The sequence below is a fragment of the Halichoerus grypus genome, chromosome 2, assembly GCF_964656455.1.
Source record: "Halichoerus grypus chromosome 2, mHalGry1.hap1.1, whole genome shotgun sequence".
In the NCBI taxonomy this organism is placed as follows: domain Eukaryota; kingdom Metazoa; phylum Chordata; class Mammalia; order Carnivora; family Phocidae; genus Halichoerus; species Halichoerus grypus.
In genome coordinates, this window is record NC_135713.1 from 202,792,549 (window position 1) to 203,018,912 (window position 226,364).

General features: G+C 49.8%; 8 protein-coding genes, 2 long non-coding RNA genes and 1 pseudogene across 38 annotated transcripts; 4 read left to right on the plus strand and 7 right to left on the minus strand.

Moving 5' to 3' along the window:
- The first annotated feature begins 34,145 nt into the window (after positions 1 to 34,145).
- Positions 34,146 to 50,053, plus strand: GPRC5C (G protein-coupled receptor class C group 5 member C). Of its 4 annotated transcripts, none has more exons than XM_036079025.2 (5): positions 34,146 to 35,272; positions 41,094 to 42,176; positions 44,728 to 44,822; positions 46,798 to 46,947; positions 48,620 to 50,053. In XM_036079025.2, exons 2-5 carry the CDS (start codon positions 41,126 to 41,128, stop codon positions 48,650 to 48,652), a joined length of 1,329 nt encoding a protein of 442 aa, XP_035934918.1. In that variant the 5' UTR covers positions 34,146 to 35,272; positions 41,094 to 41,125; the 3' UTR covers positions 48,653 to 50,053. The 4 variants fall into 4 exon arrangements, with proteins under 4 accessions (XP_035934918.1, XP_035934919.1, XP_077922154.1 ...); XM_036079024.2 differs by lacking the exon at positions 34,146 to 35,272 and adding an exon at positions 35,384 to 35,660; XM_036079026.1 differs by lacking the exon at positions 48,620 to 50,053 and having other exon boundaries at positions 35,148 to 35,272; positions 46,798 to 47,357.
- Positions 35,914 to 51,310, minus strand: LOC144380888 (uncharacterized). Its single transcript, XR_013445192.1, has 4 exons — positions 51,210 to 51,310; positions 39,318 to 39,474; positions 37,795 to 38,634; positions 35,914 to 35,994 (listed from the first exon to the last, which is right to left on the minus strand). It is a non-coding gene; the product is annotated as an uncharacterized LOC144380888 (long non-coding RNA).
- A 16,743-nt stretch (positions 51,311 to 68,053) lies between these two features.
- Positions 68,054 to 79,556, plus strand: CD300A (CD300a molecule). 4 transcript variants are annotated; one of them, XM_078066030.1, is made up of 9 exons: positions 68,054 to 68,089; positions 68,279 to 68,484; positions 70,540 to 70,875; positions 71,585 to 71,750; positions 73,987 to 74,081; positions 77,139 to 77,176; positions 77,634 to 77,732; positions 78,567 to 78,730; positions 78,953 to 79,084. In XM_078066030.1, exons 2-8 carry the CDS (start codon positions 68,424 to 68,426, stop codon positions 78,699 to 78,701), a joined length of 930 nt encoding a protein of 309 aa, XP_077922156.1. In that variant the 5' UTR covers positions 68,054 to 68,089; positions 68,279 to 68,423; the 3' UTR covers positions 78,702 to 78,730; positions 78,953 to 79,084. The 4 variants fall into 4 exon arrangements, with proteins under 4 accessions (XP_077922156.1, XP_077922158.1, XP_077922157.1 ...); XM_078066031.1 differs by lacking the exon at positions 68,054 to 68,089 and having other exon boundaries at positions 68,129 to 68,484; positions 77,637 to 77,732; XM_078066029.1 differs by lacking the exon at positions 68,054 to 68,089 and having other exon boundaries at positions 68,130 to 68,484.
- Positions 79,557 to 98,603: 19,047 nt separating this feature from the next.
- CD300LB (CD300 molecule like family member b) lies at positions 98,604 to 111,643 on the minus strand. Of its 2 annotated transcripts, XM_036079019.2 has the most exons (4): positions 111,276 to 111,454; positions 105,421 to 105,750; positions 103,858 to 103,945; positions 102,195 to 103,203 (listed from the first exon to the last, which is right to left on the minus strand). In XM_036079019.2, the coding sequence occupies exons 1-4, from the start codon at positions 111,313 to 111,315 to the stop codon at positions 103,059 to 103,061; spliced, it is 603 nt and encodes a 200-aa protein (XP_035934912.1). In that variant the 5' UTR covers positions 111,316 to 111,454; the 3' UTR covers positions 102,195 to 103,058. The 2 variants fall into 2 exon arrangements, with proteins under 2 accessions (XP_077922159.1, XP_035934912.1); XM_078066033.1 differs by lacking the exons at positions 102,195 to 103,203; positions 103,858 to 103,945 and adding an exon at positions 98,604 to 100,795 and having other exon boundaries at positions 111,276 to 111,643.
- A 3,285-nt stretch (positions 111,644 to 114,928) lies between these two features.
- On the minus strand, positions 114,929 to 119,456 carry LOC118527276 (CMRF35-like molecule 6). 3 transcript variants are annotated; one of them, XM_078066034.1, is made up of 5 exons: positions 119,128 to 119,456; positions 118,271 to 118,390; positions 116,459 to 116,570; positions 115,829 to 115,882; positions 114,929 to 115,317 (listed from the first exon to the last, which is right to left on the minus strand). In XM_078066034.1, the coding sequence occupies exons 1-5, from the start codon at positions 119,186 to 119,188 to the stop codon at positions 115,248 to 115,250; spliced, it is 417 nt and encodes a 138-aa protein (XP_077922160.1). In that variant the 5' UTR covers positions 119,189 to 119,456; the 3' UTR covers positions 114,929 to 115,247. The 3 variants fall into 3 exon arrangements, with proteins under 3 accessions (XP_077922160.1, XP_035934908.1, XP_035934910.1); XM_036079015.2 differs by having other exon boundaries at positions 118,271 to 118,606; XM_036079017.2 differs by lacking the exon at positions 115,829 to 115,882 and having other exon boundaries at positions 118,271 to 118,606.
- A 7,081-nt stretch (positions 119,457 to 126,537) lies between these two features.
- LOC118527273 (CMRF35-like molecule 6) lies at positions 126,538 to 132,726 on the minus strand. Of its 9 annotated transcripts, none has more exons than XM_036079004.2 (5): positions 132,276 to 132,724; positions 131,308 to 131,643; positions 129,489 to 129,600; positions 128,864 to 128,932; positions 126,538 to 126,871 (listed from the first exon to the last, which is right to left on the minus strand). In XM_036079004.2, exons 1-5 carry the CDS (start codon positions 132,334 to 132,336, stop codon positions 126,604 to 126,606), a joined length of 846 nt encoding a protein of 281 aa, XP_035934897.1. In that variant the 5' UTR covers positions 132,337 to 132,724; the 3' UTR covers positions 126,538 to 126,603. The 9 variants fall into 9 exon arrangements, 6 of the variants coding, with proteins under 6 accessions (XP_035934897.1, XP_035934898.1, XP_035934904.1 ...); XR_013445195.1 differs by lacking the exon at positions 128,864 to 128,932 and adding an exon at positions 129,235 to 129,395 and having other exon boundaries at positions 126,731 to 127,679; positions 132,276 to 132,726; XM_036079011.2 differs by having other exon boundaries at positions 126,765 to 126,871; positions 128,864 to 128,916; positions 132,276 to 132,725.
- A 7,164-nt stretch (positions 132,727 to 139,890) lies between these two features.
- On the minus strand, positions 139,891 to 146,118 carry LOC118527272 (protein CD300H-like). Of its 7 annotated transcripts, none has more exons than XM_078066037.1 (6): positions 145,684 to 146,118; positions 144,868 to 144,987; positions 142,834 to 142,945; positions 142,208 to 142,260; positions 141,652 to 141,697; positions 139,891 to 140,216 (listed from the first exon to the last, which is right to left on the minus strand). In XM_078066037.1, the coding sequence occupies exons 1-6, from the start codon at positions 145,742 to 145,744 to the stop codon at positions 139,949 to 139,951; spliced, it is 660 nt and encodes a 219-aa protein (XP_077922163.1). In that variant the 5' UTR covers positions 145,745 to 146,118; the 3' UTR covers positions 139,891 to 139,948. The 7 variants fall into 7 exon arrangements, with proteins under 7 accessions (XP_077922163.1, XP_035934895.2, XP_077922161.1 ...); XM_036079002.2 differs by having other exon boundaries at positions 144,868 to 145,203; XM_078066038.1 differs by lacking the exon at positions 139,891 to 140,216 and adding an exon at positions 141,006 to 141,024 and having other exon boundaries at positions 144,868 to 145,203.
- An 11,689-nt stretch (positions 146,119 to 157,807) lies between these two features.
- Positions 157,808 to 158,499, plus strand: LOC118527277 (divergent paired-related homeobox pseudogene; annotated as a pseudogene).
- Positions 158,500 to 160,400: 1,901 nt separating this feature from the next.
- On the minus strand, positions 160,401 to 167,577 carry LOC118527275 (protein CD300H-like). Of its 3 annotated transcripts, none has more exons than XM_036079013.2 (4): positions 167,342 to 167,577; positions 163,534 to 163,891; positions 162,240 to 162,425; positions 160,401 to 161,579 (listed from the first exon to the last, which is right to left on the minus strand). In XM_036079013.2, the coding sequence occupies exons 1-4, from the start codon at positions 167,379 to 167,381 to the stop codon at positions 161,402 to 161,404; spliced, it is 762 nt and encodes a 253-aa protein (XP_035934906.1). In that variant the 5' UTR covers positions 167,382 to 167,577; the 3' UTR covers positions 160,401 to 161,401. The 3 variants fall into 3 exon arrangements, with proteins under 3 accessions (XP_035934906.1, XP_035934907.1, XP_035934905.1); XM_036079014.2 differs by having other exon boundaries at positions 162,240 to 162,404; positions 167,342 to 167,576; XM_036079012.2 differs by having other exon boundaries at positions 162,240 to 162,497; positions 167,342 to 167,564.
- Positions 167,578 to 175,290: 7,713 nt separating this feature from the next.
- On the minus strand, positions 175,291 to 210,589 carry LOC118527269 (CMRF35-like molecule 2). Of its 4 annotated transcripts, none has more exons than XM_078066042.1 (4): positions 210,328 to 210,589; positions 207,644 to 207,976; positions 177,310 to 177,642; positions 175,291 to 175,819 (listed from the first exon to the last, which is right to left on the minus strand). In XM_078066042.1, the coding sequence occupies exons 1-4, from the start codon at positions 210,365 to 210,367 to the stop codon at positions 175,641 to 175,643; spliced, it is 885 nt and encodes a 294-aa protein (XP_077922168.1). In that variant the 5' UTR covers positions 210,368 to 210,589; the 3' UTR covers positions 175,291 to 175,640. The 4 variants fall into 4 exon arrangements, with proteins under 4 accessions (XP_077922168.1, XP_077922169.1, XP_035934891.1 ...); XM_078066043.1 differs by having other exon boundaries at positions 175,291 to 175,808; positions 210,328 to 210,583; XM_036078998.2 differs by lacking the exons at positions 175,291 to 175,819; positions 177,310 to 177,642 and adding exons at positions 199,725 to 200,390; positions 204,679 to 204,790 and having other exon boundaries at positions 210,328 to 210,537.
- On the plus strand, positions 193,782 to 198,118 carry LOC118527270 (uncharacterized). The gene is made up of 3 exons (XR_013445196.1): positions 193,782 to 193,910; positions 195,414 to 195,540; positions 198,011 to 198,118. It is a non-coding gene; the product is annotated as an uncharacterized LOC118527270 (long non-coding RNA).
- Positions 210,590 to 226,364: the final 15,775 nt, after the last annotated feature.

Below are 226,364 nucleotides of genomic sequence, written 5' to 3' on the forward strand. Positions count from 1 at the left end.
CCCAGATGTGGCACCTTGTAGAAAAGGTAGCATCTTCTCAGCCTTTCCCACATCCCAGGCACCGGGCCGAGTGTTTTGTATGCACCATCTCATAGAATCCTTACACTAACACCACCAGGCAGGAATTGCTATGTCCATTTTACAGATGGACATACTGAGAGTCAAAGAGGTTAAGTAATTTGCCCAAAGAACACACAACTGGGTGGGGAGAGGCAGGGCTCGGATCCAGGCCTATTTATCTCTGGGCTCTGTACATCTAACCATTGTGCAAGGCTTGGGGAGATGCTGGCGTTGGCAGAGAGCCCAGCCAGAAGGGGTGTGCAAAGAGAAGTCTCATGTCCAAGTACACGTGAGCACATGCCCCTTTATTCTAACTCTCGGAGTCAGGTGAAAACAGTGACTAGTTTGTAAAGTAGGTGTAAAGTTGGAAAGATGGGCTGGTCCCGGCGTGAAAGGCCTCTCTGTGTGGCAGGCTGAGCTTCTGAAGGTTCTTAGGATTGTGTTCTAGAAAGATCCCACTGGCGGCACTATGGAGGATGGATCAAGGCTGGAAACTGGAGACCCTTGAGACCGGTGGCTAGTCCAGGCGAGAGAGGGTGAGGCCAGGATGGAGGGGCCCAGATGCTCCTGCAGGGTCTGCTGAGTTTGGAGGAGACCTGGGGACAGAAGGAGGAAATGCTCTCCCCGCCATGGCCCCTGGAGCACTGCTGGGGAGGGAGAAGTTTCCACCACTACCTGAACTGACCTACTGACCATGCTGTGCCTGTGGGAACTTAGCCCAGGTCCAGGCATTCAGAAATGCTCCTCCAGACGCTGGACATGTACCCAGAGGGAGTCTGAAGGCAAGGGGTAGTTGGGGATGGGCCCAGAAAGCCACCTGCCCCGGGGGGTCCTTGGTAGCCGGGCCTCACTCCCCGCATCTCCTACTTGCTCATTTTGCCAACACGGCACTTCTAGTGCCAAGGACACTGGGGACTGTCCTTATGGTGCTTACGTGGCTGCATGTGAGGAGAATGGGCCTGGAGGAGGCTGCCCCAAATACCACCCCATCAGAGCTCAGAGCAGTGGCCTGGAGCAAGTTCAGATGGTGAGGTCAAGAGGCTTGAGCTGCTTCCCTTCTCGGAACACCTACCTCTGGTCCTCGCCGGGAGCCTTCCTACCTGCAATCTTTCCACCTTACATTTCTAGAAGTCCTGGGCTCTTAACCAACTCCCATGTCCCCTAACTTCTTTGATTCCAGTATAGGAATAAATGAGAGCCACCCAAAGGAGAACCAGCAAAGGCTAGCGCTTCGGAGCTTGCTCCAAGGAGTCTGCCACATCACCCGTGTTTGACAGGGACTCGAGGGGGATGGGGAGCAGGAAAGCTTATAGTGGAACAAATGGAAGAGCTCGGTTGTGCCCTGACAGGAGGCTAGGGACCAGGGCCAGCCAGCTGCAGGGGGGCGGCTAACTAGGCAAGGGGCATCCTACATGATTGAGTGGTTGGGTGCAGATTTGGTTTCCTCTGGTTGGTCCTAAGCAGGAACAAGAATTAGGGAAGCTGTCACTCATTAATCGCGTCCGGTCCACTTGGGGCCGATTGTTACAGGGTTATTGTTTGGCTACTGGGGGACCAGTTGCTAGAGATAGCGGTCTGATGCCCTGCATGTCTGAATCACAGCTAGCAGGCCGGCTTCCTGGGCTGCTTCCTACAAACCATGATTGGATTCCTGAGCTGGTTGCTGTAGGATTGTGGGTCACGGTTCTATTTTTATAGATGGTCTGGCCATTGTCCATCTGTAGATTCAGTCTGTCACCAACAACCTGTGTGTATCAGCCCAGTTTTTCAGGCACGCACACCAGAAATTGGAAAGGTTAGTTGACAGCTCGGTTGCAGAGCCAGTAAGTTTCAGAACTTGGACAAGAACCCACTGGTTTTGTGCACAACCTTTTCCTTCCCGTCTTCTGCAGGCAAGTTTCCTGCCACCAGCTCCAGCCCCAATACTTTGCGCACGCTCTCCATAAATATTTATTAAATGAATGAATACTCATTTTTATGATGTCAGTGAGGAGATCAGCTAGAAATGCAAAAACTGAGATTGGGGGTGTCCTGGCTGATGAGGCACCTGCACTTAGAACTGCTGAGTTCCAGGCTCTCTCCCCTCTGATATCCTGCGAGCATCGCGCACTCCGGAGTTGAAAGTTGAAACCACAGTCTGAGACCTGTGGGTTCCTGCCAGTTGGGCCGGAAGGGAACCGGCCTCCAGGATGCAAGAGCAGTCTGCCTCCGGGTCTGTCTACCCCACCGCTCGTTCCGCTGTTAATAATCAAAGTATTGGGGATTCTGGTCCATCTCACTGATTGACAGGAGCAGCCAATGGTGGAGGAGGCTATTTCCTCCCAGAAGCTGGCCTGGGAGTGAGGCCAGGTAGGGGGACCGGAGCCTCAGGCCCTGTGGATGGCAGAATTCTAAGGTGACCCCACGATCTCCATCCCTGTCCTCAAGAGTTACTCCTTGATTATTGTAGAGGCCACTTTTAGGCAACAAGCTTGAGTCCTGGAAAGTTGAACAAGGCAATAAGGGCCCACAGTGACCACTGAGCTGATGCAAACAGGCTCATTAAAGCCATAGGCCCTAACTGACCCATGGGCTACTTACAACCAGGCACAGTTCCTAAGTTACCAAAAAAGGGAAAATTCCATCTATGCCCATACTCCCTCATTCCACCCTGTAACTATAGCCCCCCACCACCGCCTCGTGGCAGACAGTCTCTCCTTTGCTGTCTTGCCCTCTGTGCCCTTGCCGTGTATTCAATAAAATTCTCTTTTGTTCTGCTTTGGGGGGATTCTTTCACCACCCATGCCACTGGCCCCCACCCCATTGGGACGCCCCACAATTATTTTAAGTAGCACAGTGAAAGGGATTTTCCACACAGGGAAAACCACATGGCCGGGGAAGGGCAGCGGTCTGAGAGGTCAGGTGACCTGGAGGGTGGGGGTCAGACATCCTGAGAGGTCAGGAGACTGGTGTGTATCCTGTAGTGGCCCCAGAGCCCCGGGCCTCTGCAAGCCCCAGTTTCTATATCTGCGAAGTGAGTTGCTGGCCCAAGTAATCTAACCCTACCTATTGTGATCTGGATTCTTTTAAACCCAAGAGAGGCCAGGATTAAGGCTGACTCCTCTGGGTTATGCTGGTGGGGTGGGTCGAGGTGGCTCCTTGGTCCCTTGGAAGGAAGCAGAAGAAATCACTTCTGAATGTGGCCACTGTGTCTGTGGGCCCCCTCCTCCCCTCCAGCCTCAGGTCCTCTCTCACCTCGAGTAGATGGGCCACACCTATGAAGGAAAGAGATTTTGGGTGAGCAACAGGTGTGGTTGCTGATTTTTCCAAGGGCTTGGTTCTGCCTTTCGAGATCTGTGCGTGCACGCACACACACACACACACACACACACACACACACACACGAGGGGTGTGGTCACAACCTGACAGAGACTTCTCAGTCCCTCAATAGACCTGCTCACTTCACACAGGCCCCGCATCGGGAGGCTGAGCCCGGGCCAGGGGCGGGGACTGACCCCTCGCTGCCCCCCACCACGGCCCTGGCGCCCCGACTCTGGCTCACTAGCTGCGGGAGGGGGCAGCGGGCAGAGGCCCTCCACACAGCCTGTAGACATTTCAGGGGCTCTGCATCTGGCCTCTGCCTTCTCTCTCCTTTTTTTCTTTCTGAAGGGTGTCCAGCAGAGGGCTTGGTCCCTGAAAAGCTAAGGAAAGAGGCAGGCATCGTGTGGGTTGGGCAGGAGGAGAGAGAGAAAACAAGCAGAGGTTTGAGGATGCAAAGGGGAGGGAGTCTGGGAGAAAAGGGAGAAGCATCCCATGCAGAAGCCACAGGGGACCGGAGGGGACAAGAGGAGAAAACGTGAAGAGAGACGGGGCTTGAAGACAAAAGTCCCTTCGGCACAGCTGCCGGGTGCCAGATCAGACCGGACATCATTCTGACAGACTCCACTGTGGAGTGTTGGTGCTCATGGGGAGGAGGGGCCTGGTCCACCCGCCTGTCCCCTCTCCAGAGGGTCCCCTGGCCTCCCTCTTCCAGGCTCAGGTTCGAGCCTCCTCCCTTGTAGCCAGAGCCTTCTTTCTGGGGACAGTCCTGACCCTGTCACTGCACAAAGCCCTCCAGTGGCTTCCCAGGGCCCCAGGATGACCTCCGGACTCCTCCATCGGCCAGCCCTCCGGTCTTGGCTCCTAGCCTCTCACCCCTTCCCCTCCCCACCCCCACCCCCACCCAGGGGCCCCAGCCAAGCAGTTGGCCTGCTCTAGTTGACTGCGGGACTCCCAGCAGTTACCCAGTGTGGGACACATGGGCGTCATGATCCATGCTTCTGTGAATGCACGCTGGGTGCGTGAACGATAACCATCTGGCCAATCGGATACTTTCAGCTTTGAAGTTCCGCACAGGGCAAACGTCACATCCGGGCACACCAGTGAGCATCCTGGGGAGCTAATCCTGTCCAGCGGGCTGTGCAGTCCATCCCAGCCCCATGGAATCGGGAGGGCTCCCAGGGCCCTCTACCACCCACACCCCTTGTTGCCCGCAGAGAACCCTGCCGCCATGCTTCCTGCTGCCTTCCATGGGGCTCCAGGAGAAAGGAAAGGCTGCAAGGCCCGGCAGCTGGCCTCACACGGAGCTTTGGGTTAAGTCATTGGACTGGACTACCCAAAAGAGGGGCTTTCGTCAAGTCCTCCAGGCCCCAACACTTGCCAACAAGGGGGGAGACCAGGGTCCAGTCAGGTGGGGCCAAGACACCAGCTCCTAGGTGGAAAGGAAAGGGGGCCAAACAAAGGGTCTTTCTGCTCCTGGCCCCAGGAGACAGGCCTTCAGCTAAGAAAATATTTTTAGTGGTTTTTGCTGCAGAGCCCTACATTCCTGAATAGCTGGAAAGGAGCAGGCCCCAGGTGGGGGGAGAGGCGGCTCCCCACCTGTCTTTGCTACAAGGAAAAGGCATCAAAAGGACCTAGACACGTGTCACAGAAAGTGCTGGGAGCATGATAAGGGCAGAGCCTCAGGGAAGCTGGGAGCCAACAGACAGGCCAGAGGCAGGGCAAGGAGGTGAGGCGGTGGTGCTAGGCTGGGAGGCAGCAGGAAGAGGCCCAGGGGGCAGGACCTCCCAATTCCAATCCCCCCTGCCCTCCCCGGTGGCAGGCCATCTGTGGGGGACAAACCGGGAGCTGCTTCTCCAGGCCAGACACCATCTGGGTGGCCAGGAAGTGGGCCAGGGAATGCCAGGGAGCTGCCAAGTCCTGAAGTCACTGTGCCCAGGCCTGCCCTTCCCTGAGGGGGTATGAGTGAGGGTTGAGGCAAGAGGGTGGGGAGGCTGGAGAACTACGGGGCTCTCTTCAGGGCATGAGACCTGAGTGCGGGGGGGCAGGGGTGTGGGGGAGGCAAGTCAGGGCCATTAGCTGCGAGCTCCCTGATAACAGGGCCTGCCTTTATTTCTCTCAGTGCAGAGTGCTCTGTGTAGCATTGAGCTTCTCCTTAGGAGGGCCCAGTCTCCATGAGGCTTTGAGGAAAATGAACTGGTAGGGGCGGTGGGGGGGCGGGCAGCATTCCTCTGTTCTTAGACCTCCCTTGTATAGGTTAAGGGCGGTGCCAGGCCTGTTGGTCAACCTGCAGTGGCTGGGTGGAACCAGGTGGGGCAGCTTTTTGACCAGAAGACAAAGTCTCTTTAGCTCCAAAGGATACCACTCTAGGTCCTAGATGCAAAGTCTCAGGTCCTGTGGAAGGCAGAATTCTAAGATGTCCCCATGACCTCCTTCCCTGGGTTTTGCTCCCATGGTTATATCACATTATATGGCAAAAAGGGATTTGCAGTGGAATTAAGGTTACTAATCAGTTGACCTTCAAATAGGGGCCTGACTTAATCACATGAACCCTTTAAAAGCAAAGTCTCCAGTGGCAAAAGAAAAGTCAGGATTCCAAGCATGGGAAGGATTTGATGCACCGTCACTGGTTTTGAAGATGGGGGCTCTGCATGGAAGGGATTTCAGAACCACCTCTAGGAACTGAGAAAGACAGCCCCCCCCCCCCCAGCCAAGAGCCAGCAAGACAACAGGGACCTCAGTCCTGCAACCCCAGGAAACTGGTTCTGCTCAGAACCTAAATGACCCTGGGAGCAGATTATTCCCCAGAGCCTCCAGTGAGAGCTCAACTTGGCCAATACCTTGATTTTGGCTTTGAGACCCTAAGCAGAGACCCAGTCGAGCCCACCCCAGACTTCTGACCTACAAAACTATGAGCTAATAAATGGGTGTTGTTAAGCCTCTAAGTTTGTGGTGATTTGTTACTGAGCAATAGAGAGCAAATACAGGGCCCGGCACAGTGACGGCTCCAGGTTGTATAGGCTGACCCCAGGTGAGAAGGCAAGGGCAGCATTCTGATTTCACCCCAAATGCTGGGGTTCAGCCTCATCCTGCACTCTGGCTGTGCCCCTCCTCCACACACAAGCATCCAAATCTTTGTCCACGTAGCCTCTGCCAGAGGCCCTAGTTCCAATCGGTGGACTAGGAAGTTTGGACACAAACTATTTATAGATAGACCAATTGCAGGGGAATAGCACAACTTCTTAGGCCTAATCATCCAGGTTTCTTAGAAGTTTGCTTCTCTGCTAACTCTCTCCTGTATTTCCACCCCATTCTGATGCTGTTGGATCTTCTAGTCCTTGGCAAAAGCAAAATCTCTTCTAGCAAGTTATTGAAGCAGGATTCCCTAATTTAAGACCCAGACTATCCTTCTAGATAGTTCCTTAAATAAGTTCCAGAATGAATTGCTCTCTCTCAGTCACATGATCTAACTGCATTGATTTCGTCCCCTGGCAGAGATGGTTATAGGCCCCTGAAATCCCTGCTCCCCTTGTAGTTGTCATTAAAGGGCAGAAACTACATTTCCCAGGGGCTCTTGCAACTAGGTGTGGTCATGTGAGTCATTCCCACCAATAGGATGTGAGCAGAAGAGCTGTGTGTCACTTCTGAGCCAAGGCCGCGAGAAGCAGAAACAGATGTGCCTCTGCCATACTTCCCTTCCTCCTCTGTCTGCTGGATGTAGACACCAGTGAGCCCCTGGGGAATGCAGAGCACCCAGATGGAAAGAGCCTGGGTTCCTGGATCACTACATGGAGGAAAGTCCCTGGCCTATCTAGAATACCTGCCTTGAGGGGCGCCTGGGTGGCTCAGTTGATTAAGTGTCTGCCTTCGGCTCACGTCGTGATCTTTGAGTCCTGGGATTGAGCCCTGCGTGGGGCTCCCTGTGCAGCGGGGAGTCTGCTTCTCCCTCTCCCTCTGCCCCTCCCCCCTACTCGTGTGTGCTCTCTCTCTCTCTCTCTCAGATAAATAAATAAAATCTTAAAAAAAAAAGAATACCTGCCTTGGTGTGTTATATGAATAAGAAATATATTTTTAAGGTATTTGAGTCATTATACCATTATACATAATTTGAACCATTATATATAACTTGAATGATTGTTACATATTTTGGGGTCAGTTACCGATTCTTAGCCTACACTTTACAAAGCACATACATCCCTCTGTTTGGCCCTCGACCCGAATCAAGTAGCACAAGGTGCTGACTAACCTGGATGAAAGCCTCTAAATATCTCAGTATTTCACTTTCCTTGGCTGGCGCCCACCCCTGCCTTGGTTCACAGTCGGCTTGCTCCTGAGGCTGGCTGACTCAGCTGGCCTGGGCCACCATCCATCTGCTGTCAGTGAGGGCCTGGCTCACAGAAAAATGCACATTTATTCCCCCAAACATAGGGTTCGTATTTTTCAGCAAAGGAGGTGCAGCAATAAATTTGGAGAAGCAAAGCTGCCATTGAGCACATGGCTGCTGGTTACTTTGGGACACCGCCAGGGAGCACACGTCCTCAGTCCCCAGGTTCTGAGCAAGAGCCTCTAGTGGTGGGGGAAGAGGCAGAGGGAGGTACTGGAGAGGGGAGGTGACAACTCTCTCAGAAAGCAATTAAGCATTTCTTGGCACCCTTGGGGACAACCTCAACTTTTGTGCATTTCCCCCTGGGAGGCTGGGGAGGGGGTGGGGATGGGGAGGAGAGCACCTGTAGCTACAAATCTTGAAAGTTCTGCTTTGTGCAGTGGTTCAGACTCGGAGAAGCTCACTGCAGGAAGGCAGCCGCCCCAGACCCGGCCCCCCTCCCCGCCCCCTGCCCAGGGATGCTCCCTCCCGCACCAGCAGCTCCAGGGGGATCCGGGAATGGACCAGGAGTGGGGTCCAAGATACAAGGGGGCCCCCTTTCTTGGTCCACTGCTGAAGAGCAGCTCTGGATCATCAGCCCCAGCAGAGCAGACAGGCCGGGCTGCGGACAGGGGTGCGGCTTAGGACGGGCCCCGGGCTCTACTGCAGTTCACAGATGCCACAGTCCAGCTCTCCTGTGGGCTCGGAGGACCTGGAGGTCATAGACTCTCACAGCAGCCCCGTGCTTCGCAGGGCTCCAGAATGACTCTGCCTCAGCAATTTCCAGTGCAAATTTGCATTTTGTTTGAGTCTGGAAATAACGGCGGCAGACTCCCCAGGGCCCAGGAACCTGCTTTGCTCCTCTTGGCATCTTATGTCCAGGAGCAAGACGCAACCAGATGCATAGGGTGGCACTGAGGTTAAGTTACAACAAGTTGACCTGGCCTGCCCCACGGATGCCGAGCCACCTCGAAGAGACGGTCAGGGAGGGTCCAGGGCCTCTCCACGCCCCTTGCTGGTCACATGAGTGGCCTGAATCCTCCATGAGCACCAAGAGGGTGTCTCTACTTCAGACTCTGGGCAGGGATCAGCACGAGCCCTGACGTGGTGGTGAACTGAGCGGCCAGGGCTGGGTGCATCTCATGCAAGATGCCTTTGGAGATTTCTGGTGAGAATATCTTCCCAATTTTCCTGACCCTTCACTGGCTCACCACACGCCCTGCCCGGAGCCTTTTCCAACAACTAAATCCTCCCTCCCCTGCACCCGGCCTGGCTCCTCTCACTCTGTCACTTACAGCTTAGGACTTTGTTCCTTCCAAATGTCCCCTCTCCAGATCTAGCTGAGACCTTTCCATGCCTAGTTAGTGAACACACTTGCCCTGATCCCCACCTGCACACCCCATCTCTCCCAGGGGGACCAGGGAGCCCGGATTTGACAGGCGCAACGATCCGGTGTGCACAGGCGCTGGATGCCCACAGAGGATTCCAGAGACCAAGGTCTTCCCAGGACTGGCAGCTCGGATGGCTCCCGGGGCAGAAATAACCCGAGCCTGCTGCCCTTTCCTTCTTGAGTGACTCAGCAAGAAGCTGGGGGACAAGGGGGTTAGGGGGAGGGGTTAGCCTGGTGATGGGTATTAAAGAGGGCACGTATTGAATGGAGCACTGGGTGTTATACGCAAACAATGAATCATGGAACACTACATCAAAAACTAATGATGTAATGTATGGTGATTAACATAACATAATAAAATAAAATAAAATAAAGAAGCTGGGGGACAGAAATACAAACCTAGTCCTGGATCTTGCAGAGGGGATAGCGGGCAAGGCGACAGCCTTTGGCTGTGTGTGGAAAGGAACCAGTCCAGGGCCGGGCACTAAAAAGATGCTCAACCTCACTTCGAATAAAAGAATCAAACGAAAACAACGCCCAAGCCCCATTTTCTACTGAGCAGATTGGCAAAGATCAAAGGTTCGACAATGCACTGAGCTGGCAAGGGTGGAGAAAGGCACTCTTGGGCTTTGCCAGCAGGACTGTAGACGCACACATCCTCCACGGAGGGCAATTTGGCAGAATCTACTGAATGCACAAATTCTGTGACCCAGCAATTCCGCTTCCCGAAACGTAACGCCCAGCGGTGCACATTTGTGGAATGACCTAGGGCCATTGTTTATAAGAATGACAAGGGATGGGAGGCGCCCTCCATAGGTGACGGATTCCACACTTACGGTATGCCCAGGTGATGGAACACAGCACCAGGACAAGGAATTGGAGCCACTGATGCATGGATCTGGAGACAGGTCCCAGTTATGTTGTAAAGTGGGAAAACTAAAGAAGAGCAAAGCAAGAGCAGAACAGGCTGCAGGCGTGGCTGGTTTCGAGTCTCAGTGAATGAATGAATGAATGAATGAATGAACGAACGAACGAATGAACTGGCATGCTCCCATTTGGGTAAAAATCATAAAAGAAAAATAGTGCATATGCTCATCTGGTTGTGTGTCCTGAGCAACAACTCTGGATGGATACCCAAGAAACGGGTTCCGTCGGTTCCATGGGAGCAAGCATTTTCATGATATACCTTTTTTGTAACTTTAAATGGCTACATGACCTATTGAAAAAGAAAATACAGTTTCAACTACGTGGACCCCCCCCCGCCTCTGGAATGGAGTGGAATGGAATGGAATGATCCCAGAACTTGAGGGGCCACCAGCAAGTTCCAGGACAGAATGCGGCTATCATTCCATCTTACACTCCCACGGCATGTGACATCTTACAGACTCCTTCATTTGTGCTGCGCCTTCAATCCTCAGGACAGCCCCTTTCTTTCAGATGAAGAAATGGAGGCCCAGAGAGGGTAAGTGATTTCTCTGAAGTCACACAGCAAGTGGTTGAGCCCAGACTTGCATCCAGGTTTGCTGGCTCCCTCTCTCCTTTTCCTCCTCACTTGAGAGTCCTGGGGACTCAGGTCGCTGCTGTGATGTCTGCCTAGAACGTTTCTACCTAGAACATGAGCCAGGCCGCAGCGCAGATGGGTGCAGGCCCCAGCTGTGATGTCAGGGCCTGGCCTCGAACTCTGGGTCGGCGGCATCCTACCGGGGTGACTTTGGGGAAGTTGCTTATTGGGCCGACTCTCAGTTACTTCATCTGTGAAGCAGGAACCAGACCACCACCCACTTCAGAGGGTTGTCCTGAGTCTGACATGAGCTCAGTGCCAAGGACATAGCAGCCTCAAAGTAAGACCGAGCCAGGCTGCCCGGAGCCCGGAGCTGCCCTCTGAGACAGCCCCACTGTGAGCTGCCTACTTCTTAGGAATCTTGCACAAACCAGAAAGAAAAGCGTTTTGCATGCATTGCAGGGTTGGTTCTGCACCGCAGGCCGGTGGACCTTCCTTCTGATGTTCTTTTCTCCTTCCCTTTCATTCCCACCCTCTCTCGTCCTCCCTGCTCCTGCCTGGCTCTCAGCAACCTGGAGGGATGGCCCCGAGATTCTGCACAGAGACCCAGGGCTGCCCTCAGCAGAGAAGGGAGGCCACCTGTGGCTCACCCCTGCCCCTCACCTCCACGGAAATACCCCAGACCTGTTTTCTTTGGAAATTATCATCAACCAGAAAAAGGTGAACAGGAGGGAAGAAGGCAAACAGAAGCAAGTTTTTCCTCTCCCTTTCTCCACTAAATAGGCTGGAACACTAAGCCTTTAGCTACATATCCGCCCCCCCCCCACCGTTTTCTAAAATAAAATAAAAGTTTCTCTCTCTCATCTCAGGGTCTGGAGGTGGGAAGTCTTGTCTACCAGGGCTGTTCTGCTCCACAAAGTCTCTCAGAGAACCAGGCACTTCCCACCTTGCTGTGAGTAACAACATGATACACCCCTGCGGGTGGAGGCCGCCTCAAAGCCGGGGCGGGGGGTCTCTGGGCCAAGTTCACGGTTTCACAGCCTGAAGTGCGGGTTTGCAGGCGTTAGAGGGAATCTCCTTCAGACAAGCACAAGTATTGGTCAAGGGGAAGGTAGCTCCACACACAAGAAAGGCAGACACAGAGGTGGCAGCCCCACAGAAGAGGGGTTAGGGGAACACGGAATTTGTGTAAAGAGAAAGCTGTCCTTTCTTCTGGACGGACAGAACCATGGACTGAGGAATTCACCACAGTGTGTGGACTCCAGTCCTTCTGGAGGCCGGGAAGTCCAGGAGCAGGGCGCTGGTGAAGCCCTGTGCCTGGCACCTCGCGGGTGGGATCATTCTTTAAAAGACGGCAATATTAAAAATAATAAAAATAAAAACTAAATAAAGGAAGAAGATTTTTTTTTAAGATTTTATTTATTTATTTATTTTTTAAAAGATTTTATTTATTTTTTTGACAGATAGAGACACAGCGAGAGAAGGAACATAGCAGGGGGAGTGGGAGAGGGAGAAGCAGGCTTCCCGCTGAGCAGGGAGCCCGATGTGGGGCTCGATCCCAGGACCCTGGGATCATGACCTGGGCCGAAGGCAGATGCTTAACCGACTGAGCCACCTAGGCGTTCCTAAAGGAAGAAGATATTGACAAGAAGAGCCCATTTCCCTCTTAATTCAGTCTCCCCTTCTTTGCTCTTGCTTTATTTTTAAAATTAACATAGAATAAAAATGACTTTTATCTGCTTTTAGTGTTTAGATTTGTGTCACCGCCCACCATGATCAGGGCAGGACATTTCGACCTCCCTAACGCCCCCTTCAAGCTTCCCCTTGGGGAGCCGCACCCTCTCCCCACTCCTGGCCCCTGCCTGGGGACCCCCGATATGCCCTCCGTCCCTGGAGGTTGTCTTTTTGAGAATAGGTCATAGAAATGGAAGTCTACGGCGCGTAACCTTTTGACTTTTTTTGTTTTTTTTTTCACTCAGAATAATGCCTTTGGGATCCCCCTCATTGCACGTGCCAGTAGCTCTCTCCCTTTATAGCTGAGTCGTATCCTATCGTCCGGGGTGCCACACTTTGTTCATCCATTCATGTGTGGAAGGACATTTGGGCTGTTTCCAGCGTTAAGTGATTATGAACAGAATGCCGCAAACATTTGTGCACAGGCTCTTGTGTGAACAAAAGTTCTCCTTTTTGCAGGGCAGTGGGCCTCAACTGGAGGCAATTTTGCCCCGGAGGGGACATCTGGCAATGTCTGGAGACATTTTTGATTGTCGTGTGCTCGGCATCTAGCGGTTAGAGGTCAGGGACGCTGCTAAACATCCCGCAGTGCCCAGGCCGGTCTCATAATACAGAATGATCTGGCTCCCAATGTCGGTAGCGCTGTGGTCCACAAAACTTGCCCTGGGGTAAATGTACAGACATTGAGATTGCTGGGTCACAGGGAGTGTTCACGTTTAACTTCATAAGAAATTGCCAAACTGTTTTCCAGAGTGACTTTCCCATTTTGCATTCCCACCAGCAACATATGAGAGCTCTAGGCAGGTCACATCTCTCTGCCAGTGCTTGATATCATCAGTGTTTAAAATTTTAGCCATTATGGGCGCCTGGGTGGCTCAGTTGGTTAAGCGACTGCCTTCGGCTCAGGTCATGATCCTGGAGTCCTGGGATCGAGTCCCGCATCGGGGTCCCTGCTCAGCAGGGAGTCTGCTTCTCCCTCTCCCGCTCCCCCTTCTTGTGTTCTCTCTCTCTTTCACTCTCTCTCTCAAATAAATAAATAAAATCTTAAAAAAAAATAAAATAAAATTTTAGCCATTATGATAGGTGTATAGAGGTATCTCGTTATGCTTTATATTTGCATTTGCCTGATGGCTAGTGATGCGGAATATCTTTTCACATGCTTATCTGCTATCTGTGTGTCCTCTTTGCTGAAGCGTCTGTTCAAGTCTTTTGTCCCCATGGACCTGGGGTGCACCATCCTCCCAGCACTTGGAGGCACTAGTCCAGAAGCTTGTCAAATCTTGTTGTTCTTTTATATAGCTTAATCTCTTATATCTAATCTCTTATATATAATCTCTTATATCTCTCTTTTATATAGCTTAATCTCCAGCACTGCCTCCGATCGGTGGAAGGGGCCGAAAGCTCTTAGGTTCTAATGACTTTGCTCTTCCTTATTTCCAGCCCCATCCAGAGGCTATGTAGGGAGCCCACACAAAGTCTCTTCTTCAGCATAAACTCAGGTGTGAGCCAAAGGGCTTGTCATAAAACCAAAAGCTGGGCGCCTGGGTGGCTCAGTAGGTTGGGCATCTGCCTTTGGCTCAGGTCATGATCCCGGAGTCCAGAGATCGAGCCCCACATCCGGCTCCTTGCTCAGCAGGGAGTCTGCTTCGCCCTCTGCCCCTCACCCCACTCATGTGGTCTCTCACTCTCTTGGTCTCTCTCTCAAATAAGTAAAATCTTAAAAATGAATGAATCAATCAATCAATAAAATAACAAAAGCCCCTCCTCTTACTTAGGAGAGGACAGGGCTTTAGGAGCTCTGTGCCTGAAACAGAGGACAAAGACCAAATACATTTCTTTTTTATATATATATATATATTTTTTTAAAGATTTTATTTATTTGAGAGACTGAGCAAGAGAGAGAGAGAGCACAAGTCGGGGAGAGGCAAGAGAAGCAGACTCCCCCACTGAACAGGGAGCCTCACGCAGGGCTCCATCCCAGGACCCCGGGATCATGACCTGAGCCAAAGGCAGACGCTTAACTGACTGAGCCTCCCAGGCGCCCCCAAACATATATCTTATTACACCACTGGTATAGACTTACGATGATGCCCCAACTTTCTTTGTCCTAGCTAGAACTTTCACACTCAGATCAGACTTTGTGTCGGTTCTAAGGGAGGGGAGAAATGTTGATTTTTTAGAAAACTCAAAAACAGCCATTCCCTTGCTTCCTGGGAGAACAGATTGTATTTTGCCTGAGGAATATGACAAATGCAAATTTGCTTTCTTTTACTCACTATGGAGTTGGTAAGTGTTTATAAATGGATTCACAGACAGATGAATGCTCTCCACTCACTCCCAAGACCAAGTTGTGTTTACTCTGACAGCGAAACAGTTGTAACACTTCTGACTTACCCTGCAAGATATTACTTATCCTTGCGAAACATGTTTTTCATTAGGCCAAAAAACTTGCCAGAAAGTGCATACATAATTTCTTCTAAAGTGGAGTGGGAGTTCATCTTGTCTTGTTCTGTGATCGTTGGGTCTGAATACTCTCCTTCCAAATCTCTGGATTCTCAGACAGGCGAGGCTGTGAGTCTCCACCAAAGCTAAGAGCAGGGTAGAAGGTGAAAGTGGGTTTCCTGGGTGCCTGGGTGGCTCTCAGTTGGTTAAGCGACTGCCTTCGGCTCGGGTCATGATCCCAGGGTCCTGGGATCGAGCCCCGCGTCGGGATCCCCCTGCTTCTCCCTATCCCTCTGCTTGTACTCTAGCTCTCTCTCTATCTGTCAAATAAATAAATAAAATCTTTTATTTATTTATTTGACAGAGAGAGACACAGCAAGAGAGGGAACACAAGCAGGGGTCGTGGGAGAGGGAGAAGCAGGCTTCCCGCTGAGCAGGGAGCCCAATGTGGGGCTCGATCCCAGGACCCTGGGATCATGACCTGGGCCGAAGGCAGACGCTTAACGACTGAGCCACCCAGGCGCCCCTAAATAAATAAAATCTTAAAAACAAAAAAAAAGTGGGTTTCCTGGTCGCACTGATCTGACCAGAGCCGGGAGGTGGGACACCCGCTCCCCACTGGCCTCCTTCCTGGGACTGGAGACCTCACTGTCCTTCGGCCCCTCCACTCCCAGAGTCTCTAGCCTTGCCACGGCCCCATTTTACTGCCTGTAAACTGGCAACTTCACTATCTGACCTGCTCATCTCATGGAATTGTTTCCAGAGACAAACGATCAAGCACAGAGAATGTCTGGAAAGCTATTACCCAAACTGGCTTCTCTAGGGAATGGAATGGGGTTAAGTGGAGAAGGGGGGGCAGGGCATCAGGATGTCTTTCAAGTTCAAACAACTCTGATCTTGTTTCAAAATTTTTAAAAGTATGAATTCCTTTTGTGATTAAAAAAAAAGTTTGTAAACGTTCAGAGTGATTAAATATATCAATTTTCCAGCCCTGCTAAGCAGCTGGCTAGCTACTCTTCAACACCTGTGTGTGGGTCGCTGGGCCCGGCGTGGCCACTTTCCATCTGAGGGTGTCACTGAGATTGACCAGGATGGGGATCTGGGTTCCGGGGCAGGTGGCCGAAAGAGAAGGCGTGGCTCCATGTTGGCTGTGAGTTGGCTCCTCCCTCCTTCCTCTGAACCCCAGGTATGGGACATATGTTCCTCCCTGGGTGTCTGGCCAGACCAGCCTGCAGGCAGGAGCCATGGTGCCAGAGGGAGGGATGCTGCAGGACAAAATGGAGTCAGCACAGAGCACATTAAAAAAAATCAATTGCTGGGGCCACAGCCCACCAGAATGGGGGTGGGGCTGGGTGCTGAGGCCATCCTCCCAAGGAGCCAGCTTGCAGCTGGGGTCCTGGGCATGCTGACGGCTCAGCCGGCACTGAGGCCAGCCTGGGCCAACTGTATTCAGTGGCCAAGGGCACAGCCAGGGGCTGGCACACCTTCACCGGACAGCAAGGAGGAATGGGGCCGTGTGCATTTGTACTTGTTTATTTGTGTTTGAAGCTCCTCGCCGGTGCGTGTGGGTGCCGACTTCCCCAGGTGCCTAGAACCCACCCAGGATAAGCCCTCCCTTGCTCACAGCCCCTTCCAGGTCTGGGAAAGTGGCTGGGGGCATAATCCTTGGGGAACCCAGGATATCCCAGGAAGAAGGGACCCCATAAAGAGACCACCATTGTTTCTAAGAGGAGCAGTCTCCACCGACTGTCACTCTGCCCGTAACAGGAGGACCGGTCCCCAGGATGTCTCCCTGGAAGGGGGAGAGAGGGAGAGGGAGGAATGGTGGGGAGCCCAGGTCCTTCCAGCAAGCTGCATAAACCAGGTCACTTTAACAGCTAAGCTCAAGTTACAGAGGCTCTCAGCCCCTCCACCTGGGACATGGGGGCGCAAGGGGACAGAAGCGAGCAATGGTTCTCTCCTTGAGGCTGTAGCTGCTCAGTAGCCAACGGTGTGACTCGGGGTGGGGGTGAAGAATGACCTGGGTCTTGAGTCAGCACTGCCTCAGACCCCGACCCGATCTTGTCCTGAACAAGCGCACCTGTTAAGTTGGGAGAGACACCAACACATCCATGCCTCCAACAGAACAGAACTGCTACTCAGAACAGAGGAAGCTCTTCCCTCCTCTATCAGCCCAGACAGAAGCCCAGACAGAAACCATCTCAGAGAGGGGCGCCTGGGTGGCTCAGTCGTTGGGCGTCTGCCTTCGGCTCAGGTCATGATCCCAGGGTCCTGGGATCGAGCCCCGCATCGAGCTCCCTGCTCTGCGGGAAGCCTGCTTCTCCCTCTCCCACTCCCCCTGCTGTGCTCCTGCTCTCGCTGTGTCTCTCTGTCAAATAAATAAATAAAATCTTTAAAAAAAAAAAAAGAAACCATCTCAGAGAGAGAACAGCCTGGGGACTTCCCTAATTCAGGGGTCGGCAGGTTTCTGTAAAAGGCCAGATGGCAAAGATTTTCCACTTCGGGGCCAGGGTCTCCATCAAAACTACTCAGTTCTGCCATCATAGCATGAAAGCAAACAGATTTGTCAACAAATGGGCCTGGCTGTGCTCCAATAAAGCTTTATTTATAAAAACAGGCAGCGGGCCAGATTTGGCCTGTGGAATGTCATTTGCCCTTAGCCGATCCCTGCTGTAATTCACCAGACCCCTGCTAGGGCAGGTCTGAGCAGCCTTCAGGATTAGCCATCTTTTCCTAAACTCCTCTGGACCTGCAGCGGGTCTCAGGTTCCCTGAGAGCCTGGCTGTCCACCACTGCACAGGGGAGAAGAGTTTGTGTGGAGGGAGGGAAGCAGATGTTGGCTGAACTGACCCCCACCCCCAGCCCCGTAAATCACTTCACCTTTGCCCAATTTTTTAATCACACCTGAACAGAGATCTCCCCAGTGAGCATAGCTGTGGTTCTATAAATCACCAAGATAGGCCACTTACGGAGATAACAGGGAATGATCCTTTTCCGGAGGTATGTGTGTCTAGGGAACCTGCTGGATGCCGAGGGAGGGGCCACAGGGGGCCCCTCCATGGGGGCCCAGGACCCAGGAGATGTGTTTATTCTTATGCACAGCGCCTCGGGGCTCAGGGTCAGGCTACAGTGGGAAAAACAGGGTTTCTGCTCAAAGCTGCGGCCACTTACTCACCCAACGACCTTGGGCAAGTTACTTAATCTCTCTAAACTTCAGTTTCCTTGTTTTATAAAACAGAGATAAAAATAGTACCTGGTTCCTGGAGCCCTGAGGTTTAGCTCAGATAACACACGGAAAGCCCTGAACACAACACTTAACGTGTTAGGGCACGGCCAGGTCCGCGGCTGTGACTGCCGGGTGACTCACTAGCATCTTCCAGGGCCCTGGCCTGTGTCCGGAACTGCTAAGTTAAACCTGATTCCTACTCGGTACAACCCTATGAGGTGGCTCTTAGTAGCCCCGTGTTACGGGTAAGGAAACTGAGGCTCCGAGGAGTGATCCCCTGCCCCAGGGCACACAGACGTAGCCTCGGTCACAAGGGGAGATGGTGAGAGCGCAGATCCAAGAAGAGAAGGGTGGGAGTGGGCAGGAAGCTTGGGAACCCCCTCACGTGTGTTGGAATCACTGGGTTTCCACTTTCTAGAGGAAGGGGGCAGTGAGCTCGGAGTCACCATCTCCGTGGAGGGCCTGTCTCTCGTGCACCCTCCAGCCTCGGCCGGGAGAGCCGAGCGTCCTGGCTTGAATGGTGTCTTGCAAAAATTCATGGTCACCTAGGGCCTCAGAATGTGATCTTATTTGGAAATAGGGTCTTGGCAGATATAATTAAGGTCAGAGATGAGATCGTGCTTCATCGAAGGTCATGGGAGCGCCCCTGTAAGGACCAGAAAAGGAGACTCGGGGACTTAGCGAGGAGGCCACACGAGATGGAAGCAGAGACTGGAGTGATGTGTCCGCAAGCCACGGGTTGCCCACAGCCACCGGAAGCGGGGACAGGGGCATGGAATGGACTCTCCCTCAGAAGGATCTGACCCTGCCCACACCTTGATCTTGGACTTCCGGGCTCCTGACCTGGGAGAGAATCTGTTTCTGTTCTTTGAAGCCACCCAGTGTGTGGTGGTTAGTTACGGCGGCCTCAGGAAATGAACACACCCCAGGCGAGCATTTGCGGGTGGTTCCCCGTGACCCTGGTGCCCAGCACCCTGAGGTCCCAGAGGACGCTAGTAGGATGGGACAAGGGGCAGGGAAAGGACGCAGGAAGGGAGAAGTCAGCTGGTGGCCCGCTCTTGGTTTGGAAGGCCAGGGCGTGTGCTAGAAGTTTCAGGCGAGCGGCTGCCCCAGCTGGGGAGAGGGGCCAGGTCAGAAAACAAGCAGGAGGGGCAAGGCTGGCAGAACAAGGCTCCTTCTCCCCCCACCCCAGATCAAGAACAGCAGACAGACGGCTCTGGTGACAAGGTTTCTGCTAACGAGATACAGCCGCAGGGCGGGGGCCACGAGACGACGGTTCGGTCGGCTCGTTGTGCCACTTCAAACTGCCCTTCGGACCCCACTTTGGGGCCTGCACAGCGGTCCAGCCAATGATCCCAAACCGCCCCTGTGAAGCCAACCAACTGCTTGGTCAGAGCTGTGTCAGGATGTGGGAGGGAGGCCAGGCTGGATGCTGGCCACGTCTGGGCCTCTGTATCACAGCCTTGACCTTGGTGCCCAGGGCCTGTGCTGGCCCACATTCCCATGGCCCAGGGCAACCAGCAGCACCTGGGGGCTGGGGGGAGGGGACGAAGGCTGCCCAGTGGCTTTTCAGTTGAAGGGCTTTCTGTGTCCCCACGCTCCAGCCAAAGCCAGGCCCTCTGTGTTGTCACAGCAAGAGCCCATCTAAGCTGGGCAGCTCAGGAGCCTGAGGAACAGGGACTGTCCCTGGTTCTGGGTAGCTTGCCTCTAGGGGAGCAGGCATCCATTCCTGACGAGCCCCCCATCGAGAGGTAGAGTCCATTCCTCCCTGCCTTGCATCCGGGCTGCCTTATAACTGCTCTGACCAGAGGAATATGGCAGAAGAGATGCTGAGCCGGATCCGTATTCAGCTCTTGAGAGGACTGGTATTCCTACCTGCTCTTGAAATCACGAGTGGCCACTTGAGAGGCGGGGGCCATACTGCTGGAGAGAGAAGCCACACGGAGGAGCCCTGAACTGCCATCTGGGACTCCAGCCCCGTCGGGACCCAGCTGCTGTGTGAGGGAAGACCACCTCCACCACCAGGGGGACGACCGGCCAGTTGAACCCTGTGGACCCACAAAACCATGCGAGATAAAAATAAATTGTTTGAAGCCGCTACATTTAGGGAGGGCTTGCTGATACAGCCCTTAATGATAGGAATACTCGGAAAGATTCATCCCTTCATCCCCGTCCCCAGGCTTATTCACGTGTTACTCGGGGGCAGCAAGAACTCTCAAGCTCCCAAGTCCGCAGTCCCTCATTGACGACCTGCCCCCACAGTCTCCCCGGTCATGAGCCCTGGTCATGGGGCCGACTTGCCAGGGGGCGCCGCTCTTTCTGGGGTTGGTAGGAAACCTTTACGTGAAAATCAATGAATATCTGTAAAGCTGCGAGGATGTTTGTGGCACTCGGGGGAACTGAAAGAGACATCCGGTGCCTTTTACCTACTGAACCTCATTTCACCCATGAAAACCATGAAAGTAGCAGGCAGGCATTATTCCTTTTGTTCTAGAACAGGAAACCACCGAAGACGACACACACAAGAGTGGGAGAGCCAGGGCTGCCAGCCACGTCCCCTGGCTGCCCACCCACAGGTTCGCCTTGCACTGCATCCCTATCGTGCCCAAACCATCCTGGACAGCAGCGGTGGCCTCCGTCAGGCAGGGGACAGGGACTTGGGGAAGAGAAACCAGCTACAGACGGTAAGCCCTGGTCGTTGTTACGGCCCCGCAGCCACATTCTTGGGGGCAGGTGTGGCTCTTGGCAGTAAGAACTCGGCAGTGACTCACCTGGCCACGCCTTAGCATCTGCATCTGGAAAGGGAGATGCACTCCAGCAGAGAGCTGGTGTGAACCGAGGTGGGCTTTTGTGACCGCCTCCAAGGACGGAGCACCGTGGAGGTGACCCTCAGTGATGCCGGAAGCCGGATCACAAAATGCAAGCTCTCCGCCTTGCTCTCCACAAAGCTGTCAGACCTCCCAAGGCTGCCGCGCGGTGAGGAAGCCCATCGCAGCCCACCTAAGGAGGCCACATGGAGAGACCTTGAGGCTGCAGGATGGAAGATGCCTGTTGAGGCCCCGGCTGCCTCAGCTCCATGCTGTTCTAGCTCCATCCACTGTTCAAGCCAGAACTGCCCAGCCAAGCCCTTCCTGAATTCCTAACCCAAAGAAATCATGACAGGTAAGAAAATGGCTCTTGCTGTTTGAAGTCACTAAATGCTGGGACGTTTTGTTGAACGGCAGTAGATAACTACAGCAGAGTTGGTTGGGAGCTGGTGGGTTGGATGGTGTCTCCCCCTTTCCCCTAAGAAAACCCCTCAGAATATGACCCTATTTGGGATAAGGGTTTGCAGGTGTCATTAAGATAAGGATCCTGAGATGAGATCCTGAGATGATCTTGGATTACGGGGAGCCCTACACCCAGGATGAGTGTCCTTATAAGAGATGAGAAAGAAGACACAGAGAAACAGAGGAAAAGGCCACATGAAGTCAGAGGCAGAGAGGGAGGGATGTGGCCACAAGCCAAGGGATGCCTGGAGCCACCTGAAGCTGGAAGAGGCAAGGAAGGATTCTCCCCCTCGAGCCTTCAGTGGGAGCGTGACCCTGCTGACACCTTGATTTTGAACTTCTACCCTCCTGAACTATGAGAAAGTTCATTTCGGTCGTTTGTAGCCACCAAGTTTGTGGTAGTTGGTTAGGGTAGCCCCAGGAGACTGATACAGGGGCTAGACGGGCAGTTCCAGGTGTGCTGCTTTCATGGCCCTAACTGTACTTTATGGCTCTTAAGTCAGATGCAGAACTGAGAAACAGAAGTGCTCCAGGGTGGGGGCGGGGTGGGGGCGCAAGAAGAACAGGAATTTTCTGATCAGGACTCCTGGAGGACGCCCAGCGCCCATGTGCCACAGCTCAAGTGAGGCCAGAGCGGACAACAGGATGGGAGCAGGGGACCAAGGAGCGGCCTGCAAGGGGGCGGGCTGCCTCCCCACCCAGGTTCCTCTGGTTCACATAAAGTAAACCTAAACCAAAGTTAGGAATGACTTGTCGGGTCTCCAGGTTTTGGTCCGAGTTCGGGTTACCTCCCTGCCATCCTCAGAATTCCACTTTTTGGCTGAGTGTGCTCCAGCACCTTTCCCCCAAAATCTTGTGTGGATTTGGGACTAAATCACCAGCCAGCCGGAGTTGGCATACGATGCCCCACAAAAGCAGGGACACGGCAGTGGCAGCGGGTCTTGAAAAGGGACACAAGCTTCAGGCAGACAGCATCAGTGAGAGAAGGCTGAGTAGGAGAGGCAGGAGGGAATGGTGGGGAGTGGGGCAAACTGAGGGCTCCAGCTGATGGTCGTTGTGTAGGAACATGGGCCCAGAGCTGCCACATCTTCCAGTTTTCTAAGAGAACCTGGAAATCCAGATTTTCATGTAAAATCTGATTTTTAAATTGTAGCAGTCAATTCCAATTTAAAACATCAGGTAGATAAAACAGAATATTTCTATAGGCCAAATCGGAGCTTTGAATTGCTGGTTGTGACATCTGCATTCATGACCATCTATTCGTGCCTGGCACTGAGCTGAAATCCTATCTCTGCTGAAATCCTGGACGATCTTCCACGCTGATTCCAGCTAACATGGAGTCCCTCCGTCCTTGTCCTTGTTCCCATGGCACCTCGAGTACTTCCATACCTGCTATCACCCTGTATCTCAGCAACTGGTTGACATGACTCTTGCTGATTAGATCAGAACTGCTTCAGGGCAGGGACTGTGATTCAGTTGCCTTTGAACCCCGTGCCTGGCACGTTGGGAATATTCAGTAAGTAGTCATTGGAATGCACCTGAAAATTCAGAGGCTCTGGTAGGAAGAAGTGAAGAAACTTGCTGGAGATCACCCAGCCTCACTGGAGGCAAAGCTGGGTGCCTGGCTGGGCTGAGGAGCCAGTGAGCGCCAGGAACAAGGAGCTGAGTGGTGTTTCTTGGGAGGGTGCCAGGACTCCACCAAGAAGCAACTTTTAGAGAAACAGGGAGGGAGACATGGGCTGCGGAGATGCTTGGGGCAGTCAGGTGAAAAAGTCGTGGAGCAGAATCAGCCTCGGGCAAATGGAGGGTCCAAGGAAGAATCTGATAGAGACAAATTTGGTGGCTAGAATCCAGAATCCACTGGGAAGTATGAGGAAGTTCCAGTGAGAGACAGCAGCCTGGGCTTGGGGGAAATGGCCAAGACATTAGGACTTTCAAAGTGACCTAACGGCTGCCACCCCCATGGTAATGGCCTCCAGCAGGCTGGCCAATCAAACCATCAGCTCCCATCAGCAATCTCTACCAGCTGTGCTGCAATTAAAGACAATACATGGGACACCTGGGTGGCTCGGTCTGTTGAGGGTCTGACTCTTGATTTTGGCTCAGGTCATGATCTCAGGGTCATGAGATCGAGCCCCACATGGGGCTCCCTATTCAGCGGGGCATCTGCTTAGGATTCTCTCTCTCCCTCTGCCTCTGCCCCTCCCCCTGCTTGCACTTGCTCAATAAAGAAATAAAATCTTAAAAAAAACTAAAGACAATACAGACTCACAGGTCTACGGGGTTTTACACACCACACAGTGTGTGTTGTGGGAGGAGTTGTGTCCTCTTACCCACTTGAAGAGATACGTTCAAGTTCCAATCCCCGGACCTGTGAATGTGACCTTCTTTGGAAGTAGGGTCTTTGTAGATGTAATCAAGTTAAGATAAGGTCATACTGGAGTAGGGTGGACCCTAAATCCTGTATGACTACTATCCTTATAAGGAGGCCATGTAAAGACCCATGGGAGAGGCCATGTGACAACAAAGCAGAGATTGGAGTGAAGAAGCTGTGAGCCCAAAATGCCAAGGATTACCAGCAACCACCAGGAACTGGAAGATTCTTCCCTGGAGCCTTCAGAGGGAACATGGCCCTGCAGACCCCTTGATTTGGGGCCTCTTGCCTCCAGACCAGTGAGAGGATATATTTCTCTTGTTTATTTTTTTTTTTTTAAAGGTTTTATTTATTTATTTGAGAGAGAGAGAATGAGAGAGAGCACATGAGAGGGGGGAGGGTCAGAGGGAGAAGCACACTCCCTGCAGAGCAGGGAGCCCGATGTGGGACTCGATCCAGGGACTCCAGGATCATGACCTGAGCCGAAGGCAGTCGCTTAACCAACTGAGCCACCCAGGCGCCCGAGGATATATTTCTCTTGTTTAAACTACCCAGTCTGTGCTACAACAGCCCTAGCAAACTTCTATAGCATGTTTACATCTATTCTCTGACTGGATCCTCCCAACCACCCTGTTAGCTGCTCTCTGTTACTGTCTGTGACAGCCAGCCTCCTAGATGGCCCCACTGGCCCCACCTCCCGATATTTACCTCTCTGTGTAGTTCCCTTCCACACTGAATAGGGCAGACTTGTGTAACCAATCGGATATTGTGGAAAAGACATGTGTGCCTTCCGTGGCTAAATTTCCGTTTCTGCTCTGCCTTCTCTTAGAATAATTGCACTGGGTAAAGCCTACAACCATGTCCCGAGGCCATATAAACAGCCTGTGGAGAGAGGTCTACATGGAAAGGAACTAAGGCGTCCAGCCAACAAACAGCTCCATGTAAGGGCGCCATCTTGGAAATGGACTCTGCAGTCCAGTCCACCCTCCTGATGAGTGCAGCCCTGACCAACACCTTGGCTGAAGCCTCATGAGAGACTCTGAGCCAGACACTCCCGGTTAATCTGCTCCTTGATTCCTGACCCACAGAAACTGTGTGTCAAGATAGACGTCTGTTGCTCTATGCCATTAAATTTCATGGTAATTTGTGATACAGCACAAGATAGCCAATACATTTTTTCCTATCCCAACAGAGGCAGTATGTGTACGAATTAAGAGGCCAGGGTCTGGAGTCAACTATCTTTGACTAGCTCTTGGTCTTAAACAGATAACTTTAGCCTCTCTGAGCTTCCTCATTTATAAGCAGGTAGAGTCATTATAACTCATATTATAGAATGTTGGAGGATCAAAGGAGTTAATACATAACTTATAACAGTCCCTTGCACGTAGTAAATATTATTGTTATTATATGGGTGAGAAACAGCCCAAGAGAGGTGAACAGATGTCTCCATGGCTACACAGCCAGGTACTCAGGAGTTAGGCTGAGTCCTGAACCCAGTCTCTTAACTCCTTGGGCAGTGCTCATGCTTTAACTGAGTGACTGAATGTGTACCCTGGGTGAGTCTATAACTTTTCCCATTTCCTCCCCTGCAGCAGGCTGTTTCAGCCATGAAGCACTGTCCATAGCTGGCCATGCATGTTGTGCTGGGGATAGGGGGCAGCCAGTCAGGTCAAACTGTGGGTCTGGCCCCGGCCCTGGGAGAACCCCTGAGTCCCTGCAGGAGAGAGGCTGGAAAGGCATGCGAGACCAGGCAGCAGTGGGCGGGCACCCTCTGAGGGAGCTTTTCTGGACCACACTTCATTGACAGAGTGGGTCCTAGGACAGCCCGGGGTTAGGAAATGGCCGGGAGAGCAGGACAACTGTCTTGAAATGCAATAAGGTATTAGAGCAAAAGGGTTGTCGGGAATCAGTCTCTACTTCTCAGCCTGCTTTCATTTGAACTGATCAAAGTGACCTTGGACAAGCAAAGGCCCAGGTGCTACCAGCCCCCATGGGACAAGCACCCACTCCTCTTTTTCCTCTAAGTCTGTGGCTCACCTCCCACATCTGATAGCAGGAAACAGTCGCGGTGAATAAGGCAATGGGAAAAAGGGGCAGAAATTTTAAAAAGGCAGCGGCATTTGAAACGTACCTTTGAATGAGCAAGATCACCTATGGAAATTGGATGCAAAGAATCTCCAGGTGGGCGTGTAGCTAGGGACCAGGTGTGCAGCTCTTTGGAAAACATCAAAGAAGCTTACTGGGTATGGTTTTTCCTAAATTGTCACTGAGGAGTGGCAGAGTATGTCTCCTCAAAATACGCCTCTTTGGCATAAGGATTATTTTGAGCCGATTATTTTGAGAAACAGCAGACTCCCGGAGAAGCTCTGGAAATTCTCAGTTACCCTTTTGTAAGGGAAAATTTACATTTATAAAGGAGATCTCCAGTTTGTAAGGGTGTCTCCCTCTCTGTACCAGGAAGAGATGGACAAGGCTCTAAATCATGAGAATCTTATTAACCCAGAGGCACCCACATCAATCTGCGTAACAAACCTTATTCTTGTTTGCCTTACTTTTCCTGGTCACCTCCCCATTACTGGTCTTCCCCACGCCTTTCTTTCTTTTGTCTTTAGCTGAAGATAGTATTTAGGACTGAATTCTAAGTCACCTCTTGAAGTTACTCATTTCCCCTGTATACACATGCTCTTGTAAACTTGTTTGTTTTCCTCTTGTTAACGTGTCTTTTGTTACAGCGTTCCCAGCAGAGAACCTAGAAGGGTAGAGGGAAAATCATCTTCCCTCTCCTACTTCACCATGACCCCAAATCCCCCATACCAACAGCCAAGGCTCCCATGTCACTTCAGCTGACTTGCTTTTTCTCTGGAGCCTTACCATTTCTAGAAAGATGAGGTTGGATATGAAGAGGGAAGACCAGACACCAGCAGAAAATAATTCAATGATGGCTGCCTCTGACCTCCAGGAAGAGGAAACCTACAAGGGGTCAGCTCCAGAAAAATGTGTATGAGGGCTTGTCGTTGGGACTGGCTCACATTTTTTTTCTTGAGTTCTGCCCCCTTCCCGCCTTCGGGATCCTCACTTTCCAACAGACAAGGGTCCGGCCAACGCTTCTCACTGCAATGCTGCCCCCACTGGGGACACCACACCCTGCACTCTCACTGCTTGTCTCCCCAACAAGACCCCGTTCCCAGGAGTGTGTCCATCTAACCAGACTGCTCTGTGACCACACACCCTCGTCAGCAACAGCCCCTCAGCCCCCAGTCCTGCCCATCGCTTTACCCTCCAGTGAAGTCTTCAAGGTAGATTTGTATTTTGGCGGCTCTTACACTTTATCAGCATCACCATCATCTAGAGCACTTGTTGAAAGAGAGTCTGAGTGAGCCTTGAGCTCTGAGGAACCGTTCCCTCATTAGGATGACTTCAGACAGGGCTGGAAAATATTAGGGGAAGGAGCAGGAGGGCAAGACAAAGGAGGAAAAGCCTCATAGCAACTTCCTGACCCTTAATCATGCCTTTAACATAGGAGGGGCCGAGGGTAGGTGTGGGGAGGAATAGAGAAAACTGCAAGGCTCTCATTTCCTGGTTCCACTTCCGCTGGGCATCCGTTCTGTGCTTCCGTGACCGTGGCGCCACGCTTGCACTCACATCCCCAAGTCCCTCATTCCGGAGAAGCAGGGAATCTGATCCTTCACGGAGCCTGCATGCCTTTTGCATTGTGCCTGCATTTCCCCTTCCTTTCCTCATAGCTGACTGGAACAATTCTCGGTTTAACCTTGCCTCCCTGGTTCTTAAGGTCGGTGTTGCATCACTAATCACACTTGGGGGGTGTGCACCTTGTAGAACAGGCTCTTAGGCTTCTTGGCTAGAGATTTGGTTGGGGTTCCATATCCGGAATGGGACCCCAGAAATTTGCTTTTTATTTTTTAAAGATTTTATTTATTTATTTATTTATTTATTTATTTATTTATTTATTAAGGGGGTGGAGTATGCTTGCGAGGGAGGGGTAAAGGGAGAGGGAGAGAGAGCATCCCATGCAGACTCACCCGGAGCCGGGAGCCCTCGATCTCACATCTCACGACCCTGAGATCATGACCTGGGCCGAAATCCAGAGTTGGTGGCTCCACCACTGAGCCACCCAGGCGTCCCGAAATCTGCTTTTTACACGAACAATGCAACTGGTTCTGAAGCTGTACACTGAGGTTGGAAAAAACCTAAGAACCAGCCTCACCACTGTTTCTGTGAGATGCTCTCTCCCTACACAGACCGGGCCGTGGAGATGAGCCTGGGGGGCAGAAGGTCCCAAATCATGGGCATTCTGGCCAAGGGCTCCCGGATCTGTGGTTTGGCATAATCTTCACAGCAATCACACGGGACAGGGATTATTACCCCATTTCACAGACAAGCAAGTTCTGTGCTCTCTGGACAACTCTGCTGCTCCTTCTAGTTCTAAAAGTACAGTTTCATGACAGGAGGTCAAATGCCACCCCTAAGCCTTATGTCCATCACCATGTGACCTTGGGTGGGCTCTCTTCCCATCCGGGCCTCCAGTTCCCACACGAGGATAATAAAGCCGGCCGCATCATCTCTAGGGCCTTCTATACAAGCTATCCAGAAATAGGTTAATCAACGGGGGCTTAGCTTTGTCGTCACTGGGTTTGATTAAGACTCTAATCTTCTGTCACCCAAACTCAGTCTTCATACTTTATTGCTTACATTGTAGAATCAAGTCATACAGTCTCAATTAAAGAAAAAAAAAAAAAAAGAAGAAGAAGAAGAAGGAAGAAAACAGGGTCTCAGAGGAATTCCACCACTGGCTTTATCTGGGAGGGACTGTGCCAGAAAGCCTGAGAGCGGGTTAATGCGGCAGGGTGGGTACGGGGCCAGACTGTAAAAGTAAAGAAGCACAGCTCTGGTCTGGATGACTGGCAGCGGGAACGCAGGCCTTTGCATCAGCGGGCTCAAGTGTATGTGGTTTATGGCCAGGTCCCACTTTAGCGTAACCACAGCTGCTATTAAGACCCTCAAATACACCATCCGTGGTTCTGAACTTTGCATAATGACTGAACTCTGCCTTATCATCAGAGGGGAGGAGAAGAACAGCGTGGAAACCAAAGGGGCTGAAATTTCAGCTGCTGCCAGGCAGCCCGGAGCTCCAGCACACTCCCAGAATAGCGCGGCTAGGTTCCCGGCAGCGTCCGGCTGCACGGCAGCTGGCCTTCCGGCAAGGGAGCCCCAAGCTGCGCGGGGGGATCAGCTGGGACTGGACACCTCCCAGAAGCCAGCTGGCTGGGCCTGCCCCGCTGGAGCGCCGTCTCTGGTGAGTGCCGTGACTCTGGCTCTCTTGTGACACCCTGGCTTTCTCCATCACCTCGGGGTCCTGGCTGAGTTCGAGAGTCAGGGTGCCCTCCGATCCCAGGCGAGCGGGTGGGGGCAGCGACTGGGTCTTTTGAATGCTGTTGAGAGAATTGTGTTGGTGGCTGGCGGGGCCGGTGAGCAGGCCCGAAGGCAGGGCGGGCTGCAGTGTGCGCAGAGGGGACGTGAGTGGCCGTAGAGGCCAGCGGCCACCCGGAGAACAGGGCTGGAGAAGGAAGAAGGGGTTAGAGAGGGAGACAGGTGGCCCTGCCATAGGCCAGGCAACTGTCTAGCACAGCAGTGGCGGGAGGCTGGCTTTGGAGGGTGAAGGGACTGTCGGGAGAAGGGACAGTGTCAGCTCGATGCCAGGGGCTCTGTTGCCAATGTCTTTCTCCCGTGCAGGCCTGTCCAGATCCTTCCTCTATTTCCTCCCTCACAAATATTTATTGAGGCCCTACTATGGGCAGGGCACCAAGGGAACCAAGATGGATCAGGTGCACATCTTTCCCTCAAAGAGCTTGCACCCTGGTTGGGGACATAAGACACGTACATTAATAAGGCAGAAAAGGTAAGAGCTACAGGAGAGATGAGAAAAAGCACTTTGCGGGCACCCCACAGAGAAATGCAAGTCCAGCGGAGTTCAGACAAATGGGTTTTAATCCACGGCACATTGCTTGGCCTTTATGAACCTCAGTTTTTACATCTATAAAATGGAGAGCATATCTGCTTTATTGAACTCATAAGGTTATAAGGATCGAATATATATAAAAGACACTTGAAAATCATACAGCACTACACAGAGGCAAGCTATGATGAGGATTGCATTATCAGACCAGCTAGCATTTCTCTGAACTTCCTGGCCTGGAATTCTGGGGGCCAGAGGGAGCCAGGGATCTGAGTAGGGGGTTCATGACCGCCGCAAGGCCAAGGCTAGACCCTGAGCCTACCCTTCCCCTTCAAGAAGGCAGCCTCGCTCAGCTCCCAGCCGGTCTGTCCACTATTCTGCTGATATTTATTGCCTTTTTTTTATTGTGGGTATAAAGCACTATCCTAGGGGCTGCAAGGAAGGACAGACATGAAATCTGAATCCAATCCCCACCAAGCGTATCAGCAATTAGAGAGGCAAGATATTTATGCATAAGATACAATTAACGATGCAGAGCAGTGCTAGGCTAGCAAATTCGCCTTAGAACGGGAGCTCTAGGAGAGCAGAGGGAGGAGGACTATGGGGTGGGGTCACCAGCCAAAAATTCTGGGAGGAGCACAGGACTTTAAAAGGGGACTGGAGCAGAGAGATCCAGAGGGGGCTTCCCGGACTGAGAGTTGGTGGGGGTGGGGTGTGAGTAAAACCACAGGAAGGCAAGTCCAGTGGCCAGACTGGGAGCTGACCTCTCAGGCTGGAGTGGGGAAGAGGAGGGGGATGAGGCTGGCGCCCAGGGTTGAGTGCAGGTTGCAGAGGTCTTGAATGCTGAGCGAGCAAGCTTAGTCTTTCACTTCAAGGCAGTGGGAGCCAGCGAAGATTTCAGCAGAGCGACGGGGTGAAGTCAGGGAATGTCCCCTGATGGACGGCGGTTTGCAGGGTGACTGGAGGTGTTGACGAGTGGGAGGAAGACTGTAAGCGAGGTAATCAGCTTGGGGCCAGGTAGCCGCTGGAGTGAGGTAAAAGGGTACCCCATCCCTGGAATGTTCTCAGATGGGGGTGAGACCCTCCCTCCCCTGAAGGTAAGGGGGAACTAGATGCAGCACTGTGTGCACATTTCTTTTTCGTTTTTGGAAGGGGCTCATGGGCAGAGGGGCCTGACTCCTTGGACCCTCTGCTTTGACCCTGGTTCCTAGATCCACTGTGTGTTGATGGACGCTCTCCAGACCGGGGCAGCTCAGAAAATCCAGTTCTCTCCTCCACAGGGAGGTGGTTAGTGGCCACTGAGCCATGGACAGGGAGGGGGATAAGGAGAAGCAGATTTGTGGCCACTGAGGATGGGCTTGGCAGCAGGTGACATTCCAGCAGGCTCTGCCCAAGGCCCACTTCCGGGTACATTTCCACAGGGATCATCCATGGGTAGCGAGTTGTGCGGAATTAGTGTTTAACTTGCCCGCTCCCAGACCCCTGGCTTCCTGTTTCTTAAGGTGCCACCTTGGGACCTGGGTCCTTTAAAAAAAAACGGGGGTACCGACTAGTGCAAGCGTCAGTTCTATAAACCTAAGAGAAAAGGAGACTTAGCCAGACACCATAGGCTGGGCAGTAACCAGTTAATATGGAGCCTGGGAGCAAGGAAAAGTCAAATGCAAAATCTGTTTACCAGCCAGTTGTGGGGCACCCAGCCGCCTGGTACAGGATTCCAGGCACCTACCTGTCAGGGAGCCAAGAGCTTCCACCCTCCGCTCAGGGAGGAACTGTTCTCGCTTCACTGGGGCCAGGCCACAAGACCAAGGGCACTCAACCCCGGTGGGGGTGAGGGGGCAGCCCTTCCCCTCCCCAGAGAAGGAAATGGCTCCTGAGAGCGATTCCACCAGCTGAAGCTGCAATATGGACTCCTGCTCCCCATGCAAAAGGAAGTCCCTCTAGGGAGCAAAACTGACCTCTAGCCTCCTCACCCCTTGTGCCCCAAGCCAGGTGGTCAAGTTCCTCTACCTGGACTCTGAATGGAGGGCATTGTTGGCTCAGGGGCAGTGGACTTCGCCAAAAGGCACTGGGGCTTGCCTGCTTCCCAGGAAGGCCTCGTGCCATGGGCAGGGCAGGTGTGGTGGGCAGGGCAGGTGCATACGGCTTGCTCGAGGCCTGTGGTTCGAGGGGAAGGTCGGCGGCGGACTACTCTCCAGGGGCTGGATCGCTACTCTTACCACTATGGTCCTGACCATAAGACAATGGAGCTACCCTACGTGACCGGCTCTGTGCCAGATGCCAGGGACCACAAGATGCGTGAAACATGTCCCCCTCTTGAGAAGGGCACAGTCTAATTGCGGAGACAACAGCTGATAGGCCTGATAAAGATACACTGGGCTAATGATAAATAAACAAATGCATCAAAAGCTGTAGGTAAAGCAACTCCCACGGTTATTTCTGGGGAAGGTGAGGAAAACTTCACAGAGGGACACTGGGGCTGAGCTTTGAGGCAGAGCTGATTTTTGTAAGAATTTTGGTCAGAGAAGGAGGGGTGGGAGGGAGAGGATGTTGGAGGAAAAAGAAACAGCTGCGGCGAAGGCCCAGAGCATGGCATGATAAGGCTATTCCGATAACCGTAAAACAGAATTGAAAGGTCAGAGAAGACAGGACTTTAACTTGACAGGACTAAGATTAGAGGGGATGCACCAGGAAAGGAGAGGCTGACCGCTGGGCACCTGGGGCACCTGTGAGCGGCAGGTTTGTGTGAGGAACATTCTAGACTCGGAGTCATCTGGATGTTACAACAAGATGGAAGGGTGGGGTTATTGTGCCCATTGTACAGGAGAGGAAAGTAGGGCCCAGGGCGATGCAGTGACCCATCCAGATCACAGATGGCAGGTGGCAGAACTGCTTCCGACCCTGGGGCCTTGTCAGTCCCTAAGCCTCTAGCAGCTCAGAGAAGGAAGGCTGGGATGGATGAAAGGAGTTTCCATGGCCCAAAAGGAACTCAAGCACCATATATAAGGGGAGGGAGGGAGCCAGACACTCCCCGACAATCCATTACTCCAGGATCTCTCTGCACAGTGGGTGGGCAGTATCCACAGGGGATGACTTCACAAAGTGTTATTTTCTGGTGAAAACGGGAGTTCATAAAGGCTTATATGCCTACGGATCATTAAACTGGGTGAATGGCATTTGGGGACACAGATGACCCTGTACCCGGAATTTTGGAAAACAACACACCTCTCACAGAACATCCCTTCTAACCAAGGAAGGCTGCCAGTGTCCAGAAGCACCCCCCACCCTCACAGTGGGACTCAGGGGGGCTGGAGTGGGGTGGCGCTCTCAAGATCTGGACCTCCAGTCCCACCACCCCACAGCCAGCCAGGCCCTGCCCCAGGGACTAAAGCAGAGGGCACCTGGGATCCTGGAGGCTCAAAGGGCTGGGTCATCTGCCCCGAGGGCCTTGCTTTGTTTTGAAGGCAGATCTTGTTCCAGAGTGAGACGGGGTGAAAAGGGACCCAGCAAACCTTTCTCAGAAAGCTGTCCTACATTTCCAGTGGTGCCTACTGCTCAGGGCTGGCAGGCCTCTTGGCCCACTCCCAGTGGGTGGCCAGGCACCCCATACCCCAACCTTACCCCTGCCTGGGCAGGGACTGATGGGGGAAAACTTGCCTCTTGGGAGAGTCTTCTGTACCTGAAGGAGTTCCAGAAGCTTGAGAGCAAACTGAGAAGACGGGTTGGATCCACAACTCATCTGCCCCCAGTCCACTTCCCCTACACCCATCCCCAGCTCTCGGAATTGGCTTTTCACGTATGCTAAGGAGCAACCCTCAGTGGACAATACCTGCCTTGTTAATGAAAGCTCCAGTCAGAGGCCAGAGGGACTTACCCGCTCACTTAGGGCTTGCCTTCCCAGCGCGGGCACCTGCCTGCACACCCTCACAGGAGGGTCCGGGAGACGTGGGGCGGGGGTGGAGTTAGGGGAGGGAGACCGAAAGTAACGCACAACTTTGCACCAGAAACGCGCTCTTAATCTTAATATTTAAAAAGAAAGGAAACAATTCAGTGATCACCGCACTTCCCAGACTTGCAAGCGAGGGCAAGGCACAGGGAGGGAGGCAGGTTCTAGAAAACGCAGGGCCCCACGGCCGGCCCCGGCCGCTAAGCAAACATTCCCTCCTGGACTCCGAAAAGCCGGTGCGCGAGGGGAGGGGCAGGCCTGACGTTTATCGCTCCGGCAGCTCCTGGTGATTCATTGAGTTTGACTTCTGCCTGTCGTAGATTGAGGCACACAAACAGCCCCGGAGGTACCCCTCCCCTTTCCCCGCGCCCTCCCCCCAACCTTGCCACCCCCGAGCCCGGGACCAGCCGCTTCCCCCGCCTCCCGCGCGCCTCGGGCTGTGCAAACACGCCCCGCCGCCCGCCCCGCCGCCGGCTGGCTCCAACCGCGCGCTGCTGGCGATCCCCCAGGCGACTCGGCGTCACGAGAACCAGCACCCCGGAGACCCGTCGCCCTGCCCTCCCTCCGCGTCCCCTGGGCCCCGGCCAGGCCCAACAACCTCTCCCTTCCCGGGGCGCCGCGGCCCCTCCGGGCCTCCCGTGCAGGCTGACTAGGCCCCGCTGGGCGCCCCCGGACCGCGCAGCCCACCTCCCGCGGGGCGCGCCAGCCCCAGGGGAAGGCGGCCGGAAAAAATCTCTTGTTTACTGGGCCGGGGACGTCCCCGACTGGATTCGCTATCCCAGTTCTGCGGTCCCCTTTCTGCTGATTCCTGGGGCTGGAGGGGAAAGGGTGGCAACGGGCTGATCCACCCCGGGCAGGGAGTGGGGGTGGGGCGCGGAGTGGGGCGGAGGGTACCCGAACTCGTGGAAAAGTCCGCGGGCGGCCGGAGGGCTGGACTCGGAGTCAGGGCCCTTGCGTCCCTGAGCGCAGGGACCGCGGGGGCCGGGTTAAACACTGTACCCCGGGGAACATGACCGTGAAGGCTAATTAGGACAAGTCGGAACAGGGAACGGGGACGCGGGGAGGGGAGCGCGCGCTCAGAGTTGGACCGTGTCTGGCGCGGTCGCAGGAAATCCAGGCGTAGGGGAGTCGGGCCCAGGGCGACGTTTGCTCACGGTTCCGAGGGGTTCCGGGCCCGGCCCACGGCGGTAGGGGCGCTCGCGGGGTCCCCCCGTCCATGCATGTTTGGTGACCCAGGTGCCGGGAAAAGGCCGCGCGTGTTAGAGGCGGACAGTCGGCGTGTGGTGTGTCCACGTGTGCAAGCTCGGGGAGGGGAGGGGGCGCAGAAGGCGTGACAAAGACGGACTTTGTGTCTTGAGTGTGCGCCTCGCTCTAGCCCAGAGCAGCGAACTGTGCCCGGCGTGTGTCCCTCACGGGAGAGCCAGGACGAAGGTGACGAAGGCTCGGTGAGACGCACCAAGGCGGCCCCCGCGCGTGTTCGTGTGTGCGCGCTGGGACATGCGGGGTGGGAGAGCCTGCCCCCCAAACCGCTTTCCGGAGGGAGAGCCAAATCCTGAAAGTGAGTGCGCGTGAGTGCGCGTGAGTGCGCGCGCCCGCGTGCGGGGGCGTGGCAGTAAACAGCAACAACACTCGGACCAGCTCCGCCAGAAACTCCGAGCTCCCTCCCCGGCCGGAAAGTGCGCCTCGCCGGAGCCTGGAGGTGAGTCGGCGGGGGGGAGGGCCTGGCGGGCTTTGTTGCCGTGCAAACGGGTTGCACCTACCTGGTGCGCCGCGGCCGCGCGATCAGCTCCTGAATGGAGGTGATGTCACGGTGATGCAGGCGCCGGCCCACCCTCGCCCGGAGAAAGGAGCCGAGTGCGGGGAGAGGCCAGCGCCAGAAGGAGGGACCGAGTGCGGCCAGCCCAGCCCAGGCTCCCGGGAGAGGCAGGCCCTGCGCCCCGAGCCCCCGCCCGGGCCCCGCCACCCCAGGCCCGGGCTTCGCCTGGCTCCGCGCCCTCCGCCGAGCCCCTCTCACCCCGCCCGCGCTCCGCTTGGAGCTGGAGGTGGCCCCAAACGCCGCGCCGAGTGGGGCGGGCGGCGCGTCCCAGGTAAGGGCTGCTGCCTTCCCGCTCCGCCCTCCCCTCCGCCGCCCGGAAGAGCCGGGTCGGGCCGGCGGGCCGTGGGCGAGGGCAGAAGCCCGAGGGTGGAGGACCGGGGGAGGGGGAGCGCGGAGGACGCCGCGCCAACTCGGCTCCGCTCGGTCGCAGAAACTTTACAAACCGGCGCGAGCTGGGGACCGGGGGTGGGGGAAGCCCGGCGCTGTCCCGAACTCCACAGTCGGTGCCCCTTCCACTCCCGCTGCCTCTCTGCGTGAGTCCACGGTCAGCAGCGACTGGTGGGCCAGCCTCCTCTCCGGTGCCCGAGGATGGGGAGAGCAGGTTTCTGTGGCCAGAGGGAATGCGGGAGACAGGCTGGGGTCCCTACTCATTCTGCATCCAAGGCCTGGGGAGCGCCGGTGTAGACCCCAGGGGTGAGGAGGGAAATTCTCAGAATCTTCCTGTAGGAAGTTTGGCATCAGACCATCAAAGAGCCCCTACTTCAGGCAGCTTGGCTTCTAGATCCCTCCGACCCCCCAGGGCTTTTCCAGGGCCCTTTGCAGCCACAGGGGTTGGGTAGCGCCCCTCCGTCCTGAAGCCCGCAGTTTTACACCCTGGAAAAGCCAATCATTTAAAAGCTCCATGATCTTGATCCTAAAGCACAGGAACCAGAATGTGTCAAAATAGGGTTTTTTGCACTTGGTGGTCCCCACCTTGTGTCTTATTACATGTGTGTGGGGGGGTGGGGAGGGGTGTGGGGCGCATTCCAGAGTGGCATTCCAGAGCAGACCCTTGGATTGAAGACTTCCACGTTTCAGAATGCTCAGGAAATTTTGGCCCAAAGGTCCACTTAATGCGGAGGTCTAGGCTGAGGTTCCTGGAAGCCCCTCCCTTCCCAACCTGATCTCTGATCCCTCTTATTGGTGGGTTTAGTTGCCAGAGCCCCTGGACAGGAGTAAGATGATAAGGCATAAGGACAGAACTCCAGAAAGGGGGGTGGGATGGGGGAGAAGGGGAGGAGGTGGGAGGGCTGTTGGTGGGTCCATCCATCTCTCCTGATAGGCTGCCGAGTGCTGGCAGTTGAGGAATGAGGATGCTCTGTGGTATCCCTGGGTGAGCCTAGGTGCCTTTGAGAGGGGGCTGTCAGGGGTCAAGGCACCACAGGCTGTGTGTCTCTCTCTTACTCTATCCTTGAGCCTGGGAGGTGCAGACCAGGGCGGCACTGTCCTCTTCAGGTTGGTCTCCTATGCCCTAGGGGTTCTTGGGTTCTGGTGTGAATGGTGGGAGGTTAGGAGGGGGTTGTTCTGGAAAGATGAGAGGGCCTGACCGCCTCTGATCAAGCCAGTCAGGGCCAGCTCGCCTCTGAACCCACCCCACTGCTGAGGCCTCTCTGCTCCTCCTGGAGAGGGAAACTGGGAGGAAGGGGATTCTGGAACTGGATTGGGCTGACTCAGACCAGAGCTGGGGTGCTGAGTGGCTGAGTGGGGGAGAGGCCGATTTCAGAGGTGATTAAAAATATCTGTATGACTGATTCCAGGGAGGTGAAGCAAAAGGGCCCCTTTGTCCAGGAAATAATCCGAGACCGGGCTGTGCCGCAGTGTTGGTGTTGGAGAAATTCATGGGGCGGGAGGCGGTCCCCCTCCCACTCCCCTCGGTCCCACTGAGAACCTCGAAGCAGAAGATGTGACTCCACACTGAAGAAGGCAGGGGAGAAGGGGGCACTGAGTCTGTTCAGCGAAGGCTTTTTTAAATGCCTGCTCTGATGTCTACTCTGTTCAAGGCACAGCACTAGGTGTTTGCAGGGATGCTAAGTTAATACGTCTTGTTCACTACCCTCACACACCTTCCAGCCTGGTAGGGGAGACTCATGCACAGAAGAGCCATCAAGGCTCAGAAGACAGCCAGGAAGTGCAGGCTTTAGGGACCCGCGGGAGGGAGAGCCTCTTAGGCAGAGCTAGGTCCCTCTCTTTGCAGTGCTCTTCCCCTTCTCCGCCATGTAAAAAGTGGCATGGGTTGCCTGGCTGAATCTGCACTCGGGGAGGTCAAAGGACACATGCAGAGCTCTGCTGAGCTTCCTTTAAATCTGCTGGCCTCCACGGATCACTGCCCTAGGCCTGAGTAGGTGTATTCCTGTCTCCATACTCACCCTTGCATTTTTCCGGGGAACAGAGAAATGGATTGTGTCCGGTGGGAATGGTTTGTTTCTTCTGGGGCTGGTAAGTATCAGGGCCCCGGAGCAGCCAGGTACCTGGGCGGGGAGGAGCAACAGCAAGAACAGGTAGGTTCCTCTTTCTTTCTTGGGAGTTCTCCCCACATTGGTGGGGCGGGCAGAGAGCTGCAAGGTTGCTGGATGCCAGCAGGGTAAAGGCGTGTACTTCTAAGAGCAAGATGGCTCAAGAAGAGTAAGTGACCAGAAGGGTTGCAGAGCTAAATGGGACCTGGCTTGGTTTTGTTTTGTTTTTGTCATGACATGGCTGTTACCAGATTTAAACTTGTAGTGTGGGCTTTGGTATCCTTTCCCCCTACCTCCAGTCAGTCCTTAGATTTTATTTGGGAAAGGATCTCTCAGATCTGGCCATTATGGCTTTACCTTTGGCCTCGATCTTTAAACGGGTGAATGTATCCTCAACAAATCGATTGCCTGTGCTTTTGGCCAGATTCAGATCTGAAAGCACAATCCTAGTTACGCCACGTTTGTGCAAAACACAGCTTTAGTTCAGTGGCTCCCCATTGCCTTTAGAATGATGCCCCAACCTCCTTCCCTGTAGCACTTCTAGTCTGTGTCTCCCCTTACAAACTCGGATCATACTTGAAGGTGATAAAATACTGAATAAAATGCTGTTGAAAGGTCTTCTCCGTTCTTTTCTGACCCCTCAGCGGGAAGAGCTTCCTCCTCTGTGTTCTTGGAGCACCTTTCCCTCTCCCAGAGGCAAATTCTGTTGTGTGGCACTTACCATTTTCTCACAGACCTACCTTCTCTCTCGTACTGGATTTTAAAAACCATCAAGTCAGGGAGAAAAACAAAAACAAAAAACAAACCGTCAAGTCAGGGGCTGTATTTGTTCATCTTTGTATTTCCCAGAGCTCTGAGAACGACTGGCTTTGTCGTCCCCCCCCCCCCCCACCAAAATGCACAGTAAATATTTTCTGATTGGGAATAATTGCCTATATCTAATCTGGGACCCAGAGCGGGGAGGGGGTGAAGTGCTGGAAGATGTGCAGATACCTGGGGGCTAACTCAGGGTGGCCTTTCTCAGGGCTCACTTCCACATCTCCAACTTTACCACAAGTTCTGGCTACTTTGCTATGAGCCCCAAACACCCAAGATGGGGTTGAAGGCTTAGGAACCCACAGCATGTAATCTGCAAATTACCTCTTCCCTGGGGTGGTTCAGTGTTTCTCCTTACCCATCAATCCTCCACCCTTCGTTTTTCTTTCCAGCAGTTGTAAATACAGTTTATGCTTTATTGATTTACGATTGCACAAAGTCCCCTACGAAAGCTTATTTAAATCTCAACGCAGGGGAAACGTGCTTTTGCATTAGAAGTCAAGAGAAACTGAGTTCTGACCATGCAGTTATTTAGGAAAACAATAAAGATGTTAGCTTATTAAGAGTTAATGATAGGTAGTATTTGGAGGAAAAGCAAGCTTAACTGAAAAATGAAGTACCTGAGGGCGCCTGGATGACTCAGTGGGTTAGGCCTCTGCCTTCGGCTCAGGTTATGATCCCAGGGTCCTGGGATTGAGCCCCACATCAGGCTCTTTGCTCCACGGGGGGCCTGCTTCTCCCTCTCCCTCTGCCTGCAACTCTGCCTGCTTGTGCTCTCTGTCAAATAAATAAATAAAATCTTTAAAAAAATTTTTTAAAAATGAAGTAGCTGAGAAGGTCGAGATACCGGCAGTATTTTCAAGGGGCACCTTGGGTCTGTAGGATATGTTAAAGGACTTTGAAAATTGACGATCTTTATTATGTCGGTTTCACTTAATTTATGGGTTTTATTTTCCCTGATCCAATAGCCCGTACTCTTCCACTTATCAATTACAGAGAGACAGTTTCTATTGACTGAGATTTAGGACTTTTGTTCGCCTGTTAGAAATTAGGTAACTAGGAATGGTGAAAACTTAAGGGGGTGGACTATGCATCACTATCCCCAAAGGAGGAAGAAAGGAGGTGGGAGGAGTTGGATCATGCCATTCCCCTGAGAGCCACTAGTGGTCACGATCATCCTGGAAAGCTTGGTTGCCATCTTTCCGGAGAGTTCCGAGGACCCAAGAAGTGAGAGAGGAAGAAGCAGGGTTATAACTAGTTACTTGAACGTAAGGGGTAATTTAATGTGCATATCTGTATTCTGCAGTATTTTTGAACTTGGCTGTTTAGAACATTGAGATTCTCTGTTCTCCAAGTAAATTTAAAGTCTTTCATTGATTGGATATTTAATTTCTCTTAAGCTGCCACATTCTTTATCTCCACACCACACAGGGATAGTCCAGCTGGTGTTGAGAGCAGGGGTTCCGTTTTCTTTGCTGCTCATCTACAGGCCTTGGTAGAGCCGCCGCCGTCGGGACTGGTCGAATGAGTAGTACGTAGAGTAATAGGGTACCTTCCTGGTGTGAATGAAAGACCCTTTTTTGCCTTCTGGCTACAATGCCTTAACGTCTTCCGTGACAGATGAGTTCCTTTGGGCGTTGCATTGCCCTTCCCCATTCTTGCTTTTAAAAATGTTAATGCCTCATAGGAGGATTTTTGCATGAAGTCATTAACTCCCTAGCTGAGAAATTATTTTATCCTTCACTCCAGCAACCGAGCTAGACAAAGAAGTTTGGATTCTGAAGAGGAGAGCTGGCGTGAAAAGTGGGCAAATGAAGGGCAGGAAAGGGAGGTGGTAGGGAGGAATCCAAGAGAACTGTCTCTTCGTTTTCTCTGGCTGCAGGTCATGCCTTTCGGGTGCTCGTGAAGTACCTACTGCGTGAATGAGCGCATGGCAGGTTGGCCATGGACGTGGGCATCACAGGGGCAGAGTTGAAGGGCACAGTGTCAAGGCCTCTTGAACTCTGAGAGGGTCAGGGCAGAGAGAAAGTGCAGAGTGGCTTGGTTTTGACTTGGTCCCAAACCCTATCACCCTCAACCCAAACTGCAAGAGCTCAGGGAAGGTTCGGATGCTGGTTATGATAGGGGAGGGGGAAATCTGAAAATTCAGTGACAGATTCCTCCTTTTCCGTGAGTAGGACCGGAGATGACAAATGGGCTCCATCTCATTTGCCTCTCTGGTCAGTTGATATGCCTCCCAGGAGTGCTGTGTCAAGAAGGAATCTGAAGCCCGTGGGGACAGTCTCGTGATCAGCTCGCACTGTCTGCCCCGGTTCAGGACAGGGGCAAGCAAGGGACTTGGGTGTCAGAGTCTGGCCTTGGAGGACTGATTTTGCCTTTTCCCTCTCTGTCTCTAGGGACCCAGCCGGAGCCTGGCCTGGGAGCCAGCATGGCCATCCCCAAAGCCTTGCTGACGTGCCTGGGGCTGCCCGTCCTCCTAATCGCAGGCGCCCAGGCCCAGAACCATGTGCCACCTGGCTGCAGCCCGGACCTCAACCCGCTGTACTACAACCTGTGTGACCGTTCCGGGGCCTGGGGCATCATTTTGGAGGCAGTGGCTGGGGCGGGAGTTGTCACTACTTTTGTCCTCACCATCATCCTTGTGGCCAGCCTCCCCTTTGTGCAGGACACCAAGAAGCGGAGCCTCCTGGGGACCCAGGTCTTCTTCCTGCTGGGGACCCTGGGCCTCTTCTGCCTCGTCTTTGCCTGCGTGGTGAAGCCTGACTTCTCCACCTGTGCCTCTCGGCGCTTCCTCTTTGGAGTCCTGTTCGCCATCTGCTTCTCCTGCCTGGTGGCACATGTCTTTGCCCTCAACTTTCTGGCACGGAAGAACCACGGGCCGCGGGGCTGGGTGATCTTCACTGTGGCGCTGCTGCTGACCCTCGTGGAGGTGATCATCAACACCGAGTGGCTGATCATCACGCTGGTCCGCGGCGGCGGCGAGGGCGGCCCTCTGGGCAATGGCAGTGCCCCCGGGGCCTCGGCCTCCCCCTGCGCCATTGCCAACATGGACTTCGTCATGGCGCTCATCTACGTCATGCTTCTGCTGCTGTGTGCCTTCACGGGGGCCTGGCCTGCCCTGTGTGGCCACTTCAAGCGCTGGCGGAAGCACGGGGTCTTCGTGCTGCTCACCACGGCCACCTCCATTGCCATATGGGTGGTGTGGATTGTCATGTACACGTACGGCAACAAGCAGCGCAACAACCCCACCTGGGATGACCCCACGCTGGCCATCGCCCTCGCCGCCAACGCCTGGGCCTTTGTCCTCTTCTACGTCATCCCGGAGGTCTCCCAGGTGACCAAGGCCAGCCCAGAGCAGAGCTACCAGGGGGACATGTACCCCACCCGTGGCGTCGGCTACGAGACCATCCTGAAAGAGCAGAAGGGCCAGAGCATGTTTGTGGAGAACAAGGCGTTTTCCATGGACGAGCCAGCCTCAGGTAGGCGGAGGGATACCCTCCCCGCGTACCCCGTCTGTCATTCTGCATCCTGGACGGTAGAATGGGGCGGGGGGGCGGGGGGCTGGTCTCCTGAGCGAGATGGAAGGCTCTCGAATGATCGCTAGCGTTCTGCCTTCAAGCCCCTAAATTCCATTTTTAAGTTTTTGTTTTGTTTTGTTTTTAGTACTCCTGTAGTTCATGAATATATTTCCACTGTAAAATTTAAAACACCCACAGATAAAATTCCCTCCGGCTGGCTCCTCCCAGTTCTACCCTGTTCTTTCCTGTTCTGGGCCACCTCTGACTGGTATTTTACCTCCACATGCCTCTGTTTCCTCATCTGTAAAATGGGGATGATAATGGTTCCTGTTAAATAGGGTTCTTGTGAAGATTAAGTTAATGCACGTGCCCGGCACTTGGAAATTACTCTGCAAGTATTAGCTATTAGCTGTATTCCTATCCTTTTACTGTGATTACAACCACCCTTCCCGGACTTGTTTTTCCATTATGTACATATTCATAATTTTAGTTCCCTTTAAAAGTCTTCTCAGTTAAGATTTTGTTCTTTTTTTTTTTTTTAAGATTTATTTATGTGTTTTAGAGAGAGTGCGCCAGAGCACGTGCAAGCTAGGGGAGGGGCAGAGAGAGGGAGAGAGAGAGAAGCAGACTCCCTGCTGAGTGCAGAGCCCCACACAGGGCTCGATCTCACGACCCTGAGATCATGACCTGAGCCCAAATCAAGAGTTAGTTGGATGCTTAACCAACTGAGCCACCCAGGTGCCCTGATTCTGTTCTTTTTAATAAAAGCACTGTGCCACATCCTGATCTCAGCAGCACCCACTCTCCAGCTGGCTTGTCCCCAAGCTCCTGTCCCGGCTCATTTGTTAATGGGATGGGGCTTTCCTGTTGGAGCCCAGCACTAGGGGCACCAGCCAGCCGTACAGCCTCGGAGGGGTCAGGCTGAGGGTGTCTGGAATTGGAAGAGGCAGGAATGGGTGCAGCTTCTGCAGCCTGTGCCAAGCCCCCCTCCTCCCCCTTGGAAGCAGCTTGAGAAGCAGGCGGGCTGGGGGGCGGGGTGAGGAGAGATGCTTCTCTGGGACACTTGGCCAGTTGAGCTCCTGGCTTCCAAAGGGAAGAGTATTTCCCTGGCATTTGTTAACTGTAAGGACCGCTAGCATTCATTGAGCACCTACTGTGTGCTCAGTGTGCACGCATTTCCTGATGTGTCCTGTGGCGTGCTGTCCTTAGTCAGCTGCCTACAGCCCCTTTATCTGACGTGACTGGGAACTGGAGGGCAGAAGGACCAGGACAGACCCCTGACCCCAACCCCAGACTGGGCTGAGCAGGATGTTTGGGGGCTTAAGACTTCAACTGCTTGACTGTCGGTCACCAGCTCTGGGGTCCCTGCCAGAGGGCTGAGTCAGAGACGGGAAGTTCCAGAAGCAGAACTCCCTGCCTCTTCTCTACAAACTGGGACCCCCCCCATCATCTCTGTTTTGGGGAAAGGAGTGACCTTTGTCCTGTCTGGCACCTGATCTGTGATCTGCCCACGGGGGTGGCCCCTGATCCACATAACAGAGTGGGACTAGTTGAGTGGGGGTGGGGCTTGTGCACCCACATCTGCTCCCACCCGGTGTCTGGCCATGAGGCCCATGTAATACTACTCAGCCTTTGTCCTCGCAAGGCAAACATTTCTGGGGCTGTGAGGGTTTTTTTCTTTTCTTTTTTTTTTTCTAAATGGAAAAATCAATCGAGTGGGCCCAGCACTTAGGAAGCCAGCCCTGTATAGTTGTGGTCCCTCGGAGCTGCGGGCCAGCAGCCTGCAGGACACAGACAGCCTTCCGCCTGCCCTCGGGCCCCAGGGGTTGGTCGTGAGCTTTCCTCGGACACCCTGGGAACCCCCGCAGGGTAGAGCAGATGGGGACAGCATCACACCCGAGGGCACCGGGAGGTATTCTTGGAGCTGCAAACAGTCCTGGAATCTTGCCAGGCTGCCCCAGGACAAGATGTATGTACATTCAGTCCTCCTGGTGGGGCTCTGGGTTGTGGGGTCCTGGAGGATCAGCTGTGCCCCGGGACGACTGGCAGTGTCAGGCTGTGGGGTCTTTGCTCTGCTTACCCTAGCGCCTTGCAGCTGTGGCCTACAGTGGTAGAGGCCAGAGCTGGAGCCTGGCCGTCTTGGAAGGCCGCCGAAGGCCCATGTGCCCCTCTTGGCCTCTGGCCCCGGAGGGCGGATGGGGATATGAAGGCTGCTGACAGGAGCATTTTTCTTGGCTGAAGGGGGGGGAGGGGTCCTCACACTGCAGGAAAGCCCGAGCAGAAGGCAGGCAGCATCATGCTCTTCTTGACTCCTGACAAAGGCATGCTGGACTCTGGAGGGGCCCCCATACCTGCAACCCCGCCCCGCAAGTGGGCCACCCCTGGCCAGGCTTCCTCCCTGGGTTAGATGTTATCCCAGGGCAGGTGAGCCTCCTCTTCCCTGCCCTTCCCTCCCCACTGGGGAGCCCTGCCTGAGAACCCAGCCCCCAAACGGCTCTATGTTTCTTTGCAGCTAAGAGACCAGTGTCACCATATAGTGGGTACAATGGGCAGCTGCTGACCAGTGTGTACCAGCCCACCGAGATGGCCCTGATGCACAAAGGCCCGGTGAGTGGGGTCCCAGGGTCTCTGTGACCCCGCTGGGGGCCGTGGAGCTCAGCCCGAGCCGGCTGGTGCAGAGGCCCTGTGGCCGGTGCAGGCTGGGGCGGAGGTGGTAAGGAGAAGGCAGGCTTCTCCGTCTGATGCATCAGCGTCAGGGAACAGAGCCCCTCGGCTCCTAATGCCCTTTTCCTGGAGTTGATGTCTGCTGCACTGCAGTGAGACCCGCCCTGTGTCATGGGGCATCACACAGGACTGGGGCCCCGGGCTGCGGAGAATGCAGAACAGGTCCTCTTTGAGTGATAGGAGAGTCCAGCTTTACCCTAAGGAGCTTAGGGAGGGACAAAGGAAGGTCTCAGCCAGGTAGGGAGGTGGCAATCTTTGGTGCCCCCATAAAGGCACAGAGGACCAAAAAGCAGGTCTGGGTATGTACTTACTCCTCAACCACAGCTGTCCCAAGAGGGCCTTGGCTCCCTTCCCCCCACAAGCAGGCTCTAGCTCTCAACCTCATACCTCCCCTGGGTTCTGGAAACCAGATGCTCCATTAGCCAGTGGGGGGTGGGAACAGGAAGACCGTGGGTTAGATTCTCACTCACTCCGTATATGTTCCTCCCCCTGGGCTGGCAGTCACTGTGGGGAGATGTCAGTGACCTGCCTTGGCAGGACGCTGGGAACAGGAAGCCAGGGAGGTCAGCGGGGTGGTGTTCTCACCCCCCTCCGTGCCACGAGCCCCCGGGGCACGGTGCAGTAAATATCAGAAACTTCCAGCTCCAGCCCCTTCCTCTCCCTAAGCTGAACCTGCTCCCAGGCGCAGGGAGGGGCAAGGAGTCTCTGGAGGACAGGAGCAGAGTCTGCTGGTCCCAGCCACTCAGACTGTGGAACCCCCCCAGGGTCCTTCCTCCAGCAGCTGTCTCACCCTGGCCACCCCTCACTTGCCTGGCCACACCCAGTCCTGCTGCCCCAGGGGGTCGAGGATCTGGGTGAACAGGGAGTACCCACCCACGGAGATGAGTGGAGACTACGGATGGGGGCTCCCTCCCTCCCCGCCCCAGTTAAACTTTGACCAGGCCACCACTGGGTAGAGCCTGACTGGGTGTGGCTGTGGCTGAACCAACTGCCCAGGTGATTCTGAGGCACACCCAGGTTTGAGCCCCACCCGCCTGGATGTTCCAGGAGCTTCCAGGGGCCTGCGAGCTGGGGATTGCAAACCAGTGGGAGGACCACCCGGGTCTGATTCCAACTGAAGGTGGTGGGTGGCTTGGGGCCCTAGGGTTAAGGATAAGGCAGGTGGGGCCAGGAGTTCACCTTGCCTTCAGGCCAGGAGCTGGGATGGGGGCCTCTGGACCCTCCCCACCCCACAGCCATCTCTCCCCCACACAGGAGTAGGGCACTGTAGCTCTAGCCAGGTTCCAGGCAGAGAATTTGGGTTTTAAGTCTCCACATCTGATTAACCCGCCCAGGCTTCAAGATAAGAGGTGTGGGTGTGCCCGAGGCCTGCCAGCTGTCCTCAGCCACACAGACCTGCCACTCTGATTGCCACTGGGTATCCTATTGCCATTTGAGGGCTCGGGGAAGGGTCTGGGGAAGAGGGAGCCTGGGACCATTACAGGCACGTAGTAGCAGCTCAGTGTGGTTCACTCTGCCCTGGGCCCCAGGATTTCCCCCAGGAGTTGGGAGCAGGAGGGGGGAGGCTTGAGAAGAGGATCCTTCTGAAAATAGTGATGCCCCGGGGCCATCCGAGGTGACCAGAGGCCCCTTCCCATGCCTAGAGGCCTGGCGCTCTGCAGGGTGAGGGAAGGGGCTTGAGGTCAGAGGCCAGCCCCTCCGTTTCGAGAGGTGGAGTCACCCATCCCAGGCGGCCGCTGGGGCCCTGCTGGGGGGGGGTGGGGGTTACTGCTGGCAGGCACAGCCCTGCAGGAAGCAGAGTGTTTGTGCGTCCGCCCTGGCAGAACCTGGCTGTGAGACCTCCTGTCCTTCCTTCCAGTCCGAAGGAGCTTACGACGTCATCCTCCCACGAGCCACCGCCAACAGCCAGGTGATGGGCAGTGCCAACTCCACCCTGAGGGCCGAAGACATGTATGCGGCCCAGAGCCACCGGGCCACCACACCTCCGAGAGACAGCAAGAACTCCCAGGTCTTTAGAAACCCCTACGTGTGGGATTGAGTCGGCGGTCAGGAGGAGGCAGGCAGATTTGGGGAAGGCCCTTGGGACGTGGCCTGGGTGAGGAGCCCACGGTTCTCCTACTGCCCCTGCCCCCTCCGTGGCTCAGGGCAACTGTGCCTCGGAGCCGGGAAGGCCATCCCTGTCTGCCAATGTCTGGGTGGGTGTCCCAGGGGCCCCCCACCCACGCCTCAGTGTTTGTGGAGCTTCGTGCTCCAGCCAGATAGTGTTCTTTTTGGGGTGGTGGCCGGTCAGTGCCAACATTTTCTGGAGTCTTCAGAGAGATTCCTGCCACCTCGAGAGATTTCTCAGGCGCGTCTGTCCTGGGTCTTGCTCCTCTATGAGGAGCAAGGGTGCCTAATAAACACGTTTTTGCTTTATGAGCCCTTCCTCTGGGAATGTCGTTTCTGACCCCAGGCTCTTGGTCACTGATGAGCCTCCTCCTCTGTGGGCTGGGGGTGGCTCCTCTTTCTCCTTCCGAATCCGGCTCACGGGAACGCTGCTGCTGATTTTTCCTTCCGTGCAATTAAGTAGCTGACACCTGCCCGCAGGGAAGGAGTCTTCAGCTGAGCTTGTGTATCGTGTCATGTCGCGGGCGGTCAGAATGAACTTCTGGGCCCAGCGCCTGTCCAGGGTCTAGTCCAGCATCTGGGCTTATCTGAGATCAGGCAGCTTTTCCTCCGGGACGCCTCCCCCCCCCCGCCCGCCCCTGCCATGCACGAGGCCAGAGTGGGGAGGGCAGGCCCACCATCGGGCAGCTCTGCGGAGGGTGTGTGTAAGGGAAGGCGGACCAGCTTCAGACCCTCTTAGGGGGGATGGCCATTCAAGTGCTCTAAGGGACGCGGTGGAGAGTCACCGGCCTGTGCTGTTAGATGGTGCTGTGCCGAGCACGGGTGGAAGCGGACGGCTCGGAGAACACTGGCACTTCTTTACAAAGTGGGTTTCCAAAGGTGGGAAAGGGTCAGCTGGTTCCGGTTGGTTCCATTCCTGGACAGTTATTAACGTGTCCACTGGCTCAGCCCTTTATGGTAAACAAAGCCTTCCCACATCAGCTCCTTTTAAACCTCGTGGCTGCCAAGAAAGGTGGACAGCACAGCATTCTGTCCTCTTTCCCGAGTCAGAATCCCAGAATCGTGCCATTTTTGGGTCAGACGTGGCCTTGGAGGCAAAAGGTGGGGCTGTCCCTCTCCTGGCCCCTGACAGGGGTAAGCAAACCGACCCACCGAGGCCACAGCAGCCTCCAGAGGGGCCCCACCGGTCAGGTTGTGTTGAGCTCTGTCTTCGAGGCCCACCCTGGGGCCGAGCCAGTGGCCTGGGCTTGGATGAACAGTAGTGCCGTGACCCTCGGACACTGGCTCCGGGCTTTGCAAAGGGGCTGCCAAGCCTGCCCCTCCCGAGCTTGGGAATGTTTCTACCCAACGAGTCAGAAGCTATTTTCTGACACCGGTCGTAGGGGGGAAAAAAAGTCTCTGTTGGAAGAGAGAGAAAGTTGCCGGAAGAAAAACAAACTTCTCCCAGAGTTTCCCTTCTATGTCAGATTGCACCAGCCCCGCTGGGACTCAGACACTGTTTTTAGTAGAAGCCAGAGTTTGGGCCCCCGAGTGGTAGGGTCCCCTTTGACTCTTGTTCTTTCTGGTTACTTTAGGCTCAGTCCCCGCAAAATAAAACGAGATGGTAGAAGCCCTCTTCCCTGAACCACACGTCCGTCCTGATGTCCTCATACCTCTGTCTGGGCTGGGCAGGGCCCAGCACCTTTCCCGCCCTTGTCATTGGAGCTGGGAGGGACCGGAGGCCACCAGCCAGAAGCAGAGGACTGAGTGGGGGGCCTGTGACGCCCTGAGGCGCGTGGCTGGGGCCCTGGGGCCATTCCCTTTGCCTCTCCTGACCCCCACGTGACTGAGGCCACAAGGATCTACAGAACTGCCCAGCCTGCCTCCGTCCCCCCTCGACACCCTTCCCCTAGTCACAGCCCGTGTGTCCCATGCTGTGGTTCTCCAGATGGCCATCCTCAGATGCCCTGTCTTCACACCACGGGCCTTCCTGGCTGTCTTGGTGTCCAGCTTGTCCTGCCTGCGCCTGGGTGTTTGGAGCCAAGCCCTGGCGGAAGTGGGCTTTCTCATCAGGGCTTCCTGTCACCACCTGGACCGTGGAAGGCCCCTAAGCTGGGACAGAGCTCGGCCCGAGGCCTGGGCAGACACCGCTCCTCTTCGTGGCCTGTGGGTGCTGGATCTGAGCCCCTTTGGTGCTTCCCTCTTGTGCCCCCTTACACCATAGCCCCATGCCTTCCCCACCTGCAGTGAACTGGGGCCCATCGAGACACAAGGTGGGGGTTGGGGCTGCATCCTCAGGGGCCAGCAGAGAGTCCTGGATCACATGGGCTGGGGTCTCAGCTGCTCACAGAACTGGGACTCATGCCATGTCCTGCTGGGCAGATGTACAGATTTCTGCCTCACCTTGGGCACCCCAAACGTGCTGGCACTGTTCTCTCCCACGACATGCTCCAGAGGGTCCTGACGGCCACCCAGGGAAGTGGGGGGCATCCTTTAGGACCTGATGATGGTGGAGCAAGGGCGGAGATGTGCACAGCTCCAGACTCACAGGAACGAGATCTCTGTAGCATCGTCTCCTGGTTTTGTCCTGCGCTTGGCTACCAGGCAGAGCTGGCTGGCCCAAGGGGGCCTCCCCAGGCGTGTCCCTGGAGCTCTGTGCTCAGCGCAGAGTCACCTCTGGGTGCCCAGGGTGGGGGGGAGAGAACAAGAGCAGGGCCCGACCTCACCCTGTGGGCAGCCCACAGCTCTCCAGCACCACCCTCCTGCCCCCAGCAGCCTGTGCCTTTGTTACTGGAATATTTCTCAGGCCCTACAGAGAGAGTAGGGCCATACAACTGCCTGTGACAGCCCCCTACCCCCAGCGCCACCATTGACCAATCATGTGCTGGGTTGCTTAGCTCCACAAACAGAGTATTACTTCTCTCTGATGGAGGGAAGAGGGAGCTCTCTGCACCTCAGACTTTTCTTGATCTAGGTTAGTGGCCCCAAGATCCCTTACAGTGAATAAAGGCACTGTCTTGCTTTTCGAAGTGATAGTCTCATGTGAGTCTTGGCCTCACCAGGCGGCCACGAAGAGCAGCCTGCAGTGAATGTGGGTTTGAATGTCCGAGTTCTCCGGGGATCTGGGTGTTAGCTTGGGAAGGATGGGATCCTGAAAGCTGCAGGCCACCCTGGCTCAGGGTCACCCAGTGGCCCTGCTCCTTCCAGGCCTTGGCCAAGTGGAGAAGACAGAAGACAGGTGTGTTTTTAGGAGAGAGGTGCCTTCCCCCAAGTGGTCCAGCCGCATCACAAATGAGCCTGGGATGGAAGAAAACTAGAAGAGGCCAGAACCTATTACAGGTAACATCAGACCAATACCTTGGTAAATTTCATACCCACTCTGTCAAGCCGTTCAGCTCGAAGCGGAGTAGTTTGGACCCTAACTGCTCAGAATTAAAGGACCTTCTCCTCTGTTTCCGAGGAATTCCTATCACAGAGTCCCCATGTGCTCACTGAGATTTTTTTCTGGGATTTAATACATATTTTTAACCTAGTCTCTTCCCTTATAGACCAACAAAGGCAGTTTGATTCCAACTAACTTTTTCTCGGTTGGGGATTTATTCTAAGGGAGGAAACCAAGCCTCCAAAAATAGCCAAGATTTGTGCCTGTGCCCCACCCCCCTGTCCCCCCAAGGTCTGGGAATGTAGGGATGGGGCAAGAGAGGGGGACAACCCCTATCATAGTTCTGCTGCTGCCTGGCATGCTGGAGGGGCACCATTGAGTGACATACTGGGCTCGTGGGAAGGCAGACGGGGCCAGGGAGATGATCAGTACCTCCCCTGAGGACCTGCCAAGGGCCACATCCACTATTCCGGTTTACACTGGTTTCCTGCACTTGATCACACCTCGGATAAGAGCTAGAAACGAGAGAGCAGCAAGAAATAGGTGAAGTGACTTGCCTGGGGTCGTGCCCTCCAACCCTTTGTTACCAAACGAGGCACTTTCTCCAGCCCCATGCGGTTTGCGGAGATCAGACTCAGGTGCAAGTGACCAGATTTTGTTTCCTGTCTGCTGTGTGCCTTCTGGACCCTCCCGGAAGCTGCAGCCCCCGCTTCACAGCAGACCCATGAATTATTTAGCATCTGCTCCAGCTGGGTAATGCTCTGACCTCATCCTCATCCTTGGGCTGAGGGTGCGGCTCTGACCTTCGTCTCCTTGAAGAAGGGATATTGATGGATGGAGGCTGGGGTGGTGGGTCCCTCTGTGGGCTGTGGGTGACTGAAAGGTACAGGGAAGGAAGTGAGGACCAGAAACCAAATGCCCTTTTAGCAGGAGGCAGTTCTGCAGAGAGAACATGACCTAGGAATCCAACAGTTATGGGTTTGGATCCCGACTCTTGCTTACTAGCTTTGTAACTTTGGGCAGCTCAGTTTCCTCGTCTGTAAAATGGAAGTACTAACACCCTGAGTTCATATTTAGTGTCTAGTTCCTCAGGGTCACTCCGTGAAAGTCACAGTCAAGGTGGAGCGTCCAGGAGCTAGCTGTCCAGTGTTTTCTGCCCAGACACACTGCTTTCAGGGCCAGATTTCACTGTGTTCTGCCCTCCGGAGATGCCTCTTTCCCTTTTCTCTGCTGTCCTTCATGCATGAGGTCCCCAGAGTGGGTGGGATAACAGGTTGCTAGGATTGGAGGGGGATGCTATGGAGAGGGACAGACCCCGACTGGCAGGGGTTGACCATCAAGGTGTTAAGAGGGTCACTTGGGGCACAGGGAAGTCAAGAAACCAGGTTGAAGATGGGGGATTGGACTGCTTTCAGTTGACAGCAAATGTTAATAAATATTGAGTTCCTACTCTGGGGACAGAGAGAAGCAAGATCTGGTCCCTGCCCTCTGGGGGCTCGCAGCCTAACTCCTTTGGCAGGTCAGACCCAAGGGCTGAAGTGGATGGGGTGTTAGTGGGCTCCCTCCCGGATCCATACGGGTTGGCATCCCGCTTTCACCAGCACCACTCACCCCGCTCCTCTCCTCTCCTGGGACCTAGTTCTTACTAGCTCCCCTGACTCGCTTTCCTCATCTATAAATTGGACCCTGAGCTTCCAGCTCCGCGTAAGCCTTGGAATTGGGACCCCCCCAGTAGTTGAAGGGGGACCCCAAAGCACAGGCTGTGCCGAGGGTGAGACCTCCCGGCCTGGATTCAAGGGCTGGCGCAGAACTGGGGGGACGCAAAGACGCTTGGGGGGCCAAATCCCAGCGGCTCTCCGCTCGCACCCGGGGCCTCTCCAAGGGCCCCGGGGCGCCCCGTTCTGACTTGGCCGCCCCGAGAGCACGAAGAGGTCGGCTTCAGCGTTCGACGGCGCCGGCGGGGGCCCGGGGGACAGCGAAGGTTTTATGGCGTCCCTAACCGAGCCCTCCAGCCGCCGCCCTGCCCTCCCGGGCTTGGGGCAGACAGCGCGGGTTCCCGACTCCCTCCCGCGGCCTCCGCACCCAACCCACCTTCCCCCACGCACCTGGGGGGCTGGGACGTGGGGGTGGGGACCGACTCAGGGCTCCGACGTCACTCCAGCGGGGGCCCGCCCCCAGCCCCCAGCCAACCCGAGGTCCCTCCTGCGCCCCGCCCCGCCATCCCTGCAACCTGATCCCCGCCACCCCGAGGAGCCGGCCCCGACCGGCTGGCTCCGCTTCCGCGGCCGGCTGGGGGTTGGTGGTAATGCAGGTCCCTCCCCAGCCTGGGGCCTAGCCGAGACCCTCTGCTTCCGCTCAACCTCCCCTCTGGGGATCTCGGTCGCCTGTGACCTTTTTCCTGTTCCCTCCCAGGCTGTGTGAGCCCCAGACCCAGGCCAATAGCTATAGCATTCATCCCTGTGTCTCTGGGCCCAGCACCAAGCCAGGGGGCCCAGGTAAGTGGGTCTTTGTTCCCAAAGGGAGGAGGCCCGCTGGGCTCATGCTTGCATGGATGGGTGCAATGGGGACCAGCGCACAGGGAGCCCCTGTGCTGCCTTGGGTCTGCCTCTAGGACAGGGTCCCTCAGCCTTGAACCACTGACATTGGGCCCGGATCATTCTTTGTGCTGGGTGTCATCCTGTGCATTGCAGGACGCTGAGCAGCATCCCTGGCCTCCCATCTACTAGATCCTCAGTAGCAACACCATCCCCCTAGTTGAGACAACCACAAATATGCCCAGATATTGCCCAGTGTCACCTGGGGGCAAACTGTCTTGGGTTGAGAAAACACTGCTCTGGGGTATTCCAGGGAACTCGCCTGCTGCACACGGGGCACTGGGTCCGAAGCCGGAGGCTTCTGCTAGCCGGGACTCTGTGATGCTGTTCCCAGATCCACTTCTCCACGCGGGTTTACAGACGCCTCCGGCCAGCCTAGGCACTGTGACCTTTAGCCTGACAACATTTGGGCATCATGTGACCAACCAGCTTCTCTCACTGTGCAAACAGCTTCCGGGCTCCTGCCCTGATGTGGGTGCTGAGCGGAGCCCTGGGACAGAGAAACTTTTTCTGTCACTGGCAGTCAGTGTCGTTGTGTTAGAGGTTAATTGGACACTTAGGTAGTCAGGGTCAGGGTCCCCAACAAGAAAGCAAAAAAGCCAGGACAGCTAAGCCAAAACCGCACTAGCATCCTGTTTTACAGCTTAGATAGGACCACAATGGCATCCTGTCTAGCAGCCTCTGCACAAGTGACTTTTGCAAAACATCCTGAAACAAAACAATGAACCATAAAACATGGGTCACTATCACAAGCTGAGGCAGTTAGTCTCCAGATGTCAGCCCCAAAGACCAGCAACATGTGAACAATAACCCGTTAGGTAGACAGGTGCAAGATCAAAGCCCTGATTGGCACACCTTAGCGGCCAATCCACAGGGGCCCACACTCAGGATGCTCAAGATAGTTCCTCAAAAGAGCTTATAAATTTGAACACCAAGGGCGCCTGGGTGGCTCAGTCGTTAAGCGTCTGCCTTCGGCTCAGGTCATGATCCCGGGGTCCCGGGATCGAGTCCCACATCGGGCTCCCTGCTCAGCGGGAAGCCTGCTTCTCCCTCTCCCACTCCCCTTGCTTGTGTTCCTGCTCTCGCTGTGTCTCTCTCTGTCAAATAAATAAAATCTTTAAAAAAAAAAAAAAAAAAATTTGAACACCAAAACGGCAACCCTCTCGGGTCCCCTCCCTCTCCGGGAGCTTTGTACTCTTGCTCAATAAACTTTGCTTTGCTGCCCACCACTCTTCCTCTGGTCTACCTCTTCATTCTTCGAAGCAGCATGACCAAGAACCTCGGGCACTAAGGGAACAAAAATCCTGTTAACAGTCAGTACCAGAAAGAGACAGGATGTGTCCAATCCCATATTTAGGATCCAATCCCATACTTAACGGGGAACGTTTTAACAGTGCCCCCTCCCCTTGGATATTCATATTTACCTGTATTTGCACAAAGAGTCAAAAGACACCATAACAGGTTAAAGTGGAGGTGTGTGTGGGGGGGGGTGTCCCTGGGGCCAGGCAGATGAGGGTCAGGAAGACTTTTTACTGTGTTCTTTCTCCCTCTCTCCTTCCTCTTACTCTTTCCTTCTCCATGAAAATCAATTATATATATATATTTTAAAAATTCATCTGAAAAAAGAAAAGGAACCCCAAGGTGAGCTCACCGTGTAGCAGCTCCCCCCTCAGCCCATCAGTGTTATCGCTGCCCACCCTTCACGAAGGCCAGCCCCCAGCAGTGCTTGGCCACACCTCTCACTCCACACCCTCCAAGAAAAATAGGCAGCTTTCACCCTGCCAAGTTTTTTCCAGTGCATTCTGCCCTTGGGAGGACTTCGGAGGAGGCTGAAGATGGAGGGCCGGGGGAAGACAGAGTGTGTTCATTGCAGGCAGGTACATGGGACCCCCAAAGTCCATTGCCCACCCCAACTTAGCTAAATAACTGCAATTTTAGAAGACTGAGTTAAATTTGTGTTCACGGAACATGCGGGGGCGTCAACACCGCTTGCAGGGTTTATGTGTGTGTGGCTCATCATTAGAAATCATGGTGTGTCCCTCAGGGCAGAGAATACAGCCGGGAATGACGTCTGACCCATTCATTCATTCGCTCATCAGTTCTTCATCAATATTCATTAGAAGCTGTTCCTTGCCACCATGTCATCAACATCAGTCCCCACCCTGAACTCTGGCACATAATTCTCCCTCCCCCATCATCCGTGGACCCCACCTCCCATGTGTGGTCAGCCCCGTGCCTCTGTGCATGCATGCACATGCATATGCACCAGTGTACTTGTGTTGGGGGGTGAGGGCTTACCTGGGAGAGGTTGTATCTCAGATTGCAAAGTGGAGCCACGGGGGCAGCCTGATCCGGGTGAGAGTTTCTCCCTTGCTCATAGTCATGGAAGTCAAGAGGCGAGTGTCTGAGTCATCAGGAGGTCCCTTCCTCTTGGGGACCAGTGAGCAGGGAACCTGGTGTATTAGTTTGGGAGAGCCATCTGACAAAGCCGCACAGATGGAGTGGATTCAACAACAGATGTTTGTCATCTCAGTTCTGGAGGCTGGGAGTCTGAAATCAAGGTGTGGGCAGGGTCGGCTCCTTCTGAGGGCCCCGAAGGAAGGATCCGTCCAGGCCTCGCTCCTCAGCTTGCTGGTGGCCGTCTTGTCCCTGTGGCTCTTCACGTTGTCTTTCCTCTATGTGTGTCCCTGTGTCCAAATGTTCCCTTTTTATAAGGACACCAGACATACTGGATGAAGGCCCACCCTAATGACCTCCTGGTAACTTGCTTATTCCTGTAAAGACCCCCATTTCCAAATCGTGTCCCATTCCGAGGTACTAGGACTTCACCATATGAGTGGGGTAGAGACGGAATTCAGCCTCTGACACCTGGGCTGGTCCTGGGTGAGGTGAAAGGGGAGTGGGCCTGTCCGCGCAGGCCATAACCAAAGCAGCTTGAGGAATGCAGCGGGCGCTAGGGAGAGGTTCCGTGCTCGGAGTGTGTCCTTCACAAGTGTGGTCTTGCAAATGTGGGGGCTTGGTTCTCTTAGGTGGGCCATGGGATACCCCTACATGGGGAGCTGAATCTCCCTGGCACCGTGTTGAGATTATTTTTCTCCTCCAGGGAAGCAGATGGCATTAGTAAATGGAGAGAATTATCTATTGTCCATACGCCAAGAACACTGAGATCTGTGTACCCCTTCCCAGATATGGGCGACAGATCTGGGTCAAGGGAGGGCTGGTGGTGAGCAAACGTGAAGAGTGAAGTCCCTCTGTTGAGAAAGTGTGCTTCCTCATCTTTCATGTTTCAATAAAAGGATAGAGAAGAAACTGCCCCCTCAGGATCCCAAATAAGGCAAGAGAGCTGTGATTGGATGTCATGATGGGCCCACAGTCGCCCCCCAGGAAAGCCATAAAAGCCAGGGGCATCTGCCCACCTTGGGTCAGAGAGGCGCCACTGTGTCAGCCACCCCCAGGAGTGAGCCGCGCCAGCCAGCTCTGGGCCCAAGACCACCTGGCAGGAGGTTGGAGAACCCCGTCTTCCAAGGAGACAGGAACCTGAGGTATAATACCTGGATGTAGTGTTGTGCTCCCACTGGAGGGCACAGGGACAGCTGGTCTTCCTGACCGGTTTCTGGCTCATTGTGATCATAAAGGAAGTTCAGCCTTGCAGGGCAGGAGGGAGGTCCCCCAGCCCGGCATTCCCAGGTACAAGGCACTGACTAAATGCCTTTTAAAATGGCCATCCTGGGGCGCCTGGGTGGCTTAGTCGGTTAAGGGTCCAACTCTTGATTTCGACTCAAGTCATGATCTCAGGGTCATGAGATTGAGCCCCCAGTCAGGCTCCATGCTCAGTGCTGAGTCTGCTTAAGGATTCTCTCTCCCTCTGCCCCTCCCCCTGCTTGCTCTCACTCTCTCTCTAAATAAATAAATAAATAAAGTCTAAAAAAAAAAAAAAAAAATGGCCATCCTGCCTCAGCTGTCCTAACTATGACCGGGGAAAGTTTTCTGGCCACCCTTGGGCCAGTTAGGAGGAGGGACCTGGGGACAGGGTCAGGACTTCTTGGAGGAATCTTTTTTTTTTTTTTTTAAAGATTTTATTTATTTATTTGACAGAGAGAGAGAGACAGCTAGAGAGCGAACACAAGCAGGGGGAGTGGGAGAGGGAGAAGCAGGCTCCTGGCTGAGCAGGGAGCCCGATGCGGGGCTTGATCCCAGGACTCCAGGATCATGACCTGAGCCGAAGGCAGACGCTTAACGACTGAGGCACCCAGGCGCCCGTCTTGGAGGAATCTTGACAAGAACCTGGGAAGTTCTGGGTTTTATCTTTTGGAGGGCCATAGTTTCTTTAGGAATTCCCTCCGTGTGCAAATTTCAAATCTTAAAATCCTTAAAGAGGCCATAACCTCTTTACCTCCAGCTGCCCTTCTGGGGCTTACTTCCCTTTCACTGGGGTCTCCCAGCTCCTCCTCGCTCCCAATCCACAGTCTGCCAGGACACTGCCTGGACACAGTCCGCCAAGCATCCCTGAGCAAGCTGCATGCCCAGGCTTACGGTCTGTAAACAAGGATGTTCCAGCCACAACCTCACCCATGACCCAAAGGTGGTCCTAGCCATCCTACCCTGTTCCCTATTTTTTTTTAGAAAATATTTTATTTTTATTTTTTTAAAAAAGATTTTATTTATTTATTTGAGAGAGAGAGAGAGAAACAGCATGGCGGGGAGGAGGGTCAGAGGGAGAAGCAGACTTCCCGCTGAGTCGGGAGCCCGATGTGGGACTCTATCCCAGGACTCTGGGATCATGACCTGAGCCAAAGGCAGTTGCTTAACCAACTGAGCCACCCAGGCACCCAAATATTTTATTTATTTTAGAGACAGATAGAGAGCACAAGCAGGGGGAGGGGCAGAGGGGGAGGGAGAGGGAAAGAGAGAATCTCAAGCAGGATGTGGGGCTCCATCTCATGACCCTAAGATCATGACCTGAGCCGAAATCAAGAGTTGGAGTCTTAACTGACTGAGCCCCCCGGGTGCCCCCTGTTCCCTATTTTTAACACAGCTTTGAAAGGATGTGGACTGCCACAACCACAACCATTGGATAGCTTTCCATTGCTCGCATAACGCTTTAACAAATACTTCTGATGCTTGAGGACGCAGAGGCACAGTGAGTGCAGCATTTAGCTCCTCACTAAGACTCCAAGGTCCTCCTTCTGGATGGGACTCTCACCCTAATGCCCCCAAGCTCAAGGGAAATCCAGAGAGACTGTCTGGGGGAAGCTGCAGAGCTGCCCATCTCCATCCCCCTGCACGGGTACCAGAGAGCTCTTCTCACTGGTTCGTGTCATTCAACAAATAATTGTTGAGTTGGCCGTCAAGTGCAAGGCACGGTCCTGTCCTGTCCTGTCCTATTCTTTTTTTTTTTTTAGCAAAGATTTTATTTATTTACTTAGAGAGGGAGGGAGAGAGAAAGAGAGAGAGAAAGAGAGAGAGGGAGAGTGCACCAGGGGGTGGGGGGCGGGGAGAGGGGCAGAGAGAGAGGAGAGAGAGACTTTCAAGGAGACTGAGCATGCTGCGCTGAGCATGGACCCCAACCTCACAACCCTGAGCTGAAACCAAGAGTCGGATGCCCAAGTGACTGAGCCACCCAGGCGCCCCTGTCCTATCCTATCCTAGTCTATCCTAACCTATCTAGCACCTCTGAGTACAAGTAGAGTCCCAGGCATTCCAAATTCTGCACAGTAGAGTTTCCTAAATGTGTTTGATTATAGGCATCATCTTGGGGAGCTTGTTGAAATGACAGATTCCCAGTCCCAGCCCTGGAGAATCCTGATGCTGGAGGTCTGAGGTGGGCCTGGGCATCTGTATTCCTAACCAGGACCCCAGTGACTGTTACAGTTAGCCAAGCCTGGGGCCCTGTGGTGGGGACCCAGATGAGCTGTCTACCGTCCCCACCCCTGACTTCCTTGACGGTCCTATGGAGGTTGCTCGGGAGCGTGGGGGCTGCTGGGGGACTGGCCCACAGGGAAACTTTCAACCACTTTGTCACCCTTTGGGGACTGCTGTGGGGTAGAAAGGGGAAGAGTCAAACGACCTTAGGCCTGTCATCCCCTCACACCTCCCAAGAACTGAGGCTCTGTTTGGGGTCAGGCTGAATATCCTTCTGGAATTTTCAAGGGCTCTGTTCATCCTCCTCCCAGAATTCCTGGAGAACAGAAATCAGATGGGACTGACGGGGTATGGTCGCGGGACTGGGATCCAGGACCCCGGGGCCACTTGTCTGCACCATTTCCTGTGTCCGATAGAAGGGAGAAGCCCTTTCCCACCCAGGCCACTGGGACTTTTGCCTTGACCTTACCTTGTAAGGTAATCCTTTGTTTTCCTGTCTATGTGCTTCCTACCAAACTGTGAACTCCCAGAAAGGAGAATTGTCATAATTTTATCTTCATGTCCCCAGCGCTGGGCACAATGTAGGTGGTCATTAAATATTTGTCAGTTAAGCCAATACACCGTGCCTGGGCATAGAGTGCCCCCTGGTGGACTCAGGAATATGGCGGTGTCTTGGGTTTTGGCCGGAGCAGTGACCCTGGAGGGACGCGTCCTGACCCTCTGGTTCTGGGCAGCCCATCCAAGTGTGAGGTCATGTGGGGCTGGGGTCGGCATAGTGGTCCCTGGAAAGGCATGGCTATCCTAGGATAATGAGGGACAGATGAGAAAGGGACACTCAAGGCAATGGGGAAAAAAGAGTGGGGAAAAGACGGGTTGACAGGAGTCTGAACTGTGGTGCAGAAGAGCGAGGACCAGGAGGGCTGCTCTGTTGGCCTTGGATATTAAGGAAGTGGCACAAGCTGTGGCCATTTCACTTTCCCCTCGAGCACCGCAGGATGGTGGTGATGTGATAAAGCCAGTAGAGATAACAACCCCAAAGCTTTATGGAGCACAGACACTGGGGAGTTGTGTGATCATTAGCCTCATTTTACAGGGGGAGAAGCTGAGGCTCAGAGAAGTTAATAAGTCAGCCAAGATCACACAGCTTGTCAGTGACAGGACTGGAATTCAAAGCCAGGCCATGAGTCCAAGTCCCCGCTCCTTATCATCATCAGCATATTCATTTGCTTTCAGAGCCCACTTGGTGGATCAGATCTCTGGGAAGGGTTGGGGCTGGGACACCAGATCCCACAGCCATGAGCTTTGCTGTTATGTCGAGTTCCCCCGTACGAACGCCTGCCCTCTGTCTCTGGAGAGAGTTTTGGTGATCCAGGGGTTAGAGTGGCTCCCTGAAGTCAAGTGCATGGCTAACTTCTCTGCCTCCTGCCCCTGCTCCTGGGCATTTCCAGGGTCTGTCTGAAACCTCTTTTCTCTCCTGCATCCTCCCTCTTCCCCAGGGCGTGGGTGCTGTGCCAAGGCTCCACCCAAATCAATGGAGTCAGAACTTCAGGGTGCACTTGGGTGGGGGAAGGGGAAGGAGGTTGGAAAGGTGGCTCAGGCATGGGTATTTTTTTAAAAAGCTCCCCAAGGGAGTCTAATATGCATCCATGGTTGAGAACCCCTGCGGGCTTCCGTGTAAATAGATTTAGTCAGTGGAACTGGAAAGCTGTATCGGGATCACCCCTCTTTCTGCTTCATCCGCGGGCCCCCCCAGTGCTGTGCTGTCTCTTCTCCATCCCCACCCCTCCCTGGACAGACACACACGTGCACCCCTGAAGCTGCCCACCACGAAAGCCAAGCCTCCTATTTTCTAGAGCTGGAAACTCAGGAACGTGCAAGCTCTCATCCTGGGGTCTCCTCCCCGTGTGGCCAAAACACACGGTCAGAAAGGGGATCCTGTTGACGGGGAGCCTTGGGGTGCTCGGGCCTTGAACCCAGAGCCTTCCAGGAGAGAGCTTAACTGGGAGAGAGGGCAGGGAGGTTGACGCGTTTCCCTGCCTCTGCCTTCTCAGTCCCAGAGGTGAGGCTACTGCGCCGCCACCCCCACCTGCGGCCTCAGCCCCGCCCCTCTTCTAGAACAGTCCAGTGGAGGCAAGAAGTAGGGCAACAGCCTGCTCAACCTAACAGGCGGCTGGGCAGTCCCAGGTGGGCCTCAGAGCTGGCCGTCTGGATGGGCATCTGAGCGTCCCCTGGGTCTCCCGGGCTGGGAGCCAGGAGCCCAAGAGACCCCAGAGCCTGAGTTCCGGCGTCTCCCATCCCTCCTGGGCAGCTTGGTCCAAGAGTGGGCTCTGTCCTCTTCCTTTCTCCGTACCTGTCCCCTCCTCCCTTCCCCGGTTCCTCGTCCACCACAGAGGGTCCCCCTTCCTCTCTGAAGCCCTCACATTCTCTCTCCAAGGGGCTGGAGCCTTCCCCTTCTTCCTGGTCTACTGGCTGGAGGATCTGGAAGGATCAAGGCCACACACCTGGATATGTGTACAGAAGCCTCTCGGCTTCCTGGCTTAAGAAACAGTTACCTGGGGCGCCTGGGTGGCTCAGTCGTTAAGCGTCTGCCTTCTGCTCAGGTCATGATCCCAGGTTCCTGGGATCAAGTCCCACATTGGGCTCCCTGCTCGGCAGGAAGCCTGCTTCTCCCTCTCCCACTCCGCCTGCTTGTGTTCCTGCTCTCGCTATCTCTCTCTCTGTCAAATAAATAAATAAAATCTTAAAAAAAAAGAAAGAAAGAAAGAAACAGTTACCTGTCCGAGAAAGCCGGCAGTTCTGGAAACCACCGAGAGATGGCGCTATGGACCGCCCGTAGCTGGCCAATTCCAACTTTCCCTGGGTTCTAGGGAGAGCAACTTCTCTCTACCGGCAGCCCCTTGCACTGCCTCTTGCCTGCCGGGTCCCGCTGCCTAATTTGTGTTCCCTAGTTCTGGCCACCTTTTGGATCTCCCTGGCACTGCCCCACAGCCTGCCTACTCCAAGACTAGGTTTGGCCATCAGGCTCACCCAGCTCTACTTTGTCCAGTCTGTGCTCACTCCCCACCCCACCACCCAATTCTCTGGGGCCTTCATGTGTCCCCTGGAGCCAACCAGAGCTGGAGCAGGCAGGCAGGAATGGGCTGGGGTGGAGCCAAGGTGGAGCCAGGGGGCGGTCAGGAGTTGAGCATGGAAGGTGCTAGAATTCAGCGGTGCAATGGAGCCAGATAGGAGTGAGCTGGGCACACAAGAGGCCAGGGCAGGGCAGTGGATCTTGCCTTCAGTGCTACTGACAAGTGGACCCTGCACTTCTGCACTTTATCCCTCACTTCCTTGGGAGAGGTAGACACCCATTCCCTCTGTTGAAGTTTTAACGACTTTGGTGCTTGGTTTGTGGACAGTCTTCCCTGTTCCTTTCACATTGCAGGAAGGAGGGAATCAGCTCTTTGAAATATTAATATTTGGTTAGTGCCAGGTAGGGTCTGAGGGGGATTGGGGCAGAGGAGAGAATAAAAAACAAGAGGGACATGGGATGCCTGGGTGGCTCAATTGGTGAAGCATCAGCCTTCGGCTCGGGTCATGATCCCGGGGTCCTGGGATCGAGCCCGTATCGGGCTCCCTGCTCATCGGAGAGTCTGCTTCTCCCTCTGCCTGCCACTTCCCCTGCTTGTGTGCTCTCTCTCTCTCTGATAAATAAATGAATGAAATTTTTTAAAAAGATAAAAAAAAAAGAAGGATATACAAAGATCAAGATGGATAGATGGCTGGGGGTGGTGGTGGAGAGAAGGTCTTTGGGCTCACATTCACAATGGGCTTCAAATTTGTTTTTTAAAGATTTATTTATTTATTTGATAAAGACAGAGTGTGGGGGGGGGGGCAGAGGGAGAAGGAAAGAGAATCCCAAGCAGACTCCATGCTGAGTGCAGAGCCCGATGTGGGGCTTGATCTCACCACCCTGAGATCATGACCTGAGCTGAAACCAAGCATCAGACGCTTAACCGATGGTGGCCCCAAGGTGCCCCGAAATTTGTTTTTTTTTTAATTTAGGCATAACACCATAAAATTTACTCACTTTGTATGTGTACTTCAGTAATTATAAGTAAAATTACAGTTGTGCAACCATTATCAGAACTCAATTTTAGAACATTTCTCCAAACTTAGTATTGACATTATTCCTAAGTGAGTTTGTCCTTAAAGTCCCAGAGTTTATGGGGCTTTCCCTGCTGGGAAGGAGAGAAGGTACCCTTCCCATAACTCTGCACCTGGGTCCCATTGCCAGCCCACACCGTGTGTTAATATTTTATAAACCTTGTAACTGTCTGTGTGCTGCATGTCAAAAGCCTTGATTTGTTAAATGCTCTAATTTTCATTAATCCTTTTTTGGACTTTGCATTTTGTAATATACTAAGAGACTCAGGTAATGGAAGCGGGTCAGACCTGTCTGGATCCCGGGGAGGCACAGAAAACCAGAAAGAAATAAAAAAGAACACACCAGACTCAGGCAAGGTGAGGCGACACGATTAGCTTCACGTTCACTACCAGGCAGCATGTATATTCCTCGCCTGCTGCCTTGGAACAGGGAGGGAGACACGGTCCTGTCTACAGCTAGCGCTCAGCGACTGCAAAGGCCTGTGAACTCTCAGCTTGCCTGAGTTCTTGGCTTTGAAACACATGCATTCTGGGCAACCCTCTCGGGTCCCCTCCCTCTTCCAGAGCTTCGTACTCTCAATAAACTTGGCTTTGCTGCCCACCAAAAAAACAAAAACCCCATGCATTCTACCAGCTTCTGGAAATGTCTGTGGGAAGGCTGCTGTGGGTGCTGGGACAGAAAAGCAGGGGGGTCAAGGAGGTTTGAAGAGTGTGTACGTGTGTTTGAGGAAGTTGCTGACCTTCCTGAGGTGGGGTCATTCCCAGAGTGTCAGAAACTCACATATTCAAGCCAAATGTGCTTCCCGAAGCCAATATTAGAAGTGTTTGAACTGACCGCTTGCTGGTTCTTCCCACCCCCACCCTCTGTCAGGACAGGGGCAAGAGCCCACAGGGACTGTTTTCTGTTTGTCTGGCATCATTCTAAGAGGCCTGGGGCTGCCCTTGGGTGAGGAAGGAGGAGGAAGCAGAAGGTGATGATGGGGAGTCTGGGGGGAATGAGAATTCCCGGGCTAGCCCATCGATTTGTCGGCCTCAATTGCCCAACATCCTCTTCCCCATCGCACTCCCGGGGTGGCCGTTGGGTGCCCTCCACTGCCTTCTAGAACCAGCTCTCCCCCTGCCCTGAGCAGTCACCCACCGGAGAGGCGTGGTATGGCGGACAGAAGTTCGGGTTCTTGCAAGTAAATCATCTCATCTCTCTGAGCGTGAGGGGCAGAAGTGAGCACAGTTCAGGGCGTGAGTTCAGTAACCAGCAGCCTAAGTGACGGACAGGTGCAGTCACGTCTCTGCTGTCATGGTGAGCCTCCCGTGGGGGGGGCTGCGCAGGGCCGGCAGCACAGCTCCCATTTCACAGAAGGAAGCACTGATGACCGACTGAGGCTGCACCTGCAGCTGGGATGCAGCTCAGGGCCAGGACACAAGGGCCGGACCTCCGTGCTCTGCTAACCCCCGCGTCACAGGCAGGCGTCCTCTGGGGCTGGCTCCCCTCACCCACCCCCTAGGCTATCAGCTGTGATTCAGGAGACATGGGAGGCCAGTGCTGGCCGGAGGCTGCCCCTGGGCATCTGCCCACTGCGTGTGTCCCTGGGGCTTCGGGAGAGGACAGCCCATGAGCACTGGATGCCGCCCCTGCCCCCCCCTCTAGGTGTGCAGACTGCTGGTCTCTGTCGGACCTAGTTTCTGCTGAGCGGTAGCTTAGGGTAAGTGCACAAACCCTAAGCGCTCTGTTGGGTGGATCTTAACATGCTTGCACCACTTTAAGTTCTATTGCCTTTCTTCCTCCTGAGGATGGAGTTTGGCAAGAGGACGAGAGAGGCCTTGATGGCCTGGCTTCTCTGTATCTATCCCCAGTTCTGGGCAGTGTGGTGGGCACATGAGCCTGGGGCTGCGGGGGCCTGTGTGGTCCCTGCTCTCGTGGAGTCTTACCGTGAAAAGGAGGGCATTCAGTGACACCCCGGTGTGGGTGAGCAAACACAGAAACAGACATTGCAAGGGATAGGGACACAGGAGGGGGTTCAGAGGGGCCTGGGGGAAGCAGGCGTATCTTCTGAGGGGATGGCTTGAGTGCAGCCTTGAGTGAGTGAGTAGGGGGGCATGGAGGAGGCTGAAGGTGAAGGAATGACGTTGAAGAGTCACCCACGCCCCTCCCGCTGCTGATGCCCCAGTCCCTGTGACTGGGGCTTTGAGGAGCCCCAGGGCCACCCCTCCGGGTAGAACCCGGAGCAGACCCTGGGTGGATGCTCTCGCTGAGCTCTGCAGGCTCCCTTGGGACCAGGTCTCAGTCTTGGTCCTCTCTCTGGGGTGCAGACATTCTCTTCAGGTCCAGGCACCTGTGAGGGGGACAGGGCCTGCACGGAGCAGTGGCCCTGTGGACAGGAAGCCCCGGGAGCACTCTCGGGGACAGAGAGCGTTCTCAGTCCTCTGGCCAGGACCGACACCCATCTGCTAACCCACAGTTTCGTCTCAGGCTAGAACACAGCGTGCCCAGGGTCAAGCCAGAGAGTGTGCTATGGGCCACGACCAACTGGTTGTGGACTGTGACCCTGGGACTATGGAATGTACTGGAATATGGGTTGGTCAAGCTTGCCTGGGCCCCTGGAGGGTTTGGCCATGTTGGAGTAGCTTCTCTTGAGATGGGCAGGAGGGTGAGGCACTGGCAGTCCCAGGGAGTCCAGTGGAGAGGCAGGCCGGGCCAGACTGGGAAACCAGAGGCTTCCAGGGCTCTGTCCTCCTTCCCAGCTGCCCTTCCCCCTCTGCTTCTCATTCACAGTTATCCTTTTGCCTCCAAGGATCCCGAAGATATTAACCCCCTGGAGACAAAGCATCTGGTACATAGTCGGTGCTGGTTCTCCCCTCCCCTATCATTACGGACTCACCCAACGGTCAGCTCCCTTCTCTGGCCAGCCGGTCATGCAGCCACTTCCTGCGGGTCAGCCCTCAGTGCCCAGCTTCTTGGCTTTTGGTCACACTTGAGGGGTACCCACGTGGGTGAGGGGGCCTGGAGCTCCGGAAAGGAAGAGGCAGAGTGATGGGGAGCCATCGACTGTCCAGGAGAGAGGGCAGCTCTGAGATTGTGCCACCTTGGAAAGGGAAGTTCTGCCGAATGGCCCCATAGCTAAATGGCCCCCAAATCTTTTCTGGGGCCCCTACCATTCACAGGACTCAATGTGGTGGTTGCTGCTACTACTTTGTCTGCCCAGAGAGCCTCCATCCAGCACTGTCCACCCCTGTCCCCACTGGCCTCTGAGCGCCTGTGTCCACACTGGGAAGATGCTCTAAACCTGATGAGCCCCAGGCCTGCAGTTCTCAGGCTTGGTCTTCCCCTACAACATGTCCCCTAGCAGTTATTAGAGAGTAGGGCGAAAGTGTCACTTCCCTAATCTCTAACAGCATGTGGCAATTTTTTTTAAAGAGTTTATTTATTTAATTTAGAGAGAGAGAGAGAGCAGGGGGAGAGGCAGAGGGAGAGGGAGAGAATCTCAAGCAGACTCCACGCAGAGCACGGAACCCGACGTGGGGCTCAATCTCACGATCCTGAGATCATGACCTGAGGTCGGACGCTTAACTGACTGTGCCGCCCAGGTGCCCCATCATGTGGCAATTTTGCATCATTTCATTTTTTCCTTAGTGTTTGTGGACAGGTTGGGGCCAGCAGGATCGAGTCCCCTGCCCTTCCTCCTCCAGGAGTCCAAATGTTTCTCTGTGCTCCTAAGATTATTTGTGAAGCACACCTCTCCCTATTGAATCCTATTTTCCTATTGCCTCTCTTTATTTTTTTAATTTTTAAAATTTTTATTTTATTTATTATTTATTTTTATTAAAGAGGCTCCACACCCAACCTGGAGCCCAATGCGGGGCTTGAACTCACAACCCTGAGATCTGAGCCAAGATCAAGAGTTGGACCCTTAACCCACTGAGCCACCCAGGTGTCCCCCTATTGCCTTTCTTTAGAGTAAAGACGTATTCCCTTGGGGAAAGACTGACCTAACGACATTATTACCTCACATTTGAGTATTTTTATAATTATTACACGGTTTATTCCCACAGATTGCCTGTGATCGTCGACATTTTGAAGGAGCCACAGATTTTACCCACGGTTGTAGCAGCGCCAAGTGGACTAGCCACGGGAGATCCTAGCCTCCTCCTTCTCAGTCTGGTGCGTCCCCTTCTTAACCTTGACATTCAAGACCGTAGCAGTGCCTTTTGGTGGTTGAATTGGAAAAGATGCACTTTTGGGGAAACTTTATAATTATTAGGCCAAGTAAACCACCAAGTATGATACCTCTACCACAGTCTCCTGTTCCGTTCAAGATCTTGATGTTGGATCTCCACGAGCTTTACTTAATCTGTGACTGCATTGTCATAGAAATTCTTCTGATGCCTACCTAACTCTGTGCTTGGAATCTTCCGGAGCAGAATGGGCAAGTCTTCTTGGTTCCCTTGTGCCTTCCCTGGGGAAGGGGCTCCTGTGGCCAGAAGGGAGGAGGAAAGTGAAAATCTTCCAAGGGGCAGGGAAGGAAGGGCATTCTTGGGACTCCAGAGCTAGTTCAGGACTCCCTCTGGGTGACACTCAGAGCAACCACAAGCGCTCATGATGTCACATGTCAGGGTTGGTTTCCTCTGCTCATGTGGCCTTTCTGTGCAAGCTGAGGGCACTTGTCACGGGGAATGTGTGTGTGTGTGTGTGTGTGTGTATGTGTGTGCATATTTAGCATCTGAACTCCAGGTGGATCAGGGCAGGAGGGGGTCCTTGTAAGCTTGCTAAGTCCCCACTCTGCCCAGCCCTGAGCTGGGACCAGTAGGGGCTGCAGAGGAAGGAAGGTCACAGCCTGGGGACACGTTTCCAAGAGTAAGAACCATTCAGGGGCTCTGAGGTCACTGTTCCAGCTTGGGGGTCTGGGCCTTGAGCTGGGGGCTCATAGAAGGGGAGCTCCCTGGGGCAGCCTCACTGCAGGTGCAACCAAGGCTGGAGAAGGAAGCTGGCCCTGGCTCCGCCCCACTGGGTGCTCACCCTGACCACAAGGAAACCAGAGGAATTACCGGGCCCAGAAGGAAGGAAGCCAGGCTCTGTGGTCTTGGGGGTATGATGGAAGGGGGGGCGGGGCATAGGCCTGCGGCACTGTGGGGGAGCAGGAGTCCCGGCACTGGAAAGACCTCTGGGATCTGTGACACAGCTGGGATGGGTCGGAGGGTGCCTGGGTCCTCGGGGTCTCAGCCCATCATGGTCCCCAGAGGGTTTGCTCCCTCGATGTCCTTCATTTTCTGACCAGCTCTAGGAACAGAACCTGAAGATACTGAACCAGGAAGCAGGGGCACAAAGAAAAGCAGAAGTGGAAGACTTGGAGACTTGATCCTCCTCCTTGAAGGGGCCTGAAGCTGCCTGGTGCTGTTGCGGGTGACGTCCGTGCAGGAGGGATGACTTGGCAGGGCTGGGTCGTGTGGCTGCCTTGGGCTCTGCTGCTTCTCTGGGGCCCAGGTGAGGGGCTGCCCGGACTGAGTCTTCCCCGGGGAGGGAGGCTGTGGGGGGCAGGGCTGCAGGGGAGGTGGCGGCGGGTCAGCACTCGAGTCTGCACTCTGCACAGATCTCAGAGCAAGGTGCGCTCTGTCCAGCACGGATGTGGACAGATGGAAGGACTGCACCCTAGAAGGGCCAGGCACAACTCAGGGTCATGCACCCCACCTTCCCTGAGCCACAGCAGGGTGCCCAGAGGGGCTTTGTGGGAAGTTTCGGATGAATTATTACAGGAAGAAGGAGGAGAAAGCAGGTGGCGGCAGAGTGGGTGGGAGAGTGGCCGCTGAGCCTACCGAGGGGAGAGGCCGGTGTCTGGTGCAGGGTGTGCGGGAGGGCTGGGGACAGGCGGGAGCAGCCCACGGTGTTGGGGACACGGAGGTGTGTAGCCAGGACAGCTCTAGGGGCCAGACCCGAGGGCCAGGGGCTCTGTCTCCCCAAGACAGGGAGATGGGGCCAGAGCAGAGGGGAAGGTGGTGGGGATGAAGGGGAGGGCAGAGAAGGCACGGGGAGGGAAGGGAGGAGAGCTTCTCCAGCGAGCAGAGGGCTCCCTGTTTCTGGGGATCCAGCTTCTGTGTCTCTCAGGAGCCCACTGCACACAGGCATGCACAGCCTCATCAGGTCTATCCCTGGGATATTTAAAATCCTTTTGGTTGTTTTGATGATAAATTGCATGTTTTCTCTGGCTCTATTTGCTAACTAGTTGTCCACAGGAAAGCTATTCCTTTTGTGTATTAATGTGGAAGCAGGTCACCCTGGCACGGCTTGTCTGTCCCTTACCCTCTAGGGTGTCCTTGTGTTTCATGAGATCTGTCTGCAGTGGGAGTTTGTGGTTCCTTCGGGATATCCACTTGTCTCCTTTGTTTCTCTCATCGGCCACAGGCTGGTACGGCCAGAATGATGCCCGGGACGGAGGTGGCAGGGACCATCCCTGCCTTGTCCCTGACGAGGGCAGGTGCCCAGTGTTTCCCATTAAGCGTGAAGAAGGCATCCGTTTTTGTCTCTTTACAAAGTGGTTTTTATAAACAGTAGCAATGGGTGTTGGATGCTTTTTCATTATCTATGGAGATGATTATTTTTTCTTCTTTGAACTATTAAGGTGGTGAATTATATCAAGAAATTCGGGCCAGATTTTAGTCTCAATATATCATGCTGCTTTCATTAAGAGAATTAGGGAGGTTTCCCTGCTTCTATATTCTCTACAAATGTTTGTTCCTTGAAGGTTTGAGAAAACCAATTTACAAAACTGGGTTTTACTCTTCTTTTTTTTTTTTTTGGAAGATAACTTTTTTGTTTTGGATTAACCCCCAGCTTTATTGAGGTATAGCTACCAGATAAAAATTGTACATATTTATGGGGTACAATGTGATGTTTTGATATATGTTGCACCTCACATACTTATCACCGGGAAAGGTCTCCTTGATAACACACATCTTCACTGGTCTACATTAAAAAGAAATATATTCTGGGCCAATATTGGTAACTTATATTTTCCTAAATATAGAAAATCATTGGTTTCATCTAAGTTTACAGACTTACTGGTAGAGGCTTGCAAATAACCCTGGTTATTTTTCTTATGAATTGTGTATGTGCGTCTCCTCCTGTTTTTCTAGATTTGGCTACCACCAGAATGTTTGTCACTCCCATATAAAAAATCAGTTTTCTAATGTATATGCTAATTCCACTGTTTTTCTGTTTCCTAATTCACTAATTTCTACTCTGACCTTACTCTTTCTTTCTCCCAGGGTGATATGCATGTGTTCCTCTCCTGACTTTCTAAGTTGGAGGATTCACTTGTTCATCTGGGGTTTACTGGGATAAGATTTCATGACCCTGAGCAGCCAGAAAGGAGGCTGGGGTCTGGAGGAAGGGGCTGCTGTGATTAAAAAAAAAAAATCTTGGGGGTGACAGCAAAGGAGGGGGGTGACCAATATGAGATGGGGCAACTTTGGGGGGTGATTCCCAGGATGCCCCTGACCCAGGCCCATCTGGTAAGGGACCTCACTCGGCTGTGTTTTCCAGGTTGTTCATCTCTAAGTGGCCCCACCTCTGTGACGGGCACCGTGGGGGGATCCCTGAGCGTGGAGTGTCAGTACGAGGAGAAATACAGAGAGGTTGCCAAATACTGGTGCAAGAGCCCATGTGTGTGGAGTACTGTAAAGGCCAAAGAGGCAGACAGAGAAGTGAGGAGTGGCCGTGTGTCCATCAGGGACCATCCCGCCAACCTCACCTTCACAGTGACCTTGGAGAGCCTCACAGAGGATGATGCAGGAACATACCGGTGTGGGATCGATACATCAGGAATGCCAGGATTTGTGTTCGACCACACCTTCCGCATTGAGGTGTCTGTGACCCCAGGTGAGCTGTGGACCCCCCTCCCCCAGCACCAGCACCAGGGCTGCCTGCAGGGTCTCAGGTTGGATTGGATGAGGCAGGAATCAGGTCAGCTTGGAGCAAACTCTGAGTGTGTGTGTGTGTGTGTGTGTGTGTGTGTGTAAGGCAGGTAGTAGTAGGAAAGAGAGAGTCGGGGAGGCTTCGTGGAGAAGCTGGCCCCTCTGCTCAGCCTTGAGAAGACAGGGTGTGCAAAGGAGAGAGGGAGAGCCTGGTGCCAGCCCTGCGGACGCCCAGAGCCACGCTGTGGGAGGGTGGGAGCCGAGTGGAGAGGCAGGTGGCGCCCGCCTGGCGGTGAAGGTGCTGGGTGCAGCCGGAGCTCCAGCTAGGTGGTCAGATTTGCAGGTTAGACAGAGGTCTCGGGCAGGCAGCCTGTGGCTGTGGCCGGGGGGGGACGAAGCTGGAGTCCAGGGGTGACCTAGGGGGGCTCTCCCAAGGTCCTGACCCTCCTCCGCAGGATGGAATCAGGACTGTTGGGGGCGGGCAGTGCCCATGCCCTGTTCGGAAATGCTCACTTGGCTCAGGAGAGCCCTGGGGAGATTTTGGCCCCCGGGGTCCTCCATCCTGCCCCAACCCTGAGTGAGCATTTTGTGTGAAATCAAACCCCAAAGGTCTTGGCAAGTAGTGGGAGAGTCCGAGAGAGCTATCCTGGGTTTGATTTGTGTTTCCACACCAGCAAAAACATCCACCCCACCTGTCAGCATCACTGTAACCCAGATGTCGAAAAGCACAGCTAAAATTATGATCATGCCGACCCAGCCCTCCTCCGCTGCCCTGACCGCCGTGGGAGCCACCCGCAGTGCAAGCAGTCAGGAGGAATTCCCGCCGAGCCAGGGCCTGGGGTAAGGTGCCCTGTCCCCTGTCCCCCGACCTGGAGGTGGGCCCTCTCCTCAGGAGTTGCTCCAGGGCCGGGGAGAAGCTTCGGTAGGGATGGAAGGAAAGGAACTTCAGCGAGGGCCAATGATCCTAACAGGCACCTGCTACATGCCCTCTGTGCATGTTCTCATTTCACCAGAACCCAGTCCCATTACTGCCCCCGTGTTCTAGAGGAGCAGACAGGGGGGCTCAGAGAGGTTAAGCGATTCACTGGGTCACATAGCTATGGGAGGCAGGCTGGGCTTCAGCCCAGGTTTATGTGACTCAGAGTCTTGGGTTCTTCCTTCTAAACCTGCAGTTCTTGACCTTTGGGGGCACAAACCCCCAGGAGAATCCCACAGTGTTTATAGACTCTCTCTCCAGAAAAATATGCGCAGGTGTAAACCATTTCGGAGGTTCTCAGACTCCTTATCCCGGCACCGCCTTGTGTCCTGGGATTCAAACCTGGAACTGACCACCTGGAGTTAGCACAGACCCCAAAGGCAGAGGGCTCAGCCCCATAAGACTGCCTGACTTCGGATGCCAGAGCACTTTGGGCATCCCTAGGCCATCACGTTTCTGGCCAACTGGTTATGAATTTGGGAGTTCCTATGACGCCTTTGGGTTCTTAATCTGCTAGATAGCTCACCGAATGCAGGAAAACGCTCGCTGTACTGACAAATATGGTTTTATCATAAAGGATAAAGGCCAGGACCAGTCAATGAAAAGACACATAGGGTGAGGTCTGGGAGGGTCAGTCCTGAGAGCAGAGCTTCCCTGCTGACTCCCAGGGGAGTTGGGGCACATCACCCTCCTGGGACATCGATGTGCTCACCAACCGTGAAGCTCCTGCAAGCTCTGGTGCCCAGAATTCTTGCTGGGGTTCCTTACCATGATTGGTTGAATCATTGGTCACGTGATTGAACTCAATCCCCAGCCCCACTCTGCTCCCTGAATTTCAGGCTGGCTCAGAGCCTCAAGTCTCTATAATCGTGGGGTTGGTCCTTCTGGTGACCAGCGCCAACCCTGACTCACCTCATCTCTTAGCATAAACTCAGGTGTGATCCAAGGGGTCCTTGAATCACAAAGGCACACCTACTATTAGGGAAATCCCAAGGATTTAGAGCCTTCATTCCAGGAGCCAGGGGCAAAGGCCAACCAGATTTTTTTTTTTAAGTCATCTCTACACCCAACGTGGGGCTCAAACTCACGACCCTGCAATCAAGAGTCCCATGCTGTACCTACTGAGCCCGCCAGGCACCCCCATTCAGATTCTTTATTATATGACACCCCGAAGCCCTTCCACAGGCCTCCTGTCAACCCAAGTGGCAATCTTAACATCAGGCAAGGTGAAATTGAAGCCCCGAACACACTACTTCCAGAACTGACTGCCGATACACACACGGGGGCAGAGATAGGTTCTGCGCGGCTTGGAGCCTGTGCAACTTGGTGTATGTGGGGGACGAGGTGCATCATTAAGGAAAAGACTAGAACATTATGAAGGCAGACATAAAAGGAGTGCCTAGCCTAGCAAGTGAGGGACCCAAAGTCATCTTCCCATCTGCTGTGGCTTGTTCACAGGAGAAATGACAGAGCTACCAGGCACCTGGGTGGCTCAGTCAGTTGAGCGTTCGACTCTTGATTTCAGCTCAGGTCATGATCTCAGGGTTGTGGGATTGAGCCCTGTGCCCGGCTCCACACGCAACAAAGAGTCTGCTTGAGATTCTCTCTCTTTCTCTCTCTCTCTCAAAATAAATAAATAAATCTTAAAAAAAAAGAGAAAGAAATGGCAGAGTTATAAGGCAGTTTTTTTGCAGCAGTGTTTGTAATTACAAGAGACTGGGGGAAATGCCAATGAAGAGGGAAGAATTCAATAAATGATGGTCTGTCCATGCCATGGAATGGTAAGCAGCTGTGAAAACGAGTGGGGTCTTCTTCATGCACAGAGATGGAGAGATGTCCACGATGTACTGCTAGGTAGAAATATAGTAGTGTATTTTGCCTCCTTTTGTGAAAGAAGGAGGAAAATAATATACATTTATATTTTCTTGTTTCTGAATAAAGAGCCTCTGGAAGTTTCTAAAATACACTGCTTGTGTGTAGAAAGGAGACTATGCTATCTTTTTTTTTTTTTTTGAAATGTGACCTTATCTATCTATTGCAAATAAGGGGGGGCACTGCAAGCTCCTCGCCTGCTCAACACTGCCCTGTGTCCCCCTCTAGGCTCCAAGTACTCCTCTCCTTGTTGGCACTTCTGCTGCTTCTGCTGGGGGGCAGCTCGCTGCTGGCCTGGAGGATGGTTCGCAGACGGATCAAATGTGAGTCAGTCCCCGGCCAGGTGGGGGGGTGGGCCGGCACACCCTCTCGTTTTCGAGGCTCTGTGTCCTTGTTCCCCAAAATGGGCATCATATGCATACCCTCAATCTACACATCCTGGCTGACCCTAGAGGCCAGACCTCAGAGGGGGTGTCCCCACTATGGTACAGGCTGGGGGTGGGCTCCCTAGAAGGTTGTCTGTGAAGTCGTCACCCTCTTCTTTTTAAAACCCTTCCATGACATCCTCAAAAGTCCAGGTGTCTCCACAACCAGTCCCACCCACTCCTTGCCCATCGTTAACACTGCGGACGGCAGCTGATCCCAACTTCCTACAACCTGGCGGGAGCTATGACATCAGTCTCCCCTTCTGCATTTGCTCTGGGCCCCTGGAGTGCCTTCCTTGCCTTCTTTTGCTGGCTCACTCCTAGTGGGCCTCCTGGCCCTCAGACTTCTTTTCTTCTGGCTCCTTCTGCTGGCTCCCTGAAAGTAACTGGGGGGCCCCTCCTGGCTGCACCTCTGGACATGCACCATCATGCCCTTTTCACTGCAGATTGTCCCCACCTACCTCCTTGCCCATCTCCCCACCAGCCTGGGCTAATCCTCAAGATCAGGGAGTAACTCGAGAAGGCACATAGTCAGTATTTGTTAAATTAACATATTGTTTAATATCTCCAGCCACTAAGGGCCCCCCAGATGCTTTGGGCATCCCGGGCCCCACTTGCTCTCCTCTGAGCTCAGATTAAAAGAGAGAACATGTGGGGTGTACCCAGCACCCTGTCCGGCACTCAGTAAGTAGGGGCTCAAGAAACTCAACGAGCCAATTAAATAAAATGAGGCACAGAAGAAGGCAGATGTGACCTTCTTGTTGCTGGCCAGAGGCTGTCACCCGAAGGAGCTCAAATTTCTGCCTGAGTTGGAGTGTGAGCCTTACATTTCCTTCTTGTTCTGAAACTTTTTGACTCTATGAGCAGCCGGTTCTCAGGGGAATCTTTGTCCAGCCTCAGGGGACGAGGGGTGTGTACTCCACAGAGGCAGTGTTCTGGGAGCGGGAACATGCTCAGGGTGGGAGAGTGGGGAGGGGAGGCCCGGCCACCCTGAGCTCTTGCCTCCCACGGCCCCTCCCCACGGTGGGGGTCAGGCCTTTAGAAGAGAAGTCAGCCCTGGCTTGTGTGTGCCTGACATAGGGAAGGAAAACCACATCCTCTTCGCCATCTGCTTCTCCCACATCACTTTTGAGGGCCCTCCCCCCTCACTTGGGCCCATACGGTGTGGGCCTCCCCAGGGGGGATTTTCCCAGCCCCGATTGCCTCCGACGTCTCTGCCCTTTCACCTAGAGAACCTCCCTTCTAGAAAAGGGATATAAGATGGTTCAAAAAAATAAGTAAAAGCACAAAGAAGAAATAAATCCCCCATAATAAATAAGAAAGAAAACTCCCACCACTCGGAGAAAAACAACCACTGACATATGAGGTGTGTCCTTCTAGCTGCTTTTCTTTTTTTTTTTTAATTAAATTTAATTATTTTAGAGAGAGAGAGCATGTGCCCAGGCACATGTTGCGGGAGGGGCAGAGGGAGAGGGAGAGAATCCTCCAGCAGACTCCCTATTGAGCACTGAGCCCAGTACGGGGCTCCATCCCACGACCTTGAGATCATGACCTGAGCCAAAATCAAGAGTCAAACGCTCAACCGACTGAGCCACCAAGGGGCCCCCCAGTTGCTTTTCAATGCTTTCTTTTTTTTTTTTTGCACTTAACCTGTTGTATCATTTTCCCTGCCATGAAATGTTCTAGAAGTCTCTTACTGCAGAGTTTAACGGTGTGTGTGCATGTGTGTGGGGGATTACACCTTGCTTCACTGAACCTCTGTAACAAGAGAAAAGCCTTGTGTTCAAATATCCTGACTCTCCCTCCCCATCCCTGCGAGTCTCAGCTCCTGTCCCCTCACCGTCCCCTCCCCTCTCCGGCAGACTGATGCCTGCCCCATCACACCCACTGGCTGGCGGTGTGGCCCCATCAGCCCGTTTGTCATTCACTCGCTTATTCACTCCCTCCCTCCCTCTGTCACGCACACAGCACTGCTGTCCCCAGCGCCTGCTGTGACAGGCTCTGGGCGACACTGTCGTGACCGGGGTAGACGGGGCTCCACCCTCAGCATGCTTCCTGTCCAGCTGGCTCCCATCCACATTCCTTCCCCGGTGATGTCCGTGCAGCTACGGGCGGCCCACCCGCTCCTGGGGCTCCGGGTGGCAAGGGCCAGGGGTGCACAGAGCCTGACTCAGCAGCAGGACGCTTGCAGAGCAAACTGCAGGTGCCAGGAGCCCGAGGTTGTGCGCCCCGAGCTGTGATCCCCCCGAGCCACACGGTGTCCTGAATGTGCGGGACAGCTCCCCAGGCCAGGGGACTGGAGCAGATGACCCCCGTGACCTCTCCTGGTTTGAAACAATTCTAGGTCTCCACAGGACAGTTCTTCTTCTTCTTTTTTTTAAATTAGAAAAAATTTTAGGGCTTCCTAAAACACAAACCCATCCCCAGCAATTCTGATTCCGGATGTCTGGGGCAGGGCCTGTGGATCTGCGTTTTTGTTTATTGTGGTAAAAAGCACATACCGTGAAATTTGTCATTTTCACCATTCTTGAGTTTATAGTTTGGTGACGTTAAGTATATTCATGTTTTGGTGAAAGAGATCTCCAGAACTGTTTCATCCTGCCGACAGGTCCTTCTAAAAGGTGTCCTTTACCTGTCTTCTCCCACCCGGGAACATTCTTTGAGTGACTGTTTTGAGAGCTAGCTTTGTTTGGCCACTCTCCCCAGGCCAGTGCGCCTTCCTTCCTGCTAGTTTATTTCTCCACGCCTCCACCCCCTCATTCATTCGTCTTTTCCCTCTTCACCAATTCATCCTCTCGCCAAAGCCTCTAACTCTTACCCAGTGTCAGACCCGAAGCGACAGGTCCCTGGGGCCAAATTCTCTAGGGAAATTCCTTCCTCCCAATGGATCATAAGGATCCCCATTCCTGCCTTGTTCTGGGATTCAAACTCCTAACTCTTCTCCTGTCTCTGTAGCTGATGAGAATCCAGAGCCACTCCGGACCCCTAGTCAGGTAAGACAGGCTGGAGGTGTACCGGGGTGGCTGGCGGGGAGAACAGAGGATGTTGGGGGCTTGAACAACCCCACTGGCTAGTGGAGGTCTGAGTGCATGGTCGATGGATGGAGTGGGGTGCTCGCCCAAAACAGGGAGAGTGATCCCTGGGAGATCTGGTCATTGGGTCTTGTCTTGAGCTCTGGCCAGTCTGTCCCTACCCATACCCCCCCCCTAGAAAGTGGAACGGGGGAGGGTCCTTCGATGCTGACCTAGGGGGCCAGTTAAATATTTCCCAGAGAAGACCAGAGTGGGGGAGGAAGGAGGCAGGTGGGGTGGCTGGGGCACCCAGGGCATCGAGGGAAGGGGGAGATGTCCGCACACAGGCAGGAACAGAGGCCCCTCTGGGCTGGACCGTGGAGGGGCTCCGTGGACACCCACCAAGTCCGCCCATCTCCTGCCCACCTGGGCTACTCAGCAGGGGGAGCCCCACTATGCGAATCTGGAGCTGCAGATGTGGCCCCTTCGGGAAGAGCCTGTGCACCCGAGGCAGGAGGAGGTGGAATACAGCACAGTGGTGAGTGCCAGCGCCTGGCTCCCACACGGGGGTCCTGGGCTCTGCTAGGGGTACCACCCTGGGGGGTGGCAGCAGGCAGAGAGGGAAATGAGGGGCTGGCTTGCTGATCTCGTGGCTCTTCAGCACTGGTCACACAGAACGTAGGGCAAGTGTCGATTCTGCCTGAGCTTGGTGTCACTCTAGCTGGGGGCTGGCGCGGGAGATGAAGGGGCTATCAGGGTGGTCAGTGAGAGTCAATAGTCAGTAAAGCATAGCATTTATTAAGGACCTACTGTATACCACATGCCAGTGTGAAAGCCTGAGATTTCCCACTGTTTTGGGTACCATTATCTCTTCTGTATCAACTCTCCTTTTCAGGTTTTGAATCAGTGACCCCCTGTAGGTCAATCCTTCGGCACAGAGACTGTAAAGTGAAACATGGAAGAGGTCCGCCCCTCACTGGGGTCAAGACCCACCTGCTAGTGAAAGAGTTCAGGGAGAGGTTGGGGGACCAGTTGTTGGAGAAGATGAGGGGGAGACACGTGGGCCTGGGACTAGCAACATCCTTGTTTTTCTAACTTGGTGATTAATGATCTCAAAGTGGATCCTAGGCATTCTCTTCCCCCCCGCACCCCAGCCCTGTGCCCGGGTCTGATGCTTGGGACTTTGTGCTGTGTTTTCACAGGTGGGGTGAAGCAGGGGTGTGGGCAGGACAGTGGGGAAGTCTGGACACCCCCACCATGAAGGACCCCCACCCCAAGCCTCCTCCCCCTCGGGGGTCCCCCATCTCCATCCTGAGCTGGGGGCCCGTGCTTCTCCCCCCTCTCCCTGAGCCTCCCGTCTCTCTCTCTGCAGATGGCTCCCAGGGAAGAGCTTCACTACACGTCCATGGTATTTGACCTCCAGAGTGGGGATTCTAAGGCCAACAGGATTCGCTCCCAGAGGACCCTGGAGGAGGAGACACAGTACAGTGTGATTAAGAAGACATAAGCCTGTGTCACCAGCCCCACCATCTGGAGGTCTCTGTGGGCCACAGAAGCCCAGGACCAGCCCCCTCAGCCCTCACCCGTGTCCCCCTCAGCCTGCTCCCCTCGAGGGTCACTAACAAGGCAGCTAGGCGCCATCAGCCTGACTGGCTTCGCTGGGGAGGAGTGGGAGTGGGATTCCAATGGGGACCTGTAGGAACCCTCCATCCCACAGGCTCTTGTCACATCTTTCCTCTCTTCTCTGCTTCCTTCCAGCTGTGTGTGGAGGGCAGGAGCTCAGTCCTGTGTGGCTCCAGGAAAAGACGTGACCCGCGTAGGATGGTACCTGCAAATACCTTTATAAATCACAGCTCCATGGAAGTGTCTGGATCGCTGCAGCATGGGGACAACCAGCGGAGGGATCGGGAGAATACAAAAGCCCTGAAGATGGAGTCTCCCTTGTCTCATGGACAAGGATGCTGAGGCCCAGAGAGCAGAGGCTTGCCCATGGTTCCAGAACCAGTGGCACATTCCTCTGGACTCTTAGATAACTTTACTTTTAATATTAAGAGATATCAGTACAGTTTAAAATATCTTCGGAGAGAAGAAAAAAGTTATTTAAGCCATGCCTCCTCTGTGCCCACAATCCTGTATTAAAGAAAGCTCCTCCCTTTTGAAGGCTGAATAGTAGTCCATTGTGGGATATAGCACACTATGCTCATCCTTTCATCCATCGATGGACACTTGGTTGGTTTCTGTGTTTTAGCTATTGTGAATATGTTGCTATGAACATGGTATCTCTTTGAAACCCTGCTTTCAATTCTTTTAGATATATACCCAGAAGTGGAATTGCTGAATCATTAAAAAAATCTATTTTTAAGCTTTTGAGGAACTGCCATCCTGTTTTTCCACAGCAGCTGCACCATTTTACATTCCCACCAGCAGTGCACAAGGCTTCCAATTTCCCCACATGCTCTCCAACACTTGTCTTCTGTTTTTGTTTGTTTGTTTTAATAGTAGCCATCCTAATGGATGTGGTATATCATTGTAATTTTGATTGGCATTTCCCCAGCGATGAGCGATGGTGAGCATCTTTTCATGTGCTCGTTGGCCAGCTCTGTGTCTTCTTTGGAAATGTCTATTCAAGTCCTTTGTCCAGTTTTGAAATGAGTTTTTTTGTTGTTGAATTTTAGTTGTCTATTTATTCTGGATAATAATCCCTTATCAGATATATAATTTGAAAATATTTTCTCTCATTCTGTAGATTGCCTTTTTATTCTGTTGATACATCTTTGATGCACAAAACTTTATTTTTTTAAAGATTTTATTTATTTATCTGAGAGAAAGAGGGAGAGCAAGCAAGCACCAGAGTGAGGAGAGGCAGAGGGAAAGGGAGAGCAGACTCCCCACTGATCAGGGAGCCCAATGCAGGGTTCGATACCAGGACCCTGGGATCATGACCTAAGCCGAAGGCAGATGCTCAATGGACTGAGCCACCCAGGCGCCCCTGATGCACAAAACTTTAATTTTCTTGATGTCCTATTTGTCTATTTTTTCTTTTGTTGCTTTTGCCTTTTGGGTTAGATCCAAAAAATCATTGCTGAAGTCAATGTTGTGAAGCTTCTGCCCTATGTTTCCTTCTATGAGTTTTATAGATTTATGTCCTATATTTAGGTCTTTGATCCATTTTGAGTTTGTTTTTGTATATGCTTTTAGGTAAGGGACCAACTTAATTCTTTTGCATGTAGACATCCAGTTTTCCCAACACTGTTTATTGAAAAGATTGTCCTTCCCCACTGAATGGCCTTGACCCCTTTGTTGAAAATCATTTGACCACACTTAGGAAGGTTTATTTCCAGACTCGATTTTACTCCATTGGTCTCTATGCCTGACTTCATGTCAGCATCACTGTGTTTCAGGGTTTTTTTTTTTAAGATTTATTTATTTATTTTAGAGAGAGAGAGTGTGTGTGTGTGTAGGGCAGAGGGAGGGAGGGAGAGAGAGAGAGGGAGAATGTCAGCAGACTCCTTGCTGAGTATGGAGCCCAACACAGGGCTCAATCCTAGGACCCTGAGACCATGACCTGAGTGGAACCAAGAGTCCAATGCTTAACCAATTGAGCCACCCATGTGCCCCAGCATCACTGTCTTTTAATTACTGTGGCTTTGTAGTAAGTTTTGGAACCAGAAATGTGGGTCCTCCAGTCCTTTTTTAAGATTGTTTTCCCTAGTCCCATGAGATCCCACAAGATTCTGTACAAGTTTTAGGATGGATTTTTCTATTTCTGCAAAAAATGTCATTGGGATTTTGATAGAGATTGTATTGGATCTGTAGATCACTTTGTATAGTATTGACATCTTAACAATATTAAGCCTTCCAATCCATGAGCATGAGATGTCTTTTCATTTATTTGTGTCTTTAATTTCTTTCAGCAATGTTTTGTAGTATTCATGGTACCAGTCTTATACTTCCTTGGTTAAATTAATTCCTAAGTATTTTACTCTTTTTGATTTTATTGTCAATGGAATTATTTTCATAATTTCCTTTCCAGATTGTTCATTGTTAATGTATGGAAATGCAACTGATTTCTGTGTGTTGGTTTTGTATCCTGCTACTCACTGAATTCATTTTTTGTTCTAACTTTTTTTTTGGTGGAATCTTTAGGGTTTTCTACATGTAAGACCATATCATCTTCAAACAGAGATAATTTTATTTCTTCCTTTACAGTGTGGATGCCTTTTATTTATTTTTCTTGCCTAATTGCTCTGCCAGATCTTCCAATGCTATGTTGAATAGAAAAAGCACAAGGGGGTATCCTTGCCTTGTTCCTGACCTTAGAGGAAAAGCCTTTAGTCTTTCACAGTTGAGCATGATGTGGATTTTTCATACATGGCTTTTACTATGTTGAAGTAGTTTGCTTCTATTCCAAGTTTGTTGAGTGTTTTTGACCATGAAAGAGTGTTGGATTTTGCCAAATACTTTTTCTGCAACAACTGAAATGATAATTTTTTTTTCTTCTTTATTCTATTAATGTGGTGTGTTCCATTGATCAGTTTTTTCCATTGAAACATCTTTGCATCCCAGGAATAAATCCCCCTTGGCCATGGTGTGTAATCCTTTTGCTGTTTTGCTGAATTCAGTTTATTAGTATTTTGTTGAAGATTTTTTTTGCATCAATGTTCATAAGGGATAGTGGACTGTAGTTTTCTTTTCTTGCAGTGTTTTGTCTGGCTTTGGTATCAGGATGATACTGGCCTCATACAAGGAGTCTGGAAATGTTGCTTCTTTCTCAGGTTTTTGGAAGAGTATAGGAAAGATTGGTATTCATTTTTCTTTAAATGTTTGCTAGAGTTTATCTGGGAAGCCATCTGTTCAGACTTTCTCCTCCTCCTCCTCTTCTTCTTCTTCAGAGAGAGAGAGCATGTGAGTTGGGGGAGGGACAGAGGGAGAGGGAGAGAGAGAATCTCAAGCAGACTTTATGCTGAATGCAGAGCCCAACGTGGGGCTCGATCTCACAGCCCTGAGATCATGACCTGAGCCAAAATCAAGAGTCGATAACCAAGTGAGGCACCCAGGAGCCCCAAGACTTTCTTTTTCTTGATTCAGTCTTGCTAGGGTCTAGGAATTGGCCCATTTCACCTACATTACCCACTTTGTTGGTCTACAGCTGTTCACAGCAGTGTCTTGTAAATCTTTCTGATCTTATGGAGTCAGTAGTAATGCTCCCAATTTCATTTCCAATTTTGGTAATTTCAGTTTCTTTCTGTTTTTGTTTTGTTTTGTTTTGTTTTTTAGTCCATCTAAGTCAAGTTTTGTCAGTTTTGTTGATCTTTTGAAGAAACAAGTTTTGGTCTCACTGATTGTCTCTATTTTTTTCCCCCTATTCTCTATCTTGTTTATCTGTGCTCTAATCTTCATTATTCCCTTCCTCCTGGTAGCTTTTGGTTTATTTTGTTCTTCTTTTTTTTAATTCCCTAAATTGTGAAGTTAGGCTTTTTATTTGAGATCTTTCTCATTTTTTAACGTGAGCCTTTACAGCTATAAATCTCTCCCTTAGCACTGCTTTTGTGCATCCCATGTTTAGTATGTTGCATTTTTGTTGTCATTCATCTTTGAGTATTTTCTAATTCCTTCTTTGATCCACTGGTTGTATAAGAGTGTGTTGTTTAGTTTCCACAAATTTGTGAATTTTCTGGTTTTACCTATGTGATTGATTTCTAACTTCATCCTGTAATGGGTGGAGAAAATTCTTTGTATGATATCTATTTTTAAAAATCTACTGAGATGTAGTTTATGGCCTCACATACGGTTGATCCTAGAAAATGTCCCATGTGTACTGGAGAATGTGAGTGCTGTTGTTGGGTAGGGTATTCTGTGTATGTCTGTTAGATCTCATTGATTTACTGTGTTGTTCAAGTCTTCCATTTCCTCATTTATCTCCTGTCTGGTTGTTCTATCCATTATTGAGAGTGGGCCATTGACGTCTTCAACTATTATCATAGAACTATCTGTTTCTCTCTTCAGTTCTGTCAGTTTTTGCTTCACATATTTTAATGGTCTGTTGTTAGGTACATAAAGATGTATGACTGTGAAATCTTGCTGTCACTACCTATCCAACTTTATGCTGTATGAGAAATAAACCTGAACGTGGTTTAAAACAGAGGGACATGGTAGAAGATAGGATCTAAGACCTAAGGGATTATTTGAAGGACTGTTTCTTCTTTAAATGCAATGGATTAAAAATCTTTATTTAGTCTGAATTTCCACCAATTAGGAAAAAAATCCTCTGTAAAATGCAAAGTTCTAGAGTATAAGCAAGTGTAACTGATGCTAGCTGCTATAACAACCACGCCCATGCCAACAAAACTGGTTGGAGTGGCAGTGGGGGCTAGATCAAGAGGGTATTTCTATCATAGCCACACACTGTCCCCACCCTCTTGCCCCATGAATCTCTAAGGTGGGGGATAAATTTCCCAGTGTAGACTGCCTGTCATGGTGGCTACCCCTTGGGAGCCCTTAAAATCACTTCCCAACAGTGGGTCTCAGCTAGGACCATTCCAATTTTCCAGAGGTCTAATAGCACAAGGGAGTGTGCTGGCTCTCCATCTTTTTCCCCCAGAAGTCTTGTTGCTTTAATCTACACGAATTTGTCCAGCTCCCATTCAGGAAACTGTGCATACCAAAGGACTTTGGGAAAGGCAATCTCTGTCAAGTCAGATTTCTTTCTTTTTTTTTTTTTTTAAAGATTTTTATTTATTTATTTGAGAGAGAGAGAGAATGAGAAAGAGAGAGCAGAAGAAGGGGGAGGGTCAGAGGGAGAAGCAGACTCCCTGCTGAGCAGGGAGCCCGATGTGGGACTTGATCCTGGGACTCCAGGATCATGACCTGAGCCGAAGGCAGTCGCTTAACCAACTGAGCCACCCAGGTGCCCCTCAAGTCAGATTTCTTAAAAGCTCTTTTATAGCCTTCTTCCAGGACCCCTGGTGGATGTGCATCTTATAATCACATCATGAAGAGTGGCAACCTGGTGACTCTTCCCTGAACAAAGATTCGTTCCAGGGCTATTTGTCACAACCAACATTTTATTTGATTTCATATTTTTAATTTTATTTATTAGCAATTAGGCAATGTATTACATGATTCAGAACTCAAAATTTAAAGGAGAATGGACAGTGAAAATCAGTGTCTTGAATATTCCTATCTCCAGTCATCCAGAGATAATGTTAATATTTCTTATGTTTCTTCCCTGAGATATTTAATAATAGTGTACATCTATACAGTATGTATCTTTCTGGGAATGGGTGAGCTGAAGTTTATTCATGCAGTGGAAATTTTATAGCAGTGGAAACAGATGGCTTTATTTTATTTATTTATTTATTTATTTATTTATTATTTTTAAAAATATTTTATTTATTTATTTGACAGAGAGAGAGAGAGAGAGCACAAGCAGGGGAAGTGGCAGGCAGAGGGAGAAACAGACTTCCCGCTGAGCAGGGAGCCCGATGCGGGGCTCGATCCCAGGACCCTGGGATCATGACCTGAGCCGAAGGCAGCCGCTTAACTGACTGAGCCACCCAGGCGCCCCGGCTTCCTTTATTTTACAGAAGAAGAACCACTGGCCAGAGAGGTTTCCTGAAATGAGAAATACCAAGAAGAGGGGTAATAGAAAGTCTGATTCTCGCATCCAGGACTTGTGGATCTTAGTGTTTTAAAAATCTTTATTTTGAAACAATTTCAAACTTACAGAAAAAAATATGAAAACAATACCAAAAAGTCCTATATATCCTTTACCTAAATTCACTTATTTTTTTTTATAAAGATTTTATTTACTTACTTGAGAGAGAGGAAGAGGGAGAGAGCACAAGTAGGGGGAACAGCAGAGGGGGAGGGAGAGACAAGCTCCCCGCCGAGCAGGGAGCCCAGTGCAGGGATCCAACCCAGGACCCTGAGAGCCTGACCTGAGCCGAAGGCAGGTGCTTAACTGACTGAGCCACCGAGGAGCCCCCCCCACTTTTAAAGATTTTATTTCAGATTCACCTATTTTTAAAAACATTTTGCCACATTTGTTTTCTTAATCTGTATAAACACATTTTTATATGTTTATCTGTATAAATATAATTTTTTCCAGAACCTTCTGTGCGTAGGTTACTTACGTGACTTTCATTGGAGTAAGCCTGGGACACCCAGGTGCTGTCCTGCTGTGTGTCCCGTGGTGTCGGATGGCGTCCTCCCCCAGTTTTACCTTGCTTTGTTTTGTAGTTCAGATTCTCCTTCACAGAATGCCAACATGATAAATATTTGCAGGATTAAAAAATGTTAGGTTAAGCATCTGTAATATATTCACAGCTGGCCCAAGGAGGTGGAAGGTATTTCTAAATTAGCCTGAGTCTTTTTGAAAGATAACCCAGGGCTTCTTCTCAGGGTTTAGAGAATGATTTCAAGACCATGTTGGTTTGTTTTTAAACCTTACAGCCCAGCAAGTCTGCTCTTTGGGTAAATCCCTTGATGTGGCTCAGCCTTGGAACAGAGGGATTGGACCACCGTGTGTCTCCACCCTGTGGCCACATCTGGAATCGCACATCCTGGATTCCAAGCCCCATCTCGTATTTGCTCTGGCTGCCAGACCAGTGCAGAAGGAATTCTGTACGTTCCAGGTCAACGCAGCTGAGAAGGGGAAAGGCCTGACATAGGGAAGGGAGAGGAAGACTCCTGCTTGATTTGGCGGTTCCCCTATCCAACCACCCCTTGGGTGTCATTGTGCTGAAAACTCCATTCCTCCTTAACCTTGAGTTCCCTTATTTTGCACCCAGTTGGCTCTTCCCAGGTCCTGGGTTTTCCGCACCCTGACTTCAGCATGTCAGAGGGAAGGCCAGTCACCCCACCTGCAGTTGGTATGGCGCATCTGGTGTCAGAACAGGCGTTAAATCTCACATCTGCTCTTACCAGCTCCAGCGGCTGGGGCTGGCATCCAAGGCTCATCCATAACCAAGGAGGGCCTAGTGCCCCTCCAGTGCTTTTCTCCCTCACCAGGCTCAGAAGCAAGCTCTTTACAAAGGCTCTCACCACTCTCCCAGCCCCCATCCTCCATACTGTTTTCTTGTCTCTGAGGCTCTTTCCAGATACCCTTGACCTGGATTCTCACTGCTGAGAGTTCTTTGTTGCCAATTCTTCGATTTTTTACTGACTAATCCCCAGTAACTTTGAATTTGACCCTTTGGACTCCCCTTTGCCTCCCATGCAAATCTGGGCCACCTGGGGCAAATGAACCCGCAACGCATGCTAACACCCAAGCCAAGGGCAGATCCTGGGCTCCGTGTGTCTGGGAAGGAAAGTGGAAATGGGAATGGCAGTGTCTACTTTCAGGATTGCTGAGAGAGTCCTCTGGTACACCGAGTAGAGGTCTTGAACCAAAACCTGTTCTCCAGATGTATGAATTCCTCCCTCCCTCCCTTCCTTTCTCTTTATAATAATTGTTAAGCAAGTCTGTAAGACTCTGTGACCTTTGTTTTAATTAATTATAAGAGGGAGCATAACTAGTCCCTCTCTACCAGTAGAACCCAGTAGGCACATTGGTTGAATGCAGAGTGATGAGGTGACTGGGTCAGCCTCAGCTGCTTTATGCAAGCTGCAACAGCCAGGGTTTCATAATAACATATTAGAACAAATCGTAGGGTGGGGGCGGTGCCTGGGTGGCTCAGTCACTTGAACATCCAACCCTTGGTCTCGGCTCAGTCATGATCTCAGGGTTGTGAGATCAAGCGCCATGTCAGACTCCATGCTCAGGGGAGGGAAGAAAACTCCACAGAGTCTGCCTGGGATTCTCTCTCTTCCTCTGTCCCACCCCATGCTCACATTCTCTCTCTCTAAAATAAATAAATAAAATCTTTAAAAAAAAAAAAAAGAACAAACCATAAAGATGGTGGCCAAGTACCAACCAGACACAGTAACTGTTTAATAAGTAAAGCATGAAGTTGGCATCTATTAGTCTATGTGTGCAAGCAGGTGAATTGGGGAGGGTGAACAGAGGGATGACGGGTTAAAAGAAGAAGCAGGGAGCTTGGGTTGACAAAAGTCTATGATCACCTGACAGTCAGTGAACTGAATTCAAGATCAAAGTCACCTGCAGAAGGTCAGTTGGCTCAGTTGCTCGCACGTCCACAGAAGCAGAGCTGTCCTCACAGTGTGGGATCGGTCTGAGCATTCCATACATCGGTCAGCAAGAGGGTCAAACATGTCCTTAACTTGCCAGATTATCAGCCTCATGAGCTGCCAGCTAATCAAACGGATATGGGGTCAGGAGAAAGGTCTGAGTAAAATTTTCCACAAGTGTCAGAGAAAGAGTTCTGGGACAATAAAGCCCATTTCTACTCATGTAACAAATGAAGTTGAAAATGTTTCATCCTAAGACCAGAGCTGGTCACTCAGGAAAAACGGTGGAGAGAGAGAGCAAGAGCGAGCGAGCTATGTTTATTTGTTGGGGGTGCGGTGGGGGGGGGGGCTTCATGATGAGAGAGGTGACAACCCCCTAATAAATTATCCATGTCAGCTGGTACTTCACCTATGCTTCCTTATTTAACATTTCATTTATGAGAAACTGTCTGTCTTTTTATTTGGCAAACTTATATGCAATTCATACAGAGTGTCATTTTGGATCTTCTCAACTGATTCTCATTCTGATTTTCTAAAGTGATGAGTTAACAACCTCTTCAGGCATCTGAATCACAGGTATCCAAACTGGGCAGACCCAACTAACCAGGTGCTAACGCCCATGAAACCAGTACCAGGAGGAGAAGTTAAAGGAGGAAATCATCCATTCATGTTTTCATTCATTCATTCATCCACTAACACATGTGTATGGAGTTTGTCTATGTGGGGACACAACCCAGAAGGAGCTCAGAGACTAGTTGGGGAGACTGATACTTAAATGTTAAAATCTTCTGACAAAACATCATAAGTTGCGATGAGAAAGATATACACAGAATCTTAGGGAGCAGAGAGGATGGGTGTGCATCCCGCCATGGTGGAGAGCAAGGAGGTATCGGGTAGCTTCCTGAAGATGACTTTTTTTTTTTTAAGATTTGTTTATTTATTTGAGAGAGAAAGAGCGTGAGCAGGGGGAGGGACAGAGGGAGAAGGAGAATCTCAAGGAGACTCCCCACTTACCATGGAGCCCGACGCGGGGCTCGATCTCACGACCTTGAGATCATGACTTCAGCCGGAATCAAGAGTTGGACACTTAACCAACTGAGCCACCCAGGTGCTCCAAAGACCATGATGAATGGACTCTTAAAAGGTAAGTGTAAGTGAACCGGGTGACATGGAAGGAAGTGGGCAGCAAGCGAAGAGGACAGGATGAGCCAGGGCGCGGGACAGAGCTGTTGTGCATACTACTGGAGCATAAAATGAGGCAAGGGTGATGAGAGGTAAGACTGGACGGGAGACCAGGTCACAAAACGTCTTCTATGGGGCACCAAGAGGGCCTAGAGTTTATTTTGTAAGCAAATCAGGAGCTATTGAAAGTTTACAATTCTTTTTAAAAATGTTTTTAGCTATGCAAAAAACGTATATTCATCATAGAAAAATTAGAAACTATAGACAAACATAAAGAAGAAAATAACATAATTGCCTGCATATTTATTTTTCCTTACTAAATATGGGTTCAAATCATCTCTTCTAAGGTTTGTATAATATTCTCTTTTAGGAAGGTAATATAATTGATTTAGCCACTTGCCTGCTATTATACATTTTGGCTTTTTGCAATTTCTTGCTATTGCTATTCCTGAACACACACATTTTGCACATAATTATTTCTACAGGGAATTTTATATATATAAAATATATCCTAATAGAAATATTCATAATAATATAATATATAATAATACTATTTATTCTCCCATCAGCTACACACGAAAATATGCTTTAGCATATCCCATTGCCAACACTGGGAATGGTACTTAAAAAAAAATAGTTAAACAAGCCTTTGCCAACTTGACAGAAACGATTATCTCATTGCTTTTCATTAAAAGATCATTAATTTAGAAAAGTCCCCATAATTCTATACCCAGCTAATGTCCATGAACATAAAAATAAAGAAGGAAAGGCAAAAGAAAGGTAAAGTAAAAGAAAAAATATATAATGAAAAGTCCTCTTTCTCCTCCCCAGCTCTGATATACTAATCTCCCTCCACACTATTGTTAGCTATTTGTTACATAGCCAGAAAAATTACTACTATGTTAAAAGTACTTCTTTCTGAAAAGATCACTCTTTTCACTACTAGCATGTATAAATCTACCTCATTCTTTTATGTATGGTTGCATTGTTTTCATCCACTCATTCATTTATTTGATAAATATTTATTGAATACTTATTACATGTAGGAATCAGGGGCAGCCCATATTTCGCACCAGAGAGAAAGCAGTGAAGGAGATACATAACGTCCCCTCCTCTTCTACCTTGTTCCCTAGTGGGGAGTGAACAGATAATAAACATAATCAACCCGGTCAGGTATTGGAGAGGCCTGGACAAGGTGTCTGGAAACAGGTATCCTGTTGTGGCTCAGAGTCAGAGAGTCAGGCTGGAAGGAGGTCATGCATCATCCATCATGTAAAGACTGAGGTCTGGAGAAGTTGAGGGATATGCCCCAGTCCTCACTGTTGGTACAGAGCCTGGATTCAGGACCAGGCTCTAAAGGAGCCTGTGTCACCTTCTTTGAGCTCAATTCTTCCACCAGGGAAGTGGGCTTGAGACCAGCCTGCCCACCAGCCAGAGGAGGAAGAAGGGTGTTGCGAGACGTATACCAGCTGTCAGCGTGGTGTGTGCTCATGTTACTCAACATTAGGTGACCTATGATGTCACTTCTCTTTCTTCCCCTGATCATCGATCCACTGATTCTTTCTGACTTCCCTCTTGTGGGAGTTTTTTTTTCTTGTGAATTTTTGGCTCAACACAGTGATTTAACATGTGGGGGTGTTGCTAGGGTGGGAGGAAAGGAGAAAGTGTGTGAGCAGCATAAGGACTTGAAGCCCAGCCGACAGACGGAGGTGTCAGTCCCCTGGAAGGTTATTCCGTTAGATTATGAAGTGGGCCACAAGGCCCCCTGGTTTCATCCGGTTGGACCAATCCCCCAAGTGTTTTTGAGGTCAGGAAATGATGTTAAGAAATGAGAGATTATGAAGAGTCCTTTCCATGAAACATCACTTTGGTGAATTTACCCAAGTCTGGTCCTCATCCTTGCAAATCTAGAACCCAGGCTCCAGGCAAGTTGGGATGCTCAGTTTTATGAGACTCAACCCACGGGATTTATTTGGGGAACATTCCTTCCCAGGGATCTGAACGCCTTGACTGGTGCCTTGGTCTGTCTGTCTTTCTCTTAAAGATTTTATCTATTTATTTGAGAGAGAGAGAGCGCATGCACAAGCAGTGGGGGGAGGGGCAGAGGGGCAGAGGGAGAAAGAGAATCTCAAGCAGACTCCCCGCTGAGCGGGGAGCCCCATGCAATGCAGGGTTCGACCCCAGGGTCCCAGGATCATGACCTGAGCTGAAGGCAGACGCTCAACTGACTGAGCCACCCAGTCTCCATCTGCCTCTGTGTTCTATCCCAAATAATGTGATGTTGGCTTCACATTTTTGTCTAGAACAGAGTCTCTCAAACTTGGCACTATTCAGTTTATTTTTGAGTGATTGTTTTTAAAGATCTAAATCACATATGATATAGTTCACTCCGTGGTTCTCAGCGTATTCACAAATGGCGCGACCACCACCGCCGTTCAATTTCGGAACATTTTTGTTATTCCAAAAAAAACTCACCTCTGTACCCATCAGCAGTCACTAATTTACTTTCTGTCTCTACAGATCAATCTGTTCTGGGCACTTCATGTACATGCCTACACAGGTGGCCTGTGATGTCTGACCTCTTTCATGCAGTATGTTTTCAAGGTTCATTCATGTTGTAACAGGGGTCAGTACTTCGTTCCTTTTTATGGCTGAGTCATAGCCCATGGTAACAGGTAGACCATATTTTGTTTATCCATTTGTCAATTGATGGACATTTGGATTGTTTCCACTTTTTGACTATCGTAAATAATGCTACTATGAACATTCATGAACAGATTTCCATGTGGACATATATTTTCAGTTCCCTTGGATATACACCTAGGAGTAGAGTTGTTTGCTCCTATGGTAACTCAATGCTTTGTTTTGTTTAACTATTGACATTTTGGATGAGGTCATCCCTTGCTGTGGGGAACTGTCCTGTGCATTGCAGGATGTTTAGCAGAATCTCTGGTCTTGACCGAGTAGATATTAGTAGCACCCTCCCTAAACACACACCACTTGTGACAACCAAAATAGTCTCAGACACTCACCAGATGTCCCTTGGGGGGAGCGGAAATCACCCCTGGTTGAGAACCTCTGGTTTAGAGGGTTCGTTTGGCTTATTAAGGTAAAGTCAAGTCATGACACTCGTCCTTTGGGCCCGGAAAACATTCTATGTGTCCTTCTAAACTTCTCCTCCCAGTCCCCCCAATGCCGAATTTTAATTTAAATTACCTTGTCCTTCTCACCACGAAACAGATTCTTAAGGATAGAGAACACATTGCTGGTTACCAGAGGGGAGGGGGTGGGGGGATGGGTGAAACAAGTGATGGGGTTGAAGGAGTGCTCCTGTGATGAGCACCCAGTGATGTACGGAAGTGTCGAATCACTGTGTGGTACACGTGAAGCTAATATTATTACACTGTATGCTAACTAACTGGAATTTATTTATTTACTTATTTATTTTGAATTTAAATAAAAACTTAAAAACTTAAAAAATAAATTACCTTGGGTGCTTGGGTGCCTCAGTCGGTTAAGCATCATCTGGCTCCCTGCTCCTCGGGGAGTCTGCTTCTCCCTCTCCCTCTGCCCTTCCCTCCTGCTTGTGCTCTCTCTCTCTCTCTCTCTCTCTATTCTCTCTCAAATAAATAAATAAAACCTTAAAAAAATAAATTACCTTGTCCCCCTTTTCTGTCATTTCCTCCTTCCCTTATTTAGCATCTAATTGCTAACTGAGCTGGGTACCAGGGGCTGCCCACACCCAGGAGGTGCAGAGTAACAAAATACACAAAGTTCCTGCTTTGTAGCTTTCCTCTTCCTCCTACTCATCATCACCAATAAACATTTTTTGGTGCCCAACATGCAGAAAGAGGGATCAAGCATTCTCGAAATTTAAGATGAAAAGACTGTCAGAAACCAAGTCTATGCCCTCACCACACACAGGACATTGGGAGGACAGAAGCGGGGAGATCAGGGGAGAAGGTCACATCAGCACAAGGACCAGGATCCACACGTCCCGACCCAGCAATAGTGCTCTTTTGCTCCCATTATTCAGAATTGGGCGTGTCTGTCCTGATATGATCAACACCCTAGGCTTTCTCAGGGAGCCGGATGAACCCAGCCTTTCCGGTTGATGTGCAATCCGAGGCAGAGTTTTTTGTTTCTTCTTTTTAAAATTATTTTTAGTCTTAAAAAGTTTCTTTTTGAGTTTAAAAGGATTCAAGAGAGTTGCCCAGGAGAGGAAAGACTAGAAAATCTTATAGTACCCCACCTGATTTTATTCTCAGTTCTTGATCTTAGCGGGATGACCTTAACTCTCTGACCCAAACCTGTTCCTCTAGCCTCCTGTCCCCTCCTCCTGCCGTCTTGAGAAGCCCCCCTTCCCCAGATACTTCCCCAAGCAGCGCTGGGAGCAGCCTCAGAAACCTCCCTCTCTGGCTCTTGCTTCTCCTGGCAGCAAATCCCAACCTCACGTGGATGCTACCCCAGCACTGTCCAGTGGATGTAACGGGAACCACACGTGTAATTTAAAATTTCCTAGTAGCTACATTAAGAAGACTTTTTAAAAAGGTGAAAATAATTTTAGTAGTACATTTGATTTAACCTAGTACCCTCAAAATATTATCATTCGATGATATTGGAGATAGTAAATATTTTTTTTTCATAAAACATCTTCAACACCTAGTGTATATTTGACACTTATGGTACATCTCAGTGCAGACCAGCCACGTCTTCACATGCTCAGTAGCTGCGTGTGGCTTGTGGCTACCATATTGGTCTGGATGCTCATCACCCAGCTCCCAGCCCAGATCGCCCTGCATCTACCTCCTCCCCCCCACACCTCCAGCTGTGTCTTAATTTCACATATTAGAAAAGGCAATGGTGACAAAAACTTTCAGAGCTGGTCGAGTTTTGGAAACTTGACCACAAGCTTTGTCTTGATAACATTATAAGCAGAAGGCACGCAAAGTTCTTGCACTACCACTCCTGACTCCCTGTCACAACTCCGTCCTGCCTCTGACCAGCTGCCCTTCCTCACCAAGGCTGTCATTTTCTTTCTTTGTGCCCTAAAAAAAATATTTTTGAAGGTGACAATTCTGCCCACCTTTCCTGTTTGACAGGGTACGATTCGTGTTGAATTTTTTTCCCCTTCCCATGTTGGCTTTATCAGGACCAGTTTCATCGGTGTTCATCTTATTTTTGGAACATTAATGCCATATGCTGGGTGGTGGAGACATGTATGATTCTGGGGTAGTATCTGTGGCACCAACATGGGGATAGGCTGTCAGTCCTCTATTATCCTCGTAATATAATCTACATTTTGTTTTGTTTTCCCCAGGCCTGGTTGGTGTGGGTAGCAAATCGCAGGCACACATCACCAAATGAGACAAAAGCCTTCCACTTCCTGTATAAACTTGAGGGTCATATGTTGATAACATCTTGTGCGGTATCTGGCTGCTCTGTATAAATAGATGGTCACCAGTAGATGAGCAGTGATGTCTCTGAGGGTCAATTAGGTGTCTCTAATAAAGGATCAGACTAGACTCTACCATCACATACAGGGGACCTCCTAACTGGGAACTCTGGTCTGCACGTTGTAGAATTTCTGATTCTTCCTGCTCCCACATCCACACCAACAAAGCCCCGTCTTTCTTCGGCTGATGTCAGCTGAGGATATCCTGAGGACATACCTTCCCTGGGAACAGGGAAGAAAGCTGAGTCAAAGCCCATTAGTACTTGAAGGGCAGTTGTTCCCTGAGAAATCTGGAGAAATTTAGGAAAGAAATTGGCAGCTGAATAAAGCATTATTACTTTTTTGTTGTTGTTACCAGGGCCACAATTGCCTGGGTTTAACCTTAGAGCCTGGAAAGGGAGGATGGCTAATGCAAGACTGGAGCTGTGAGGAGCTTATACCCTCCAGGAGCCTTCTGTTTGCATGAAGGGAGTTGTCCTTGCTCTGGAGGAGACTGATCTGGCAAACCCAAGAGAGGAGGAAAGGGTCACACTCCCAAAGCTGCAGCCCACAGAGAGCCCCAGGCCTTGAGAGGTGAGTGTGGGAGCAGGGAGTTTGTCATGTTCACATAAACTGAGGTGCAGGGATTCAGGAAGACAAGAGATGAGCCAGAGAGTAGAGTGGGTTCTAGGAAGGTTTCTGCAGCAGACGTCTGGGTAGACACCTACCCAATTTCTGCTCCCCCAAGATAGAGCTGCCATCTTGTCTGGCTATCCCCACTTCCCCATGCGAATGAGTGATTGGTTGAAGGTGGTCACTTTCGTCTGAATCAGCCAATGAAGTGTCAGGGGAGATTTGATGGTCAGGACCCCTGATTTGCTTTCCCAGAAGTCCTGAGTCTGGGTGTGATCACTGTTTGCTTCATACTCTCTGGGGGAGAACCAGCCACAAGATGAAGGCAATGCCGAGACCATGATGCAAAGAGTAGGAAGCAACTTACACCATCCAACTCCAAGGGCATCCCCAAAAGCCAAACAAAGCGACTAAAACCCCAAAATGAATAGTTACCAGAGAAACCAGAGAGGAAGCTGTGGCTGCTTCCAGCTAAATGCTCTAATGAGGGGGGGGGCAGAGTTTTGGAATGAACTTGGAGTTTGGGGGACAATAGACTCAGCCCACCAAACAGGAGGAGGACCAGAATCCTTAAAGGGTCCATGTCCTCAGGAAAATTACCTGCTTGTGAACAAAGTGAAATGCTTAAAATAGTAATAGTAATAATAATGAATAACAACAGTAACCTCTCTATATCACAGGGAGAAAAAGTTCAGGGAGAAAAAGTTATTAACAATCCTGATAATATGAATAGTATCCTTTGAGAATTGTAAGCACGGGGTTGAGATTCAAATTTACCCTTCCCACACATGTAAGGAAACCCAAAGCAGGAAAACTTAAATTAAAATGATGTCCAGCAGAAGCAAACATAGATACTTCCCAGAGGGAAGCATCCTCAATTCGCATTTGGCTATGATAAATTTAGCCAAGTGCAAGCTCCACCTGTAATATTACCAAGCATAGAAGAAAACAAGTCACTGTAAGAGTCAGTAGAACCAAACTATAGATTTAAATCTCCAAAGACTTCTGCTCTTGAAATGACCTGATGAAGTATATAAAGTCTGTTAAATGGGCTTAAAGAAACCTAAGAGGGCATTACAAATATGACGAAGGGAGCAGAGACTATTCAACATTGACCTGGCAGGGTTGAAAAACAACTGCATATAACATCTGGGAGGAAAAAAAAAAAAGAACATCTGGAAGGAGATAAATATAATAACTGGAATTAAAAACATAATGACTGTGCTATATAGCAGCTTTGTGACCGGAGGGGACATTATGATCTGGACAGGTTCACCCCAATGTAGGCATAGAGACAAGCAAATGGTACCCATGCAAGGGAGGCTATGAGGCATGGAAGCCAGAATGGAAGACCTACTTTGTGCCTACTCCAGTGGTTCTCCTCCAGTAGGATTTTGCCCCCAAGGAAAATTTGACAATATTGGGAGACAATTTTTGATTGTCACCCTTGGCAGAAGTGTTCCTGGCTCAGAGTGAGATGGGCCCAATAACTTTTCTTCCCTGCCAGACTATACACTTAAGAATTAAAAAAAAAAGCTTCATTGAGGTATAATTTATAATACAGTGAAAATCACTAATTGTAACTACACAGTTGGACAAGTTTTAGTAAATGGGTCCAGCTGTGAAATCACTACCACACTCAAATATGGAAATCTTCCATCACTCTGGAAAGTTCCCTTGTGCCCTTTTGCAGTCAGTCCATACCCCCACCTCCAGTCTCTGGCAACCACAGAGCTGCTTTAAAAAATTATAAATTTTTCCCCCTCTGTGTTTTATGTGAAATTCACCTAAAATGTGAATTTTAGATGAAATTAACCCAACATAAAGTGAACCATTTTAAAGTAATGTTGTGCAACCACCATGTCTATTTTGCTCCAAAACACTTTCCTTTTTTTTTTTTTTTTTAAGATTTTATTTATTTGAGAGAGAGAGAAAGAGCACACATGAGCGGGGGTGGGGGAGGGGCAAAGGGAGAGGGAGAGGGAGAGAGAATCTCAAGCAGACTCCGCACTGAGCGTTGAGCCAGACGCTGGGGTCGATCTCACAACCCTGAGATCATGACCCGAGCTGAAACCAAAAGTTGAAGGCTCAACTGACGGAGCCACCCAGGCGCTCCTCTCCAAAATACATCGCTGCAACAGAAACCCCAGGCAGTGGTCACTCCCCGGTGCCCTTTGCCTGGGCTCCAGGCAACCACCACTCTGTGTTGATGGTGGGGCAGTCTGAATTTGCCCCAGAGGCCAGCTTTCTTACTCCATTCTTGTTGCTACACGCAGAGACAGATTACATGAAACTCTCAGTTCCCAGTTCTGAGTGTGAACTCAGGTGGCTCACCCTGGGCTGGCACCGCTGAGCACTTCCCCCTGAGGGATCTAGAAACTTGTCCTTGACCTCGGCTTTCTCCCCATCCAGCTCTGTCTCCTGAATCATCCAAACTATTAATTCTTTCTTAAAAAGGAAGTAGCTTTTCCCATGAAACCAAGGTGTAAATCGCATAGCTAATTCCCATGAATTCAACTTTGTCTTGGGGACTAGGCACAGAGGATTTTTTTTTAAATATATTTTCTGTTTTACCTGCCAGTGTAGACAAACTCCCTTCTGAGCCCCTTTCCAGGTCTTTTCTGGTCTGCCTTCAAGTAGTTTAGTGTTAAATTGTGTCTTCTATGAGAAGCAAGTGTCCTAAGGGGTCTGTCCTGTTGCCCAGATCTTCCGGATCTCCTCTCTCCTCTGTCTGGGAAGAGCTTTCAAAGAGTCTGTGTGGTCCTGGCTTCTCCCTGACTTCACCAAGCCCTTCTTCTTCATCGTCTTCTTCTTCTCCTCCTCCTTCTTTTTTTTTTTTTTTTTAAAGATTTTATTATTTGAGAGAGAGAGAAAGCATGAGCAGGGGTGAGAGGCAGAGGGAGAAACAGATTCCCTGATGAACAGGGAGCCTGATGTGGGGCTCGATCCCAGGACCCTGAGATCATGACTGAGCTGAAGTCAGATGCTTAACCGACAGAGCCACCCAGGTGGCCTTCACCAAGCACTTCTGAGAGTGGACCGAGGGCTCTGAGCGAACGTTTCACCAGCAGGGTCTTCTTGAATCCTTGTGATCACTCTATGAGACAGGATCTGCGGTCACCCCCATTTTACAAGTGAGGAAACAGATGGTTAGTGAAAGCAAATGGTCCCAGGTGGCAGGCAAGGAAGCTGCACAGCTGGGATGTGAACTCAGGTCTGTCTGATTTCAGAGGCCATAATGTGAACCATCACCCTATAGAGTCTCCCTCACAACTTCCTTGTCTTCAGATGTCTGTTTTTCACTGTGCCTGAGCTAAAGATATCCTCTTTTCTCTTATCTTGGTTGACATTTCTTGGTGACTATTTAAAACCTGTTAGTAAGCTTCTGGTTCATTGTAAATGCAGCCTCCCCTAGCTTCTCATTTCCTTGTTATGAGAATTTCTGTCTATTGCAAACATTGTGTGCAGGCATACTGGACGACTGGCTGAAGAAGAGGGTAATTTTTCTTTTTTTTTTTCCTTTTTCTTTCTTTCTTTCTTTTTTTTTTTTTTTTAGAGAGGGAGAGAGAGCATGTGTGCATGAGCAAGTGGGGGAGGGACAGAGGGAAAGGGAGGGAGAGAGAGAATCCCAAGCAGGTTCCATGCTCAGCGTGGAGCCCAATGTGGGGCTCAATTTCATGACCCTGAGATCATGACCTGAGCTGAGATTAAGAGCCAGGTGCTTAACCAACTGAGCCATCCAGGTGCCCCAGGGGATAATTTTTCTGGCATCTTAGATGATACACAGCAGGTTCCAGTGGCAGAAGCTTTGGGAATCCAGGTGTGATCTGTGTCACCCCTCAAAGCTCCCCATGGGAGGACGGAGACCCAAGAGCCCGGGGGCAAGTGAGGCTAGGTCCCACCCCAGAGGAGGCTATGGGTCAGCCAGAGGAAGGAGGGGCTGTCTCCACAGTTGCTTTAGAATCTGAGATTTATTTTTCTCCCAAAGTTTTCAGTATCTAATGCAAGGTCTTCATCTTCTCACTAGTCTTTTTTTTTTTTTTCTAAGAGACTTTATTTTTCAGATCAGCTTTAGATTCACAGCAAAGTTGAGCAGAAATACAGAGTTCCCACATGCCCCTGCCCCAGCCCAGCCTCCCAACCATCAACCTCCTGCTCCAGAATGGTACATTTGTTACATACGATTGATGAGCCAGCATTGACATGTCATTATTACACAAGAACATAGTTTACATTAGGACTCACTCTTGGTTTTGTACATTCTATGAGCTTAGACAAAGTGTGTCCATGATTACGGAATCCTACAGAGTACTTACACTGCCCTAAAAGTCCTGGTGCTCCCCCTTTTCATCCCTCTCTCCTTCTAATCCCTGGCAACCACTGATCTCTTTACTGTCTCCATAGTTTTGCCTTTTCCAGAATGTCATATAGTTAGAATCATACAGTATGTAGCCTTTTCAGATTGCCTTCTTTCATTTAATAATAGAACTTTATGGTTCCTCCATGTCTTTTTGTGGCCTGATAGTTCATTTATTTCTAGTGTTGAATAATATTCCACTCTCTGGATGGACCACAGTTTATTTGTTCATTCGCCTACTGAAAGATGTCTTGGTTGCTTCCAAGTTTTGGCAATTATGAATAAAGCTGCTATAAACATTTGTGTGCAGGCTTTTGTGTGGACGTAAGTTTTCAGTTGATTTGAGTCAATACCAAGAATTGCTGGGTCACATGGTTAGAGTATGCTGAGTTTAGTGAGACACTTCCAAACTGTCTTAAAAGTGCCTGTACCATTTTGCATTCCCATCAGCAATGAACAAGAATTTCTGATGCTCCACATCCTTGCCAGAATTTAGTGTTGTCAGTGTTTTGGAATTTGGCCATTTTTTTTAATGTTTTTTTTTTAATTTAAATTCAATTAATTGACATATAATGTATTATTGGTTTCAGAGGTAGAGGTCAGTGATTCATCAGTTCATATGATACCCAGTGCTCATTACATCATGTGCCCTCCTTAATATGTCCATCACCCAGTTACCCCTTCCCTCCACCCATGGATTTTGGCCATTCTAATATGTGTGTAGCAGTATCCTATTATTATTTTAATCCCGAGCTGGGCTTTCTCCATCAGGTCCAGTGGTGGCTGCCACAGGAGAACCCATGATTTTCCTCCTTAGTTGCAACCTTTCTCTTCAGTGATAAAAGGAGAGCAGTTGATATGAGAGCCTGCTCTTGCATTTCAAGCCAAATGTATAGAAGGAGACACCAAGGGGCTCCCCTCGTTCATACAATATCAAACAATTCATCCATGTGCCCTGAAAACAGTGCTTCTCATTTCCTTGTTATAAGAATTTCTGTTATAAGAATCTCTCCCCCTAAACCCATGCTGTGAAGGCTAACAGGGAAGAGGCCTGGGGTCTGGGCTCCCTAATCCTCTTGCTGGAAGGGCACCATTTGCTGCCCAGCATCATCTCCATCCCAGCTCCTAAATTGCTGGTCACCTTACTTTAAACCTTTTCTGAGCTTAACCCCCTGCCCGCCTCCTGCCAGCCCCGACTGGGTTCATGGATCACCCTTGAATCTGTGCAGCCCCATGATTGGGACCAACTCAGCATGGCCAAGCCAGGAGGCGTCCTGAGGGTGGAGGCCAGTCTCAGGTCCCAAGAGATGGGACCACTGTCCAGTGGGGAGCTGGGAGGAAGATTTTGGGGAATTAGGACCAAGGCTGCTGTTCCCATTGAAAGCATGGGTTTGCGGCCAGGTCAGACCCTTACCCCTTCCTTATTCATCCACCCATGCATTCCTTCAACAAATGTAACTAAAGTACCTGTTAAGTCCGGGCACTGTACCTGGATCCCCATTCTGGGTGGAGACTTGACTCCCAGACAGCCTGGGTGCAGAGCAGGGGGACATAAGCAGACCAGCTGTGGGGATCTGGAAAGCCTAGGGCCAGTGGAAGCAGGCATACCAGTGAGCTGTATGGGGAGATGCTTCAGAGGATAGGCGGAGGGTGCTGGAAACTTCTTCCTTTAACCTCATTTATTAAGAAAACACCATTCAGGACATATCTAGCATCAAGAAGAACGAACGCCACATCCCAGGTGGAAGTAGTGGCCCTTCCCACCGTGGTGTCCTTCCCGGGGCGGGGGGGTAGGGGCTGCTGCTTCCCCTGACCCCGACCAGCTTCTCCCTGCTCTTGATGAACTTCCTCTGTGGTTGCAAAGCTGCTCAGAAGTCAGGGAGAAAAAAACATAAAAAAAGAAAAAAAAGGAAGTAAGAACCCACAAGGAGGAACTCACGGGGAAGGAGAAGTTATGCTTTCTTCTTAAAAGAGCAATCGGCTCCTGCTCTCTCCACTTCTCTGCTTCCACTAACTCCTGGTTACGATGTGTGCTCGAGCGAGCACATGAGGAGCTGTACCAGTCTAGAGCTGTTTATGGGCACAGGGGCTTTGGCACCAGGCTCCTAGTGGAAACACATTTGCTGGAAAATGCTATCCTGCCCCAGTGGTTAACTTACAATTTCTGTCTTTCTCCCTACCCCAGACAGCGGGTGTTAAGAGGCAAGTTTTGCTTCACCATATTCATGGGAACCCAAGAGGAAGTTTCCAGAAGTGTGTGTGTGTGTGTGTGTGTGTGTGTGTGTGTGTGTGTGTGGTGGGGGTGGTGTTCAGGACAGGCCACAGATGCCTACTCCAGTGCATTCTCTTTCATGATGTCATGAGAGTAACAACCCAACCACAGAATCTCCAAAGACACAGGGGTCATTGAATATCAACAGTAAGACACTGGGAAAAGCAATTGCCAATGGCCTTGCACCCATTTGGGCCAGCTGGTGAAGCTGCTGGGCTCTGGCTTTGCCCCCCAAGAGCTGCTTGTCACCCGAGTCTGGTCGCATCTTGGGGAGGCTGGATCCAAGGAAGTAGTCACAGAGAGGGACCTTTGGAGCTGGTGGACTAAGGACCTTGGTCCCCAAACAGGGTGACTCAAAGGCTCTTAGTCTGGCTCAAAATTTATCCTCTCTGAGCACAGTGGAATTTTCAGGCCCACCACTGACCAGAGCCCTACACCCAATGAAAGTGGGAGAAAGTTTCTCATTGACTGAAGGACAAAGAGAGAGGACTCTCGCTTCCCTGTGGGGAGGGGAGGTTCCAGCTACCACGCTAGGGACAGGGATTCCTGTCTCCTTTATCCCCTGGTGAGGCACCTTCCCATGACCTCCTGAGGCTGAGAACCAAGGCCTACATATAAGGACAAATAAGAGGGTGGGCACATCCTCCCAGGACGTTCAGAGGGAAACACTCCCCATAGAACCAAGGGCTGGGGCGTAGGGGAAAATGGGATGATGTTGCTCAGAGGGCACAAACTTTCGGTTATAAGCTAGGTTCTGGGTTTAGTATAAGTTCCTATAGTATGATGACCATAGTTAATAATACTGTGTTGTATACTTGAAATTTGCTAAGAGGGTAGATCTGAAGTGTTCTTCCCACATCAAAAAAAAAAAAAAAGGATAAATATGTAAAGTGATGAGTGTGTTAATGAAGTAGGTTGTGGTGTTCATTTCACAAGGCGTATATATGTTAAATCATCACTTTGTGACCCTTTAAAAAATCACATTTACACCTTAAATATATACAGTTTTATTTGTCAATTATAGCTCAATAAAGCTGCAGGGGCAAACAAAGGGAAACATTCCAAACTGGTGTGTTTGTGTGTGTTTGCATGTGGGTAGACACATCTCAAATGGGGCTATTCCTTCTCACGGGAGGTGGCGCTCCCTTCGGTGGAAGGACCCATGGTCCCTAAGGTGTAAAGTGACCAAGTCCACCCAAATGGACAAATGAAAAAAATGTCATTTATCACAGACATTTTTAATTATTAAGATTATTGAAACAAATTAATTATGAAGATTATTAAAATATCATCATGTAGGGGAGGCCACATCATTTCCCTCAGATGGTTTTCCTGACTGCCCTCCCCAACCTTGAAGTAGTTTCTGAGGCCCATCTTGACTGGCTTAAGAAAAAACCCTTATATATCAGAAGCTCAGACATAGAGCGGGCTGGGCTGGTCTCAGGAGTGAAGGAGACCAGGGCGTGGGCAGGGCTCCATCTCTCTGTCTCTGTCTGCACCCCTATTGCTTCTCTCTGTGCTTCAGTCACTCACGTCATGCCCCAGCTTCTTCCAGCAGAGAGGACGCGGCTTGGGTCCCACCCCAGCAGCTCCGACCATGAGCCCCAGCCCCACGTTGGGTAGGGTGGGGCATTTGCTACCCGAAGGAGTAGGAAAAGTCCAGGGAGACATGACACCTCAAGAGGGCCCCAAGTTGTGTCCCTGAGCTGTGTAGAGCTGAGAGGGTGCCCGGCCAGCCCTTCAGCGCCTCCAGCCTCAGTCACTGCCTCCCGAGGACCCAGAGGCATTTCTTCCACGGCCTATGTCTCCTCTGGAAATGGGGTCCCAGGGCGGAAGATTCCGCTCATCCGTCTGTCTAAGGGGCTGTGTCTCTGACGAGATCAGAGGACAAGTTCATACAGATGGACGGTCTCTGCTGAGGCCCCTTCAACCAAAGGACAGCACCGACCAATGCGAGCAAGATGGGCACCTTCAGGAACACCAGGAGAATGTAGTGGTGCCTGCAAGAGGGGACAGAGCCGTCAGAGCCCTAGGCCCCCCCGGCCCCGTCACTCCCAGTGCCCTGACAGTGGGGAGCATTGGCCAGCCCTGCAAAGCCTGTGACCCTGGGCCTGGCAGCCCCACTCTGAAGACCCCCGTGAACCTGCTCAGTGGCTCAACCATGAGGGCTCCTCGGAAGGAACTTCACCTTGTTGGTTTTGCTTTGCTCTGGGCCCACCTTCCTTGCTAATTGCACCCCCTGCAGCTTCCCTTTCCCGAAGTGCATCTCCGCACCTTAGGGTCGCCCGCGACAGGCTGTGTGCCTTTGCCACCCCGAAAATGCCAGTTCCAGGCGGCTGAGCCACGCTCCTGCCCCACGGCACCCGGTGCCTTGCACCGTGGGGATTTTGTCTTATCTCCCCTTGGCACGCTCGAGGTCATCAGGGCTTTTTTTGTCAACAACTGAATATAGAGAAAGGTTCTGCAGAATGGCTTCCTGGGGAGGGTGGAATGGGGAGATGGGGGGTGAGGGGCAACACGGGCAGGAGCGAGTTGGTGGGGGGGTGGCTTTGGGCCTTGAGCCTGGCTGTGACAGCTCTGGCGTCCCATGAGGGTGCAGACGCAGAGTAAGAGAGGCCCCAGGTAGGGGCAGGGTAAGGACGGCCACCACTCACCTGATGTAGGAGTCGGACAACACCCCTGCAGGGCCGCTGGTAGTTGTTCTAGAGAGCAGGCTCGCCCAGGTGCTCAGAACCATGCCCACTAGACACAGGCAGAGTCGGTCACAGGTTATGGGGACAGACGGGGGCTCATGGGCGGCTCCCAGGGTCCTGCCCCCGCCCCCTCCGGGAAGCCACCCTGCCCCTGGACTGGGAAGCTGGATATAGTCCCCAGGCTTCTCCCTTTCTGCTGGGTTTTCCTTTTCTTTTTTTTTTTTTAAGATTTTGTTTATTTATCTTAGAGGGAGGTGGAAAGACAGAGGGAGAGGGAGAGGGAGAGAATCTCAAACAGACTCCCCGCTGAGCACAGAGCCCAACACGGGGCTCTATCTTACCACCCTGAGATCATGACCTGAGCCGAAACCAAGAAGCAGATGCTTAACAGACTGTGCGGCCCAGGCACCCTCTGCTGAGTTTTCTGAACCACCACTTAGTCGCTTTCCATCGACTCGGGTGTGGCACGAAGAAATAAAAAGGAAACAGGAGCCTGCACTCTTGCTCTGGGAGGTGCTTCTGGGGAGAGAGATCTGTCTTTCCACTTCTCTCCACTTACCCCTCTAGGTGGGACTTTAGCCAGGGGGGAAACATTGCTGGTCCTCAAGCAGTGCCTGAGCTGGGCTCAAGGACATGTGGTTCTGGAAATGGAGTGCCCAGGTATTGGGGTGATAAGGAAGAGGAGGAGGACTCCAGAGGGCTGGTGAATAAGAGGGCACATTCTGGTTCAATCGTGAGCAATGGCTGTGATAAATTAAACATCTTTATGAGAAACTATGAAGACAGTTTGTGATCGGCTACTTGGTCATGGATTCCTGAGACCAGCTTGGCACTGAGTGTCCATGACCTATTTTTTAGTTGAGTCCTGGGCCTGAGGAGACCCCAGGACAGCCAGAGGGGTCCCTGATGTTGGCATAATGATCAAAGCCTTCCTTTCTCCTTACAGCAACCACTGTTACTTGAGCCCCTTCCTGGGTTCCTCTAATTCCTTGCTTGTTCTTATACTGCCAGGGAAAGTAGTGGGCAGGGCGGCTGGGGGCCCAGAGAGGAGGGGCACTGTCGAGTGCCCAGAGCTACTCTGTGTTGGCCAGGTTCTTGAGGTTCAGTGCTGGGACACTCTGGGCTTCCCCAGGTGTCTCCCCTGCCCCTCTCTGTGTAGTGACGGGTCTGGAGTATGACTACCAGTGACCACTGCCTGGAGCAATGCCCTGGGATCCAAGGCATCCAAGGTCCACCCATACATCTGATGAGAGACTGTGGGGCTGCCAGGGTTGTGGGTCCCCAGGAGAGCTGGCCTGGGCCATGGGCAATGAAGGTGGGGTCCACGTCCCCACCCCTACCCCAAGACCTGCCAGCCTTGCATGCATCAGCCAGATGCCTCAGGTGACCTCAGGGACTGTGATGGGGACCCTGTTCTCAGGTACTCAGCCATTTCTCTTCTGCCCTTGTGGAGGGGAAGCAGAAGCCCTCACTCTTTCTGTCCTGAGCATGAGGGCCTCACTGCGTAAATGAGAAAGTTCTTACCTGGGTCAATGGTCACTTTGATAGATGTCCCAAGGTCGGGTCCATGTCTGCTAATCCCACACCAGTAAGTGTCTGTGTCATCTCGCCTGACGTCCTCCATGGTCACAGTGAACAAGTGGTGACTCTGGTTGTCCCTGATGGACACACGGTCTCTCTTCATTACTTGCTCTGATCCATTGGTTTGAACAAGGATCTGGCATGATATCCAGTCTGCTCCGCGACACCACCACTTCTCGTAAGTCTCCCATTCTGCTGTATAGTGACACTGCATGCTCACCGAGCCCCCTTCTAGACCCCTCACGGACTCTGGGCCTTGGATGGAGAAACAGCCTGGAAAACAGAATCCCAAGATACAACTCCTACCACCTTGAGCCAGGCCTGGTCTGGGAGCCCCATGGGCTCAAGTGGCCCCAGATTGGTGTCCAGGGATGGAGCCAGGGTCCGGGCCTTTGCAGCCACCTCCTAGCTGACCCCAAAGATCTGCCTCCTCTGTCCAGCTTCCCCATCAGCTCCCGCAGTGATAATGTCCAGCCTCTTCGGTCCTCACTTCCCTGGTCCTGCCCACAGTGTCACCACTCCCGACTTTCTGACACTGTCTTTCTTGGCTTTGAAACTTCGTCCTCATCCACTGTCCTCCTTCTCCGACTGCTCATCTCTGAGGCCTCTACTGATTTCTCTTCCTCCCTCTTTAAATCTTGGTGCAAAAATGATATGTTGGTAAATACTTAAAAACTAGCCCTCTGGGAAGAAAATCTCCATTTGTAGCATTTTCCAGTTTCTGTAGTGTAAATATTCCCACCCCGGTTGATCTCAGGCAGTCAGTGCAATGTCACTGGACACACAGCTGAGAAGAGTCAGTTCTTGTAAGCCAGTGTGAACCAGCCCCAGAGCGCTGCAGGGGGAGCCCAGGGGTCCCTCTCCAGTCCTCATTTTATCCCACTTTATTACACCCCTATGGAGGGATTCTCCCTTCCTCTGATTTTGGTTATTGCCAACACGCTGATGGTTCCCCAAATCCATGTTTGTGGTCCACATTCTTTCCTTAGCTCCAGCCTACTGTTTCCAAATACACACTGTACATCACTACCCCAAAGTCAATAGTCATAGGACTAAATCCACCCTGAACTTGGTCTGCTGCAGTATTTCCTCTCTCCCTTGGAGGGCTCACGTGGCGGACTAGCAAAGGTCTGTGGGGGAGTGGGACGGGTTAGGGACAAGCACAAGTGGAAAGGGTATCGTGCTGCTCTGGGGATTGACTCCAGTCAAGCTGACCATATGTGACTGGACAGACACTCTTTGTCCTTGGCAATGAGCTCTTGTGCCTTGATCACATGGAACTGAACAAGCAGGGAGAAGCAGAGAAACACAGTGGAAGCATCTCCTGACTGTCTTAGTCCCAGAGCCTCAGGGTCAGGCCAGGGGGGTGGGGGTTGTCCCCATGGGGCCGCAGGAGTCAGGTCTGTTGCACCAGGAAGGTGCTGGTGCTCTTTTAGTTCATTTGAGGTTTGTATTTGTGCTCAGTAGAATTATGCTCCCCAAAGATGTTGACATCGTAATCCCAAGAACGTGTGAGGTGGGGCAATTATCCTGGGTTATTTAGTTGGGTCCGACGTCATCAGAAGGGTTCGTATAAGATGAAAAAAGAGTTAGTGTCAGAGTCAGAGGGAGAGTGGAAGATGCTACGTTCCTGGCTTAGAAGATAGATAAAAGGATCGTGAGCCAAGGAATGTGGGCAGCCTCTGGAAGCTGAAAAAGGTGAGAAAGCAGATTCTTCCCTAGAACCTCCAAAGGGAATACAATCTTGCCTACACTTTGATTTTAGCCAGTAAGACCATTTTGGACTTCTGACTTTCAGAACTGTAAGATAATAAATTTTGTCATTTCAGGCCACTAAGTTTGTGGTCATTTGTTACAGCAGCCATTGGAAATAAACTTAGTATTCCACCAGCAGAACTAACTCTACTCTCTTCAAACCAACAGCGTTACTAGCACACCTGACAAAGAACTTGGCATCTCCATTGATCCTGTCCTTCTCTTCTCCCTCTACAACTGATTGGCTAGCCATTTAGTCAACTCTACCTCAAAAATGCTTCTCAAAATGATTTCCTTTTTTCTTCCCCTACTGTCACGGTTCGTGATGACAGCATGACATAGCAGAAAGAGAGTGAATTTGGACACAGAAGGCACGTCTACCACACACTACTTGGGAAATCTTGGGTAAGCTACTTCACCTCCCTGGGTCTTGCTTCTCTATTTGTAAATTGGCTATGCTACTTTCCACTTTGCAGGTTGTTGTAAGACTTGGGTATGTGTCAAACCGCAGATACTCTTTTGAAGTATCAGTGAGAGCCTGTCACCAGGTCAGGAGCTCATCTGGTGCCTGGATCACGGCCGTAGCATCCAGAAAGGCTTCTCCAGCTCCTGTTGCACTCCCTTCTTCAATGTCCTCTGCATGTCACTGCTGGAGTTACGTGCTGAAATTGTTCCCACCTTGTCCTCAGCTGCACTTGTCATGAGCAGGATTTCAGGATCTCTTTGGCAACCACTCCCCAGTGCCTCAGAATGATTTAAAATGCTTTTGTTGGGCATTCAACTTCTTTTTTTTTTCCATTTCAGATCCAAGTTCTCTGACTAGCACCATTTCCTGCTCCTCCCTGCCTTCCACTGGACCTTATAACCCACCCCCACTTTTCTCTTCCTCTGAGCCTGATGAGCCTTCCCAGGCGCTATGGTCACTGCGCATGTCCTTCCTTCCACCTGGAAACCCTTCTCCGAGCCCAGCCTGCCTACTGATCACCTTATTCCCTTTCCCAACTAGAATTGCTTCCTCCCGTTGCTCCATGCCCTTATAGGAACCTGAGTGCCACACTGGTATTTTGTTACCATTACCAGTCTCTCTCTCTCTCTGTCTCCCTTACTAGGACGCTCTGTCCTGAGGGGCAGAGACTTTGGGTTTGTGTTTTCTCTCTTCTCCAGCCCCAGTCCCCATGTCTTGCATGGTATCTGGATTCTGGAAGGTATCAATAAATTTTATGATTGTTTTTGAGAAGGCGCTGGCTGTCATGATCTTGGACATAATAATTTTTATTGTGGCGTGGACTATAATTTCCACACCAGGGGACACTGAAATATGAGGCTGCTAATTGCAGTGCTAATGTAACACGCAATAGACTCTGGAAGCAAATTCAAACACAGGCTAATAAATTACCGTCCACCCATACCAACATTAAAAGAAAAAGACAAATCACAAATAATAATAGGGAAGATGTCCCAGATACATTACTATTAGGTTTTTTAAAAGTTGCCTAACAGAGTGTTTGGATTCCTTTTCTGTGTTTTTCTGTGGTGCATGCATAGAAAAAATTGAACACTAAGTGTTGTAAACTCTTAACAGTGGTCACTGCTGAACCTGGGGTTTGGGGTGAAGTTTCCCTTTCTAAATCATATATTTCTATTATGTGTAAATGTTTACAATATCATTAACTGATAAAAACAACTAAGAAAAAAAATTTTAATAATTGAAAGGACTCAATTAGGAAAAAGATTGCTAAGAGACAGTAATTGATGTCAATGAAAATCAAATACAAGAGTTGGCAGAAAGGGTGGTTTTCTTTCTTAAGACAACAATAGCAACAACACAGCTACGATCCAAAGCTGAGGGTCAGTTAGATGGTATTTTCCAACAATCAAAAATAAGATTAGAGATGTTGCTGCTTCGAAATAGAAGTTTCATCAATCCCAACTTTGCTAATTTAATCTGGCAGTAAAGCATTCATAATGTGATTTGGCTTGTTTTTGAACAAATATGTGGGAAGTTTTCATAAACACAGACTGTGATGGGGAGAACTATTAATCAGGTCTCTGTGTTTTGTCGAGAGTTGGTCTGATTGAAGGTGGAGATGCTAGGATAGCAGTCAGCTGGGAGCAGGACTCAGGAACAGGGCCAATGGGTTTTAAAAGCATAAGGCTATTTGAATCTCAATTTTTCCTTTCCCTGACTCTGAGATGTAACCTCTCTCCTTCACGTCAATCCTTCGGGAAAGTTTGCTCCATGTGCACCACCCTTGTGTGAATAACCTTGTGTCAAAGTCAAGAAAATAGTTGAGCTCCCTGTCTTGGCTGATAGCAAGGCAACCAAGGGGAGAGCTCAGAGCAGGGGGCGTCATGGGGCATGGGATGTGCAAAGGGGTTGGAATCCACCTCGCTTTGCACTGATGGGGCAGGGCATCCCTGCTGGTGTCCCCACACAGCCTTCCCAGCTCAAGTGCTGAAGAGTAGTTGCTGGTGTACAGGTCTGTGTTCCCGTTGCCCCACTTGCAAACACTCACTGAGCACCCATGGGTCTGTCTTGTTTCTGCAGCCAAGCCACCCTGCCCAAAGCCACAGAACAGCCACTGTGGGTCTCAGCCTTCATCTAGGGGAGAAGACTGTTTGGATCGGTGTGTGCATATAAGGGACACTGTGTGTGAGTGTGCGTGTGCACGAGTGTGTGTCTAACACTACATGAGTGTGTGAGCACACAGATGTGAATGGGGGCATGACTGCATATGGGTGTGTGCATCTGACTCCATTGTATGAGTGTGTGGTGTGTGGGAGCCCAGGCAGTTCACCTTTCCTCTTGGCCTCTGGGTGAGCTGGATGTTGGGGTTAAGAGAGAGAGCAGATGGGGGTCTTTGAATTCAAATGCAAAGCTAGAGTCCAGGGGGAGAGGCAGACATTCTGAACTGCTGTCCTTTGGGAATTCTGGGCTGTTCAGAGTCCTGCCTAAGGGGCATAGTGGTCACAGAGAAGCCACCCGTCTACAGGTATCATCACGGGGCTTCTGTCACTGATAAAATCAGAAATGGCCTTGACAACTTAAGAATGACCACAGCCCTTGTCTATTTACATCTGATCTGAATAGCAGAGTCCCCCAACATTACAGCTAGGAAGGGCATCAGAGACATTCCATTCACATCAGAAATCCAGGTCTTAGAACAAGGAGGGGGCTTGCCCATGTCATGCGCTCTTGTCAGGACTGGAACTCCAGTCTCCCAACTCCCTGGCTATGCCCTTTTTTGGGAACCCCTGTGGACCAGTCTGTTTTGCTAGAAAGTCTGTCTCCCGGCTCATAGAGAAGGCTGGGTGTGACCCACATGCACAGCATACATTGTGCAAACTTTTGGACTGACCCTAATGTCCTCTCGGTGTGTGTAGTAGCTTTCCACAGAGAAGATACATGACCCCCTCCCATCTCCCTCCTGGGTTCCTGAGCAATTTTCTCTTTGAAAGTCTCGGTTCCTGGGCATGGCGTCCAAGGTCCTTCTTAATCTTGTCTTGTGCATTTCCAACCTCACGGCCAACCAGTCACCCCAAGGCCCCTTGCACACTGAGGGCCTCTGTGCATGAATGCACCACCCTTTCTCAAGCCTCCATGTCTTGGTCAAGCAGTCCGCTCTCCCTGGAATGTTCTTCTCCCTTCTCTGCTTGACGGGTTGATCCATTTCTTCAAGGCTCATCCAATGGATGGTGTCTGTATGGCTTTCTGTATCTCCTTCAGCCAGACCTGCTTGGGCCTCTGAGCACCCCTCCATCAATGCCTGCCATTGGGTTGCTCTTTATCTGCACATCTCACCCACTGAACTGTCTGGGGTCCCCTTTCTAATGGCCAGTCCTGTTCCTTTTTTCCCTTCAAGTCCTCAGGGCCTGGTGAATGCCTGGCACAAAGTAAGAACCCAGCGTGCTTTTGCTGAATTAATTAACTAAACCACCTCTCATTTCCCCAGATATGACACCTCCCCTTCTGCCTGGGATAGCTCTCGGTCCCCTGCCCTGCCCCAGGGGGACCAACTCCCCAGAGCCCCCACCGCACTCACCTGGGAGGCTGAGCAGGAGAAGAACTAGCCACAGCCGCATGGTCCTGGCTCCCAGGCTCCTTGCCCCTCTGCCAAAAACTGGAGAGCACACTCGGATCCCAGTTGGACTCTCACAGCTCTGCCTGAGCCCAAGCTTGCACTTTGTTTGGATTGCCTTTGAATTTCTGACCCACTCACTTCCTTTTGTAAAGTATTTCCTGCTTTTAATTATTCAGCAAATTGAGTGTCATTTCTTGGAAGGGCTGGGGCACAGGACATAGAAGTCACTGCCACATAGGAAAGAGGAAACCGGGCTGTATGGAGTGAGGAGGGGCAGGGTATGTGTCTGCAACAAGGGCAGACCAGGGGGCATCTGGCCTACGAGGCTTTGGGTCCAAGGGGTACAATAGTCTGGGTGTCAACTCCAGAAATGTTTCTCTACCACAGCAATGGGTCCCAACAGCAGGAAACAGCACCTCCTTCCTACTCAGGTGTCACGTGAGCAAGCTTGCCATACTTGGAGATGCGTTTGTTCAGGTGTTATAACCAAGGGCATAAAAGTGCAGGCTGGGGGTGCCTGGGTGGCTCAGTCGGTTAAGCGTCTGCCTTCGGCTCAGGTCATGATCCCAAGGTCCTGGGATCGAGCCCCGCATTGGGTTCCCTGCTTGGGGGGATGCCTGCTTCTCCCTCTCCCACTCCCACTCCCCCTGCTTGTGTTCCCTCTCTCACTGTCTCTCTCTGTGTGTCAAATAAAGAAATAAAATATTAAAAAAAAAAAAAAAGTGTGGGCTGGAGGATCAGACAGACCTGGGCTCTAACCCTGAGCACCACTTACAAGCTGTGTGAGCATGGACAACTTACTGAACTTTTCTGAGCCTCAGTTTGTGTATCTGTAAACTGGGTTATGATGGGAATAACAGAAGAGTTGTTACGAGAATTAAGTGAGAAAAAGCGTGTGAAGCTCTGAGGACACAATCCTGGGATCTGTATTAGTGTTCGGGGCAAAACTTCAGATGCTCGATGAAAAGTCGCATAAAATAAGCCCAGGGCAGAAAGCTGAGAGAGAGAAGGCTGATGGACTGGGTTTCCTCATTAGTAATAAGCCAAATTCTAGCCTTAACCTGACATAATTTAATTTGCATCCTGATTTATAACCCAGTAGCTAAAATTCTTAAAGAACAGCTTTGGGAAACAGATGAGTGTCTGGCCTGGTGTCCAGGCCAGGCTGTGGAGGGAGGAGGTCTTCTGGAGGTCCTGTGGTTGGGGACACATTCAAAAAGGCTGAGAGGAGGAGGAGGGTTCAGTCCTGTAGTGACGCAAATCATATTACAAATAGAAATCAAAATGTACTGGCATAAAAACATATAGATCAGAATTGAGGGGCGCCTGGCTGGCTCAGTTGGTAGAGCATGTGACTCTTGATCTTGGGGTTGTGAGTTCAAGCCCCATGGTGGGTGTGGAGATGACTTAAATAAATAAAACTTTAAAAAAACATAAACATATAGACCAGAATTGAAAGCCTACAAATAAGCTCCCACATATAAAGTCAACTAATATTTGACAAGGGACCCAAGAATAGCCAATGGGGGAAAGTACAGTCCCTTCAAGAAATGGTGATAGGAAAACTGGAGAAGAATGAAACTGGACAGCGCACAAATATTAACTTAAAATGAATTAAGACTTAAACGTAAGACCCAAAACTGTGACACTTATAGGAGAAAACAGAGGAAAAGCTCCTTGACATTAGTCTTGGCAATAATTTTTAGATGTGACACCAAAAGCGGAAGCAATGAAAGCAAAAATTAATAAGTAGGACTGCATCGAATTAAAAACTTGTGCACAGCCAACAGAAACAATCAATAAAATAAAATAAAAAGATAACCCACAGAATGGGAGGAAATATTTGCAAATCATATATCAGATAAAGGGTTAATATCCCAAATATTAAAGAGCTCATATAACTCAATAACAACAACAACAAAATAACAATTCCAATAATATGATGGGTCTCGTTTTTTAAAAAATATGTCAGGGTCCCTGAGTGGCTTGGTCGGTTAGGTGGCTGACTCTTGGTTTCGGCTCATTTCAAGACCTCAGGGTCCTGGGATCGAGCCCCGCGTTGGGCTTGGCACTCAGTGGGGAGTTTGTTTGAGGATTCTCTCTCTCCCTCTCCCTCTACTCTCTCTCAAATAAATAAATAAATAAATCTTTAAAAAATAGATTAAAAACAAAAATATGTGGGAAGTTTTCATAAACACAGACTGTGATGGGGAGAACTATTAATCAGGTCTCTGTGTTTTGTCGAGAGTTGATCTGATTGAAGGTGGAGATGCTAGGATAGCAGTCAGTTGGGAGCAGGACTCAGGAACAGGGCCAATGGGTTTTAAAAGCATAAGGCTGTTTGAATCTCAATTTTTCCTTTCCCTAACTCTGAGATGTAACCTCTCTCCTTCATGTCAATCCTTCGGGAAAGTTTGCTCCATGTGCACCACCCTTGTGTGAATAACCTTGTGTCAAAATTAAGAAAATAGTTGAGCTCCCTGTCTTGGCTGATAGCAAGTGGCAAATGACACACAAAATGGGCCAAAGGCAATCAAGGGGAGAGCTCAGAGCAGAAGGGCTCATGGGAGTGTGGGATGTGCAAAGGGGTTGGAGCCCACCTTGTTTTGCACAGATGGGGCAGGGCGTCCCTGCTGGTATCCCCATGCAGCCTTGCCAGCTCAAGCTCTGAAGAGTAATTGCTGAGGTACAGGTCTGTGCCCTGTTCTTCTACTTGCAAATGCTTACTGAGCACCCACTCACCAACTCCTTCACACGGGTTTCCATTCCTCCACATTCTCGCCAATGCTTGCTCTCTCTTGTCGTTTTGGTGATAGCCATTCTGACAGGTGTGAGGTGATGTCTCATCGTGGTTTTGATTTGCCTTCCCTGGACAGTGAGTGATGTTGAGCACTTCTTTATGTACCTGTTGGCCATTTATATGTCTTCTTTGGAAAAACGTCTATTCAGTTTCTCTGCCCATTTTTTTTAAGAGAGAGAGTGAGAGAGCAGGAGTGGAGGGGAAGGGGAAGAGGGAGAGGGAGAGAATCTTAAGCAGCCTCCATGAGCTCAGTGTGGAGCTTGATGCGGAGCCTGATGTGGGGCTTGAGCTCGTGTTGGATGAGAAAATCATGAGTTGGACACTTAACCAACTGAGTGACCCAGGCACCCCTCTCTGCCCATGTTTTAATTGGATTGGCCAAATGATACAAACTTCCGATTATAGAATGAATACATTCTGGACACCTAATGCATAGCATGGTGACTGCAGTTAATAATACTCTATTATACACTTGAAAGTTGCTAAGAGAGTAGATATTAGATGTTCTCACCACAAAAAAGAAATGGTAGTGATGTGGCGTGATGGCGATGTTAGTAACCACACAGTAGTAATCAGTTCGCAGTATATGTGCATCAAATCAACATGCCCCACATGTTCAGCTCACATAATATTACATGTCAGTTATATCTAAATAAAGCTGGAAAAAATAAATATAAAAGTAAACTTGGGGACTGCTAAAAAATATGTTTATATTTTGAAATATATATGCATATATATGGCAAACCCATGAAGAAAACAAGGAGAACATGAATGTAAAATTCATAGTTGGATTTCTCAGAGGAGAGATTGGGACTTCAGAAATATTAACGATGTTTATTATTAAGCTATGAGGTGGGCACCCAAGGGTTGAAGAGTATTCAAGGTTTAAGGAGTAAGCATTTATTGGGAACATTCTTTGTGTCTATGATACACTGCAGAGAAAGTTACAAAAAGGTTACTGAATATTCGGAAAGAAATACGGAAAATGGCTGGATGTATTGGTCAAAAGGCCATTCCTATCCATCAGACGGGCTGTGTTCCTGGACGGGTCATCAGTGGGCAATTGGTGTTACTGGTATCAGGATGATCAGGATGACGACACCTCCCCCCAGAGCCCCTCTGAGCCTGTTCACTCAGAGGACAGCACTGAGCAAGCTCAGGAGCAGGGGCACCACCCAGAAGTAGATGCTGCTGAGAAGGGACCTGTGGGGGACACGGTGACAGGCAGTGAGCCACATCCTCAGGGAGACGCCCTGGTACCCTCCATTTTCCTTCTGTCCCTGTGCCCATGTCCTGAGGCTACAACAGTCCACACAGAGATCAGTCCCAGGAGGGTCCATGGGCGGGGCAGCCCCACACAACAGACCACGCCTGTGACCCTCAGGCTAACAATTGCCCTTGAGACAGGATGTGGACATGGAGAGGGCCTGGCTATTGGAGTGACGGGAAGGAGACCGCAGGGAGCAGGCAGGACCTGGGCCAGAAAAAAGGTTCTACATAAGCCCTCCCCATTGGGGGTTACCCTGTCTGTCGACCAGAAATCAGTGCTGGGGTTATTTATCTGATGTCTGCTCCCCATGAGCAGTGTTTCCCATGAGGGATCGGAAATGTGTGCTTTAGTCCCAGGGAGGATCTGGCACCTGTGCGGTGCCTCCAAAACCTTGGCCTTGAAATTCAGGGGTTCATGATGGAGGGAATGAATGACCCCACTCACCTCTCTGCTCCCTTAGACGCCTGGTCTTCAACAGGATGACTCTCTAGCGAGGGCCTGGGAGGGTGGGAGGGGGAAGCAGGGGAGAGAGCCCAGGGGCCCCCAGAGCACCTGGCTGACCTGGGCTGGGTCCTGAAGGCCCCCTTTGCAAAAACGCTTGCACTTGCTCTTCCCTGTCTCTGGAGCCCGATTTCTGCAGATACCTGAGTGCGGAGTCCCCAAATCCTACAGGTCTCCAGGGAAATGTCTTCTCACCGGCCAGTCCTCCCTGATCATTGTGTATTAAATAGCAATCCCACCACCCCGAAACTCTCCCACACATGCTCTCCCTGACCCATGTGTCCTATTTCCTTCAAGCATTCATCGAGAACTGGCATTACTTCTATTGATGAATGTGTTGACTTCTTCACTGTGTGAATTTCCCAACTATTGTCAGAGCAGGCTTGTGTCTAGGTGGCCCAGGGCTGATCCCTAGAAGAGCACCTGGCACTTGGTAGGACTTCCACAATTCGGCGTGGAGTTGGTAAATAAGTGCAGGACCTAGGCCAAGACAGTCACACCCACATTCCTCAGCCCTCTGCGTTGCCTAGAAATCACCCAGGTGTCAAAGGTCTCCAGCTGCTAGCCCCTTACCCAGGATGTTGGCTGGAATTGGGGGTCTCCTGCAGAGTCGCAGTGCCCCACGTGGGGACTGGCAGGGTCCTGTGAAGACCTGGGGTGCTGGTGGGCCTCACGGAGCTGGGGCCTGCAGTGAGGATTGAGGGAGAAGCCTGTGTCAGGCCAGCTGTCCTCCCCCGGGCTCTCCCACTCTCTGTCAGCTGTGTGGCTCCGACTCACCTAGTCCTGGTCACTCAGGCCATCTGGACAGATGTCCTGGCTCCACATCCCCCCACAGCCACACCCAGTCTGACTGGCACTCTGGCCCTCCCCTGGCCCCTTCTCCAGGTGCACCCTGGCCAGGTGGGTGATTTCAGAGGCAGAGTCGTCCTGCTCACCGGGGCACGTGACAGTGTGTAGAAAGAGCAAGGGCTCCGGGCTCAGCCACCCCGTACCTTGTTTACCCTGGCAGAGGATGGGGTGAGCTTTACTCTGTAGAGATTGATCCAGAGCTGAGGGTGGGGCAGGCAGGGTCCTTAGGCAGGGCTGATGTCTGGAGTGAGGATCATGAAACAGGGCACTCAGCGGAGTCTACACTGAATGGTGGGACCCTGGCACTCAATGCACTCAGGCCCCAAACTGTCAGCCAGACCTGTGAACCTAGGTGGCCACAGGACAGAAAGATAGAAAGAAAGATCTAGAGAGACAGACACACATCCGGGGGACCCCATGGAAAGTGGCCTGTCCTGAAGCCAACTGGACAAATGGCTTTCCCTCACACAGCCGTTGGTGTCTGAGGATGCTCAGCCCCTCACTGTTAAATAGGATCCCACAAAGGGCCTGGGAGGGAAATGTCCTGTGTGAGAGAAATGAAGACCTGCAAGAAGGACCTCAGAGGAACCAGGGACAACATCAGAATAAGAACACAAGATAAAAATCTACCCACTTAGATGGATGACCTCCATGTGGTTCTTAGGAAACAAAAACAGGGTTCTAGTAAAGAATTATTAGCAGCACAAGGAAGTTTATTTGCGGCTATAAGACCTGAGAAATCATTTTTCTCATCCTTCTTCTCCTTTGTCTGAGGGGAGATTTCAGGGGTTTCTCTGAGCTCCCTCCTATGGGGACAAGGGGCCAGAGGGGGAGGGGTGGGTCAAGCCGCAGGGGCAGGGAGGTCCCCAAATGCTCACAGAAGCCGCACATCAGGGTCTGGGGCTCCTTCTTGGGCCCCTGTTCAGGCTGCTGCAGACCCCCAGGATCACAGCTGTGAGGCTGGTGCCTCAGGAACCATCCATGACACACTGATGTCCTGTTAGAGCCCGAGGTCATGGGCAGCCAGTAAGGGAGAAGAGGGAATGCCCTAGGGGTTCCGTTCCCCATTGGGAGGACAGAGAGCAGTCCAGGAAGAGACTCGGGTCCTCTTCAGCGTGGACGGGACCCTTGTCAGGACAGGAAGGCAGCTGACCCCAGACTCAGGGCCATCCCCAGTGCCCACCCTGGGAGAGCTTTAAGCGTGAGAGTGTGTCAGGGTGGGGCACATGGAAGCGCCTAGGTCAGCTAGAGGTGTGCATGGGCTTGTGCGAGTGAGCAGACAACACAACCCCTGCACACACAAATGCACACACACCTAGACACACACGGACATATGAACACACAACACACACACACACATGCACACACACACACAGACACATACAGGCACATCCCCAGTGTCCTGGGTCACCCACCCCATCCTAACCCCACTCTTCTACCCCAGGACCCACCCCTTTCCTGCCGGGGTCGGGGTGATCAGCCCCAGTCTCAGGCAGCCCTGGTGCTGGCGCTGGGGGAGGGGGGTCCACAGCTCACCTGGGGTCACAGACACCACAACACGGAAGGTGAGGTCAATCATATAACCTGGGAGCCATGATGTATCGATCCCACACCGGTGTGTTCCTGCATCACCTTCTGTGAGGTTCTCCAAGGTCACTGTGAAGGTGAGGTTTGCAGGATGGTCCCTGATGGACACCCGGCCGCTCCTCACTTCTTTGTCTGACTCTTTGGTCACCACAATATCCCCCAAACATGGGCTCTTGCACCAGTATTTAGCAGTCTCTCTGAATTTCTCCTCATACTGACACTGCACGCTCAGGGATCCCCCCACGGTGCCCGTCACAGAGGTGGGGCCACTCAGACACCAACAGCCTGGAAAACACAGACGAGTGTGGTCAATCACCAGATGGACCTGGGTCAAGGGGATCTGGAGTCATGGTGACCCCAGAGTCCCTCAAGGGCCCTCGGGGTCTATAGTAGAACTTGGCAGGAGACAGGCCTTTTCTGAGACCAGAGGGAGGAGATATAGCTCCCTCCTCACAAAGTGGCACAAGGAGAGGGTGTCCGTGGTGTGCGTGCCTGTGTGTGTGTGTGATGCACTGACATGTCGTTTCTGACTGTGACACTACAGTAATGGTGGTCACAGGCCCCCCCTCTCGTCAGGGCTGCTCTGTGCGGCACAGTAGACACGACTCGCCAGCTGTATGCACTGAATGCTCCTGGTCACTGCTGAGGCAGTGCTGGCCGATCCTAGAATGTTCTCTGCTCTCCCTCCTCCCTCCCAGGTCCTGCTTCCCTCCCCACGGGCTGCACCGCAACCCCCCCTCCCCCTCCCCCTGTCTCCCTCCCTCCCCTCAGGACACACTTCCCTGCCCAGGCTCAGCCCCGCTCACCTGGGACCTGCAGAAAGAGCAGAGCTACAGGCAGCCATGGCCTCCCGTCTCTCGGGGGCATGTCTGCAGCACAGACGTCACCCACAGCAATGCCGGGCTCCTGAGGGGGGACAATTTTAAGCCTCCTCACAGAGGGTCCAGTCTCCACGGCCCACTTCTAAGTTTTCCCAGGCCTCTTTGCTTCTTCGTCCAGCCAGTCTCCTCTCAATCCTGATGACAGGACAGCTCCTGGTCCAGGACTGGATTGGGATTGCTGTCTCCCTTCCTCAGCCCACAGCTGCTCCTCTCGCTGTCCACACTCGCCCCACACAATGGAGTCACACTGGAGCATTTCCTGCTCAGTGGAATGTCCGCAACCTTGTGACGTGTCACTTCCTTGTGGTCCGGATGGACCATGTCCGGGGTGGAGCGCCAGTAGCCCATCTTCTCAGGCATCGGTGGTGACTGCAAGGGTGTTAGGACCCCCAAGCCTGCCCCTCTAAGCACCCACAGTCCCCATGGGATCCCTGCTCTCCTCTGGCCACACAAGTTGGCACTGTGACCTCAGATGCTTTCAAAGGTCCCATTAGGGTTCTGAGTTCCTAACCAGGGTACAAATCCCCCAGGCTGAGCTTCCCTCCTGTGTGTTTCTCTGTTCTCCAAACATGGACATGGAGCAGCCATTACCAACCCTGTGAGCACCTCACTTTTGAGTCTTTCTTCTTTGGAAAGTCCACTCTACTGAGACTCACAGGGCAGAGTACTGGCAATGGACAAGAGGGTCCAGAGATTGAGGAAGCTGATGGGACCATGGGAACATGTGAAGCTGAGACTGGGCTTCTCCTCTCCATCCAGTGGCACGAGGGACTGTTGTGTAACAAGAGGGTGGTCTGCCAAAACACTGGCTGTTGGTGTCCCTTTTGGGTTCACAGTGGTGACCAGGGACCTCTTCAAGGTGCAGAGTTGGGGGATGGTCCTTGCCAGGAGGTGGGGAGGTTTGTCTTAACTCAGAGTGGCGTGTTCTCATGACATGATGGGCTTGGGGTGAGTTTATGCTGGAAATGGTAGGGAGGCAGGTTGAGGTGCAGGGCTTGACATCTTGCCTGGGTTAAGCCAGGTCCTCAACTTTGTCATGCACAACCAGGTCTATCAATTTCCCCCTAAACACTCTCTCCCCAGATCTGTTCTTCCTCCACGCTATCTTATCTAGATCAAAGGGAACAATATTCCCAGAGTTATTGCAAGGAGACCCTGTCACCCAGGATTCCTCTCTCTGTCATTCCCCACCAATGCTTCCTCTGGTACTGTCCATCTGCCCATATCCCCTCTTCCTCCTGACATTACAACCTTTCTCTCTCCTTTTAGTGCAAGGGTAGCATCCCTGTTCTTTCAAGTCCCCTCAGGCCTTGTCCTCCCTCTGTTCCACTCTTCAGCAAGAGAGCACTTCAACAAAATCAGGAGTAGCCAATACACCCTTTTGTCCCCTGCTCTTCAGATGAAACCCACTCTCCTTGCTTGGCTTACATGGCCTGAGTGGGACCAGCCAATTATGGGTTCTGCATTTCTATCTTGCTCCCCCACCTCAATGTGCCCCGTGCTCCAGCCACAGTACCCATCCTTCCCCAGGGCCTTAGCACCTGCTTGTCCCTCCCCTTGGATCTTTGTCCACCTCTTCTCACTGCTTATTCCTTCTTACCCTTTAGATTTCACCTTGGATGCCACTCCCTCAGAAAGTCATCCCTGATCACCCTTTCTAGGGGTCACCCTGTTGTCTCAATTACCAACCCCCATTTGTTTCCTCCGTAGTTCGCCAAACCTTGTTAGTATGTTTCTTTTGGTGGTTTCTATGCATCTCCCCACTAGGATAGAGCTCATATCATAGCAGCAATCTGGGTCTGTTTTTCATCACCGAATGACCCGGTGGCCAACTGCAGTATGGGACAAATGGTCGGCTTATGATAAATGTTTACTTAAAGAGCAAATGAGTGATTGAGTGAATGAATAAAGACTGAATTGGCTGCAGACATTGGCCCTAAGCAAGTGTGGTCCAAGTAGATTTGATATCTATCGCGGCATTTCAAATACCTGCAAAACCCAGTGGCAGAACACAACATTAATTATCTCACACTTCCTGAGACTCACAAATCTGAGAGTGGCTTATCTGGGTGGTTGTGGCTCAGGATATCTCTTTCACAAAGTTGTGGTCAAGATATTGACCAAGCTATACTCATTGGAAGGCTGGGCTGGCCTGGAGGATCTGCTTCAGAGATGACACGCTCACATGGTTGTTAGCAGGAGTCCTTAGCTCCTCGCCCAGTAGAACTACTTTAGTGTCTTCATGATATGGCAACGAGTTTCTCCCAGAGTGTGTGATCCTAGAAAGAGCAAGGCGTAACATATTTATGATTTCTTCTTGGAAGTCGTATACCATTGCTTCTGCCATATCTGTGGACCACACACCCACCCTGATACAATGTAGAGGACCCCTCCCAAGGATGTGGATATCTGATCTGAGTGGTGGCCATGAAAGATACCACTTTCTACAATGTCAGTAAGCTGTGTATTTAGGATATGTGCAATTTCCTGTTCTCGTGTTCCACGCCAATAAAAGAATTTAAAAAGCAAAAACCAATACGTGAAAGTATACCTCTGAAACTTTGCTTCATTTTTGTGGGGAGGTTTGCTGTTTATTGGTCTTTTCTCACATAGCAAAGAGTTTACGTAATCTCCCCATACCCCGAGCTACCTTGTCAACAGCTCAGTCAACAAACTGACCAGAAGCATATTATAAGTGATGATGGCAGGATTCGAACCCAGATTCCTCTGGCACCACTGCTCAAGTGCCTTTCACTCACACCATGACAATGGCAGGCAGAGTGGCCCAGAGCCAGCAAGAGGGAGAAGCACCTTCTTCAGACCCAGGAAGCAGAATGAGAGGCAGCTGGTGGCATTGTAACCCAAATTGAGAAACTTGACAGGGACTCACTGTTCCCTCAGTCTTCTCAGCCCACCACCATCTCTTCCTTCTCTCTCTCACTTCCCCTCTTCTGAAAACTCTTCAGTTTCTGCAGCTCCTGGCTGAGCTGAGAAGTTGGAAGATCCACCAGGTGAACAGGGCAATTACAACAGCAACTTGACTTTAGGTTTGAGTCCGAGCCCTGAAAGTTAATGTTATGGGTTAACTGGCCATGGGCTGCTCAGATGGGAGATTATCTCTGGGTGTGTCTGGGATGATGTTTCTGGATGAGATGACCATCTGAATCCATGGACTCGGTGAGGCAGGTTGCTCTCCCTCAGGTGGGTGGGCCTCACCCAATCAGTTGAGGGTCTGAGTAGAAATGGATGACCAGCAGAAGAAGGAGGAATTGGCCCCTTGCTGCCTGATGGCTTCGGCTGGGACATCCATCTTTTCCCACCCTCTGCACTCCTGGATCTCAGACCCTTGAACTTGGAATGAATTCTACCACCAGCCTCTTGGGTACTCCTCAGCTCCCATCACTGTGGGAGCATATTCCTTATAATAAACTCTTCATATACATATTTTTCCTATTGGTTCGGTTTCTCCAGGGAACCTTGACTAATACAGGTGTGTATTTGACCCTGTGGCAATTTACTTCTTCAACCCCCAAGCCTGCACATGACGACCTAATTCAAGAAGATCCATATGAGGACTCAAGAGGAAGATCCAAAATCTCACCACTTCCTCTCACCTGCAGGGTGACCTTACATGATATCTCCCAGAGTTGATGGAATGTAGGTGTTTCAAGGGGCTGCTACAGAGAAACGCAGAGTAAAAGCCTAGGATGTCAGCATGCTGAGCATGGAAGTGCATGGGAACCATCCACGCAGTGAACTGGGTCTGTCTTTTGCAAGGGAAAAGAATAATGAAGCAAAGACCAAGTTAAAGGCAAATGTTATTGCTTTTCCTTGGGCTGGAATCAGAAGTATCTGCTTTATTCCTCTTTGGCTTTAGGGTGTCTCTGAAGTTCAGAGAGGCCTGGGACACTTCTGTTTTGTGCAGCTCTCAGCATGTGAAGAAAGGAGAGATGCCAAAGTAGGGTTAAAATTCTGGGATATTTTAGAGTGGGAAGAGATAACTGTTGACTTGGCCCCCACACCAGCCTGGAGGATGCTGAGTCCCACTGCCTGCCTGCACCTGGATCCTCTGGTGCCTCAATCCCTGATGGTGACCCCACGGGCACCAGCTTCTCTCTAGGACACTGGGAGAGGCCCCTGGGCTGTGTACCCATGGCTGAGGGAGATGCTCATGAATCAACTTTTTCATATGTAAATGGTCATAAGGCATAATTAATTGGGCTATAAAAATGATTCCTCAATTAAAATGTTAATTTACTTGCAGTTTGGTAGGAATAAAACATATGTATAAATAGTAGGATGAACGTTTATGTCAGCACAGCCCTGTGATTGTATAGAGAATTCAATTTAGAGATAATATAAAGACTACTTTTGAGGTTTGTCATGGGATGCAGGCCAGAGCCAAAGGACAGACCTCTCTCCTCACTACAAGGTTGACCCTCCCACCCCAACCTCCTGCCCATTTCTGCTCATCTCTTTTGGTCCTGGCAACTCTGTCTCCTTGTTTCTCATCCCCTCGGCCACCTTTCCTTAAACCTTGCTGGCCCTGATCATAGTTAGTCTTGAAAGAGCTGCTTCCCCGTCTGCCTTCGGCTCAGGTCATGATCCCAGGGTCCTGGGATCGAGCCCGGCATCGGGCTCCCTGGTCCACTGCGGGGAGCCTGCTTCTTCTCCCTCTGCTTGCTGCTCCCCCTGCTTGTGCTCTCTCTCTCTCTGTCAAATAAATAAATAAAATCTTAAAAAAAAAAAAAGAAAGAGTTGCTTCCCTCACTCAGGAACAATAAGAGGAAACATTGTCAGTTGTCACCACACCAAGTTGCCAGCCAGCTGACCATGTTCAGGAGGGGGCACTGAGTCTCTCTACCCCTTCCAGCAGGTAAGAAATCCAGAAGAGCCATGTGGTCGCTGCTTCTCAATAAAGCTGAAGCCCTGGGCTAGAGTCAGATGTGTCCTGTCTTTCTGCCTGGTTGTATTCCCTCTTTCGGGCACAGGTGGTTAGGGCCCTGACTTATTCTAGTCTGTACTACCCTTTGGGCTCCAGGCCCCTGGTTGCACCTTGAGCTCTGGACCTGTGAATGTCTGGTCTCACCTCTAGATGGCCCCAAGGGAGACACAGTGATTCCTAAGCCAACAGCTCAGGCTGATGAGCAGGATGGGACTTGGGGAGTGGAGCAGGCTGTAGGACTCAGCCTGAGGAGGAAAGGTCATCAGGATTCAGTGGGTCTAGTTCTAACCCCTGGGTGGCCAGGATCAGAGTATTTGAATCATCCAGGGGGACTCAGCAGCTGAGAAGCAATCCTGTTAGAGTACAATTATTTTTAAGTCCTTAAAGAGGGTCCGCCCAGAAGTTCTGCAAATGGCCACTATCGTCATCTTTTGGTGGCTTGAAGAAGTGCCACAGGTATGCTCTGGTTGATACCTTCATTCTCATCAGGAGGTTGGGAACCAGAAATGCCTTTTGTACAAACCAAAAGAGACTCTTCATCATAGGAAACAAACTGAGGTTTTCTGGAGGGGAGTGGGTGGGGGGACGGGGTAACTCGGTGATGGACATTAAGGAGGGCACGTGATGTAATGAGCACTGGGTATTGTGTAAGACAGATGACTCACTAACACCTAAATCTGAAACTAATAATACATTATATGTTAATTAATCAAATTTAAATAAAAATTTTTAAAAAAAGAAATGCCTTTTGTACTTGAGTATCAGGCCTGTCATGATCCCTCCAGCTCCCTGCTGACAGACGGATGGAGCTCAAGGAAATTCTGGAGCCCCATGGAAAAAAGATATTTGGTTTTCAGTCAGAGAGATTAGAGCTCAGGTTTAGGGAGAATTGACATCTATTTATTCAAATTTTCTTTGATTTCTGTCATCAGCGTTTTGTCATTTTTGGCATCCATATCCAGGACATATTTTGTTAAGTTTATACCTAAACATTTCATTTTCTTTGGAGAAAGTGGAAACGGAATGCATTTTAAATGTTGGCTTGCATATATTCACTTGTTAGCATATGGAAATGTGATTGACTTGTGTGGGTTAATCTTGTATCCCATGACCTGATGAACTCACCTCTTAGTTCTATGAGGTTTTGCAGATGGTTTGAGGTTTTCTACATAGACAATTATGTCATCTGCAAACAGGGACAGCTTTATTCTTCTTTTCCATTCTCCATGCCTTTATTTCTTTATCTGACCTACTGCAATAGCCAGAATTTCCAGGGCTAAGATGAATACATGGTGAGAGTGGGCATCTCTGCCTTGCTCATGATCTTAGAGGGAAAGCATTTAGTTTTTCATTGTTCAGTGTGATGACAGTGTATTTTTCTTTTAGATGATCTTCATCAAGTTGAGGAAATGCCCTCTATTCTTGTTTTTATGAGCTGCTTTTTTATCATGAGTGGGTATTGGAGTTTGTCATATGCTTTTTCAGTGTCATTTGAGATGATCCTATGATTTTTCTTCCTTAGTTTGGTATAGTGGATTACAGTGCTTCATTTTTCAAAGTTGAACCAAACTTACCTACCTGGAATAAACCTCACTCCATCATGGTGTATAATTCTTTGCTGAATTCCGTTTGCTTGCCTTGCCTATCCACATCTACCTGACCCCCCGGATTCCTGCCCCATTGGCTTCTCAGGGCACTCCCCTGCCCTGAGCTTTGCCTTTGCTCAGACCTTCCACCTTCCACCCCTCACCTGCCTGAGGCTCTCACCCAGGAGGAGACAAACCATGAGAGACTATGGACTCCGGGAAACAAACTGAGGGTTTCAGAGGGGAGGGGGATGGGGAGGATGGATTAGCTGGGTGATGGGTAATAAGGAGGGCAGGTGTGGTGATGAGCATCGGGTGTTATACACAACCAATGAATCATTGAACACTACATCAGAACTAATGATGTACTATACGGTGGCTAACTGAACACAATAAAAATTAAAAAAAGAGGCTATCCCTGTCCTCTGTCACCCGATCCTCTGAACTCTCATCCATTCTTCTTCATGACACTTCTTATAAACTGATATTCTTTATTTCTTTAGTTTTTGAAACCACCCATTAGAATGGAAAGCCCGTGTTTTGTTGACTGCTTTATCCCCAGCACCTAGAAACAAGCCTGATGCTACATAAGCTCTTGGTGAATATTTGGCGAGTAGATGGAGAAAGGAAGGAATGTTGAGTTGAGAGGTTGCACTGGGGGTTCTCAGGAGGGCAAGGTTACCAAAAAGCAGGCCCTCCCTCACCCTGGGCTCCCCTGACCAACTTGGCACTCTCTACTGCCAAGTTCAGAGTCTTATGGAGTGCTTTCCCCATTCTCCCCAGCAAATCACCACGCACATCTACTTGTGTGTGTGATGTATTTCATTGCTTTATTCAAGTATTTATTTATTTATTTATTTATTTATTTATTTATTTATTTTTACCAGTTTTTGGCAATAGGTGGGAAGAGATAGGTTTGGGGCCAGAAGTTCTTCCTCCTCTAGTCTGAGTGGCGGTGTCTCTGGACAGGATATCGATGCTCAAGGAGGGCCGCAAGTTGTCTTCATCAGGCCGACTCTGTGTCCCACAAATCGCCCACTGAGGCCTGTTGACCCAGAGGACGGCACTGAGCATAATCAGAAACAGGGGCACCTTCAGGAGAATGAGGAGCAGGAAGTGGATGCTGCCGAGCAGGGACCTGTAGGAGGGACACGGTGACTGGCAGGTGTTTCCTCCTGGACATGAGGCCCAGGCTCTGCCTCTCTCCCACCTGCCTTTGTGCTCAGGTCCTGTGGCCTCAAAAGTCAATGTCAGCGTCAAAGCTGATTGGTACCAGGGCCGGACGGCCCCACGCTGAGGGCCCCAGGCTCTTGTCCTTCAGCTCAAGCCTCGACCTTGAGCATCCGGACGCAGCAGACAGGTGAGGATGTGGTGGTGAGGAATGGAGGGAAAGGGAGAAGAGGGGACCCAGGAGGCTCAGGCTCCAGAAACAGCTTTCTGAACCCACAGCCCTCAACTCTCACAGGAACTCAGCTCCCGCTGGCACCAGTTGAAGAATGAAATGCTCCCTCATAAGCACTCCTCTCCCAAATTAGTCTTGACTCACATTCAGTATGATCGTTGGAGCTGCTCTTCTGCTTAAGCTGCTCAACAACATCAACCTCCATGAGTGTGCCCCCAAGCTCAGCTCATGGCCGATCCCCTCCCCCTTCCGGGTCCCAGTAACTGTCCCCACGCCAGATCCTCACAAATGCTGTGTCCCCGCCCCACACTGGGCCTTTGTTGAAGCTCTCCACCTCGCCAGCCCCTCGCCTGGCTCGCAGCCTGTGGGTTTGCCCGATGTCCTCTCCAAAGTCGCACTGGGCTCCTCTTGCACACCCTGTTGGCACCCTGGCTCATATCCTCTTTGCCTGCTGGAGCTCCGGGGCAACTGTGGACAGCCTTGGACTGGCCAGTGGTTTTCCATCTTCAGCTCTCCCACCTCTTTGCCTGAGGACTCTCTTTACCTATAGGAGTGTGTGTGGTTTTCTGAGCAGAACAGGCCAGAAGTGGCACAGAATCCATGTCCCCAGGACGGACCCTCTGCCTACAATACTCTTTCTCCACATAAGGAGCCTTCGCTCACCACTCTGTGAGAAAACAGGAAGCCCCGCCATCTTCCCCCACCTTGAGGACAGATGTATGTGGATCACTGGCCCAGCTTCCTCCCTGCTAGGTGGGACTGCTCTGAGGCGTGTCCTACACCGTATCTCTGAGGCTGTCCAGTGGGATGGAGCCCAGCTGCTACTGGGATGGCTCCTCCATCAAAGTACACTTCATTGGCTTTCCCCACCTCCCTGTTCCCTCACTCTACTTCCTGGGATCACCTTTTCATAAACTAATTGCACCAAAGTCCTTGCCTCAGGATCTGATTTTGAAGAAAGCCAAACTTAAACAGGCTCTTTGGTACTTGTTTTCAATGAATCTGGATTGCTTTCATCATGCCCACCATCTTCCTGTGCACCCCATCATCCTATCCATTAATGAGCAATTGGTGTACTGGTTTTACTGGGCTGATGTCACCTGCCCCCACAGCCCCTCTGAGGCCTGTTCACTCAGAGGACAGCACTGAGCATGCTCAGGAGCAGAGGCACCTCCAGGAAGACCAGGAGCCGGAAGTAGATCCTGCTGAGCAGGGACCTGTGGGGGACACGGTGACAGGCAGTGAGCCACATCCTCAGGGAGACGCCCTGGTACCCTCCACAATCCTTCTGTCCCTGTGCCCATGTCCTGAGGCTACAACAGTCCACACAGAGATCAGTCCCAGGAGGGTCCAAGGGCGGGGCAGCCCCACACAACAGACCATGCCTGTGACCCTCAGGCTAACAATTGCCCTTGAGACAGGATGTGGACATGGAGAGGGCCTGGCTATTGGAGTGACAGGAGGGAGACCCTAGGGAGCAGGCAGGACCTGGGCCAGGGAAAGAGTTCTACCTAAGCCCTCCCCATTGGGGGTTACCCTGTCTGTCGACCAGAAATCAGTGCCGGGGTTATTTATCTGATGTCTGCTCCCCATGAGCAGTGTTTCCCATGAGGGATCGGAAATGTGTGCTTTAGTCCCAGGGAGGATCTGGCACCTGTGCGGTGCCTCCAAAACCTTGGCCTTGAAATTCAGGGGTTCATGATGGAGGGAATGAATGACCCCACTCACCTCTCGGCTCCCTTAGGGGCCTGGTCTTCAACAGATGATTCTCTGGCAAGAGCCTGGAAGGGGAAGGGGCTGCAGAAAAGGAAGCCCAGGGGCCCACAGAGCACCTGACTGACCTGGGCCGGGTCCTGAAGGCCCCCTTTGCAAAATACTTGCACATGCTTTTCCCTGTCTCTGGAGCCCGATTTCCACAGATACCTGAGTGATGGCTCCCCAAATCCTACAGGTCTCCAGGGAAATGTCCTCTCACCGGCCAGGCCTCCCTGATCATTGTGTATTAAATAGCAATCCCACCACCCTGAATCTCTCCCACACATACTCTCCCCGACCATGTGTCCTATTTCCTTCAAGCATTCATCACGAACTGGCATTACTTCTATTGATGAATGTGTTGACTTCTTCACTGTGTGAATTTCCCAACTATTGTCAGAGCAGGCTTGTGTCTAGGTGGCCCAGGGCTGTATCCCTAGAAGAGCACCTGGCACTTGGTAGGACTTCCACAATTCGGCGTGGAGTTGGTAAATAAGTGCAGGACCTAGGCCAAGACACACACACCCACATTCCTTAGCCCTCCGCGTTGCCTAGAAATCACCCAGGTGTCAAAGGTCTCCAGCTGCTAGCTCCTTACCCAGGATGTTGTCTGGGATTGGGGGTCTCCTGCGGAGTTGTGGTGCCCCACGTGGGGACTGGCAGGGTCCTGTGAAGACCTGGGGTGCTGGTGGGCCTCACGGAGCTGGGGCCTACAGTGAGGATTGAGGGAGAAGCCTGTGTCAGGCCAGCTGTCCTCCCCCGGGCTCTCCCACTCTCTGTCAGCTGTGTGGCTCCGACTCACCTAGTCCTGGTCACTCAGGCCATCTGGACAGATGTCCTGGCTCCACATCCCCCCACAGCCACACCCAGTCTGACTGGCACTCTGGCCCTCCCCTGGGCCCTTCTCCAGGTGCACCCTGGCCAGGTGGGCGATTTCAGAGGCAGAGTCGTCCTGCTCACCGGGGCACGTGACAGTGTGTGGAAAGAGCAAGGGCTCCGGGCTCAGCCACCCCGCACCTTGTTTACCCTGGCAGAGGATGGGGTGAGCTTTACTCTGTAGAGATTGATCCAGAGCTGAGGGTGGGGCAGGCAGGGTCCTTAGGCAGGGCTGATGTCTGGAGTGAGGATCATGAAACAGGGCACTCAGCGGAGTCTACACTGAATGGTGGGACCCTGGCACTCAATGCACTCAGGCCCCAAACTGTCAGCCAGACCTGTGAACCTGGGGGGCCACCGGACAGAAGGATAGACAGAAAGAAAGATCTAGAGAGACAGACACACATCTGGGGGACCCCATAGAATGTGGCCTGTCCTGAAGCCAACTGGACAAATGGCTTTCCCTCACAGAGCCAGTGGTGTCCGAGGATGCTCAGCCCCTCACTGTTAAATAGGATCCCACAAAGGGCCTGGGAGGGAAATGTCCTGTGTGAGAGAAACGATTAACTACAAGAAGGACCTCAGAGGAACCAGGGACAACATCAGAATAAGAACACAAGATAAAAATCTACACACTTGGATGGATGATCTCCATGTGGTTTTTAGGAAACAGAAACAGGGTTCTAGTAGATAAGAATTATTAGCAGCACAAGGAAGTATATTTGGGGCCAAAGGCCTGAGAAATCATTTTTCTCATCCTTCTTCTCCTTTGTCTGAGGGGAGATTTGAGGGGTTTCTCTGAGCTCCCTCCTATGGGGACAAGGGGCCAGAGGGGGAGGGGGAGAGTCAAGCTGCGGGGGCAGGGAGGTCCCCAAATGCTCACAGAAGCCCCACATCAGGGTCTGGGGCTCCTTCTTGGGCCCCTGTTCAGGCTGCTGCAGACCCCCAGGATCACAGCTGTGAGGCTGGTGCCTCAGGAACCATCCATGACACACTGATGTCCTGTTAGAGCCTGAGGTCATGGGCAGCCAGTAAGGGAGAAGAGCAAATGCCCTAGGGGTTCCGTTCCCCATTGGGAGGACAGAGAGCGGTCCAGGAAGAGACTCAGGTCCCCTTCAGCGTGGACGGGACCCTTGTCAGGACAGGAAGGCAGCTGACCCCAGACTCAGGGCCATCCCCAGTGCCCACCCTGGGAGAGCTTTAAGCGCGAGAGTGTGTCAGGGTGGGGCACATGGAAGCGCCTAGGTCAGCCAGAGGTGTGCATGGGCTTGTGTGAGTGTGCAGACAACACAACCCCTGCACACACAAATGCACACACACCTAGACACACACGGACATATACACAGACACAACACATGCACACACACACACACACACACGGACACATACAGGCACATCCCCAGTGTCCTGGGTCACCCACCCCATCCTAACCCCACTCTTCTACCCCAGGACCCACCCCTTTCCTGCCGGGGTCGGGGTGATCAGCCCCAGTCTCAGGCAGCCCTGGTGCTGGCGCTGGGGGAGGGGGGTCCACAGCTCACCTGGGGTCACAGACACCTCAATGCGGAAGGTGTGGTCGAACACAAATCCTGGCAATCCTGATGTATCGATCCCACACCGGTATGTTCCTGCATCATCCTCTGTGAGGCTCTCCAAGGTCACTGTGAAGGTGAGGGTGGCGGGATGGTCCCTGATGGACACACGGCCGCTCCTCACTTCTCTGTCTGCCTCTTTGGTCTTTACAGTACTCCACACGCATGGGCTCTTGCACCAGTATTTGGCAACCTCTCTGAATTTCTCCTCGTACTGACACTGCACGCTCAGGGATCCCCCCACGGTGCCTGTCACGGAGGTGGGGCCACTCAGACACCAACAGCCTGGAAAACACAACCGAGTGTGGTCCCTCACCAGATGAGCCTGGGTCAAAGGGATCTGGGGTCATGGTGGCCCTGGATTCCCCAAAAGGATCTCAGGGACTGGAGGGGGTCTTGGCAGGAGACAGACCTTTCCTGAGACTAGAGGGGGAGGAGGTAGCTCCCTACCCACAAAGTGGCACAAGGAGAGGGTGTTCAATGTGTGTGTGTGTGTGTGTGTGTGTGATGCACCAAGATCTCCTTTCTGACTGTGACCCTACAGTAATGGTGGTCACAGGCGCCCCTCTCCTCAGAGTTGCTCTGTCCACTATAGTGGATTTAACTCACCTGCTTCATGCTCTGAATGCTCCTGGTCACTGCTGGGGCAGTGCTGGCCAATCCTAGAATGTTCTCTGCTCTCCCTCCTCCTGCCCAGGTGCTGCTTCCCTCCACATGGGCCACCCCGCACCCCCCCACACACACCCTGACCACAAGGAAGTGACATGTCACTTGTCCATTGTCAGTACTCTGCCCTGCGAGTCACAGTAGAGTGGACTTTCCAAAGAAGAAAGACTCCTGTGTCCCTCCCCTGTCTCCCTTGTCTCCCTCCTTCCCACTCAGGGCAGACTTCCCTGCCCAGGCTCAGCCCCGCTCACCTGGGACCTGCAGAAGGAGCAGAGCTACAGGCAGCCAAGGCCTCCCGTCTCTCGGGGGCATGTCTGCAGCACAGACGTCACCCACAGCAATGCCAGGCTCCTGAGCGGGGACAATTTCAAGCCTCCTCACAGAAGGTCCAGTCTCCACGACCCACTTCTGCTTTTTGAGGCCTCTTTGCTTCCCTGTCCAGCCTGTGTTGGTCTCACAATCTTCTTCCACATTGACTCAAGCTGGTTGGGGTGCAGGAAGCTCGGGGAGAGAAGCACCACGGACTGAGGCAGAGTCCTGGACCTGGTGCCCCGGGGTCCTCTCAATCCCAGTGACAGGACAGCTCCTGGTCAAGGACTGGATTGGGATTGCCATCCCCTTAAGCAGACAACATCTGCTCCTCTCTCTGTCCACACTCGCCCCACACAATGGAGTCACACTGGAGCATTTCCTCCTCAGTGGGACTCCCTCACCCCTGTGACATGTCACTTCCTGTGGTCAGGATGGACCATGTCCTGGGTGGAGAGCCTGTAGCCCATCTTCTCAGGCATCGGTGGTGACTGCAGGGGTGTTAAGACTCCCCAGCCTGCAGCTCCAAGCACCCACAGTCCCCATGGGACCCCTGCTCTCCTCTGGCCACACAAGTTGGCACTGTGACCTCAGATGCTTTCAAAGGTCCCATTAGGGTTCTGGGTTCCTAACCAGGGTACAAATCCCCCAGGCTGCGCTTCCCTCCTGTGTGTTTCTCTGTTCTCCAAACATGGACATGGAGCAGCCGTCACCAACCCCGTGAGCACCTCACTTTTGAGTCTTTCTTCTTTGGAAAGTCCACTCTACTGTGACTCACAGGGCAGAGTACTGGCAATGGACAAGAGGGTCCAGAGATTGAGGAAGCTGATGGGACCATGGGGACATGTGAAGCTGAGACTGGGCTTCTCCTCTCCATCCAGTGGCACGAGGGATCGTTGTGTAACCAGAGGGTGGTCTGCCAAAACACTGGCTGCTGGTGTCCCTTTTGAGTTCACAGTGGTGACCAGGGACCTCTTCAAGGTGCAGAGTTGGGGGATGGTCCTTGCCAGGAGGTGGGGAGGTTTGTCCTAACTCAGAGTGGCGTGTTCTCATGATATGATGGGTTTGGGGTGAGTTTATGCTGGAAATGGTAGGGAGGCAGGTTAAGGTGCAGGGCTTGACATCTTGCCTGGGTTAAGCCAGGTCCTCAACTTTGTCATGCACAACCAGGTCTATCAATTTCCCCTTAAACAGTCTCTCCCCAGATCTGTTCTTCCTCCATACTATCTTATCTAGATCAAAAGGAACAATATTCCCAGAGTTATTGCAAGGAGACTCTGTCACTCGGGATTCCTCTCTCTGTCATTCCCCACCAATGCTTCCTCTGGTACTGTCCATCTGCCCATATCCCCTCTTCCTCCTGACATTACAACCTTTCTCTCTCCTCTTAGTGCAAGGGTGACATCCCTGTTCTTCCCAGTCCCCTCAGGCCTTGTCCTCCCTCTGTTCCACTCATCAGCAAGAGAGGACTTCAACAAAATCAGGAGTAGCCAATACACCCTTTTGTCCCCTGCTCTTCAGATGAAACCCACTCTCCTTGCTTGGCTTACATGACCTGAGTGGGACCAGCCAATTATAGGTTCTGCATTTCTATCTTGCTCCCCCACCTCAATGTGCCCCGTGCTCCAGCCACAGTACCCATCCTTCCCCAGGGCCTTAGCACCTGCTTGTCCCTCCCCTTGGATCTTTGTCCACCTCTTCTCACTGCTTAATCCTTCTTACCCTTTAGATTTCACCTTGGATGCCACTCCCTCAGAAAGTCATCCCTGATCACCCTTTCTAGGGGTCACCCTGTTGTCTCAATTACCAACCCCCATTTGTTTCCTCCGTAGTTCACCAAACCTTGTTAGTATGTTTCTTTTGGTGGTTTCTATGCATCTCCCCACTAAGATAGAGCTCATATCATAGCAGCAATCTGGGTCTGTTTTTCATCACCGAATGACCCGGTGGCCAACTGCAGTATGGGACAAATGGTCGGCTTATGATAAATGTTTACTTAAAGAGCAAATGAGTGATTGAGTGAATGAATAAAGACTGAATTGGCTGCAGACATTGGCCCTAAGCAAGTGTGGTCCAAGTAGATTTGATATCTATCGCGGCATTTCAAATACCTGCAAAACCCAGTGGCAGAACACAACATTAATTATCTCACACTTCCTGAGACTCACAAATCTGAGAGTGGCTTATCTGGGTGGTTGTGGCTCAGGATATCTCTTTCACAAAGTTGTGGTCAAGATATTGACCAAGCTATACTCATTGGAAGGCTGGGCTGGCCTGGAGGATCTGCTTCAGAGATGACACGCTCACATGGTTGTTAGCAGGAGTCCTTAGCTCCTCGCCCAGTAGAACTACTTTAGTGTCTTCATGATATGGCAACGAGTTTCTCCCAGAGTGTGTGATCCTAGAAAGAGCAAGGCGTAACATATTTATGATTTCTTCTTGGAAGTCGTATACCATTGCTTCTGCCATATCTGTGGACCACACACCCACCCTGATACAATGTAGAGGACCCCTCCCAAGGATGTGGATATCTGATCTGAGTGGTGGCCATGAAAGATACCACTTTCTACAATGTCAGTAAGCTGTGTATTTAGGATATGTGCAATTTCCTGTTCTCGTGTTCCACGCCAATAAAAGAATTTAAAAAGCAAAAACCAATACGTGAAAGTATACCTCTGAAACTTTGCTTCATTTTTGTGGGGAGGTTTGCTGTTTATTGGTCTTTTCTCACATAGCAAAGAGTTTACGTAATCTCCCCATACCCCGAGCTACCTTGCCAACAGCTCAGTCAACAAACTGACCAGAAGCATGTTATAAGTGATGATGGCAGGATTCGAACCCAGATTCCTCTGGCACCACTGCTCAAGTGCCTTTCACTCACACCATGACAATGGCAGGCAGAGTGGCCCAGAGCCAGCAAGAGGGAGAAGCACCTTCTTCAGACCCAGGAAGCAGAATGAGAGGCAGCTGGTGGCATTGTAACCCAAATTGAGAAACTTGACAGGGACTCACTGTTCCCTCAGTCTTCTCAGCCCACCACCATCTCTTCCTTCTCTCTCTCACTTCCCCTCTTCTGAAAACTCTTCAGTTTCTGCAGCTCCTGGCTGAGCTGAGAAGTTGGAAGATCCACCAGGTGAACAGGGCAGTTACAACAGCAACTTGACTTTAGGTTTGAGTCCGAGCCCTGAAAGTTAATGTTATGGGTTAACTGGCCATGGGCTGCTCAGATGGGAGATTATCTCTGGGTGTGTCTGGGATGATGTTTCTGGATGAGATGACCATCTGAATCCATGGACTCAGTGAGGCAGGTTGCTCTCCCTCAGGTGGGTGGGCCTCACCCAATCAGTTGAGGGTCTGAGTAGAAATGGATGACCAGCAGAGGAAGGAGGAATTGGCCCCTTGCTGCCTGATGGCTTCGGCTGGGACATCCATCTTTTCCCACCCTCTGCACTCCTGGATCTCAGACCCTTGAACTTGGAATGAATTCTACCACCAGCCTCTTGGGTACTCCTCAGCTCCCATCACCGTGGGAGCATATTCCTTATAATAAACTCTTCATATACATATTTTTCCTATTGGTTCGGTTTCTCCAGGGAACCTTGACTAATACAGGTGTGTATTTGACCCTGTGGCAGTTTACTTCTTCAACCCTCAAGCCTGCACATGAGGACCTAATTCAGGAAGATCCATGTGAGGACTCAACAGGAAGATGCAAAATCTCACCACTTCCTCTCACCTGCAGGGTGACCTTACATGATATCTCCCAGAGTTGATGGAATGTAGGTGTTTCTAGGGCTGCTACAGAGAAACTTGGAGTAAAAGCCTAGGATGTCAGCATGCTGAGCATGGAAGAGCCTGGGGACCATCCACACAGTGAATTAGGTCTGTCTTTTAAAGGGAAATGAATGAAACAAAGACCAAGTTAAAGGCAAATGTTATTGCCTTTCCTTGGGCTGGAATCAGAAGTATCTGCTTTATTCTTCTTTGCCTTTAGGGTGTTTCTGAGGTTCAGAGAGGCCTGGGACACTTCTGTTTTGTGCATCTCTCAGCATCTGAAGAAAAGAGAGATGCCAAAGTAGGGTTACAAAATTTCTGGGATAGGGGCGCCTGGGTGGCTCAGTTGGTTAAGCGACTGCCTTCGGCTCAGGTCATGATCCTGGAGTCCCTGGATCGAGTCCCGCATCGGGCTCCCTGCTCGGCAGGGAGTCTGCTTCTCCCTCTGACCCTCCCCCCTCTCATGTGCTTGCTCTCTCATTCTCTCTCTCTCAAATAAATAAATTAAAAAATCTTTAAAAAAAAAACAAAAAAACACAAAATTTCTGGGATATTTTAGAGTGGGAAGAGGTAACTGTTGACTTGGCCCCCACACCAGCCTGGAGGATGCTGAGTCCCATTGCCTGCCTGCACCTGGAGTTCAGGTGCCCCAATCCCTGATGGCGTCCCCACGGGCACAAGCTTATCTCTAGGAAACTGGGAGAGGCCCTTGGGCTGTGTACCCAGGGCTCTTGGAAGTGCTGAGAGGAAGAGTATGTATGAGCACTACAGGGACAAAAAAAAAATTATGGTATATTTCAAATGTGTAAACTTCATGAGTCAACTTTTTATATGCAAATGGTCATAAGGCATAATTAATTGGGCTATAAAAATGATTCCTGAATTAAAATATTAATTTACTTGTGTTTTGGTAGGAATAAAACACACATATATAAATAGTAGGATGAACATTTACGTCAGTGCAGCCCTGTGATTGTATAGAGAATTCAATTTAGAGATAATATAAAGACTACTTTTGAGGTTTGTCATGGGATGCCAGGCCAGAGCCAAAGGACAGACCTCTCTCCTCACTACAAGGTTGACCCTCCCACCCCAACCTCCTGCCCATTTCTACCCATCTCTCTTGGTCCTGGCAACTCTGTCTCCTTGTTTCTCATCCCCTCAGCCACCTTTCCTTAGACCTTGCTGGCCCTGATCATAGTTAGTCTTGAAAGAGCTGCTTCCCTCACTCATGAGCAATAAGAGGAAGCATTGTCAGTTGTCACCACACCAAGTTGCCAGCCAGCTGACCATGTTCAGGAGGGGGCACTGGGTCTCTCTACCCCTTCCAGCAGGTAAGAAATCCAGAAGAGCCATGTGGTCGCTGCTTCTCAATAAAGCTGAAGCCCTGGGCTAGAGTCAGATGTGTCCTGTCTTTCTGCCTGGTTGTATTCCCTCTTTCGGGCACAGGTGGTTAGGGCCCTGACTTATTCTAGTCTGTACTACCCTTTGGGCTCCAGGCCCCTGGTTGCACCTTGAGCTCTGGACCTGTGAATGTCTGGTCCCACCTCTAGATGGCCCCAAGGGAGACACAGTGATTCCTAAGCCAACAGCTCAGGCTAATGAGCAGGATGGGACTTGGGGAGTGGAGCAGGCTGTAGGACTCAGCCTGAGGAGGAAAGGTCATCAGGATTCAGTGGGTCTAGTTCTAACCCCTGGGTGGCCAGGATCAGAGTATTTGAATCATCCAGGGGGACTCAGCAGCTGAGAAGCAATCCTGTTAGAGTACAATTATTTTTAAGTCCTTAAAGAGGGTCCGCCCAGAAGTTCTGCAAATGGCCACTATCGTCATCTTTTGGTGGCTTAAAGAAGTGCCACAGGTATGCTCTGGTTGATACCTTCATTCTCATCAGGAGGTTGGGAACCAGAAATGCCTTTTGTACAAACCAAAAGAGACTCTTCATCATAGGAAACAAACTGAGGTTTTCTGGAGGGGAGTGGGGTGGGGGGACGGGGTTACTCGGTGATGGACATTAAGGAGGGCACGTGATGTAATGAGCACTGGGTATTGTGTAAGACAGATGACTCACTAACTCCTAAATCTGAAACTAGTAATACATTATATGTTAATTAATCAAATTTAAATAAAAAATTTAAAAAAAGAAATGCCTTTTGTACTTGAGTATCAGGCCTGTCATGATCCCTCCAGCTCCCTGCTGACAGAGGGCCGGAGCTCAAGGAAATTCTGGAGCCCCATGGAAAAAAGATATTTGGTTTTCAGTCAGAGAGATTAGAGCTCAGGTTTAGGGAGAATTGACATCTATTTATTTAAATTTTCTTTGATTTCTGTCATCAGCGTTTTGTCATTTTTGGCATCCATATCCAGGACATATTTTGTTAAGTTTATACCTAAACATTTCATTTTCTTTGGAGAAAGTGGAAACGGAATGCATTTTAAATGTTGGCTTGCATATGTTCACTTGTTAGTATATGGAAATGTGATTGACTTGTGTGTGTTAATCTTGTATCCCATGACCTGATGAACTCACCTCTTAGTTCTATGAGGTTTTGCAGATGGTTTGAGGTTTTCTACATAGACAATTATGTCATCTGCAAACAGGGACAGCTTTATTCTTCTTTTCCATTCTCCATGCCTTTATTTCTTTATCTGACCTACTGCAATAGCCAGAATTTCCAGGGCTAAGATGAATACATGGTGAGAGTGGGCATCTCTGCCTTGCTCATGATCTTAGAGGGAAAGCATTTAGTTTTTCATTGTTCAGTGTGATGACAGTGTATTTTTCTTTTAGATGATCTTCATCAAGTTGAGGAAATGCCCTCTATTCTTGTTTTTATGAGTTTCTTTTTTATCATGAGTGGGTATTGGAGTTTGTCATATGCTTTTTCAGTGTCATTTGAGATGATCCTATGATTTTTCTTCCTTAGTTTGGTATAGTGGATTACAGTGCTTCATTTTTCAAAGTTGAACCAAACTTACCTACCTGGAATAAACCTCACTCCATCATGGTGTATAATTCTTTGCTGAATTCCGTTTGCTTGCCTTGCCTATCCACATCTACCTGACCCCCCGGATTCCTGCCCCACTGGCTTCTCAGGGCACTCCCCTGCCCTGAGCTTTGCCTTTGCTCAGACCTTCCACCTTCCACCCCTCACCTGCCTGAGGCTCTCACCCAGGAGGAGACAAACCATGAGAGACTATGGACTCCGGGAAACAAACTGAGGGTTTCAGAGGGGAGTGGGGTGGGGGGGATGGATTAGCTGGGTGATGGGTAATAAGGAGGGCAGGTGTTGTGATGAGCACTGGGTGTTATACACAACCAATGAATCATTGAACACTACATCAGAACTAATGATGTACTATACGGTGGCTAACTGAACACAATAAAAATTTAAAAAAGAGGCTATCCCTGTCCTCTGTCACCCGATCCTCTGAACTCTCATCCATTCTTCTTCATGACACTTCTTATAAACTGATATTCTTTATTTCTTTAGTTTTTGAAACCACCCATTAGAATGGAAAGCCCGTGTTTTGTTGACTGCTTTATCCCCAGCACCTAGAAACAAGCCTGATGCTACATAAGCTCTTGGTGAATATTTGGCGAGTAGATGGAGAAAGGAAGGAATGTTGAGTTGAGGGGTTGCACTGGGGGTTCTCAGGAGGGCAAGGTCACCAAAAAGCAGGCCCTGGGCTCCCCTGGCCAACTTGGCACTCTCTACTGCCAAGTTCAGAGTCTTATGGAGTGCTTCCCCCATTCTCCCCAGCAAATCACCACGCACATCTACTTGTGTGTGTGATGTATTTCATTGCTTTATTCAAGTATGTATGTATGTATGTATTTATTTATTTATTTTTACCAGTTTTTGGCAATAGGTGGGAAGAGATAGGTTTGGGGCCAGAAGTTCTTCCTCCTCTAGTCTGAGTGGCGGTGTCTCTGGAGAGGATATCGATGCTCAAGGAGGGCCGCAAGTTGTCTTCATCAGGCCGACTCTGTGTCCCACAAATCGCCCACTGAGGCCTGTTGACCCAGAGGACGGCACTGAGCATAATCAGAAACAGGGGCACCTTCAGGAGAATGAGGAGCAGGAAGTGGACGCTGCCGAGCAGGGACCTGTAGGAGGGACACGGTGACTGGCAGGTGTTTCCTCCTGGACATGAGGCCCAGGCTCTGCCTCTCTCCCACCTGCCTTTGTGCTCAGGTCCTGTGGCCTCAAAAGTCAATGTCAGCGTCAAAGCTGATTGGTACCAGGGCCGGACGGCCCCACGCTGAGGGCCCCAGGCTCTTGTCCTTCAGCTCAAGCCTCGACCTTGAGCATCCGGACGCAGCAGACAGGTGAGGATGTGGTGGTGAGGAATGGAGGGAAAGGGAGAAGAGGGGACCCAGGAGGCTCAGGCTCCAGAAACAGCTTTCTGAACCCACAGCCCTCAACTCTCACAGGAACTCAGCTCCTGCTGGCACCAATTGAAGAATGAAATGCTCCCTTATAAGCACTCTTCTCCCAAATTAGTCTTGACTCACATTCAGTATGATCGTTGGAGCTGCTCTTCTGCTTAAGCTGCTCAACAACATCAACCTCCGTGAGTGTGCCCCCAAGCTCAGCTCATGGCCAATCCCCTCCCCCTTCCGGGTCCCAGTAACTGTCCCCTCGCCAGATCCTCACAAATGCTGTGTCCCCGCCCCACACTGGGCCTTTGTTGAAGCTCTCCACCTCGCCAGCCCCTCGCCTGGCTCGCAGCCTGTGGGTTTGCCCGATGTCCTCTCCAAAGTCGCACTGGGCTCCTCTTGCACACCCTGTTGGCACCCTGGCTCATATCCTCTTTGCCTGCTGGAGCTCTGGGGCAACTGTGGACAGCCTTGGACTGGCCAGTGGTTTTCCATCTTCAGCTCTCCCACCTCTTTGCCTGAGGACTCTCTTTACCTATAGGAGTGTGTGTGGTTTTCTGAGCAGAACAGGCCAGAAGTGGCACAGAATCCATGTCCCCAGGACGGACCCTCTGCCTACAATACTCTTTCTCCACATAAGGAGCCTTCGCTCACCACTCTGTGAGAAAACAGGAAGCCCCGCCATCTTCCCCCACCTTGAGGACAGATGTATGTGGATCACTGCCCCAGCTTCCTCCCTGCTAGGTGGGACTGCTCTGAGGCGTGTCCTACACTGTATCTCTGAGGCTGTCCAGTGGGATGGAGCCCAGCTGCTACTGGGATGGCTCCTCCATCAAAGTACACTTCATTGGCTTTCCCCACCTCCCTGTTCCCTCACTCTACTTCCTGGGATCACCTTTTCATAAACTAATTGCACCAAAGTCCTTGCCTCAGGATCTGATTTTGAAGAAAGCCAAACTTAAACAGGCTCTTTGGTACTTGTTTTCAATGAATCTGGATTGCTTTCATCATGCCCACCATCTTCCTGTGCACCCCATCATCCTATCCATTAATGAGCAATTGGTGTACTGGTTTTACTGGGCTGATGTCACCTGCCCCCACAGCCCCTCTGAGGCCTGTTCACTCAGAGGACAGCACTGAGCATGCTCAGGAGCAGAGGTACCTCCAGGAAGACCAGGAGCCGGAAGTAGATCCTGCTGAGCAGGGACCTGTGGGGGACACGGTGACAGGCAGTGAGCCACATCCTCAGGGAGACGCCCTGGTACCCTCCACAATCCTTCTGTCCCTGTGCCCATGTCCTGAGGCTACAACAGTCCACACAGAGATCAGTCCCAGGAGGGTCCAAGGGCAGGGCAGCCCCACACAACAGACCACGCCTGTGACCCTCAGGCTAACAATGCCCTTGAGACAGGATGTGGCCATGGAGAGGGCCTGGCTCTTGGAGTGACAGGAGGGAGACCCTAGGGAGCAGGCAGGACCTGGGCCAGGGAAAGAGTTCTACCTAAGCCCTCCCCATTGGGGGTTACCCTGTCTGTCGACCAGAAATCAGTGCTGGGGTTATTTATCTGATGTCTGCTCCCCATGAGCAGTGTTTCCCATGAGGGATCGGAAATGTGTGCTTTAGTCCCAGGGAGGATCTGGCACCTGTGCGGTGCCTCCAAAACCTTGGCCTTGAAATTCAGGGGTTCATGATGGAGGGAATGAATGACCCCACTCACCTCTCGGCTCCCTTAGGGGCCTGGTCTTCAACAGATGATTCTCTGGCAAGAGCCTGGAAGGGGAAGGGGCTGTAGAAAAGGAAGCCCGGGGGCCCACAGAGCACCTGACTGACCTGGGCCGGGTCCTGAAGGCCCCCTTTGCAAAATACTTGCACGTGCTTTTCCCTGTCTCTGGAGCCCGATTTCCGCAGATACCTGAGTGATGGCTCCCCAAATCCTACAGGTCTCCAGGGAAATGTCTTCTCACTGGCCAGGCCTCCCTGATCATTGTGTATTAAATAGCAATCCCACCACCCCGAAACTCTCCCACACATACTCTCCCCGACCCATGTGTCCTATTTCCTTCAAGCATTCATCGCGAACTGGCATTACTTCTATTGATGAATGTGTTGACTTCTTCACTGTGTGAATTTCCCAACGATTGTCAGAGCAGGCTTGTGTCTAGGTGGCCCAGGGCTGTATCCCTAGAAGAGCACCTGGCACTTGGTAGGACTTCCACAATTCGGTGTAGAGTTGGTAAATAAGTGCAGGACCTAGGCCAAGACAGTCACACCCACATTCCTCAGCCCTCCGCGTTGCCTAGAAATCACCCAGGTGTCGAAGGTCTCCAGCTGCTAGCCCCTTACCCAGGATGTTGTCTGGGATTGGGGTTCTCCTGCAGAGTCGCGGTGCCACACGTGGGGGCTGGCAGGGTCCTGTGAAGACCTGGGGTGCTGGTGGGCCTCACGGAGCTGGGGCCTGCAGTGAGGATTGAGAGAGAAGCCTGTGTCAGGCCAGCTGTCCTCCCCCGGGCTCTCCCACTCTCTGTCAGCTGTGTGGCTCCGACTCACCTAGTCCTGGTCACTCAGGCCATCTGGACAGATGTCCTGGCTCCACATCCCCCCACAGCCACACCCAGTCTGACTGGCACTCTGGCCCTCCCCTGGCCCCTTCTCCAGGTGCACCCTGGCCAGGTGGGCAGATTCAGAGGCAGAGTCGTCCTGCTCACCGGGGCACGTGACAATGTGTGGAAAGAGCAAGGGCTCCGGGCTCAGCCACCCCGCACCTTGTTTACCCTGGCAGAGGATGGGGTGAGCTTTACTCTGTAGAGATTGATCCAGAGCTGAGGGTGGGGCAGGCAGGGTCCTTAGGCAGGGCTGATGTCTGGAGTGAGGATCATGAAACAGGGCACTCAGCGGAGTCTACACTGAATGGTGGGACCCTGGCACTCAATGCACTCAGGCCCCAAACTGTCAGCCAGACCTGTGAACCTGGGGGGCCACCGGACAGAAGGATAGACAGAAAGAAAGATCTAGAGAGACAGACACACATCCGGGGGACCCCATAGAATGTGGCCTGTCCTGGGCGCCTGGGTGGCTCAGACGGTTAAGCGGCTGCCTTCAGCTCAGGTCATGATCCTAGGGTCCTGGGATCAAGTCCCACGTCAGGCTCCCTGCTCAGTGGGGAGCCTGCTTCTCCCTCTCCTTCTGCCATTCTCCCTGCTCGTGCACATGCTCTCTCTCTCTCTCCCTATCCCTCTGTCAAATAAATAAATAAATAAATCTTTAAAAAAAAAAAAAAAAAGAATGTGTCCTGTCCTGAAGCCAACTGGACAAATGGCTTTCCCTCACACAGCCGTTGGTGTCTGAGGATGCTCAGCCCCTCACTGTTAAATAGGATCCCACAAAGGGCCTGGGAGGGAAATGTCCTGTGTGAGAGAAAGGAAGACCTGCAAGAAGGACCTCAGAGGAACCAGGGACAACATCAGAATAAGAACACAAGAAAAAATCTAAGGATGACCTCCATGTGGTTCTTAGGAAACAAAAACAGGGTTCTAGTAAAGATGAGTTCTTTGCAGCAGAGGGAAGTATATTTGGGGCATAGGACCTGAGAAATCATTTTTCTCATCCCTCTTCTCCTTTGTCTGAGGGGAGCTCAGGGGTTTGTCTGAGCTCCCTCTTGTGGGGACAAGGGGCCAGAAGGGGAGGGTCAAGCTGGAAGGGGAGGGAGGTCCCCAAATGCTCACAGAAGCCCCACATCAGGGTCTGGGGCTCCTTCTTGGGCCCCTGTTCAGGCTGCTGCAGACCCCCAGGATCACAGCTGTAAGGCTGGTGCCTCAGGAACCATCCATGACACGCTGATGTCCTGTTAGAGCCCGGGTCATGGGCAGCCAGTAAGGGAGAAGAGGGAATGCCCTAGGGGTTCCGTTCCCCATTGGGAGGACAGAGAGCGGTCCAGGAAGAGGTTCAGGTCCCCTTCAGCGTGGACAGGACCCTTGTCAGGACAGGAAGGCAGCCGACCCCAGACTCAGGGCCATTCCCCCTGCCCACCCTTGGAGAGTTTTAGGCGTGAGAGTGTGTCAGGGTGGGGCACTCAGAGGCTCCTAGGACAGCCAGAGGTGTTCATAATCTTGTGTGAGTGTGCAGACAACAAAACGCCTGCAAACACACCTAGACACAAACAGACATATACACAGACACAACACATGCACGTGCACACACACCCACTCACACACACACAAACACACACATGCATATTCCTGGTGTTCGAGGCACCAACACCATTCCCACCCTGCTCTTCTGTACCATGCCCCACCCCTTTCCTGCCAGGGTCAGGGTGATCAGCCCCAGTCTCAGACAGCCCTGGTGCTGCCGCTGGGGGAGGGGGTGTGCACAGCTCACCTGGGGTCACAGACACCACAACACGGAAAGTGAGGTCAATCATATATCCTGGGAGCCATGATGTATCGATCCCACACCGGTATGTTCCTGCATCACCTTCTGTGAGGTTCTCCAAGGTCACTGTGAAGGTGAAGTTTGCAGGATGGTCCCTGATGGACACCCGGCCGCTCCTCACTTCTTTGTCTGACTTTTCAATCTTCACAATATCCCCTAAACATGGGCTCTTGCACCAGTATTTGGCAATCTCTCTGAATTTCTCCTCGTACTGACACTGCACGCTCAGGGATCCCCCCACGGTGCCCGTCACGGAGGTGGGGCCACTTAGAGATGAACAACCTGGAAAACACAGCCGAGTGTGGTCCCTCACCAGATGGACCTGGGTCAAGGGGATCTGGGGTCATGGTGACCCTGGAGTCCCCGAAGGGCCCTCAGGGTCTGGAGGAGGCCTTGGCAGGAGACTGGCTTTTCCTGAGACCAGAGGGAGGGGATGTAGCTCCGTCCTCACAAAGTGGCACAAGGAGAGTGTGTCCCTGATGTGTGTGCATGTATGTGTGTGTTTGTGTGTGTGTGTGTGATGCACCCAGACCTTGTTTCTGACTGTGACACTACAGGTAATGGTGGTCACAGGTGCCCAGCTCCTCAGGGCTGCTCTGTCCACTATAGTGGACATGACTCACCTGCTTTATGCACTGAATCCTGGTCACTGCTGAGGCATGCAGGCCAATCATAGAATTTCTCTGCTCTCCTTCCTCCTTCCCCCTGTCTCCCTCCCTCCCCTCAGGACACACTTCCCTGCCCAGGCTCAGCCCTGCTCACCTGGGACCTGCAGAAGGAGCAGAGCTACAGGCAGCCAAGGCCTCCCGTCTCTCGGGGGCATGTCTGCAGCACAGACATCACCCACAGCAATGCCAGGTTCCTGAGCGGGGACAATTTCAAGCCTCCTCACAGAAGGTCCAGTCTCCACAGCCCACTTCTGCTTTTTGAGGCCTCTTCACTTCCTTGTCTAGCCTGTGTTTGGTCTCACAATCTTCTTCCACATTGACTCAAGCTGGGCAGGGTGCAGGGAGCTTGGGGAGAGAAGCACCATGGACTGAGGCAGAGTCCTGGACCTGGTGCCCCGGGCTCCTCTCAATCCCAGTGACAGGACAGCTCCTGGTCAAGGACTGGATTGGGATTGCCATCCCCTTAAGCAGACAACATCTGCTCCTCTCTCTGTCCACACTCGCCCTACACAATGGAGACACACTGGAGCATTTCCTCCTCAGTGAGACTTCCTCACCCCCGTGACATGTCACTTCCTGTGGTCAGGATGGACCATGTCCGGGGTGGAGCGCCAGTAGCCCAACTTCTCAGGCATCGGTGGTGACTGCAGGGGTGTTAGGACTCCCCAGCCTGCAGCTCCAAGCACCCACAGTCCCCATGGGACCCCTGCTCTCCTCTGTCCACACAAGTTGGCACTGTGACCTCAGATGCTTTCAAAGGTCCCATTAGGGTTCTGGGTTCCTAACCAGGGTACCAATCCCCCAGGCTGCACTTCCCTCCTGTGTGTTTCCCTGTTCTCAAGACATGGACATGGAGCAGCCGTCACCAACCCCATGAGCACCTCACTTTTGAGTCTTTCTTCTTTGGAAAGTCCACTCTACTGTGACTCACAGGGCAGAGTACTGGCAATGGACAAGAGGGTCCAGAGATTGAGGAAGCTGATGGGACCATGGGGACATGTGAAGCTGAGACTGGGCTTCTCCTCTCCATCCAGTGGCATGAGGGACCGTTGTGTAACAGGAGTGTGGTCTGCCAAAACACTGGCTGCTGGTGTCCCTTTTGGGTTCACAGTGGTGACCAGGGACCTCCTCAAGGTGTAGAGTTAGGGGATGGTCCTTGCCAGGAGGTGGGGAGGTTTGTCCTAACTCAGAGTGGCGTGTTCTCATGACATGATGGGTTTGGGGTGAGTTTATGCTGGAAATGGTAGGGAGGCAGGTTAAGGTGCGGGGCTTGACATCTTGCCTGGGTTAAGCTAGGTCCTCAACTTTGTCATGCACAACCAGGTCTATCAATTTCCCCCTAAACACTCTCTCCCCAGATCTGCTCCTCCTCCACACTATCTTATCGAGATCAAAGGCAACATTATTCCCAGAGTTATTGTAACCAGACCCTGTCACCCCAGATTCCTTTCTCTGCCACTCCCCATTAATATGCCTTCTAGCACTCTCCATCTGCCCATATCCCCTCTTCCTCCTGACATTACAACCATCCTCTCTCCTCTCAGTGCAATGGTGACATCCCCGTTCTTCCCAGTCCCCTCCTGCCTTGTCCTCCCTCTGTTCCACTCATCAGCAAGAGAGCACTTCAACAAAAGTCAGGAGTAACCAGTATACTCTTTGTCCCCTACTCTTCAGATGAAACCCATTCTCCTTGCTTGGCTTACATGGCCTGAGTGGGACCAGCCAATTATGGGTTCTGCATTTCTATCTTGCTCCCCCACCTCAATGTGCCCCGTGCTCCAGCCACAGTGCCCATCATTAGGCCCTCCTTAGCACCTGCTTGTCCCTCTCCTTGGATCCTTTGTCCACCTCTTCTCACTGCTTATTCCTTCTTACTCTTTAGATTTCACCTTGAATGCCACTCCCTTAGAAAGGCCTCCCTGATCACTCTTCCTAGGAGTTACCCTGTTGTCTCAATCACCAACCCCTTTTCACCCTGTTTGTTTCCTCCATAGTTCACCAAACCTTGTTAGTATGTTTTCTTTTGGTGGGTTCTATCCAACTCTCCCACTAGGATAGAGCTCATATCATAGCAGCAATCTGGGTCTGTTTTATTCATCCCAGAATGACCTGGTGCCCAACAGCAGTATGTGACAAATGGTCGGCTTATGATAAATATTTACTGAATGAACAAATGAGTGATTGAGTGAATGAATAAAGACTGAATTGGGCATGGAGCACTGGGTGTTATGCACAAGCAATGAATCATGGAACACTGCATCAAAAACTAATGACGTAATGTATGGTGATTAACATAACAACAAAACATTAAAAAAAAAAAAAGACTGAATTGGCTGCAGACATTGGCCCTAGGTAACTGTGGTCCAACGAGATTTGATATCTATCACAGCATAACAAATTCCCCCAAAACTTAGTGGCTGAAAACAATAACCATTTATTTTCTTACACTTCCTGAGAGTCACAAGTTGTGGTGAAGATGTTTACCAGGCTATACTCATCAGAAGGCTGCACTGGACTGGAGGACAATTTTGCCTGTACATCTTGTATCTCATGACCTGATGAACTCACCTCTTAGTTCTATGAGGTTTTGTAGATTGCTTGAGATTCTCTATGTAGACAATTATGTGATCTGCAAAGAGGAACATTTATTCTTCTTTTCTTTTATCTACGCCTTTATTTCTTTTTCTGGCCTATTGTAATGGCCATAATTTCCAGTGCTAAGGTGAATAACGGTGGTGAGAGTGGGCATCTCTGCCTTGCTCAGGACCTTAGAGGAAAAGCATTTAGTTTTCATCGTTAAGTATAATGTTAGCTGTATTTTATTTTTAGATGATCTTCATCAAGATGAAGAAATTACTTCTAATTTTTATGAGTTTCTTTTTGATTGTGAGTGGGTGTTAGAATTTGTCATATGTTTTTTCAGTGTCATTTGATATGATCCTATGATTTTTCTTCTTTAGTTTGGTATTGTGGATTACAGTGATTGATTTTTCAATGATGAACCAGCCTTGCACATATGTAATAAACCTCACCCCATCATGCTGTATAATTCTTCGCTGGATTCATTTGCTAATATTTTGTGGAGGATTTTTGTGTCTATGTTCATGAGACATACTGGCCTTTGTTTTTTTTATACTGTTTTGGTCAAGTTTGGTGTCAGGATAATACTAACTTTATAAAATGAATTGGGAAGGGTTCACTCTGATTCTCTCTTCTGGGATAGATTGTGCAAAATTGGTGTTAATTCATCTTTAAATGTTTATAGAATTCTTTAGTGAATATGGGCCTGAATATTTCTTTTTTTGATGTTTTAAAATCACATATTTCATTTCTTTAATGGTTATTGGACTTCTAGAGTTTATTTATTTCACCTTGGTTGAGTTTCTGTAGTTTGCAGCTTTTAAGACGTTGGTCCATTTCTTCTAAGTTGTTAAATTTATGGGTATAAAGTTGTTTGCACCATTTTCTTATCATCCTTTAATGGTTTCAGGATCTTAGTGATACCCCCAGTATTATTTGATAGTGGTGATTGTACTTTCTCTCTTCATTCTTTGTCAGCTTTTCTAGAGTTTATCATTTTTATTGTTGTTTTTTATTTATTTTTTTTAAAGATTTTTTGTTTATTTATTTGACAGAGAGACAGCAAGAGCAGGAACACAAGTAGGGGGAGTGAGAGATGGAGAAGCAGGCTTCCCCACGAGCAGGGAGCCCGATGCAGGGCTCGATCCCAGGACCCTGGGATCATGACCTGAGCCAAAGGCAGACGCTTAACGACTGAGCCACCCAGATGCCCCTCTTGTTGTTTTTTTAAAGAACTGCATTTTTTAAAATTTTATTTTATTATGTTATGTTAGTCACCATACATTACATCATTAGTTTTTGATGTAGTGTTCCATGATTCATTGTTTGCATATAACACCCAGTGCTCCATGCAGTACGTGCCCTCCTTAATACCCATCACCTGGCTAACCCATCCCCCCACCCCCCTCCCCTCTAAAACTCTCAGTTTGTTTCTCAGAGTCCATAGTCTCTCATGGTTCATCTTTTCCTCCGATTCCCCCCCTTCATTTTTCCCTTCCTTCTCCTAAAGTCCTCCATGCTATTCCTTATGTTCCACAAATAAATGAAACCATATGATAATTGACTTTCTCTGCTTAACTTATTTCACTTAGCATAATCTCCTCCAGTCCCATCTATGTTGATGTAAAAGTTGGGTATTCATCCTTTCTGAAGGCTGAGTAATACTCCATTGCATATATGACCACATCTTCTTTATCCATTCATCTGTTGAAGGGCAACTTGGCTCTTTCCACAGTTTGGCTATTGCGGACATTGCTGCTATGAACATTGGGGTGCACAAGGCCCTTCTTTTCACTACATCTGTGTCTTTGGGGTAAATACCCAGTAGTGCAATTGCTGGGTTGTAGGGTAACTCTATTTTTAACTTTTTGAGGAACCTCCACACTGTTTTCCAAAGTGGCTGTACCAACTTGCATTCCCACCAACAGTGTAAGAGGGTTCCCTTTCTCCACAACCTCTCCAACATTTGTTGTTTCTTGCCTTGTCAATTTTTGCCATTCTAACTGGTGTAAGGTGGTATCTCAATGTGGTTTTGATTTGAATTTCCCTGATGGCTAATGATGATGAACATTTTTTCATGTGTCTGTTAGTCATTTGTATGTCTTCTTCGGAGAAGTGTCTGTTCATGTCTTCTGCCCATTTTTTGACTTGAATATTTGTTTTTTGGGTGTTGAGTTTGAGAAGTTCTTTATAGATCTTGAATACCAGCCTTTTATCTATAGCGTCATTTGAAAATATCTTCTCCCATTCTGTGGGTTGCCTCTTTGTTTTGTTGACTGTTTCCTTTGCTGTGCAGAAGCTTTTTATCCTGATGAAGTGCCAAAAGTTTATTTTTGCTTTTGTTTCACTAGCTTTGGAGATGTATCTTGAAAGAAGTTGCTGTGGCCGATGTCAAAGAGGTTACTGCCTATGTTCTCCTCTAGGATTTTGACAGTAGCCGATGTCAAAGAGGTTACTGCCTATGTTCTCCTCTAGGATTTTGACGGATTCCTGTCTCACATTGAGGTCTTTCATCCATTTTGGGTTTATCTTTGTGTATGGTGTTAGAGAATGTTCGAGTTTCATTCTTCTGCATGTGGCTGTCCAATTTTCCCAGCACCATTTATTGAAGAGACTGTCTTTTTTCCATTGCATGTTTTTTCCTGCTTTGTTGAAGATTAGTTGACCATAGAGTTGAGGGTCCATATCTGGGCTCTCTATTCTGTTCCATTGGTCTATATATCTGTTTTTGTGCCAGTACCATGTTGTCTTGGTGATCACTGCTTTGTAATATAGCTTGAAATCGGGCAACGTGGTGCCTCCAGCTTTGTTTTTCTTTTTCAATATTTCCTTGGCAATTCAGGGTCTTTTCTGATTCCATACAAATTTTAGGATTGTTTGTTCCAGCACTTTGAAAAATGTCATTGGAATTTTGATCAGGATGACATTGAAGGTATAGATTGCTCTGGGTAGCATAGACATTTTAACAATCTTTATTCTTCCGATCCATGAGCATGGAATGTTTTTCCATCTTTTTGTGTCTTCTTCGATCTCTTTCATGAGTGTTCTGTAGTTCCTAGAGTACAGATCCTTTACCTCTTTGGTTAGGTTTATTTCGAGGTATCTTATGGTTTTTGGTGTTATTGTAAAAATTATGAATGAAAGGGGAGAGATCATGACTAACACCAAGGAAATAGAAACAATTATTAGAAATTATTATCAACAACTCTATGCCAATAAAATGTGCAACCTGGATGAAATGGATGCCTTCCTGGAAACCTATAAACTCCCAAGACTGAAACAGGAAGAAATTGACAACCTGAATAGGCCAATAACCAGTAACAAGATTGAAGAAGTGATCAAAAACCTCCCAAAAAGCAAGAGTCCAGGGCCTGATGGATTCCCTGGGGGAATTCTACCAAACATTCAAAGAAGAAATAATACCTATACTCCTAAAGCTGTTTCAAAAAATAGAAACAGAAGGAAAGCTTCCAGACTCATTCTATGAGGCCAGCATTACCTTAATCCCCAAACCAGGCAAAGTCCCATCAAAAAGGAGAATTTCAGACTGATATCCCTGATGAATATGGATTCCAAAATCCTCAACAAAATCCTAGCTAATAGGATCAACCAATACATTAAAAGGATCATCCACCATGACCAAGTGGGATTTATCCCCGGGATGCAAGGGTGGTTCAACATTCGCAAATCAATCAATGTGATAGAACACATTAATAAGAGGAGAGAGAAGAACCATATGGTCCTCTCATTGATACACAAAAAGCATTGACAAAATACAGCATCCTTTCCTGATTAAAACTTTTCAGGGCGCCTGGGTAGCTCAGTTGGTTAAGCAACCGCCTTCAGCTCAGGTCATGATCCCGGAGTCCTGGGATTGAGACCTGCATTGGGCTCCCAGCTCAGCGGGGAGCCTGCTTCTCCCTCTGACCCTCTCCCCTTTCATGTTGTTTCTCTCTCTCTCTCTCAAATAAATAAATAAAGTCTTTTTAAAAAAAAAAAAAACTTTTCAGAGTATAGGGATAGAGGGAACATTCCTCACGTTCATAAAATCCATCTATGAAAAACCCACAGCGAATATCATCCTCAATGGGGAAAAGCTGAGAGCCTTTCCCTTAAGATCAGGAACACGTCAAGGATGCCCACTCTCACCACTATTGTTCAACATAGTACTAGAAGTCATAGCAACAGCAATCAGACAACAAAAAGAAATAAAATGTATTCAAATTGGCAAAGAAGAAGTCAAACTCTCTCTTTTCGCAGATGACATAATACTTTAAGTGGAAAACCCAAAAGACTCCACCCCCAAATTACTAGAACTCATACAGCAATTCAGTAATGTGGCAGGATACAAAATCAATGCACAGAAATCAGTTGCTTTCTTATACACTAACAACGCAACTATAGAAAGAGAAAATTTTTTTAAAACATATAATGTATTATTTGTTTCAGAAGTACAGGTCTGTGATTCATCAGTCTTACACAATTCACAGCGCTCACCAGAGCACATACCCTCCCCAGCCACCCCTTCCTCCCACCCCCCACCACTCCAGCAAACCTCAGTTTGTTTCATGAGATTAAGAATTCCTCATATCAGTGAGATCATATGATACTTGTCTTTCTCTGAGTGACTTATTTCACTGAGCATAATACCCTCTAGTTCCATCCACATAGTTGCAAATGGCAAGATTTTGGGGTTTTTGGATGGCTGCATAATATTCTATTGTATATATATACCACATCTTCTTTATCCATTTGTCTGTTGATGGACATCTTGGCTCTTTTCATAGTTTGGCTATTGTGGACATTGCTGCTATAAACATTGGGTGCACATACCCCTTCGGATCACTACATTTGTATCTTTGGGGTAAATACCCAGTAGTGCAATTGCTGGGTCGTATGGTAGCTCTATTTTCAGCTTTTTGAGGAACCTCCATACCGTTTTCTGGAGTAGCTGCACCAGCTTGCATTCCCACCAACAGTGTAGGAGGGTTCCCCTTTCTCTGCATTCTCGCCAACATCTGTTGTTTCCTGACTTGTTAATTTTAGCCATTCTGACTGGTGTGAGGTGATACCTCATTGAGGTTTTGATTTGGATTTCCCTGATGCCGAGCGATGTTGAGCACTTTTTCATGTGTCTGTTGGCCATTTGAAGGTCTTCTTTGCAGAAATATCTGTTCATGTCTTCTGCCCATTTCTTGATTGGATCATTTGTTCTTTGGGTGTTGAGTGTGATAAGTTCTTTATAGATTTTGCATACTAGCCCTTTATCTGATAAGACATTTGCAAATATCTTCTCCCATTCTGTCGGTTGTCTTTTGGTTTTGTTGACTCTTTCTTTTGCTGTGCAAAAGCTTTTTATCTTGATGAAGTCCCAATAGTTCATTTTTGCCCTTGCTTCCCTTGCCTTTGGCGATGTTTCTAGGAAGAAGTTGCTGCGGCTGAGGTCCAAGAGGTTGCTGCCTGTGTTCTCCTCTAGGATTTTGATGGATTCCTGTCTCACATTTAGGTCTTTCATCCTTTTTGGGTCTATTTTTGTGTGCGGTGTAAGGAAATGGTCCAGTTTCATTCTTTTGCATGTGGCTGTCCAATTTTCCCAACACCATTTGTTGAAGAGGCTGTCTTTTTTCCATTGGGTGTTCTTTCCTGCTTTGTTGAAGATTAGTTGACCATAGAGTTGGGGGCCTATTTCTGGGCTCTCTATTCTGTTCCATTGATCTATGTGTCTGTTTTTGTGCCAGTACCATACTGTCTTGATGATGACAGCTTTGTAATAGAGCTTGAAGTCCGGAATTGTGATCCCACCAGCTTTGCTTTTCTTTTTCAACATTCCTCTGGCTATTCGGGGTCTTTTCTCGTTCCATACAAATTTTAGGATGATTTGTTCCATTTCTTTGAAAAAAGTTGATGGTATTTTGATAGGGATTGCATTAAATGTGTAGATTGCTCTAAGTAGCATTGACATTTTCACAATATTTGTTCTTCCAATCCATGAGCGTGGAACTTTTTTCCATTTCTTTGTGTCTTCCTCCATTTCTTTCATGAGTATTCTATAGTTTTCTGAGTACAGATCCTTTGCCTCTTTGGTTAGATTTATTCCTAGGTATCTTATGGTTTTGGGTGCAATTGTAAATGGGATTGACTCCTTAATTTCTCTTTCTTCTGTCTTGTTGTTGGTGTATAGAAATGCAACTGATTTCTGTGCATTGATTTTATATCCTGTCACTTTACCGAATTCCTGTATGAGTTCGAGCAGTTTTGGGGTGGAGTCTTTTGGGTTTTCCACATAAAGTATCATATCATCTGCAAAGAGTGAGAGTTTGACTTCTTCTTTGCTGATTCAGATGCCTTTTTTTCTTTTTGTTGTCTGCTTGCTGTGGCTAGGACTTCTAATACTATGTTGAATAGCAGTGGTGATAGTGGACATCCCTGCCATGTTCCTGACCTTAGGGTAAAAGCTCTTAGTTTTTCTCCGTTGAGAATGATATTCGCTGGGGCTTTTCATAGATGGCTTTTATGATATTGAGTATGTTCCCTCCATCCCTACACCGTGAAGAGTTTTAATCAAGGAAGTGTGCTGTAGTTTGTCAAATGCTTTTTCTGCATCTATTGAGAGGATCATACGGTTCTTGTCCTTTCTTTTATTAATGTATTATATCACGTTGATTGATTTGCCAATTTTGAACCAACCTTGCAGCCCAGGAATAAATCCCACTTGGTCGTGGTGAATAATCCTTTTAATGTACTGTTGGATCCTATTGGCTAGTATTTGGGTGAGAATTTTTGGATCCATGTTCATCAGGGATATTGGTCTGTAATTCTCCTTTTTGATGGGGTCTTTGTCTGGTTTTGGGATCAAGGTAATGCTGGCCTCATAAAATGAGTTTGGAAGTTTTCTTTCCATTTCTATTTTTTGAAACAGCTTCAGAAGAATAGGTATTCATTCTTCTTTAAATGTTGGGTAGAATTCCCCTGGGAAGCCATTCGGCCCTGGGCTCTCGTTTGTTGGGAGATTTTTTATTACCACTTCAATTTCCTTAGTGGTTATGGGTCTGTTTAGGTTTTCTATTTCTTCCTGGTTCAGTTTTGGTAGTTTATACATGTCTAGGAATGCATCCATTTCTTCCAGATTATCTAATTTGCTGGCATATAGTTTCTCATAATATGTTCTTATAACTGTTTGTGTTTCTTCAGGGTTGGTTGTGATATCTCCTCTTTCATTCATGATTTTATTTATTTGGGTCTTTCCTCTCTCCCTCTCTCTCTCTCTCTCTCCTTTTTTTTTTTTTTTAAATAAGTCTGGCCAGGGGTTTACCAAACTTATTCTTTCCAAGAGCCAGCTCCTAGTTTCATTGATCTGTTCTACTCTTCTTTTGGTTTCAATTTATTGATTTCTCTTCTAATTTTAATTATTTCTCTTCTCCTGCGGGTTTAGGCTTTATTTGCTATTCTTTCTCCAGCTCCTTTATGTGTAAAGTTAGGTTGTGTATTTGAGACCTTTCTTGTTTCTTGAGAAAGGCTTGTATTGCTATATACTTCCCGCTTAGGACCACCTTTGCTCCATCCCAAAGGTTTTGAACATTTGTGTTTTCATTTTCATTTGTTTCCATGAATTTTTAAAATTCTTCTTCCTTGGTTGACTCATTCATTCTTTAGTAGGATGCTCTTTAGCCTCCATGTTATTGAGTTCTTTCCAAATTTCTTTTTGTGATTGAGTTCCAGTTTCAAAGCACTGTGGTCTGAAAATATGCAGGGAATTATCCCAGTCTTTTGGTACCAGTTGAGACCTGACTTGTGATCCATATGGGATCTATTCTGGAGAACATTCCATGTGCACTCAAAAAGAATGTGTATTCTTTTGCTTTAGGGTGGAATGTTCTGAATATATCTGTGACGTCCATCTGCTCCAGTGTGTTATTCAAAGCCCTTGTTTCCCTGTTGATCTTCTGCTTTGATGATCTGTCCATTGCAGTGAAGGGGTTTTAAAGTTCCCTATTATTATTGTATTATTATCAATGTGTTTTTTTAAATTTTGTTATCAATTGGCTTATATAATTGGCTGTTCCCATGTTAGGGACATAAATATTTACAATTGTTAGATCTTGTTGGATAGACCCTTTAATTATGATATAGTGTCCTTCCTTATCTCTTATTACAGTCTAATAAAAATCTAATTTGTCTGATATAAGGATTGCCACCCCAGCTTTCTTTTGATGTCCATTAGCATGAGAAATGGTTTTCCACCCCCTCACTTTCAATCTGGAGGTGGCTTTGGGTCTCAAATGAGTCTCTTGAAGACAGCATATTAATGGGTCTTGCTTTTCTATCCATACTGATGCCCTGTATCTTTTGATTGGGACATTTAGCCCATTCACATTCAGAGTAACTATTGAAAGATAGGAATTTAATGCCATTGTATTACCTGTAAAGTCCCTGTTTCTGTATATTGTCTCTGTTCGTTTTTGGTGTATGTTACTTTTGGCCTCTCTCTTTGCTTAAAGGATCCCTTTTAATATTTCTTGCAGGGCTGGTTTAGTGATCACAAATTCTGTTAGTTTCTGTTTGTCCTGGAAGCTTTTTATCTCTCCTTCTATTTTGAATGACATCCTAGCTGGATAAAGTATTCTTGGCTGCCTATTTTTCTCATTTAGCACCCTGAATATATCATGCCAGTGCTCTCTAGCCTGCCAGGTCTCTGTGGATAGGTCTGCTGCCAGTCTAATGTTTCTACCCTTGTAGGTGACAGACCTTTGTCCTGAGCTGCTTTCAGGATTTTCCTTTGTCTCTGAGATTTGCAAGTTTCACTGTTGTATGTTGGGGTGACCTATTTTTATTGATTTTGAAGGGGGTTCTCTGTGTCTCCTGGATTTGAATGCCTGTTTCCTTCCCCAGATTAGGGAAGTTTTCTGCTATAATTTGCTCCAATATACCTTCTGCTGCCCTCTCTCTCTTTCTTCTTCTGGGGTTCCAATTATTCTAATATCATTTTGTTTTATGGTATCACTTATCTCTTGAATTCTCCCTTCATGATCCAGTCGTTGCTTATCTTTTTCTCAGCTTCTTTATTGTTCATCATTTTGTCTTCAATATCACTAATTCTCTCTTCTGTCTCATTTATCCTAGTAGTTAGAGCCTCCGTTTTTTATTGCATCTCACTGATAGTTTTTTTTTTATTTCAACTTGATTAGATTTTAGTTCTTTTATGTCCCCAAAAAGGGATTCTCTAGTGTCTTCTATATTTTTTTTCAAGCCCAGCTAATGTCTTTATAATCATTATTCTGAACAGTAGTTCTGACATCTTTTTTTTATTAAGATTTTGTTTATTCATTTGAGACACAGAGATACAGAGAGAGAGAGAGCATGAGCAGGGGGAGAGGCAGAGGGTGAGGGAGAAGCAGGCTCCCTGCTGAGCCAGGAGCCCGACATGGGGCTCAATCCCAGAACCCCAGCATCATGAGCCAAGCTGAAAGCAGACACTTAACCATCTGAGCCACCCAGGTGCCCCCTGACATCTTACTTATATCCATACTGATTATGTCCCTGACAGTCAGTACTGCCCTTTATTCTCTCTTTTGAGGTGAGTTTTTTCATCTTATCATTCTGTCCAGGGAAGAATAGATGAACAAGGGCTTGACACAGGACCAGAGCATGGGGACCCAGCTAGATGGGATGGCAGGCGCAGGGGACCTTCCTAAAGGAAAGGATCAGAAATATTCACAAAGGAAACGAACCATGTTCACTGAGAAACAACTGGCAGATTTAGAATTCTTGTTCAGCAAGAACCCATACCCCGCTCCCAGCCTTCAGAAAGAAATGGCCTCGAAACTGGAGATACATCCCACCGTACTGCAGGTTTGGTTCAAGAACCACAGAGCAAAAGTCAAGAAAGCCAAACAACAGCAGTTAGCTGGGGTGGAAGTCAAGACCAGCTCTTCCAAGAGACCCACGGATGCCGCTCCAGGAGCCCCCGATGGTGCCCACCCTGCTTCCCTAGTTTATACAGACCACCCCGTACCTTCCTTCCAACTCAGCATATGCTCCAATTTTAAGGCTCTCCCAGACCATTCTTTTGGCCACAAAATAGTCCATTTCGGCTGCTGCCGAGATCCTAACATCTACTCCCTATATCCCATTACGGAATCCCAAATTCTTTCCACAAGCTTCACTGCTAATTCTTTGGGTTCTTCATCTCCACCAAGAACTTAGTGAGCAAAGCCAGACACAAAAGGTCACCTACTGTAACAATTTGCAATGATTCCAGACGAGAGACAGAGTCGGGATCTACCCCACATGGAGGCATTTCAGAAACGGGCTTCATGGGGCGCCTGGGTGGCTCAGTCGTTAGGTGTCTACCTTCGGCTCAGGTCATGATCCCAGGGTCCTGGGATCGGGCCCCACATCGGGCTCCCTGCTCCGCAGGGAGGCCTGCTTCTCCCTCTCCCACTCCCCCTGCTTGTGTTCCCTCTCTCGCTGTGTCTCTCTCTGTCAGATAAATAAATAAAATCTTTAAAAAAAAAAAAAAAAAAAAAAAAAGAATAGATGAACAAGGGAACAGAAGACTAAAATGACAACAATGACCCCAGAGAAATATACACTAAGCAAATCAGAAGAGACCTGAACAAAAAAAAAAAATTAAAATTAAAAAAAAGAGAGATTATAATCAGACAGGTGAACAGGAGAGAGATACACTGGATCCTGTGTGTACTTTGGTCTGTTTGTTAGAAAACTAGATCCCAAAATTATAAAGAAAGAATAACACATATGTACAAAAATAAAATTAAATACAATGAAAGGATAGAATGTCACTGTAAAAATGAAAATTAAAAAATAAAAATAGAAAAAAGAATGCATATCAACAGACAGGTGAACAGAAGAGAGCAATATACTATATCTTGAGTGTATTTTGCTTGGTTTGTTAGAAGAGACCACATCTCAAAATTGTAAAAAAAGAAAAACTTACATATATATACAAAATAAAATTAAATACATTGAAAGGATAGATTATAACTGTAAAGATGAAAATTAAAAAAGACTTTAACAACAAGAAAGAGAGAAAGAATATGATCAGACAAGTGAAGAGAACAGAGCCGTACACTAGATTCTGGGGTTATTTTGGTCTGTTAGTTAGAAGAAACTGTATCCCAAGGTAGTAAAGAAAGAAAAACTTATATATATGAAAATAAAATTAAATACAATGAAAAGATAGAATGTAATTGTAAAAATAAAAATTAAAAAAGATTTTAAAAAAAGAGTTGATACTATAAGAAATTCGTTGAAAAAATAAAGAGAAAAAAACATTAAAGTTTAAAGACTAAAGAATCATGGGGAAAACACCATGAATTGTATATACTATTTTCCCAGTGCTGGAGTTTTGCAGTTCTCTATGATTGGTAAACTTTGTCTTAGCTGATGTTCTTGCTGATCTTCTGGGGGAGGGGCCTGTTGCACTGATTCTCAGGTGTCTTTGCCCCAGGCAGAATCGCACCATCCTTGCCAGGGGGGCATGCTAATTAATCTGCTCCAGATTGCTCTATGTGGCTTTTGTTCCCTAAAGGCATGCTGCAGGGCTTTAGAGGTTGAGAATGAATGGCAGGCTCCCAATCTCCAGCCCTCAAGCCAAGAGCTCAGGGCCCCACTACTCAGTGCACCCTCAGGGAAAAGCAGTCAATCACTCCTGTCTCCCTGGTCTCCGTCCACTTTCTGTGCTCACCCAGCCTATGACTAAGCATCAGGCACACGACTGGGTTTCCAGTCTCCAAAACCTGCAGACTCCTGCGGCTCATAACCATGCCACTCATCCTGGGGTAGGAAGGGGATCTCACTGGTTCTGCCACTTGCTGCACCCCTGCTTGGAGAGAAGTCCCCCAACCATGTTGTGGTTCATGGTTTATGGCAACCTCAAGCTGAGAGCCCATGCCTGGGCTCGCTGATTGCAGCTGGCTTCCCTGCTCTGATGCCTAGGAACTATGCCATACTCAGGCACCTCCGATCTTCTGTGACCCCAGGGATCTTAAGATTAAGATTCCGTTCTGCTTCACCACCTGAGCACCTTCAAGGCAGGGATGTCCCTTACTGGAGCAGACTTCTAAGAGCTCTGATTTTGTACTCTGATGCTATATCACTTTCTGGTGCTGGCTGATGGAGGCTCCCCCCACCCATGGTTTATCTTCCCATATATCACCTCAGATTCACTTCGTCTGCACCTCCTACCTTGCAGAAAAGACAAGCCACTAATTATGGGAGCACATATTTGAAAGGCTTAATTGATAAAATTTCACCAACCACAGTATGAGTCCTATAATTCAGTAAGGAAAAGAAAAACCCAAGAAAGATGGGAAAGACTTGAACAGAAGAGGGAATGCAATAGGAAGTGAAAAGGTGTTCACCATGATGACAGCCAAAGAAACTCAAATTAAATCACAAGAAGATTGGGAACAACTTGGCCACATAGAATGTGGTTGGGGCCGAGAACACTTCTTCACCGAGAGATAAAGAGCCCACAAGGAGTCTGCTGGGCTTATTGCCTTTTGTGGAAATATTTTTCAGGCTCCCTGAGTGCTACTTTGTTCTCCTTAAATGCATAAGCCAGTGACCCTCAGACACACCCCAGTTAAGGTCAGGGTTCTCCTGCAGGACAAGTGGGTACATGCAGCCAACAAGCCCATATGGGCTGCTGAGTAGATGCATCGGCCGTGGGGGACAGATGTACTGCCTGGATCCCTCTCTCTCTCCTTCTGCTATAGGTAAACTCTGCAACCCTTGAGTCTGTGTGCATGTTGTCTGTTCTCAGTGACCTTGAAACCTGCATGGGCCTCTTTCCTGCTCACACTTACCTGCCTTGGTTGCAAAGCCTGGCTACCATGTGGATGGTGAAACAAAGCACTATTTCAAACTGGCAAAAGTTAACAATATAAATGTCTGACACACCAAGTAGTCACACACAGAGGCAGGGCAATAGGAGCCCTCAGTCATAGCTGATGGGAGCTAAGTGGGGCCACTAACGGGTTTGGAAAATCATTTGGCATTATCTAGCATGGTTGGGTGTGCACAAACCCTAAATCCCAGCAATTCCATCCCTAAGTATGTACCCTAGTGAAATCATTTCACATATGTACTAGGTGACCTGTACAAAAATGTTCATGGCAGCCCTGGCTGTGAAATAGCCCCAGATGGGAACAACCCAAAACCGTCAACAGAAAAATGGATAAATCAGATGTGGTGTATCTTATCTTCTCTCATCTGAAGGGCTGTGTGTCTGGGTAGCATATCCAAAGGCATGAAGGGCTGGAGCTTTTCTTGGTCGGGGTCCTCACAAGGAGGGAGGACTCCCCGAAGCCAGCACTGAGCATGGTCAGGAGCAGGGACACCTCCAGGATGACCAGGAGCAGGAAGCGGACCTTGCTAAGCAGGGACCTGTGGGGGACACAGTGACAGACACTGAGCTGCCTCCTCAAGAGGAGGCCCCAGGTCCCTCCTTTCTGCCCCCTGGTCTCTCTGATCCAAGACCCTGTGGACCTAATAACCACATTTGGGCCAGACTTGGATATCTGGATATACTCACTCCCAACCTCTCAGCTCAGCAGCTGACTTTGAGCATTAAGTAGGCCGATACTGAGAGGAGAGAGAGGGTTTGCCTGGGCAGGACCTGGTTTCCACAAACAGCTGCTTTATCCGAAGCCCCGCCCCTCCTTTTGCCATCCATACTCCCAAGAGCTCAGTTCAGGTTGGGACTGTTTTTGGTGATTTCTCACAGGTCAAGGTCTACATAGGCTGGTGCTACATAGGTTCTTGGTGAATATTTGGTGAGTGGATAGAGAAAGGAAGGAATGTTGTGTTGAGAGGCTGCCCTGGGGGTTCTCAGGAGGGCAAGGTCACCAAAAAGGAGGCCCTCCCTCACCTTGGGCTCCCCTGGCCAACCGGGCTGTGCTTGGCACTCTCTGCTAGCAAGTTAGGAGTCCTATGGAGTGCTTTCCCGTTCTCCCCAGCAAATCACTTTGCACATCTACTTGTGTGTGTGTGATATATTTCATTGCATTTATTCAAGCATGTATTTATTTATTTATTTATTTTTACCAGTTTTTGGCAATAAGGTGAGAAGTGATAGAAGGTTTGGGGTCAGAAGTTCTTCCTCCTCTAGTCTGAGTGGCGGTGTCTCTGGACAGGATATCGATGTTCAAGGAGGGCCGAAGGTTGTCTTCATCAGGCCGACTCTGTGCCCCACAAATTGCCCACTGAGGCCTGTTAACCCAGAGGACGGCACTGAGCATAATCAGAAACAGGGGTACCTTCAGGAGAATGAGGAGTAGGAAGTGGATGCTGCCAAACAGGGACCTGTAGGAGGGACACGGAGACTGGCAGGTGTTTCCTCCTGGACATGAGGCCCAGGCTCTGCCTCTCTCCCACCTGCCTTTGTGCTCAGGTCCTGTGGCCTCAAAAATCAATATCAGCATCAAAGCTGATTGGTACCAGGGCCGGATGGTCCCGCGCTGAGGACCCCAGGCTCCTGCCCTTCAGCTCAAGCCTCAACCTTGAGCATCCAGATGCAGCACACGCATGATGATGTGGTGGTGAGGAATGGGAAAAGGAGACGAGGGGACGCAGGAGGACCTGGCTCCCAGAAACTCTCTGAGAGTTCACAAAGCAGAGGGCACTCAGGGACTGAGCTTCTGGGGCTGTCACCTGCCCCTAACCAGACCCAGGCCTGGCCAGAGTGTGGCGAATCCCTATTCAACAGCATCCCTATCTGCTCTGCAGATGGACATATCATAATCCAGGACCAGAGAAGCATCACCTTCCCCATTAAGCACTTCAGCATCCCTCATCTCACTGGAAACAGGAATGTTGGAATGTTGGCACAGGAGCTAAACCTCAGGTCCCACCCCCACGCAGTGCAGCCCCCCTGCCTTGTCCACCCTGCCAGAAGACTGCAGAAGTCAATTCAGGAAGTTTGACAACAGGGACACACAACCCTGTGAGCACAGGAGGGTGGCACAAGCTCCCTGGTCCTGAAAGAGATGCACAGCCCCGAGCTCTCCATGTGGACACCAGCCTCAGAGTCCTCAAGTCCCATAGCTCTTGTCAGGCCTTGGGCTAGTGGCAGGGGCCTTGGATGTCACACTCCCACCTTCCCTCACTCTCATGGGCTCTCACACACGCATGCACACACATGCTCTTTCACACTCATGCACACTCCCACCCACCCACCTTTCCCACACACTCACACCCACATAGCCCACTTGGTCCCGAGTCTCTGAGGCCCAAATACCAGGTCTGGCTCTTTTCTCCTGAGTTGAGATTTGCTCAGACGCTCTGCAGGGATTAGCTCACATCCCTTCTTCCGTGGCAGCAAAGAAAAGCAGGGTCTTACCTGGGGGAAACAAACACTTGAACTTGGAAAAAAAGGTCAGGCAGGAAACCATGGAGTCCTTCTTCATGCAGTATTGTTGCAATCCCACACCTGTATTTTCCTGCATCATCTGCAGTGAGGTTCTCCAAGGTCACTGTGAAGGTGAGGTCTCCAGAATGGTCCACGATGGACACGCGGCCACTCCTCATCTTTTCCTCAGACCCTCTGGCGGCCACAATCTGGTTCCAAAGTGGCAAGCACGGTTGTCGGCACCAGTATTTGGTAAATGTCTTATATTTCTCCTCGTACCGACACTGCACTCTCAGGGATCCCCCCATGATGCCCATCACAGTGCTGGGGCCACTCAGAGACAAAAAGCCTGAAAGACACCATCAGTATTTTCTTCATCTGAAGAGCCTAGGCTGGAGGGGCCTTGGGGTTCAGGTCCCCTGGAAGCCCAGACGTCACCCTGAGGCTGGAGGGGGGAGGAGCAGGAACCAGGGAGGTATGGGCTGTTGGCAGATACAAGGGGGGAGACCTGAGGAGATGCCTGGTATGTGATTCTGGGACTCAAGAGGCCATGCCCAGCCTGTGTGTGCTCAGCCAACAGGGGAGAATGTCGAGGGAGAAGATTTTGGGTGGCCCCAGACAGGTTCTGGGTCCTTAGACGTGTCAGTCCTGAGAGGAAACAGCTGTGCCCATCAATCACCAAGAACTGAATGACGCCACTGAGTATACTCTGAATAAATGGATGGATGGATGCATGGATGGATGGACCGATAGACAGATGGAATAGGAAACAGGAAACAAGAATGGGAACCAAGGAAGTCCAGATGAAGCGCAGTATTGAGAGCTAGAAGGAAGCCTTCAGCTTCTGGCTACATCCCCTTCCCAAATGATCATCTGTAGGCCCCAAGCTTATAACCCCTGCTTGTATAGGTGGAACCTCCTGCTCATAGGTCTGGGTCACACCAGAGATGGGCATTGGCCAGGGGGTATAAAGGGGCCATCAGGAAGGGGTTCATTTTGGCTATGATTTAAGGACAACCACACCTCGATTTCCCTCCCGGGATAGAATCCTGTGGCAACACTTGCCATCACCTAACACCTTTAGGGACTCCCTGCTCCATGCTGCTCCCTCCTCCACCCCTTGGCAGCCACCCACCAACCTTGGCATGCCCTGGGCCTCATCTCTAGCTCTTCTGCCACCTCCAAAGTTTTGACATTGTCCTCCCTCCCCCAGTCACCCTGGAGGCTCCAGTTTTAAATAATCAGGATGTAGCCCCCTAAACTCTGTGCTTCCTGTTTAGAGAGCCCATGCCGGCCCCAGACACCTGAGGGGTCCTCATTACTCCAAGGCATGGTTGTTGTCTGACCTGCTCTTAACAAGGAAGGGTGGGTAAGGGGATACTGAGAAACAATTTGGGCTAAATACCAAACTTCTGAAAAAGAATTGTGCATGTCCTCTACCTACCTATCATCTATCTGTCTGTCCGTTTATCCATCTGTCCACCCATCCATCCATTCTTCCCTCCCTCCATCCACTTATCCAGGCAATATATCATCATCCATAGAATGTGAGGCTTTCCTATTTTTTATACTAAAATTAGAAGAAAAATTATATTTTTTGCTTCTTTGTTTTCAGTCCCTTGCATTTTCTCACTGCATTTCCCGGCAAGCAAGCTCGAGTGGCGCACTGACCGATATTCTCCATCACAAGTCTATGTGCCTCTTCCGCCAATAATCTGCGGAGCGGTTGCTCTCAACCAGGGGTGATAGTGCCCCCCCCCAGGAGACATTTGGCAATGTCTGAAGACAATTTTGGTTGTTACAGCTTGAGGGGTGGGGAGTTGCTACTGGAATCCAGTGGGTAGAGGCAAGGGATGCTGCTAAACCTCCTACAGGGCACAAGACAGCCCCTCGACACAGAATGATCCAGCCCCATTGTCAAAAGTAGGGAGGCTGAGGAACTGTGCTCAAGTGGGCAAAATGTCCCAGCCTGAGGCCCTCCAGACACAGGCTTGGGGCTGGGGGAGTGGGAGCAGCAACAGTGAATCTTCTCTGTGCAGTTGCTGCCGACGGGGGCTCCGGCTGTAGGGGGTGCCTCAGTGGGGGTGAGCGGACCCCTCAGAGCAGGGTTCCCACTTTGCCTCCTCTTTCAGTTGCTTAAGCCCCAGCTTGAAGATGTGGGGCTGCTTCCTCAGGGCTGGATGAGAAAACATTTTCAGGGATGGTCTGTTACACCCAGACCCTGAGCCTGAGCCCGCACGGTGTCCCCCCACCCCACCCTCTACCCCTACAGCAAGCTTCCTGCCCACCAGGGCCTGGAAAAGAAACTCCTGACTCCCAAGTGCACCGTAGGACATTCAGCAAAACCCCTGGCCCCTCCCCACTAAATGCCAATAGCACCCTTCCCCCAGTGGCAAGAGGCCAAAACTGTCAACGGGCATTGCTTAACGTCTCCTGAGCAAACTCATCCTTGCTGGGAGCCAGTTTTGGAAGAAGAGGGTTTATTCAAGAGAACCTGGGATAGAAATTCCCAGGCAAGAAGGCTGAGCTGTGGGCTCCTGTCCTTGGAATGTCCTCTGTCCTGAGGAGCGTGCCGTATTTTGCAGCTCTTCCTTTGTGGCGTCTCTTCCCTACCTGTCAATCCTGAAGGGTGAGGGTGCTCCCCCCTATGGCTCAGCTGCCTCTCAGGTGCTGCTCGGTCCTCTCCCGCCCAGGGTTCTTTCTAGATCCCACAGATGGTGCTTGCTCTATACCCATTAAGCCTCTGACGCTTCCTACAGCTCTGACTTGTAAAGATACTGCTTTTAGTAATCTTAAAAAAATAAATATAAAATAAAAGAGACCTCGGGTTCTCTGCCTATGAGTGTTAAGGGCAAGTAATTGGCGAGACAGACAGATATATCTCCTTTAGAAGCAGGAAGCTGGTTTAGCTTGAGGTCTCTTCTGACCCTTGTGTGTATGCTCCCCCTGCTGGGCTTGTGGTGACTTGCCCACAGCATCTCTGTTGCTGGATGGTCACAGACTAGAACCCAGACTCATGTGTTTTCCCTTTGTCTGGCGTCAGTCTTCTTACTGGTCAACCAGCTCCTACGCATTTTCAGACTCAGGCTTACAGACCAATTGAATCATAACTCTCATTAATTACAGAAAGTCTCTAAATATCATTGAGATAAAAAGTAGGAAAAGAGAAGCTTGCATTGCTGGAGGCTACCTTCAAGAATGAGACTTCTTCCCTGAACTCTTCACCATCCCAATGCCAGAGTGATAAACCAAAAGGATCCTCATCAGTATGACCTACTTGAGAGTCAGTATAATTTTATATTTCAATCTGGCTGATCCTAACCCTAAAGGGTTGTGGGGCTGTGTCTTTTTATGCCCGAGAAGCCCAGTGTCACTATGCAGGATACATGTGCTTGATACGGGCCCTCTCAGATTTATCTCAGTAAATGTAACAAATTACTTTTTAGATCCTCAAATTTATAATAAAATTACTTTACCTATCCTGGTCACCAAAATTTGGTGTTTTAAATATGTTTTATTTTTTTAATTTAATCACTTCACTAAAGCATTGTTATTTAAACATTGGTGAAGGTTTAAAAGTCTAAGATGTGTTTGTTCAATCAGCTTTATCATGCAGAGTATCTTTATGTTCTGAATTTTAGTGTCAATTTCTTTAGCGCTCTCCCGTGCTCTCACGTGCTCTCCTGTGGGAACCATCTTACCACCTCCTCCCCTCTTTGCTTGTATCCTCCTCTCCTCCTTTCCCCATCACCAGCCTTACCCCACACCATTGTCACCTGACCTGCCCAGGCCCACTCACCTGGGACACAGAGGAGCAGCAGAGCTAATGGCAGCCACATGGTCTTGTCCCACTGAGGTGTCTCCAGCTGCAGCTGAAACCTCCTCACCCAGGGTTGGCTCACCCCATCTCCCTCTGGTGTCTCTCCAACTGCGGCTGAAACCTCCTCCCCCAGGGCCAGCTTACCCCGTCTCCCTCTTCTGCTTTTCTTGGCATTTCTCTGTTTCCTTTTTCAGCCTCTTGGTTCTTTTCTCAGAGCTGCTCAGAAAATGGGGGAAGTGAGGGGCTCAGGGCATCGTGTGGTCAGCTGATGGCTTGCTGAAGTTCATCCTCAGAAACACATTTGAATGGACAGTTCTTGTTTCTGTTCCCTCTGAGGATGATGCCCTTACCATAACTTCACCCGCAGCCGACACACCCTTGTGCCATTCAACCAGGCTATCACACTGACTTCCATCTAGATTTTCTGAGCAAGCCCCCGCCCCTCCCCTGCCCCCCATCTATGAATAGCAAATGTCCTGTGACTGGTGTGGCTGGCATGAGCAGTCCTGCGAAGAAAAGGCATGACCAAGCCTTCTCTGGACAAAACACTCTATTTGCAGGGCCCAGTGCAAAATGAAAATGCCTTTGTCCCAGAATTACCAATAATATCAAGATAGCAACAGTGGAGCATTAAATCAAGCCCTTCTGAGTGGGGGTTTGGTGCACTTGCAAAGGTGCGTACCCATGGGCCGGCCCCTGTCTCTGTCTCTTCCTGGAGCAGGGTGTGAGGCTGGGTCCCCTCTCGGGGTGTGCTCTGCTCTTCTCAGCCCCCAGCCCTCAGTCTGGCCCCACCAGGTCCCAGAGTCCTTGAATGGGTTTCTGTCTTGGTCACGTGCTCTTGACCAGGGCCCAGCACTCTGGCACCAAGCCATCCTCAAGCCTCACCTTTAATCTGTGTGGTTAAATGATCTCCAAGATTCTCATGGCTACAAAAGTTTCAGTATATTGAATGGTAACTCAGGAGCACTTGGCCAGAAATGTGCCCAATGACATGAAACAGCCAGGGGGAACTTATAAAGGCAGGTGCAAATTTGGGGTGTCTTATCCAGGAGCCCAGATTCACGTAAGCAGAAAAGTCTAAAATTCTGGGATCCCATTGTCAAACATTCTTAGCTGGATGTTTCAGTAAGTAACTTGCCTGCTTGTTTTTTGCTGTACTGGTAGACCTCATATATTCTGATGTTTTGTGTGTGCGTGCATGGGTGTGTGTGTGTGCGCACGCACCTTCCCCTTTCGTGGTGGGAGGTCATTTCCCGCACAACGCATTCAACAATGACACAGAACTGACAGAGCTAGGGAGGAGGAAGTTTGCTAGAAGCAGAAGGATTTTTTCAATTCATTAGCTTCCATTTACTTGGGCTCCATTGCTCCCTCGTTAACCCTTAGGGTTTGGGTACATGAGGAGGTACAAAGATTCATATTTATCTTTTGTACCCTTTTCTCACTAGTCCTTGTGACATTTGCCTGAGAATTATTATTTTCTTTTCAACATGACCTTAAAGGAAAATCATTCCCCCTCAAATGTGATTCCCCCTTGCTATGTACACTAACACATTCACAGGTCTGACATCTCTGGGTGTGGGGGGTGTTATTTTGTCCACAGATACTCACGGGCGGGTACCTGTTCCATGGATCCAGCCCTGTCCTCCCTGAGTGCTAGGGAAATGCTGGGAAGGAGTGGGAAGCTGGGATTCCTGCTTTCTCACATTCCCAACACGGTAGAGAGGCTGGGATATTAACATGAAGCCCACTCCCCCATCAAAAATCATCCAAAGACAACCAATTAGCTCTTTCATCAAAGGGCAAACACACTGCCCCAGTTTCACCCCATCAGAGACCAGGGTGAAGGTGCATTCCCTCCCTGGGTCCTGTCTCCCATATCTCCCTCTACCAGCTTCCTTCCAGCTTCAGACTTACTTCTTTCCCTTCTCCAGGACCCTATTCTTTGGAACCTGGCCCCGCTAGGCAGTTTGTTCCGTCATGCCTCTGAATGAGGCAAGGCACTCGACTCATGCCTCACAACCAGCTTCTGTCCTGCTGGTGACTGTTTGGAGACGAGTTGTTCTGTTGAGTGGGGAGTGGAGGGTGCAGGACTTTTAGGAGACCAAGGAGCACGGGAAGAGGCCTGTGGGGTGGAGAGATGGGACAGCAGCCCCACAGGGATTGGAATTGGGAAAAAAGTATAGTGGCTTGAAGGATATTTTGAGGAAGGGCAAAGCAGCATGTCCTCTCTCTCCAGAAAACTACCTGTGAAATCCACATGACCCATCATGCTCAAGGAAGGTGGAAGGCCAGAGCAAGATTGGTCTGCAGGGGGTCCTGGCCTTGCTTGTGGAGGAGAGGATGAGGCCGAGGGTGAGGGGTCCAGACTTTTGGATACTGAGAGGGACCACCAGGGGGACACATGTAAGCAATGGCCCATCATCCATCTAGACCCCGTGTCCACTATATAGGTTGTATGAGAGAGAACACCTCATATGTGCTACCACGTGGGGTCAGAGCTGGGAGAGACCCCACCCAGGAGAACCCTGAAGGTAAATAGCCAGGTGGACAGGGGTGGAGGATCTTCCTCCGCTTCAAAGAGGTAATATTAGATCGGAGATGGAAATTTGGGCAGAATTGACACAAGGTAGGACACAAGTAGAATGAGAAAGACAGGCAAAGGTAGACCCTTGAGCTTGGCTGGTCTGCAGGTGAGATGGAGGGGAATTGTGGGAGAGCAGCCAAAAAAGCAGGATAAAATCAGGGGGCAGAGGTGCTGGACCCCAGGTTAAGCCTGCAGGGAGGCCCCTAAAGGCTTAGCCTTGGTTGGGCAGCATGGCTGTGCCTCAGAGGGGCTTCCCTGGCAGGAACCAATGCTTGTCTCTCCTGAAGCTCTGGGCTCAGGAGTCAGGTCAGAGAGGAAGCGGCTGGGGCTGTCCCTAAAGAGGGAGCTCACTGATGTCACCCTGTTCCTTGCACAGGGCCCTGCTGTGCAACCTTCACTTTGTGCCCTTCACCTTTGTGACGGTGCCCCTGCACAGGGTCCTGCTGTGGACTGTGGTGTGGCTGATCCAGAGTCGGGGGGACCCAGGGGGAGAATAGAGTCAGCCTGAGCAGGAGAAGCACAGCTCCCACGCCATCAGCACCCCTGCACCCTCTGACCTCTCAGCAGGGAATGGGCAGTGGTTGAAGTTCCGAGAGAGATCTGGTCCCTGTTAGGTGGGGACTCCCCTCATCCTGACCTCAGGAATAAACTCTGGCTCCCTCCCTGCTCTGCACAGGTCGGGGACCCTGGCCTCCGCGGTAGCAGCCAAGAAGCCTCCTGTGTGGATCCTCCTGATGCCTCTTTTCCTTGTGACCCTGGAGTGGCTCTGCCAAGGATAATGGACTATTACAGCGTTCAGGACTCTGGCCAATGATGGGTTTTAAAATCCAGACCATCCAGTAATTATAAAGCCAGAATTAAATCAAAAAGCTTCCGAGTGTTCCACATGGTCAAAGACCCCTGATGGGCCAGGTGTACAGAGGTCTGCTGATTCCACCTCCTCCTGGAGTAAGAATCGCCTGAACGTAAGATGGAAGACAAGGTTGGGCCATCTCTGACCCGCATCCCATCTGTTGGCTCCATATATTTCCTATTAAATCTATGGCTATCCTGGGCTCTTTTGAGATTATTTCTTTGGGACACTATTTCAATCTTTGTGAGAGTAAGACCCGCCCATCCTAGAGGGTCCAAAGTGACTCCAAATCGAACGCTAGAATCATAATGTGTCCAGCAGCTAGGAGGTGGAAAACAATAGAAGGGAGAGACCTGGGTGATGTCTTTTAATCCCCTCAAAGAGTTCCCAAAGAGGGCTCCCCTCATATAGATGCCAAATTTCATTGATCCCCAGGAGTCGATAAAGAAAAGCATAGGGACTTGGGTTTGGAAGGTATTTTCTGTGTTTGTATTTTTTTTTATTATTATTAGAGAGAAAGAGAGAGAGCATGTGAGCTGGAGGGGGAAGGACAGATGGAGGGTGAGAATCCCAAGCAGACTCCATGCCCGGTGTGGAGCCTGATGCAAGTCCCAATCTTATGACCCTCAGACCATGACCTGAACCAAAATGAGGAGTCCAACGCTTAACTGTATGAGCCCCTAGGCACCCCTATTTTGTTTGTCTTTAAAAAAGAGTATCATGGTATATATATACCTTACATATTAGAAAGCCTTCACAAGCTAGGTGTACAGTTAAATGAGCCTTTTTAAGCAGGAATACTTGAGTTACTGCCATTGCAATCAAGATCTTAATAGGGATGTGGATATCTGACTATAAATTTGTCAAAACTAAATGAAGTTACTCTTTTTCCTTTTGTAAGTAATAAGTGTTTTGTGGGGAGGGGCTTTGAAACAATGTAAATATCCATGTGTCCCCGTATCTACAGCAGTGGCCTCCAAGGACAGGGGACTCAGCCGGTGGTCACAAGAACAGTTCATTTCTGTCCGTCCATTTGTCCCTTAGCCCTCCTGGTCCTGCAGGTGCAGGGCTCCAGGGAGCATCTGGACTTCTCCATCCAGACAGGACAAAGGAGGGGCTCAGATCTGTCCCCTTCATGCCTGTGATGTTGTCCATCCTCCCGTCAGGTAGACCCACCATCACCCACTCCTGGGTATCACCTAAACTTTGCCCTGCCCACCCTCCCCCACCCCCAGCAGAGCAAGGGCAAGCCAGAATGCTGGGCCCTTCATGTTTAACTTCCTCCTACTCACACATCAAAAAATAACACAAGTCTTTTTCTATCTTAATTTTCAAAGGTATACGTATTTCCTCCCAACAAAATGTTGGGGTTTGAGGGGGGTTTCTCTTCTACTCACATTCTTCCTGGGCTCTGCTCTTTTTTGTGTCCATATTTTTTGAACCATTTTTGGGGAACTATATCTCTTTTCTGAGCTCCTTTTTAGTGAGGTCCTTGTCTGTCATTTCTCTGAGACCGAGTGGACCTACCTGACCTCTTGCTCTGTGTCCTGAAGCATTTCCTCTCTGAAGCAAATTCACCAGCCACCTTTTGCTGGCTCTCTGTTCCTCTCCTTGAGCCCGTTAGAAAAGGCGCTGGTTCGTTTTTGGCTCGAGCTTTCCTTTGAAGGAGGTCGGGGCTTCACCAAAGCGGGTGTGTCGGGGCTGGGTGGGGGGTCTTCTGCCGCAGCGGGTGGCTTCTGGTGGGGAACAGCTCCACCACATGCTGACACCTGAGCCCACGCGGTTCTGGGTCGCGTGTCAGGAAAGGGCGAGACCTCAAGGCCCAACAGCCTGAGTGTTACCGTGTGGGAGCTCCGGGCCCGCGGTCCCCGCTGCAGGGCTGAGTCACAGAGGGGCACTTGGCAGCAGCCAGCACCCTCCCCACAGCCGCCGTGCCCACGGCAGAGGCAGCACATTCCTCTTTACCGTCTTGCCCGACCCTAGAACGGATAGAGGCCGAATGGTCCCGTTACCCATGCTTAGATTTTCCTTACTTTGTCATGTCACAGATCCTGTGGTCAGGAATTCCAGCGGGTTGAGACACGGATGGCCTGTCTCTGCTCCATCATGTCTGGGGCCTCAGTTGGGAAGACATACGCTGGTGGGGTGACTCACATGGCTGGGTGCCACTGTCATCCGGAAGCTTCTTTGCCCGCGTGTCTGGAACATGAGCCAGGGTGACCCAAACAGGAGCTCAGTCCTGACTGTTGACCCGAGACCCTACAGGTAGCCTCTCCATGTGGCCGCCGGGTTCTGAGTGGGAGAGCCCCCAGAACCAGGGTTTCTAGAGACTGAGGAAGGGGCTACGGGGTTCCTCCTGGCCTGGCCTCGGACGTCACACAGGGTCACTGTCACCAGGCTCTATCTGGGCCTTCCGACGGGGACAAACATTGGTTCTTGGAGGGTGAAAAAATGCTACTCTTTTCGTATATAAAACATAGATGATCGATTGGTAGAGGATCAACTGATCGATAGAACATGAACATATACAGTATATCTTTGGTATTAAAATGTCATAGTGCGGCGGGGTAGGGGTGCACTTCCAGGAAGAGAAAATGAGTCAACAGGCTCCTTAGGAGGATAATTATGGAACAACGTTTGGGAAGCTCTGCTCTGGGCTACTGGCTGCAGGGCCACAGCCCACCCAGACTCAAGGGGAGGGGACATAACCCCAACTCTTAACAAAAGGACTGTCAAGAAATTTGCAGTCCCGTTTTTTAACTGCCACATGGAATAATATTAATCTAGTGTCTTCACATCACATCAAAGAACGAGGAGCCCGGAAGGGCTGAGCCCCCTGGCCCCAGTCATAAGGCCAGGGAACAGACTTGGATCTGCCCCGGAGTCAGCCTGGGGCTGGCCCACACGGCATCCCTGCAAGTGCATCTGTGTACTTCAAAGGTCAGTTCCCAAGCCTGCAGGGCACCATATGGCCCCAGGTGTAAATAGTAGGCAGACACAACGATGTTCTGCAATTTCTCTGCTTTACTCACAGCTCACAGACTGCATCCATGAATTGCATGAACTTATGAATATGTTTTGTTCGGGTCACAATACTTTTTAAATGGAGTTTGTTGCCTACATGTAAATATGAGCAATTTCACTTCTGGTTTCTCTTTTAAAAGCAGAAATGCCAGAAAACAGCGGGTCCTGCATGGAGAGTGTTTAAGACCTTCCTGCAGCTTCCTAGGGCTTCCAGGATACCACTAAAGCACACAGATTAGAAAGGAAGAAATAAAATTGTCCCTTTGTGCAGATGACATAATTGTGTAGAAAATCTCAAGGAATCTACAAAAAACAAAAAAAAAACAACTGCCAGAACTAAAAAATGAGTTTAACAAGTCACAGGATAAAAGATCAATACACACACACATACACATACATACACACATAAACATACCCACATACATGTACACACATACACACACACAGTCCTATTTCTATACCAGCAATGAGCATGTAGAAACTGAATTGAAATACACGGTGCCGTTCACAGCTGCTGGACAAGAAGAAGAAACACCTGGTATAAATCTAACAGAACATGTGCAACATCCATATACTAAAATTTACAAAACTTAGGTGACCGAAGCCAAGGAATATTTAAATAAATTGCGAGAGGTACCACATTATCAACACAGGAAAGATGTCAATTATCCCAATACAGTCTATTCGTTCCACAATTACATGTAGTTGCAAAAAACCCAAAACATCAGAAATGCCCATCAGGAGTGAAAAAAATTAAACAAATCATGATATGTAGATATCATGGAATACAGTGAAGCCATTTAAAAATTTATAGATACTGATACGGAATGATTTTCAAAATACATTTGGTGAAAATAGACAAGCTGCAGAACAACATGTGATATTTTTCTTTGAGGGAGGGAAAAATAAATACACATATATATGCTTTAGATGCACTGAATTTCTCCACATCACACACACATACACACACACACACTGGTTACAGACCTTACCTTTGGGTAGGGGACTAGGGCAGAAGACAGACCATACCATTTTACTTTACATTCTGTGTACTTTTTAAATATCCTTTTCCTAAAATCCACAGATAAATATAAAAGTTGGGGAATCTGTTCAGTATTTCACTATCTTCCTCTTGCTGAGGAGATGGCAAGTGGTGCATGAGGGAAGACTGCTTCCCCGGGTCACTGGTCCGGTTAACTTGGACCCACGGTCAGCTCTGGTCTCCTAATCCCACACCAGGACATGTCTGCATCCAATGCCTGAGTTCTGTGGTGTATGTAGAAGCTGGAGCTGGTTACTGAATTAAGAATATGCCCATCAGGGTCTGCTGAATAAGGAGGCACAAGCCACCCACATGGGTGGGCAGGGAGCTCCCTCAACAGCTAAGCTCCCACTCTGGGGACATGAAACACCCAGGGTCATTTTAATGGAAGGCACAGTTTCAATACACCCACACAAAGCAAGGAGAGTCACAAAGTTTATTGCTTACAGCTGTAGGGGAGAGGCGCCCAGTGAGCCTGGGAAGGGCAGTCCTCCATCCCAGACCACAAGCGAGCAGAAGACTGAGAGCAGGGTGGCAGGTCCTGTTACTTATAGGGTGGTCGGGACAGAGGTCACTGATCTTTCATGGGCTCAACTCCAAGTGGTTATTTTGAAATGTGTCCCAGGAAGAGCAAAGTAGGAACTTATGGAGGAATTCTAAGATTGGGGCCTTATCTAAATTTTAGATTTCGGGTGTAAACCGAGTTGGCATACTGTAAAATGCCTGGGCAGCAACTCATCAATACAACAGCTGATTGTTCTCAAAAGTTGTTTTACTCGCCCCAAATGGTCATGGAGAATGTGTGCTTTTTCTGATTGATGGACAGCCGGTTCTTCTTCAGCTCTGACCCAGTGGTTTGAACAAGGATGGTGCAGCTATTCAAATCAGCATCCGGACACCATGACTTCACGTAGGTCTCCCACCCTGGGCCATAGTGACACTGCACGGTCACTTGCAGGTGTAAATAGATGGAAGGAAATAATGAAGAAAAGAAAAAGTTTATGAATTAGAAAGGAAATATAAAATAGAGAAGACTAAAAAAGCCAACAATTACTTTTTAAACAAAACAAAACCCTTGCAAGATAGTCATGATAAAATGATAGGTCTGAATAATTGATACGAGGAATGAAAAAAAGGTACATCACACAATATCCTGAGCATATTAAAAAGGAGAGGTAGCAAGGGGACAGAGTAATAAAAGGATATCTAAAAAAGTTTATGCCAATAAATTCAAAACTTTAGGTGGAATAAACAACTTTCTAGCAAAAATGATAAAATATGCTAAAATTAGCACAAAAGTGTTAGACAACTTGAATCATCTTGCAACTATTTGAAAGAATCAAATCCATTATTAAAAGTCTCTAGAAGGGGCACCTGGCTGACTCAGTCAACAGAGTGGGACTCTTGATCTCAAGGTCGGGAGTTCAGCCCCACCTGGGTATAGAGCTTACTTACTTACTTAATTAATTAATTGAACCATCTCCAAAAGGAACCCCCAAACCTATAGAGCTTCAACTGACCTATCTGATAACATTTAAGGAATAATGTCTGTCTTACACAAAAAATTCCAGGACATAGGAAAAGATGATACAATCTCAAATCCATTTAATGAGACTAGCATACTCTTGATGCCAAAACCTGACAAGGGCACTTCAAAAAAGAATGTTGTAAACAAAAAAATCACTCTTCAACATAAATACAAAAGTCTGCAACAAAAATACAGCAAGTTCTATATAAACAAGATAATACATCATCACCAAGTTGGGTTTATCCCAAGAATGCAAAATCGTTTGAACATGAGAAGCATAATGAGTTAAGCATAATATACATTAACAGAGTCAAGGAGAAAAATCATATGATCATGTCATAGATGCAGACAAAAGTATTTGATAGATTTAAAGAGCCCTTTGACTGGGGAGGCCTTTTCAGACCTCATGAATCAACCACAGCACCCCCACTGTGCTGGGCCTCTTCCCTCTCAGCCCAGGTATGGAACAGGGCATGGGAATAGCCCCTATGAAGTCCCGACCCCAAACGCCAGAACGAGCAAGGACACGTGGGCACCAGAGGTCCAGGAAAGCATTGGCAGGAATTGGGGTCTCTGGGTCCCAGGGAAGAAGGTCCTTTGGTCCATGGATGAAACTGGGACCATGACCTTGATCTCTATGGACAATAGACTCAGGCACTGTGCTGTGCAGAGAAACAGGTGCCCAGAAAGGCTTGATCTGTCCTGGAGGAGGTGCTGGGAGCCATGAGAGCATCTAAGAGAAGGCCTGTCCCTCCCAACCCATGGGGTCAGTTGGGGTCCTAGAAGAACTCAGGACTCAACCCCCCTGTGTGACAGTTCACTCCAAGTGACCTTAAGTCACTGGAGAGGAACCTCAGGGACCAGGACAGAGAAGACCCTGAAGAGACACCTCCACACCCACACATACTCTTACCTGGGTCAATGGTCACTTTAACTTCGACCCCAAGGTCAGTTCCAGATCTCTCAATCCCACACCAGTAAGTGTCTGCATTGTTCCACCTGAGCTCCTCCATGGTCACGGTGAACGTGCGTGATTTCTGATTGTCCTTGATGGACACATGGTGACCCTTCTCTTCCCGCTCTGATCCATCGGTTCGAACGAGGATATGGCAGTCTTTCCACTGAGCTCCTTGGCACCACCACTTACTGTAGGTCTCCCACCCAGGTTCATAGCGACACTGCACGGTCAGTGAGCCCCGCAGTGGGCCACTCACTGCATTGGACACTGCTACGAGGGCAGATGAGCCTGAAAACACAAAGCCATGTGCTTGTCACACCCCACCCCACCCCCTGAGAGCAGAGCCACAAACTCCTGCATCACAAATAGCTCCTATAAACCCAAGAGTATGATGAGTTGAGTAACAAAAAATACATCTTCCACAAGACAGACCTTTGTCCTTCAAAACTCCCCTGGGTCAAAGCCACCACAGAAATCACCTAAGAGCACAACTACACATCTCAGAGAAACAAAAATGTCCACACTGAGCAGTGACAGCTTCTGATAATCCACTCCTCCCCCTCCCCGTGGTCAATGTCATCTGGAGAGCAAATGACCCAACGGAAGGCTCGGCCCAGTCCACTTCAGCCCATTGTCCTCGTGCAAAATGTGGGCTCTGTGGCTTCAGATCTTTTCATTTTTCTAGAGTAGCCAGGAATCCGGATTTTGTGTGGAACCTCTCAACTTGAAAACACTGGTGACCAGCACATAAACAGAGCAAAGGAATTTCTGTGTTTTTAGAATCCTAAGAATTATCTACAAAACTATCTGGCAAATTCATTAATGGGATAATTTCTTGATTACATGAAATTGTTTTCCCCTGAATATTGACTATTCGAGTTCTTTGATGGTTCTTGAATCTGTTCTATTGTCTTGGTTCTTTTTTCCCCAGATAGTTTATTTATTTCATAGAGTATGTATTAGCATAAAGTCCTACATTTAGAAAGTATCCTTTATAATTAAAATGTTCGTGTCTGTTTTAATTACACGTTCTGACCACATGTGCTGTGTGATTTGTGTGGCTTACACCTACTACAGGATGTCCTCCTCCTTGTTTCTACTCTCCGCCTGCACGTTTTTTACACGTTAAACGAGTTTTGAGATTAGTTTGTAAGTGTTACTGTTTTTATTTCCTAAGTTATTGATTTCTCTATTCTAGACACTGTATATAAACAGAATCCTACAATCATAGCCTCCTTGTCTGGCTTCAGCCACTTAGTATAATGTGTGTTAAGGCTCCAGTCCATGGTAGGGAAGGGCACATTTAGCTTATCCATTCATCAGCTGATGATATATGGGTTGTTTCAACATTTTAACCCAGTGAATAATGTTGCTATGAGCAGTTATGTACTAGTGTCTGTATTGATTCATGGTGAGGGAAGCTGCCACTGTGTTCACAACAGAAGTTCCAGGATGGGTTCTCTCAAGAGTCCATAAGAAGCTGCTGCGATTCTGAGAAACTCCCACCAATTATCTTCAACCTCCACCAGCAGAGTAAGGGTTCCCAAGAGCGAGACAGGAAGCCACCCTGAATCACTCATCTGACCATGCACACTTCAGCTGCCCCCAGAGGGTAAGGCTGCTCTCCCACCTTCTAAATCTCTGGCAGGTGCTTCCATGGACAAACTCCAGCCCATAGAAGGAAGGTGACTGGAGGAAAGGTTATTCCCAGGTTTTTCTCAGTGATGCAGAAGAGGACTTAGAAGGGGTGGTAGTGATGTCAAACGTCAACAGATGAGCCTGTGCTGTTTGCCCCTTGATCAATCTGCCCCTATATTGTCGAGGACTGAATGTTTGTGTTGCCCCACAATTCCTGTGTTGAAGTCCTAAGCTCCAATGGGATGGTACGTGAAGATGAGGCCTTTGGGAGGGCATTAGGGTTAGAGATCATGATGGGGACCTCAGGATGGGATCAGTGCTCTCATAAGAAAAGACACCAGAGAGCTTCTCTCTCATTCTTTCTCTCTGACTCATCTATCTCTGTCTCTGTCTCTGTCTCTCACTCTCTCTGCCTCTCCTTGCCTATGCACAAGGTGGAGGTCACCATGAGAAGGTGGCTGCCTGAAAACCAGAAAGAGAGCTTTCATCATGAACTGAATCTGCCTGCACCTCTATCTTGGACTCCCCAGACTTCAAACTGTGAGAAAAGAAATTTCTCTAGTTCAAGCCACTCAGTCTATGGTATTTTGCTCTTATGACTCACATGCATATGTAACTCTTTTATGAACTTCCAAGTTAAGAAAATAATAACATGCAAGTGTTCCCAATAAGTGTTGTACATGCGAATCTCCCCATCAGTGTGTTTTACTTCTACACATATCATGAAGAAGTCAATGGATGAGTAAATGAGGTCATTTTATTTCCCATGATGACCTCCTTCCCAGAAGAGACACTGTCTGCATCCTGCCCCAAGCTATGTGATTCTGGAGGATGAGAAGGAACAGAGTTGGGGTTCAGATGTTCCTACCTTACTAGTTCCTGTCTTCTCTGAGCTTCAAGAAACAGCTGCCTCCAAGGATTTGACATCCAGCCCAGAAATAGACACCTTCTAATCTCTGTCTTTCCTCCCTCGTGACACCACTCATTGTGTCTTGGTTGTTGCACTGACCAAACTGGACAATGTTCTGGTTTTTGGCTCATCCAGAGCAGAGATTCAGGCAGGCTAATGTGTGTGGTTGAGCAGCTCTCCCGAGAACCTGTCACACCCAGGTTTTGTTCCCTGTCTTCCTCTCTCTACTCTGAGCTCTTCAGAAGAGAGGGTTTAGAATGTAGCTGCAAGTCAAGACCACTGTGCAGGCTTTTAAATGATCCAGATGTCTGAACCCCATTTTGACTCAGTGGGTCTCAGCTGGAGCCTGAGATTCTGGCTCCTTAAAAGTTCCTCAGGAATTGACATTATGTATGTTATGTATATATTTCTGCATGTATGAATCTATCCATCCATCATCCATCATCTGTCTATCCATCTATCTGCCAGGGATGGCAAACAGTGCCCTAAAAACAGGTACCATATTATTTATTTTTATTTTCTTTCCCCAACACCTAACTTAGAAGCTGTCAGGTAAAAAAAAATTTTTAATTTTTTTTAATGAGAAAAGGTCTGGATGAGTTAAAGGCCCTGCCATTTCCCCCAGGACAAAACCTGTCTGCTTTCTGCCCAGCTCCGCAGGTGCTCTGTCCTGAAGCACCCACCCCACTCACCTTGGACGATGGGAAGGAACGGAACCAAGAGCAGCCACATATCCTGTTGCCTGGGTTGTCTACCTGGTGCTCAGCTAATGCCCACTGTCCTCCAGGGACTGGAACTGAGCTCAGAAGCAAAATGCCTTCTATTTCTCTAAATCGTTCTTTTAGAGTTTCTCTCATCTACTTCCCTAATTTTTTTCTTCAGTTACTTCCTAATTTCATTAATTAGGAGAAAGGCAGTGCCCTCCTTTAGAAGCCTATGGCTGACGTGAGTTGTCTCAATGATTTGGGGAAGCAAAGCGTCCCACTGCCTACAGTGCCATTTACCAGGATGCAGGAGGAGCTGTGTCAGGCCCCTCCCTCTCAGGCTTCCCCCTGTGGTCCTGAGTCCGTCTGAGACAGAAGTGCCATGGGGAGATTTTAAGGAAGGAGAAGTGGCCTTTTCCCATCAGCTTCATTGTGACCTAGACACTTCCTCTGCCACCTGTTGGCATATCTCCCCTGACTGTGGACTAGGGCCACTTCCCAGTCCCAAACTGCTTATGCTAATGCCCTCCTAAGTGACTTTCCCACAAGGGCCCCCTCATCTTTCACATGTCCTCTCCTCCCTCTGTCCTCTGTCCCCTTTCCCTCTCCTCTCTGAGTCAATTCTTCTGTCTCCTTTTTTCTTTTATGTTTTCCATATTTATGAGGTTAGTTTTACCTCTTGGGAGGATTTGGTTTGGTTTTTTGTGTTTACTGTCTCTTCTAATCTTTGGATGAAATGTTTAATGTAGGAATTATATTTTCATTTCAAAAGCTCCATTTTGTTCTCTGCTTGCTAATGTTTTCAGAACTCTCCTCACCGTGTGGTTTGGTCCAGTCTGGTTTGGCCCTTCTCTTTTATATCTCACACAAGCCTCAAGGGCTGATTGTGGTTGGTCATCTGACTGTAATGGAGAATGAGCCCAGAACATAGCTGATCAGAGCTCTGAGTATGTGGGGGCAACACAGTTTGTGAAACAGGGGTGTCGGATTGTACCAAGTTTCCTTTGAGCTTCCATCCCTTCTTGAACTACAAGCTATGCTTTCACGAGAGTGGGCAGAGGGGTTTTCTAAATTCCAGAATGAAGAGGACCAAAGGTGGCCTCCAGCATCTGCTCTAGCTGCCTTGGATTCCCCAGATACTTTATGAAGTTAAAGAACCTCCTGGGGGATTGGAGTGTTTGTTTCTTGATCTAGGTGCTGGTTGCATGGGTATGTTTTATTTGTGCAAATGTATTGAGCTGTGCACTTCTAATGTGTGCACTTTCTGTGTGTATTTAATACTCCAATAAAAAGGTTTTAAATTTTACCGTGAATCTCTCCAAGCCATTACACCTGTGCTTACTTAATTCTTTAATTATCTTCCTTAACGGGGCCCCTCGGTGGCTCAGTCCGTTAATCGGCCGACTCTTGATTTAGGCTCAGGTCATGATCTCAGGGTCCTGGGCTGGAGCAGGAGTCCAACTCTGATCTCAGTCCAGAGTCTCCTTGAGGATTCTCTCTCCCTTTCCCTCTGCCTCTCCCCTCAGCTCTCTCTCACTCCCTCTCTATCTCAAATAAATAAATCTTTTAAAAAATAGCTTCCTTAATGGTCCTTTGTGTGGCTGTGGCACACTATTCCTGTATTGGTGGCCATTCACCATGTTTCCCATATTTGCTCTCGCAAATCTATTCTGCAGGCTTCCAAATCAGGTGAAATGATGTCATCACACTCCATGGACCTCTTCCCCTGACTCCAGGTAAGAACCCAGACAGAATACCTTCAGCAGCTATCTGAGCACTCCGCAAAATGAACTCCGCAGGAGATTGAGGAAGGAAACCAGACCAGATATAACAGCACTGCAGCTGTTAGTTTTCCAGTTATGTTTCCTTCTCTAGCCTCCTGCCTGAGCATGAACCCTACGGCTCACAGCCTGAAAGTGCGCACTCAGCAGGGACCCTAAGAGCTCAGGATGAGCAGAGAAAATAAGCCCTAGGGAAGAGGGGAGGCCGATTCCAGGAGTTTTCTTGGTGTTTATGTTTTCTTTCCCTCCTACCAGGTCCTCAGACACAGGACAGAAGCGCAATTCCACCTGCAACCGCTGGGGGCCGACAGCTGGAACTCAGAAGAAGGAGAGTCCTTGCTGCCCAGAAGAGCTAGGGTCCCAGAACCTGGCGGGGAATACCACTGCCTCTTCTCTCTCTTTGTCCTCCCTCTGCTTGGCCCTGGAAGCAAACCCCAAACACAGGAAGTACGCAGCAGACTGGGACAGAAAAGCCTCAGCTTGCCAAGCTTCCCAGCCAATGGACCAGGAAGGGAGGTGGGGGAGGTTCTGGGAGGTGGTGGAGGTTCTGGAAGGTGGGAGGGGATGTTGGGGGATGGAGAAGAAGAAGCCCCTGAAGAAAGGGACCCGAGACCTCCCAGGCTCGTGCCCCAGCTGTGCGCACCTGATCAAACCCTGGAGGCAATACCCACTTTGAGAGCTTGGGGAAGACCATCCCCAGTCACAGACTGGTCACTGGAGGGCGCACGTGGGGCCCATCCAAGCAGCACCTGCAAGGCTCCAGAAAGCTGAGCCAGCGCGCGTGGGAACCACAGTCCACAGAAGCCACATCAGCACTTGAAGTCCTAACCTCACCCACCAGCTGGACTGCCTGCCATTAGAGAAACGGAAGTTATAGTCAAAGACCATTCCGACGAGGGGATAGCATTGCTTTATATGTGTGTGGTGGTGGTTTCCTGAAATGGTGTGTGTGTTAAACACATAGAAGTGAACACCACCCCAAAATTGTAAGGTATGTAAAATTTGAGAAGCAGTAAAAACGAGAAGAAAAACTTTTCAAACTATGCACTTTAACTGGAGCAGTTTATTTTATCAAATTACACCTCAGTAAAACTTGAGAAAGACAGGGTAGGAGGGAAAAGTTTGAGGGGAGGCCAATGTTCCTGCCCCCCACCCCTTCATAAATACCTGGGTTCATAAGTTCTTCATAAATTTAAGGCCCAGGGTTCATTGAGACCCCCCAATCGCAGAAGAAGGCTCAGCTCTCGCACGTGAACACAGAGGTCTAGGGCCTGAAGGCAGCCCCTTCCCCTTTCTCTTAACTCTAGATGACTTTTGTACCCCCATTATGCCTGACTGCCATGTCTGTGTGGATTCCCCACACTTATGCTATTCAATTTGATTTTTTCCTGTTAATCAATCTCATGTCAATTTGATTCTAGGTCCAGCTAAAAGGACCTTGAATGGGACAGGAACTCAGGTTCCGCAAGAATAGGATGGGATATTCTTGCTCCCTGACACTTGGCATAGTCAGCAGGATACTTTAACTAGCTGGACACCGCTCACCCCCAACACTGCTGCAGGCTGAGACATCCTTGGGACATCTGACAGAGAGACAGTAGAAGGTAAGATTTCTCACCATGTCAGACTCCTGGAATCCCTATCTGCACAGGCCGATGGAACAAGAGTGATCAGAGTCCATTTTCTCTCTTTCTCAATTTAGATGAGCAGGAGAAAATAGTGTGGAACTAGTTCCTTGGGCTTAGTGACTCTTTGGTTCAATTTAGTTGAGTACTCTTGATTACTGAAGCATTTCATCCTAGACATGGTCTCTGTTTTCCTTGGTCTATATCATATATGTTGTTTGTCATCTGTTGCTAAGAAACATCTTGGAAGCCAAAGCTGCAAAATTGGGAGACACAAGTAGATCACTTAAAACCTATTAGATCGGGGCGCCTGGGTGGCTCAGTCGTTAAGCGTCTGCCTTCAGCTCAGGTCATGATCCCAGGGTCCTGGGATCGAGCCCCGCGTCGGGCTCCCTGCTCTGCGGGAAGCCTGCTTCTCCCTCTCCCGCTCCCCTGCTTGTGTTCCCTCTCTCGCTGTGTCTCTCTGTCAAATAAATAAATAAATAAATAATCTTTTAAAAAAAAAAAAAAAAACCTATTAGATCGCTCGCCACCCCAAGAGGATTCCCATGATAGGATGAGCTGGTCATGGAATGGGGTAGACGGAGACTAGTCACCCACCAGCCTCAAGAACCTCCATGCAGCAAGGTACACTGTATACAACCCACACTCCCCAACCCCATGACACATTCCTCCTTGGTGTTATTTAGGCTCCAAGAGACCCAAGGCTAGGATAAACCTGGTAGATTCTTCCGTTTGTTTTCTTCTATGTCCTAAGAGATTGGCTTTATGACCAGTGAGGATATTCTCTTTGATCTCCACCATCCAGGGGGTGCACTCACTGAGGTAAACCTTGGTGGCCAGTTCTATCTCTGTCAGGCTGTGCCAGTTCTCGGGGGTGTTTGTTAGGAGAGGTTCCAGCCCATGAGAACCTTTGTGGTCTCAACCCTCATTGCTTGTTAGTGCTGGAAAGTCCCATTCCAGAAGCACCTATGTGATGTCACAAATTAGAGGTCTGTGAGGGGAGGTGTCTCACATTTTCATGGGAGACTGGAGACAGCATTTCCACTATACACCACCCTTACTAACTGTGCACTGAAGGCCTTTGCTTTCTTGGGGTAATTTGGGGAGTAAGCTTCTGGATCATGGAGGCTGCATCATCATCTATGCCCTCTCCGGACACCTCTTGTGTCCTGGGGTCAGTCTCAAAAAGGCTTATTGGTTTGAGTTGCTGATAAGAGATACTCCTCATCAATGGCCAGATGATGGATCCTTAAATTGGCTACATTTTGAAAACAAATACATCTTATAAAGCATTCTCATTGTCCTAGTAGTATCATGAGTAGTCCTAAGGACTCCCTTGACAAGATAGAAGTTCGACTTTAAGACAAAAACAAATGTCCCCATGCAGTGTAAACACCTTTGTCTCTTCTTTGTTTGTCTTAGTTTCATTGAGTTTTTCACTGGCATTACAGTTGGTTCCTTTAACTTCTATACATGACTCAGTACTCATCACAATAAGTGGACTCTTCATGCCCTTCCCCTACCCCACACAGCCCCCTCCCACCTCCCCTCTGGGAACCATCCGTTTATTCTCTGGAGATGAGTCTGGTTTCTGGTTTGTCTCTCTCTTTTTTTTCCTTCGTTTGTTGTGTTTCCCCTTCTTAAACTCTGGCCTCGTGTGCCTGTCTTAACTTCCCTTTCGCTACAAGATTTACAGAGCGCACTCTGGCCTGATCTCTAGGTTCAAAGTATCCAGGCTGCTCCTATCCATGCTGAAAGCCAGAAAGTGAATTTCACAAAAGCACTAGGGACTGGCAACAAGGTTCGCTTTGCTGCTACCTTCCAGGGCTCTGTACTCAAGCCCTGCCAGCCTCAGGAATTCTTATACAATGTGTTTGCGGGTGCATCCTAGACCCCCCACCATAAAAAACTCATGTCCCCTGAACAGCAGCAAGCTTTTATTTTTTTTATTTTTTAAACATTTTATTTATTTATTTTAGAGAGAGAGAGTGAGAAAGAGCGTGAGAGGGGAGAGGGTTGGAGGGTGAAGCAGATTCCCTGCTGAGTGGGGAGCCAGATGCAGGACTTGATCCTGGGATTCTGGGATCATGACCTGAGCTGAAGGCAGTCGCTTAATCAACTGAGCCACCCAGGTGCCCTGTCAGCAGCAGAGCTTTTAAAGTATAAAGCCCTTTACCTCTGCTTTCAAAGCTCCAACCAAATTTAGAGAGGAATTACTAAGATTATTTGACTATATTTACAACCTTCTCTTCACAGAGGGAACAAATGTCCAAAATTTCTTCTACATCCTCCCACAAATGATCAATTGAAGGCCAATATTCAGGGGCTAATAGAAGCCAAACTTACATTGTGTATCCAGAAAAAAAGGCTTTTGTTAAAATTCTTTAGACAGACTTTACAAAGGCATAAATCTTTTGGTTCCCATTTTAGTTAGAATTCTCCCTGATATAAAGAAGCAAATTTAGTTAACAAGATGGGGCAGTGGCTTGATATTCAGGCCGTAATCCAGGTCTTTGGGGAATGGGGAACAACTGTCCTTCTTGTAGAAATCTCTACAAAAGGAGAACTACAGCTCTAGAAACAAGTTAAACCCCCCCCCAGCTCTCTCAACCTCCAAACCTTGCCTAGTCCTCTCAGAATGTTCTTGAATATTATAAAAGATCAGGCTATTGGCACAAAAGTGTTCTGTATTTTTAAAAACAAAATGGTGGATTTTAAATAGCAATTACCCTGAAACTCAAGGAAAACAATTTTTTACGTTCTTTCTCTGACCCTTGAAATTATAAATCTTCTCATGTGTTTGGTATGTAAACACAGCCCAAAATCTCCTGAGACTGATGAAGAAAAAAATTAAAAGGAGGGAAAAGAGAGAAATGGGAACTAAAAGAAAAGCTTTTCATATAAATAAATAAATAAATAAATAAATAAATAAATAAATAAATAACATCAGAAGGAAATACTTAAAAATTGAGCCTATAATGTCCTATTCATAAATATTAGTAAAAACAGAATTAAAATTTTGTGTTCATCCTGTCTGTGTAGTGTGTGTGTGTGTGTCAGTGTATGTTGTGTGAGATATTTTCTCTACCAACGGGAGGTATTGCTAAAATTTACATGCAAAAGATTTCTATTTAGTTATTTGAAAGCAAGCACTTACAAGCATTGAGCATTCTAAACTCAGAAAGGTAAAAACTAACCTCAACATTTTTCAGGGTCACAGTATTGGGAAAACATTTGGTACTAAAGCTCATTTAAGGTTGTTGGTTTACTTAAAATAGAGTTAGAGTTAAAATAGCCTTTAGAGTTACCAGCCTAAATATAAAACTTTTATTCTGCTTTTGTCAAATAAGGTCATGCTATCTCTATTGCAAATTTGATCGGGAGAAAAAGAAACCTTAGAATAATCTTTGATTATACCTAATGCCTCATGAAGTTTTAGGAGCAGTTTGAGTGTACTTGTTAAAAACAAGTTAATTAACAGATGTAAATAAGATAAAATAGTGAACAGATATTTATCTACTTTTCTCTTATTATTAAGAAACTAAAGATAAATCTAATAAACAGAGTTCATGCTTTATTGAAATATTGTATTATGAAAAAAGCACATTTTCAAAAATTCCAAATATATTCATCAACTTGTCAATCTAAAGAATTCAGCTGTAACCGAGCTCACAGTTGCTTACTACCCTGATTTCACTGGATATTAAGGTTTCAAAGCATTAAGAATTCTGATAAATGTAACTAAGACCACTAGAAATAACAAGGGAAACAACTCTGTTTGTGAAGAAAGTAAAATACGTGCTGTTTGTAAGAAAAAGTATGAAGAAGAAAAAGACATATTTGTTGAGGGAAAAGAAAATAAGTTTGTCCTTAAGTAAAACTGGTTATTTCAAGAGAAAACATTTAGGACAAAATCTAAATATAAAAAAGAAATTCTAGAAGATTTATGAAGGAAGGATCCTTGGAAAGAAATTTTATGTGTGGACAATACTGGCTAAGATTATGATACATTTAAATGACTAAATGAGTTTTAACATCAAAAATGCACCGGTGCGAAGTTTTTGTTTTCTCTTTGTTAAAAGTCCAGAGTTTTCTTGAACTATTGGTTTGTTCTCCATAAGAAATTGTAAGTAAAACTTTTTCTTTATCACTTAAGTTTTCTGCCTAAAAAAAACATGATTCTGGTTGACAAAGTAATTTCCTGTGTTTATCACGTCTTTGATTACTTAAGAAAACTGGGTCTTAATATGAAGGGAATTACATTTTGCTCACAATGATGTAACCTTCTGTGTTTGCATTGAGTATCTTTTATTGTCATTTTGGTTAAAAGGATAATTAAATATTGTTTCATAATGGTTTGTAACCCCATTCAATCAAACATTCAAACCATTTTGATATTTTGTGACATAGTTCCCAAAATCAAATTCTAAAATAAAGTCTTTTGACCACAGTCTGGGGTGTCCCAAAGGGCTCGTGGAACATTTCAGAGATTTTGTGGCCAATTAAACTAATGAGTGTTATTTGGTACCTTACCTTCTATGGGAAGCATTGCCAAATAAGTGATATGAATTTCTTAGATTTAATATTAAAATACATGTCCTAAAAATTATATGAAACTTCTAGAAATCTGATGTCCTGGTATGATATTATGTCAAAATTTTGTGAGTCACAGAAATAACCAGATTTCCTTGTCAGCTGCACTGGAAAGAACTCTAAGCAGATCTCCAAACTTGGCCATTTCTAAGCCTTTCTCTCATTTACAGACAGTTACACTTATACTCAGATGCCTCAATAAACGTGCAGATGTGCTTCCTTTTCAATGAGATTCATGGAAAAAACTCTGAGTACAAGTTTCTGATAACCTTAAGACCATAAATCTGAATGAAGTGAAAATATCCAAAAGTAATACAAAAACTGGATTCAAGCAGAATCAGAATTAATAACATGACTCTGAACAACTTGAGAATAATTATACTCTTTATGACTTTTCTTTGAAATGTTGCTATTTTTTAATGCTTTGTTTTTGCAGATTTAAGGAAACTTTGTCTCTTAAGCTAACTGACTTACAGCAATTTGATAAAATAAAATATACCTTTGTGAACAAATGGAAACATTTCTCTTTGCTCCTTACCTGAACCCTCCAGATTTCAGAAACTGTCAGTGAGTATTCTTCTATTTTTATGGCAATCTATTTATTTGCTTCAGTTCAGTAAGAATCTGTTCTCTTTATGACTGGACACAGTTGGAAACACTGGTTATAGGTACAAGATTTGGACTGGAATGTCCAATTTGGGGGGACATGCATAGGCTCAGGTGTGACCTGACAGCTGTAGCTCAGGTTGACTTTATGGAGTCAATAGAGCCCCTTGGAAATACCAGACTGATACCTTGTTTACAGAGTTCTCAGCAGTCTTACCAGGTGTGTAAAAAGGTCTTTGTTTCAGGGGTACAGGTCTGTGATTCATCAGTGTTACACAATTCACAGCGCTCACCATAGCACATACCCTCCCCAGTGTCTATCACCCAGCCACCCCATCCCTCCCACCCCCACCACTCCAGCAACCCTCAGTTTGTTTCCTGAGATTAAGAGTCTCTTATGGTTTTTTTCTCTCTCTCTCTGGTTTCATCTTGTTCCTGGCAGGTGCAGGATGTCTGGGGGACTTAGAGAAGAGAGGAACTCACCCAAATCTATAGGCATTACAGGCAAAGTCTGATGGCAAGTATTTGGTTTGTCTTCTGGCCTTGAGAGGCTATTAAACTTCATGTAGAGATTTTTTTAAAGATTTTATTTATTTATTTATTTGAGAGAGAGAGTGAGTGGGGGGACAAGCAGAGGGAGAGGGAGAAGCAGACCGCCTGAGTACAGAACCTGACGCAGGGCTTGATCCCACAATCCTGATATCTCAACCTGAGCCGAAATCAAGAGCTGGTCACTCAACTGAATGAGTCACACAGACACCTCTTATGTAGAGATTCTCTTAGAAAACTTCTAGCAAAGCAGTTTTAAGATACAGCTGCAAGCCAGCAAAAAAAGAAAAAATGAAATTTTGCCATTTGCAACATCGTAGATGGAACTAGAGGGCATTATGCTAAGCAAAATAAGTCAATCAGAGAAAGACAAGTATCATATGATCTCACTGATATGAGGAATTTGAGAAACAGGACAGAGGATCATAGGGGAAGGGAGGGAAAAATGAAACAAGATGAAACCAGAGAGAGAGAGAGAGAAACCATAAGAGACTCTTAATCTCAGGAAACAAACTGAGGGTTGCTGGAGTGGTGGGGGGTGGGAGGGATGGGGGGGCTGGGTGATAGACACTGGGGAGGGTATGTGCTATGGTGAGCGCTGTGAATTGTGTAAGACTGATGAATCACAGACCTGTACCCCTGAAACAAAAAATACATTATATGTTAATAAAAAAATAATTCAAAAAAAGATATAGCTGCAATTCTTGCTGCACTTATGTAAATAATCAGGCCACGGTTTTTTGGAAACTAGATTTATTTTGCAAACAAATTCATGTTAACTTGGTTATCTTTGGTAATAACGAGGGTGATTATAGAGACAAAAGATATTTCAATAACACATCTTTGTACGTATTAGATTTTAATACTAATCATTATAAGCGGGACTAGGTCCTGATTTCTTCCAGTATCCTCCACTGCCCGGCTACGACTCTCCATGCTAGCATTTTGAGTTTTCTCCCCTTTCTGACTTGGAATCATTGAGAATGAAAACTGCCCTTTTTCCTGAACAACTTGATGTACACTTCAGAGAAATCAGCACAATAGCTCACACATAGACAATCTTTGTGCCAATTGCTCAATGGGCCACTCAGATCACCAGAGACATTTGAACTACAGACCCGGAGGTTCTGTCTGATTGCCACAACCTGCCCTCACTCTACCTGAAGATGCTTCGAGTTGACATCTAGAAGTCTGCTCCCCTGGCTGCCCTCAGAACTCGGAGACTGGCTTAACATTTGATCCAGTCATTAACCATTGTTTTCTTTTTGTTTCTATAGAAATGCCTCTTATTTAATACCTGACTTACTCTGTAGTCCTGATGTTGAGAATACACCTGCATCTCTGTCTTCTGAAATGAGTTTGCATAAACTGACCTACTGTCAGTCCTAATAGACCACTTCAATGGGAAGAAACATCCCACCAGCGCAACTTTTAATATGTGAAACTTCAGAGAAGTTTAAATTTAAGTTTTCTCTGATGAACCCAACTACATGGCAGAGCAAACATTTGTCTACAAAACATTTACTGTTCCTAATCTTCCTGTGAATTGTGTTCCTCCTCTTTGAAGTCTCAGAGCCCTGCCCTTCTCCTTAATTTGGGATGAAATTTATACCTCTTTTTGCCTGACTGCCATGATTGTGTAGATTCCCTGTATGTATGCTATTAAATGCGATTTTCTCCTGTTAATGTCAATTTGATTCTTAGTCCAGCTAGAAGAACCTTGAAGGGGACAGGAGCTCTTGCTCCCCTTCCCTCTCCAGGGCTGGCCCACCTCACCCACTACTCCTCCTGTTGGCAAAGCCCTTGGCTGCTCGGCCTCCAAACCCCCCACCCTGGCAAGGCCTTCTGAGGGTAGCAAGTGGCAGAAAGAGGGCCCCAAGGGCTTTGTCTTAGGAAGGCTAGCCTGGTGGAGGCAGGTGGAGAGGGACTCCCTGGGCCCATGGACCAGATGTTGAGACAGATAGACTTTAGGAGTGAAGATGACAAGAAATTGCATTCTGAGCACATCTGAGCTGCTCACAGGGCGGACCGCTCCACAGAGGTGCCAGCAGCCAATGGAAGTCCAGAACGGGGCTGGGGAAGGGGGTGGCAGGAAGTAGGTGTGCAGAGACTGCCGGTGGTGCTAGAGAGTGGGGCAGAGACCCTCTCCAGAGACAAGGTCATCAGGGACAGACACTAGGGGATGCTGAGGTGAGGGGCCAGAGCAAGAAGAGGGCACACCTCATCACGTCAACCATACGATCCAAAGAACGGCACTGCCTTTCTCCTAATTAAGGAAATTAGGAAGTAACTGAAGAAAAAAAATTAAGGGAAGTAGATGAGAGAAATTGAAAAAGATTAATTTAAGAAAACGAAGGCAGTTGGCCTCTGAGCTCAGTTCCAGTCTCTGGAGGGCAGGGGGCATCAGCTGAGCACCAGGGAGACAACCCAGGCAGGCAGGACATGTGGCTGCTCCCGGTTCTGTTCCTTCTCATCATCCAAGGTGAGTGGGGCAGGGGCTTCAGGACGGAGCACCTGCAGGGCTGGGGCGGGACACAGACAGGGTCTATCCTGGGGGAAATAGCAGGACATTTCACTCACCAGACACTAATTCTTTAAAAAAAATTTTTTTTTTTTAGTTTTGTTACCTGACAGGTACTAAGTTGGGTTTTGGGTTAAGAAACATAAAATGAACAACACAAATGGTGCCTGTCTTCTAGTGCACTACTTCTCAACCTTGGCAGATAGTTGGATAGACATCTGATGGATGGATGCATGGATGGAGCATGGGTGAATGGATAGATGATAGATAGATGCATACATGGGCACATACATATGCATATATACACATACATAAATGCATGAATTCCTAAGGAACTTGGAGGGAGCACAAAAGCTCAAGCTCCAAGTGAGACCCACTCAAGCAAGGTGGGGTTCAGCTATCTGGATTATTTATAAACCTGCACTACTGGTCTTGACTTGTAGCTAGAGCCGGGATCTCTTCTGAAGAGCTCAGATACAGGGAGGAAGACAGGCAGCAAAACCAGGGGTGATAGGATCTCTGGAGAGTTGCTCAATCCCACACATCAGGCTGCCCAAGTCTCTGCTCTGGATGAGCCAAGGACCAGACCATCGTCCAGGGTCGTAAGTGCAACAATGGAGACAGGGACAAAGTACTCTGATGGCACCCGGAGCAACCCAGTTAGCTGCAGAACCGGAGACACCATAGAAGAGACACTGTTTGAGCCGAGCCTTGAGGGATGAATAGAAGGCTTGATTAAGCAGAGCAGAGAGAACATTCCAAGTAGAGGGAACAGCTTGTGTAAATATAAGGAGACACAGAAGAGCAAGGTGTGTAGTAAAATAACAAGCAATCACCTGTGTGAATGAATGTGTATGTGTGAGTGTGTATGTTTACTTCCATGGATGGATTCGGAGGGTGAGGGACTTTAGGTGTTTTGGGGTTAGAGTGTCAGGGGTTGGGTAGGGAGGGGGCGCACTGTCTCACCAGCTCTAGGATTCAGAAATACACCTGGGGTGCAGTGTGCGTTCTGCACTGCCGGGGAGAGGTGTTGGCAGAGGGCAAGGGAGGGGTTGTGGTCAGTAGGATCGAAGTGAGCAGAGGCCCCTGTATTGGGCAGTTAGGAGCCCCAAGGGGGACATCCAAGAGAGGAGACAACTAAAGACATACTGCAGGGGATTAAGAGACAGGCGGAATGTGGCAATTAGACAGAGAGCAGAGGCTCCTGGCTGGTCTTCAGGGCATTACCAGATGCCCCAGCATCATCCACACCATCCCAGGGCTCAAGGGAGGATGACATGAATGTTGGGTTTCTAGGCCACATCTCCATCTGCCAGGAAAGAACTGTGAGAGGCACAGAGGGGGGCACGCTGACGACAAACTGTGAGTATGGCCGAGGGTGGGAACGCTATAAGAAGTGGTGGTGCCGCGGGAAGAACTGGAATTCCTGCAGAATCCTTGTAAAAACCACCGGGTCAGAGCAACTGGTGAAGAAGGGCAGAGCGACCATCCAGGACTATCACAACCAACGCACAATCACCATGACTTTGGAGGGGCTCCGGCTGGATGACACAGACACATATTGGTGTGGAATTGAGAGAATCGGCGAAGACTTGGGGTACAAATTTTCCGTGATTGTCGACCCAGGTAGGCACTACGCCCTCCTGTGTCCTGGGGCCCTGGTACCACCCACAGAGGAGTCAGGATTGTTCCTCTGTCTTCCCAAATGGATGGAGAAGAGTCTCTAAACTTGCCTGAGACTCCACCTGTGTGTGCGTGTGTGCGTGTGTGTGTGCATGTGTGAGCAAGGATGGTTGGGGGCACCAAAAGTCTGGGAAAGACTGGAAGAAAGAGCAAGCCCCACATCTCTGCATGTCTCCAACTGCTCTCCCCAGAGGGAGCAGAGAAGCAGAGACTCGGCTAGGACAGGCTTGTCCAGGGAAGGCAGCTCCTCTTTTCCCGGTCACGTCCACCCTCAGTGCAGCCCCAGGCTGAGTGGGGCCTTGTCAGGAGTGCAGGGAGGAGTGGGTGCTAGAAAGCCATGGTCCTGATGGTCTCAGCTACAGGACAAGAGACCCTCTCCCTGCCCCATCCTTCTTCCCCTCCCTCCTCTGGCAACATAAGCACAAAGGAGCAGGCGAGGGACTCTGAACCCATTTCTGGGAGATGGAAAGGCAGACTCCACCAGAGTGCTGGGAACCCCTCTCTGGGGCTACCTCTGAGCCTTGGAGGGGACTCTGGGCTCCACTGCAGCTGCCCCAGAGGCACTAGGGCCTCCCTGGAGACAGGCCTGGAAAGGGAGTCAGGCTGTAGCCCCCCACACACAGCTCCAGATCTGGACCCCTCAGTCTTCTCTCCAACATACAGACCCACAGACACACAGACCCAGAGACTAGGTAGGTAATACATCTGATACTCATTAGCTCATTTATAAAGCAGAGAAAAGTCTCTTCACACTTAGCATATGCAAAATGGTGTGCAAATGTGCCCACTGGACAGGTATGCTGGTAGAATGTTCCAGAGATTAACTGAAAAAGACAACAAAGGTGGGTGGATGTGTGCAAGACTGCAGGAGAACTGGGGCCAGAGATCTGGAGTCTGAACCCTCCAACCAGATAAACCTTTGCTGGCAGGCCTGGTGTAATAAGAAAGGCCCCGGGGAGGCAGGCTGGACCCCAGAAGACAGCAGGGGCTGTGGGCTCTGGGCGGGGGATCCAGGGATCCAGGAGACGGGGGATCCCTCGGCCAGCCAGCTCGTGGGTCACAGTGCTTCAGGGCAGGTGGCACACAGCCTGCTTTGGGCAAGGCTGAGACTCAGAGAAGAGCTGGCCTGGCTTATTGAAAGCTGCAGGGGTGGGAACGTGGCTCTGACGTGCTCAGCTGTGCCAAACAGACCCTGAGATTGAGCTGAATGTAATTGCTCCAGAGCTTCCCACCCAACATGCCTCCCCCGGTGGTGAACTGCTGTTTCTCTGCAAATGAAGTAATTGCATGTTTGGAACAGGAAACCAAAAAGATGCAAGACCAGACCAATGTGCCTGAGTGATGAGGCTAAGGCAGAAGCTTCTTCACCCTGGGGGTGGGGAGTGGAGAAGGCCATGGGAGCCACCTGCGTCACACTCACCACCCTGCTCTGCCCTGTGTGTTTAGCACCAGATCCAACAGATTTTCCCAAGCCTGTGACAAGACCCACAACAGCCAGTTGGGATTCCACATTTCCATTTACCCTGGGCATCAACAGCACCCAGCCCGTGACTCTGATCAACCCCGACAGCAGGTGAGCAGAGCTGGACCCCAGCAGACCTTTCCCACTGCTGCCCTGTGACCGCTTCCCACAGGGCACTCTCTCAGGGACCCCCCCTTGGCCCCACTGAGGTTTCCTATGCAGGGGAGAATCAGCAAGGTCTGCACTAGGCCCCCCTCTTTATACCTCTGAGCACTTAAAGAACTCCCCACTCTGCAAGAGGAACCTAGACAAAGTTCTTCAGCTGGGCTGCAGGAGAGAAGTCTCTGGCCTCCTTCTGACCTGCCTCCCAACCCACAAGAACCACAAAGAGGTGTAGGTGGTTCCAGCCTCAAGTATGCCAGAAGAGAAGTACTCTGTATTCCTTTCCTGTGGCTTCTGGAACAAATCACCACCAACCTGGTGGCTTAAGACAAAACGAGTTTTATGATCTTATGGTTCTGGAGGTCAGAAGTCTGAAATGAGTCTCCCTGGGCTGAAGTTAAGGTGTTGGCAGGGCTAGTTCCTTCTGGAGGCTCTAAGGGAGAAGACCTTCCTTGTCTTTTCCAGCCTCTGGAGGCCCTGCACCCCCTGGCTCCGGGTCCCTTCCGTCCTCACAGCCAGCAGGGGTGGTTGAGTCCTCCTCATACCACATTACCAGGACACTGGCTCTCCCCTGTCCTTTCATTTATAAACACACTGCTGATGACATTAGGTCCACCCAGGTAACCCAGGATAATCTCCCCATCTCAAGGTCAGCTGGTTGGCAATCTTAACTCCATCTGCATCATGACTTCCCCCTTGCCACGTACCCTAACACATTCACAGGTCTGACATCCCTGGGGGGGGGGGTGTTATTCTGCCCACAGATGGTCACAAGCAGGTGCCTGTTCCATGAATTCAACCCTGTCCTCCCTGAGTGCTAGGGAAACGCTGGGAAGGAGTGGGATGCTGTGATTCCTGCTTTCTCACATTCCCAATATGGTAGAGAGGCTGGGACATCAACCTGAAGGCCCCCCCACCCCATCAAGAATCATCCAAAGACAACCAATTAGCTCTTTCATCAAAGGGCAAACACACTGCCCCATTTTCACCCCATCAGAGACCGGGGGAAGGTGCATTCCCTCCCTGGATCCTGCCTCCCAGAAACACCCTCCACCACCTTCCGTCCAGCCCCAGTTCTACTTCTTTCCCTTCTGCAGGACCCTATTCCTAGGAACCGGGCCCCACTGGATAGTTTGTTCCGTCATGCCTCTGAATGACGCAAGGCACTTGGCTATGCTTCATGATGAGCTTCTGTCCTGCTGGTGACTGTTTGGAGTTGTTCTGTTGAGTGGGGAGTGGAGGGTGCAGGACTTTGAGGAGACCAAGGAGCATAGGAGGAAGTCTGCAAGGTGGAGAGACGGGACAGCAGCCCCACAGTGAATAGAACTTATGAAAAGAGCACAGTAGCTTAAAGGATATTTTGAGGAAGGGCAAAGCAGCATGCCCTCTCTCTTTCCAGAAAACCACCTGTGAAATCCAATGACCCATCATGCTCTAGGCAGGTAAAGGACAGAGCAAGGTTGGTCTGCAAGGAGTCCTGGCCTTGCTTGTGGAGGACAGGATGAGGCCGATGGTAAAGGGGTCAGACAGTTGATTAATAAGACAAACCACCAGGGGGACATATGTAAGCAATGGCCCATCATCCATCTAGACCCCGTGTCCACTATATAGGTTGTATGAGAGAGAACACCTCATATGTGCTACCACATGGGGTCAGAGCTGGGAGAGACCCCACCCAGGAGAACCCTGAAGGTAAATAGCCAGGTGGACAGGGGTGGGGGATCTTCATCTGCTTCAAAGAGGTAATATTAGATCGGAGATGGAAATTTGGACAGAATTGACACAAGGTCGGACACAAGTAGAATGAAAAGACACACAAAGGTAAACCCTCGAGCTTTGCTGGCCTGAGGTGAGGTGGAGGGAAATTGTAGGAGGGTAACCAAAAAGCAGGATGAAATCAGGAGGCAGAGGTGCTGGACCCCAGGCTAAGCCTGCAGGGAGGCTCCTAAAGGCTTAGCCTTGGTTGGGCAGCATGGCTGTGCCCTCAGAGGGGCTTCCCTGGCAGGAACCAATGCTTGTCTCTCCTGAAGCTCTGGGCTCAGGAGTCAGGTCAGGGAGGAAGCGGCTGGGGCTGTCCCTAAAGAGGGAGCTCACTGATGTCACCCTGTTCCTTGCACAGGGCCCTGCTGTGCAACCTTCACTTTGTGCCCTTCACCTTTGTGAAGGTGCCCCTGCACAGGGTCCTGCTGTGGACTGTGGTGTGGCTGATCCAGAGTCGGGGGGACCCAGGGGGAGAATAGAGTCAGCCTGAGCAGGAGAAGCACAGCTCCCATGCCATCAGCACCCCTGCACCCTCTGACCTCTCAGCAGGGAATGGGCAGTGGTTGAAGTTCCGAGAGAGATCTGGTCCCTGTTAGGTGGGGACTCCCCTCATCCTGACCTCAGGAATAAACTCTGGCTCCCTCCCTGCTCTGCACAGGTCGGGGACCCTGGCCTCCGCGGTAGCAGCCAAGAAGCCTCCTGTGTGGATCCTCCTGATGCCTCTTTTCCTTGTGACCCTGGAGTGGCTCTGCCAAGGATAATGGACTATTACAGCGTTCAGGACTCTGGCCAATGATGGGTTTTAAAATCCAGACCATCCAGTAATTATAAAGCCAGAATTAAATCAAAAAGCTTCCGAGTGTGTCCACATGTCAAAGACCCCTGATGGGCCAGGTGTACAGAGGTCTGCTGATTCCACCTCCTCCTGGAGTAAGAATAGCCTGAATGTAAGATGGAAGACAAGGTTGGGCCATCTCTGACCCGCATCCCATCTGTTTGCTCAATACATTTCCTATTAAATCTATGGCTTTCCTGGGCTCTTTTGAGATTATTTCTTTGGGACACTATTTCAGTCTTTTATATGTGAGAGGACGACCCTTCCATCCTAAAGGGTCCAAAGTGACTCTAAATTGAATGCTAGAATCATAATATGTCTGGCAACTGGGAGGTGGAAGACAAGAGAAGGGAGAGACCTGGGTGATGCCTTTTAATCCCCTCAAAGAGTTCCCAACGAGGGCTCCCCTCATATAGATGTGAAATTTCACTGATGGCCAGGAGTGCATAAAGAAAAGCATAGGGACTTGGGTTTGGAAGTTATTTTCTGTGTTTGTATTTTATTATTATTATTATTAGAGAGAAAGAGAGAGAGCATGCCAGCTGGAGGGGAAGGACAGATGGAGGGTGAGAATCCCAAGCAGACTCCACGCCCAGTGTGGAGACTGATGCAAGTCCCGATCTCATGACCCTGAGATCATGACCTGAACCGAAATGAGGAGTCCAATGCTTAACTATCTGAGCCACCCAGGCACCCCTATTTTTTAAAAAAGAGTATCATGGTATATATATACCTCACATGTTAGAAAGCCTTTGCAAGGGGCGCCTGGGTGGCACAGTCGTTAAGCATCTGCCTTCAGCTCAGGTCGTGATCCCAGGGTTGTGAGATCGAGCCCCACATTGGACTCCCTACTCAGTGTGAAGCTTGTTTATCCCTCTCCCGCTCGCCCTGCTTGTGTTCTCTCTCTCTGTCAAATAAATAAATAAAATCTTTTAAAAAAAAGAAAATTTTAAAAATTTTTTAAAAAGAAAGGCTTCACAAGCTAGGTGTACAGTTAAATGAGCTTTTTTAAGTAGGAATACTTGGGTTACTGTCATTGCAATCAAGATCTTTAGGGATGTGGATATCTGACTATAAATTTGTCAAAACTAAATGAAGTTACTCTTTTTCCCTGTGTAAGTAATAGTGTTTTGTGGGGAGGGGCTTTGAAACAATGTAAATATCCACATGTCTCTGTATCTACATCGGTGACCTCCAAGGACAGGGGACTCAGCCGGTGGTCACAAGAACAGTTCATTTCTGTCCATCCATTTGTCCCTTAGCCCTCCTGGTCCTGCAGGTGCAGGGCTCCAGGGACAGTCAGGACTTCTCCATCCAGACAGGACAAAGGAGGGCCTGAGATCTGTCCCCATCACGCCTGTGATGCTGTCCATCCCCCTGCCAGCTCAGACCACCATCATCCCCTCTTGGTTTGACCTAAACTTTGGCCTTTCCACCCTCCCACCCTCCCCCACCCCCAGCAGAGCAAGGGCAAGCCAGAATGCTGGGCCCTTCATGTTTAACTTCCTCCCACTCACACATCAAAAAATAACACAAGTCTTTTTCTATTTTAATTTTCAAAGGTATACATATTTCCTCCCAACAAAATGTTGGGGTTTGGGGGGGTTTCTCTTCTACTTACATTCTTCCTGGGCTCTGCTCTTTTTTGTGTCCATATTTTTTGAACCATTTTTGGGGAACTATATCTCTTTTCTGAGCTCCTTTTTAGTGAGGTCCTTGTCTGTCATTTCTCTGAGACCGAGTGCACCTATCTGACCTCTTGCTCTGTGTCCTGGAGCATTTCCTCTCTGAAGCAAATTCACCAGCCACCTTTTGCTGGCTCTCTGTTCCTCTCCTTGAGCCCGTTAGAAAAGGCGCTGGTTCGTTTTTGGCTCGAGCTTTCCTTTGAAGGAGGTCGGGGCTTCGCCAAAGCGGGTGTGTCGGGGCTGGGTGGGGGGTCTTCTGCCGCAGCGGGTGGCTTCTGGTGGGGAACAGCTCCGCCACATGCTGACACCTGAGCCCACGCGGTTCTGGGTCGCGTGTCAGGAAAGGGCGAGACCTCAAGGCCCAGCAGCCTGCGTGTTACCGTGTGGGAGCTCCGGGCCCGCGGTCCCCGCCGCAGGGCTGAGTCACAGAGGGGCACTTGGCAGCAGCCAGCACCCTCCCCACAGCCGCCGTGCCCACGGCAGAGGCAGCACGTTCCTCTTTACCGTCTTGCCCGACCCTAGAACGGATAGAGGCCGAATGGTCCCGTTACCCATGCTTAGATTTTCCTTACTTTGTCATGTCACAGATCCTGTGGTCAGGAATTCCAGCGGGTTGAGACACGGATGGCCTGTCTCTGCTCCATCATGTCTGGGGCCTCAGTTGGGAAGACATACGCTGGTGGGGTGACTCACATGGCTGGGTGCCACTGTCATCCGGAAGCTTCTTTGCCCGCGTGTCTGGAACATGAGCCAGGGTGACCCAACCAGGAGCTCAGTCCTGACTGTTGACCCGAGACCCTACAGGTAGCCTCTCCATGTGGCCGCCGGGTTCTGAGTGGGAGAGCCCCCAGAGCCAGGGTTTCTAGAGACTGAGGAAGGGGCTACGGGGTTCCTCCTGGCCTGGCCTCGGACGTCACACAGGGTCACTGTCACCAGGCTCTATCTGGGCCTTCCGACGGGGACAAACATTGGTTCTTGGAGGGTGAAAAAATGCTACTCTTTTCGTATATAAAACATAGATGATCGATTGGTAGAGGATCAACTGATCAATAGAACATGAACATATACAGTATATCTTTGGTATTAAAATGTCATAGTGCGGCGGGGTAGGGGTGCACTTCCAGGAAGAGAAAATGAGTCAACAGGCTCCTTAGGAGGATAATTATGGAACAACGTTTGGGAAGCTCTGCTCTGGGCTACTGGCTGCAGGGCCACAGCCCACCCAGACTCAAGGGGAGGGGACATAACCCCAACTCTTAACAAAAGGAGTGTCAAGAAATTTGCAGTCCCGTTTTTTAACTGCCACATGGAATAATATTAATCTAGTGTCTTCACATCACATCAAAAACGAGGAGCCCGGAAGGGCTGAGCCCCCTGGCCCCAGTCATAAGGCCAGGGAACAGACTTGGATCTGCCCCGGAGTCAGCCTGGGGCTGGCCCACACGGCATCCCTGCAAGTGCATCTGTGTACTTCAAAGGTCAGTTCCCAAGCCTGCAGGGCACCATATGGCCCCAGGTGTAAATAGTAGGCAGACACAACGATGTTCTGCAATTTCTCTGCTTTACTCACAGCTCACAGACTGCATCCATGAATTGCATGAACTTATGAATATGTTTTGTTCGGGTCACAATACTTTTTAAATGGAGTTTGTTGCCTACATGTAAATATGAGCAATTTCACTTCTGGTTTCTCTTTTAAAAGCAGAAATGCCAGAAAACAGCGGGTCCTGCATGGAGAGTGTTTAAGACCTTCCTGCAGCTTCCTAGGGCTTCCAGGATACCATTAAAGCACACAGATTAGAAAGGAAGAAATAAAATTGTCCCTTTGTGCAGATGACATAATTGTGTAGAAAATCTCAAGGAATCTACAAAAAAAAACCAAAACAAAACAAAACCAACTGCCAGAACTAAAAAATGAGTTTAACAAGTCACAGGATAAAAGATCAATACACACACACACATACACATACATACATACATAAACATACACACATACACGTACACACACATACACACACACATAGTCCTATTTCTATACTAGCAACGAGCATGTAGAAACTGAATTGAAACACACGGTGCCGTTCACAGCTGCTGGACAAGAAGAAGAAACACCTGGTATAAATCTAACAGAACATGTGCAACATCCATATACTAAAATTTTTTTTTAAAGATTTTATTTATTTGACAGAGAGAGACACAGCAAGAAAGGGAACACAAGCAGGGGGAGTGGGAGAGGGAGAAGCAGGCTTCCCGCCGAGCAGGGAGCCCGATGCGGGGCTCGATCCCAGGACCCCGGGATCATGACCTGAGCCAAAGGCAGATGTTCAACGACTGAGCCACCCAGGCGCCCCTCCATATACTAAAATTTACAAAACTTGGGTGACCTAAGCCAAGGAATATTTAAATAAATCGTGAGAGGTACCATATTATCAACACAGGAAAGATGTCGATTATCCCAATACGATCTATAAGTTTAAAACGATTCCTATCAAAATCTCAGCAAGACTGTTTTGGTAGACAAACTTACTCTAAAATTTATATGGAAAGGTAAAGAAACTAGAATACTTAAAAATAAGTTTGAGAAAGAATAAAGTACATCATAAGCTTCTCTCTTGCCCAGCATTGTGTTTCCTACATCGCCCTGTGTGTGTTTTATCATATGGTCCATATGTGCCTCTTTGCTTGAATTTCTCCTTCTGCGGAGTCCTGGGCCAGTGCCAGTTCTCCTCAAGGGGCCACGAGGGGCCCTGCCCTAGCAGAAGCCATGCTGGGACTCGGGTTCCGAGCGTGGCCACCCAGCCGGCAAACACAGCGCTCAGGAGCTCAGAGCGTTTTCTGGAAACTGGCATCACGAGCTCAGGGAAGGCTTCACGTGGCGGAGACGAGAGGGCTGGTCTAGACACAAGGAGCTGAGTGGAGCCGGGGACGCGTGTTTGTGACAGACTGTGTATGGCCCTGCACACTTCCGGAAGGGAGCCACTGACAAGCATTTGAAACCAACTGAGTCCTTTCCGGGGCTGGTATGCCCCATGGTGGCTGTGGCATCACGCCATCCCCATGGGGATGTATTTCTTCACCTCTGTGTCCTGTGCCCTTCTTTGGAAAACTATGTCTGCTTGTCCTGTGGAAAGCACCAGCTATTGACATGTGACTTCAGCCAGACTTCTATTGAAGTGGACCATCCATCAGCTCTGTGCACAGGAGGCCCTCCCAGTTGGGGAATTCCAGGAGTGATGTTAGGGGCACCTACTACCTCTTCCCACTACTGCTCCAATCAGCGCCAGAGCTTTAACCTGAAGTTTCTCAGTCATGGCCAGCCCAGGCAGAGAGGTGCTGAGCCCAGCCATACACTCCCTGGTCTCAGGGACACAAGTGAGGTTGAAGCCCTGTGAGCCCAAGGATGGAGGCTGTGAGGGGCAAGTCCTCACGGAGCCTCCTGGCTGCAGGAAGGAGGTGGTTATTGCCCTGGGGAACACTGAACTGAGAAGCTTTTGTGGCAAGGAGAAGCATAAAGGGCCAGGCTTTCCAGCAACTTCCATAGAATTCTTGCCCTTGGGAGGTAGGCATGAGGGCAAGGAGCTAAGGGATCTGCAGCAGAGAAAGGAGGACCCCGAGCATGAGCCCAGGAGACTCATCCTTCCTGCACCTGAGGACTCAGAGCAAGTGTCCTCTAAGACCCAAGATTCTCCCTCAAGACACTGGAACAGTACCCTCAAAAAGACCTGGGTCCCTCCAGAATCCAGGCACTGCTGCCCCCCTGCCCTGGAGTCCAGAATCTGAAGGTCTCTCTTGTCCAGTCTGAAGGGCTACTTTCCTGGACAGGCCATTCCTGGGGACGGTGTACTACATTGTGGATTATCCTCATTAGGCTTATTTCCTCCACAGCCCCTCTGAGGCCTGTTCACCCAGAGGACAGCACCCACCAATGTCAAGAACAGGGGAAGCTTCAGGAAGACCAGGAGCAAGAAGTGGACACTGCTGAGCAAGGACCTGTGGGGGGACATAGGGACAGGAAATGACTGGCTCCTCAGGGGGAGGCCCAGGACCCTTGTCTCCCAACCAGTCCCTGTGCTCTGACTCTAGAGCCCTCATAACTCAGGATCAAACCTGGAAAGGACACGTGCCCGGGCAGCCCCTCTCTGGGGCCCCATCACCTCCCCTCCCTTGACCATGAACTGCCCCCGGGAATCCTGTTAAGGAGAGGTGATGGGGCAAAGAGAAGAAGGGCCCAGCAGTGCCTGCTTTCCAGAAGCTTCCTCTCTGTCCTTTCCTCTCACATTTCTCCTTATCAACTGACTTCTTGAAAGCCACCCCCATTCTCACTTTAAAGCCCTGACCCTTATTCTTGGCCCTGCAGGGCCAGACAACAACATGGCAGCCCTTTCTGGGGATCTTGGGAGGAGGAAAACAGCCTGGAGCGAGCCCATCTCTCTCCGTACCCCACAACTAGCTCCTGGATCTCTGGTACAGCAAAGACCTTTGTAGGTAAGCCCAAGTTAGAGCCACAGAACCAGAAGCCAGAGTCCAGAACCAGGTGGGGAAAGGGAGGGGGATGGGTGGGCATGGGAGGAGCTGCATGTCCTGTTCCCCTGCAGCTGCCCCATGGGGGAAAGCATTCCCAAAACAAGTGATACTTTCTACGTGGAATCCCCATGCAGCCATGGAGAATGTAAAAATCAGGACCAGAACTAGAAGAAAACCCAACAGTGAGGTAAAAAGGTCATGGTGTGTTGCCAGCCCCCACCACAAGGTCCCATAAGGTTGCCGAACTCCCTCTTCTGTGGTCCCTAGGCTGTGGGCCCTTACCCTGAGCAGTAGGTCAACACCTCCTTGGTGCTGAGGTTCTGCTTGCTTTTCAGCCCCGGAAAGGCAGCAGGTACAGCTTGACATGTGGTCCTCTCTGTGGTTTTTTTTGGTGCTGGAGACAAATCACACATCAGGTGCTTGCTCTCTCCCCAGCCATGCACTAAGTGCCCATTTGGACCCAATGTTACACACGATCGCCCACTTGCAGAAGGGACTTGAGAGATGCTCTGAAGCTAGTCCTAGGTCACTTCCAGGATGGAGTGAGCCCCTCAGGGACCAAGTGAGAAGCTTCCACAACTGGCCATATGAGCCAGATCTTTTTTTCCATCCCAAGTCTGACTCTGCCTAGGGTGAGAGCAGGGGTCTCTTACAGGCTTCTCCAGCCGAGGAGGAGCCCCAGAGGGAAGAGGAACAGGGGCAAGTCTGGAAAAGATGATTCCACCTGTGGCCCAGAAGCCTGAAAGAGACTGTGGGAGGGGGCTCACAGCACCCTTCAGATGGAAACTAAGGCCACTTTAACTCCCTGCTGGGGAGGAGCTAAATCTCAGGTGTCCAGGCTATTGGTGTAACCTGTGTCTCTGCCCCAACCTCATGACTGCCCAAAAAAAAAGCAAGCCTCCCAGAGGCTTAGCCCTCCCAGTGCTCCCAGGACAGGCTCTGTTTCATCTGACCACAGTCCTTGATGTCTTTGCCATTGGGGATTCATTGAAGGATGTGGCACCATCCCTGCCCTCACACAGGGCAGATGCATCTAAGTAGATAGATTCACATCAATAGAAAGTGGGCACAGGGGCAGAACTCCATCAGATACAGCAAGAGCACAGAGGACTCGGACCTCAGCTACCATCCAGGCAAGAAGGCAGGCGAGAAATGAGGAATGGTGACACCTAGAGGAGGCCACGGGGAGGACATGAGAGAACCCAGCGTTTTTCTAGGCTGGGGTGAAGAAAGAGTGTGGATAATTGATGGAGGAAGATACAGATGAGCAAGGAGGGAATTTGGTTCAAGGGGATGGGAAGGCAAGGAGCTCCAGGGTGAGGAGCCAGCCTCAAGATGATTGTTTTTGAACAGGTGGAGGGAAACCGCCCTCAACCTAGAAGGGAAAGGGGGAAGAATGAGTTAGGCATTGCAGAAGTTTGTAGGGGGAGAAGAAAAGAAATTGAGAGAGTTCACGTCTGATATCCCATGTGCCCTTGGTAAGGTAGAAGAATGGTAGAGTCATATTAGAAACCATGAACTTGTATTGACACCCATAGGCGCCATCTGTGACTTCTTTAGCATACTGCAGCAGAGAGATTTTAGGTAGGAGACCAATTTGCCCTAGCTTGCCTGGGATGTTATCCAGTTTTAGCATGGAAAGCCCCGCATCCCAAGAAACTTCTCAGTCCTACACAAACCCCAATGGTTGCTCACTCTAATTTTAAGATGGATCCAGGGATGAGGGTTTTGAGAGGTGGGTAGGGAAATGGTGCATGGTAAGTGAAGAAAACGTAGTCTTCCATGAGAGTTGGGCCTGGCTTAGGAAGGAAATGAGATCAGGGCAGGGGAGGGGTAGGTAATAAATGGGGAGAGAATGGAGAGAGAGATCCAAGGACTGGAGGCATATGTGAGATTGAGAATAGGGCTAGCAGGGGTGAGGGTGTGGTAAGGCTGATGCACAGAAAATTGTCTGAAAGTACAATGCCTGAGGGTAGGGTTCTGGACATGGACCAGTTTGGGGTGACAGCAAGATGTGCAATGTTGCCATGGAGTGGGATTCTGGAGAGTGGAAATGCAGGCCACTGCAGTTGAGAAGGTCCTGGAAGCTGAGACAAGTTACTCATTAAAAACTCCCAAGATACGAAATAAGTCAAACAGAGAAAGACATGTATCATATGACCTCACTGATATGAGGAATTCTTAATCTCAGGAAACAAACTGAGGGTTGCTGGAGTGGGGGGTGGGGTGGGAGGGATGGGGTGACTGGGTGATGGACACTGGGGAGGGTATGTGTTCTGGTAAGTGCTGTGAATTGTGCAGGACTGTTGAATCTCAGATCTGTACCTCTGAAACAAATAATGCAATATATGTTAAGAAAGAAAAAAAGAAGAAGAATGTAGCAGGAGGGGAAGAATGAAGGGGGGGAAATCGGAGGGGGAGAAGAACCATGAGAGACGATGGACTCTGAAAAACAAACTGAGGGTTCTAGAGGGGAGGGGGTTGGGAGGATGGGTTAGCCTGGTGATGGGTATTGAGGAGGGCACGTTCTGCATGGAGCACTGGGTGTTATGCACAAACAATGAATCATGGAACACTATATCTAAAACTAATGATGTAATGTATGGGGATTAACATAACAATAAAAAAATTAAAAAAAAAAAAAAAACTCCCAAGATGATGACAGGGATTAGGGATGTCGGGGATTCCATAGGAAGCCAATGGAAGGCCATGCCAATGAGAAGAAGGGGATGCATGTGGCCATGTGACACAAATGTTAAAGGAAGCAGGTGGGACAATAATAGGTTGGAAGTTGTGATGGGAGCTGGGAGAATTTGGACATAGCTTCACCACCCTATAGCACATGGGGGTAGAAGAAAGAGCAGCTTCCACTCAAGAAGACTATTTCTTGAAATGAAAGGAGTGAGGCCAATTTCAGGACAGTATAGTAGAGAGAATATTCTGTGAGTAAGCTGAAGATGTATGTATGAAGAGTTTATTTTCTTTGGTACAGGTTTCCAGAGGGCATGGTGGAAATAGTTTTGGTCCAGCATGGAGGGGCCTCCCAGGCAATGGAGTGAGGCCCAGGTCCTGTGAGAGTGAGGGTACCTTCAGCTACACACCCCCATCCATGCCAAGGCTGCGAAGTCGGCCGCCTCTCACCCTGCCCTCATCATAGGCTCTTCCCAACACCACTGGGATGGAGGACTAGACAAGACCCAGAGACAAGACCCATCAGCTTCGCTGCTGGAGTGAGAGAATTTCTTACCTGCAGAAACAGACACATTAACCTGGACAAAAGGGTCAGGAAACCATGTTCTCTGAATTCTACACCAGTAGGATCCAGCGTCGTCTGTAGTAAGGTTCTCCATGGTCACTATAAAGGTGAAGTTATCAGCATGGTCTCTGATAGACACACGCCCACTCCTCTCTTCGTTCTCTTCTCCCTTGGTCTCCACAATCTTCTCACATGTTACGCCGAACTCTCCTCGGCACCAGTATTTGTTATGCCTCTGGTATCCCTCCTCGTACTGACACGGCACACTCAGACAGCCACCCAAGGTGCCTGTCACAGAGCTGGGGCCCGTCAGGGACAAAGAGCCTGGAAAACACAAGCCACATCCCAGGACTCCATCTCAATAGCCCCTATAGCAGCTGTCTGCCTGAAGCCCAAGGGGAAAGTTGCCAGGGAGGTGTGGATGGTTCCGGGCTCAGGGATGGGGGCCTGGAGGGACATCTGAGCTTAGAACCTAAGCCAGAGGGTCTGGAGACTATGGCCGGCAAGAAAGGTAGAGACCTGTGCCCTGTGAGCCCAGAAACACTGAGTAACCACACAAAGATCCTGCCCCTTGGGGACAGGGAGAATCAGAACAAAGCTAGAGAAGGAGCAGAGTGAGCTAGCTGTCCTGCCCTGTCTTTAGCCTTTGCAGGCATGAGATTCAGTGACGTATAAAAACACTTCACTTTTGCGTGAGGCTCTGCATGAAGGTTTTCTGCAACTCAGACTTTTTCTGTAGGAGCACAACTTCTTGTTTACTCCACTCTCTAGGTGTTCTCAAGAGAGGAAAAGTAAACCCCTGGCCCTCATTCAGACTACTCTCGAGGGAGGAACAACACACTGTTAGGAAGGGCTGGGTCCCAAGGAGACCCTCACAGGCTCCCTGACACAGGTTTGGGGCACGAAATGACTACCCCCAACCCCGTCACCATCCCCAGGGTCTTACCATCTTTCTTTACCACCTTTCCCCCTTCCCTTCTAGCCATACAACTCTCCATAAATGTAAAGTGGTCACATTTTTCCAAATGGTGTTTGTAATCCCAATGGGTATGGTGGGTGGGAGAATGCTGGAACAGAGAGGAAGGAGCTAAGCCAGAAGCTGGGATGGAAAAAAAAAAAGAAGAAGAACCAAAATTTCAGTCTTTACAAGTGACTCCAAAGCTTTCATCTGGACCCAGGAGGAACTCTAGCTGTAAATGGATGGAAAGGTGAACCTGTGGGGTTGGAGAGATCAGCCAGTCCACGTGAAGAGGTAGGAAGAAGTTTCCATCTCCAGTTTAACTGCACCCAAGCTAGGGCATTTAGGCAATTTTTTCAGAGTTAAGCAAGCAGATGTGAGGAAGCAGTGATATGCTGGTAAACCAGCTCTGGGCAGGGAGTGAGGCGAGGTGCAAGGAGAAGCCATGGTTCGTAGTGTTTCCTGGTTTCTGTGGTGTAAATACTCTCAGTATGACTAATTTCAGGCTAACAACATGCCATCACTGGATGTAGGGTTGGGAAAATAAGACCATAATCAGCTCTTGTGAGCGGGTGCAAGCCAGCTCTAGCCACTACTGCTTTGGGTGCCCATTTCCTAAATTATGATGATTCAGGAAAAAGTCCATTATCAAAAAAAAAGAAAATATCCATTATCATCGTCATCCTCATTTAAGACATTTTGAGTACCTCCCATGTGTAATGAGATACATCTCTTTTAAATGTCTTTCTGAGTCTAAGATCTCAGTTATGAGGGCCCTGGGGGAACTTGAAGATCATCCCATCCACTCTCTTGTGTTACTGAGAAGAAAATTACGTTTTGACCAGTGTCACCCAATTGGTCTTCTTTCTTTAAACCTCTGCCTTTCCACCCACTATTCTGGAACAGTCCATCATTATGTTGGGCAGGTTCTATGTCTCACCCAACATAAAAATTATTCTACAAACATGAAGAATACCCTCTAATTTTTACCCTGAACTTACTTCCCACAGAGAATGGGCTCTCATGCATGTTGAATGTCTTTTTTTTTTTTTAAGACTTTCTCTTCCGAAACTCCAACCTTCAATGGACAATTCTTTTTATCTGACTACACCACACCTTGTTCTAGCAGGGGTTTAAGGTGGATGCTGAGGATGCCTTTTTAGACCCTTCTTTAATTCCTTCTAAGAAACCTTTCCAACCCCTTTAAACTAAGCTCTGACAAAACAGAACTATTGCTAATTCCTGAACTTTCCACGATCTTTAAAGAGATCCACACTGTTGCATAAGCTATTCCCACTTTCCACTCAGCCAACTCATTCATCCATCAAGACCAAAGTCCAGTGAAGCCTCGGTGAGGACTTGTATTGGGTCAAGAGAAGTGTTTGGGGCCCCTGTGGTGCACCTCCACACCACATGAATAAATCTCTTCTACAGAAAGTTCTACACTGTATCACAATGACTTGACTCCCTCATTCAACCATGAGTCTCTGAGTGCAGAAGTTGCTCTCCTGGCACACGGCTGGTCCTGGCACAGAGCTGGTGCTCATTAAGTGTATGTAGGAGCTGTAGATGAATGTTTGAGTGGATAGAAGGATATACAGATGGATGAATGGATGTGTCCTTCCTGTTTCTGCTGAGACTTCTCTGGCTTGAACCCAGGACAGACCTTCTACCCACTATTCCAATACCAAGTGCCCAAAGCCCCAGCCCCACTCACCTGAGAGGCAGAGAAGGAGCAGAACTGGGGACAGCCACATGGTCCTGTCTCTCTGTCTGGTGCCCCAGCAAATCCAGGTGCTTGTGACAGAGCCTGTGGTGTCCACTTGCTACTTGCTTCAGTTTCCTTCGTGTTTCTGTCTCTCACCTACTTCCTTTTTCATCTCCTAGCCACTTCCTAATTTGAAGCCCTACTTAGGAAAAGGGGAAGAGTGGCAAGAGATACTTCCGAGAATGGCCTAAGAACAACAAGAGAAATCTGCTGATCTTTTCTTCATTTAATGGCAACATAATGTTTGGATCATACCCCAAGGCTTCATGAAAGTCAGTCCCAAAATATAAAACCTCCAACAGAGGACAGCCTTTGTCCCCATCTCTCATTTTTCTTGCTGTCCGAGGCTGCTTGCTTGACCTAACCAGCTGTCCCTTCTCTCTGGCTGCATACTTTTGGGTCATAAAACACCCCACTTAAATATCTGGGGTGAGGACTCCCCATAACTCTCTCAACCACTACCTCCATGTGGTTGACCTCCTACCTCTTCCTCTAACCTAGTCTCTCTTCTGGGCTCTGGACCCAACTTTCTGACTTCCTGTGGGGAAGGTCTACCTGCTTGTATGCTATTAATCTAATTCAATATAAGGGTGTTGGTGAAGGGCATAGATTCTGGAGTCATGCAGATTCAAATCCCATCTCCATCATGTACTAACCATGTGCCCTTGGGCATGTTGCTAAATCACTCTCATCCGCAGCTTCTTCATCTGTAAAATAGAGTAATAGTAACCATTCTTACCTCATAGGAAATAAAGGGGTGAACAAACGTAAAGCACTTGGCACAGTGCCTGGAACATAGTAACAGCTCAGTAAATGTTAACTATCCTTAGAATAGTCCTGGACCAGGACTAGCTTCTCATCTGGTCTGTCAACAAGCTATACATTCCCTCCAATTCAACTTACACATCAGAAACGTATTCTTCTCGAAGACACAGGTATCAGCTTTGCCCAAATTATTTAAGTTCACAACAAAGCTGTAAGGCAGGTAGCATTATCCCCATTTTATAGATAAGAAGACAGAGGCACAGAGACGTCCTGAAACCAGAGATCATCAAATCAAGTCCACATATCCCAGGCAAGTTTGTTAGCCCTAAGGATTTGGGGGGAAAGCCAGTAGAGGAAGTAGGAAACTGACAAAGAGCTTAGCAGCTAAGAAGTCAGGAGATCACCTTCCCAAAGGAAGCAACAGCCTCTTTCCCACCTCCATCGCCCCAATATCTTACCAATGCCAGAGGCCACAGGCTGCACAATCCACAGCATGGCTTATACAACATGGGAACCACTGTCTGGTGTCAACCCAATGCCCAGAGCCATTTTGCTTGGGGACAGCAGGAGGCCCATAGGGCTCTGGCCTGCACACCCCCATCAGCAACTGTCAGAAGCACCTGGAACACATACATTTGGGCGAAGAGGCTTAGCTCCTAGGAGACAAGGCTCATCTTATCACTGTCTGCTCCACCACACTAGAGAGGAGATAGAAGCTGGGGCAGTCCAAAGATGAGCACAGACAACATTATTAGGGAAATGCAGCCATCAAGGAATGCAAACCAAGACCATGGTGAGACACTACTTTACACCCACTAGGATGGCTACCATCAAAAAGTCAGATAGTAAGTCTTAGCAAGGATGTCAAGAAGTCAGAACACCCAGGGGCGCCTGGGTGGCTCAGTCGTTAAGTGTCTGCCTTCGGCTCGGGTCATGATCCCAGGGATGTTCCGGGATCGAGCCCCGTATCCGGCTCCCTCCTTGGCGGGAAGTCTGCTTCTCCCTCTCCCACTCCCCCTGCTTGTGTTCCCCCTCTCGCTTTGTCTCTCTCTGTAGAATAAATAAATAAATAAATCTTTAAAAAAGTTCAGAACACCCATATATCCATTCATGGGAAAGAAAAATGGTGGAACCACTTTGGAAAACAGTCTACAAATTCCTCAAAGGATTCCACATAGAGTTACCATATGACCCAGCGATTTCACTCGTAGGTGTACACCCAAGAGAAATGAAAACATATGTCCATGCTAAACTGGTACACAAAGGTTTCTAGTAACATTATTCAGAATAGCTAAAAAGTAGAAACAACCCAAATGTCCATCAGCAGATGAATAGATAAACAAAATGTGATCTAACCTTACAACGAAATATTATTCAGCCATTAAAAGGGATGAGACCTGCTACAAGGTGAACCTGAAAATGTTATGCAAAGTGAAGGAAGCCAGTCACTGAAGACCTCATAGTATGTGATTCCATTCATTACAAAGTCCGGAATAAGGAAATCTATAGATACAGAGTCGTGTAGTGGTTGCTTAGGACTTGGGGAGATGCAGGAAGAGATGATAGCTAGAAAGTATGGGGTTTCCTCTTGAAGATGATGAAGATGCTCTAAGATCGGGTGTGGTGATGGCCGCACATATCTGTGAGTACGCCAAAAGCCACTGAATTGCACACTTTAAATGGGCGAGTTGCATGATATGTGAACTATATCTCAATAAAGCTTTTTGTTGCTTTTTTTTTTAAGATGAGCACAGAGAGGCAGGAGGCTGGCTGGTGGGTGGGAAGGGAGAGGTAGGGATGGGAGATGGGTCTCAGAATGGTGCTCTCCTCTGCCCCCCACCCCATTCTGTGTATTTATTCTTCAACCAGAGCACAGCACATGGGCCCGGGGAAGACCAGGCTTTTCAGAACATCAGCAGTGGGTAGTGAAGGGACCGGGGTAGGGGAGATGGCGCCACACAAGAGAGCTGCCTCCCAGAGACAGGTGTCTGAACCTCTCCCCCACTCTCAGAAATGAGCGACCCATATGTAGGAGAAAAGTCAGAAAGCTCAGCTCCAAAATTAGAAGAAAAAAAGATTAGACACCTGCCCATACAGGCAATGCTGAGCAAAGGAAGGATGAAGCAGTAACAAGCACGAGCTCGCCCATAATTGCTTCTACTAACATTTCCTTTATTAAAAAAAAAAAAAAAATCCACACAGCTCTTGAGAGGCGCTCATGATAGAGTTCTAGGAAATAAAATAATTAAATGACAAATGCATTTTGAAAACTGAAAAAATAGGTGGACTCTGCATAAAACAATGGAGACGAAGAATAATGTGAGTCAAAACCTTAATGATTGAGGAGAGAATTTTTCTGGGGGCCTGTCCAACTCCAGAAAGGACCCCATGCAAGCACTCATAAGCAACTACTGTAGAAATAGAGCATCTGGAGTGGAGGCATGATGTCCTTGAATGGGTGTCAAATCTGGATGTCAGTGTGTGAATAATGCAGACGTTGCTGGTGCTTTTGAAAGAAAAGGAGGAAGCTTTGAAATCTGATTCAGTGGCTTCCCTGCTTTCAAACTTTCGCCATCTCCCCTTTAGCTAGAGTCAAGTCCAGACCCTGGTGTGATATACCAGATCCGGCTCCTGGCTGGCTTCCAGCCTCTCCCAGTCCTCCACAGCTCACACTCTGTGCCCCAGCCATTGCAAACGACTTCCAATGCCCAAACAGCAGGTGCTCCCTTGGGCCAGCAAGATGGTGCACACGGTGATCTCTCAATGCCCACCCAACCTCCCATCCACCTGTCTGGGCACCTGCACCCTCTCAGCTTCCTTCAAGATACAGATAAAGCCTTCCCCTCCAACCCCAGCGCTGGCAGACTTGACCCCTGCCTCAGCCACTGCCGCACCTGTGTTAATGTCATTCTTTCCTAACCCTGCCCCAACATGCTTTCTCGGGTTTTCTGTCTTCAGTTTTGCTCTGTTTTGTTTTGTCTTTGGAGGTTCCCTCAGGTCCTGTGCGTTGAGTTCATTGGTCCAGGACACCGCCCCTCCCCCCCGACAAAACTTGTCATTTCTTTATTTGGTGCTTTCAGTTCCATCCCCTGTTCACACACCTCAAAGACAATCCTTCAGTGGACATCCTTGCCTCCCTGTGATTATAAGGTACACCTGCTTGCTTTGTATGCATATGTTTAGCCGAGATGTCTTTCAGCAGATGAATGGATAAAGAAGATGTGGTTCATATATACAATGGTATATTATTCAGCCCTCAGGAAGGATGAGTACCCACCATTTGCATCGACATGGATGGAACTGGAGGGGATTATGCTAAGTGAAGTAAGTCAAGCAGAGAAAGACAAATATCATATGGTTTCACTCATATGTGGAACATAAGTAATAGCATGGAGGACCACAGGGGAAGGGAGGGAAATCTGAAGGGGGAAAAATCAGAGAGGGAGACAAACCATGAGAGACTATGGACCCCGGGAAACAAATTCAGGGTTTCAGAGGCACGTGGGTGGCTCAGTCGTTAAGCGTCTGCCTTCGGCTCAGGTCATGATCCCGGGGTCCTGGGATTGAGCCTCACATGGGGCTCCCTGCTCAGCAGGAGGCCTCCTTCTCCCTCTCCCACTCTCCCTTCTTGTATTTCCTCTCTTGCTGTCTCTCTCTCTGTCAAATAAATAAATAAAATCTTAAAAAAAAAAACTAATGATGGGGGCGCCTGGGTGGCTCAGTTGGTTAAGCGACTGCCTTCGGCTCAGGTCATGATCCTGGAGTCCCGGGATCGAGTCCCGCATCGGGCTCCCTGCTCAGCGGGGGGTCTGCTTCTCCCTCTGACCCTCTTCCCTCTCATGCTCTCTGTCTCTCATTCTCTCTCTCGCAAATAAATAAAATCTTAAAAAAAAAACAAAAAAACAAAAAAACAAAAAACTAATGATGTACTATACAGTGGCTAACTGAACATAATAAAAATTAAAATAAATTTTTAAAAGAAAAATAAAAAATAAAATAAAATAAAACCACATTTTTTGGATGGTTTCGGGCCATCCATCTCATTCTGGTTTTACTTTCTTCACTCAGCACCAGGTTCTTAAGCCTCATCCGTGTCACTGAATGTCCAGTTTGCTGTTTTCCAGCTTCAGCTTCTATTCCATAGCAGGTGCTCGAGGCCACTCGTCGGTGCCTCGTGTTGGACGCCTAGGTGGCCCCCAGCTCCCTGCCTCCATGAACAGTGCCTAATGAACATCCTCTAGCATGAGTCCTAGCGGCCTGCAGAACATTTCCCTGGGATATACACCCCAAAGCAGGATTTCCAGGTCCCAGGATAAACATACCCTCAACCTGACAGATTGCTGTCCAGAATGGCCACACTTGGCTGTCAAGTCTCATTCCTTGAAGCCAAAGTCTACAGCCAGAACCTGTTTCACTAATTGGAGCAGAGTCTTCACAAACTGTGCACTGTGACTTCCCCCTTTGATGCTGGCCAGGAGTTTGGCAGTATTCAGGTAAAAAAAAAAAAAAATAGTTCCTCAACTCTTACTGAAATCCCTCTGTCTAGACTGTCCAGTGCAGCTTAAGACCAATTCAGGATCCTTGTTTGGCTCCTCAAGGGCAAAAACCAGGGCCACGCGCCAGGACCTTCTGGTGCATTATCAACAATCACTTCCTGCCTGCACGCGCCATGGTGGATTCCGGGCGCCCGGTGGCTGCACACCCAAGCCATCGCTAATTCTGCCTACAGTGGCTCATTGTCCCGACCACTCCCAGTACTGCTGCCCCAGTCACCCTCCCCGACCCCATGACGGGTTGTACAGCTTCGCTTCGCTGGGCCTCTTGGGAATGGGGGTCTTCTCCTCTGAGGCCCTGCACACCCAAACACCAGGCCTCTGGCTTGTCCTCACTCTGCTCCTCATGGGAAGCTTGGCTGCTGTCCCCTTAACCGCTGGCCTCGCACTCCTTCGGAGAGTACACCTCTCCCTGGCTGGCACCTCTCTAGTTCCCAGTTCCTTCATTAGAATGGTGGCATCCGCCTCCTGACGACTGCTGTGAGGAATGAATGAGATCACTGACATCAAGTGCTAGGCACAGACCCTGGCCTAACATTAGCAACTGATACCGTACACTCCCACGCACACCAGTGGGCTGACCGAATGTCCCCCCTCTGTGCCTGGCAGTGAACAGCTGTAGTCTCCATATCCTCCCACCCATCTGGGTAGGTGGTAGTGGTTTCATGGGACCTGTGTGTTACCTCTCCTGAACTTGCTTCATTCTTTTCTCCATCTCTTCCCCCCACCCAGGGAAGATTCAGTAAGTGACAAGTCCCAGACCGACTCACCCAGAGGCAGAGAGGGGGCCGAGCTACAACCTATCTCCCCAGCCCCAGAACACCCAGATCCTTATCTTCTGACGTCTGGCCTAGGAGTTCCAGACCTCGATACTGTCACTTCCTGTCCATATTTTGTTATCTGTTTCCTTCCTCTGCTGCTTCTTCATTCTAAGTTGCAAAGTTATTGGGAAAGGGGAAGAACCTGCTGAAAAAGAGAGTGACCCAAAACCAGAGCCACAGGGGGAGCTTGATGGCACCTTGTCCCCTCACCTGCCAAGGGCCCGCCCAGCCACAGCAGGGCCCACCTGGCTGGATCCTAGGCTGTCCTTGGCTCTCGGCCCCAAGCTGAGATCCACAGCTCCAACCCTGCCCTGCGGGAAGTGCCTGCCCACTGTGGTCACCGCGCAGGTCCTCTTGGGGGACAGTTTCTGATCCAGCTGTGACCAAGATTTACATCCTGCTCAGTTCAAAGCTTCTTCAACCTGGATGCTCTTTTTAGTGTCACACAGAGGAGACATACTCCAGTCTTACAGTTCTAGAGGTTGGAAATCTAAAATTGGTTTCCCTGGGCCAAAGTCAAGGTGTCAGCAGGGCTTCATAACTTCTGGAAGCTCCAGGGCAGAATCCACCTCCTTGCCTTGTTCCACCTGCATGTGGCCCCACACCACTCCACCCTTGGCTTCCATCAGCACATCTGTTTCTCTGACTGACCTTCCAGCTTCCATTTTATAGGACTCTTACGATAACATTGGGCCCACTGGATGATCCAGGATAATCTCTCCATCTCAGGATCTTTAACTTAATCACTTCTGTTAAGTTCTTTTTGCTGTTCAAGGTAAAATAGTCACAGGTTCTGGGGATTATAATGTGGACATCTTTTTGGGGGCCACTATTCTGCCAAATAATGGAGCTTAGGGAGAGATGAAGAGAGCCCTTCCCTTCCTCTTATAACGAGCTCCTCTTTTACACCCTAAATATCATTTCACTCTGCTCCAAGGGTCCCTTGATCTCCCACTAGTTTGGTGATTCACTGGAAGGACTCATACAACTTGACAAGTTATAGTCATGGCTAAGGTTTATTACAGTGAAGGATACAGTGCAGGAGTAGCAGGAAGGGTATCCATGGGCAAACACTAGAGATGGGGTGCAGGTATCTAAGTCACCCTTCTCTACAAGTGCTATGGGAACATGTATTTCGTCCTGGCTGCAAACGAGAGACATGTGTGAGATGTCTCCACCCAGGTGCATATCATGAATCTTCCTGCTGACACAGAACAATGCTGACCACCTTCTCCATCCTGACCCACTGCCTCGGGTGTAAAGAAAAACCTCCACTTATCAGTGACTATGTGAACATTCCAGATATTTAGTCTTCAAACTGGCCAAGAGTCACTGTCATGGCTCTGGGCATTCCTGGAGACAAATAAGAACTAAATGAAAGGGACGCCTGGGTGGCTCAGTTGGGTAAGCATCTGCCTTCGGCTCAGGTCATGATCCCAGGGTTCTGAGATTGAGTCCTGCATCAGGTTCCTTGCTCATCAGGGAGACTGCTTCTCCCTCTGCCTGCCGCTTTTCCTGCTTGCGCGCTCTCTCTCTCTAACAAATAAATTAAAAAAAAAAATCTTTCAAAAAAAAAAAAGAACTAAATGAAAGAAACATACTGCATTAAACCTTTCTTCACACACTTCTCAAATGGAGCATGTGCATTCCCTACCCATCTCTGCCTCCTGCACCAATGGGGTAACTCCTGGATTCACCAGTGACTTCCCATCACTGCAACCAACATTCCTATGCACTTTCTGTGTGTCAACATTGTGCTAGATCCTGAGGAGGCAGAGATAAACCTTCATTCCTGGTCCTACTCTCAGCTCATGGGATCATAGTTACCTATCGCTGCACAACAAATGACCCCCAAACTTAGCTTAAAACAATAACATATACTATCTCACAGGAATTGTGCATGGCTTTGTCTATAGGTTTCTCACAAGGCTGCAGTCAGTGTTGGCTGGGACTGCACTCTCATCTGAAGACTCAACTGAGGATGAGTCGGTTTCTAAGTTTGTTCATGTGGTTGTTGGCAGGGTTCAGTTGCTCACAGACCATGGAACTCAGTGCTGTTCTGGCTATTGGTCAGAAGCCCCCTCAGTTCCTTGCCACATGGACCTCTCCAACATCTCACAACATGGCATCTGGCTTTCATCACAGCAAACAATTGAAAGCCAGCAAGACAGAAACCAGAGTCTTTTTGTAACCTATTGGCAGACTGGCATCCTGTTACTTTGCCATATTCTATTCATTAGAAGGGAGTGGGTCCAGCCCACACTCATTTCCCCTCTGCTCCAACTGAGCCCCTTTGTAAGCCCCTCAGTACAAAAAAAGCCATTTAGTTAGGGTGCTAGGAGTCAAGAGGCTCTTGCTAATTAACTCATGAAAAGGTGTGAGAATATATTTCTTCAACTAGAAGCGATGCACTAACCAACTAACAGCCTGTTGTCACACTTGTTTATAGGGGCAGTGTTGGGGTGCCTGCCACATTCCTCATCCTGCAGGAAAGAGGCCAAGTCACCTAGTAGGTGGTCTGCAATCAGATGCCCAGAGGCTCTACCTGGAGGCTCACCTGTTCAGTATTTTTAGCAACACCTTGGATGAAGGCATACAAGGCATGTGGGCTCTTTCTGGAGATCACACAAATCCAGGGGAGGGGGGTGTCAAAAAGAGTAGCAGATAAGATGTGATTTCTCTACCCAGGGCATAAGGGCTGAGCCTTAAGGAAGGAGAAAGGAATTCCTCCCCAGGACAGAGGCCACTGAGGATGCAGGACAGAGGGACAAAGAGAGAGAAGGAGGGGGAGGGGTTCAGTCTGGAGCTGGGTCAGGCCCCCTCATGCCTGGCCACTCACTGGCCCTCTAGCAGCTCTGTTTGCCACTTGTCACAAGAAAACTCTCTTCCCAGCACCTCCTGCACGTAGGGGTGGTGCTCTCAGCTCTACTTTAAAGAAAGACCCCCATTCTTCATCCCCTTCACCCATTGCCAAATGCATGTTGGCACAGACAGATGTGGGTGGGGTGTCTGGGGGCTAACCACCTCCCCTTATTGTGCCCAGAGTCAAGGAGGAGTCCCATGAGGTCTGGCTCAGTCCTCCCAGGTCCCTTACCTGCCCATCCTCCTCCTTGTGCCCTGGACCAAACCAGCAATTGCCATGGCAATTCCATGTGGAAGCTCCTCCTATGTGGTCAATGTCCTCCACGTATTATCTCAGTTATATACAAATCCAAGAAACAGATGATGAGAGCCACCGAATAACCTCTCCTGGGTCACAGGGTAAGAACACACATCCACATCTCAGTCCAGAGCCCATGTCCTTGCACCGTGTCCTGGTGTCTGCTACCAGGCCAGCCCAGGAAAGGATCCGGCAAAGACAACTCATTGCCCAGGCACAAAAGTCTCTGGTGAAGCTGACTGATTTCCAGCTTCACAGCCCAGGGAGGGGTCCGGGCTGAGTTTGGAGCAGAGAGGCCAGGAGCTGTGTCACCAGACAGGGAGCTTCTGGAGTAGGAGCTGTAGTTTCACTGGGCTGGACAGACCATCGCCCTCAGAGATGATGCCAAAGCCAGGCCAACCAAATGGCAGCATAGCTGAAGGTCAGGAAGAGGATGGCTTTCAGGAAGACCAGGAATAGGAAGCTGGCAGAGAGCAGGAAGGACCTGGTTGAGGAAATGGGGTCAAGAGAAAGTGGCTGCAGGAGATCTATGAAAGAGGCTCTGTCCCCCACCTTTGGACCCTGAACCCAGCACACGACCATCATGTGACCATCGAGGACCCTTATCAGTCCCCCACGCTGGTTCTGATCATTTGTTCCCCAGAGGCACAGAGAGACAGAAGAGAGAGCAGAAGGGAGAATGGCTCACTATGTGGGGAGCACTGGGCTCCATGCTTCACCCTGTTCATCTCACATTTCTTCTTTGATTCTGTAAGGCTGCTCTATTATCATGCCTGCGGCAGGTTGTATTTTCCAAACATGGCCACAGCAATATTTCTAGTCCCATGTGCTCTTCCAGAAGGCTGACACGTCTCTATCAAAAGGTGGAATCTATTTCCCATTCCCTTGAAGCTGGGTGGGCTTGTGACTGTTCTGACCATAGAACATGGCGGAAGAGATGTGTGACTTCTGAGAACAGGTCAGGAGGAGACAGCGCCCACCTGGCTCTCAAGGGACTTGCTCAGGAACCCAGCCGCCATATTGTGAGGAAACCCAGACCACATGCAGAGGTCACATGTGGGATTCCAGCCAACAGCCTCTGCTAATGCCATGTGCATGTAAGTGAAAGAGCTTTCCAGTGATTGCAGCCCCAGCATTTGAGCCTTCCAGCTGAGGGTCCAGACATCCTGGACCAGAGACAAATTTCCTTACTATACCCTGTCCAAATGCTTGACCCACAAAATCCATGAACATCATAAACGATTACATTATGCCACTAATTTTTGGCACAAAACAGCCACAAGTAACTAGAACAGCCATAGTCACTAGAATCATCCTCATTTTATAGATGATGCAACTGAGACACACAGAGGTTAAGTGACTTGCCCAGTGTCATCGCCCTGCTAGTAAAAGACAGAGTTGCAATCGGAACCCAAACACTGGCCACTAACACCCTCACACTCAGAGATGAGGAAAGAGACAGAGCAGAGAACCAAGGCAGAGGCTGGGTACAGGGGCTCTATTTGGGACCTTCAGCAGGTACTAAGGTATCACACCAAAGCCAGGGGTGTCCCAGCCTGGCATCCTCACCAGGGGACTATAAAGCCAGGACAGTGGGAACCCCTTGCAGGGATCTGGCTTTTTTTTACCAGGCAGGAAGGCCAGGGCTGGCCATGTGACCAGTCAGACCCGGGGGTCCCATGCTGGCCAAGGTCTCAGTGGTCCTCATTTCTACTGTCACTGAGCCTACAAAGCAGGTCACAAGTCACTCTCTGCCTCAACATTCCAATGGCTCAGAGTCTGCAGTCGTCATGAAACTGCACCTCTCCCCTTCCTCAAGGGACCCTGGGATTACACAGAGAGGAGAACTGTCCCTGGGGGAGGTGCCACGGCCAAGCAGGAGGACCCCCTATTACTTCTCTGGGGGGCCCCAGCCCTGTCTCACAGCAGAATACTCCCAGCACAGGCAGGGGGTGCTGGAAGGAAGGGTCTTTCAGGGGCCTCAGCCAGCCCTCCAGGAAGCCCCACAAGAAGCCTTTGGGGGAGGCTTCAGCACATTCTCACCACTGTGGGGACACTGAAAGTCCCAGAAGGCAGGACCCAGAACCTCCCGCTCTCCCTCACACCCACACAAAGATCAGGCACATGACATAAAATAGAAACATGGAAAAAATGCTGGTGGATTTGCACATGCTTCCTTCTGAGTGGGGGGTGCAAGTGAGGGAGCTGCAATTACATAGTTGCATTCATGCTGGGCTAAGAAGGAGCAGAAGAGCATGGCTGGGGACCCTGAGGGAGCCATAGGTTGGGGGGGCGGTGACCCAGCTCATATGCCACCTCCTTCGAGGAGCCCTCCTGGGTGCCCTGTACCCAGGGTAGCCCATCCCCACCCAAACACCGTTTAATCCCTACCTCACTACCCCCCCACACACATACTTACACTGCACCTGTCACCATCCATACAGAGTGAGTGGCTGGAGGTCTATAATGGATGGGCTTCCCCAGCCCCACCACTATTCCCGGTTCCTGTCCCTTTCTTTCCTCACCTCCCATTCCAGGGCCCTCATCCGCAACTCCCTCCAAGTCCACTGGGCTGTGAAGACTGAGACTGTCTATTTTCCCCGCGCACCCCCCACATCGCCAGACTCAGTCCATAATAGACAGGCAATAAGGTTTTAATGACTGAGGGAGAGAACCAAGGAGACCACCCAGAACCCAGATACAAAGCAACTTTTCCCCTGCCAGAGCCTGGAGATATGAGTGTTGCAGCTTTGATTTGACCTGGATTATAGTGTCAATGGCTACCATCTTGTAAGTCCTAATTAACCACCAGCCGCTGTGATCAGCACTTTATCCCTACCACTTATGTAATGCTCAAAGCTACTCTAGAGACAATATTAGTATTATCCCATTTTACTAATGGGGAAAGGGACACAAACTGGTTAAGTAACTTGCCCAAGTCACTCAGCCAGCAAATGGCAGAGCTGAGACTTGAACACAGCTTTCCGACTCCAGGGTTCAAGCTTCAACCCAACATGTTTCACCTGTCACGCTTACATGCAGGCACGGATGCATGCTCTTACACACGCACATGCACACACACACAGGTGGATTCCTTGCCCCCCTGGGCAACCAGTCCCGGGCCATGGCTTCACTCCTCAGCAAGAGAGGTTGAGCACCCCTGACCTCAGCCCATGTAGGCAAAGGGGGTGGGGAGGTATTAACCTGGAAAAATAGTCACTGCCACCGGGGCCTGGGGGACACTTATGGCCCTGTCCACCCCACACCAGTAAGTGTCTGCATCTCCCTCCTCCAGGCCCTCCGTGATCACATGGAAAAGGTGCTCTCTGGGGCTGTCTCAAAGGGTCACTGGGCCACGCCTCACCTCCTGCCCCACTGCTTGTGCTGTTTCAGACACAGTCTGTCCAGCGGGACCCTCAGCACCAGAACTTCCTGTAACTCTCTTCTCCCACATTGTACTGGCACCCCATCACCATCATTCCTCCCACCATGCCTGTTAAGATTCTGGGAGTGCTCAGAGTGAAATAACCTGAAAAACACAAACCCATACACCTCTAGCCAGTGCATCCTGGGGCTCCTGCCCAACACTCACTCGTTTGCAGTAATCTTTATTATTTTTTTTTTTTAGATTTTATTTATTTATTTGACAGAGAGAGACACAGCAAGAGAGGGAACACAAACAGGGAGAGTGGGAGAGGGAGAAGCAAGCTTCCCGCCGAGCAGGGAGCCCGATGCGGGGCTCGATCCCAGGACCCCGGGATCATGACCCGAGCCGAAGGCAGATGCTTAATGACTGAGCCACCCAGGTGCCCACTTGCAGTAACCTTTAATGAACAGAGACACCATCCCCATCCCTGCATGTCACCCACATCTTCGCATGCTCACCCCTCTACAGGAAACATGCCTAGCTGCACAAACATGCCTCCATGGACAGCTGTGTTCCCCTCAGATCTGTGAGCAAGATGAATTTTCTGCTGCTTCTCTAGGAGACCAGAAAAATCCTCCTTCTATGGCAGATGAACTGCCGTCCACATAACACACATACTCATCTCTCAAACCCTCCCTCCACACTCACCTCTCCCCTCCCAAGCCATTTTAACCTTCCTGGGTCTCTGGAGGTGATAATGGTGTGAATCACCTCTCTTGAGTGATTTTCACTCCATTATAGGCCCAACTTGGCCCTTCTCCATTAAGAGGGGGAACGAGAGAAAATTGAGCAAGGATCCAGCACCAGCCTCATTATAATAGCAAACATCGATTCAGGGTTTAGGAAGAAGTGGGCACTGTTCAATGCTCTTTACATGTGTTAATGGGTTTCATCCTCAAAGCAGGATTCAGGACTCATCTCTGACTATCCCGTCATGCCTGGGCTTCATCAATCCCCATGTTAACACAGCAATGCCAGGGGTGGGGTTAGGAAGGGAGAGAGAGGGAGTTTCTCTCAAGTTATGGGACTGAAGTTGGAATACCCTGCTTCTGAGTGAGGACCTTGCAGAGGGTAATCTGATGCTCACCAGGTTGTCAGAGGGGGTGGGGGTGAAGGGTAGAGGATGCTACCCCTGCAACCCAGGAGTAGGTGGGAGCACAGACACAGCAGAAAGGGAATAAAAGCTGGGAGAGGCTAAGATAGCCTGAAGTCAACCCCTTTCTCTTCCTGACAATGGTGACACACGATTCTACACATTAAAGTCCCACTGGCAATTGGGGTCATGCCCCAAGTCAGGAAAAGTCAGGTGGGTGATTATTCAGAGGATAATTTTTCCCTTCTCCATTCACAAGGGAGGACAGGTGGGAAACCCAAGTAGGTAGAACAACACTTTGGATCTTTCAGGAAGAATTTCCCAGCTTTCCGCATCCCATATGGATGTTTCCCTACAGATTCTCTTCCTCCTCGTTAGCTCCAGAGTAGACATGCCCTGGTCCCAAGTCACACTCACGAGGGAGGCAGAGGAGCAGGAAAGTCCTGAGAAGACACATCTTCTGGCCTCCATGGACTGCTCCTCTGGCGTATCTATAGGAGGAATAGCACACAGGGCCTCACGGCCCACCAGAAACCTAAAACCAAGTTCTTGCTTCTCTTTATTCCTCCTTCCACTGCCACTCCTGCAGTCCCATCACTTTTTGATTTCTCAGAATGAATAAATAAAGGAAGATCCCTGGGAAAATGTGTGTGTGTGTGTGTGTGTGTGCGCGCGCGCGCGCGCGCACGCACACATGCATGCATGCAGATAAAGAGAGAAAAGTGGTTTTAAAATATTATATACTTGGGGTATTTGATAACTAACCTAGAAATATAAAATATGTTTGCTAGAAAGAACTTCATCTACCACTCCGGTGTTCTTAAAAGTTTTCGCCTGAAATCCACAGTAGGAAATACATTTTAGGGGGTTGAGCACCTGCTTTCAGCTCAGGTCATGATCCCGGGGTCCTGGAATCAAGCCCCGCATGGGGCTCTCTGCTCAGCGGGGAGCCTGCTTCTCCCTCTCCTTCTGCCTGTCACTCCCCCTGCTTGTGCTCTCTCTCTCTGTGTCAAACAAACAAAATCTTTTTTTAAAAAATGTTTAATTAAAAAAAATACATTTTACATTTCAGCCCAAAATTACCACCCATATTTATGTCTGAAACAAAAGTCTTATAAAATAATACTTACTGTGCACTGGGACATTTTCTATTCTATTCCTTTTTTTTTTTTTTTTTTTTTAATGCTGGTTGCAATTCCCCATGTTGATTTTATAACCTAGTAATTCATCATGGCCTACTGACCTAAGCCAATTCTTTCAAGTTAGGGTTGAAGAAACCAAAGGGACTCAAACAAGGCCAGCCTGTTTGGTCAGATGCAAAACCAAGCCAGAACCCAGAACCACACGATTCTGATCCAGTGCTCTTTCTCTCACCTACTATTACCTCAATGATGCAAAAACACCTATTTAGTTTATTGAAGGAATGACCACCTCATCCAGCTAACCTCACCCCTGGCTGAATTGAATCACTCCTTCCTACAAAGGCCCCCAGCCAATCAACTTAAGGTAGATCTCAGAGCTGTAGGTGATGAAAGTCCAAAGTAATTGTTGCTACCTCACCCACTCCCTGAGGCTCAGGAAAATTCTCAGCTCAGTGAGAGAGCAAGTGAGAGTGCTGGGCAACCTCCCCTTGAATGCAAAATTATCATCATACTCACAAAGACAGAAGAACCAGCAAGAGGCTGCCTTATCTCCTTTCTCCCTCACTCCTCCCTTCCCTCATCCACTCCCCTCTTCCTCTTTCTCAGGTTTGAGCAAGTGGTTCTGTTTTCATCCTTCTCAAGTCCACATCTGCAGTGCATCACAAAGCACAGGACCCACGGCTGCTGGCCCCAATGCCTACCCCACCCGTGAATCACCAATTTGCACTGTCAGCTCTACCCACTCCAGGGACATCCTGAGCATCAGCGGAGGGTGGGGTGTTGTGGGCGGAGGGTGGGATGCTGCAGGCAGTGGTGTTTCCAGCACAACCCCCACCACGCTCAGCTAGGATTACCCAACAGACACACTTAGCAAGGGCTCAGTGTTTCAGCAAAGCTGTAGCCAAAAAAGAGACACAAGAAACAAAATATATGCAAATTATATGTCTGATAAGGGATTGATATCCAGAATATATAGAGAACTCGTACAACTGAACAACAAAAAACAAACAACCTGCTTCAAAAAA

What these genes read in the sequence shown, in the direction of transcription:
- GPRC5C (XM_036079024.2), top strand. Translation starts at nt 35,387, where the DNA reads ATGCAGGCGCCGGCCCACCCTCGCCCGGAGAAAGGAGCCGAGTGCGGG. An exon ending in CATGGACGAGCCAGCCTCAG is followed by an intron (nt 42,177 to 44,727) that starts GTAGGCGGAGGG and finishes GTTTCTTTGCAG; the next exon opens with CTAAGAGACCAGTGTCACCA. An exon ending in CCCTGATGCACAAAGGCCCG is followed by an intron (nt 44,823 to 46,797) that starts GTGAGTGGGGTC and finishes CCTTCCTTCCAG; the next exon opens with TCCGAAGGAGCTTACGACGT.
- CD300A (XM_078066030.1), top strand. Translation starts at nt 68,424, where the DNA reads ATGACTTGGCAGGGCTGGGTCGTGTGGCTGCCTTGGGCTCTGCTGCTT. An exon ending in GCTGCTTCTCTGGGGCCCAG is followed by an intron (nt 68,485 to 70,539) that starts GTGAGGGGCTGC and finishes TGTGTTTTCCAG; the next exon opens with GTTGTTCATCTCTAAGTGGC. An exon ending in CACTCCGGACCCCTAGTCAG is followed by an intron (nt 77,177 to 77,633) that starts GTAAGACAGGCT and finishes TGGGCTACTCAG; the next exon opens with CAGGGGGAGCCCCACTATGC.
- CD300LB (XM_036079019.2), bottom strand. Translation starts at nt 111,315, where the DNA reads ATGCGGCTGTGGCTAGTTCTTCTCCTGCTCAGCCTCCCAG. An exon ending in CAAAGTGACCATTGACCCAG is followed by an intron (nt 103,946 to 105,420) that starts GTAAGAACTTTC and finishes GCCTGTGTCTAG; the next exon opens with TGGGCATGGTTCTGAGCACC. An exon ending in TTGTCCGACTCCTACATCAG is followed by an intron (nt 103,204 to 103,857) that starts GTGAGTGGTGGC and finishes CCCCTCTTGCAG; the next exon opens with GCACCACTACATTCTCCTGG.
- LOC118527276 (XM_036079015.2), bottom strand. Translation starts at nt 119,188, where the DNA reads ATGCCCCCGAGAGACGGGAGGCCATGGCTGCCTGTAGCTCTGCTCTTT. An exon ending in AATTCCAGCCAACATCCTGG is followed by an intron (nt 115,883 to 116,458) that starts GTAAGGGGCTAG and finishes CCACCCTCCCAG; the next exon opens with GCCCTCGCTAGAGAGTCATC. An exon ending in GCGTCTAAGGGAGCAGAGAG is followed by an intron (nt 115,318 to 115,828) that starts GTGAGTGGGGTC and finishes TGTCCCCCACAG; the next exon opens with GTCCCTTCTCAGCAGCATCT.
- LOC118527273 (XM_036079004.2), bottom strand. Translation starts at nt 132,336, where the DNA reads ATGCCCCCGAGAGACGGGAGGCCTTGGCTGCCTGTAGCTCTGCTCCTT. An exon ending in GCTCCTTCTGCAGGTCCCAG is followed by an intron (nt 131,644 to 132,275) that starts GTGAGCGGGGCT and finishes TGTGTTTTCCAG; the next exon opens with GCTGTTGGTGTCTGAGTGGC. An exon ending in AATCCCAGACAACATCCTGG is followed by an intron (nt 128,933 to 129,488) that starts GTAAGGAGCTAG and finishes CCTTTTCTGCAG; the next exon opens with CCCCTTCCCCTTCCAGGCTC.
- LOC118527272 (XM_036079002.2), bottom strand. Translation starts at nt 145,744, where the DNA reads ATGCCCCCGAGAGACGGGAGGCCTTGGCTGCCTGTAGCTCTGCTCCTT. An exon ending in GCTCCTTCTGCAGGTCCCAG is followed by an intron (nt 145,204 to 145,683) that starts GTGAGCAGGGCT and finishes TGTGTTTTCCAG; the next exon opens with GTTGTTCATCTCTAAGTGGC. An exon ending in GGCTCCTGGTCTTCCTGGAG is followed by an intron (nt 140,217 to 141,651) that starts GTACCTCTGCTC and finishes TCCCTCCTACAG; the next exon opens with GTCCCTGCTCGGCAGCGTCC.
- LOC118527275 (XM_036079012.2), bottom strand. Translation starts at nt 167,381, where the DNA reads ATGTGGCTGCCATTAGCTCTGCTGCTCCTCTGTGTCCCAG. An exon ending in GCTGCTCCTCTGTGTCCCAG is followed by an intron (nt 163,892 to 167,341) that starts GTGAGTGGGCCT and finishes GGTGTCTTTCAG; the next exon opens with GCTTTTTGTCTCTGAGTGGC. An exon ending in CAAGTGTTTGTTTCCCCCAG is followed by an intron (nt 162,498 to 163,533) that starts GTAAGACCCTGC and finishes TCCCTCCTACAG; the next exon opens with GTCCCTGTTTGGCAGCATCC.
- LOC118527269 (XM_078066042.1), bottom strand. Translation starts at nt 210,367, where the DNA reads ATGTGGCTGTCCCCAGTTCTGCTCCTTCTCTGCCTCTCAG. An exon ending in GCTCCTTCTCTGCCTCTCAG is followed by an intron (nt 207,977 to 210,327) that starts GTGAGTGGGGCT and finishes TGTGTTTTCCAG; the next exon opens with GCTCTTTGTCCCTGACGGGC. An exon ending in TAATGTGTCTGTTTCTGCAG is followed by an intron (nt 177,643 to 207,643) that starts GTAAGAAATTCT and finishes TTGTGTTTTCAG; the next exon opens with GCTCATCTGCCCTCGTAGCA.